Genomic DNA, 288,358 nt, shown 5'->3' on the forward strand with positions numbered 1-288,358 from the left:
TGGAGTGGTCCAATGTGGAGTGGTACAATCCGTTGCTGACTGAAACTGATTGTCTTCAGATTTCATTGAATACATATATTGTGTGCGGCTTCCAGGTGCGGTGGCGTGGCATGATTTGCAGGCTTGGTAACACATGAGGACACCAATGACAAAAATACCTAATACTATTATCACAATAAAAGGAATGGGAAAATCCATCACTGAAGGCGTAAAATCACAAATTCAGAAAGGAAAAGAATTGTCTTTCCTGCCTCAGCACAATTGCAACCAAATGGCCCTGTGTGTTCCTTTGATTATGGTCATTTTGAGGGGAGAATAGGCTTCTCTTATCTCAGGAATCTAGTAGGGCCCAGCTTCCAGGCTGCAGGCCTTCCTTTATTACTAAATTGCCAACACAGGTTGTTCAGATCTTCCTCCACCACGCTTATGTTCTAAAAAAAAAAATAATAATTCTAAGCATAAAAATAATCGACTACTTGTGTTTAGGGATGAGTTGAAGGGTGGGCACTAAAATATGTTGTATAAGAATTCTGGAAAATAAATGGTAAAATTACGATAAATTGTGGAAAAAATTAGAGATGCTCTCACAACCCCAGCAAATGTAGTCACATCCTGTTACTCCAGTATTACTGAGCCATTGAAAAGTGCATGCAGAAACTGACTCAGTTGTGTGTGAGCCCTTAGAAAGGCACTTGAAAAACAAAGGCATGCTGCTGGATAAAATGCTTGAATTAATCAAAGGTATTGTTCTTGCGCCTTCGAGTCATTCGTTTCTACTCATTGTTCAACGCAGGCAGTTGGTAGCCAGCCATCTGCAAAACAGTCTTGGCCCAACCTAAAAAAGGAAAAGTCGAGCCAAGTCACTCAACCGTGTCCTCTCAGTACAGGAACATATGCAACTTCAGACATGTTTCTACCTTGTGGCCCTCATCAAAGAGCTTCAACTGGAGACTTATGTGCACAGTGGGACCTAAGTCTGGGCAAGCCTGCTTACAGCCTCAGTTACAAAAACAAACAAGCATTGAAAATGCAATAGGTCTCACCTTTGATTAAGTTAAAGCCATTTGCTTCGCCAATGGTATTATGTAGCAAAGCAAATGGCTTTAACTTAACGAAAGCGAGACCAATTGCATTCGTAATGCTTTTTTTTTTTTTGCGAGTTGTTCCAACTGTATGCATGGTACCTGCCAAACACAGAGAGTTGGTCGGCTGCCGTCATTCCTTCTCATGAGGACGAAAGTGGCTTGCTTTTGACTACAGAGCACCGACTGGAGTATGGTAGTAAGAAGGGGAACATAATCTGTCAAAATATGTGCTCTGTTGCGAAAGATTTTTACCTCAGAGATGTTTTTTTTTACAAGAATGCCATTACAGTGCAGCGCCAAGCACTGATGGGAGGCACACAGGTACAACCCCAACCACTCATTGTAATAACACACCTTCGTGTTAATTGCAAAGTGATGCAAAGTTTTATATTTAACAGTTTTCCGTCAATGCTTATCTTGGATATTTTGCAATAATGAAACTCCGAGCTTAGCAGTTCCATGGCCAGCATCTGTGTTACTCAAGATAAAACGTATAGAACACAGGTTTTGAAAACAGTTTATCTTTCCATATGTACTCTCGTGAAGAGCTGCAATCTCTCCAACTTTTATCTCTTCAATACAGAACTGATGCTGTAGCCTGATTGTACTAAGCTTCAATGTGCCATTGCATGTAAACGCAGTCATGCACAAAGGTGCGCTGGCTATATTTGTAGTGTGAATGTTTAACCTGCTGTATTGCACTGCAAGCATGGAGAATAAATGAGGGTTTATATCTAGGTAGGGGATAAACCTACAAAGAGAACTTAATTTCCTATCAAGCATCTGCACAGAAAGGAATATCACTGGATTTCCGATCATTCATCATACAGGAAGAGACATAACTGGTTTCCGTGTCCCGCCCACGGCACCCTGCACTCCTCCTCTTTCTCACGAACTACTTAATGGCAGCTGCAAAAAGGATGCTGAAAGGACGCGTGAAGCAGGCACAGCTGCGCCTATTTGCACCTGCACCGTGTCCAGCACCAGGGACCCTGGTTCGTCCCAAGCCCCGCTACTGTGCTGCACTCCTCTGTGCTTTCAGGCCTGACTGCTGCTCACCGCACTGCTGCCACACTGCACCACACAACTTTGAACAATAGTTCACATGTGTCTCTTGCAAGTTCTTATGATCAACCACTCCTAAGCCAACAGCATCCAGCAGCCCACTTACCAATAGCTTTACAGAGTATCAGCGAGAAGCAAGCTACATAAGTTACAAAGCAAAAGACAGTGTTAAACAATAATAAATAAGAGTTAAGAACTTGCGAAATAATCGAGGATGGCAAAAAAGAATGCATGATGAGGCAAAGTAAAGCAGTGGAGAATAAAGAAGCAGAAGCAAAGTGGAAACCAGAACAACCAGAGGATCAAGGGAGGGAAAAAGTTTGAAGAATGGAGAGGAAAGGGTAGGTAAGCAGATAAGGACAGGAGAGCGAGTGGGGGACAAAAACAGAGTTGCCACCAGGGGTATCAGTCGAAATCGAAAAGCGGGAAGTAGGTCGGTGAAAGATAGAGACGGTCAAAAAGTCACGCAGCTCGGGACCGGCGGGGACGGAGGAACGGACGGAGATAGCCAAAATTGGCGGCTCAAGGACAGGATAATTTGGGAAGACTATCCCTAAATGGCGGGGTGCACACGAGTCCAAGACAAGAGGTCAAAGAGGGCCATTTCAGAAAGAAAAAAAACCCTAAAAAACTGAAAGCAAACCAGGAGAGCTACAGTCATGGAGAAGAAGGAGCAAGTGAGTCAGGAGGGGGGACGACAGGCGACACCCGAGGCACAGCCGTGTCATCCGCATGCATAAGTTCTGAGTCATCGGGGTGATGGAGTGAGGCTGAAAACAAATTTTTTTTGTATACCCCTCATGAAATCTCTTTCCCATAACTGTAATATGTGGTTTTGAAATTAACCAACATAGAATAGAAAGCACATACACAAATACACGCGGGATACTAATTTGCTTGTGTTGCGTATCATAATATAGTAATTGAGTGACATCTTTATACTAACAGAATGCAAAAGTCATAATCTGATGAAAACCCGTGCATGTAAGCTTCTTATATGTATTATTGTGGCAGAAATGATGGAGAATGGTAAGAAAACAATGCTTAATTGTTGCTTAAACGCTAGGTAATAATTAACAGGGTTATCTTAGAATGGGGGGAAGTAAACAGAAGGGCTATACTTTGAAATCTAACGTTTAATTGTGTTTGTTTCTATAATAGTTCCCTTTATGGCCCATACGGCCTAATCCAAAATGGAAGGTTTGCGAGACTCCGAAACTGTGGTGATCTGCGCATGCGCGGCTATGCTCGAGAGATGTGCAAGCAGTCTGTGCCTGTACAGCGTGGGTCAAGGTCAGCGTGGCCTGGACTGTAGGGAAGTGCCAAGATTTGAACAACCGTGTTGTGAGCCTGAGAAAATTGCTCCAAGTGATAAGTTAAAGGACACAAGTGAAAAAAAATATAATAATGAACAATCGGAACCTTATTTTGATTATAACGATGACTTGGCGGAATATGGACAATGAAGAGATGAGGTGATACTCATCCACCCCTTAAATGGACCAATGAAATTGAGTGAGGACCCTAATAGTTTCACATTTTAGATAGATAGTCAGGGGAAAAGGGTATAAAAAAGGACGTTTGAAAGTGAAAAAGGAAGAAACTTGCTTTTGATTTTATTTCGCACCTCGACATGCTGTCAGCCTGAACTATTTTTCCATGGTGCAAAGACTTTGAAATTTTCTTGACTTTAACTTTTGAGGGGTGCGGAGTCCCGATGGGAGGTGAACACCAAGAAAGATAGAGAGGTGGGTTTTGGGAACTTTTCTGCGCTAATCCTGATGTCCATTTACTGACAACTTGGTAATATGGTTTTGACTTATTTTCTGAACTATTCCGCTAATAAATGTAAACTGTTTGAATTTTAAACACAATATATCCTGAGCAAATTCAAACAATGGTATTATAAAAATCATCCATCAAAAATAAAACATCATATTCCAAAATAAGTGTCAGTCTTCTTTAATGTTCACAACAGCATCCTTTTGATTTCTAGCCAACACATGTTTCGTCTAATTAGCAGTGTATGCATATAGACTTCATCAGGGCTAGAATGTACAACAAAGACAACCGTTACAGACTGATTTTGTCAATGCAGGACATATTCAAGATAATACAGAAGAAACAAGATTTATCACAACCCAGTGACATCCATACCACAGCAGAGGACAGGAGCACCTAAAGCAGCCAGTGCCTCATGCTTGTACAAGAAGCAAATCCAAGCAGAACAACCAAATGTGAATGAAAAAGTGCTTAAAAGTAAGCAAGAAAGTGACCAAAAAGTATTTGTATATAACAAGTGCAAAGAAAGACCAAATAAAACACCAATAGAACCAAGATCAAAAAGTGAATAAGAAACAGAAACAACTAACACGTGGAAGCATATCCAACCAAACAGAATCCACAAAGGACGTGACTCCTAAGAAGACCCTAAGTCAGAGGTCTTCAAACTTTTGAAGGTTGAGCCCCCCCAGCTGAATTTTTTTAAATGTCGAGCCCCCCCACCACCTGACAGAAATTTCTGGAATCTGGTACACTACATAATCGACCGCCACCCGCATATCCCTGGCCATATCCGGCAAATAATGTTCAAAACAATGAGTGTTTCCTCCTTCTCCATGAATTCCCTCACTACCACTCACCAACAATGCACCTCATCTCTCTATAGCATCTTTCTGGCAAACATATTTTTTTTTATAGTGCTACTCATAGTTTCATCATACTCAGGGGCATATGTACAAGCCCCTATTGACACTACACTGACACTTTTTAAGACGTTGTGGTGGTGATAGGGGCATTGCCGTATTTACATGACAGAGTTAAGCCACTTAACTTGGCTTAACGCTGCCTTGTAAATAAGGCCCTCTTTCATACTAAGCTTAGCATGAAAGGGTGGGCAGTGGGTGTTGCAGTGGGCGTTACCCTGCAACAGACACTGATTTTGATGTTGCGCCCTATTTACAAGGGCAGCGTAAAAGTGAGGCAGCGTTAAAATTATGAACAGGGAAAACCTGATCTTAAGCTGGCGAAACTAGGAGAAATGCATTATTTCTCCTAATTTTTGATTCATCCATGTGTGCTGCACAAGGCAGCACACATGGAAAAAGCAAAATGCCTTGTATTTGTACTCTTTAAAAAAAAATCCATTTTGTGATTTCTGTGTATTAAGCAGCACACATGGAAGTGAGACAAATGTCATTTAAAGATTGTTTATGTACAGGAATGTCCCCCTCCTGAACATAAACAATATTTTCCCTGCACCCAGACACCCTTGCACTATGGCGCAATGGTGTCTGCATTGGCGCTATACTGCTAAGTGTAGCGCCAGCGCAGGGGAAACGCAAGGCTGCACCATATTGTTGTAAATATGGTGCAGCCTTCCATTTCTGAAGTGGCAGAGAGAGGCTTTAACCCATGACTGCTAACGCCTCACTCTGCAACTTCCTTGAACATATGCCCCTCAGTTCTTTGATCTGCATGGTACACCTTCTTTGTAGCAGGCACATTAACCCTCTTTGCTGTGAGGGTGGCAGGAGTGCTCATGTGAGTGCGCAGTGAGGTATGCAACAGTGTGAGAGTAGGGTAAGTGGAGTGACTGCAGGGTGACTGAGGTGACCATATGAATTTGGGTGTGCATGTTAGTGCAGAGTAGGACTAATGAATGTATTGTTAGTGATGGGCTTGTTTAAGTGAGATTGCAGATTGAGCAGTGAGGGGGACAGGTGAGTGAAGTGTCACATGAGTGCAGGGTGTGTAGTGTGCTTGTGTGGCTACAGGTTGAGGTACAGGGAAAACCGCGGAAGTGCATTGTGAGAGCAGAGTGATCACTGAGTGCAGGGTGAATGGTGTCAGTGCATGGGGGTCAATTTGATGGAATTGCGATCAATGTGAGTGCAGGGTGAGCTTGAAAGTGAAGGGCGAGAATGAGGAGCAAGTGGTCTGAATACAGGGTGCATTCCCTGACACTTGCAGTAACTCAGCATGCTATTGACGGCAGCGCAGGGTTTCAGATATGTTAAACTATTGCTATTGCAGTTATGGCATTAACCAGGGATCGAGGGTGGAGGAAATAAATACTGGGCTGATCTTGCAACAAATTTCCAGTTTAATGATTAGGGTTGCCACCTCATTATTTTGATGTCCCAGTTGGTACAAAAATAAGCAGTCACCTAAAGCTCTATTTTCAGCACTTATCTGTGCTACTCTGAACAGCAAATATAAATAGAGAGCACTTTAAATTGTGTTTTAGGACTGCCTGAATGAAATGACTGATAGTAAAAGGGAATAAAGACAGAAAAGTCACATCATAAATGAATACATACTTCTTTATAACCAATATTTAGTGTCAAGAGAAGCAATTTGCAGGCTGTTTGAACACTTGACTGGGATTTGTCTTTTGGCAACTTAAAGCCCTTTTAGCCCTGTGATCATTGTGCTCCTGCCAGCGTAATTTAAAAAGCAACATTGTCGCCTTTCTGGGAAGAGCTGTCCCTCCCTGGACGGGGTTAAATTCCTAGAGCTGAAATGCTTCAGCTGCAGTGGGAGGAAGGAAGCCTTCCCTGCTAAAACTGAAAGCAAGTAACAGACATTCATTTCATCTGCAAGTGTGAGGCAAGGAGTCTCCTCTGCTCTGAAATAGTTGCTTTCAGTTTTAGAAAAGGGGGCTCCTTGCCTCCCACTGCAGCTAAAGCATTTCAGCTGTAGGAATTAACCAGGATAGCCCCCCCCCCACAAACCCAGTGTGTGGCAGCCTGGATGAAACAGCTTCCTGTGCACACAGCCACGAATATTTCACAGGTCTTTAAAATACCTTTTTCTTGTTAATGAGTCTTTAATGGTTTTCACCCCTTCTTCGGGCCCCTGCAGCTCCACTCTGCCGTTTGTTTCTTCAATCAGTAGAGGACAAAGGTGAGATTTACGGAGGAGTGCGCGCCCCCCCTGAGACGGTGGTGTGCCCCTCTGGGGGGGCGCGCCCCACAGATTCAAGAACTCTGCCCTAAGTGAATAGCGATCAATAAGGTAAAAATAAAAGCTCACCAGCACATATATTTACGATGCTGGCGACGCCACTAACTACCAGTTCCAAGTGGCGCGATAAGGAAGCTAAAGGAAAAAGTATTCAAAAAAATATAATTTACAAAGTAAATTCCATCACGACATAATAATGAAGCTGCTAATCCAAAATGCCTAGGTCATTACAATCAGCAAAAAGTTACACAAAGGCTGCAATACTCACTAAAGTTGGAGTTCAAAGTAGATTCCACGAAGAAGTAGCACCTAAAATTTAAAAGTTATTGAAACCCTCGTCAGGGCATATTCCGGTCACGCAACCTAAAACAAGACATCAATATTAGATCCCCAGTTATGAGTTTTATCATTATACCATATTTACATACAACCGAAATCGAAATTAAAAATATTACCACAACCCGATTTAACGTGACAGTCCAGTCAAAGACATGTCATGGTTTAGAAATCACATCAGCCATATTTATATCAAGATCAATCATTTAAACAAGTATATACAAAGGCGATCCAATTTGTTTCGAATTGGTGTCTATAATCGTAATATATAAAGACCATCATTTTAAAAGAAGAACCATACCGCAAAACACATCAGTAAATAAGGAGCGTCTCTAAACTAGAAAGTATTAGAATTAACAGCTTACAACCTACTCATCGAGTAACTTTCGAGTTTAAATGTGGGTGGCAGCACGACTATGGCGTCTTGCACCCGCGCCATCTTTCAGTGTCAATAAATACAAAGTGAGAAACACAAAGGAAGGACCAAGTAATCCTCAATTTTTGACCTTTCCAAAATGGCACCCATAGATTTACATTCGTGTCAATCAATATACGAAACTTTATTCGGCACCAGAACTGAACGCACTGGATATTCAAAACCCATTTATACACATCCAAAATTCAATCCAATACCGTTCATTCTCTCATAACACTAAAATCCAGCATAAAGAGCACGAAATAAGTATAGAGCTCCAATCGTCATACTTAATAATCAAAAATAATAATTCTATAGTACTCAAAAAAATAAATAAAGGCTGAAATAAAGAGAAGGAAAAAAAGTAAAGTGTGAATAGACCCATCATAAAATAAGAAAAGGTTGTTGCAACATAATTCAATACAAATTATTAAACATATAATTCATAACGAAGCAAGATAATCATTTAAAGCTTGAGTGAACAAAACTAATTCCATATACACATGATAATGCGAATAGTACATTAAGTGAGGTGATAGCTAGTTACATATAATTCCTAAATCAGAACAAAAGAAACGACAGCATAGGTAAACAGGAAGCACACATAGTATTATGCAAACACAGTACAGTCTATTACCATGAAGTATTTCATCCTAAAAAGTATTGCAATTCATTATCAAAATTCAAACCCTTTTCAACAGCACGCAAGTTCAAAATCCAGCGAGCCTCTTTCTGTCGGAGTCTAAGCTCTCTATTACCTCCTCTTGTGCCTATCAAGATATTCTCTATACCATGAAATGTAAAGGAGGGGTGAGTACCCTGTGACTTGCATTCAGCAGCATGAGCCGCAATAGGATATCTGATATCACGATTCTTCAGAGCCCTGAAGTGTTCTGATATTCGATCCCTCAGTCTTTTAATAGTACTCCCAATATAAATCAATTGGCATTTACAGATCACAGCATATACTACATACGTAGTATTACAATCAATGTGTATAGTGATGTTAAAATTCTGCGAACCGTTATAACTGAAGCAACATATGCCCTGTACCATCCAACTACACATACTGCAATTTCCACATTTGAATGATCCAATGCTTCTTCTCTGTAGCCAATTGTGGGCCTGCGAATGTTGTCTAGGGTAACTAGGGCTTAAGATGTTCTTGATTGACTTTCCTTTACGATATGTAACAGAAGGATAGCTTGAAATAAATGGACGTAGCCCATGATCTGATGTCAAAAGAAACCAGTATTTTTTTTAAGATCCTATATACTTTAGAGGACAGAGTATTATAGTTCATAATCAGGCGCACAGGGGACATGCTCTTATTCATGTTTTTATTCTTAGACTTCAGAGTTTGTTCTCTAGGGAGCTTAATGATTCTCTGTTTAGCTTGTGCAATTACTTTAGTGTCATATCCACATGACAGAAAACGTTGTTCCATATCGTCATTACACTCCAAAAAGTCTTGTTCCCTGGAGCAATTACGGCGTGCTCTATAGAGTTAAAGAAGAAGACTGACACTTATTTTGAAATATGATGTTTCATTTTTGATGGATGATTTGTATAATACGATTGTTTGAATTTGCCCGGGATATATCGTGTTTATCTTTATGCATTATATGGTGACGGTTAGATAGACGTCATCTTTATCCCTAGTAGCAGCCCTAATAAGTTTCATTAATTACTGTTGACAATTGAGTGCAAGCATATAACCTTCTAGCTACGTTCTTCTGCTTTGCTTGAATTTTAACTTTCTTTCTTCAGGTTAAATAAATGTCTAATGATTATCTAATTAAGGCTACATAAATAAGGTCATACTAGGAGATTAAGTCTCTAAATATAAATTAAATAAATGGAGAATTAAGCTGGTCTTGTTGTCCATTAGTTAGCTTTTACTAGCTGATCCATTGACCAAATGGTGGGGTGTTTTATGTTTCACAAGGATAAAACCATGGTAATATCGATAAACTGCAGATGTATATAGTGTATAAAATTTTAGAATGAAATAAGACACTCCGTTAACATCCAGCATCTCCTCCTCTAGTCTTCACTGAATCTTGGGAGCAAGGTTATTTGTGTGTATGAATGACTCGCAGTGTCATGGGCCCCATCGACAAGTGAAGTGTGATAGCTCCTAGGAAATAAAGTGATAGTTTGGAGGTTTGGTTTTGGAGCAGCGCTGGATCAGGGGCAACAGTGTCCTATCCGTACTCCACGGGTCAAAGGAAGGAATGGGCAGCAGTCCATGGCAGCAGATAAGGGCAGCAGTACAGAGAACAGGAGGCAGCAAAACTGAAACCGGAAGAGGTGTCTCACCGGCATGGACGGAAGAAGACAGGCTGAAAGAGTCAAGCAAAGTGAAGGCACAATTCCTACCTCCACCAAACTCCCAAATCATTCCAGTCGTCTAGCGGGAGGTGAGGCAGGCGTGTGGAAATTGAAGAAATTGATGTACATAAACAGCATTCATTTCCCTTCTTCTCCCACTCCTCTCCCTGTGAGCACCATGAATACCGTAAATTATTGACCGTATCACTCTGCCAGAAGAGCCCGTACCCATATGCATATGTACAGCCATTCTAGGCACCATGGCCTTTTACCCATTGGAATCCCCGGCTTCCCTCCTGCGCGTATCTTAAACCCCCTCTCTCATGCATAGACCATGAAACCCTCTCCCTCTGCGCGACCCTGCTGTGTAAGGCAACCCTTCTGCTAGGCCCGCACAAACCCCCCCCCCCCCTTCCCTCTTGAAGAGGCATCCTTCGCCTTAGCTGACATAGCCCTCCCCAGCTGCACCTGACTGCCCCCGCTCTCTCATGTACGGGTCATAAGATCTCTCTCTCTCTCTGTGACTCTGTCCCTGTGTCCACCCTGGCTCCCCCTCCCTTCTCCTCACATGGGCAAGTCATAAACCTTCTTCTTCTGCAAGACCCTGTCCTTGGGAGCCACGGCCGCGCCTGACCAACACCTCCTTTCCTTCCATGAATGCCCCTCTGTTGACAAGCCTTCCCTCCGCGCTCGATTGTCCACGCGGCATGAATACCACTCCTTTGATGACCCCTTCCCCCGAGTCCGGTTGACCACACATGTCCGAGGCCATCGCCTAAGCCAGGAGATACCGTTTACTGCCCTTATTGTATGAAGGCACTCCTCTTCAAAGGACCCACTATTGATCCTGGCCACCCCACCCCCTGGGCTATGATCAGGCGCACACATCCTAAACTGTTGACGGAACACTCAGCTGCGTGATTGCCCTCCCCTCTTATCAGCAGGTCAAGGGTCCCTATTGTGAACACATGTGGGGTAGGATTGACACGAGGATTATAGGGATGTCTTTTCTTTTGCGTCACACTGTCCTGATTGTACTGTCAAGTGCTTTGTAAGGTATAAAAGAAGGAGTCTCAGCTCACTTGTTAGAGCAACTCCCGAAAGACACAGTGTTTCGTGTCCGAAATGACTGGCTCTCCTCATGAGAAATAAACTCTGTTCTTGATTCCTGCTTCCAGCGCCCGTCTCTTTATTTGGTAATTATTCAGAATGGAAACTAAGAGGCGACTTGCGCCAGCAGCCTGGGCATCGATAGCAGAATGGGCTCATGTTTTACAATTGGCGTCCCAACGCGGGGTCCATCAGTGACATAAGGTTCGGTAAGAGAGATCCAGACGAAGAAGTGAACATCTAAAATGATCGGAGTATACCTGCCTTGAGAGGGCCCTCGCCCGGCTGCCGATCGAAAGAACTTCACCAATTCTGAACGGACCTCTCTCGAGTGACCTATTGTCCTGACTGGAATCCCACAGGAATGCTACATGGAGTAAGAGAACGATCGGGCGCTGGAGGAGGAACACGAAGAACTATCCGTATGGTCCGGTCCGGGTAAGATTAAGTAGGGTGTTTTTTACGCCTGATTGGTAGGGTGGTTCTATCCACCTGATTGATTGATTGATTGTATTGGAATCGGTATTTGTATACTGATATTGTTGGTATTGGTTCATTTAGCTTTGAATGCTACTTGACATATTGGTTCTCTTCTTGAGAACGAGACATTCTCTGTTTGCAAACAGCGGCGAATAGGAACGTCGTCCCTCTTTGCAGATAGAGAAGGGTAGGTAATGCAGACTTTTGTCCCCGTTGTAATCCGTCATGCCTACTTTTCTCCCCACTGATTGTTTGAAATCGATTAATAATCGATTGTTGCTCTTTGAGATCTTCCCTGTCTACAAACTGAGACGAGTAGAAATATTCTGTCTTCCTTTCTGGATAGCGAAGGGCAGGTAATGCAGACGTTTGTCCCCGTTGTAATCCGTCATGCCTGTTTTTCTCCCCACTGATTGGTTGGTTGCCTGGACATTGTTGTTCCAGGAATTGTTTCGTTTGAGGTATTTTCTGCCTACAAACAACGTGGAGTAGAAATATTCTATCTAGTCTTTGCAAGTAGTAAAGGGTAGGTTATGCCCCTTTGTGAATTCGTCAGTCCTACCCACTCCCCACTGATTGGTTATTTGGGGGGTAGCTCGCATGGTCCGCCCAGGAGACTACCCTTATGGAGGACATATGCTCCCCGCTCATGGGCCATTTAGTGGAAGTAGACCATCTGGTCCGTCCAGGAGGCTACCCTAGTAAGTGGAAGTACATCGCTTGGTCTGTCCAGGATGATACCCTAATGAAGGAATATATGTTCCCCTTTTGATCGATAATCTAGTTCCAACCCGGACCATTTATTGGAGGGAACTCGTCTGGTCCGTCCAGAAGTACCCCCTAGTGAAAAGGACACATAAAAATATGAAGTGATCACCGTTCCCTACTAACAGAAAACTTTAGCTCGAAACACGCTAAGGAAAAGAAGGTAAAATAAAAAGAAATCGGGCTAAGTCAGTAACCCCCTGATGAGCTTTTGACTTCACTAAAAATAAGAAACATTAGAAATAGTTCGTAATAAGAAATATAAAATGGCGAAAAATCGACAGCAAGGCAGCCACGAGGTAGTTAGACTCCACTGTCTACTGCTGCTCCAAACATGTCTGCCTCATTGTCCGCCACGCCCAAATAACGGTCACATGAAATAGAAACAATTCAATAGGTACCTACCCCCATTCCGGAAGCTCCCGAAGTGCAACAGGTCCGCGGTTACGCCCATCCGGAGGGCGAGGCCTCGAGGCATGCGGGGCTCGCCTGGCCGCGGTCAGTAGGAGATGCTGTTGGGCAGGCGGCCCAAAGAATGATAAGGACCTCTCCACCTTTCCCTCTTCTGCCGCCCTGCAGGCCACGGGGAGAGAGGGGGCTGTCTTGCCTCGGCCACCGACCACCCCTCTCTCTCACCCGATCCGGCTTTCGTCGAAGGCCGAAGCCAAAGCGAGGATGGCGGCATTTCTTTGTGCTATAATGGCCGCAACTACACCCAACGCCTGACAGTTGCAGGTAGTCCCACCACATGCCAACGCCTGGATAGTTGCAGGTAGTCCCGCCACATGTCAAGGGGGGGATGTCTTGCCTCAGCCACCGACCCCCCCCCCCATCTTCAATGGCTGGCACGGCCAACACCGAAGCGCTGGAGCCGAAGAACGGCGCGGGGTCGCTGGAAGGGGGAGGCGGCGCGAACGAGCCTCCCCCATCTCCCTCCAGGTGGAGGCTTCCAGCGACACCCCAATGCTCTTACTTAAAGAGGGTCAACATCAAAAAGCGGTCTTTTGCCCAGGAAGGGCACACGCCCCATGCCTTCTCTCCTCAACTTTGAAGATTCTATGAGAGCCGGGGGGCACCCCGATCCCTCCGCATGGGCGCCCCCGCCCCCCTCGCTGGGAACCGCGACATCGGTGCACTCCTGCCGGCGCCAGCCTCGGTTTGGAAATGGCTAAAATATAGCCACGGCACAGACTTGTTCAGTTCCGGTGGAACACCAGAGTGACCCGGTAGGAAAATTGTTGCCGCCCTCCCCACTCTTTGACTATTGTTAGACTGTTACCACATTGCACAAAACTTTTTGAACTACCAACGGAAGGTTCTGGTCCAACCATGAGTCATTGGAAACATTCTGACTATGTTGGAACCAGCCTGACCTCGCCCAAAATGGCGCCGATACACGAAACGAAAATTTCGAACTCTCTGTTCACCCGGATTGCTCGAATCTTGATGCTCTGAGATACGTGTGCATTTTTGGAAAATGAAAGTTGATAAGATGGATAGTGATTATGTGCTTAGAGAAGAAAAGCAATACAGATATTGATCATGTGTTTGGACAATGAACTGACTTAGGGTGGGTACTGATTATGATTTGGAAAATGAATTGGTGTAATTTAGGTAATGAATGAGCATTGGATAATGAATTTATGAATTAATCAAAACTGAATTCTTGACATGCATCATGCTTGCTCTGTAGGAAAGCTTAATACGATTTTATTGCACTGCTGCACTTTATGCAATGAACTGCCACCAACTTCGTTCTTCTTATGTACAGTTTTCGACCTGCTCCGTGGCCGGTCCACTGGGTTGTAGGCCTGTATTTATACATCAACACTTTTTATTAAAAGTATTTTGAAAAAGAAAGCATAGTTGTAGCGGTTGCATTAATGAGTTTTGAATGTTTTGCTACTGTGAGCGAAGAATAAGTATGATGAAAGATGAAGGTTAAAAAGGACCAGATATTTAGCAGCTACATTATGTGTCACAGGCAGCCGGAAAAGTGTTTTAGACGCCCTTAAAACGACACCACAGAAATGCCACCTGGCCGCCACCCTTGCGCCCAACAAAAGGGGTTGCGACCAAGTAACTCATGTAGATACGCAGATCGTCAATGGTTATCTATCTGACATTACTGGTCCCTCTGGGCTTAAACGCCGAGATGGTAACGAAATGCAGTACGTGGAGATAGGCCGAGTATGTGGTAGGTAAAAACATTTTCGGACTACTGCATGCTGATGTGCTTTGAATGCTGCCCCCCCCCCCACCCCTTCTTTCTCCTCCCTTCTGCAGGTCACGTCAGAACGTCGGCTGAAGTGTGGGAGAGCGATGGTCGAACCACCGACGAAAAGGGAAGGAGGGAATATGTGCATAGTCCTTATAACAATAAGTTTTTTAAAAGACGTAGACTTAAACCTGACTGTTCCTCCTTAGAACATAGCGACTGGGAGGATGGACTGACATAGAAACTGGACGGGTACTGTATGACGAAAATTGACTAGAAATAACACGTTAGATAATGTAACTAGACATTTGACTAGGTAGGGAAAGGACAAAGAAAAATATGTGGGTAAGGGTTACCACGGCACCACCCGTCTGGGAAGTTAGAAATGTTGCTGATGTTCAAAATGCACTGCCCCCTTTCTCACACTCTTATAGATATAGCCAAGCTGTCCGACTGTTCTCCCGATCAATACTCGCCGTTGCCTCAGCCTGGAGAACTTCCCACCAAAGGAAGGAACTGAAAAATGGTTTAAGATCCAACCATGGGTAAATAGCGCGACCAGGTTAAATTCTGATCGACTAACCGAGGTGTAAGTATTGGCAATTGAGAACGCTCGCAGAGATAACTAGCGAGAAAGAAAAGGAGGGAAGGGTAGAAAGAGCTAAGCACGTAGATAAATAGGATAGTAAAGATACGTAGGATATAATATGGATTTTGTTGGCCACCTGTTGTTTTCTGTTTTGTCGTGAATGTCTTATATATATGTAATACATGTGCTGTCTTCCTTGTACATGTGCTGTCTTCCTTGTCTGAGTTTGTGTGTATGTAATGTACGGATTTATGTCTTCCCTCTGTCTGTATTTGCGTGTTACCTGACCTCTGCTGTTCTGTGTTGTGAGCGCACTAAATGACCTATTTTCGTACACGTCTCTCTCTCTCTCTCTTTCTCTCTCTCTCTCTCTCACCACCCCCTTATCTCTCTCTCTCTCTCTCTACATGTCATACGTGTACCGAATGGCTCGTTTAGATTGCGGACGACTCTCACTCTCTATGAGAGTCTCCCTATTTTCTCTCCCTCTTTGTGGTAAAATTGTGCCCCACCGGCACCAGTCTGATTGGATACTTATTGAACGCAAAGGTGTTCAGCGAAATTGACCGAAACTAAAATGATTGTATCTCGCCATATTACTACCTCTCCTTTCTGCAAAATGAATGAACTTGAATTGGCTGAGAAGGAAAGGACAGGTAAGACGACTAAGGTCCCCCAAATCTGGCCATTTATAGGGGAACTGTATGTCAATGGCACCTTATTTCTGTTCTTCAGAGGCGAACGCCAACGTCTAGATTGACCCCCAAACGCCCAGATTGCCCCACCCCCTTCTTCACCCAAGCGCGAGCGCCCGAAGCATCCCCGCCCCGTTCTGATAGACCCCAGCTGTTGTCCCGGATATAAACATGATGACCATGAGTAACTGTCGTCCCTCGAGAAAACCTTGTTTTACCTGACTCTCGATGATGGCACCCCCGCCCTGTTTGAAAAGGTTAGCCAGCCTTGAAGGAAAATGCTAGAACTGTTAAGGCTAAGGTTAGAAAGACGGGTCTCCCTGGAAGTTCCGAAATGTTGAATTTGATGAAATGAACAGTTGATAAGAGTCTGACTTTTCTCTATATGTGGCATATATAGATATGAATAAACTTGGCATGAACTCAATAAGAATGCCGACATATGCACTGCTTGGTAATAGACCTCTGACTGTGACCGATGAGCGTATCTCCCAAATGCGTAGAATTGAGGGAGGAATTCACATACGTAGATATCTTCTTCTGCCATTTCTCTAAAACCTTGTTTTGTACCTATTCAAAGATTCACGATCACCAGGAGAAGGGTCAGACGTGACGTACAGCCTGGCTGCAGATCTTGAGACACGTGTGACCTCGACCAAAGGTGGAGCTGCAGAGCAACAAGATACGGGACGAGACCGCAATTTCAACGTGGAAAATGAAAAATGACGGGCCGCCTTGAAGCCCTTCGTCTGCTAACCCATGTGTGCCTGGAGTCTCTGTCCCCCTTCTTTGGGCCCGATTGATGGGCCTGCCTGCTTGTTATCCTTTGCTCCCTTGGTCCCTTTTGTGTGTCCCAGGAACTCTGACCCAACTCCGCCCTCCCTCCTATCGACTATTTGAACCACACTCACCCTCTTTTCCACGTGACTTTTTGCCAAAGGGAAGAACTGCATTCAAGTGGGAATAGGGTGTTGCCACGGAAATATAGGTGCCGAGCATAAGGCGCCGCCAAACGGATTGTTTAGGGAACAGGACTGTGGTCTAACAGCAGAGGACTGACCGCACCCTGCAACGCGTAAGGATAGAACCGAGCTGGACCTATAGCTCCACCGCCGGTGCTCAACAGCGCCAACGAAAGTACACGGACTAGAGCCTACCAGTGATGGCTCACTGATAAAAAGACACTGTGACGAATAAATCTTGTGTATTGAACTGAATTCCGCTCTCAACTACTTGGTCAAAAACTGTTCATTGGTCACATTTTTTAAGTCAGAAACATTTATGCTATGTAGTGCGCTTAATTGTTAGGAACTCCACGAAATGCAATTTCCTATGTGCTGCATTCTACCCATCACCTCAACTGTCTATGATTGTACGCCAAATGTTAGTATCAACGAATGCTAATTCTTCAACGATGCCTGTCTATCCGTAACCCCATCAATTGCAAAAATGAACGCTGTAATGTAAAAAGGGGCGACTGTGGAAATTGAAGAAATTGATGTACATAAACAGCATTCATTTCCCTTCTTCTCCCACTCCTCTCCCTGTGAGCACCATGAATACCGTAAATTATTGACCGTATCACTCTGCCAGAAGAGCCCGTACCCATATGCATATGTACAGCCATTGAAGGCACTCCTCTTCAAAGGACCCACTATTGATCCTGGCCACCCCACCCCCTGGGCTATGATCAGGCGCACACATCCTAAACTGTTGACGGAACACTCAGCTGCGTGATTGCCCTCCCCTCTTATCAGCAGGTCAAGGGTCCCTATTGTGAACACATGTGGGGTAGGATTGACACGAGGATTATAGGGATGTCTTTTCTTTTGCGTCACACTGTCCTGATTGTACTGTCAAGTGCTTTGTAAGGTATAAAAGAAGGAGTCTCAGCTCACTTGTTAGAGCAACTCCCGAAAGACACAGTGTTTCATGTCCGAAATGACTGGCTCTCCTCATGAGAAATAAACTCTGTTCTTGATTCCTGCTTCCAGCGCCCGTCTCTTTATTTGGTAATTATTCAGAATGGAAACTAAGAGGCGACTTGCGCCAGCAGCCTGGGCATCGATAGCAGAATGGGCTCATGTTTTACAGGCGGGCCAGAAGTGGTAAAAAGCAGCAGCTGTCGGATCTGGATCTGGATGCGGAGGGGAGTCCAGAGGGGAGAGCCACAGCCCGGCTCCTCTGCAGCTATCCGTGGGAACCAAAGAGGCATCAGTAGCACTGAGACAAGTTCTGCCGAAAGCTGGCCACCAGGCAGTGCAAAGAAAGTGCAAGGAAGGAGGAAGAACAGGCAGCAGAGATGAGTGGGGGAGCTGAGCCCGATGCCCGGCTGGGTAGGTGTCGGCCATGGGGGGAAGCCAGAGCCAGACTCCCCTTTAGCTGAAATGGTTGGCTCCACCGGGCATCGGCCATGCTTGCTCAGACTCCACAGGAGAAACCTCACATGCATTTCTTTCAAGAGTTTTGGGCTTCCCAAGCGGCAGATTGGAGCATCAAAGACCGTAGATTGATCCCGGAGGAAGGTGGAAATCCGGGGATTAAGCCAGAAAGTTGATTCCTGACCGTGAGGAACCGGCCAGAGCTCCTCACCGGTCGGCCATCTTGGGGATCTATCTTGGGGATGCTTGTTTTTTCAACAATGGGAATTACAGAAAATTAAAGAGAAGAAGTTTTTCACTAAAAAGTTGTTCAGAAAAATACAATTTACTCTTCATCACCAAATTTGTTTGTAGAACCCCAAGAGATACAGTGGAGCAGATCTGCCACAAAGTACAATAACACAAGCGTTTACAATGCAATCGGAGCTAATGGTGTTGTAAATGACAATGTCTTTTGTTTATGGAGTGGATGCATGAAGTGTGGAGTTTAATTATATGGATTGGATTGAACTTGCTAGTTGTGGAATTGTGTGGGGTCAAATACTGTGTGTGTGTGTTTGTGTAGTGGAGTTATGTGGATAGTAATTATGTGGCATTAAATTTGCTGGAATTATGTAGAATTGGATTTTGTGTTATGGGGCCCGATTCACAGAATTAACTTAAGACAATATCCTAAACTTACTACTTTTGGTTTTCACAGAATGCACTTACTACTTTTGGTATTCACAGAACGCACTTACTAGTTTTGGTATTCACAGAATGGATTTACGACTACTAACTTTACGTTTGCACTCGGGCTGTAGATTCCGGCCCGGAGGCGGAGATTCCGGCCCGGAGGTGGGACTTCCGGCCCGGAGGTGGGGATTCCGGCCAGAGGCGGAGATTTAGCCATGGCTGAAATCTCCACCTCCGGGCTAGAAGTCCCACCTCCAGGCCGGAATCTCCGCCTCCGGGCCGGAATCTCCGGCCCAAGTGCGGACGTAAAGTTAGTAGTCGGAAATCCATTCTGTGAATACCAAAAGTAGTAAGTGAGTTATGTGAATACCAAAATTAGTAAGTGCATTCTGTGAAAACCAAAAGTAGTAAGTTTTGGATTCTTGTCTTAAGTTGGTTCTGTGAATCGGGCCCATGGAGTGTAAATATGTGTATTGGTATGTTGTCTTGTGGCGTGGTATGTAGTGGAATTTAATTATGTGGTGAGCTGTTGAATTGTGTGACGATGTTGTTGAATTTTGAGGTGTGGAGTGGATGCATTTATTGTGTAAGTGTGTTGATTTGAATTATGTGGTTTGCTGTTGAATTATGTGGTGCAGAATGGAAATGTGTGGAGCTGAATTGTAAGCCGTGGAACTGTGGGGTATTTTGAGTGAAATTATGCTGATGGGAATAATGTGGCATGGTGTGGAGTGTGTTTGTATGAATGGTTGCTTGTGGCATAGTGGTTTTATGTGTGATGTATTTATCTGTTTACCACAGACGTGGTCGCTCCTCCACGCTGCTCCCCGACCTGCCTCACCTCACAGCCTGGTATCGTTGCACTCCTCCGCTGCTCTGATAGATCGCTCTAATTAACTCACATTGTAGGATCGTTTTTAATCAACTCACATTGCAGGATCGTTTTAATGAACTCACATTGCAGGACTACATTGCAGATTTAAACTGCTGCAAATTCACCTTGCATTTCATTGTGTCATCGCTAGACTACCCTGTCTGCTAAAGCATTTTGTGCTGCATTGCTTGTATTTCTTTGCCATATAGCGCTGAACCCCCCCCCCCGCCTGCTAATTAGCTGCTTGAATCATTGTGTCGTCGCTGTGTTGCCTTGACTGCCATTTCATTTCATTTACGTGTCTGGGACATCGTAGCGCTGCGTAACCGGAGCGAGCTGCAAGTTCAATTTCCCTTATCTTTGGTGCTGCGCTGTTTCGAGGCGTGACTGACTAGACTGGGGCCACTACCTTTTTGCATTACATTGGCTGCTTGGTCCGTTTCTCGCTGGCGGCCATTTTGTTGTTATTGTTGTTGTGTCGCCCTGCCCGGGTCCCCACCCCGATCCCGCCTTCCCAGCTGACCCTCCCTCGCCCCTCCCCTTCCACTATCCACATATGACAGATACAAATGCGCGCAGCGTTCACACGCAGCGATCGCGCCCCATGCGCGCCGAAGGTGCGCCAAAGGTAAGCCCGTCTACGCCCGTCCGCGCCTGGACCGCGCCCAGCGCCAGACCCTCTGGCCCCCGCAAACCCCACTCCACCCTCATAACGTATGACGCCGCTACCCTCCTAGCCCTTAACCCCGGCCGCACACCACAATGCTTCAAAGCTGCCCCAGGACGTACCCACGGTCCCTTTGCCTGCCACTCCTGCAAATTTACCAGCATCAAGACCCATACCACACCCACTAACCCCAAACACAGCTCCGACTCCAACCACCTGAAGTGCATCCTGCTGAACACCCGCTCGGTCCACAGACACGCCACCGAACTCTGGGATCTCCTCGACACTACATCACCGGACGTCGCCTTCCTTACTGAAACATGGATGAACGCATCATCAACACCCGACATCGCCATTGCCATCCCGGACGCTTACAAGATCTTTCGAAAAGACCGCACCATCCAAACAGGAGGAGGCATCGCCATCGTCCATAAGAACACCATCAAAATCACGACCAGCTCCGACGATAACCTCACAACCGCTGAACACCTCCATTTCCAGATCCACACCGACCCCAGGACCACTCTCAGAGGCACCCTCATCTACAGGCCTCCAGGAACCCGTAAACAATTCTGCGAAGACATCACTGACTTCATCAGCCCGCATGCCCTCGCCTCCGAGAACTACATCCTACTAGGAGACATCAACTTCCACCTGGAAAAGAAAAATGACAGCAACACCACCACCCTCCTCGTCAACCTGGCCAATCTCGGCCTCAAACAACTTGTTGACACCCCCACCCATGTAGCCGGACATACGCTCGACCCAATCTTCACCTCCAGCAAACACATCTCCTTCGATCGCACCACAGCCCTCCATTGGACGGACCACACTTGTGTTCTCTTCAGCTACAAAACCACCTCAACCCACAACCCCCCACAACCTATTCCCCGAAGAAAATGGAACAAAATCACCACCGACCAACTCCTCACATCGCTCAACCAAAACCCACCCGCCCCTTCATCGGACCCAAACCAAGCTGCCATCAAATTCAAACAATGGATCACTCACAGCGCTGACGAATTAGCGCCCTTGAAAAACCATCAAACCAGACAAGACAGCAAAAAAGCCCCCTGGTTCAACGATGACCTTAAGAAATCCAAGAAGCTATGCCGCACCCTCGAGAAAACATGGAGAAAAAACCCAACCACCGACAACATGACCACCTTCAAGGCAGCCACCCGCAAACACCACCAGCTGATTCGATCCACCAAGAAATCAGCATTCAAGAATCGACTCGACAACAACGCCCACAACAGCAAGGAACTATTCAACATCGTCAAAGAATTCACCAACCCCACCGCAGCCTCAAACGACATCACTCCCTCCCAAGACCTCTGCAATTCGTTATCCTCCTTCTTCTACAACAAAATTGTCGACATACATAACAGCTTCGAAAATGGCTCCAACAAACATTCCTCTCCACCCCGCTCAGAACCTAAACCACCCTCTAACAACCTCAGCGCCTGGAACCCAATCACCACTGAAGATACCATCCGCCTAATGAATTCCATCCACTCTGGCTCGCCAACCGACCCATGTCCCCACCACATCTTCAACAAAGCAGACTCCATCATCGCACCCCATCTTCGTGATGTCATCAACTGCTCCTTCAACTCTGCTACCTTCCCAGAAAGCTGGAAACATGCCGAAGTCAGCGCCCTCCTGAATAAACCCACACCAGACCCCTCTGAACTTAAAAACTACCGCCCCATCTCCCTCCTCCCATTCCCAGCCAAAGTCATCGAGAAAGCAGTCAATAGCCAACTCGCCGCCTTCCTCGAATCCAACAACTCCCTCGATCCTTCACAGTCTGGCTTTCGAGCCAAACACAACACCGAAACCACCCTCATCGCAGCAACAGACGACATCCGAACACTACTGGACAACGGAGAAACAGTGGCCCTCATTCTTCTCGACCTCTCCGCCGCCTTCGACACAGTCTGTCACAGCACCCTCATACAACGCCTCAGCAACATCGGCATTATAGGGAAAGCCTTAGATTAGATCATCTCGTTCCTTGCCGAGAGAACCCAGAGAGTCCGACTTCCCCCATTCAAATCAAAGGCCACCGAAGTCATTTGCGGAGTACCACAAGGATCATCACTCAGTCCCACCCTCTTCAACGTTTACATGAGTCCACTCGCTTCCATCGCGCATCATCACAACCTTAACATCATCTCCTACGCCGACGACACCCAGCTGATCCTTTCCCTCACCAAAGACCCCTACACCGCCAAAACTAACCTTCACGAAGGCATGAAAGAAGTAGCCGTATGGATGAAAAACAGCCGCCTAAAGCTCAACTCCGACAAAGCGGAAGTGCTCATCCTAGGATCATCCCCCTCCACCTGGGACGACTCATGGTGGCCTTCGGATCTGGGTTCTGCGCCCACACCCACAGACCACGCACGTAACCTAGGCTTCATCCTAGATTCCTCCCTCTCGATGACCAGACAAGTCAACGCCGTCTCATCCTCCTGTTTCAACGTACTTCGTATACTCAAAAAAATCTTCCACTGGATCCCCACCGAGACTAGAAAGACCGTCACCCACGCATTGGTTACGAGTCGACTTGACTACGGAAACACCCTCTACGCCGGAATCACAACCAAATTACAGAAAAAGCTCCAACGCATCGGCGAGACTCATTTTGGACATCCCTCGCCAAGATCACATTTCCAGCCACTTGAAAGACCTCCACTGGCTTCCGGTCAACAAGAGAATAACATTCCGTCTCCTCACCCACGCGCACAAGGCCCTCTACGATCTAGGGCCCGAATGCCTCAACACTCGACTATCCTTCTACACTCCCCCCCCGCCAACTTAGATCCTCCAATCAAGGTCTTGCCGCAGTTCCGCGAATCCAAAGATCCACCATGGGAGGCAGATCCTTCTCCTACTTGGGAGCCAAAACCTGGAACTCACTCCCCACTCACCTCCGCCTCACACAGAACCACATCTCCTTCAGAAAAGAACTTAAAACCTGGCTATTCGATAAATAATGAACCCCCTCCCCAAGCGCCTTGAGACCCTCTGGGTGAGTAGTGCGCTATACAAATCCTTGAACTTGAACTTGAATCTGGTATTTAGTAGAGTGTAATTGGGTGGCAATGATTAATGCACACATATGTGCAAGGGCTATATTGAATGTACTTTATTATCCTTTATAAATAACGGCAAAAACAGCTGCAGGAGGAGTGTCAACATTATATGTGTTTGCTGGGCCTGTATTAGCCTTAGTAAGTAGTTGGATGCAAAGTTACCAAACAGAAACCGCCACAAAATTTCTAAAAAATAAATAAACACAGATCCTGGCGATGCTGCCAGAAAGAGTACTTAAATGAAGGGTCTCAGGAGATATTACAATTTAGATGCAGCACTTTAAACCAGCACTTTAAACCATCCCTTGCCCATGACTTGGAAAATAAATAACTTCGTGAACATAATTTAGGTGGCGAATGCAGATTTAATGAATAAAGCTTCAGCAGCATTTCAGATGTTTAAAAATGTAAACTCTTAACATGTTTCTTGAAATAGGATTAGAACCCAGACATACAAAGTGCACAGTAATTTAAATACAAAGTCTTGATCTGCTAGTGTGCTGCGTTTAAGACACTGCCCTGGTGACATTACATGTGAAGTCTAATGGCTCACTGTAGGAGGGTGGAGTAGCAGATGCAGCCATAAATCTCGGAAGGGAGCTCATTTATGGAAAATCGCCACATAGCAAAGCAAAGAGGCCCAGCTCGGCAGGCGCTCATGTGAGAAAATAAAAAACTGTTGTGTGTGAAAAGTGTGGCAGAGCAGAAAGAATACAGATGAGCAGGACAGCATGCCAGGTCCGTCATGTGAGGAAAGTGCACGGAGCAGAGAGGCACACCGGTGGGAGAGCCATAAAAGCACAGATGTGGGGGGAAGAGCCAGGGCCTGACTGGGAACCACAACCGGCCTTGGCAAAGTGCTCGGCGGATTTTCGGCCGATTTTGGTACAGGGCCGATTTTGCAGCTTTGCTACTAAAACGGCCCTGTAACAAAAACGGCCACCAGGGGCCCAAAACTGGCCCCCACCCATACGGCGCACCGGGGGATTGCTCGGTGCCCGCTATGGCCAGTCCGGCCCTGGGAAGAGCAACAGAAGGGAGACCTCTGAAACAGACCTGCCGCAGCGCATTGGGGTTGAATAGGCCTTCCTGCTGTGCTTCCCTTCGGCAAAGGAAAAGGGCAGGAATCTATCAGATAAGGCGCATTCCTGTCCTTTACCCCTGCGCCGACGCACAATGGGCTGCCGAGCGCCAACGCAGGCACCTTCGCACAATGATGCAAGGGTGCCTGCATTGCGGAGATGATTATTTTTGTACAGGAAGGGAAATCTCTCTGTACAGAAATAATTACAAGAGGCTTTTCCTCTTTCTACGTGTGCTGCAGGGAAAAACAAGGAGAAATAAAGATATTTCTCCCCGTTGTGCCTCCCTTACGCCTCCCCAGGCACTGCCTCAGATTTACGATTTCTCGTAAATCTGGGGCAGTGTCAAAAGGCCATGGATGTTGCAGGAAATGCCCCCAGCAACACCCAATGCACACCCCTTTAACGCAGAATACTGGGTTAAAGGGACTGATATTAATCAGGCAGCATTAAGCCAGAAAAAGTGGCTTAGTGCTGCCTAATAAATATCACGCAATTTCTGCGCCCCGGAATGTCACAAAAAGTGACGTTCCGATGGCGCAATGGGCCTCATAAGTGAGGCCCAAAACATGTGCAACAAAAAGCACCCGTAAATGGCACCTGAAAATAAAGTGACCATTGCATTTCAAAATCAGAATGTTTTTATTTATGTATCTGAAAGAACGCACTGCTTTGTTATTTTGCACAAGCACAGTGGCACACAATAATGGGTGCAGATGGCAAATAAAAAGCGTGCTGCGTGGTGAAACTCGTATTCCTCAAACGCTTTTGAGGAATACGAGCCGCTGCAGTGCTCGGGTCAAGGTGCCCTCTGTTAGCCTCAGTCGTGGGCACACACAAGTGCACCATTAAAGACCCCGGCAGTGGGGTAGCAGGGGGGAGCAGTGAGAATCTGGAGCATGCAGCTGAAGTGCTCCCTGGAGTCAAAGTGCAGCAGCAGGAACCTGAAAAGTGTGAGGAAGAGCGGCTACTTGCTCAGGCAAGAGGTTTTCCGTGCAGCTGGGGCCTGGAGCGACGCCTGAGGAGCCAGCCCAAATACTAGGAGATTGAAAAGAAGTGGCACAGCTGGCCGCCCATGCACAGCATTTCTCTCGACTCCACTAGTAACAAGATGAAAACAACTGTTAAACCATGATGGAGTAGCGTTTATTGCAGTTTTATATAGCGCGAACTCCACACAAAGATATTGGCTCACTGTGCATGAGCACCGGTTAAATTACACAAGATAACTCATGTTTTGAGGCACGGGGAGAAGTGATGTGCCCAGAATCACAGGATTTTGAGCACGCCAAGATTCAATCAGGGCTCTCTAATTCCAAATTCTGCAGTTCTGGTTGTAACGCCACAGTCAACCCTGCAGCTGGACAGACATGGAGATTAAGACGCACAGCACCATTAAACGGAGCCTGGCTAGTGGTCGTGCACAACAACTTGTATTTTGCTGCTTCTGTTATTGCATACAGATATATAATACTGATAAAGCAAGTACCATTACACCTACAGCAAGCCAGGGCTTTTGGCTTTGCCAATGGTTGTTGTTTGTGTAAGATAAATCAGCAACAACTACGGCTTCCTTGTATATAACATTGAAAATGCTTCCGTTCTGAAATGATGAGACTGAACAAACTATAACGAGTCTCCTTGAAGTGACCTCAAAAGCAGTGACGAGTGGCACTGCTGCAGAGGTAAGATTTTTTTTTCACCCCAAGCGCAAAAATGGAGCGCCCGATAGAGACCCCATTTGGCAACTGCTTTATAGAACTGCAAGTGCAGAGCACCAGCAGGACCCGGCCCACTAAAAGCCCTGGCTCTCACCTCTAGGAGAATGGAACCCAGCAGGGACCACAGCTCCTGGCACACTCGTGATCACGCAGCACACACAACTCCGGCAGGAACAGCATGCCCTAGCCGTCTGTGCCCCTGCATCTGTGGGGGACTAGGAAAACTAACGGCGACACTGAGTCAGTTTTGGTGCAGGTCAGTTCACACAGAGGCCCAGAGCTCTGCGCACGCAACTACAAGCAAGACTGGAGGCCACGCCCCCTTCCGAGGCCACGCCCCCTCCCACAAACCTTTACTTAAGATGCCGATTGAAGGCGCCAGGTAACTGATTGTTTGTTGTGCTCCTGAGGCGGAAGCCGGGAGCGAGGTTGTGCGCTATCTTTAAACTTTGTGTCACTTTAATAACTTGTAAATTTTAAATACACTTACGCTTTTTGGGGAACCCTGTGGTCCAAAGCAGCCGATCTATTGCTGCAGCGAGACCGCCTCAGAACATTGTTTGGCGCCAGCGCGCTGAAACCGGAGGCCACGCCCCCTTCCAAGGCCACGCCCCCTCCCACAAACCTTTACTTAAGACGCCGATTGAAGGCGCCAGGTAACTGATTGTTTGTTGTGCTCTTGAGGCGGAAGCCGGGAGTGAGGTTGTGCGCTATTTTTAAACTTTGTGTCACTTTAATAACTTGTAAATTTTAAATACACTTACGCTTTTTGGGGAACCCTGTGGTCCAAAGCAGCCGATCTATTGCTGCAGCGAGACCGCCCCAGAACATTGTTTGGCGCCAGCGCGCTGAAACCGGAGGCCACGCCCCCTTCCACCTCACCGGAAGTAGCATAAATCATGTGCATGTTCCGGACGCGCAGCGGACGAGCGCAGCGGGCGCGACGATTGCGCGCCGAAGGCACGCCTAAGGCAAGCCCGTCTGCGCCCATCCGCGCAAGACCGGGCTCAGGGCCAGAATCCATGCCGGACGGGCACACCAATAGGGTGAGTTACTCGCGTCGTGCTTTGCTGAGTCTTAGACCTACAAAAAACACACAATGTAGTTATGTTCACGAATCAGACGGACCTTTCACAAACTGCGTTATCTGCCCCCCGGTCAAATTACAACTGACTCAGGCACCAATCTCACACTCTGGCCTGAAATTAGCAGGACTGAATTGTAGGTCGCTCCCTATGCACGCCCTGCTTATTAACCATCTGCTCGTGGACCATGAGCTAGACATCATGTTTCTTACGGAAACCTGTCTCACAACGCATTCGGACTCGGATGTGGTCTTGGCTCTGGCTCCGGGTTTCCTTATCCAGTCCCAAGTACGCCCCTCTGGTAGAGGGGACGGACTGGCCATTTTGCACAGAGATCACTTCTCATGCAGAATTAGCGATGCTCACATCAAGGACTCAGAGAGTTGCCATTTTACCATCCATCTGGCCCCGACAACCTCTCTGACAGGTCTTCTGGTGTATCGCCCCCCCCGGTCATTTTGGCCCCTTTGCCAGCGCCCTACGAGATTCTATATCAGCACTTGCCCACTCTACACCCAACTTTACTGTGCTAGGGGACCTCAATATCCACTTTGATGATCCCCTAGACACAGGGGCTGCTGATTTGATACTAGACTTGGCTGCTTATGGTCTCCAACTGGCCAATACCGGAGCCACCCATATCAAGGGCCACTTGCTAGACCCAGTTTTTACAAATGTCCGTACCCTTCAGGCTAGACCTTCTTGCCCCCTCCCCTGGACAGACCATTTTTTGGTCCCCCTTTTTTTGCCAGGAGAATTTAGGAAGCCCCCCAAGCCCACCACGTACACCCAGGACAGGGCATGGTCCAGACTCTCAGTCAAGGACTGGGCCAGAGCTCTGGAATCAACGACCCCCGCCCCCTCCGGGGACCCTGTTATAGCTGACAGCAACTTCAGGAAGTGGATTTCCGACTCACTTGACTCTATCATACCTATAAAAACCCGTGAAGACAAGAGCGGAAAGACAGGTTCGGCCCCCTGGTTCAACCTAGAACTCAGAGCCCTCCGCAAGGAATGTAAAAAAGCGGAGCGACTGTGGAGGAAGGATTGGCTCCACTCCAATAAAGACTCATACCGGAGGACTGTGAGAGCATATAAATCTGCTCTGAAAATTTCTAAAGCCTCATACTATGACGATAGGATAAAAAATGCCACTAACTCCGCAAGAGAATCCTATCTCATTGTCAAAGAACTCCTAAAGGTTCCACAACCCCCACCACTGATCAGGGCCCTACCAGACAGGAGTAAAGAATTAGCAAAATACTTCGACTCTAAAATCTCCCACATCTTAGATTCACTTCCACAGCCCAGTCAGCTACCTTGCTGGGACAATATGACGCCCGACACTTGTCCAGAAGGCGCCCCTCGCCCGCAGCTTAATGCCTTTAGGGCGGTTTCATCGGACGAAGTCGAAAAGACTCTGGCCAAGATGAAAAGTGGCTCTCCCCGTGATCCTGCTCCCATGAGGTTTCTGAAAGCAGTCGCTCCTGCGATTGTTCCTCCAGTTCTGGAGTTGATCAATGCCTCACCGTCCCAAGGCACCGTCCCTCCTAGCTGGAAGGGGGCGGTAGTTAAAGCCCTTCTTAAAAAACCCCAATTGGATCCCGCTGATCTGGCCAATTACAGACCGATCTCGCTCCTTCCGGGCATCAGCAAAATTGCCGAAAAACTGGTCAACGCTCAGTTGTCCCAGTTTCTGGAATCCAACAATTTGCTGCGACGATCCCAAACGGGGTTTCGCCCTGGCCAAGGTACGGACACTGCCCTCCTCGCCGTCATCGAGGAGGCAAGGTGCATTTTGGATTCGGGGGGGGTCAGTGGCAGTGATCCTCCTGGACCTGAGTGCAGCCTTTGACACGGTGAACCACCGTGTCCTGCTCCTCCGGCTGGCCAGGGCTGGACTCGGGGGCACAGCGTTGGCCTGGATAGAGTCATTCCTGTCGGGCCGTTCGTTTCAGGTCTGGGATGACAACTCCCGTTCTGACCCTCTTCCTCTGACCAGTGGGGTTCCCCAGGGTTCCTCACTGAGTCCCACCCTTTTTAATGCCTATATGCCCCCCTTGGAGGATGTAGTTGCCCCCTTCGGCATCAAGATTGTGAGTTATGCGGACGACACGCAACTGGTCGTCTCTCTCTCACACCTTGATCAATGCCCAGATAATCTTTTGCACTGCCTCCAGAAAATCCACCTCTGGATGTGCGAATCCTCACTCAAACTCAACGGGTCCAAAACAGAAGTTATGCTGATGGGTAAGAAGTGGTCAGCAATTCCATCATCTGTTTGGCCCGATACCATGGGTGAGGTGCCCGCCCCCAGGAAAGAAATTAAGAGTCTGGGGGTCTGGCTTGAACCGGACTTATCCATGAAAACCCAGGCAACTAAAACAGCTGGTACCTGTTGTGGACTGATGCGGTCAGTCCGCAAAATCCTTCCTCTACTCCCCCCTCTATCCAGGAAACTCCTGGTCCAAGGACTGGTTCTTGTACGACTGGATTACAGCAATGCTGTCTATTTAGGAGCCCCTGAAGCTACTCTGGGCAAGCTACAACAAACCCAAAATGCAGCTGCCCGGATGCTGATGGGTCTTCCCTCCAGATCCTCTGCCAGACCAGCACTTAAGGCGCTCCACTGACTGCCAGTGCGAGAGAGGATCGAGTTTAAGGCAATGTGCATTGCTCACAAGCTCCTCAATGGACAAGGCCCTTCGATCCTAGGAGACATGGTCACCCCGTACAAAGCCTCGAGATCTCTGCGCTCGGACAATGAGCATCTGGCGAATATCCCCAAGTTTAGGAGGGCACGTACCGGAGGTCGACGCTTCTCAGTAAAGGCAGCCACCCGCTGGAACTTGCTTCCCCGCAGCATGCGGTTGGAACCCTGCTACTTGCGCTTTCGCAAGCAGCTCAAAACTCTGCTTTTCCCTAAATAAAAAATAAAAAAAAATTCTCCCTCCCCTCTCAGCTAACTTTCTCAGGTCTCACAGCGCGGGGATGCCTCCGGGTCACCAGGCGCTTTACAAATCCTTAAATAAATAAATAAATAAATAATAAACTTGCCAGGACGGAAGGCAACCCCAGCAGGCCAACCAACAAGATGAAAACAAATGTTAAACCATGATGGAGTAGCGTTTATTGCAGTTTTATTAGTACCTTTATCGTTACGCCGCCACCCTCAGTACCCCGCAGCTTTCATACAATAACTACAGACACAGAGATGTATTGGAAAAATTAGCTGCAGGTTTATTGGTTACACAAATAAATAAGCGGGTTATCTTACAGGGGATCCCTTGCCGCCCTGCAACCCCTAGTTGCCGGGCACCTGAAGTTAGCCAAAGAGTACACCAGCGGCAATAGCCCGGTGTTGTACGCTGGGAGGATCTACTCCTCCCACCGGTAAACCTATCGTCCACCATTATTCACACTCAGTGAGACAAGCGGAGAGCGACTCACACCTTCCCCAGCCGGGCAGAGCGCTATAGGCAAACCCCCGGTTGCTCAGGTTTACAACCGCCCTAAGGACTAACGGGGCGCCGTCGTACTCCAAGTTCCCCAGAAGGACTCCTTGGAGCTTGTATGACTTAGGCACGCGTGTGCTTTGTAAGGGGGGCTTCAGGTCCTGTTCCTGCGCCTTCCTGTTTTCAGGATCGCCCTGTAACTCCTCCTGCAACAAGAGACAAAGGTTAAAAAGCTTCCCCCCCCTTCACCACAGCGACAAAGGTTAACTGCTGCCCCCCCACATCACACCCTTACACTGGGTGAGTGGTAGGGAGGGGAGATTTGTAAGGGGGCAATTAGCAATGCCTAGGATGGGGAGCTACCTCGTGGCCGAGACCTAACTGGCAAGGCCTAATGATCGGGGAGCTACCTTGTGGCCGAGATCCATCTAGTAGGGGAGCAGCAGCAAGAGAGACCTGCGGAGGAGGAGGGGGAGCCCTTTATACCAGCCGCCCCGCCCCCCCCCCCCTGACGGCTCCCCCGCCCGTCCCCAGGGTCCTGGTGCCCCGGCTCCCCACAAAGGTACTAAGGGGGGCTGCCCTCCTACGGGGTCCCTTGCAGGGACCACGGGCGTCCTGCATAGTACCTTTATCGTTATGCCGCCACCCTCAGTACCCATCAGCTTTCATACAATAACTACAGACACAGAGATGTATTGGAAAAATTAGCTGCAGGTTTATTTGTTACACAAATAAATAAGCGGGTTATCTTACAGGCGATCCCTTGCCGCCGCGCAACCCCTAGTTGCTGGGCACCTGAAGTTAGCCAAAGAGTACACCAGCGGCGATTGCCCGGTGTTGTACGCTGGGAGCATCTACTCCTCCCACCGGTGAACCTATCGTCCACCATTATTCACACCCAGTGAGACAAGCGGAGAGCGACTCACACCTTCCCCAGCCGGGTGGAGCGCTATAGGCAAGCCCCCGGTTGCTCAGGTTTACAACCGCCCTAAGGACTAACGGGGCGCTGTCGTACTCCAAGTTCCCCAGAAGGACCCCTTGGAGCTTGTATGACTTAGGCACACGTGTGCTTTGCAAGGGGGGCTTCAGGTCCTGTTCCTGCGCCTTCCTGTTTTCGGGATCGCCCTGTAACTCCTCCACAGCCCTGGGTGTGGCGACGGCTGCACCCAGAGCCCCCACCACTCATAGCTACTTGCATCCAGCTGCCTCTAGCGCCTCTCCTAAGTCTAGTAAAAATATTGCCATGCCCACTGTAGACCAATGAACCCTGTCCGTCTCCCAGCATCCTACAGCCTTCGCATGTAGCATTCCATGCCTTACGAAGCCCAACCCCAGTATCTCCGTAAATTTGCGCATGGCGGCGTTTACTCTTTTGCGGGCTACCTCCAATGCTTCATGGGATCTTGCTCCATGCCATATGGGCCTTGGCGTCATTTCTGACCACCATAGGCCGCACGGCCCCAGTTCGCTGCTTAATGTACCTAGGTCCTCCCTCATAATTTGCAGCAGTCGGCTCTTACCCTCAGCCGCCAGGTCATTCCCCCCCAGTTGAACCACTATGATGTCTGGCCGTGGTCTACCCTCTTTTAAAGTCCTGCGCACTGTCCCTACTAGTTGCGCCCAGTGCATTCCTGGAGATCCGAACCAGGATATGGTGGTGTTGTTGAAACCATGTTTCCAAGTAACAGCCTGCACCCAACGTGCAATTCTTGCAACATAGGAGTGCCCCATCATCCGAACATTCGTTCCTGCGAATAAACACAATATTTGACAATTTTTAGTTTATTCAAGCCATCACACAAATTTACAACTGCCACCTGGCATGGTGGCGTATATTATCATTTACTTCCCCCTGGCCTTACAATATCCCTGAGTTCCTTCTGGTCGAAGGTTGGATCACACTTACTGGCCGTACATAGGCCTTGAAGCAACTGGATTCCCACCGGCCAAACTTTTTTATTGCTTCTGCAGGCAAGCCTGCTTTGAACGCTGCCGTTGCCACCCCAATCCTGAATGAGTGAGAAATGTATTTAGCCCCCCCCTTCGTGTACCCTGCCAAGAACAAGCAGCCCTGCATCACGTGCTCCACCTGGTATTTTGCGACGGGGATCCATCCAGATGTGTGAGCAGTGGACCATCGGTGGGTGGGCGGATGGCCAGGAAAGCGGCCGACAGAGCCACCGGGCAGTATCTGTCGTTCCCCAAGCAGTGCAGTGAGATCCCTTTTCCCCTGCCTGCCTGATCCGTTTTTGAATATTGTAAGAATATCTCTACTGATCCCGCGGTCAAGCGCACGTCCCGCATCTGCAGTGCCCTGGAAGGAAATTCACTCTTGGACTGCACTACAATTTTTCCTATTCTGAATGCCCCAAAAAACGCTAAGCTAAACATGGCGGAAAAGAGTTCCGCTTTATACTCGGGCCGGGTGACAGATGGTAGAGCATCTAGCATTCTTTGTAATGTCTCATAGTCAATGGGGGTACTAGTATCTGTAGACTTAGGCACTACTCTGGCCCAACCTTTGAGTGCCGCCCTGGTTGAGAACAAAGTGGTAGGATCCTCCTGTCCCAGTAACTTGGCATGGTGCCCAATGGCCGACAAGTGCCCCGCCATCCATGAATGACTTTTACCGCCATCTTTAGCCCAGATCAAGAAAGCCTGAACCCTGTCGCCCCTGGTGGATGCTGCTTGCTCCCAGGGGCCCATTATTTCACAAAATTTCTCCACGCAGGACTGGTACCTCCCCCTGGTCCGGGGTGCCAGAGACAGCTCGCCTAGTTCTCTAATGGGCTGCGCCACCGCAGCAGGTACCAGAGCAGAGCCGGGAAAGGGGTCATCTCCTCCCTCGCTCTTGGCTATGCCTCCCAGAAACGCTGCCAATGAAAACGTGAAAGTGCGTCAGCAGCTGTGTTTAGGGCTCCTGGAATATGTCTTGCTCTACACTCTATGTTGTTATATAAGCATACCTTCACTAACTCTCTGAGCAGACATAGTACAAGCGCGCAGCTGGCTGACTGTGTATTAATTGCCTGTACCACCGACAAATTATCCGACCATAAGACCACCCTTTTTGCTGTTAGCATGGCCCGCGATAGATGGAAAGCCACCACAATGGGGAAAAGCTCTAAGACCGTGATGTTGGCAGTTATCCTGTTCTTCCTCCATATGTTAGGCCAGCTCTCTGCACACCACTCTCTGTCCAGGATCGCGTCAAATCCCTCCCTGCCTGATGCATCCGTAAACAGCGCCAGTTCCTGGCTGCTAGTCCAAGGGTCTCTCCAGATTACAGAGCCATTAAACTGTTCTAGAAACTCCCCCCACATCCGCAGGTCGTCTTTCACCCCGTTGCTCAGCCTCACCTTATGATGCCTTCGTTTTATCTTGGCCGCTGTTCTAGCTACCCTGCGCGCAAAAGCCCTGCCCGCAGGGATCACTTTGGTAGCAAAGCTTAGTCTACCATGCAAGCTCTGTAACTCCTCCAATGACACCTTTTCTGTGATGCCAGTTAGCTGATTTTTTCTGCCGGGAGCCTGGCTTCCCCTGACCTGGTGTCGATCTCCACTCCCAGAAAGACGAATACTTGCGCTGGCCCTGCAGTCTTCCCTGGGGCCAGTGGCACTCCTAGATGCGCCGCAACCTTTTAGAACTTGGCTAATGCATTCACGCAGTCTTGCGAGTCTTTACTTCCTACAAACAAGAAATCGTCTAAAGAGTGAGTAACGCCTACCACACCTTCTGTTGATTGCATCACCAACTGCAGGAAGGTGCTGAATGCCTCAAAAAACGCACACGCTATGGAGCACCCCATTGGCATGCAACTGTCATAGTAGTACTCCTGTCCCAACCTGAATCCCAACAAGTGCTGGCTGCTTGGATGCACCGGCAATAGGCGGAAGGCCGATTTTATGTCAGTTTTTGCTAGCCAAGCCCCCTTGCCAGCCCGCCTTACCAGGTCCAGCGCCACATCGAATGAGCAGTATGACACAGAGCAAACCCCTTCCGCCAGGTTACGGTTGACAGACTCGCCCTCAGGGTAGGACAGGTGGTGTATCAGTCTGAATGCGCCATGTTCTTTTTTGGGAACTATGCAAGAGGAGAGACTACAAAGTGTGCGAGGGGGGATGTTGAAAAGGGCCAGATACTCTCCCCAACTCAATCTCCTTGTAAACCTTTGCTCTCACCAGTTCTGGTCTTTCCTTAGTGGATTTCAGGTTGTCTGCATCTCGAGCCTGGGGTCTTCCTACATAAGGTATCACGAACCCTTCAGCGAAGCCCCCTAGGAGCAGCCTCCTGTCAACCGCATTGGGATATTTGTTCAGCAGGGGAATTAGGAGGTCCAGTCTAACTGGTGAGGGCCCTTTCACTGCATCAGCCTGTGTAGTGGGGGGCCTGGGGGTGGGGGGGGCATGGATCAGGTTGTGTGCCGGGCGGAGGGGCGTAGGGGCCCTTGGGCCAGGAGGGGGGGTTTGGAGGAAGGTGGGCCTGGTACACACGTCTGTGCTAGTAGCCCTGTCCAGCGCCCCCCCTCCCTCCGAATTGTGCTCCCTGTTTCTGCCCCTTGTGGTTCCTGCATGTTCCTGCCTGATGTTGTCCTTTGCAATTACTGCATGTATGTGTGAACCGATTCAGAAAAGGGGGTGGTGATGAACAGAGTGTCTGAATTAAGCAGACCACTCTTACCCAGTCCAAAGATCAGGGCTTGATCCATCACCTTTTTTCAGCTCAATGCACCATCCCAGCTCAGAACTTGGCTATATGCAAATTAGTCTGACCCTGGCCCAGTGCATCATGGGAACAGGGCAGACCAAACTACCAAGCCAATTCTTATACTTGGTAGTTTAGTCTGCCCTGTTCCCATGATGCACTGGGCCAGGGACAGACTGATTTGCATATAGCCAGGTTCTGAGCTGGGATGGGGCAGTGAGATAAATAACGGTGATGGATCAAGCCCTGATCTTTGGACTGGGTAAGAGTGGTCTGCTTAATTCAGACACTCTGTTCATCACCACCCCCTTTTCTGAATCGTTTTTGGCCACTATAGGTGTGGCAGGGTATACTCAGACATGAGTCCCTTTCTCACTGCTCTATCAGGATTCAAGCAAGCCGGGCCGAAGACGGCTGAAATGCCAGAAACCGGTCCCCGGTAGCTTGTCTCCTTTCTGGTGAAGAATTGGCTTGGTAGTTTAGTCTGCCCTGTTCCCATGATGCACTGGGCCAGGGACAGACTGATTTGCATATAGCCAGGTTCTGAGCTGGGATGGGGCAGTGAGATAAATAACGGTGATGGATCAAGCCCTGATCTTTGGACTGGGTAAGAGTGGTCTGCTTAATTCAGACACTCTGTTCATCACCACCCCCTTTTCTGAATCGTTTTTGGCCACTATAGGTGTGGCAGGGTATACTCAGACATGAGTCCCTTTCTCACTGCTCTATCAGGATTCAAGCAAGCCGGGCCGAAGACGGCTGAAATGCCAGAAACCGGTCCCCGGTAGCTTGTCTCCTTTCTGGTGAAGAATTGGCTTGGTAGTTTAGTCTGCCCTGTTCCCATGATGCACTGGGCCAGGGACAGACTGATTTGCATATAGCCAGGTTCTGAGCTGGGATGGGGCAGTGAGATAAATAACGGTGATGGATCAAGCCCTGATCTTTGGACTGGGTAAGAGTGGTCTGCTTAATTCAGACACTCTGTTCATCACCACCCCCTTTTCTGAATCGTTTTTGGCCACTATAGGTGTGGCAGGGTATACTCAGACATGAGTCCCTTTCTCACTGCTCTATCAGGATTCAAGCAAGCCGGGCCGAAGACGGCTGAAATGCCAGAAACCGGTCCCCGGTAGCTTGTCTCCTTTCTGGTGAAGAATTGGCTTGGTAGTTTAGTCTGCCCTGTTCCCATGATGCACTGGGCCAGGGACAGACTGATTTGCATATAGCCAGGTTCTGAGCTGGGATGGGGCAGTGAGATAAATAACGGTGATGGATCAAGCCCTGATCTTTGGACTGGGTAAGAGTGGTCTGCTTAATTCAGACACTCTGTTCATCACCACCCCCTTTTCTGAATCGTTTTTGGCCACTATAGGTGTGGCAGGGTATACTCAGACATGAGTCCCTTTCTCACTGCTCTATCAGGATTCAAGCAAGCCGGGCCGAAGACGGCTGAAATGCCAGAAACCGGTCCCCGGTAGCTTGTCTCCTTTCTGGTGAAGAATTGGCTTGGTAGTTTAGTCTGCCCTGTTCCCATGATGCACTGGGCCAGGGACAGACTGATTTGCATATAGCCAGGTTCTGAGCTGGGATGGGGCAGTGAGATAAATAACGGTGATGGATCAAGCCCTGATCTTTGGACTGGGTAAGAGTGGTCTGCTTAATTCAGACACTCTGTTCATCACCACCCCCTTTTCTGAATCGTTTTTGGCCACTATAGGTGTGGCAGGGTATACTCAGACATGAGTCCCTTTCTCACTGCTCTATCAGGATTCAAGCAAGCCGGGCCGAAGACGGCTGAAATGCCAGAAACCGGTCCCCGGTAGCTTGTCTCCTTTCTGGTGAAGAATTGGCTTGGTAGTTTAGTCTGCCCTGTTCCCATGATGCACTGGGCCAGGGACAGACTGATTTGCATATAGCCAGGTTCTGAGCTGGGATGGGGCAGTGAGATAAATAACGGTGATGGATCAAGCCCTGATCTTTGGACTGGGTAAGAGTGGTCTGCTTAATTCAGACACTCTGTTCATCACCACCCCCTTTTCTGAATCGTTTTTGGCCACTATAGGTGTGGCAGGGTATACTCAGACATGAGTCCCTTTCTCACTGCTCTATCAGGATTCAAGCAAGCTGGGCCGAAGACGGCTGAAATGCCAGAAACCGGTCCCCGGTAGCTTGTCTCCTTTCTGGTGAAGAATTGGCTTGGTAGTTTAGTCTGCCCTGTTCCCATGATGCACTGGGCCAGGGACAGACTGATTTGCATATAGCCAGGTTCTGAGCTGGGATGGGGCAGTGAGATAAATAACGGTGATGGATCAAGCCCTGATCTTTGGACTGGGTAAGAGTGGTCTGCTTAATTCAGACACTCTGTTCATCACCACCCCCTTTTCTGAATCGTTTTTGGCCACTATAGGTGTGGCAGGGTATACTCAGACATGAGTCCCTTTCTCACTGCTCTATCAGGATTCAAGCAAGCCGGGCCGAAGACGGCTGAAATGCCAGAAACCGGTCCCCGGTAGCTTGTCTCCTTTCTGGTGAAGAATTGGCTTGGTAGTTTAGTCTGCCCTGTTCCCATGATGCACTGGGCCAGGGACAGACTGATTTGCATATAGCCAGGTTCTGAGCTGGGATGGGGCAGTGAGATAAATAACGGTGATGGATCAAGCCCTGATCTTTGGACTGGGTAAGAGTGGTCTGCTTAATTCAGACACTCTGTTCATCACCACCCCCTTTTCTGAATCGTTTTTGGCCACTATAGGTGTGGCAGGGTATACTCAGACATGAGTCCCTTTCTCACTGCTCTATCAGGATTCAAGCAAGCCGGGCCGAAGACGGCTGAAATGCCAGAAACCGGTCCCCGGTAGCTTGTCTCCTTTCTGGTGAAGAATTGGCTTGGTAGTTTAGTCTGCCCTGTTCCCATGATGCACTGGGCCAGGGACAGACTGATTTGCATATAGCCAGGTTCTGAGCTGGGATGGGGCAGTGAGATAAATAACGGTGATGGATCAAGCCCTGATCTTTGGACTGGGTAAGAGTGGTCTGCTTAATTCAGACACTCTGTTCATCACCACCCCCTTTTCTGAATCGTTTTTGGCCACTATAGGTGTGGCAGGGTATACTCACACATGAGTCCCTTTCTCACTGCTCTATCAGGATTCAAGCAAGCCGGGCCGAAGACGGCTGAAATGCCAGAAACCGGTCCCCGGTAGCTTGTCTCCTTTCTGGTGAAGAATTGGCTTGGTAGTTTAGTCTGCCCTGTTCCCATGATGCACTGGGCCAGGGACAGACTGATTTGCATATAGCCAGGTTCTGAGCTGGGATGGGGCAGTGAGATAAATAACGGTGATGGATCAAGCCCTGATCTTTGGACTGGGTAAGAGTGGTCTGCTTAATTCAGACACTCTGTTCATCACCACCCCCTTTTCTGAATCGTTTTTGGCCACTATAGGTGTGGCAGGGTATACTCAGACATGAGTCCCTTTCTCACTGCTCTATCAGGATTCAAGCAAGCCGGGCCGAAGACGGCTGAAATGCCAGAAACCGGTCCCCGGTAGCTTGTCTCCTTTCTGGTGAAGAATTGGCTTGGTAGTTTAGTCTGCCCTGTTCCCATGATGCACTGGGCCAGGGACAGACTGATTTGCATATAGCCAGGTTCTGAGCTGGGATGGGGCAGTGAGATAAATAACGGTGATGGATCAAGCCCTGATCTTTGGACTGGGTAAGAGTGGTCTGCTTAATTCAGACACTCTGTTCATCACCACCCCCTTTTCTGAATCGTTTTTGGCCACTATAGGTGTGGCAGGGTATACTCAGACATGAGTCCCTTTCTCACTGCTCTATCAGGATTCAAGCAAGCCGGGCCGAAGACGGCTGAAATGCCAGAAACCGGTCCCCGGTAGCTTGTCTCCTTTCTGGTGAAGAATTGGCTTGGTAGTTTAGTCTGCCCTGTTCCCATGATGCACTGGGCCAGGGACAGACTGATTTGCATATAGCCAGGTTCTGAGCTGGGATGGGGCAGTGAGATAAATAACGGTGATGGATCAAGCCCTGATCTTTGGACTGGGTAAGAGTGGTCTGCTTAATTCAGACACTCTGTTCATCACCACCCCCTTTTCTGAATCGTTTTTGGCCACTATAGGTGTGGCAGGGTATACTCAGACATGAGTCCCTTTCTCACTGCTCTATCAGGATTCAAGCAAGCCGGGCCGAAGACGGCTGAAATGCCAGAAACCGGTCCCCGGTAGCTTGTCTCCTTTCTGGTGAAGAATTGGCTTGGTAGTTTAGTCTGCCCTGTTCCCATGATGCACTGGGCCAGGGACAGACTGATTTGCATATAGCCAGGTTCTGAGCTGGGATGGGGCAGTGAGATAAATAACGGTGATGGATCAAGCCCTGATCTTTGGACTGGGTAAGAGTGGTCTGCTTAATTCAGACACTCTGTTCATCACCACCCCCTTTTCGGAATCGTTTTTGGCCACTATAGGTGTGGCAGGGTATACTCAGACATGAGTCCCTTTCTCACTGCTCTATCAGGATTCAAGCAAGCCGGGCCGAAGACGGCTGAAATGCCAGAAACCGGTCCCCGGTAGCTTGTCTCCTTTCTGGTGAAGAATTGGCTTGGTAGTTTAGTCTGCCCTGTTCCCATGATGCACTGGGCCAGGGACAGACTGATTTGCATATAGCCAGGTTCTGAGCTGGGATGGGGCAGTGAGATAAATAACGGTGATGGATCAAGCCCTGATCTTTGGACTGGGTAAGAGTGGTCTGCTTAATTCAGACACTCTGTTCATCACCACCCACTTTTCTGAATCGTTTTTGGCCACTATAGGTGTGGCAGGGTATACTCAGACATGAGTCCCTTTCTCACTGCTCTATCAGGATTCAAGCAAGCCGGGCCGAAGACGGCTGAAATGCCAGAAACCGGTCCCCGGTAGCTTGTCTCCTTTCTGGTGAAGAATTGGCTTGGTAGTTTAGTCTGCCCTGTTCCCATGATGCACTGGGCCAGGGACAGACTGATTTGCATATAGCCAGGTTCTGAGCTGGGATGGGGCAGTGAGATAAATAACGGTGATGGATCAAGCCCTGATCTTTGGACTGGGTAAGAGTGGTCTGCTTAATTCAGACACTCTGTTCATCACCACCCCCTTTTCTGAATCGTTTTTGGCCACTATAGGTGTGGCAGGGTATACTCAGACATGAGTCCCTTTCTCACTGCTCTATCAGGATTCAAGCAAGCCGGGCCGAAGACGGCTGAAATGCCAGAAACCGGTCCCCGGTAGCTTGTCTCCTTTCTGGTGAAGAATTGGCTTGGTAGTTTAGTCTGCCCTGTTCCCATGATGCACTGGGCCAGGGACAGACTGATTTGCATATAGCCAGGTTCTGAGCTGGGATGGGGCAGTGAGATAAATAACGGTGATGGATCAAGCCCTGATCTTTGGTCTGGGTAAGAGTGGTCTGCTTAATTCAGACACTCTGTTCATCACCACCCCCTTTTCTGAATCGTTTTTGGCCACTATAGGTGTGGCAGGGTATACTCAGACATGAGTCCCTTTCTCACTGCTCTATCAGGATTCAAGCAAGCCGGGCCGAAGACGGCTGAAATGCCAGAAACCGGTCCCCGGTAGCTTGTCTCCTTTCTGGTGAAGAATTGGCTTGGTAGTTTAGTCTGCCCTGTTCCCATGATGCACTGGGCCAGGGACAGACTGATTTGCATATAGCCAGGTTCTGAGCTGGGATGGGGCAGTGAGATAAATAACGGTGATGGATCAAGCCCTGATCTTTGGACTGGGTAAGAGTGGTCTGCTTAATTCAGACACTCTGTTCATCACCACCCCCTTTTCTGAATCGTTTTTGGCCACTATAGGTGTGGCAGGGTATACTCAGACATGAGTCCCTTTCTCACTGCTCTATCAGGATTCAAGCAAGCCGGGCCGAAGACGGCTGAAATGCCAGAAACCGGTCCCCGGTAGCTTGTCTCCTTTCTGGTGAAGAATTGGCTTGGTAGTTTAGTCTGCCCTGTTCCCATGATGCACTGGGCCAGGGACAGACTGATTTGCATATAGCCAGGTTCTGAGCTGGGATGGGGCAGTGAGATAAATAACGGTGATGGATCAAGCCCTGATCTTTGGACTGGGTAAGAGTGGTCTGCTTAATTCAGACACTCTGTTCATCACCACCCCCTTTTCTGAATCATTTTTGGCCACTATAGGTGTGGCAGGGTATACTCAGACATGAGTCCCTTTCTCACTGCTCTATCAGGATTCAAGCAAGCCGGGCCGAAGACGGCTGAAATGCCAGAAACCGGTCCCCGGTAGCTTGTGTCCTTTCTGGTGAAGAATTGGCTTGGTAGTTTAGTCTGCCCTGTTCCCATGATGCACTGGGCCAGGGACAGACTGATTTGCATATAGCCAGGTTCTGAGCTGGGATGTGGCAGTGAGATAAATAAAGGTGATGGATCAAGCCCTGATCTTTGCACTGGGTAAGAGTGGTCTGCTTAATTCAGACACTCTGTTCATCACCACCCCCTTTTCTGAATCGTTTTTGGCCACTATAGGTGTGGCAGGGTATACTCAGACATGAGTCCCTTTCTCACTGCTCTATCAGGATTCAAGCAAGCCGGGCCGAAGACGGCTGAAATGCCAGAAACCGGTCCCCGGTAGCTTGTCTCCTTTCTGGTGAAGAATTGGCTTGGTAGTTTAGTCTGCCCTGTTCCCATGATGCACTGGGCCAGGGACAGACTGATTTGCATATAGCCAGGTTCTGAGCTGGGATGGGGCAGTGAGATAAATAATGGTGATGGATCAAGCCCTGATCTTTGGACTGGGTAAGAGTGGTCTGCTTAATTCAGACACTCTGTTCATCACCACCCCCTTTTCTGAATCGTGTATGTGTGAACCTGCAGGTTTTCTCCCAGTGGCACTGCCCATTGTTGAATAACCTGCACGCCCCGGGCTGTGTTCTCCCGCTTCCCCTTCTCTGCCCCCTCCCGCGGCGTCCCCCCCGAAATGGCGGGTTGCTTTGCTCATTATGCTGCTGCTGTTGCGTTTGACTCCGTTCTGCTGCTACTGCCTGCGTGACCTGACCTTTGCCGCTTGTCCCTGTTCCCTGCAGTGCCCTGGACCCCATGTGATCCATCCAAAGTTGCACCTCTTTGTGATCCCAACGCATGCTGGGGCATTTGGACATCTTCTTTCTGAATTCCCTATCATAATTTAGCCAGCCTACGCCCCCCACTTCTTGGCCTCATTATGAATTAGTCTGCCATATTGTACCAGGGCGGGGCCTAAATCTGAGAATTTTTCCATGATTACTGAAGATAGTATTGCGAAAGCCTCTAACCAATTGTCAATCGATTTCTCAGGCCCTGCCTGGAACTTCACCTTTTTCTCATCCTCCTTTAGACCTGCCCTGCGCAGGTCCGTGCCCTGTTGACCCAACATGAGTGGAGAAAAAATGTTGATGAACTCCCTTTTCCAGATCAACTCTTTCGCTGCTAGGGGGACCTACCAAGACAGGGATGAGCGCCCTGATAGCAGGGGGCATCCAACACCACCTCTTTATCTAGTGGCGGCATTGCCGGAGCCACCGGGGGTGACTCCTGGGGAGGATTGTTAATGGTGTCGCAGGTGCTAGCGGGGCGGTCGGAAGGGGGAGCATTGGAGCTGGTGAGGTATGTGTAGGAGTTGGCGCGGGTACCGAAACTGCGGGTACCAGCGGGGCCATCGGGAGAGGGAGCACGGGCCTAGTTATGTCTAATGTGGGCGTTGGCGCTGCTACCCGCACCGCCGGTGCCAGAGGGACCATCGGAAGGTGGGGCACTGGCCCCGGGTTGTTAGGCGCGGGTGGCTTCGTGATTGACCCCCCATTCCCCCAAACCTTAGCCGGGCCCTCACCCCCCCCCTCCCAGAATTGCTACACTCTCCTTGATTTCAGTCATGAAAGTTTGTAATGTGGACATGATCTTACCCAGATCGCTCTTTGTGGCGTATTCGACCGTGGGCTGGGCATTTTTCCGATTGCCCGACAGGCCGGGTGCGTCATGTACCAAGGCGACAGCCGTTTTGGCCTCACCTTTGTTTTTCACGGGTGGTGGAAAGTCCTTGTTTGTGGCAATGCGTATCCCCTTAGATGCCCTGATGTGTCCTAACCCATCCGTATCCTCCTCATCAATCGCTATAATGTCACTGTTAAAACCAGAGTCAGTGGTACCGGCCTTGAGCAGATCTGAGGCCCAAGCCATGCCATTGGCCTTGACGAGCTGGAGAAACGTTGCCACCTGCGCTTCTGCCGACATTCCTACTTCCGATTCCTCCACCTGCGTCATGGAAAATAGTGCTGGTGAACCTTGACCGGACATGCTGACCTGTTCCCTCTCTATCTGATAGATAAACGCAAAATGACCATCCTACTTTGCGCTTTTGTTAATTTCGGGGAGGGCGGGAAGGGTACCCGGAAGCGGGGAGGGGGGAGGGGGGCCCTATCCCCCCCTCTGGGGCCACGCCCCTGCCTAAAGTTAGACTTACTTCTTGCTCCTAAGCGGCGTGTGGATCTGCCCGATATCGTACCCGGCCTTTCGTTCGACGTTACGATCAGAGTTTCGGACCTGGCGTCCAGTCCTCTGTCTCTATCGATAAAAAGCATATATAAACACCCGCTCTTCCCCTGCTCCCGTGGTGCTGAAGTGGGACCGGGGGACCGGACCATGAACACCGGTCCCTCCTGATGCGTAGTCCCTATGACCCACCCCCCTTCGGCCCGACGGAGCATCCATGTAGTTCCTCTATCACACTTACCCCTCTTAACTGTGTGGAGCCCCACCTGCTCCTGTCCTACTGTTGTTACTTGTATTATCCCTGCCTGTAAAAGGAACACTGATTAATACATTTAACCTTGAATCGTTAGTTTGCCAACAATATTAGATGCACAATACTGTTTATTCTGCCTGCTGTGAGGACAGCACGTGACTGTCTCCCCGAGCGACTGGGAGCCTACATACTGCTCTTAAGCCCACTCGGCTATACACCTAAATGCGAAGTGAACCTTGTGCCAACGAGCGCGACCGCCCCTTGACACGGGTATCCCGGCTGCCTTTCTCGCCTTAGGCAATTACTGCAAACCGCCTGCAAAGTTGCCAAGGGGCATTACGATGCCCCGCTACCTGCGTGGGTAGTCCATTAGTTTAATGCGAACGCACTAGTACGAGTAAGTGCTATCGTTGCGTTCTACCTGTGCGACTCGCCACTTTGCTTATGCGTTTGAAGCATACCCCCGCTCCCCGGTGCCCGTGGCTGATATCTAGTCGTAAGGGTGGGTGGGGGGCGGGGTTAGGGAGGTCCGGAGATAGCGGCGGAGCGTTCTGCCTCGCGGCTTCCCTTCACGGATGACCTGCTCGGCCTGATGAGCCATATGCCCGACAAGCCTATGGGGCACCCTCAATTAACCCGAAACCGAATATTACGCCACCCCATCCAGCTGGCGCCTTTGAGGTTCGGCCGAAGGAATGCCCTGCCGCCCATGATGCCTCTGGCCTGAGAGGCCTGGTGGGCCGCCGTCCTAGCGTGTCTGGCGGGTGGAGCCCCCATGGCTCACACCGCCACCAGCCCTGGCCGTGGGAAAGATGTTTTACGAACAGCACGGTAAGCTTGCGCAATGCGATTATGCTTTCATGATAATCGTGCAATCTTGCATCCCACGGGGCAGCAACCCGGGCTCGCTGGCGCTTACCCCTATGATGCCCCTACACCGTTGGCCCCATTGCCGTGCTCCCGCCAGCCCAGGCTTACGTCTAGGGCCGGCCCTTCTCCTACCAATATCTTAGAAATAACTGGTTATAATGGGACCTAACCCACGCCTCAATTGGAGACGGAGCATCCCGGCGCCATGATCGCTCGGCCACATTGCACGAATGTACTGTGCACTCACCTAGTTTGTCGACTGCCCGCACTCACGAGGGGGAGCAGGAGGTGATCGGCATCCGTTTGATGCGTGCCCCGGCGCTCGCCAGATGGCGGACGATCCTCGCGATGTGTTGAAAACACCAGGCGAGCGGTCGGAAGGGGAGATTTGTAAGGGGGCAATTAGCAAGGCCTAGGATGGAGAGCTACCTCGTGGCCGAGACCTAACTGGCAAAGCCTAATGGTCGGGGAGCTACCTCGTGGCCGAGAACCATCTAGGAGGGTGCAGCAGCAAGAGAGACCTGCGGAGGAGGAGGGGGAGCCCTTTATACCTGCTGCCGGGCCCCCCCCCACCCCGGACGGCTCCCCTGCCCATCCCCAGGGTCCTGGTGCCCCGGCTGCCCTCAAAGGTACTAAGGAGGGCTGCCCTCCTACGGGGTCCCTTGCAGGGACAGCGGGCATCCTGCAATAGCGCGAACTCTACACAAAGATATTGGCTCACTGTGCATGAGCTCCGGTTAAATTACACAAGATCACCTTTATGTTTTGAGGCATGGGGATAAGTGATGTGCCCAGAATCACAGGATTTTGAGCACACCGAGATTCAATCATGGTTCTCAAATTCCAAATTCTGCAGTTCTGGTTGTAACGCCACAGTCAACCCTGCAGCTGGACAGACATGGACATTAAGACGCACAGCGCCATTAAATGGAGCCATGCTGGTGGTCGTGTTAGACTGAAGCACCAGGGACAGACCGGCATACCCACCATAGACCTGAAACATTACACATGCTCAAGTACACAAAGACAACAAAAAGAGCGCTTGGAGGGGAGGGGCGGATGTGGCGAACACCTCCGGTGATATAAATTAAACAAGTTTCAGCTCTCACAACGCCCAGTGGGTTGACGGTCATCATGATAAAACATTGTAAATGTACTGCAGGAACGCAGCGGGACGCCGAGCACCGCTTCCATGTCCGTAATACGAAAAACACAGGGAAACACTACTGCTCTACTACCTGTGCGCCATGACACATCCCTCAATAATAATTCCCCGTGATAACTAGTGTCAGTGCTGGTGGTTGTTGGACTGGACCCTCTATTGTATCTGACTCCATCCCGCCTGTCTTCAAGGCTGAGGTGTCACATGAAACCTTAAACTTATGGCTGCATAAAGGGTCGCCCTGAAGTCCTTTAGAACAGAAAGACACATGCCCAGCAGGGGCGGCCTTAGGCATGTGCAAGCTGTGCACCTGCACAGGGCCACCAAACCTCAGGGGCCACCACGCCAATATATATCCTTAATATAATAATCCTCTGAGGATGGATACATATTTGAGGGGCGGCCCCTGGCAGGGATTTGGCGGCCTCCGGCTCTGTTCCACTTCCAAACACCCTGACCCCCCATCTTCCCTGGCCTCCGCGCTCCGCTCTGCCCGGATCCCCTCTTCCGGGGCCCCCTACCTACTCTCCTGCCCAGGGTCACCATGAGCCTAGAGCCGCCCCTGTGCCCAGCAATAAACACACACATGCATACAAAAAAATTCAAACATATTCAAAGTACTTCACAGGTTTTTAAAAGATCGTGTACTTGTAAATGAGGCTTTTGTTGTGTTTTCATCCCTTTTAACAGCCGCTCTGGTTATGGCTGGAAGAATTAGCCCCCCCAAATCTTTTTCAGCCCCCCCGAAATTTGGCTCTAGTTGCCTGCCTGTGGCGCTGTATCACACTCCTTATCGGCACCTTCCGAAGGCATCTCTGTCTGCGAGGAGCCCCCGGCCCTGTTGTTGGTCTGACACAACGGCTTCCGGCTGCATCCGCCATCAGGTGACTCACGCCGTCTGTCCGCATGTCACACCAGAAGCCAGGGCTTCCAAGGGTTTGTGTTTGTCTCTTCCGTGAGACAACTGTGGCTGAACACCCCACCCTGGAGCTCTCGCCCCCCCTCCCTCCCCATCTCCCCATGTTAGGACATGACAGCACACTGTGGTCCAGAAGAGAGGAGGGAAAACAGAGCCAGCTGCACCAGACAAAGAGACCCGAGGCGGCCCCCCCAGCCCCCAGAACCGGGACGTATGCATGTAGAGTAGAAGGGGGTGTCTGGCAGGGCAGCCGCGGGGTGTACAGGATACCAAGAGGGCGTGGGTGGGCCGGGTGGGCCCGATGGACCCGCGGAAACAGGAGAACACTGGCACGGGCGCTGCAGGTTTCTGGTGGGCGCTCCCTGCGTGCCCACTGCTGAGTGCGGCGTGCACCATGCAAGGGCGGGCATGTTAACCATTGCTTCCACACCCCACTCAGCGCAGGTCACTGAAAGCACTAGTGTGGGGCCGGCCGAGCAGGACTTGTGGGCAGTAAAACTGTACCTCACTGCACAGATTTTACTGCTAGCCAACTGTAGTGAAGTAGAATACAGAATTCAGTTGATCCAAGTAATAGATTTATTCCGAATAAAAAGGCACATCAATACAAATCAGCTGTCTCAGAAACTGATCAGTAACTCATACCACGAGTCATATAGAACGTGGAACCAAGCTATTCAAATGGATACAATCATGCTTAACCCCTTGCCTGCGGTCGGAATTCCGCTCCTGTGCAGCACATTCCGATCGCGGGCGTGGTTGTGACGGCTCCCGGCCGTCATCAGCACACGAGCACTGTGTGCCATGACGGACCGGAGCCGTCACCAGCATGCAAGGGGTTAAAGGAAAACTAACAATACATACTAACACAGTAAAGTAACATAGCTTAATAAGGCATATACTACGCTGACCATTCGGCAGCATCGCAAGTGACCTCGATGGGCAGTGTGGGCTCATTTCGGGAGCCCGCTATGGGTCCGAGAGCACCGGATCACACTGAGCCTTTGTAGCTGGGAGCCTGCAGGCTTTGCACGGATGGCTGGATAAGAGATGCTGAACTTAGACCCTTGTTAGCTCACAACAAGTAAACTATGCCTCTCTCGGGTGTCCGTCTCTTCCTCTGGTTGTAGTTGAAGCTTCAAGGTTTTTTTCCCAGGACGCGACCTATGTTTGTTATAGATTACCTGCCTGGTCCCTTGACAGGATGAACATGTGACGGTGCTTAGTGATATCTCGATCGACCAGTGGTCATTTTATGTTTAATCATGTTCGACATACTACAATTTCCATCAAGTGTGTTGTTCGATTGGTCCCCGCATGCGCAGATAGAACTAGGAAGTAGTGTTGTGCTTCCGGGATTCTTTCAGGGATATGACATACGGGTGTTAAAGATTACTGGTCCGGCCCCGTGACGTGATGAGTATATGAGGGTGTAACCCCTCTCACTACCAATCAGTAAGTGTATTTCATATGACCACACCTGCCCGTCTGGTTACCTCCCCTTCGGCTCGGTATCAGCCTGGGGTACCGACGAACAGGTAAGGGCATCAGGGTTTGTTAAGCTTGTTGTCTAGACTTGTGAAGCTAGTTTTCCAGTGCTGGTGGCTTGGTTCATGTGTTCTTTTGGTTCAGTGACTTGCCTGAGCATGGTGTTTGTCGCTTGAATCAATTGTTCTGCACTGTCAACACTAATAATAAGAACTAAGGATAGTCATGAACCATCATATTCGTGATCCTGATAAGAGAAATTCATTTGAGAAACTATCCTTTCCTCTTTTATCTATTCATTTGTGTGGGTCTTGAAGTAAGACCTAGGTCATTGGGGTTATTCAAGCAACAAGGTTTTATATCTGTATGTAAGATGGGAGACGGGCACACAGAGATATTCACTCTTGTGTGATTTTTGTGTTAATCCACAATACAGAGTGGGGCCTCATCCACTGAGCAGTTGCCAGGTGAGGTGAGGAGTACTCCCACATAAAGCTGGGTGAGGACTAACAAATATTTTTAAATAATTGTTATAGTGTACCATTTTACTTTGCCACTAATTGGGCAGTATATTGTCCCCTTTTTGACAGTATTAAAGATGAGACAATGATTGATAGGATTGCTGTGTGTCGTGGATTGATATTAATCACCTTAACATTTACCTTGTAGGAAAGAAATTGCACCTCCTGTGAAGATCAAAAATCAATATTTATCTTCGAATCACAGGCACTGGTAGGGTGTATCGTACCAATTATTCAGTTGTTTATTATTTTTCTTTTGCACAGTTTTTTATAATATTTGCAGTAGCGTAATACCAATCGGTCTTGACGAAAGCCTGGTTAGTGATACCTGTTTGGCTGAAACATGTAGACCTATTTCTCTATTGCTATAGATAGTTATTCTGTCAAATTATCAGCACTTGGTTTTAGTTTTGACACTAAGATAGCGCCTATTAAAGTTATTTGTGTCTTTGTAGTCAATTTTAACTTTTTTGCACATTTCTTTACACCTTTTCTGCACTGCAAATAATCAGTACCACTGATTGAAATATTACTGTGGCTGGATCGATCAATGGTTATTATTTAAGTGCAGCTTTCCCCCTGGATAGGTGTGGGCTGCACCATTTATACAATGTGCAACTATTCCCAGATGACGATGCTCTGCCACTGTGGTGGGCTGATGGGATTTATTTAGACTCAGTGAGTATGTGTTTGCATTGGTCCAGAAGTCACGATTTCCTAGCCTTTCTTCTTTTTCTCTCAACGTCTGTAGACCGGTGGTTCCCTTTTTGTTGTTTCAATGCTTATTTCTTGCCATTAGTTATACTTTTCCACTTTTTTAGACATCCTTGTGTATTTAAACTACATCTACAAGTAACACTAATTCAAAGCCAATAATACATTTTCTTTGCTCCAATAAGAATGATACATTTCTGTGATATACATTAAAACTAAACAAGTGTTTCTCTGCCTGTTCTAAGTATACTACGCCTGAATGCAGGAATGCACTTGATGACTTATATTGAAATTGTACACAATAGTAATGTTTTTATAATTTTCATTTTATAAGAAGCTATATTATTATTTGAGGTGGGTGACTCCCTACCTTAAGGAATAATCACAACCCTTATCAGGGTAACTGTTGGACTTGGCCCTTCTGGCAGGTTCACCCCTAAACTTTTTGCTTTTAATTGAGACTTAGTGTTAGTGATTTTTGGCTTCTGCGCACTTTACCACTGTGTCCCAGTGTAAAGTGCGTGTGTGTAGTGAGGTTGGCCTGCCCTCCCATAGGAATACATGGGGAATGTATGTGTTCATGTTAGTTCCTGATGCGTGAGGTGTGCAGACTCGAGTTTGGTATGTGCGGACTCGTGTGATTAAATGCTGCGCAATGATGTGTGCGGTGTGAATGTGACTAGTGTGGAAGTGCCACTTCTAGAAGTTGGCCTGTCTGAGTAAATTATGTGAATTGGCTGTCTGGTTAGTGATTGGCTGGAGCTGGCTGGTGTGCCAGGCTCCAGGAGTCAGGATGGGTCTGCCCCAGTGGTGAATGGGAGATCTGCATGTTGATGGCCGGGGAGGAGTGCACCTGGGACCTGAATAGGGCTGGGCTTTCCCCACACAATGCTGGTTCCGCCCCCTGTGGTGTGACTGATGTCCCTAGCCTGGCCAGTGAATAGGGAGGGTGGCTGAGCACAACAAAGTGCTCCAAAACTAGTTACATATGGTTTTACCTTCACCCTGCACCTAAGGACAATGGAACCCTGTGTATAAGAAGGGGCAGTGACCCCATATAAAATGTTCTTCTGCCTGATCCTATCTTGGAGAGGGCCTGCTGCTGCTGGGCGCCAGGAGGACCGCCAGTGGGACTGCCTCCCTGCCTGGAGGGCCCTTTGAGCTGGCACCTGGGCCCAGCCTTTGCCCCTCCCACCTCCTGAAGGACTTTTGCTGGACTTTGGGGGACACTAGCGCTGGGGAGCGCCAAATCCTAACTTCCAAGGAGCCCCCCTTTGTCTCCTCCTGGACGGCACGCTACTGCCTAGAGGGATTCCCCGGCATGGGATTCCCCCCCCTCTTCTTCCTTTTAGAGCACAGGAGCCCACCCTGCATCTGCGTCCTGTTGTACCCCTAGCGGGTGCCAACCCAGCCAGGGACGTTATCTTTAGAGGGAGCCTACCCCTCTTGTGCCTGACTTTTAGTTATTATTTAACCATCTGGGAGCCTACCCCAGATTTATTCTGTGAACCGCTTCCCCCCCTCCGGGTCGTCGCAGGGTAGTGACCCTGCCTGTGGGCGGAGCCGCGTGGCAAGGAGGAAGTCGTCGGTGGGGAGAGGGTGGACAGGAGCCTACCCCGCCTCCCGGGACGTCCCGGTGCGAGGGAGAACCCCGTGTGGCGCAGCCTAACTGGTGAGGAGTCTGAGACCCAGGCGAGAGCCTACACCGCGCAGGGCCGAGCCAAACGAGAAACGAGGTAACCGAAGAGTCCAGACGGGAGCCCGCCCCGCACTGGACTGTGCCTGCACGAGGGGCGAAGGGCTGTAGTGATTGGCGGGGCTCCCGTGCAGGGAAGAGAGCCCCGCGCGCATCCCAGAACGCCCGAGCCTCGAGGGCTCCAACGAGAAGTCCCTTGTCCCCAGGGAAGGACGGGCAAAGCGAAAGAGAGAGGACCCCACCGGAGGACCAGGCAAGAGCTGGTGAGTGTGGGGGCAGTTTTCTTTTTGCCTAGAGCGGCCCTGGTTGACAGAGGGTCGCTCCACCAACGGGGGCATCCTGTGATTTCGAGTCCCTCAGGGAGGGACTCCAGCGGCGGGCATTATTGTTTTATTGCCACAAGAGGCTCCTGGGGGCCATCATTTCGCGAGTCCCCCGAGCCGGACTCCCACGAGGAGCACAGTTCTTCAGAGCGCACGAGAGGCTCCAACGAAGGGGGCAGTAGAGTTCTCGAAGCCCACAAGGCTCCCAGGGCATTTGGGTTCTCGAGTCCCCCGAGCGGGACTCCCACAGTAACGGGGGCATTTGTTTCGTGCCTGAGAGAGGCACACTTTCATTCAGAGCCCAGAGGCTCCCACGTTGTTCTGGCCCCATTTATTGTTTCTAAGAGCCCAGAGGAGCTCCCCAGCTGCCCAGCACTTAGTGGGCAGCTGCTACGTTTAGGCTTTGTGCATCTTCTTTGGCTGCCTGGGCAGCCAGCTCTGACATTGTGGACAAAGGGCGTTTGAGCCCCTGAGAGGCCAGTTGGCCTGGGGAACAGTTCTGGTGTTGTGCCCTGGCGTGGGGTACCTGTTGTTGCTTCATGTGATGTTTTGCGCAGATGTGATTTCCTGCCTAATGTGATTGTAATGTCATATACAATGCTTTTATGCCTATACCCCTCCATGTATTTTTATGCCTAGGCAGTTGTTTGCCTTGGTACAGTGATGCTAGTGAGTTTGATTCCCTGCGTGATATTGGCCTAAGGTGTTTATCATTGCTTAGGTGGTACTTACCATTTACCAGTGGTTACTGGTTGTGTGCTACATTTGCTAATTGGTGCTACAGTTATATGTTCTAGGTGTTAAGTGCTAGTTCTACCAAGTGCTTAATCCTGGCAGTGGTCTATGTGGCCCTGTTCCATGTATATAATCCCCTGTAAATTCTGCCCGTGCCTATGGCACATTGTAAAGTGTGTGTTTATTATCTAATGTGTTTGGTATAATACAAAGGCTATTTGTATATATAACCTTGTGTGGAGTTTCTTTTGTAGTGGGCCTTGGGTGTTGCTGCTGGGTGCACGCGCAAACGCCTTATACCTTGCCTCCGAGATAAGCCTGACTGCTCGTGCCAAGCTACCAAGGGGGTGAGCAGGGGTTATCTTGGCGGGTAACTTCCTAGCCCTGACTAGAGTGGTGGTTTCTGCCTGGCTTTGGCGCAAGCCTCAGCCAACCGGAAATCGCCATATCCAACAGTAACCCTTCAAAGTTACTAAATTAACCTGAGCTCAACCTGGTAGTTATGGCACAGAATAAACAAGCTAAATTGAAGGCAATGTGGAAGGTATTTTTTAATTTTTATTCTTTTTATTAGGTTTATGATGCAATATACATTCGCTGCCTTCAACGGCAGTACAAGCATAACGAATGTCAAAATACAACAGGATAATTCTTTATGCAGCATCAGTGATCAGAGTCTGCAATACATACAATGCATAAGCCCTACAATCATAACACAGTGAATGTAATCATACAATTTTTCAAATAGCAACATGGTTAATGTATAAAGTCACTCATCATCATCAGGGGTTGGAAGTGCTAGGAATTGTTTGAGTGGTCCCCAAATATCTTTCGGGCTGGAGGTTACAGGCAGTTCTTCGGCATACATTTCCAAATTTTCTCTGCAATATACCATATCCTTCATCCACCCTTCCATGGTTGGAGCACGTATACTATCCCACGTAAACAGAGTGCGGTGTTTAGCAAGCAGGAGGGCAACACTCACAAACCTGCCCAAAGAGCCTTTCAATTGGGGCACATTGTTTAGGAAACATACAAGTGGTGTCCATGGAATTATAGTGCACGTCATAGTGTGGATATGGTCGCCTCTTCCCAATATTTCAGCACCATTCTACAACGCCAGGCAAGGCGTAGAAAATCAGCATGCAGTTGCCCACATCTTTTGCATTGAGCTGACTCTCTTAGACCTATTTTATGCAACTTGGAGGGGGTATAATATATCTGATGAAGAAATTTAAAATGAATAATGCGTAAATTTCCATTGGGCGTAAGAGGACCCATTAATTGGCATATTTGCTCCCATTCCTCTCCGGTGATCTGGGGGTCTAAAATATCGTTCCACCTCGCGAGGCTTTTATCGGGCCCCCTGATCGTCTCTTCCTGCGCCGCCCTGTACAGTTTAGTGATTACAATTCTTCTTGGTTGGTGTTACTAACAATAATTGTAAAGACAGGAGTGTAGGGGGCTCAACAGGAAAATCTGGGTAATGGTCTTGTATTGCATGCTTAAGGCGATAACAAGAGTATTGAAATAATAACGTGGGGTTTGTATGTATTCGAGATCGCTTTCTGTAAGATACCGCCTTTCCAGATACAGGTCATGCATTTGAGTAATGCCAGCTTCTTTTAATGATTTTAGGGGCCCCACCTCCTGAGTGACAGATAAGGCGGCGTGATGAGCTGGAGGCAGAGCAGGTGCATGCAATGGGAGTTTATGTGCTCGGTTACCAATCGCCTGCCACGCTGCAATGGTCGTGTCTAGTGTGTTGATTTCTGCCTTTGGCGTGTATCTATTCGTATCCGTCAATATGCCTCCAAGCTGGGTAGGGTGGGCATCCCCGTCCTCCACTGCGAAACCAATAATAAGCGTATTGGGCTTGAGCACAGAGATAGTACACGTAAAAGTCCGGCGCAGCAAATCCCCCTTTGTCATAGGAGAGTGTTAGCGTTTGCCAGCTAATTCTAGGTTGCCCAGCACCCCATATTAAGGGTAAGAGTTGGGTTCTCACTGTTTAAAAATTTTTTTGAGTCAGTCTGATCGGTATGTTACAATAAAAGTATAGAAAGCAGGGAAGGATGACCATTTTTATTACAGCAATACGGTCTGCCAAAGACAGCGGTAGATGCAACCATTTATCCACTTGTTGTACTAAGGTGTCATATGCTAGACTATAGTTTTCTCTGACTACAATGTCGGGATCTCAATGCACCCAAACACCGAGATACTTAACTGGGTCTGTTGCCCATAATAAAGGGTATTCCAGATGGGGCTGAGATGTGATTGTTGTTAATGGTATAATGACCGATTTCTCCCAATTTATTGTGAGTCCGGAAAACAGGCCAAATCTGATGTATTCTCAGAGAACAGGGGATAAGTGTTGTTGAGGATCTCTAATAAGGAGGACAATGTCGTCAGCATACATCGATATGTCGACTGGTCTGTGGTTAAAATTGAGTGCAGACGCTCTGTGACACTGACGGATGTTACAAGCAAGTGGTTCAAAGACAAGAGCGAAGAGTAGAGGGGATAACGGACATCCCTGCAGGGTGCGACGTTCTATTTGGAATGGCTCCGAGGTGAGGCTGCCCACGCGTACTCTGGCTGACGTGTCAGTGTATAAAATCTGGATCCATTGTAGCATGACTCTGGGGAACCCTATTCTTCGTAGTATATGAAACATATAGCGCCACTCTATATAATGAAACGCTTTAGCCGCATCAAGTATGATGGCGGCCGCCGGCAAGTCAGGGTTGAGTATGCGGAACATGGAAAAAATGGTGCGCAGATTATGGGAAGTAGATTTTTCCGGCACAAACCCCGATTGGTCAGGGAGCACAAGGAGGGGCATCAAAGGTTGAATCTTTGTAGCTAATATCTTTGCCAATATTTTTGCATCTAGGTTAATCAAAGATATGGGGCGGTAGGACTCACAGGACGTAAGCAGCTTGTCTTTTTGGAGGAGGATGATGCTCATGGCTTGCCTTAATGATGGGGGCAGGGTACTGGAATCATGAGCCTCAGCGTACATTTCTAGTGATGGTTACAATAAAGTCCGCATAGGCTCTATAAAATTCTGCCGTTAGGCCATCCGGCCCTGAGCCCTTGTTGTTGGGAAGGGATAGAATAGCGTCTTTGACATCAGTTTCATCTATGGGCAAGGATAGATATTTCCGGTGTGTGTCTGATAGACACGCACATGCTATGTCCGACAGATAGTCCGCCATGGTGGCCTCATCCACGTGCCCCTGTGTGGTGTACAGTGCCCTATAACAATCTCTAAATTAGTCAACTAGGGCCTGCAGAGTGAAATGTTCTGTCCCATGTTTATCAACAATCTTGTCAATCTGATGATGATTTGAATGAAATTGTAGTTTAGTGGCCAAGTTCCTACCAGGACGACCCATTCTCGGCATATGCCCTAGCCACATGCCGTCTCCCCTTATATCTTGCCTCTGATTCAGCTAACTTGTCATATTCCGCCAGAAGTTCATGTATGTGAGCGAGCCTATTGTTAGACGGTTTTGCCCAGTACTCCTTCTCCAGCTCGCCTAGGTCTTTATCTGTGATTGACAGCTGACCCCTGATGTCCTTCAAAATACCGGACTTGGTACTAATACATACTCCCCTTATTGTCACCTTAAATGCCTCCCATTGGGATGCCTGACTGTCCACCGAGCCTGTGTTTTCATTGAAGTAATAAATTATGGCTTTTCTAATGGCTTCGCTATAGATGGGGTCAAGTAGTGCCTCAAATCGGAAGCACCATGTAAAGGGGCGATGGCAATCGGCAGGGATCCGTAAGTGTAAGTAGACAGGATTATGATCCGACAGAGTGCGCGGCAAATTGCGCATGTGTGTAACCCAAGTGTTCGCGTCTTCGTTTAGTAACCAGTAGTCCAAGCGGGACCAGCTATTATAGGCAGGTGTGATATGTGTGCCTTCCTGAGTGTTAATCTTACGTAATCGCCATACATCAACCAATCCCATTTCTGCCATAGCCTCGCGGACACATTGAGCCACTTTAAGTGTACGAGCACCTGTCGGGTTAGATTTGTCAACTTGCGGGTTGAGATGCGTGTTGAGATCACTTCCCCATATCACAGCTGTCTCTGGCCATGAGCGCAAAACAGCAAGCATTTGTATGAAAGGTTTAGGGTCATCCACCACAGGTCCATACATATTAATAATCGTGAGATTAGTCATACCCAGTTTGCCCTGTACCATGGCCCAGCTGCCTTCTGAATCCGTATGATTGTGTGTGGGCCAGAACAGTATACCCCTCCCTATTAAGATAAGTACACCCCTTGCGTTGGTGGAGTATGAGGATGCGAGATGAAACCCCGCCCATTTATGAGCAATTTTAGTTTCTGTGTGCTTGTTCAGGTGTGACTCTTGCAGCAGGGCAATTTGCACATTGTGTCTATCTAAATAGGCCAGCACCTGCCTTATCTTTTTGGAGGTATTGAGTCTGCAGACATTCCATGTTATGCACCTATAGTCTTCAGCCATTGTCTATTTGAAGAAATCTTAATGTATAGCCAATGCGCAACGGGTGACATTCATTGCGTATCATGTCGAGGGTGTCATTCGTAACTAATACTCTCATCCTGTTGCTTACGACTATGAAAAACAGTACCCAACCCTCTCCCCCCACCCACTTTAGCAACCCATCTTGCCAAAGACAGATCCCACTGTCATACCAAAAAACTAAGAACAGTACAGTAAAAAATTTAGTGAGGGGTACACCCAACAGGGGATGTAGCGGCTTCAACCACTCCCTGATATTATGTTATGTTAAATACATTTGTATCTCGCTCAGCTACTCAGAAGAGTGTCCCAGCGCATGCAGACCTAATGGTGGAAAGCGCCAACGACTAGAACAAGAATGTTTTGAGTTGTTTTTTAAACATCACAAAATCCTGAGTGCTCCGAAGAGCCAAGGGAAGGGAATACCAGGCCACACTAGCTTTCCTGACAAGCGAACAGCCTCCCAGCCTATGGCGCTTAAATCTGGGGGTCTGCATCAGGAGTTGCGAGGAGGATCTCAGCTGTCTAGCCGGGGCATAAAAAGTGAAATGGTCCTGACGATACTTCGGGCCATTACCATACAGGGCCTTGTGTGCAATGGACAGAACTTCGAATTGAATTCGAGCATCCACAGGAAGCCAGTGCAGGGAACGCAAATGCATAAGCACACTGCACCTTTTTGAAAGGCCAAGCAGGAGTCTGGTGGCAGTATTTTGAACAACCTGCAGTTTGGGTAGTAGGTACCCAGGGATTCCCGCATACAATGCATTTGTGTAGTCCAGGCGTAATAAAATTAAAGCCAGTACCACTGTTTCCTTGGCAGGACCTGGGAGAAAGGGAAGACGATTGTATGACTAAACAACTACTGTCTTTACTACGACTTCCTAAACCACGAATGTTTAACAACGATGATTTCTAAACCACTACATTTTAAACCACTACTCCCTAAACCACCAATAATTAATGTCACTTTTTCAATGTATGCCTTTTTTTTCTTCTAAAATATTAGTTACTTCATTTTTTCAAATACGAGCACACTGATCATATTCTTTTTTTAATCGAAAGCTTTTACAATTGTTTAAATCAATGCAACACTGCCATCTCCTGTCATAAACCGGTAATTTTTATGTAAATCATTTTCTTCATAAACCTTTGCCGTTTTTGATACGTAACTTTTACGGTTATAATTCTTACTATAAATATTTTTTTAATTGTATTTGTGGGGGGAGTCCCCCCCACACACCCCCCGTTGTTCAGGTGAGTCGTGGTTCCGACCTTCGTTCTTCAGCCGTTCGTTGTTGAGCAGGATTCGTTATTCGCACCACGTTGTTCAGGTGAGTCGTGGTTGAAATGTCGTGGTTTAGGATGTTTCCCAGGGAAGACATTTTCTCAGGGCTTTCAAAGTGCCAAAGCTTGTTGATTTGTGTCATGAAAATCAGATTTTCAGAGAACCAGATCCCTACGTTTTTAGCGATCTTGTTCTCTGCATTCTGCAAGGGAAAGCCCGGAGGCCACAGCTTAGCTCTGAAGTCAGCCGGGAAAGTTCCATACAAAAGAACCTCCGACTTCCCTTCATTGCATTTCAGCTGGGCTTGGGCCAGCCAATGAAAGACCGAAGCAAGGCTATGTTGTGCCGCCTGGACCGATTCATCATCCCTTCCCCAAGAAAATAACAGCTGGGTATCATCAGCTTAGGCCATCACCTTAACCCCCAATGATTCTGCTAGAAAAAAACAGCGGGCGACATAGATTTTGAATAAAAGGGGACTAAGGGATGAACCCTGCGGGACACCGGTAACCAGCTGCTGAGGCTCAGAGGCACAAGGAGGGAGCCAGACCTGCTGCATGCGGGCTTCCAGGAAGGACCTAATCCAACCCCAGATGGAACCAGCAACGCCAATTTCCGAGAGGCGATTTAAGAGCAGAGCATGCAGCACCGTGTCAAATGCCGCCAAGAGGTCACGCATAACTAATGCAGCCCTCCCGCCGGCATCCAAACACTCTCCAATAGCCTCTGCCACTTCTACCAAAGCAGATTCCGTACTGTAGGCTGCCCGGAAGCCTAATTGAGGCCCAGGTAACATTTTTCCGTTGCACAGAGTATTCTGAGGGGATATATCAGTCAGCTTAAACCCACAGTCCGGGCAGATAAACAACATATTAGAGAATAATGGGCAACAGCGCTGAGTGAGGCATGGAGGAGGTCTATGGCTCAAAAGGAACTCTCTAGACCAGTGGACATCCCTTACGCTGGCTGGTCCCACACAGACAGCATTTCTGGCCCTGGGCGCTGACTTGGCGCAGATGGGCTTGCCTTAGGTGCGCCTTCAGCGCGCCATCGGTGCGCGTCCTATGTGCATCCAAGAAAAGGCCATTAAATGGAGGGCGGCTGGTGTGGCGCACGACGTGCAGCAACTAGAGCGCTACAGTCAGAAAGGCATGAGGGACGACCAATATGGCCACCTCGCAAAGAAAGATAAATCATCAGGAAAGGAGTATAACGCACCCCAGAGCAGTAGCAACCAAACAATCACGATTTCCCAAGTTTGACCACCAAGTTCACAATATTCAAATTAAAACTTTTTGCAAGATCGTACCAATTTTAAAAGATGAGTGGAGCCCCCCTAATTCCCAAAGTAATCAAGATGCCACAAGTTTAAAAAACAATTCAAGCGCTAAACGGGTGCCGCTGAGCCTTTACAAATATGTAACAGGAAGGGGCCACCATTTGAGTGACCACGCTCCCAATTTCTAGCCCACTATACAAAAGGAAAAGCATAAACATAGCGGGCAGTATGACAACTACAGCACTAAGGTCCATGCTGAGATACATGTGAGACATAGAATTTCGCACACCATTGCTCTCGTTGCATCCATATCTATGAGCCAGAAGAGAGTAATCTCCACATGGTGCCAGCTACTACCAATAATCCTGCATAGCCATCCTGAAAAAAACATGTATGGGTAAATGAAGCATGTGTACAGGAGACATTGTGGATAAATGTCAGCAATCCAGTGGTAAATCTAGTTTGTGTATCAAGTAATAGAAAAGTGCTTACATTGATTAGTCACTAGTAATATTTCACCAATTACAACAAAGGGTACACATTGACGGAAGAGGAGTTACAATCAGTCATCAATATCGGAGGTGTGGGTGGGAGACCGTTGTTTACGTCGCAGTGATTTGGCGTGTTCCATGGCCAGCTTTGGATTCACAAATATCTTTGCGTTGCTTTCAGTACCTATACGGAGGCGGGCGGGATATACATGGCATATGGTACCTGTTCTTTCATTAGGAGTTTTTTGACACCCTGGAACTCCTTTTCGTGCGGCCTGAACCGTGGCTGTAAAATGTAGGAGAAAGAAGAGGACATTTCCCTGATAATTGATGGTTCCCTACTGTCGAGTGACACCTAGTATCGTATCCTGGTCTCGAAAGTTCAATAGTCTTGCGATAATGGGCTGAGGGGGCACACCAGGCAGCGGGTGCGTCGACAAGGATCTGTGGGCGCGCTCAATGACGAACATAGTGGAGAGATTCTCGACCTCGCAGATATCACGGATCATAGTTTTGACGTAGTCTTCCATTCATCCTACATTTGTAGACTCTGGTAGGCCCAAAATACGCACATTGTTGCCCCTAGAGCATGCTTCAATGTCCTCGTTCTTAGCTTGTATTACCGCCAGAAATTGCGTGATGTCTGTAGTTTTGGCGGCAATTTGTTGTAGGCCATCCTCGGCGTCAGATATGCGTTGCTCAGCTTCTCCAATCCACACTGCTTGCTTATCTAGCTTTGATGACATGTGGTCCATACGACCATTAAGGGCCTCTATTTTGCTATCAATAGACTGCAGGCTGGCCTGGATGGCGGACAGAGTTATCTCCAAGGCATGGGAGCCTGGGCGGCAAAGTCTAGCTCTGAGTCTGAGGCTGTATTGTGCATGATTTTACCCCCTTTACGCAATTCAAAGGTGAGTCTCGGTTGGTTCCTCTCTGGTTTGCCCATATCGGCGAGGGCTTCTTTTAAAATCAATTGCAAGAGCGAGAGGTTGGAGAGTCGAGAGGTGGTCAAATTTGTGAGGTCCAGCACCTAATTTTCAGTTGATGTGTTGCAATCACACCCTTTTGTACTGCAAGGCATCTGTCACTTATAACGGGCTAAAGGGCATCTCCTGATTGCATAAGAACAGCAAAAGGGGGATATCAGAGCCTGTCCGGTATTCCCCAGTCTATTGGTGGTTTTCCCAACCCACTCCTGTACACGCAAATTACTTCTGATCTCCCCAGTGTTCGCACCTCGTTGGGCTCCGTATTCCACCATATGTTAGTGTCGCGGTCACCTACAGCGCCAGAGCTGGGAAATGGCCGCACGTTACATGAGTTCAGGCAAGGCGCACTCCCAAGTAGCAGTAGGCCGCAAGTGCTCTGCCACCGATATCCTGCACAGTATCCCAACACAGGCCCAAAAGCACCTATCCCGCCGTGGTCAGGTAAGACCAAGCAAGGCGGAGAGCCTGCAAGCCTCAACAGCAAAGGACTACCTGCGTACTTACTCCCGCAGGCCACAGCAGCGTCCTCTCCACTAGCCAACAGCAGCAATTCAATATCTTGCAGGCCCCAGCCACGATCAATGTCCACCTCTCATCCAGGCGCTGTGTCACATCCACAGGGGGAAGGATGCGCGGCAGCTCACAGGGGCCTACCTCTTCCACTAAAGCCAGCCACTTGCGTATCTCTGTCACCCAGCGCCCCCGTGCTTCTAGTATGCACACACTTCCGGGGCTCGTCAACGTTCGCAGCGATAACCAGGGAGCCCCAGTGCCGATGCGATAAACCGCTCACCACGTCCTCTGAGGCGTTCTCAGGTCCATTTTCAGGGCAAACGAGACCGCTGATTTCTGTCTGCAGGATCAGCGCCGAGTCGGGCATCTCCGCGATGAGTGTTCAGCCACCATTAACTCCCAGAGTGAAACGCCCAGCCCTCGTTTCCGGAGCCAGCAGCCTCCTTTTCCACCGCTGTTGATAGCCACTGGTAGCTCGAAGCAGCAGCAATCACATCAGCTCAGCAATCAGTAGCAATGGGCATATTAGGAGCAGAATACCTGAAGGATTATAAAGGCGGACGGCAGAGCAACACTACTGTGTGGCCATCTTGCTGTGCGCCTTGCCACGCCCCCAATGTGGAAGGTATTTATCCAGTACAAAAACAGTAATAAAGTCAAAATGCAAACCAATAAAAATTCGAAACTGAGTTAGAAAAATTGAGGTAAATGACAAATGACAAAAACCCAATAAAGGGAACCGGAGATATGAGTTTATACATTTTTAAATAGAGACAGTGCAAAGGTGCGCTAGGCACCAAAGCTAATCTATGGTCATGGTGGATCAGGACATAGGCAGAACTATAGGCTGACCGCAACAGAGCATAGGTCAACTACTCCACCCAAATTTGTGCCAGTCAAAGAGTTAACCTTCTGACTTATGGTCCCTGATTCAGAGTTTGGCAGAGAGTGTACTCTGACGTAATTGTGATGGAGCACTCGCTCCAACAAAACCCTCAGTTCACCCACTTGATTTACAGGCAAGTAATCCTTCAGTATCTTGACGATGGCCAGACAGAGTATGGGCCATCAGTGTTTTGGTGATTCGGCCACCTGCGATTCGACCACCTGCCCAATTTAGAGTGGGCAGCCAAATGGCCAATGTCCACTGTCTGTCATTGCTGGGTAAATCCTGGCGGTAAGGAACATTGAAAACATTTAAGTGATCCCCCACTATGGAGACTCTGATGGTGAGCAGCTCATTCTTTTTTGATTCTTTGGGAGTTTGTTTTTTTGGGAAAACAAAATCATGTTAAAGTCAGTCGAATGCCTGATGGTACCGTCAAACTTTTAACACATTAACAGGAAACGCTACAAGAGCAGTTTCTGCCAATAATTAGAGATGTTCAGAGGGCCGGCACACATCCCTAAATGTGGAGGATGGGTACTCAGACAAAGGGGCGGAGCAGTTGCTCTGACAATAGTTCAAATCGTGCTCCAAAATGTAAATCAGGCCCGTAGTCTTTTAAGTCTGAATACGCTACAGAAATACAGTCCCTACAGAACCTCAGTGGAAGCACTTAGAAACTCACATTCTGTTAGGCAGAGAACAACCGCAGGGTCTAGTCCAGGCTCAGTTGCCACTGGTCAGCTGAACAGTTGCAGGAAAGGTCTCTTGTAGCTTCTTATTTCCCTCTAGCTTCACAGGAGATCAGATGTATGACCTGTGAAGTCCACTTCTTTGACCTGGGTACACAAGGGAGCAGGTCCCGTCATTCAGGGCTCCTTTCAGGTCAAACACAGTAGGTCTAGACCTCTTCTGATCTTCCACAAGTCCAGAGAGTTTTCTGAAGTGGGTTACTGGCGGTACCACATTTATGCCTAGCTCTAGCCAGTGGGTAGGGGTGACTCCTTGACCCTCTTAAGTAAAAGTTCCCAGTTTCTGACTGTAGGAAGCTGGATTTTTTGCAGCTATCCCCTCACTTTTTGTCCCCATTTGAGCTTCTTGATGCTAGTTTTTCGACTCTGACAGTGCACTGAAGCCTGCTAACCAGCCTCCAGTGCCAGTGTTCTTTCCCCTAAACTGCCATATGTAATTGCCATCCCCAATTGACAGAGAGCTTAACTCCTTTATATGTCTATGGTAAAAGGTATCTGTGGTACACAGAGCATGGGTGGTAAAGGAGTACTGAGGGATTGCAGCACTGGTTGTGCCACCCTGAGTAGGCCAAGTAAACTGATGACAGCAGGTCAGCCATTGCAGACTGTAGGAACTGTGTTCACTGCTCCATTTCGACACAGCAATACTTTTAGTAAATGTCAGTCACTTCCAGAGAAGGTCTCTTGAGCCCATGAGGAAGGTTGCAGCATAGTAAAACTGTAGACATGTAAGTACTAACGTATATGTCTCTCTAGTGACGTTACCACTAAAGTACACTATGAGTGATAGGCGGTCCACAGGATAACATGGGACTTGCACCCAGACATATTCGGGTTGCTAGCTTCCTTATGGTGCTACCTAAATATGTTGAGTTTGGTGTCAAACAACATGCCTTCTCTCCCCGACACAGATCTGGTGCTAAGGAAAGGCAGGCATGCACCCATGTGGCTACCTAGTGGTTGCCCACCTGGTTACCCTAACTGACATGTGCTTTTGATTGGCAGGCCCGGGTTTCCTGCGCTAGTTGCCACCAAGACAGGTTTCTGAACACTCCCAGGAGTCATAGCAAAGGCTCGGACAGGAAGGAGGTCACACCTCCCTCCTCCCAAGTGGGCTAGTGAAGTGACACATCAGAGAGGTGAGCTTCAAAGGCTGACCCGCCTCTGATTTGCATCTGAGCTGTCCACATGAGTAGGACAAAATACCCCTTGTGCCGCGGATATGCTGGCCCCAGGCAACACAGGAAATTAGGTATTTAGAAGGTGTACAACTCCAAGAAGGTGGGTCAAACATCCAGGGTGAGCAGCCTGATCTGTACGTCTAAAGTTAATTTCTGCCATCATGAGTAGGGCAGCAATAGTGACCTCTGGGTAGTAAAGGTGACCTACACCACCAGATGCGGTCACCCCGGAGGCAGATTAGCTTTGAGGGGCTAACTGCCCATTGGCTAGTAGCTCCCACACCCCTAACTCCCATAAATCCAAGATTTAAGGGACCCCCCCTGACACCAGAACCTCAGTTCTAATCGACATACTTCAAAGAAGGATACAAGAAGGCCGCTTTTACTGACAACAAGACTTTGCCCCTGCAACAAAGCAAAATAGGATTACTGGATCTCTGTGGCAACACTGCTTGAAACTGTGTGATTGACTTTCGTCCATGGCCCTACCTCCGCACTCCCTGGCAGAGGGACCTCTGTAGAAGCCAGAAGCAGTCTCAGGCTCCACTGGAAGGAGGGACCAGCCCTCTGCAAACTGCAGGAAAAACTATGTTCTGAATCCTAAGAAGTGATGGCCATCTGATGTATCGCCCACAGTAAAGTCACGCTGTGCATTCTGGGAGTCGTAGTCTGGCTGTCACCGAAGTTTCAAGCTGCTACCCCACTCTCGTTGACCTCCAGCTATCGAAGTTCCTTTTGATTACTTTTACCGCAGCCAAGGCTTGTTGGTCACCAGAACAGCAGCTGATCCCTTAAGTCAACCCTACATCAAGAGAGCACTTCACAACACCTGCGACCGATGTCAGCAACGACCCCGCTCTTGTGTAGGGCATCTCCTTTTTGGCAGCATCGTCCCTATGGTAAAAGCATCTTTGATGCGACTCCTTTAAAGTCCACTGACAGCTCTGAGCTACCTCTGCACCCAGACTCCCTGAGCAAGGTAACATTGAACGGACTGCTAGACCCTGATCCTGGTACCCCAAAGACCTGAACCCAGCGAGGGTGGAAAGTAACTCGACCCGAAGTGACCGGGTGTCACTATCAGATTTCCCATTGACTGCAATGTTAGATGTCTGCAAAGTTCAATGCATTTATTTTCTAATGCTTTGAAAATTCATAACTGTGGTTATATGTATGATAAAAAGTTTGTTTTGATGTCTAAATTCACAGTGAAATAAGTTCTATTATTATAAGTTGGTGTTGGATTTCTATTGAGTCGAGTCAATTACTTATGCACCCTAATGATACTGCAAAATGCTTAAAATATGTTCCTCCAGTAATGCCTCACGTTCTCTTTGCCACGCTACCAGATCTGAGCTAAGGATTATTGCTGTTAAATCCAAGGATCATCCTTAAGGCATTGTGATAATATTGTATGGTAAGGTGACCCCACCGTACATCATAATATTCCACTTTCCTACACTTACTTATGTACTTTTTCGGTTTTTCCTGTGCCCTTTACTGCAAAAATGCCCAAAATGTATTTGGTCAGGATAAATCCAAGACGGCAAAAGCCTTTGGCCACACTATAAATGGACTCTTTAAGGGCTGGAGGTGTGTGGTGTGTACTATGGTAATCCTAGTGTCCTCCCACATATAACACTGAAATTCAGCTTGGAGCAGGCACAGTACCCACAATGAACCCAAAGACAGAAGTCTTCAATGCAGAAATAATTATTCACCTTAAAGCCCCACACACACTCCTTCATAGGTCAACACACAAATACAATAAGAAACATACATTAAGAGAGAATGATAGAATGCACTACTGTAGAAATATAGAAATACAAAAGGTAAAAAAACAAACAACAGATAAGGAAAATAAAATATTAGAACAACAGTATGAACAACCTGTGAAATGCATTAGAACATTTCCTTGAGCTGAGACAGTAACAATATAACCATCAAGGGAAGACACGCAAGTAGTGTGGATGGCCCTTAGTGACAGAAGAGGTGGGGATCAAGTGGTCACAAAATCTTCATATCTTTCCAGGGGTGGGACTTCCTGACACGGCATCCCTCCCTCACCATGGAACTCTCAGCAGACTTGCACCTCTTCATCTCCTCATCATCCAACTAATCCAACCCCAATCCTGCCTTGCCTATAGGTGTCACTGGAACTCTGTCCACATTCCACACTCTGCCATCCAACATAATGCCAGTATGGTCCATCATCTTGGTCACCTGAATACGTGGTAAAAGCTAGATTCCCCCTTGCAGACTAATTCTGACCCTGATTCCTCATACAGTCTTTCTTTTCTTCCTTCTTTCTCATTGCACGTGAAAACTCACGTCCACCACCTTGCCCGACTTACTGATTGACTTTACTACAAACCATCAATTTTATTTTCAGTCTGGAAAAAGGAACTCAAGCTCTTAGTAGGACAAATGGTGACACATCCACGCTAACATGCAGAGTTCTTTTTCAAAGCCAAACAAGTTTCTCAGAGTTTTCTTCAAACTCATCCTAATATTCAGAACTAGATGCAATTGATCTTTGATGACCCTGTTGGCATGCTCCACTAATCCATTGTTTCCGACAGTGGTGGCTTCTGCTTTAGGGCGCTGGGGCTCCACCCCTCCAATATGCACAAAGTTAAAATGTATTGCATTGGTCTTACAATAATGCAAACAGTATGTGGTTGCCTGACCCTCGTTCTGAATATGATTGTGAAGCAAGGCCCTGAAAGGTGGCACACAGTGGATTTACCAAATCGGGAGAGGTACCTTCACAGATCATATGTGGCAACCCGATAGGTACCGAGGAATATGAAAAAGCCCCTGTTTTAAAGGTATGTGAAATATACACGATATACATGTACAATAAGGGAACCAAGGTCAAGATGGATAGGGACCCTTATAATCTTAAGAATATAATCATCAGAGGATTAGTGCAATATGAATGGCAAATCTATAAAATGCAGGGAACTGATAAAGTGTGTTTGCATGAGAACAAAAAATTTGAATAAATGGGTATGACTGATGTTTATGTGTATGAATGAGTGGGTAGGACGAAGTCTCAATGGTTAGAACTAAACAATGAATCAACGTACACTAGCCTATTTTTTGTCAATGTTGTAAATTTGTTTTTTGATTATTATCTATAATTGAATATTGCTTTCTATTTATTCTTTCGATAAATCGATGCATTTGTATGCGAAATGTTAAGTCCTGAAGAAGGTAGGGTGAACCAGTTTTTACCACCAAAACGCAGCGTCGACAATTTAGGATATAATTTGTATTGTTTATGGAATTTGTGTTAGGATAATTGAGGATACAATTTACATTGTTTATGGAATTTGTGTGATTAGAAAACCATTGGTGCACTAAGTAAAAAAATATGATTGAGAAATTCTCATTAGGAACTGGATGTGTTAGGAACAATGTTTTTAATATTTAAAAAAATGTTTTTATTGTAATGAGATTTTATTCAGAATATACTGTATGATATATTGTACTTTGTAAAGACAAAAATCCTTTTGAATAAATAAGACACCTTTACATAATAACAGTGTTAAGTGTTAAAATAAAGGAGCAAGTAGTATCTCAAAGGGTGAATGTTTTTTTCCCTATAGAGAAGAGGGGAGATTAGTATGAATGATCAAGAGTGAATGGTATAAAAGGGATTCCATTTTTGTGCTTATTCATTGGCACACAGTACATGCCAAAATGTATCTTTTCAGAGCCCTTGGGTATAACTGCAGAGGCGCAGCAGCAAGAGAGGTTGGACTGGGCCCAAAGGGATTTTGGTCTCACAATGTGCTGGATATGGAAGCCCTGCATGATGCTGTCACCCCCTCACATCCTTGTTAGATTATAAGCTCCCTTTTGCATCTGTCCATCCTCAATGTTTATTTGAAAACACACTGCCTGCCTAGTGACTTCAAATGACTGTGTGCTTGAGGAGCTGATGTGTGAGGGTGAGTAATAAAGCTATAAGTGGAAAGCTTACCTTTATTTGATGCAGTCAACATTAGTACAATTATCTCCAGATAAATATCGGTCATGTAAATTGGCAGGTAATTATATTCTTATTCCACACTCACAATATGGCCAAGGTTACACTGTACGAATAACTTCTGTATGAGGTAAGGGTTGCACTCTATGAGCCAAGAACTGCACCAAGCTGCTATCACAGACGGGCAACAGTATATTGCATTGATATTTGTAATATGATGCCTACACACTGATCCTGATCTGCATACAACCAATAAAAAGATTTTATATATATATATATATATATATATATATATATATATATACCCCGACCCCGTATATCACTCTTTTGAGGTCAGGGGTTCGTATCCTCTCCAAACAGAGTTGCTCGAGTTATCAGGAATGACAAAATTATTTCAGCAGTGCACTTTATAATTTATAATGTATTATTTAGTAATCACTGAATTTTTATGCTTTACCCGAAGCAGAGGGTTGTGCTGTTGTGGCGACTTCGCGTCATTAATTTTGGTGCAAGTCTTTAAACTCTGAAATCATGCTTAATAATGTTTATAATTGTGCTTTTGAATTGCCGTAATGAGTAATGTATATATTCCAGTCACTTTCAATGTTAGTACAAGCACCAATTTGAAAATTGTTTAAAAGCAAAGTATTTTGTTTATGTTCTTATCACATGACATAGTTTTTTACTTTATTATTCACACTGAGATACACAAAGTTTGCCCGTGATGAAGGAGTAGGCTTACTCCGAAACGCGTAGGACGTTGTATCTGCATTAAACTGCACAATTTACTGAGGCCACGGCTCCTGTGTTGTTCTTTCTGATATCCCTAGAAGGAAGACGCTGGTGGAGTGTGTTGAATATATATATATACATATATATATATATATATATATATATATATATATATATATATATATATATATATATATATATATATATATATATATATATATATATATATATATATATATATAGACCATATATAGTTAGGAATTAGCATTTACAAAACCTTATTTTACTCACAAAAAACCATTGAAATTCGCATATATAGTTGCACTAACTATATATCGCGCACCCGCAATCCACTGCTGATCATGTCACATATTACATCATTCATGACATGGTCAGTGACATCACTGATGACATCACTGATGACATCTCAAATGACATCACTGATGACATCGCTGATGACATCTCAAATGACATCACTGATGACATCACTGATGACATCTCAAATGACATCACTGATGACATCTCATTTGACATTACTGATCACATCACTGATGACATCATTCATGTGATTATACGATGAACCTCTTCAGACTCTAATATAACCTTAGATACACTCTGTGTAAACAGACACTCACAGACTGTCACTCATCCATGGAGTTACTCACACACCTGCTCAGTCATGCAAAGAATCAATCACACCTCCATTTCCTCAACTATACAGTTATACACACCTTACTTATTCAAACATATACTAACACATATTTACTCTCTTATACAATCCCTGATACAAGTTCACAATGATCCATACAGCCACTCACACATTCACTGGCTCTTATGCACAGTTATTTATATATGTCAACTCTCACATGTACTGTGTTTTACATATGTACTTACTTTGACATGTAGCACTGAGATATCCATTCACTCACCAATACACTCATGCACACAGTCAACCGCCCATACAGCTGTTTCCACATGCACTTTTGAACCCATACATCTAGTGAATCAACTGCTCACACATCTATGCACAGAGTCATACACCTCCCAGCCACCCACACACACACTCAGTCTCCCATAGAAATACTTGGGCAACCAATCAATAACCCATATAGTTACTCATATAGCTACTGATCAACACATGCAGCAGTTTACAGAACAACAGACATAATAATGCACAAATTAAGACAGTTTAGTCACTAACCCATGCACTCAGTGAGACACATTTAATCACTCACTCATACAGTCAGTCATGCACCTACTAAATCCTTCATCCAGACACTTATACATCCCCTCATTCTTCAATATGTAAGACATATTTTAACTTTACAGAAACATACAGTCACTGGATGTTGTCATCAGTGATGTCATCAGTGATGTCATTTGAGATGTCATCAGTGATGTCATTTGAGATGTCATCAGTGATGTCATCAGTGATGTCACTGACCATGTCATGAATGATGTAATATGTGACATGATCAGCAGTGGATTGCGAGTGCGCGATATATAGTTAGTGCAACTAACTATATATGCGAATTTCAATGGTTTTGTGTGAGTAAAATAAGGTTTTGTAAATGCTAATTCCTAACTATATATGGTCTATAACCTATGTTTTTTTCAGTGAATTTTCAAGGTTTTGTAAATGCTAATTCCTAACTATATATGGTCTATAACCTATGTTTTTTTCAGTGAATTTCAATGGTTTTTTAATAGCAAATATCAAAAGCTGTAAAATGTATTCTTCTTTTAAAGGAAAAATATATTTTATATGTATTTAATATAATTTTTTATGTATATAAATTTTTTGAGGGAACGAATTTATCAACTATCATGCTGAAGAAGAGTGTGGGGAAAAAAACAAAGAGGAGGACTAAGAGGAAAGAACAATCAGTTCAAGAATACAATTGCTTTAAAGCATGAAGTGCTTTTCCACACATTTACATTTAAATAACCCATATTAGAACATACAAAATATCTACAGAGGAGACGGTGTACATTGAATTTAAGACTCTTCATTGGTACCTACATGTTGGTACTTACATCACCCACACACCACAACAGCTCTATTCAGAGCTACCCTACCTCAAAGCACTCTAAAATATTATTTTACTATTTCCCTTGGTTTTCCCCTTGTTACGCTTTCCGGAACGCTACCCGGTGCGCGGATCGGGCGCTAACCGTGCGAAAATTTGAAAAAAAAGGTGTTTTTTTTTTTTTACATATATGGGCCTCCTCAGCCACCCTCAGAAAACCTAGGGGGTCAGGATATGTCTCCCGTGCCCCCTTATACCCATTCCCAACATTGTTTATCCTCCATCTTGTGACTAAATTCGTCCGAAATACAAGATGGCGGACTCCCGTTACGCTACCGGTGAGCTACCCGGTTCGCGTACCGGGTAGCGCTTCCACCACGAAAAATCGAAAAAAAATGTATTTTATTTTTGTGCCCCGCGGGGCCCTTTAATAGCCCCCACATCAATCCTAGGGGGTCAGGAGGGGTCTACCTTGCCCCCTTTCATTCATTTCCCCCTTTGTTTATTTCCACCTCTTGTCTCTCGATCCTACCTAGAGACAAGATGGCGGCCGCTCCGGACTGTTTAGAATGTTGACAGTCACCGGAGAGCCAATCCGCTTCTCCTCGCGAAGTTCCGTTGCGTGTCGGGTACGCGAACCGGGGCGCTAACCGAGACGCTGTCACAGATATATATATATTTTTGAACGTTAATTTCTCAAAATCCACTGGAGCACATATCTTGAGACCTAGCAAAGGCACATCGGGCAAACAGTCTCTACAATTTTGCCAAGTTTCATAGAAATCCATTCAGCCGTTCGAGCTAAAAGTGAGTCCAACCGCCCTATGGAGAACTCAATGTGAAAAACATGTTTTGGGACCCCCCTTTTTTCTCAGCCCCCGCTTGATGAAACCCCCCCAAACTTTTAGGGCACGCTCAGAAACAAAATGTGCCAATTTCCTGAAAATTTCAGCCAATTCCGTCCATCAATGCCAAAGTTATTCAACATAGAATTTTCAGAAATCCCTATTCAAAAAAATCCTAACTAGACCGTGAACAAGCCGTAACTGGTGAAACGCGTCGGTAGGCAGTTGCCACATTTGCCCAAATAAACATCTTTGAAAGCATCCGGAGGTATCCTGCGTTATTTTCTTGTGGAGAAGGAAATATTTGCTGATTCATATATATATATATATATATATATATATATATATATATATATATATATATATAACATTTCTATGGCAAAATGAAACCCCTCATTTTGTTCCTTTTCAAATTAAATGTATTAAGTGTTACCACTTTATTCCAATCAAGATGACTTCAGGTGTGCCATACTTTTGTCATAAGTAAGACTGTTAGCGTTCTAGTTGTTCTTTAGAACACTCTGGGACATTCTGTCATTGGGCTATAGTTGGGCTACATCTGGCTGATATTTGGGCTACATTTGGGCTCTTTTGTCTCTGGTGGCCATCTTGGGAGACTGCATATCAGAATTTTTAAAATGAAATATAAGAGGATTTGAGAAGTCACTCAAAATGTGCCCTAATTTTTCTTTCTTCAGCACTAATCATAATTTCTATGGCAAAATGAACCCCCTCATTTTGTTCCTTTGCAAATTAAATGTTTTAAGTGTTAACACTTTATTCCAATCAAGATGACTTCAGGTGTGCCATACTTTTGTCATAAGTAAGACTGTTAGCGCTCTAGTTGTTCTTTAGAACACTCTGGAACATTCTGTCACTGGGCTATAGTTGGGCTACATCTGGCTGATATTTGGGCTACATTTGTTTTTTTTTGTCTCTGGTGGCCATCTTTGGGCTACATTGGGCTACATTTGGGCTCTAACATATATATAGCCCAATGTAGCCCAATATATATTTTTCAAAGTTAATTTTCGTAAAAACCACTGGAGCATATATCTTGAGACATAGCAAAGGCACATCGGGCTACCAGTCCCTACAATTTTGCCAAGTTTTGTGGAAATCCATTCAGCCGCTCGAGCTAAAAGTGAGTCCAACCGCCCTATGGAAAACTCAATGTTAAAAACACGTTTTGGGACACCCCTTTTTTCTCGGCCCCCGCTTGACGAAACCCCCCCAAACTATCAGGGGACGCTCAGAAACAAAATGTGCCATTTTCCTGAAAATTTCAGCCAATTCCGTCCATCAACGCCAAAGTTATTCAACATAGAATTTTCAGAAATCCCTATTCAAAAAAATCCTAACTATATATACCTACTGGCGACCGCCAGTAGGTAATATATATATATATATATATATATATATATATATATATATATATATATATATATATATATATATATATATATTACCTACTGGCGGTCGCCAGTAGGTATATATAGTTAGGATTTTTTCTCTATGGGATTTTTGAAAATTCTATGTCTAATAACTTTGGCGTTTGTGGACGGAATTGGCTGAAATTTTCAGGAAAATGGAACATTTTGTTTCTGAGCAGCCCCTGACAATTTGGGGGGGTTTCATCAAGGGGGGGCTGAGAAAAAAGGGGGGTCCCAAAACGCGTTTTTCCCATTCATTTTTCCATAGGGCGGTTGGACTCACTTTTAGCTCGAACGGCTGAATGGATTTGCACGAAACTTGGCAAAATTGTAGGGACTGTTAGCCCGATGTGCCTTTGCTAGGTCTCAATATATGTGCTCCAGTAGTTTTTGAGAAATTAACGTTCAAACCAAGATATATATCTGTAACAGCGCTCTGGGCAGCGATCCGGTCCGCTTACTTTTCGCTTATCGGAACTTTGCGCGCAGAAAGCTGATTGGCTCTCCGGTGTCTGTCAACATTCTAAACAGTCCGGAGCGGCCGCCATCTTGTCTCTCGGTAGGATCGAGAGACAAGAGGAGGAGAAAAACGAAGGGGGAATTTAATGAAAGGGGGCAAGGTATCCCCCTCTTGACCCCCTAGGAATGTTGTTGGGGTTATTAAAGGGTCCCGTGGGGAAAATAAAAAAAAAATGATTTTTCACGGTAGAAGCGCGGCCGCGAACTGGTAGCGAAACGGGAATTCGCCATTTTGTGCTTCGTAAATTAAATTACTAGTTATAAGTGGGTGCGGGAGACGTATCCTAATCCCCTATGTTTCCTGAGGGTGGGTGAGGAGGCTGATATATGTTGATACATCTCTTCCAGCGGCTGTGCGTGAGCTTTTTTTTTTTTTTTGCTGCGTGACAGTCCGGAGCGGCCGCCATCTTGTCTCTCGGTAGGATCGAGAGAGAAGAAAAGGTGAAAAACTAAGGGGGAATTTAATGAAAGGGGGCAAGGTATCCCCCTCTTGACCCCCTAGGAATGTTGTTGGGGTTATTAAAGGGTCCCGTGGGGAAAATAAAAAAAAAATGATTTTTCACGGTAGAAGCGCTTCACGGGCCGCGAACTGGGCCGCAAACTGGTAGCGAAACGGGAATTCGCCATTTTGTGCTTCGTTAATTAAAGTACTAGGTATAAGGGGGTGCGGGAGACATATCCTAATCCCCTATGTTTCCTGAGGGTGGCTGAGGAGGCTGATATATGTTGATATATCTCTTCCAGCGGCTGCGCCATCTTGCCTTTTTTCGAATGCCACAATTTTGTCGTGCACGGCAGCCATTTTAGATGCCAGGCTGGTCCCAGGCTATCACCTACCCCTGCGGATGTAGTTTATGGCCCCAGCTGTAGAGAATTCAGACATGCCAATCCTCCTGATTCAGGCGTGTGAGTACTGATTTCAGTGCTAGTCTCCCGCCTCCCGATTTCTGCAAGCAAAAACCCGGGGGCATATTACGAACAACTAGCGATAATTTTTGTCTATAACTTGTTTAGAGACAAAAATTATCGCCGCACATCGGCGATTTTTATCGCAGATAAACCTTGCTATTATCGCAGAAAAGTCAGCGATATTCATGTATTATCGACCTAATGCTCTTAGCCATGTTATCCACCTCCCATTGGATAACATGGCTAAGAACTGCTCAGGGCAGGTGTTAGATTTTGGAGATATTCGCGCTTAGCGCGAATATCTCCAAAAGTTGGTAATAGAAGGTAGCGATGTTAGGGACTGTTTCCAGTCGCTAACATCTTGGCACGCCACTTTGCATGTCATTAGTGATAAGTATCACTGACATGCAAAGCCGGGCCCAAGATGGTCGCTATCTCCTTTTAGGTGTCACTAACTGGTGTTAGCGACAGCTTGATAATAGGGAAATAATTTTATCTCCGCTTTCATGGTTTTTAAAGCCAAAAAAGCGGAGAAAAACCCCCTTGATAATATGCCCCACGATTCCTTGGGGGTTTCAGCTGACAGGGCTTGGTATTGTGTTACATGGTAATTTTTCCATGAAACGTCAGAGGGTCGATGTAGGGGTTCTAGAAGAGGTGATAAACCATTTAAGCCTCATGAACAAGCGCATGGTCTTTTAAAGATTTGTGAAGTACTCGGGGCGGCGGTGTGTGTGTGCCCTCTTTCAGGAGCGGGCGGGGGGGCACTGCCAGCAACTTGCCAGGTCAGGTAGTGTTCAACACGTGCATCACCCTTTCTCTGCCTGCTATTGCGCTCCATGCTTCGGAAAGGTAAGAAAAAGAACGTGCATTTGAGTTTGAAATGTCCGATCCTGCAGCAGCACACTTCCAAAGCCCACACATGACAATAACCCGATTCAAGGCCCCATTCACCCGTTTTTCAAAAAATAGATAACACTCCAACAAATTAAGGTTATAAAACTTTATTAACTTTTAACGATAATGAACAGAACAAAAACTAAAAACATTTAAACATTTATTAACACAAAAAGCAACAATGGTTAGAAGCTGTCTTTTGTGCGAATAGTCCCAAGGCAGCACAACGTGCAGAGTTCTGGACGGCACCCAGGTGATGTCGCCTGGGTGCCGCACTGGTTTAGGGATCCTACAATGCTGCTCCGAAAATTGGCGTGGGGCGTCCCGGGTGGGGCGGGGGGAGGCCTCGTCAGTAGCGGTCTGTTGTGCGAATAGTCCCAAGGCAGCACAACGTGCAGAGTTCTGGACGGCACCCAGGTGATGTTGCCTGGGTGCCGCACTGGTTTAGGGATCCTACAATGCAGCACAGAAAAACAGCGTGGGGCGTCCCGGGTGGTGCGGGGGGAGGCCTCGTCAGTAGCGGTCTGTGTCCAGTGTCACATGGCTGACACAACATGTACGACAGGCACCCAGGTGATGTCCAGTAAACTGCCGCACTGGTTTTGGTATCCTACAATGCTGCTCCGAAAATTGGCGTGCGGCGGCCCGGGGGGGGGGGGGGGGGGGAGGCGGCGTGAACGGGTCTCCCCAGGTGGCGGCCATCTAGCTGAGTTGCGCTCGCTCTTGCGGCCACAGCGTCTCGCTCACCATGTTGTGGAGTTGCTCCCACTCTTGCAGTGCAGCGATAGGCGGCTGCCACATGGCTGTCAAAATGGCGGACGTCTCTTCGGTTTTTGGCCTGGTCCACTGAAATGGCCCTGGGACACCTTGGAAGTCGGACGCTTGCCTGCTAGGGCTTGGGCTCCATTCTCGAAAAGCGTCCCCTCAGCCGTGAAGATTGTATAAAAGTCTTGGGGGCCCCCGACTCCCGCAGGCTTCCGGTGGGGAGCGGCTGACATGATTGCTCGCGGAATGACCACGACGGAGCCAAGAGATGGTGGTGCTCTCATGCTGACGCCAGCTTCAGTCTGAATGATCCAGAAACAAGGTGGGGCTTTCATCGTTTGGGAAAAAAAAATGTTCTAAACCAATGAAAAGTGTTATTTTTAGGTCATATGACCAAGCCTTCCATCTTTAGGAAACCAAAAGTAAAATGAACCAATGAAAAGTTTTATAAACAAGTCACATGACCTGTTATGCGACATAGGGCTACAAAAAGCGTAGAAAATCCGTTGGCACGTGAGGCGGCGTCAGTAGCGGACCGATGTGCGAATAGGCCGAAGGCAGCACAACGCGCCGAGATCCGGATGGCACCGAGGTGGTGTCCAGCAAATTGCCGCACTGGTGTGGCCATCCTACAATGCTGCGCCGAAAGACGGCGTGTCCAGCTGAATTGCGGTCACTGTTGCGGTACAGTGACTCGAACGCGCCGAGATCCGGATGGCGCCGAGGTGGTGTCCAGCAAATTGCCGTACTGGTGTGGCCATCCTACAATGCTGCGCCGAAAGACGGCGTGTTCAGCTGAGTTCCGGTTACTCTTCCGGCACAGTGACTCGAACGCGCTGAGATCCGGATGGCACCGAGGTGGTGTCCAGCAAGTGGCTGCACTGGTGTGGCCATCCTACAATGCTGCGCCGGAAGTCGGCGTGGGGTGCCCCGTTGGCTTATGAGGTGATGTCAGTAGTGGACTGATGTGTGAATAGGTCGGCACCAGCACAAGGCGCCAAGATCCGAATGGCAAGTCCTGGATGTTGAGTGCCTCAGTTGAGATTTCTGAGCAGTGCTTGTAGAACTGTCTGAAGCTTATTTGCACCTGCTGCAGCTTCACTAGGTCCGGCGGAACTTGTTGCCTTTTCCTTTGTGCTTCTTTTCCTACAATGCGTTTCTTCTGAAGACACGACCAGGTCCCTGAATGTGTGCAGGGGGACGCTATTGAATGAATGAACGCGCCGAGATCTGGATGGCACCGAGGTGGTGTCCAGCAAATTGCCGCACTGGTGTGGCCATCCTACAATGCTGCGCCGAAAGTCGGCGTGGGGTGCCCCGTTGGTTTATGAGGTGATGTCAGTAGCGGACCGATGTGTGAATAGGTCGGAACCAGCACAAGGCGCCCTGCACTGTTGAGCCTTTTTCAATGTCTGTTTTTTGTTCTTTCCCCTCCATCAAAAACAAAACAAAAATACAAGGCGCCAAGATCCGAATGGCAAGTCCTGGATGTTGAGTGCCTCAGTTGAGAGTTCTGAGCAGTGCTTGTAAGACTGTCTGAAGCTTATTTGCACCTGCTGCAGCTTCACTAGGTCCGGCGGAACTTTTTTCCTTTTCCTTTCTGCTTCTTTTCCTACAATGCGTTTCATCTGAAGACACGACCAGGTCCCTGAATGTGTGCAGGGGGACGCTATTGATTGAATGAAAATGGCGGCTTGACACAAAGCTGACTCAAGCGTTACTGTTGGTGCTATACAGACAAAAATTGGTTTTCAGTTTGTACATTCTTCAGGTTTTTTTTTCCATCCAAGTCTGATTGAGAGTTTGTAGAAAAATGGCTTCAGATTTTCCACATACTACTCTTCAACATTCTTCCTAAATGTAACAATGTGAAACTCACTAGGAGAACGGCTGTTTCTGTTTCCTTTCAAAATGCTGCCACCAATATTTTCTGAATGGAAGACACCATCTTGTAACATAAAGGGCCGAAAGGGGTTCTGGTCTGGCCGATGGTTGGTGGAGACATTTTGACTATATCTTGGACCTGCCCGGCCTCGCCCAAAATGGCGCCGGTATAAATGGGACTCGTAACTCTTTGCCCGCAAATGTATATCTAGAAAATGTTATTGTAAGTGGCCCTGTCGTATTTTAATTACAAAATGTACGTCCACCGATTCCGCAACTGTTAGACACCTTTGTTCTTGTCACCTAATGGCCCGCTCGTTACGTTCTTCTACAGTGTAAATGTCTCCTCATCATATACGATTTGAGTTTGCTCCGTGGCCGGCCCACGTGGTTATAGGCCCGTATTTGTATACTGACATTTTCACAATAAAGGTTTTTAAAACAAAACACGGTAGTAGTATTTTCATTTGTAAAGTTTTTACTTTTAGTGACTGTTTTCGAATCAGTAAAAGGCAAGTGAAATAAAGCAGTCCAATTACATGACGGATAAAAGGTATAATATGTAGGAACGCAGTAAAGATAAATGGTCAAGGGCAGTTGTGTTTTTCATGTCTGCAACATAAAGTGATCGATAAGAATCTGATAATCAGGCGTATCGGCGACTAAGACAGCAGGCCGAATCTCTTTTACTCAACGGCTCCGTCATGGAAGGAAGAAACGCCCTTTTTCTCGAAAAAGGAATATATTTTACTTGCAAGACAGTTGTAAATTTTCCGGGAAAGTACATTAGCCTGGAATATTATAACATATGTTTGAAAAAAAAATATTGTTCGAAAATAATAAAAAGCGTAATTTTTAGGTCATATGACCAAGCTTTTCATCATTAAATTAACAAAAGTAAAATGAACCAATGAAAAGTTTTATTAACAAGTCACATGACCTGTTATGCTTACGTTACGCGCTGCGCGCCGCGCCTCGGATCACTTCCGGGTGCGCTAACGCGGCGTGTCATAAAACGCATTACGCGACAACGTAGGTCAAGAATATAGTCTAAATGTCTCCACCAACCAGCGTTCAGAACACAACCCCTTTCAGCAGTCCAAAAAGTTCTGTTAAATGACAACAGAGGGGACAGGCAACAAGAACCATCAGTCAAAGAGGGGAGGGCAAGTTCTTCTCTTCCGGGTCATGTTGGGGCGCTACCGGAACTGATCGAATTGGTAGTCTACAGTGTTTCTGGATGTTTCAGACTAAAGCTGGCGTCAGCATGAGACCACTACCATCTCGTAGCTCCGTCGTGGCCATTCCACGAGCAATCATGGCAGCCGCTCCCCACCAGAAGCCTGCGGGAGTCGGAGGCCCCCAAGACTTTTGTAGAATCTTCACGGCTGAGGGGACGCTTTTCGAGAATGGGACCCAAGCCCTAGCAGACAAGCGTCCGAGTTCCAAGGTGTCCCAGGGCCATTTTAGTGGACCAGGCCCAAAACCGAAGAGCCGGCCGCCATTTTGAGAGTCCTGTGGCAGCCGCCTATCGCTGCACCGCAAGAGCGGGCGCATCTCAACTACATGGTGAGCGAGACGCTGTAGTCGCAAGAGCGGGCGGAAAACAGCTGAATGGCGGAAGAGGCACAGTGTAGCAAAAGCGGGCGGAATGGCAACTAAAACGATAAAGGGGCGCCTCACTACAGCTTGTCTTCAGGTCAAACGGATTGTGGGACAAGGTCCAGAATTGAAGAGTCATCAAAAGGCAAAAAGTACCGCCGGACCCCGGGAGCCGGCCGCCTATGTCGGGGGCGATCTCAGGCTACACCAGTGCTATAAGACTTGGGGAGGGTGTCGGAGCCAAGCGTCTTCTCCGAGTCCATGGCCATCACAGCGCCCCTCAGGGGCCTCCGTCAAGCTGTTTAGGAAGGTAACATATCACATTGTTTTCTAATGCAGTCAGGTCCACAAACGACACTCACTTACTTTGAGAATAGTGAAGCTGCAGTAGGTGGAAATAAGCTTCAGACAGTGTTACAAGCGCTGCTCAGAACTCTTAACTATGGCACCCAACATCTAGAACTTATGCTATTTGAGAATGGTAGTGACATCGAAGCATCTCAGGGACCAAAACCATTAACGTACTTTCACGTATGAAAATCTTACTTGGGGAGGGGGCAGGAGCGAAGCGCCCCCTCCCAGTCAGCGCCACCACACCGTATGTTGAAAATCTGAAGCCATCGTTCTACAAAGTCAACCAAACTTGGATTGAAAAATCTAGAAAAATGTACAAACTGAAAACCAGTTTTGGTCTGCATAGCATCAGTAACAACGCTTGAGTCAGCTTTGTGTCAAGCCGCCATTTTGATTCAACAAAGCACAGGCATTGAAAAAGGCTGAAATTCAGAACTCTAAACTATGGCACCCAACATCCAGGAGCTTGCTATCCGGATCTTGGAGCCTTGTGCTGTTTTCGATCTATTCACACATCGGTCCACTACTGACATCATCTTATAAACCAACGTTATGTAAATAGTTTTTTAATAAAATGTTTTACCCTGTTTCTTTGCTGGTGTGTTGTCTATATTTTTAATATTTGCATAGGGTTTGTCATTATTTTGTGCGGGATGGGTGATGGAGCCGAGCTGTCTTGCAGCCCTCATGGTGTGGAGCTCAGTTCATCTCACTATTTTCGTATTTCTCAAGAAGGGTTGTTCCTAATATTTCTATTTTAGCGAGGTCAAAAAGAGATCCAATTAGTGGCCTACTGATTTTGCTCGATTACTTTTATTTTTTTACACGATTTTTCACTATCTGCAAAGACTAAACAGAGTATTGCGACTTTGTGCTTGTTTGTAAATAGAGAATGATCCAAAGAGAACCAATTCTAAAACAGTAAATGCTTGGACAACAATCAATCAAATGGAGAGACAAGGAGGTACGACGGATTACAACGGGGGTAAAGGCCTGCGTTAACTACCCTTCTGTATCTGCAAAGAGAGAGTACTACTAAGGCAAAAGAGGGGAGGGGGGGGCAGCGTTCAAAGCACATCAGCGTGCATAAATACGAAAATGTTTTTATCTATCACGTACTTGACATTTTAAAGCTTTTCATATTTGCTATTAAAAAACCAATGAAATTCACAGAAAAAACCATAGGTTATAGTGGATATATAGTTAGGAATTTGCATTTACAAAACCTTGAAAATTCAATGAAAAAACCATAGGTTATAGGCCATATATAGTTAGGAATTAGCATTTACAAAACCTTATTTTACTCGCATAAAACCATTGAAATTCCATATATAGTTAGCTAACTATAAGCGCTAACTATATATCGCGCACCCGCAATCCACTGCTGATGATGTCACATATTACATCATTCATGACATGGTCAGTGACATCACTGATGACATCACTGATGACATCTCAAATGACATCACTGATGACAACTCAAATGATATCAATGATGACATCTCAAATGACATCACTGATGACAACTCAAATGACATCACTGATGACATCTCATTTGTCATCACTGATCACATCACTCATGTGATAATACAATGAACCTCTTCAGACTCTAATATAACCTTACATACACTCAGTATAAACAGACACTCACAGACTGTCACTCATCCATGGAGTTACTCACACACCTAGTCAGTCATGCAAAGAATCAATCACACCTCCATTTCCTCAACTATACAGTTATACACATCTTACTTATTCAAACATATAATAACACATATTTACTCTCTTATATAATCCCTGATACAAGCTCACAGTGATCGATACAGCCACTCACACATTCACTGGCTCTTATGTTCAGTTATTTATATATCTCAACTCTCACATGTATTGTGTTTTACATACGTACTTACTTGCACATGTAGCAATGAGAAATCCATTCACTCACCAACACACCCATGCACAGTCAACCGCCCATATAGCTGTTTCCACATGCACTCTTGAACTCATACTCCTAGTGAATCAACTGCTTACACATCTATGCACAGAGTCACGCACCTCCCAGCCACCCACACACACACTCAGCCTCCCATTCAAATATTTGGGCAACCAATCAATAACCCATATGGCCACTCTTATAGCTACTGATCAACACATGCAGCAGCTTACACAACATCAAACATACTGATGCACGAATTAAGACAGTTTAGTCACTAACCCATGTACTCAGTGAGACACATTTAATCACTCACTCATACAGTCAGTCATGCACCTACTAAATTCTTCATCCAGACACTTATACATCCACTCATTCTTCAATATGTGAAACATATTTAAACTTTACAGACACATACAATCACTGGATGTTGTGATCAGTGATGTCATCAGTGATGTCACTGACCATGTCATGAATGATGTAATATGTGACATCATCAGCAGTGGATTGCGGGTGCGCGATATATAGTTAGCGCTTATAGTTAGCTAACTATATATGGAATTTCAATGGTTTTATGCGAGTAAAATAAGGTTTTGTAAATGCTAATTCCTAACTATATATGGCCTATAACCTATGGTTTTTTCATTGAATTTTCAAGGTTTTGTAAATGCAAATTCCTAACTATATATCCACTATAACCTATGGTTTTTTCTGTGAATATATATATATATATATATATTCACAGAAAAAACCATAGGTTATAGTCCATATATAGTTAGGAATTTGCATTTACAAAACCTTGAAAATTCAATGAAAAAACCATTGGTTATAGAACATATATAGTTAGGAATTTGCATTTACAAAACCTTATTTTACTCGCATAAAACCATTGAAATTCCATATATAGTTAGATGCGCTAACTATATATCGCGCACCCGCAATCCACTGCTGATGATGTCACATATTACATCATTCATGACATGGTCAGTGACATCACTGATGACATCACTGATGACATCTCAAATGACATCACTGATGACATCACTGATGACAACACCCAGTGACTGTATGTTTCTGTAAAGTTAAAATATGTCTCACATATTGAAGAATGAGTGGATGTATAAATGTCTGGATGAAGGATTTAGTAGGTGCATGACTGATTGTATGAGGGAGTGATTAAATGTGTCTCACTGAGTGCATGGGTTAGTGATTAAACTGTATTAATTTGTGCATCATTATATCTGTTGTTCTGTAAACTGCTGCATGTGTTGATCAGTAGCTATATGAGTAACTATATGGGTTATTGATTGGTTGCCCGAGTATTTGTATGGGAGACTGAGTATGTGTGTGAGTGGCTGGGAGGTGTGTGACTCTGTGCATAGATGTGTGAACAGCTGATTCACTAGATGTATGGGTTCAAAACTGCATGTGGAAACAACTGTATGGGTGGTTGACTGTGTGCATGAGTGTATTGGTGAGTGAATGGATATCTCAGTGCTACATGTCAAAGTAAGTACATATGTAAAAGACAGTACATGTGAGAGTTGACATATATAAATAACTGTGCATAAGAGCCAGTGAATGTGTGAGTGGCTGTATGGATCATTGTGAACTTGTATCAGGGATTGTATAAGAGAGAAAATATGTGTTAGTATATATTTGAATAAGTAAAGTTTGTATAACTGTATAGTTGAGGAAATGGAGGTGTGATTGATTGTTTGCATGACTGACTAGTTGTGTGAGTAACTCCATGGATGAGTGACAGTCTGTGAGTGTCTGTTTACACTGATTGTATCTAAGGTTATATTAGAGTCTGAAGAGGTTCATTGTATTATCACATGAATGATATCATGAGTGATGTCACCAGTGATGTCATTTGAGATGTCATCAGTGATGTCATCAGTGATGTCATTTGATATGTCATCAGTGATGTCATCAGTGATGTCATTTGAGATGTCATCAGTGATGTCATCAGTGATGTCACTGACCATGTCATGAATGATGTAATATGTGACATCTTCAGCAGTGGATTGCGGGTGCGCAATATATAGTTAGCGCATCTAACTATATATGGAATTTCAATGGTTTTATGCGAGTAAAATAAGGTTTTGTAAATGCAAATTCCTAACTATATATGTTCTATAACCAATGGTTTTTTCATTGAATTTTCAAGGTTTTGTAAATGCAAATTCCTAACTATATATGGACTATAACCTATGGTTTTTTCTGTGAATTTCAATGGTTTTTTAATAGCAAATATCAAAAGCTGTCAAATGTGAAGTACGTGATAGGTAAAAACGTTTTCGTGTTTATGCACGCTGATGTGCTTTGAACGCTGCCCCCCCCCCTCCCTTCTTTTCTCTTAGTAGTACTCTCTCTTTGCAGATAGTGAACGGTAGTTAACGCAGACCTTTACCCCCGTTGTAATCCGTCGTACCTGCTTGTCTCTCCATTTGATTGATTGTTATCCAAGCATTTACTGTTTTAGAATTGGTTCTCTTTGGATCATTCTCTATTTACAAACAAGCACAAAGTCGCAATACTCTGTTTAGTCTTTGCAGATAGTGAAAAATCGTGTAAAAAAATAAAAGTAATCGAGCAAAATCAGTAGACCACTAATTCGATCTCTTTTTGACCTCGGTAAAATACAAACATTAGGAACAACCCTTCATGAGAAATACGAAAATAGTGAGATGAACTGAGCTCCACACCATGAGGGCTGCAAGACAGCTCGACTCCGCCACCCACCCCGCCCAAAATAACGACAAACCCTATGCAAATATTATAAATATAGACAACACACCAGCAAAGAAACAGGGTAAAACATTTTATTAAATAACTATTTACATAACTATTTTATCCTTTTTATTGCCCGATCCGGCTAGCTCAATCGATCGAGCATGAAACTCATGCACTGATAGCAAGCATTGAGAGTTTGTAGAACGATGGCTTCAGATTTTCCACATACGGTGTAGTGGCGCGAACTGGGAGGGGGCGTTTGGATCCTGCCCCTTCCCCAAATAAGATTTTCATACGTGAATGTTCGTTCATGCTTTTTGTCCCTGAGTTGCTTCGATGTCACTGCCTTACAAAAATGGCATAAGTCCTGGATGTTGAGTGCCATACTTCAGAGTTCTAAGCAGCGCTTGTAACACTGTTTAAACCTTATTTGCACCTGCTGCAGCTTCACTATTCAAAGTAAGTGGGGTCCGTTTGTGGACCTGACTGCATTGGAAAACAATGTGATACGGTGCCTCCCTAAACCGCTTGACGGAGGCCCCCGAGGGGCGGTGAGATGGCGCGGACTGAGAGGGGGCGCTTGGCTCCTGCCCCCTCCCCAAGTCGTGTTGCCCTGGTGTGGCCTGAGATCGCCCCCGACATAGGCGGCCGGCTCCCGGGGTCCGGCGGAATTTTTTCCCTTTTGATGACTCTTCCATTCTGGACCTTGTCCCACAATCCGTTTGACCTGAAGACACGCTGTAGTGGGGCGCCCCTTTACCGTTTAAGTTGCCATTCCGCCCGCTTTTGGTACTCTGTGCCTCTTCCGCCATTCAGCTGTTTACCGCCCGCTCTTGCGACTACAGCGTCTCGCTCACCATGTAGTTGAGTTGCTCCCGCTCTTAAAATTTAACCGAACTTTTTGGACTGCTGAAAGCGGTTGTATTCCGACCGCTGGTTGGTGGAGACATTTTGACTATATTCTGGACCTGCGTTCTCGCGTAATGCGTCATATGACGCGCCGCGTTAGCGCACCCGGAAGTGCTCCGGTGCGCAAGGCACAGCTTCCCGGAAACGATCCAGAGCGCGCCGCGCAGCGCGTAACGTAAGCATAACAGGTCATGTGACTTGTTAATAAAACTTTTCATTGGTTCATTTTACTTTTGTTTTCCTAATGATGTAAGACTAGGTCATGTGACCTAAAAATAACACTTTTCATTGGATTAAAACATTTTTTTTCCCAAACGATGAAAGCCCCACCTTGTTTCTGGATGTTTCAGACTGAAGCTGGCGTCACCATGAGAGCACCACCATCTCGTAGCTCCGTCGTGGCCATTCCGCAAGCAATCATGGCAGCCGCTCCCCACCGGAAGCCTGCGGGAGTCGAGGACCCCCAAGACTTTTGTACAATCTTCAAGGCTGAGGGGACGCTTTCGAGAATGGAACCCAAGCCCTGGCAGACAAGCGTCCGAGTTCCAAGGTGTCCCAGGGCCATTTTACTGGACCAGGCCCAAATCCGAAGAGCCGGCCGCCATTTTAAGAGTCCTGTGGCAGCCGCCTATCGCTGCACCGCAAGAGTGGGAGCAACTCAACTACATGGTGAGCGAGACGCTGTAGCCGTAAAAGCGGGCGGTAAACAGCTGAATGGCGGAAAAGCCACAGTGTAGCAAAAGCGGGCGGAATGGCGACTGAAACGATAAAGGGGCGCCCCACTACAGCAGACGAGCCTCCGCCATGTGCTTCAAAACTGCATACGTATCTCGTGATATCAAGGTTGGGCAACCAGTACACAACAAGCAGTTACGAGTCCCATTTACACCGGCGCCATTTTGGGCGCGGCCGGGCAGGTCCAGGATCTAGTCAAACATAACAAATGAGGCTGACGTCTCTGAAGCACTTGATGCACAGCAGGACATAGCAAATAAACATGAAGTCTCTAAAGCTGTTAACTCACTGCAGGACTAAACAAGTGAACCTGAAACCTCTGGAATAATTGACGCTCAGAAGAACAACACACAAAACTCTGTAGTGTCTGAGGAAAGTAAAACAAAAGGGCACTGTAGTTTCAGACACACTTAACACTAATGACTAAACAAAGATATCGTCTGTTTATGAAGCAGTTATGATGTTCACAGAATTGACAAAGAAGTGTGCAGACACCAATGCTATTAAGAAACACAAGGAAATCCCTAACGCATCAGCATTCTCGGAAGAGGTTGACACAGATAACATCTTAAGGAACAAAGAAAGACAAAATAAGGATGAGGAAGTTATCACTTTAGTTTTTTCATCAGCTAGCGACAGCAAGAAACATATTGTAATGGAGATTAGAGAGGCTACGGATGGATAAATAAATTATCAAAAGAAATAGCGACTCCCCCCCTTTAGCAAATTAGCTAAATCTTTGCGTAATTTGGACATTAAAGTTATATTATTGTTGTTGTTGTTGTTATGGTTATAGTTTCCTTTTAAGTATAATTCACCAATAGTTTTGTTTGTAGATGTTTTCCCATTAACAATCCCAGTTCCATCACCCGCCCAGGATATCACCACTGTTCCCTATGTCATAAAACCTTAGGATGTTCAATAACTGAAACAGCTAATATGGGTTTACTTACAGGGGACATCTTTTGTTCTGTTTTGTAAAGTAAAATTATTGTGAACGCAAGTATTATACATAGTAAGTGTTTAATATAGCATTTGTCAGTCATTGGTTAAGCAGCTAGGACCTGTTCACTCTTGACACCCCAGGTGCTGTGTATGTTGCACTATAGTGCTGCATCGGGAATACGGACAACCCTATTGATGTTGATTTTTCATTATTGATTATTGTAAAGAAATGGCGACTCCCCCCTTTAGCAGATTAGCTAAATGTTTGCGTAATTTAGGCATAAAAGTTATATTGTTGTTGTTGTTGTTGTTGTTATCGTTATAGTTCTAGTTAATTTCCATTCAGAGTGTCCTACACAGCACCACTGTAGGTAAACACTACTTTATGTAAAACCTGGGACATAGCACTCATTGAAACTATAGTTGGTCACCATGGGGTTTAAAGAAGGGATGGTTCTTCACCTGGGTGCCTTCCACAACTCAGCACGTTGTGCTGCCCTGGAACTATTCGCACAAAAGACAGCTTCTGACCATTGTTGTTTTTTTTAATCAAAAAATGTTTAAATATATTTACTGTTTTTGTTGCGTTCGTTATATTTAAAAGTTAATAAAGTTTTATAATCCAACTGTCTTGGAGTACTATATTTTTTTAAAAAATCGGGTGAATGGGGCCTTGAATCAGGTTATTGTCATGTGTGGGCTTTGCAAGTGTACTGCTACATTTCAAACTCAAATGCACGTTCTTTTTCTTACCTTTCCGAAGCATGGAGCGCAATAGCAGGCAGAGAAAGGGTGATGCACGTGTTGAACACTGCCTGGCCTGGCAAGTTGCTGGCAGTGCCCCCCCACCCGCTCTTGAAAGAGGGCACACACACACCGCCGCCCCGAGTACTTCACAAATCTTTAAAAGACCATGCACTTGTTCATGAGGCTTAAATGGTTTATCACCCCTTCTAGAACCCCTGAATCGACCCTCTGACGTTTCCTGGAAGAATTAGCACTTAACACAATACCAAACCCTGTCAGCTGAAACCCCCGAGGAATCGTGGGGCATATTATCAAGGGGGTTTATTTCCGCTTTTTTGGCTTTAAAAGCCAAAAAAAGGAGATAAAATTATCTCCCTATTACCAAGCTGTCGCTAACACCAGTTAGTGACAGCTAAAAGGAGAAAGCGACCATCTTGGGCCCCGCTTTGCATGTCAGTGATATTTATCACTAATGACATGCAAAGTGGGCGTGCCAAGATGTTAGCGACTGCAAACAGTCCCTAACCATCGCTATCTCCTATTACCAACTTTTGGAGATATTTGCGCTAAGCGCGAATATCTCCAAAAGCTAACACCTGCCCTGAGCAGTTTTTAGCCATGTTATCCAATGGGAGGTGGATAACATGGCTAAGAGCATTTGCTGGATAATGCATGAATATCGCTGACTTTTCAGCGATATTCATGCATTGCGGCCGTTTTTTATCGCATTTGCGATAAACCTTGCTAATAGCAAGGTTTATCTGCGATAAAATTCGCCGATGTGCGGCGATAATTTTTGTCTCTAAACAAGTTGGAGATAAAAATCCAATAACAATTATCGCTAGTTGTTGGTAATATACCCCCGGGTTTTTCCTTGCAGGAATCGGGAAGCGGAAGACTAGCACTGAAATCAGTAGTCTCACGCCTGAATCGGGAGGATTGGTATGTCTGGATTGTCTACAGCTGGAGCCATAAACTACATCCGCAGGGCTAAGTGATAGCCTGGGTCCGGCCTGGACAATCGGACACAGAGGAAGAGGAGTGTCAGAGGGTGCGGTAGTGAATAGGGTGAAAGGGAGGTGTCGGGTGGGCACAGGGTGTGATTCTCAGGGAACAGCAGCGCAGATGGGGGGAAGTATATGGCCCATGCATGAGAGAGAGAGCGGGGGTGACCAGTGCGTGGAGGAGATGCTTGCGAGGGTAGGGAGCCGTGCTGAGAATCGACGGCGTGCAGAGAGTGGGTCTGGTCAAGGCATCTAAAATGGCTGCCGTGCACGACAAAATTGTGGCATTGGACAAAAAGGCAAGATGGCGCAGACAATGTTTATCAATAAGGATTCATTTATAACAAAATATTTACTCGCAGTGACAAAATGGTGGTCAACACTTCCTGATTTCCATCGAATCGAACGTTAACAGACGTCACGCAGCAAAAAAAAAAAAAAAAAGCTCACGCACAACAGCTGGAAGACATGTATCAACATATTCAGAAAACATAAGGGGTCAGGATACGTCTCCCGCACCCCCTTATACCTAGTAATTTAATTAAAACGAAACACAAAATGGTGAATTCCCGTTTCGCTACCAGTTTGCGGCCCAGTTCACGGCTCGGGAAGCGCTTCTACCGTGAAAAAAATATATTTTTTTATTTTCCCCACGAGACCCTTTAATAACCCCAACATCATTCCTAGGGGGTCAGGAGAGGTATACCTTGCCCCCTTTCATTAAATTCCCCCTTCGTTTTTCACCTCTTCTTCTCTCTCGATCCTACCGAGAGATAAGATGGCGGCCGCTCCGGACTGTTTAGAATGTTGACAGACACCGGAGGGCCAATCAGCTTCGCATCGCAAAGTTCCGATACGCAAAAAGTTCGCTAACCGGATCGCTGCCCGGAGCGCTGTTACAGATATATATCATGATTTAAACGTTAATTTCTCAAAATCCACTGAAGCACATATATTGAGACCTAGCAAAGGCACATCGGGCTAACAGTCCCTACAATTTTGCCAAGTTTCGTGGAAATCCATTCAGCCGTTCGAGCTAAAAGTGAGGCCAACCGCCCTATGGAAATTAACATGGGAAAAACGCGTTTTGGGACCCCCCTTTTTTCTCGGCCCCCCCTTGACAAACCCATCCCAAATTTTCAAGGGCTGCTCAGAAACAAAATGTGCCATTTTCCTGAAAATTTCAGCCGATTCCGCCCACAAACGCCAAAGTTATTAGACATAGAATTTTCAAAAGTTCCATAGAGAATTAATCCTAACTATATATACCTACTGGCGAGACGCCAGTAGGTAATATATATATATATATATATATTCACTGAAAAAACCATAGGTTATAGACCATATATAGTTAGGAATTAGCATTTACAAAACCCTGAAAATTCACTGAAAAAACCATAGGTTATAGACCATATATAGTTAGGAATTCGCATTTACAAAACCTTATTTTACTCACACAAAACCATTGAAATTCCATATATAGTTAGTTGCACTAACTATATATTGCGCACCCGCAATCCACTGCTGATGATGTCACATATTACATCATTCATGACATGGTCAGTGACATCACTGATGACATCACTGATGACATCTCAAATGACATCACTGATGACATCTCAAATGACATCACTGATGACATCACTGATGACATCTCATTTGACATTACTGATCACATCACTGATGATATCATTCATGTGATAATACGATGAACCTCTTCAGACTCTAATATAACCTTATATACAATCAGTGTAAACAGACACTCACAGACTGTCACTCATCCATGGAGTTACTCACACACCTAGTCAGTCATGCAAAGAATCAATCACACCTCCATTTCCTCAACTATACAGTTATACAAACTTTACTTATTCAAACATATACTAACACATATTTACTCTCTTATACAATCCCTGATACAAGTTCACAATGATCCATACAGCCACTCACACATTCACTGGCTCTTATGCACAGTTATTTATATATGTCAACTCTCACATGTACTGTGTTTTACATATGTACTTACTTTGACATGTAGCACTGAGATATCCATTCACTCACCAATACACTCATGCACACAGTCAACCGCCCATACAGCTGTTTCCACATGCACCTTTGAAACCATCCATCTAGTGAATCAACTGCTCACACATCTATGCACAGAGTCATACACCTCCCAGCCACCCACACACACACTCAGTCTCCCATACAAATACTTGGGCAACCAATCAATAACCCATATAGTTACTCATATAGCTACTTATCAACACATGCAACAGTTTACAGAACAACAGACATAATGATGCACAAATTAAGACAGTTTAGTCACTAACCCATGCACTCAGTGAGACACATTTAATCACTCACTCATACAGTCAGTCATGCACCTACTAAATCCTTCATCCAGACACTTATACATCCACTCATTCTTCAATATGTAAGACATATTTTAACTTTACAGAAACATACAGTCACTGGATGTTGTCATCAGTGATGTCATCAGTGATGTCATTTGAGATGTCATCAGTGATGTCATCAGTGATGTCACTGACCATGTCATGAATGATGTAATATGTGACATCATCAGCAGTGGATTGCGGGTGTGCGATATATAGTTAGTGCAACTAACTATATATGGAATTTCAATGGTTTTGTGTGAGTAAAATAAGGTTTTGTAAATGCGAATTCCTAATATATGGTCTATAACCTATGGTTTTTTCAGTGAATTTTCAGGGTTTTGTAAATGCTAATTCCTAACTATATATGGTCTATAACCTATGGTTTTTTCAGTGAATTTTCAAGGTTTTGTAAATGTTAATTCCTAACTATATATGGTCTATAGCCTATGGTTTTTTCTGTGAAAATATATATATACATACATATATAAACATATATCATCTGTATATCTATATAAATACAAACATAAATGCATGCATACATATACTTATATGCATACAGATGCATGTTATTTACATGAAAGTTGAAAAAACACTAATAAAAGCAAAGCTAAAAAGGCTCCTCATTACAAACAGAATGGCTTTAACTTAAACGAGGGCGAGATCTATTGCATTTTCAATGCTTGTTTACTTTGGTTCCATCAAGAAGGCATTCAGATGTGTCACACATTTGCCATAAATTCTGAATGTTAGCACTCTAGTTGCACATTAGATCACTGTAGTAAAGCTACTGCTCACCAGGGACGTCTGCTGCTGGTATTCAAAGTGCATGTTTCAGTCTGCATGTCAGAATTTTTTTAATGAAATAGAAGAGGATTTGAGAAGTCACTCAAAATGATCCCTAATTTTTCTTTCTGAAGCACTAATCATACTTTCTATGGCAAAATTAACCCCCTCATGTTGTTCCTTTTTAAATTGAGTGTTTTCAGACTTACCACTTCATTCCAATCAAGATGGCTTCTGGTGTGCCATACTTTTGTCATAAGTAAGACTGTTAGCGCTCTAGTTGTTCTTTAGAACACTCTGGGACATTCTGTCATTGGGCTATACTTGGGGTACATCTGGGTGATATTTGGGCTACATTTAGGCTCTTTTGTCTCTGGTGGCCATCTTGGGAGACTGTATGTCAGAATTCTTTAATGAAATTGAAGAGGGTTTGAGAAGTCACTCAAAATATGCCCTAATTTTTCTTTCTGCAGCACTAATCATAATTCATATGGCAAAATATACCCCCTCATTTTGTTCCTTTTTAAATTAAATGTTTTAAGAGTTACCACTTTATTCCAATCAAGATGGCTTCAGGTGTGCCATACCTTTGTAATAAGTAGGACTGTTAGCGCTCTAGTTGTTCTTTAGAACACTCTGGGACATTCTGTCATTGGGCTATACTTGGGCTACATCTGGGTGATATTTCGCTACATTTGGGCTCTTTTGTCTCTGGTGGCCATTTTGGGAGACTGCATGTCAGAATTTTTTAATGAAATAGAAGAGGATTTGAAAAGTCACTCAAAATGTGCCCTAATTTTTCTTTCTGCAGCACTAATAATACCTTCTATTGCATAATATACCCCCTCATTTTGTTCCTTTTTAAATTAAATGTTTTAAGAGTTACCACTTTATCCCCATCACGATGGCTCCAGGTGTGCTATACCTTTGTAATAAGTAGGACTGTTAGCGCTCTAGTTGTTCTTTAGAACACTCTGGGACATTCTGTCATTGGGCTATACTTGGGCTACATCTGGGTGATATTTGGGCTACATTTGGGCTCTTTTGTCTCTGGTGGCCATTTTGGGAGACTGCATGTCAGAATGTTTTAATGAAATAGAAAAGGATTTGAGAAGTCACTCAAAATGTGCCCTAATTTTTCATTCTGCAGCACTAATCATACTTTCTATGGCAAAATATACCCCCTCATGCTGTTTCTTTTTAAATTAAATGTTTTAAGAGTTACCACTTTATTCCAATCAAGATGGCTTCAGGTGTGCCATACCTTTGTAATAAGTAGGACTGTTAGCGCTCTAGTTGTTCTTTAGAACACTCTAGGAGGCTGCAGTAGAACACAAAGGAATCAACTGACAGTCTCTGTCCTTGTTGGATGTACATGTTTTACTGAGAATGTCAGACTTCATTTTCACATGACTGAGAAAGATAATGTGAATTTACAGAAAATATGCTTTCAGTTTAGCTTATAGATCCCCTTCCAAACCACTGTGGGAAAATCATGAGATATTAGTTTTCTTTCAAACAATATTCATGATATCACAGCAGAAGGTTTTTTCACATGGTAAAATCACCTTAGAACCCACCACAATTCCTAAAACGAGTATGGTACCATCAACAAATGATTTATAATGTAACTAAAGTCCTAAAACCCTCTATTAACTACAATGCTTTTTAATGAGGTGCTATCATGTATATTGGTCCCAAGATGGCTGCCAACACTTCTTGGATGAAGTGCTGACAGCCAATCAGATCAGATGTGTGGTTAGGCTCCGCCCAGATATATATCTTTTTTTGAACCTAAATTACTCAAAATCCACTGGAGCACATATATTGAGACCTAGCAAAGGTACATCGGGCTAACAGTCCCTACAATTTTGCCAAGTTTCGTGCAAATCCATTCAGCCGTTCGAGCTAAAAGTGAGGCCAACCGCCCTATGGAAATTAACATGGGAAAAACGCGTTTTGGGACCCCCCTTTTTTCTCGGCCCCCCCTTGATGAAACCCCCCCAAATTGTTAGGGGCTGCTCAGAAACAAAATGTTCCATTTTCCTGAAAATTTCAGCCAATTCCGTCCACAAACGCCAAAGTTATTAGACATAGAATTTTCAAAAATCCCATAGAGAAAAAATCCTAACTATATATACCTACTGGCGACCGCCAGTAGGTAATATATATATTACCTACTGGAGGTAATATATATATATATATATATATATATATATATATATATATATATATATATATATATATATAGTTAGGATTTTTTCTCTATGGGATTTTTTTTGTACTTTTGTACTTTTGTAAGTACCGATGCAGAGTCTCATGTTACAGAGGAAGATTCTATTCCCCTCATCCTTGAAATGAACACCATCTCTCCTATAGATGCTTTGCATGTTGTAACGCAAGTTGTTGTTGTATATAGAACCCATGCTATATTCTCTGAGGAAAGCAGAAACAGATTTATTTACATGTTTCCTTGCTTTCTCAATCTGTGGACAATGTTGATTGGACCAATTCCATTTCTGTCTTTGGCATATATTGGAATACACCAAGACAGTTCGAGAAAAAAGTGTCATCAATTGCCGAAAGGTGTCCTTTAGAAGCCTAGATCATTTCCACCACAGTGCACAATTATAAGGTCAGGTTCTGGGAGATGCATAAAAGTTTTCACCAATGGTATCAGTTGGTGACATCTCAATCCTCTCTGGCCAATCCACGTAATGTCCACATTTGGTAAATCAAGGTTGAAAATTCGTCTGTTTGCTGCATATTTTTTACTCCAGTGAATGTAGCTGTGTCCTAAAAGCCAAACCTTCATTTTCAAGGCAGATGCAGTAGTACTCCGATGGGTTCTTGAAGTGGAATGGCAGTTAGAAGCTGAGAGTTAGGATAAAAAAGTGGATGAGGTTTGGTGTACTTGAAAAACTAAAAATGATTGGTTATAATTTGTCGCCCTTGGGGAATTGAACGTGATTGCCGTGGGTTTAATTTTACTGTGTGGTTTATTTGCTTTAAAAAAAAAAAAAAAAAAAAAAAAATCTTAGACCTAAGTCATGTCGTATGTTTACATTCCTACCAGCATGCACCACGATATCTCCATCCGCCGCCGGACCCCCTGGGTTGTCGGCTCTAAGGCTGTGTGTTTAGTATATTCTATACTGCTTGTTTTACCGCTGCGGCCGGCCCTAGGGGTTGTGGGCCCTACATTGTGTATTTCTAAGCATGTACAATAAAGGTCTTCAAAAAAATAAATAAATAAATAAATAAAATAAAAAAATGATTGGTTGATTCTTATAACTCAAGATTGAAGACTAGGTTGCATGTTAATGTTTTTTTAAAACAAAAAATGCTATTGGTTGAGAAAAAAAATGAAATCTAACAAAGCAGTGGATAAGCAAGTGTATTTGGATGGAAATCAGCCTTGTTGGTTTGATTTGGAACATTGAGAGATGAACTTTTGACCTGTGCCTTCAGCCAGGTGCAGAATGAGGTGTTACCATGGTAACAGCCAGAGAAGGCAGAGGGTGAAGGGTGACCTTTATGTGACTTTGAAAATATTGAAAGGGACAACCAACTGAAATGTTAATTTGATTTTTAAATTGTGCGGGAACAAATATGATTGGTTGAACAGACATATATGAGTTTGTATTGAGAGGAAATCTGTGCCATTAATCTTTGGTTGCAGAAGCATTATTGAGAGTTCCTTCAAACGAATATCTGTTTTGTGACTGTCACTGTTCTACATCTTATAAAGCATTGGTAAAGGTGAGTCTCTAATTCTTTTTATTGTGATTCACCGTAATTTATGCTTTTGTCACTATAATTGTTTATTTCCCTCACAGTCTCTGACTGACCTCATTTTTGACTTTGGCACTGTTTTCTATTTTTTCTACTACTCTTCCATTTCGTTTCCTCACTCTTTATATACATTATTTGTTCACAGTTACTAGTTTTAAATTTCTATTAATAAGTTTGATTATGCTCAGTGCTCTTCAGTCATCTTCTTATGTAATCCCTTACTGTTAGTTCTTTTTATTCACTGTCAGTCAGAGGCGGAACTGGAGCGAAATTTCGGGGTGGGCTAACAAAAATTTTTGTTAGGGGGGCGTGAACGTTTAATCAGTAGGCAGAGTGAAGCTGCATGGGCTCTTAGAAGGGGTGAAACAACTGCAAGGCCTAATTAACATTCAAATGGTTCTTTAAAGACATGTGAAACGTTCAGGTGCGGCCCTGTGTGTACCTGGGATCTATCTTATCTTGGGCTGCCACACCCGGCGGGGGGGGGCTGAAGCCCTGTGAATTTAATAGGGGTTGCGCGCCTGCTGTCAGTTCATTTTCCTTATTCTCTTTCTTCAGTTTCTTTCTTTCAACTGTAAATTATAGTTTTGCAACTATTTTTGGTATACTGAATAAATGGTATATAAAATGTGTTTAAAACAGACAGTAATTATTTGAGTGATTTGGAAGCGTTTTTATGTAATCTGTAAAGTTGGTTTAGAGATCGAGAAATGGTATTAGGAGAGACACAGATAGTGCAGGTAGAGAGAGAAATGGTAGATTACATGTGATACCGTTGTCATGTGTCTAAAATTACATAGTGAATTAAGTTTATTTTTAAATGAATGTGGATGAATATTTATGTCAGTTGATGTGTTAAAAAGTCATTTTTTTTAATTAAGTTACTCTTCGTGAAATGTACTGGTACAGAATGTTAGGCAGCATGTGTGTTAGGTCTGTTACTTGCCAAAAAGAGGAAGGGTGTGGTGTTGAAATGAGAAAGGAATGTTTTTTCTTGTAATCTTATATATGGTGTATTTTTTGCTAGTAAAGGTAGTGAGATGGTATGAGTAGAGATACATATAGTGTAGATAGACAGAGACATGGTAGATTGCGTGTAACATCCTGGTCATCTGTGTTAGATGAAACTGTGAGTGAAGTTTGATTTTAAATGAATCTGGGTGAATAGTTTGCTTAGTTGATGTGTTAAAAAAATCAATTGTTGAAGTTATTTAGGCTAGATGGTATGCACTGCTTGAGAATCTTAGGCAAAAATTGCAAAAAACACAGTTGATGGACAGAATGTAGAACAATGTCATACATTCACCCCAGTACAAGGATCTGGGCCTAAATCCATCGTTTTTTTGCACTTCACACCACCCTGGGTTAGACACTGGCTATATGCAAATCAGCTCTGACCCTGTGCCCCATGGGAACAGTCCAGTCCGAACTACCAAGCGATGTCTTTCCCAGACCGGAATCAAGCATCCAAGGACCGGTTTCTGGCTAACAGCCTTCATCAGCCTGGATAGCTTGACTCCAGTGGTGTGAAGAGCCTGGGACTCACGTCTGAGTATACCCAGCACACTCGGGGTGAAAATTGCAAAAAACACAGTTGATGGACAGAATGTAGAACAATGTCATACATTCACCCCAGTACAAGGATCTGGGCCTAAATCCATTGTTTTTTTGCACTCCACACCACCCTGGGTTAGACACTGGCTATATGCAAATCAGCTCTGACCCTGTGCCTCATGGAAACAGTCCAGTCCGAACTACCAAGCCATGTCTTTCCCAGACCGGAATCAAGCATCCAAGGACCGGTTCCTGGCTACCAGCCTTCATCAGCCTGGATAGCTTGACTCCAGTGGTGTGGAGAGCCTGGGACTCACGTCTGAGTATACCCAACACACTCGGGGTAAAAATTGCAAAAAACACAGTTGATGGACAGAATGTAGAACAATGTCATACATTCACCCCAGTACAAGGATCTGGGCCTAAATCCATCGTTTTTTTGCACTCCACACCACCCTGGGTTAGACACTGGCTATATGCAAATCAGCTCTGACCCTGTGCCTCATGGGAACAGTCCAGTCCGAACTACCAAGCCATGTCTTTCCCAGACCGGATTCAAGCATCCAAGGACCGGTTTCTGGCTATCAGCCTTCATCAGCCTGGATAGCTTGACTCCAGTGGTGTGGAGAGCCTGGACTCACGTCTGAGTATACCCAGCACACTCGGGTGAAAATTGCAAAAAACACAGTTGATGGACAGAATGTAGAACAATGTCATACATTCACCCCAGTACAAGGACCTGGGCCTAAATCCATCGTTTTTTTGCACTCCACACCACCCTGGGTTAGACACTGGCTATATGCAAATCAGCTCTGACCCTGTACCTCATTGGAACAGTCCAGTCCGAACTACCAAGCCATGTCTTTCCCAGACCGAAATCAAGCATCCAAGGACCGGTTTCTGGCTATCAGCCTTCATCAGCCTGGATAGCTTGACTCCAGTGGTGTGGAGAGCCTGGGACTCACGTCTGAGTATACCCAGCACACTCGGGGTGAAAATTGCAAAAAACACAGTTGATGGACAGAATGTAGGACAATGTCATACATTCACCCCAGTACAAGGATCTGGGCCTAAATCCATCATTTTTTTGCACTCCACACCACTCTGGGTTAGACACTGGCTATATGCAAATCAGCTCTGACCCTGTGCCTCATGGGAACTGTCCAGTCCGAACTACCAAGCCATGTCTTTCCCAGACCGGAATCAAGCATCCAAGGACCGGTTTCTGGCTATCAGCCTTCATCAGCCTGGATAGCTTGACTCCAGTGGTGTGGAGAGCCAGGGACTCACGTCTGAGTATACCCAGCACACTAGGGGTGAAAATTGCAAAAAACACAGTTGATGGACAGACTGTAGAACAATGTCATACATTCACCCCAGTACAAGGATCTGGGCCTAAATCCATCGTTTTTTGCACTCCACACCACCCTGGGTTAGACACTGGCTATATGCAAATCAGCTCTGACCCTGTGCCTCATGAGAACAGTCCAGTCCGAACTACCAAGCCATGTCTTTCCCAGACCGGAATCAAGCATCCAAGGACCGGTTTCTGGCTATCAGCCTTCATCAGCCTGGATAGCTTGACTCCAGTGGTGTGGAGAGCCTGTGACTCACGTCTGAGTATATCCAGCACACTCTGGGTGAAAATTGCAAAAAACACAGTTGATGGACAGAATGTAGAACAATGTCATATTTTCAACCCAGTACAAGGATCTGGGCTTAAATCCATCATTTTTTTGCACTCCACACCACCCTGGGTTAGACACTGGCTATATGCAAATCAGCTCTGACCCTGTGCCTCATGGGAACAGTCCAGTCCGAACTACCAAGCCATGTCTTTCCCAGACCGGAATCAAGCATCCAAGGACCGGTTTCTGGCTATCAGCCTTCATTCATCCTGGATAGCTTGACTCCAGTGGTGTGGAGAGCCTGGGACTCACGTCTGAGTATGCCCAGCCCACTCGGGGTGAAAATTGCAAAAAACACAGTTGATGGACAGAATGTAGAACAATGTCATACATTCAACCCAGTACAAGGATCTGTGCTTAAATCCATCGTTTTTTTGCACTCCACACCACCCTGGGTTAGACACTGGCTATATGCAAATCAGCTCTGACCCTGTGCCTCATGGGAACAGTCCAGTCCGAACTACCAAGCCATGTCTTTCCCAGACCGGAATCAAGCATCCAAGGACCGGTTTCTGGCTATCAGCCTTCATTCAGCCTGGATAGCTTGACTCCAGTGGTGTGGAGAGCCTGGGACTCACATCTGAGTATGCCCAGCCTACTCGGGGTGAAAATTGCAAAAAACACAGTTGATGGACAGAATGTAGAACAATGTCATACATTCAACCCAGTACAAGGATCTGTGCTTAAATCCATCGTTTTTTTTAACTCCACACCACCCTGGGTTAGACACTGGCTATATGCAAATCAGCTCTGACCCTGTGCCTCATGGGAACAGTCCGGTCCGAACTACCAAGCCATGTCTTTCCCAGACCGGAATCAAGCATCCAAGGACCGGTTTCTGGCTATCAGCCTTCATTCAGCCTGGATAGCTTGACTCCAGTGGTGTGGAGAGCCTGGGACTCACGTCTGAGTATACCCAGCCCACTCGGGGTGAAAACTGTAAAAAACACAGTTGATGGACAGAATGTAGAACAATGTCCTACATTCAATCCAGTACAAGGATCTGGGCTTAAATCCATCGTTTTTTGCACTCCACACCACCCTGGGTTAGACACTGGCTCATAACAACTACTGTATTGAGATATCTTTGAAGGTTTCAGTAGTCGCTGTACAGATACAGCTCGGCAAGCAAGGCTGATATCAGTGTAATAACATATTATTCTCGTATGAATTGAAAACATTTCACTAGGCAGAAAAGTAAAGCAGCAGATGTGTGTCAGGCGCAAAAAAGCAGAAGAAAGGAAAAATGGTGTTTAAACTCATAAAAAACTCATGCTAACTTAACACAGTAATCAGGGCACATTTATCCATATATTACCCTGCCTTGCTCCGAGCACGTATCAAATAAGATAAGGTAAGATAAGCGACTGAATTGTTGAAATCAGAGTTCAATGAAATGTTTAGTTTGAATTCGAGTAGGTGAGGAAAAAAAAGTTTGTCCACATAAAAAAGTAAAATCTCTCCAGTTCGAAATTGTAATGTCGACTGTTAGTAAAACCGATAGGTCTGTTTATATTTAAAAAAAGTCCATAAAAGGTCAGAAAAATAGTGAGAGAAAAAAAAAATTAAGACATCAATGGCTTCCATAAGAGTCAGCATAAAACTGAGTAGGCGAAATAAGCAACAACCGCTTCTAAAAGGAAGTCACTGTTATCATCCGAAAACAACTCAGCCATCCAATTCAATAGAGGAAAAGAACATACATGCTCTTCAATAACCGGAGCCTCTAGTACCATCAGAGGACAACTCGGTGGGTTTTCAATGTAGCTGTGTGCCAAGAAATCTTGCGCCGCTGCGAATATATTCCAACGACCCAGAACTCCATGTATCGCTGCAAAGGCCATAATCCCTCTGTCAGAACAAAGCAGTTCATGATCAATAACGGATTCATGAGACGATTGTAATTTACTTCAGGAGATACCAAGTTGCAGAGACATAAGTCCAGGGCCCACATGAAATCACAGCTCAGGCAATAAAATACAGGCTGCACACGGGTGAAATAGGAAAATCAAAATTATAATCCATATGATGCACTCAAAGTCGCGAGTGGCAGGATCCCATAGTACTCAAGCATCCTGTGGCGAAACAGTCCTAAGTGCTCCGGCTCGTTTGCGAAGACAGGACGGACATCCATTTTGTAATAAACAAAATAGGAACAAAAAACCAGCAGCCAGTGGTAGTAAAACAGGAAGTCCACAAAATAGACCGGAGAATATGGAGTGAAGGGTAGCAGGAATGACTCAAAAATATTTTCGGCAAAGAAGTCAGTAAACCATTGCTCAGTACTTATAAAAAAAATGAGCCAGCCCTGAAGTGGAGGATGCGTTAAAGATTATGGGAGTCACCTCAGCAAATTGTAAAGGAAGGTCACTATTTAATAAGGCATGCACTTCTCTGCGAGTGTTAGCTAAGTGAAGGAGAAATGTTTGCGAGCAGATGTCAGGGTAACTTGTTTTTGTGACAATAAGGTTCTTGTTCATCTCATGTGATTGAACTTTGAATTCAAGGCCGGAATTCGCAGCCAGATGGAAACATCAAGGTTCCCATGCGGGTGTGGATAAAGTACATTCTTACAGGAAAGCATATGCTGAGTGACTATTACAGCGTAAGCTGTGTCGTTTAATAACTCATAGCAATTCTCATTGTTTGAAAATAAATAACCCCTGTTGACCAATAAGGTAAAAGTCGGCAATATAGCAGGCACCGGTGTACCTTTGAAAACACATGCTACATTACAGCGGTTCTGGTTACATAACTCATGCAATTGGAAGTGCCTACACATCAACTAGTGATCCCGTGTTTCTGTACACTCATCTCTATACAGATATAATTCTTTGCCGTCTCTAAGTCATTTATAAGTGAAAGGGAGCGAATTGAGTTCATGCAAGTAGGAGGTACTGAACCGCTCGTATCTACTCATGTGAAAATAATTTATGGAATTTGAAAACTGAAAAAGCGCGAAAGGTAGAGTAATTAATCCGTGGATTAGCCACGTTGCAGCTGTGGCTTCTGATACTAAGGAGGGCAAAGTCTCTAGGCGTTGAATGTGGAACATCGAAAAAGAAGCGTGTCTCATGGAAAGCAAACGTTGTTTCTCAGTCAAATTTAAGGGTGCAAAGAGAGAGGAGACATTAACATAGTTTCAGGGCTTTAAGTTGGCCGGGTCTGTTCGGGTCTGAGCACCGGCAGTTTTTTAAAGGCAGGCTCGAAATGGGTCTCTATCGGGGTCTGTTTTGAGCCCTGGCACAGGCAGACTGTTTTTTTTGCTGGCCTGTAGTGACAACCTGCTGTTGCTGCAGTTCAAGAAAAAGTGCCAGGGCATAAAACAGAGCCCGATACAGACACGTTCAGAAACTGCAGGTAGATTATGTGCGCTGCTGATGCTGCTGACACTGCTTAGTTGTGACTAGTGGAGAAGTGACGGCATGAGGTCATGCTAGGTGAGCGTAGTAAAGGAAGGGAAATCCTTTAAAGAGAGTCATTTTCTGTGTGGATTTCCCTTCTTTTTCTGAAACTCAGGTACAGCAATATTGTTGTGGCGTCACCAGGAGTGTAAGTGGAAGTTTTCTGAAATATATTGACAAGCCAAAATGTCTGTTTATTTAACTTGTGCAGCTATGAATCAGTGTCAAAGGCAATAGTCCTCATTTGCTGTAGGTATGATGTTACTTGTTGTATCATATTTACATGCAATGATATGGGGGCAAAATTTACAGTGTGGTTTGTGGCCGAGGGCTGCACTGGTGGGTGAGGGGTCAGAGAGGAAAGGGGCGGGGCTAAAGGGAAACAAAGAGTTGTGACTATGAGGTTATACAGAAGTCCCTGCAGCAGATGCCTTCATGCACTGAGCTAGTAGACTCAGCATACATACATCTGTGTTCCTCCTTCCCTTTCTCAACATCTCTCTCTTTGTGCTGCTCCCTTTATATATCTCTCTCTCTCCGGCTCGCCCTCTGTATCTCTGTCTATTGTGCAGTTCATCCCCATGTTGCCTACCCTCTGCTTTCTACCCTTCCTCTCCCTCATGCATTTTCTCTCTATCCTGTTCTCGTTCTCGCTCCCTCTTTGTCCTACTCTTTCTGTTTCTCCTGCTCTCCCTCTCCCTGTTGTCCTTTTTTCTACTCTATTTCTCCCTTCTGTCCTTCTTCTCCTTTCTGGCCTGTCTCACCCTCTTGCCCTCCCTTTCCCTGGTCATCTCTCTCTCCTTCCCGCGTTCACTTTGTATCTCTCTCTGCCTACTGCTCTCTGTCTTTCTCCTGTACTGTCTCCATGTTGGTCTATCTCTCTCTCCCTCCTACCCTCCCTCCTTATCTCCATATCTCTCTCCCTTCTGCTCTGCTTCTTCATCTCTAAGTCCTTTCTGCTCTCTCTCTGACTCCTGTCCTGTTTGCCTGCTGCCCTCTCTCTCCCTGTGCCTCCTGCCGTTTGTCTCCCTCCTGCCCTGTCTGTTCCTCCTACTCTGTGACTCCCTTTCCATCTTCATCTTTCTCTTTTTTGTGCCTTCCCTCTCTCTCCTGACCTCTCTCTGCCTCCTGTTCTTTTTCTCCCTCTCCATCTGTGTCTTTCACTGCTGCTCTCTCTCTGCATCTTCCTCTCCCTCCTACCCTCTCTCTCTCTCCTGCGGTCTCTGTCCCCCCTGCCCTGTGTCTCCTTCTTACTCTCCCTCTCTCTCCACCTCTGTCATTAGTTTTGTGCAACTAGTGATTGTCAAAATGTAGTAAAGAAAAGAAATCACTATAATTAGCAGAATCTAAATATAAATCTAGTAAGCAAATTATTCACCCAAAATCATTTAAAAAGAAGCTTAAATCACAGTGTGATCTTGGTGTTCCATGGTGATTTCTTTTGGCAAGTAAGATGGGTAACAGATATGCTACGTAAGATTCTCTAGCAGTACATATCATAAAGATTGCATGTAGCATCCTGGAAATGTGTGGAAGATCACACTGTAAATGAAGCTTGATTTTAAATAAATCTGGGTGAACAATTTGGTTATTTGATGTGTTTAAAAATCATTTCTTGAACTTAGTTAGGCTTTAGGATATCTAATGGTAGAGAATCTTAGGGAATATATCTGTTAGGCTTGTTATTTGCCACAAAGGCTGTATGTTGTGTAATAAATATGTGTGTAATATGGTAATAAAATTTGAGTATTTTTCTTTTTTATAGTGTTTGCTGCTGAAAAGCAAGAATCTGCAGTGTACTCAAAAGAGTTTTCAATGTTCAAAACCATTTATAAAGGTGAGTTGTTATTTTTTAAAGGGAATTTATTTTTGTGCAGATTAAAATAATAAGCAACATTTTTCAGAATGTTTGCACTATTTCTCTTCTGTTGTAGCATTTTATCTTCTATTTGTACCATGTCTGTATCTGCTTGCACTACATATGTATGTTGTCATACTATTTTACTGTCTATTGGCTCTATCTTTTTATGGGCCTGGTCCATGTGTTCTTTTCTTTGCAGTTCTGCTTCATCTATCCTTTGACTGTAACAGTTTACTGTCTGCGTGCATTAATTCTTGTTAAGTCTTCATTATCTCTCTAACTCATGCTGTACCATCTGTGTGCACTCGTTCTTCTGTATTTGCAGAGGCGTATTATGATATGTCTGTTGGTGTGTTGGGCATCTTCTCTGCATGTCTGTGGCTGTACCATCTGTCTGCACCCTTTTATATGCATTTGCAGAGGTCTATTATGATATGGTTGCTCATGGTTAGCAGGAAATTTTGTACATGCTGTGAAATTCAGATGCTGAGTGTGCTGTTGAAAGGCAAAAGCAACTGTCTCTGTGGCAAGTAGTAATCTGTTTAGTGAATTTTTTGATTTGTACATTGTGAGTCCCACCTTCAGACTGTATACAGTTTGAATAGCAGTTTATAGTGGTAAACTCAGAAAATCGATCCCTAGAAATAAATTATAAAGTCTTTCAACAGTTCTACAGTCCAGAAAACATAAAAACAAATTTCACAGTAAGATGTCTTTTCACTGCAGTAATTATTTAAAAAAATTAAAAGGGATAGTGTTAATGTCTAGGATCACAGTGTCAGTCTGTTTTCAAAGAAGAGGAAGGTGCTACGTTAATCTATGTAGTTAATGTGTTTCAAAGTTTGATAATGTATGTACTTAAAAAATTAGTAAAGGTACTTTTTAGTTATCTATTCATGAAAAAGATATAATTTAGTCTTTATATTTTTTTGAAAGGGCCAGCAAGAAAATCTAATTCGTAAAATGGAAAATCATTCAGAGAGCATTGATTTACATTTCGAAATTGCCAATGATTTAATAGATGAATTAATTGATGGAGTTTTTGAAGAGGATATTGACACTGAAAATGAGGATTTTATGGATGACACTTTGGACAGTGCATATTTAGAAATGGTGGAAGAATTGGAAGGGGAAGAAAAGTTTATGGAAGATCAGAATTTTGATTATGAAGGAGAAGTACCTGATGAAATTATGTTAGAAGTATTACTAGAATATGAAGTTTTAAATGAATAAAATTATTTTGTATATAAAAACATTCTGCAAGTCAGTTTTTTTCTACTATTCATCGTTGATCTGCTTTATGAGAATGAGAATACATGTTTTGATGAAGTGTGTTAGAGATTATAGTCAAAAATATGAATTGCACTATGATCACCTACAGCGCCTGAAAATCAGTGTACTGTTCTTAAGCCTGAAAAATTATTATCAGAAAATACATCTATAATGTTGACACAGCTATGGACTGTCATAAAGTTAGAAACAGCATTCACTACATGATTTCCTACTCTGTTCAGAGACTGTTGCGTTGTCTTTATTTTACTTATAAAGTAAACCAGTGGTTATAATTTATATGTTATATGCTAGTAGAGGTCTATAACATTTTTTTACTTTTTTCTTAACAGATTGTCATTTTCATCACAAACATAAATCAATATGCCGACCAGAAATGAAAAAAGAAAGCAGTATAAACGGACATACCATTCGAAGAGAAAAGAATTAGAAGAATTATGTAATCAACAAAGGACGGATAAAAACAAGAGTGCTCCTGGTAAGAGATGCAAGGATTTCATTAAAAAGTTGTCTCAAAGGAAAAAAAATTTGGATAATGTTGAAAAGGAAAAACAGTTGTCAGTATCTACAAGGAGAAATCAGAGAAAAAAAAATGTTTCTCAACTCTGCGGTGAGGAAAATATGTACAGTAAAAGACGTACTAATCAGTTTGCGGAAATCAGGAAGCGCATGTTTTATAATAGAGTAGTTTCGAATTTATTAAAAAATGAAAAACTTTCTAAAAAGAAATCAGCTCTTTATAAGAAAAAAAAATATATTGAGGATGTTGTCGAGAGCGCGTTTGAGACAATTTTTTTAATTTATTTTAGTAATTAATAGCATAAATACACTGAATAAGGCAATCAGAGTTTTAAAAGCTAGGACTAAATGGAAGAGACACATAAATAAAAGTAATTTTTGTAAAGTTTTTTCTGGGAAATGGATGCATACTTCAAGTTCTGAGCCATTTTGTAATGAAGAGATTAACGTTCAAAGTAATGATTTGTTGCATGCAGTTGACACCAGTGGTCGAGCATATGAGGTGAAGGATGGTTCTCCTATTGAAAAAGAGAAAATTGTGCTTAGAAATGCAGAAGAGGTGATAGCTGAAGAAGTTTTAGAGGGACATCCTAACGTTCCTGTTTACAGTTAGAATTGTAGTAGTATTTGCAGTGCACGACAGGATTCAATTGATTTCTTTCGCAATTTCTTACGTAAGTATACTAAGGAAAGTCTAAAAAAAAAGAATTGTAATGTTGCAAGAATTAGACCGTTGCAGAGTGAGAGAAAAAACAGGTCTGCAAGGCCATTCTCTGGCTTGTCTTTCTAAAGAAATATGCCAGAGTGTTTTTCATCACTTCAGGATGTTAGCAGTGCATCATACCAAAATGAGGAAATTAGTGAGAAAGTTGTATTATGCAAAAAGTCCAGCACTTAAACTTAAACAGTTAAATAGTGCTCTTTTGCATGGATGTGAATTAGATGTTAAGAAGATTTGTGCAGAAATTGAGGTTAGTTACTTTGGTCCAGAAGAAGACAATGCAGAAACTGATACAGTTATAGAAGGAAATGTGGTAGAAAATGTCAGAAATTTTAATACTGAAGATTTTGAACAGGAAATAGCAAAGTTTAAGGTCATTGCAGGTGAAAAACTAAATGTTCCTTGTGTGTGTTGTCGATGCACTCATTACAAAAATCAAACTAGGTTAGTTGATTTATATTTAAAAGTGAAGAGGAAAATAATAGTCAGTGGAAAGATTTTGCGACTTATTTGTTGGTAGAAAACTGTTTTGATTTGGGTTTTGATCAACGTATTTGTAAATATTGTTATAATAAATTAAATGAAAATAGAATGCCTGCTAGAGCTGTACATAATAATCTTGAGTTGATAAATATTCCATCTGAACTGAAGGATTTAAATACTTATGAGACTATTCTGATTCAATGTGTACATCCTTTTCAGGCTATTGTTCGTATGGAGCCTAAGACTGGGAAATTAAATCCTTCAGATTTACAAAGAGGATTAAAGGGTAGAGTTGTATATTTGCCACTTGATTTAAAGAAAAATATTGAGACAATTGGTGTTGAAAATGTAGAAGAGGAACCTCTAGGTATTCTAGTTAATGGTGTACCTACAAAGAGTAAGAAAATCTGGCAAGATTTAGTGGATGTTAGAAAAGTCAAAAAGGCAACGTTGTATTTAGTCAAAAACAATAAATACTATAAAAATGTATACGTAGAAGAAGAGGAAGTAAGTGACGAAGAGGATAATGAAGTGTCTATTGGACAAATTGAAAAAGTGGATCTGTCCAGAAGCGAAGAAATTTATGAACATTACAGTGTTCATCCACTGCATTCCAAAGAAGCAATGGGGAATGCTATTGAATTATTTCAGTTGAAAAAAGCAAAAGGAAGTCCTATTAGTGTGTGGGAAGAAAGTTTGGAAGGTCGTTGTTTTCCACAGTTATTTCTAACAGGTCAAGGTGCACGATATGATGACTGACCTATGCAGATTCCTGCATCTGAATACCGGACAACAAGATTATATGCAGAAGATCCGAGATTTCGTCAATGTATTCCATATTTGTTTCATCTTCTGTTTGAGAGTGACTTATCTGGACTTTCTTATGCAGTAAACCATATCTTAAAAAGTGGAGTGCATCTGCAAAATGTTTCAGCAAAGGAATTTATGGATAAAGTGCAACAGAAAGACAGTGTTTTGGATTCTCACCTAATTAATTTAATGGCATGTCAGCGTGGTACTAATGAGTTTTGGCACCGTCGTCATGGAGATTTGAAATGCATGCTAAGAAACTTAGGAGCACCTACATGGTTTTTAACTCTAAGCTGTGCTGAGTATGCTTGGGAAGATTTACTTGAATTTCTTCGGGAGGCGAATGCAAATATAGAAAATATAGACTACAAGACACCTGGAGAACTGTGTTCGTTGGATCCGGTTAATGTTTGCAGATATTTTAATCATAGATTTTTAAGCTATGATGTCTTTTATTACAAACAAGAAAAATCCACCTCTTGGTGAAGTTCTGGATTTCTTTTGGAGAAAAGAGTATCAAGCGAGAGGTGCTCCTCATATTCATATGCTAGTATGGATCAAGGATGCTCCCAAATTTTGAACAGACTCAGATGACACTGTACTGTCTTTCATTGAAGAATATGCAACATGTGAGATACCTAAAAGTACAACTGATAAGGACTTAAGAGGAAAAGTGTTACGATTTCAAAGCCATCGTTGTTGAAAATATTGCCGGCGAAAATTCAAACCAAAGGATAAATTCTATACCAAATGTCGTTTTGGATTTCCATGACCGGTACTTTCAAAAGGAAGAGTCAACAATTTTATGTCATCTTTGCGACATAATATCAGAAGAAGATCACCCAAAAATACCTACAATTTAAGAAGAGGTGAAGAGTCCAAATATATAAATGACTATAACCCAGTCATTTTATCCGTGTGGAATGCTAACATGGATATTTAATATGTTGCAGACAACTCTACTGCTGTGGCTCGATATGTAACGTCTTACATCACGAAATCTGAACAGACGGAACTGAAGGAGATGTGGGAAGACATTTCTCATGAAAAGAGCCTAAGCAAGAAATTGTATACGTACAGTTTGAAGATGTTATCTCATCGAGAAATTGGAGCATATGAATGTTGTGATCGATTATCATAAGCAAGTCTTTATGCGAAATCTAGAACTATCCTGTGGGTGAGTTTAGGTCTTGCAGGAACACGAAACCGTGTTTTGAAACCTGTTCAAGAAATTGAATATTTAGCACAGAAAGAACCAAACAGTACAGACATTCTGAAGACAAATATGTTGGATACATACTATCCAAATAGAAGTACTCTGCTTGAAAACATTTGTCTGTATGAAATACTTCAAAACTACACTTTTAAAAGGAATATTACAGAGAATATTGATGAAGGTGTATACGCTGTAATTGGACATGAAGGATGTCTGGTGAAACAAATTAAAGAACACTTGATTAATCACCGAAAACTGAGTTGCGAAACTCCTGACAAAAGAGAATTTTACTATTTAGCTCTTTTGCAACTCTTTAAACCATGGCGTACAGAAGAGGAACTACTTGGTGAGTTTGATAGTTATGAAGATTCATTCAACACATCTAAAAATAGTATAGAATGTCTTGTTTTTAGTAATTATCTCCAAATGTTGAACGACAAAATAGAGCAAGAAGCAACAATTGCAGCGGAGATTGCTAGAGACAGTTCTCAAGATAGTCAAAGTTCTGCTACGTTGAGTCAAGATCCACTGGGACAACCAATTATCGAAAATGAAGCAGCCAATGCCATGGATGAGGTGGAAAGAGCAATGGAGCAAGCTCAAGAGGATGTAATAAACTTAGAAGAATTGGAGAAGCAACTTAATCTTGAGCAAAAACAGATATATGATGAGGTGACAGAGCAGATTGAGCATGGTTTTCGTCATGAGAAAAAAGAATGCTCATGTATGTCATTTGAACCTGTACGACTATATGTAAGTGGAGAAGCTGGAACTGGTAAAAGTTTTCTAATTAAAGGAATTACCACATATCTACAGCAGAGAACTCAGTCAACACTCTCTTGTGTTGTTACTGCTCCAACTGGATTGGCAGCACATAATATTAAAGGTATTACTTTACATCGTTTATTGATGCTGCCAGTTGAACATGAAAATAAATTACAATATCACAAGCTATCTGGAGAAGCTTGTTGTGAAGTTTCTAGAGTCCTTAAAAAAATGAAACTTCTCATTATTGATGAGGTAAGCATGGTATCAAATTTAATGTTTGCCTTTGTGCATTTAAGAATGCAACAGATTCTTAAAACAGAGTATGATGTGTTATTTGGAGGCAAACATGTCATAGTTTTTGGAGATCTACTGCAGCTAACTCCTGTAAAAGGACAACCTGTATTTGAAACTGTTACACATGAAGACACCAGAAAGTGCCTGGCAGTATTGGAAATGTTAATATATGGTCACATTTCAAATATACTGAACTCATTCAAAATATGCGACAGGCAAAGGATACTAAATATGGAAATATTCTTCAAGATATAAGAATTGGAAAACTAAGTGAAGATGCGAAAGAAACTTTACAAACACGATTACTTTCCAATTTGTTTCCCAATGAAGATAATGTAGCTGAGAAAATATATACTAAAGAGGCAGAAGATAAGTCAGTCATATGCTTGATGCCAACTCTACAAGAATGTTCGGTGTTCAATGAAAAAATGTTGAAGTTAGAAAATCAACAAATTAAGAAACTGGAAGCTAAAGATAGAATAGAGCATGAAGGAAGTACTATTATTTTGTCAGAAAGGTTGAATTTAAAATTGGATTCTCTACAGAAATCTATATCTAAAACTGCTGGGTTAGAAAAGAATCTGTATGTATGTTTAAATTGTCACATTATTTTACGGAGAAATTTACATGTAGAAAGAGGTTTGGTGAATGGAGCAATGGGTAATGTTGTTGGTTTTGTGAATTACCCAAATAGAGATTAGATTGAATTTTTAAGAATCAAATTTGATGGAATTGAGGAAGTTCAACAATTCAGTCGTTGTTCAACTCGTTTTTTTCTTGAGAAAGACTTATATGTCCGTCGGAAGCAATTTCCTATTTGTTTGGCATATGCAGTGACTATTCACAAATCTCAAGGTTTAAGTGTAGATGGTGCTTTGGTAAATTCTGGAAGCACTGTGTTCAAAGAGGGTGTGGCCTATTTTGCTTTCTCTCGAGTTAGAACTTTATCTGGACTTTATCTAATTGATTTTGATGAGAGAAAGATTAGTGCAGATCTAAATTGTGTGAAGGAGTATAATAGGTTAAGAAGAGAATACGCTCCAAGTTTACCTCAATATCCTTTAATTATAAAATGTGTGGTAGGTCAAAAAAGGAGATATGAGGAAAAATGTAGTGAAGTAGTAGAGAAACGAAGAAAAAAAGATGAGCCTGTCATTGGTAGCAAAAAGAAAAAGGTTATTATTGAAGAGATTGTTGGATTTAAATTTGAAAACAGTTCTGGTGTCAACTGCTATGCAAATGTAGTGGTTAATGTTGTTTTTTTCTTAAAACTTTACAGCAACAGATTGTATAAAATCGGGAGCAAACATTTTGTTGTTCATTAAATTCTGTCTTTGAAAAATGTAGCAGTGATAATAGTGAAGTAGCAAGTGTTTCAGAACTACGGAATGTTTTAGACATATGTGCTGGACTAAATCAATTTTCTCAGAATATTCAGCAAGATTGTCAGGAATTTATTATGTATATGCTTACAGTTTTGGAAGATGATGGTGTAGATATTGATAGTCTTTTTGGCCTTTCTTATAAATGGCAACATAATTGCGATAATTGTTCATTTTCAAGTAGACCTGACATACACACAGAAAGATTTATATATTTAACATTACCAGACTGTAAAGCAGTGTCCTTTAACCCCTTCAGCGCGGCGCGAATTTTCGCGCTGTGCTGAAGGTTCTAATGAGCCTATCGGCTCATGACGGAACGGTTCCGTCATGAGCACAGCTCAACCGACGCTCATGATGGAACCGTTCCGTCATGAGCATGGAAGGGGTTAATAAACTAGTTAAAGATGCGCATCAAAACATGGTCTGCTCTCAATGTAACTCAGAAATGTTATCAACATTATTTATCCACAGATATGGACAGTATGTAATTTTAATGTTTCAACGATGCAGAGCTGATGGAAGTAAATTGTCAACTTTAATTAAAAATGTTGTGGCTTCTCAAATATCTATTTCTAGAAGAACATTTGTAACTGTAGCAATCATCTTTCATGAAGGTCCTTCAACATCATCAGGACATTACACAGCTTATTTGAAGTCTCCAACAGGCTGGACACACTGCAATGATAGTCAATTGACTTTTAAGAAACGTTTGCCTTTTGACTTAACAAATTCTTATCTTCTGTTTTTGCAACCCACATTTCAGTAAAATTACTTGGTGTAGGAAGATTAATACTGTAAAGAAAAGAAACTCTGTTGTTTAGAAATATCGTGTGACTGAGGGTGTGCAAATTTAGAAATGAAACTTGTATTTGGCATAGTGATAGTATCAGGTACAGGTTTAATTAATGTTTGATGGTACAGAACACGTTGGAACCTTTCACTCAAAAGGTCGAGAAAAGAATTGATAAGAGTACAATTAAGTAATTTGGGAAAATAAGGAGTTTACTCATGCTATTTGGCCACCCGGAAAAGTATGAGACAACAAAATGAGTACTTGAGATAAATGTTCCTAGGACATACTTGCACAGAAGTTTATTGAGAGGTATTTAAAAGTAAGTGGTATGGTTTAATTAGTTTGTAACTGTTGAAGATGTAGTGTCCTTACTCAAGAAATTGCGAATTAGAGAAAAACATTTAAGACATGTTTTTTTTCAAGTAATTAAATTATGTATACAGATGTTGTACGGGTTTTTTAAACACAATCATTTCGATTGTGTTTTTTTTTGCCCGCTGTCATATGATGAGTACTATGGAAATCACTGCTTATAGTGAAAATCAATATATTCTGAGGACAGCAAAAATAAACCATGGAATATGTTGTCCAAGTCATTTTGTTACATTGGATTTAGAAATATTTATTATAACAGATTTGTTTATTGTCTTGCACAGATATTACATTTATAAGGTAAGTACGACTAATAAGAAAAAAAAAATCATTAGTTTCTTATTTCTATTTCTCCCTATAGTTCCCTCTCTCCCTCTCTCTTATCCTTACTCCTTTCATCCCCTTCCTTTGTCAGTGCCGTTCTCTCATGCTCACTCCCTTTAACTTATCCACATTTTTGGTTGTTTAATTTTCTTTCCTGCTTCTCTCACATCTTTTCTGTCACTATTTCCTTCACTCCGTCTATCTATTCAGTTTGTTACTCCCGTTGTCTCATGGTGACTCACCTTTATCGACCCTCTATCACCTTTGTTTCCTCAATCTTAATTCCTTTCTCTTACCGTACGTTAATATTTGTTCCCTTACTCTGCTTCCATCACTTATGCTCATTTCCCAAACTTACATCTATACTTCAGTTCCCTTACCCTACTTCATTTCTGTTTATCTGTCCCTTACAGTCCTTGTCTGTTTCTACCCCTTTCATCTTCTGTTACTCACCATTTTCACTCTGTTTCTCTTAGTGTTCTTCCTTTATTTTATCTATCTCCTTAACACATTCCGTACCCTTAGTCTGTTTGTTTTAGAGACTGTTTGTTTCGTCTACTATCACTCATCATACTCTCATTTTCTCCCTCACTATACTTTCCTTTACACAGTCATTCCTTCAGTGCCATTATCTCTTTCAATTAATTATCTTAGTCGTTGATTTATATACTACACATTCTGTCTCTGTCTCTCTATCTCCCTCACTCTTCTTTTCTTTCACTTTCTGTTTCATTCACTCCTACTTTGTTTTGTTTTATGAAATGTACATTATAACCCTATTTTTACTTTTCTTCCACAGATACTATGTTTATACTTCTTTTACCTCACTGATTTCGTCAGTCCCTTACTGTATTTTTTCTCATTAATTTCATTTAATTATTTTATTTTATGTTTTTTAAAGAAGTTTACTATTACTTCGTTACTATTTCTTAGGTAAGTATGACAAATAAAAATACTTTTCCATCACTGTCTTACTTCTTTTTCTATCCTGGTCAAACCAGTGTCATGTTTCATGGGATAACTTCCACGCAGGACTGGCTGTTCTGTCACAAGAAGCCCCTTAAAAAGTAATTTTATGAAATCTTCAACATTTTACTGAGTCACCCCACCAACACTGCACTGGTTAGAGGCGGCAGACCCGAGAGCAGAGAACGGCCCGGGACCAGGGTTCGATTCCCGGCGTGGCAGGTTTCTGGACCAGGGTCAGCAGACTCGATAATTCTCTCGCCTCGGTGCCCACTCTGATCAGCGATCACACTCGGCAACTCTGGGCATTAGCTTGCCTCATCTTCACTAACGGCCCCACCAGACCGCCGGGGATGCCTGGTCTCACCCTGGAGATACCCATTAAGGGACCATCTCTCAGGGAAGCCAGGAAGGGTTTCGCAGCGGTCGAAGCGCCTTGGGACCCTCCGGGTAAGTAGTGCGCTATATAAATGCCTATACATACATACATACATGTGTGAAAACATTGGAGCTATTCACGTAACTGTAAAGGTTGATGTACCACGTTATATATCTCTCTTTCTACCTTAGTCTTCTTCCATATGTGCATCCTCAGTCCCCTTTTGTGACTTCTTCACTTTTCCTTTCTTTTCCATACTGCTTTTCTCCTAATTCTTAATTTCCCTTAACCCCTTAAGTGCTGCTGACGGCCAATGGTCGTCAGCAGCGCTACCTCCCCAGTGCTGCGCACGACCATTGGACGTCCATTCAGCACTGGTTCCAATGGACAGCGCAGCACTGGGGAGGGATGTTTACACGCAGCTAAGGTGCTAATTCACTACTCTATCTTTGCACATCTTGGGGCACATTTACAAGTCCTTTATGTCTCTTTTGCGCCGCTATTGCGTCACTTTTGTGATGCAGCAGCGGTGCAAAAGATGCACCATGGTGTGGAATATATACAACTTGATATATCTGTGAGATGTGTCATGTTGTAAAGACCTGTGCCTTAAGGAGGCGTTCTGGTACAGGGGGGGACGTTCCGCGCAGGAATGTCTGCTAAAAGTGGGTGAGTGAAATCTACAAGATTTTACTCAATCACTTTGCCAATGCTATGTGAAAACTCTGCACGTGCTTGAAGCAGGCCTAAGGCTTGAAGCAGCATTAGTTGAATGGGCCCGCTAGGAGCATTGCTGAAGCTACATTGCTCATGCGATGCAACTCCAACAATGCAACACCTTTACGGCACAGATGCGTCACACATATGTTCTGTTTTTCCCCATGGTGTGCCACATTGTAAATGAGATACATCAATGGTGGTGCACGGGTGGCTTTTCTTGTCATAGGTCACTTGGTGCATCCTTGATGATTTGCAGAGATGCGCCATGTAACATACATTAGCCCCCTTGTTTTAGTCACTCTTTTACTTCACTTTCTTCAATCACTACACTTCTTTTACCTCACTCATTTCGTCAGTCCCTTACTGTATTTTTTCTCATTAATTTTATTTACTTATTTAAACACTACACATTCATTGATAAGAAAGATGACACAGGGGTATATTAGCAAGATGTGTGTTAAAGAACGCACATCGCACATTTGACTATCGCCGGCTATCGCCAGATTTGTTCGCGGTGTTAGCGCGTTATTATCAATGCGAACACATAGGCGATAGTAAATCCCGTAACACCCGGCAGTAGTTAACATTACCGCGCGAAAACAAGCGTTGCTTTCACGCGCTAATGTGTGCCTTGTTAATAAGGGGGGGCGGATTCAGTTTTAAGATCCACAACCCCATGTTAACGATGCCGAACGCTCCTTCAGAGCAGGCCTTGGAAGACCTACGATAAACAAGTTTATTGTAGCTCTTTTTCTCTCGCCTGTCTTCGTGATAGGGTGTTTTCACTTCCAACCACATTTTGCATATGGTTGGACGTACGCCCACTTTGCATGTCATTAACGATCTGTGCGGCAGACATGCAAAGTGGTCTTATGGCAGGCGTTGTAATGCCCTTTTTATTAAGGTGCTGTGTGGTATATTACCAAGGATAAGCAATACATTATCGCCGCTTTTATCGGTAGGAAACGGCCGATATAGTGGCAATAATGGCCTTGATAATATGCTCTATGAATTGCAATCGAACCTAATGTTAAATGTAAACACATCTAACATAGTTTTGATTGGAATTCATAGAACATATTATGAAGGCCATTATCGTCGCTTTATCGACAGTGTCCTGCCGATAAAAGCGACAATAACGTATCACATCTCCTTGATAATATGCTCCAAGTATCGCCGATTTCTTGGGTAATTGTGCTGAGAAAGCGGCGATACTTCAGCTTGTTAATAGAGCTCTTTTTGGTAAAATTAGTTAGTTCTGAAAATAATCTTTTGTTGTTTTATTTTTATTTTTTATTTTTTTGACAAGTTTTATATTGTTTTGGATTTTTCCAACAGGCACCGAAATCTTCAACTGCAAAACTGTTCAACAGGAAGAAAATAGATCGAAACTTTGGAAAAATGTATCTTCTGTGGGAGCATTGATGTTCATTAATACTTTTCTCAATCAGAGTGAGGCTCTGCTCTCCGTACACAATAATTTGAGAACAAAAGTTGCATTTCATATGCACTCTTGACAAGAATGGTCTTAAGTCCAACTGTGAAGTGGATGGAGATGCAGGTCGTCTTCCAGATGATGTGCTGGCGACACCTGGTGGTAGTTGTGTTGCCAGAGCTCTTGTAGATGCCTGTGCAAATTGCACAGGGTGCACTTGTCTGACATGCCTCATCATCGTATGTATCGAAAAGGAATACTTTTTTGAAGGGTTTATTCTTGAAAGAAAAGCGTTACATAATGTGCAAGTGACTTTCGGGGCATTCACTTTTTTTTGTTCCTCAGGATAAGTAAAAAATTTCCAGATGAAAGATTTCTTCCTTTTTGTTAGAGGCAGCCGATAATTTTCCTCAGATTCAGAAGATGAATTCTGTGCTGCAGCCATTTCACAAAAGTCTCCGGAAACATGTAAAGGGTTCTTCTCCCGTGAGAGTAAAAAAGATAGTGAGGGAAGTAGGTGGGGTTGTTGAAAATTCCAGAATAGAAACTACTGTGAACCAATAGAAAGTGTTGTTTTCGAGTCACATGACTTGACATGCGCGCCCCAGGACGTCTACGCGGTGAGATTACCCGGTCACGTACGTCGTTTGGAAATGGCGTATCGCTCTAATTAACATAGAAGTTTCAAAACAACGCATGCATTGTAATGGCTATCTACTCCAATGGCTGGCTACTTCGTTGTGAGGAAACAGACTTGCCCCCAGATTCATCAAAGTCATGTTTTGCGAGTCCTTAATAGCGAATTTTAAGGAATCGCTATTAAAGACTCGCAAAACGGGATGCATGTAGAAATCGCAATATTTTTAGTGATTTCTACTACTTCCTTATTTGCGATTCGCTAATTGCTAATCGCAAATAAGGAATGGCTTTCCCATTCATTCCTATGGGCCTTTAGGCCCATAGGAATGAATGGGGAGTAATTCCTTATTTGTGATTAGCAATTAGCGAATCGCAAATAAGGAAGCAATTTCAAGGGTGCCAGGGTGTCCAAAGGACACCCTGTTGCACGCCTGAAATGGCAATGTACACTGGTGTTGCGCACACACATGACCCAAGGACATGTGTGTGTGTAACATACAACTTAGTAAACTGCACTAAAGTGCATTTTTCTTAGTTTTTGCTATTTACCACGTAGTTTGACTTCACGGTAAATAGCGGCCCCAGATTGCGAATACGCAATCTAGGAATGGTTCATGCATTGCATTTAAGGAATCGCAAATTGCGATTCCTTAAATGCAATCGCAATTTGAGAAATCGCAATTATTTGCGATTTCTTAAATTGCGAGTGAATGAACCATTGATGCATCTCAAATGCCATTTTTGCGGCGGCAAACGGCCGATTTTTGCACTCCGCACCGTTTGCGCTCGCAAAAATGCTTAATTATCTATCTGTTGCTTCCGTTTCGTCACAAAGACGTGCACCTCTGACGACACTGGAAGCCTGGGAAGAGAGGAACCACGAGGAGAGAGAGGTAAGAGGGGCTGTGTAGGGTCATGTAGAGGCTGTGTAGGGTCGTGCAGGGGGTAGTCTTTTAGGTTTTAGGGCAGTGTATTAGTGTTTGTGTAGTGTTGAGTAGTGTATATGAGTTTAGGCTAGTGTCAGGGTCGTGAAGGGTTGTATTTGGGAGTAGGGACAGGACTGGGGGTAGGGCAGGGTTGTGTGGGGTTAGTAGTGCGTTGTAGTTGTAAGTGTTGTTTTTTTAGTGCAAAATAAAAGCATTTTTTTTATCTCTAAGCTGTTGCTAAGTAAAAGTATGCACACTAAAAAATTGCATACTAATTGCATTTGCGAAATAAAAACTTTGTACTAAAAGCATACAAAGTATTGCTTTGCGAACTACAACACATATTCGCACTGCCCTTGAAGGCTCTTTACAGAGTGCCCTTGTGGCATGGCTCTTCACTCTCCTCAATGCACCGTCTCTCTGTGCCACTGCTGTTTGTTTTGTCTGCCAGATCAGTTAAGAAGCAGTCTGAAATTGTGTGTTCTCGTCTCTCCTGTCACCCATGGTCCAGGGTCTGGCATCTCTCTGTCTACTGTCACCCTGTCTCAGAGCCCAGTCGTGGCTTCTCTGAACTTTTAGTCTGTGGTCTGGATAGATAAACGATATTTATTTATATATGGTTTTCTCTAGCACTAAGAAGGCCACAAAGGTACCAGAGCGCAGTAGAGGAGAAGCAATTGCAGTGGAAAGAAAATAGGTACTGCTGAAACTCATTAAAGATATACATGTGGTACATTTTGCTGTTGGTGCATCTGTGCTGATAAATGCCAGAACACTCTCTAATCCCACATGGGAGATAGAATGACTTGTGTTGTTTCCTCTTTGAGTGCTATTCATTCTGGATGTTTAGCACCATCACTTAAACATTTCCTCAGCTGATACTGGCGCTGAGATGAAACAGTGATGTCTTCACATGCTTGAAGTCCAAAATGCCTAGGTACCTCCTTCTCCCTTCTGATACCAATTGAGTGCCACTGTCTGTCTCTAGCTCATTGGGATACACTAATCTGCCAAATACATCCTGCAAGAACTCAGTCATGGTGGCAAATACTCCAATTGGTACTTGAATTCTTACAGGCAAAATTGTCCCATGACAAATTCTAGAGTGGATTTCCCCCACCCTAAGTGGCTTATTTACAAGCTCTGTACGCTGCCAGAGCATAACTTTTTTTTATGTTCCGGTGGCACAGAGTGCAGAGCCATATCTACGAGGCCACGAAAAGCCACCCTCACTCTTGTTTCACACAGAGGTGACCCTATAGGCTTAAGAAACTCACTGTCACAAATTATTAATTCTGATAAATGCTCCGCATTTCATATACGTTGTAGTTTAATTTTTTGATATAAAAAGACCTCTCTGTCCTTGAAGCTTTAACACCTCATTAATGGTGGGACGGACAAATCCTCTGCATGGTGTATGGATCGGCACCCCTGCCTCTGCATGTGAACTAGAATCATGCCCTTTTGATTGGCCCAACGACCACGCTAACATAGCATGCACACAGAAGAATATGCCTCAACAGAGTAATGTAAAGTCCACAACCTGTTCTTTGACCTGGAGGGGAACATTAAGTCTGCCCTCATAGTTGACATGAGACTACTGTCCATATAACATAAATATTTTAATGTGCTCTTTTGCCCATAGGCATCTTACAGCTGAATAACAGATGTTTAGTATTACCCAACTAAATGGTACTCATTTAATCAACCTCAGATGGATGAAGGGCTGAGTGGATCCTCTAAGATTCAAACCTGTGACCATGAGGTCAGACAGAGGCCCCTGCAGTGGATGCTACAAGACCACCGCTCATCACTTGCACCAGATGCAGTCGGCCTCCACCAAGGACCGCTGAAGGCTTGCAGGCCTTCTGTTTTGTCTCCAGTGGAAGCTGATAAGACTGAACATACAGTCGCTGAGAGCTTGGGAGAAAATCCGATGTGACTGAAGCTCAGAAGGCGTTGGGCCTTTTAACTTGGAATATCCATTGTGGCACTTATAAGACTTGTATTACCTACTGGATTACCCTCGAACATAGGAATATCGTCACACTTGCCCTCATCAGCAACAGACTAGACTATGGCAAAGCACTCTACGCCAGGATCAACAAGAACCTCACCTGCAAACTCCAGAATGTCCAGAACGCCGCCAACAGATAGTCCTCAACCTACCACGCCACTGCCACATCAGCCAACACCTACAGACACTACACTGACTCCCTGTCAAGAAGAGAATCACCTTCAAGCTTCTCACCCACGCCCACAAAGCCCTCCACAACACGGACTCCCCAACATGAACCACCACTTCTCGTTCCACGCACCCCAAAGATCCCTCCGCTCAGCCCAGCTTTTCCTTGCGACGGTGCCGTGCATCAAGAAGACCAGACCCGGAGGTCGCTTCTTCGCCTTCCTCGCGGCTAAGGCATGGAACACCCTCCCTCTCCACCTGCGGCAGACACCAACACTCCCCAAGTTCTCGAAGGACCTCAAGACCTGGCTCTTCGACGAATCACCGTGACATCCAGGAGCTACAACCCCCCCAAGCGCCTTGAGATTTAGGCGGGTGAGTAGTTGCGCTTAACAAACCCCTGATTGATGCATTGGTCCACTGAGCCACCATACCCAGCATATCTTGGGTTAGTCACATAAAGCAGATTGAGTTTTGTGCATTATTAGTCTGATCCAGACCTTTTTTTGGGTTTCTGAAGAGTGTGGTTTACTGGCCCTACTCGTGTAAATTCCCACTTTAGAGTTAGACCCAGACCTTGCATTGACATTTGGTGTGGAATTCTTAGTGTTTGTTGTGGATGTGTAGAATAGCTGTGGCAGTTAAACTTTATGTGTCAGAAGAGTATCAGTACTGGGATCAGTTGGACTATTTTGGGTGGCCCATGGTTAAGCCTAGCTCATGATTAAGGGTGGATAATACTTCTCCAGACAGGGGAAATGTATTGACTGCCTCTCGGTGAAAGAGACCCAGACACTGCAGTGAAGGAGGATGGTGACAGGACTTAAAAGAAGTCCCTGTTAACAAAGGGCTGCTGATTACGTTTCATGAGCACTGGCATTTGGTAGATGGTTGGGGCGAGGGGGGGGGGGGTCAGCAGTTTCTGTTGTTAAAGTTGAGGAGGTTTTTAGGAGGAGGTTACCAACGTGCCTATCCTTCATTAATGATTCAGAAAGCCAGAAGAAGGGATCTCACACTTCATTGTGCCCATGATTTCGATACTCCTCCCGGGAGTCACATCAGTGTTATCTGCTGTGAGAGCCATTGCCTTGCACAAAGTCTGTGTCTGCAAGACAGCAAGACATTTTGCATTTGAAGGAGAACTACTTGAAACCATTTGCAGAGCTTGGCACGGTTGACCCACATCTCCTGTATTGTAAACGATGAGTATAAAAGTAGGAACCACACCACCCACTTTGTTACAGTTCCAAATTCTTCATGACCAAAAATGTGAGTGCTGAAAGAGCTTTTGTGTAGATGTATGAAAGCCAGTCTCCGAGAGACGAGGGGACATCACCTGAAATCTGCAACTTCCTGGGGAAGCTGTTGGTCTACCTAGAGGCCAGAACTTCTCTGACTGCTCAGAGAGGAAAGGAGTAGAAGCTAAACTTGTTTCTACCATGAGGAACTCCCAGAAGAAGCTGACTACCCTTGGAAGCGAAGCCAGTGTCTTGAGGGTTCGAGTCTCCCTAAGCAGTTCCAGTTGCAAATTGCTCCAAGTATTCAACTGAAAGCAACATCGTATCATCCAGCACTCCTGCTGAATGCCTGAAAGACAGTCCTGCTGGGGCCTGATATCGGTGCTGCCAAGGAAGAGGAGCCATCATTCCGGATGCAAATGCCTTCCCCTCGGCAAGAATATGAGGACTTCCAAAGCTGAGAAGTTGTCTGTATCCAGATGGGAGGCTGACCATGTTGAAGATAACTTCCCATAGTGCATGCCAGTCACACTACTTCCTGTCCATTAATCCATGTCTAGACTGTGACTGCCACTGCAGTCACACCACCTCACCGCATCCCATGGTGTTGGAATGAGTTCGCAAGACACACCCACCAGCGCCCTACAAGCAGCATCTTCACTGATCAGGTAAAGCTGGGATTAGCAGTCAGAACGCTGAAAGACAGAATGCGCCAAAATACACCAGCAATGACGACACCAGACTTGCCCATTTGACTTTTTTTGTGGCAAGAACTGTAAACTGGTCTATGCATCAACCAGTGGAATAATCCAGAGTTTTCTCTTTTTAAACCGGATGTATACCTGTAAGGAGTTTTAATTTTTACAAAAATCGTATCACCTCTCAGAGGATTCTTGGGGCAGAGAGCCTCCAGGTTGCCGGGTTTTTTGATGTTGTTTAGTTTTATACTATGGTTTCTTAGGAAACTCACAGGCAGGTCTGGCATCCTTGTCTGAACTAGGCTTGCCAAGTCGTGGTACAGAAGGTCTGGTCCCCAAACTATCATGTCCTAGAGCTGTGTATACATTAGCAATAATGAATGGCAACTTGCATTCACAGTAACCTACTGTCACTGTGGCAAGCCGCTGGCATATAGGCAAAGATGCTGCTTCACATTTAACATTAGAAAGAATCATTTCAGAGATGACGGGGAAATTTCCTACAGTCTTCATCCCCAAATCAGGGGCAGGACCTGCCTCTATTGCTCATTCTGTATCGGTTTGAGGACTTTCAGTAAAACGGCCATCGAGGGAGTGCCATGATAGAAGGTGTATACTGAGGCAAAAATTGGCCTCAGGAGTTGCAGTCTGCTGGAGAGGGAACCAGGCCATTGGGTATGCACATAGTAAAAATCCTGTACTTGTCTTGTGGCCCATAAGGGGAAACACAGCCTCGACTGGTCTATTTTTGGGTCTATCCAAAAGAGTTCTTCTTCACGATTTGTGAGTCTTTTGCCCATAACTGAATGAACAATTAAGGGACTAATAACATGACCGCAGGCCCCTGTGGTTGTCCTTGCAGGGCAACACTAACTGCACTAGTCAGCAAGGTACTTGCAATAAATTGGGTCAAGCATCGATATAAGAGAACAAGCTCAGTGTATAATGCTCTAGCTTGTCCTAGATTGATATTACCCCAAAGTACCAGCCAGGTGGCCCCTGCAAGGCTTAAGTGGCTCATCTGGACAGTGCTAAGCAAATGGGGAAGGGTGGCATTAAACCAAGCCTGGTGCCCCCATACAGTAAGTGGGATTTCAGTAAGCAGATATGGACAATTTGCATTAGGAACTGCTGGTAGGGTGTATTCATGGTAAGTATTGTTATTGGCATGGACAGCCGGGAAAGTGACCCATGAATAAAAGACTTCAAAGCAGAATGCCGCATCTGCTTCAATTACAAAAATCAAAGTAGCACCAATATTAGGAACTCGGTGTTGCATTAAATGTTGAGTTACTGCCAGATGACAATTAACACCAATAGCTAGGGGTTGATCCATAGCAAACTAAAACCAGGTTCAAAGTGAAGTACATTCAAGGTACGAAAACCTTTTGATATTCAAGCTTGAAAAACCAACAGAACTAGGTACTCCCTATTAACTGTGGAGAAGAAATCACTAGCACCACAGACATCCCTGGGAAAAGGTAGTAGGGTATTGTGGATAAGCACAAGCACTACTCAGAGGACCAGTAAGTAAGTACCAGACCAAGCTTTTGGTGGTGCCATGATGCAGGGATTCTGCTCTTGGAAAATAACTATGCTGGGATCCATAGAACATCAGTATATAGGGGACTGAGTCACCCTACCACCTCAGTATATGTGAGTCTGAGTCTGACTAGCTATAGTGAACCACTTGTCCTCCTAATCTTACCAAAGAAACAAGTGAATTGGCACCCCAGAACACAACACTCCTGACCTTATCAGGGATAGCAGTAACAGGATACACCCTTTCGCTCTCTTACTCGTACTCATTCACAATAAGATAACCAGGGGACACTAAGGAAGGTTAGAATATTTATTTAAACTGTCATGCTCTGAAATGCAGTATAAGTGCCACAATTAGAAAACAAACACATAGTAAAAATACTAAAAGCATGGCTAATGGTCCATAGATCATAAACAGCCCCGTCATTTAATAGGACGGGGGAACCTAAACCCCCCCTCCCTTGCTACTGAAGCTAAATGAATATATAGTGAAGATCTCTGGGTTCACTGGCAAACCCCGTAACTTAGAATGTTCTTGATTTGCTTGCCAGAGCTCATGCCATAACAAACAAGCCTGGCAAAGCCAATAGGTCTGGCGTCGGCCGCCATCCTTTTGGCTTTAGCAATTCCTTTTTTGTTCTTTCATGGTTTTTGTAAAACATTATTGTTGGGGAGAATGCAGATCCTCATGAATAAGAAAGAAGTTGGCTATGGAAAAAATAGTTTTAATCTAAAAAAAACTCACATTACCATAATAATCTCTGGTATTGAAGAATTCGAATTTGTGGGTGAAACAGCAGCAAACTGTAACCCATAGTGAAGTCAACCAATGGCTGAAGTAGGCTGACACACTGCCCCATGATGCATGCTGTAGTGGGTTGAAGAAAAATAGGAATGATACAACAAGGGACTAATAAAAGAAGTCTGTCTGAAAACCCCTAATACTAACTCCTTATACACATAATTCTAGTAAAATCACACGCTCTTATCTGACAACAGAGCTGAAAAAGCCAAATGTCCTAGATTTGGGCTGCCACCCTTTTGTGTTTGTTAATACTTTTTTGTAATCATCTTTATTGCAAATAGAGAGGCTTGAGAAGATACGGAGGATTGTATAGATAGATAGTGTTGCACAGCTAGATAGAAAGATTGCTAGGTAGGTAGGTAAGTGGACGGTTGCATAGACAGCGATGGTTGCATAGATAGATACCTAAACAGAGAAGGTTGCATACATAGAGAAGGCTGCATACGTAGAAAGGATTGCATACACGTAGAGGGTTGCATACACAGAGAGGGATGCATAGCTTGTTAGTGTTGCATATTTAGATAGGAACATAGATGGATAGCTAGATATGTACACAGTTGCATAGATAGAGAAGGTTGCATAGAAAGATACCTAGATAGAAATGGTTTCATAGATAGATATCTAGACAGAGGAGTTGTATACATAGAGAGGGTTACATGCATAGAGCAGGAATAGATAGATAAATTGATAGATAGATAGATAGATAGATAGATAGATAGATAGATAGATAGATAGATAGATAGATAGATAGATAGATAGATAGATAGATAGATAGATGAGGACATTGGAATAAAAGGCTCTGCCTCTATTAGTAGTACACAAGTTAAATGTCTATATAAGTACAGCATTCAGACTAAATTGTCTTACAAGTATAGCTGTAGTCCTCAATTTTAAAGACACACCAGCATGACATTCAGAAGTGTATTCATAAATGCTTTTTCTTGGGTGCATACTAAAAGAAGATAACTTTATAAAGAACAGTTTCAAATGGACACAATCTGTTCTGCTGTGAAATAGCAGTAGTGAGATAAACAAAGGCAGTTCCAAAAGGAATGTACAGCAGCATTAGCAGGAAACAGGTTCTTATAAAGCTGGAATGTGCCGTGTGATTGTTCTGCTAACAAAGCAGGCTCTAAACACAAAGGAAACACCAAGTTAATAATAAAGAAGTAAAAACAAACATGTTGTGTGTGGATGTGCTACTTGTGAAAGAGCAAAACACAGACAACTAAAGTGAAATTGACCAGTCGCTGACTTAGGCTGACCCATGCACCACGTGCTGTAAGTTGTAGTGGGCGGAAGCAAAATATGGATGACACAACAACAGACCAATGGATGAAAATAGCTGGCAGAAAGCCCCTATACATATAGTAGAAGTAAAATGGCTAATGCCAGACTTAAAAACGGCAGAAGGGGGTATTCTGAGAGTGCATTTGAATGCTGATTAGCCTAATTAAGGAGCCTGACAATGTGATTGGACAGTAATTGTATTGATGGAGCAAGGATTTGCACGAGAAGAGACTTGCTCGTACTCATGAACCTCGAATACGTTAATTATGTAACCAACATCTTTGTTTTACTAATATTACATTTTTACATTTACATTTGGGTGTCCGAGTGAAGCTTGCTTATGTGTTTTACTAACCATAATACGCTTGCATCTAATATGGCTGCTGCTATGCAAATGTTTCTGTTGCGCATGCGCCTGTCATACCCACGTGACATGACGTAGTTTTATTCTGGAGGGAATCTATCGCATCTGCGCACTAGTGCTAATATGGCTGCTCTGTGTTCTCACATGCGAGAAGCTTGCACTGCTGCTTTTGCTAAGCTGTTCGTTCTGCCTAATCCTAATGCATAGTTTATTATAAAGTAATGGGTATAGAGTAGAAAGACATGGTATACAGTGTATTAATTTATTCTGTGTTCTAAAACTGTTTCTTTTCCATTTCATGTTACACTTTGAAAACGGGCCTGGCTTGTACTGCTGTACTCCATCTTTGTTGAAACTGAGCCTGCGCGAAATTCTCAAGTCTCGGGAACAGTGACCTTTGGACTATAGCCAAGGAGCTGACTGACTAGAAGATGCTCCCGGGAAAGTACACTTGTGAACTCAGAATTATTACAATGTATTTGTCAATAGAACAACGATTGTTAGGTGAAATGCAGATGTCATGTGAAAGTAAAATTGATGGGCGGGAACAAAAAATTAATATTCAACACTGAAGTAACAGCATTTGGGATGGTGTGAGGACCTGTCCTCCTCCTTTGTTCAATCGAAATTGGGGATCCTTACACTTGTAACATTGGGGGGTGGTACACTGCCCTGAAAAATAGTATAACTAGAGTAGGTTTAGCTAGTTAATTTGTCCAACTTGTCCGAATATCTGACCGGTCACTGACCCAATGCACTCAATAGGTGATTAAGAGCAGAGGGCTGCGGAGCACTCTGTCAGAAGATTTGCTGACCCAATCGGGGTTCTGGGAAGCTAAAGTGCTGGCAAAGCACTTTGTCGGTGAATTTGATAACCCAATCGGGGTTCTGACTGTTAGCTGCAGAAAGGGAGTAGCGCAGGCGTTGCAACTGAACTGCGGGTGCTGGTCTTAACCTTTAATGGTTTGGTCCTGATCCAAATCTGGGTTTTCCTGTCCTGATTCTGATCTGCACCTGCTGGTCTACTGGCACTGTAACCTTTGGGGTTCTTCTTTCATTTCAACTAACCCGTGGCCAGGGTTGGTCTTCACACCATTCTAGGTAAATATAAATCTATGTGTGTAATTGTCAGTATAATTTGCGTCCTTTTCTTTACCCTCCCTAATTTGCCAAAGTTTTAATTGCAAATGTTCCTTTTTCTTACCCTCCCTTGGATAAATGATAAATTTGTGTTTTTCTATTTATAGCGTGTTCCACTTTCTTACCCTCCTTGTAGTTGAATGCTAGAACGCTTTTCATGATTGCATAGATGTTTCCTTTTTCTTCACCCTCCTTTTAAAGCAATCAAACTTGGTTTAATAGTGTGTTCCATATTTACCTTCCCTATAGCTATATGGTCAATTTGGTTTTGTCGTTATATATTATGTTCCCTCTTTTTACCCACCTTTGATAATTGCGTAAAGCTGTGTTATTTAGTATGTTCCTTTTTTTACCTACCCTTAGAAATTGTGTGAAGTCTGTTCAATTAAAGAGCATGTTCCTTGTTCTTACCTTCCCATTATTCTTTTGCTAAATGATTGGCATAATATATATTTTGCATAGTTATACACTATTTCTGATTTTGATTATTGATAGTCTTATTGCTTTAAATCTGTGGATCATGACCTTTGATGAAATTTAGATAAAGAGTTTAAAACTTCCTGAGTCTGTGGTTATTATATGAGTGCAAATGCTATTTGTTTATTGAAACTGTCTTTAAAACTATCTCCCTGACCCAATAGGTTATAGGTACCAGTGACAAGGATTGGTAAGTCAATGGTATAGGACCTAGTAGAATAAAATATCTGGTAGTCAGCGCATAGGTTACCTGACTAGGAAAATGTGTTATTGATTATGCGCCCAGGTGAGTATGGTAAAATTATAGTCGGGTGACCTGCGCGCTCTATCAGTAAGACATGATTCAGTCTTTTTAGGTCTAGTTATAGATAGTCAACTCTCTCCTAGAACTTATACTACGAAAGAAACATGGCAAGGTCATTTATACACTTTGTAATGTTTATCACTATAACATGAAACAGATGGATCTGAAATGTGTGCTATTCATGTAGGAATAGTATTGTTTTCAAGTTTCCCTTTGTATAGGTTGCTAAGATTAAAAGTGTTAAGGATGATTTGAATCATTACTTACAGATAAAAAAAAGACTGCATTTGAGCTGTATGTTTGTAAGGGGTGTTGAGAAGCAATTCTACCTAAAGCTAATATAGGCCTCTCTGTACCCAGTATCTTTATGAAATTCAGGCTTAGTAATATACTGATTAGTGAACATACACGGATTAAAAAGGAGAGGACATATTTTTCGTCCAGATTGTCACAATTGTGGTGGCAAAAAACAGGTTATAGATCATGTTTTATTCTTCCATCCATGTCTTTTACATTTTCAGAGAAAATGTATTCACCCTGTATGGATTTTGTGTTGTTTTAATGCTTATTCGCCTGTTTTATGATTAATGTTCATATTGGACTTGTATCCTGCTTAAGATGTCTCTTTTATGGTCATATTTTTATATGCCGAATAAAGATTATTTTTATTATTCACCCTGGTATTTCCAAATATTTTAAACCAACGCATGAGGAAGCACTTTATGTTCTGTCAAATCTACTTACAGTGAACGTTTGCTGTTGCCTGATGAAATTCTTTGAATCCTTTATTGTATTTCATTGTGTCATTAACATGTATGAGAATTTTTGTTAATATTCAATACTGATGTATTTATATTCCCTTCTATATTTTAAATATTGTATTGTATGCATGCTTTTCATCCATTGCTTGATGTTTTAAGTGTCTTACGTGGAAGCTCTTTTTTTTATTGGAAAATAAAAAATATGAATAACAAATATACAAAGAAGCGCCCTGGGACAGCCCCCACAGTAGCTGCTAGAACAACAGGAACTAAAGTGCCAACAACAAATGTAATGACAGCAAGACCACAGCAATAACCACAGCTGCCTGCATAGCAGGGTTCGCACTCCAGGAGAGGCCACAGTAGCCACAGCAGTGTTGCACTTATGGTGCCCCACTGAGAAGAACCAACAAGCATTGGCAAAGTGAAGAGGTGTGGCTATAATGTGCGAAACGCATGTAAACACAGAGGTTCACAAATCCTCCTGCCTAGCTATTCTGCGAAGCAAGAAATATGTGCACATATTTCGGTAGAGTTTTCTGCAGATTTGGATTTCCTATGAATGCAAGTCGTCATACTTGTTCAAAATATACTATACTAATTACCCAAAAGTTGCCTGCTCAAATATAAAACCTAAAATGCATATTTACTTATTCGGGACCAGAGGAGGAAATGTTTTCATAGTTATTTCAAGAAAAGTGCATACCTCGGTCCATATGACACTTCTATGCAGGAAAGCCACTTTACTTCACAGAGAGAGATACATCTCCTATCATAAATTTACCACAGAACGGCATGTCAAAAACATAAATAGCAGACACAAAATTGGTAAGGCATTCACTTTTGTTTCCTTTGGCATACGTTTGAATGGCAATATGTCTAAATGTATTTAATGAGAACTAGTTCAGTAGAAGTTTTATTCACAGCTATAAGAAGCGTTATCCGTGCATGCACTTGCGTCACAACAGCTTGGCGCGTCATCCGTCTGGGGCGCAGACACTGAGCTACAGGCGTTGTCTGTGTTGTTGGTAAAATCCCGGTGGTGGTCGGTGTGATGAGCAAAATGATGACTATCGACAAATGGATGGTGGTATCCAGGAAATGCCCAATGTGCTGTGTTGCAATCCATTGCTGACTGAAACTGATTGTCTTCAGATTTCATTGAATACAGATATAGTTGTGTGCGGCTTCCAGGTGGGTCGGTGAGGCGTGATTTGCCCGCTTGGAAACACGCGAGGACACCAATGACAAGAATAACTAATACCATTATCACAATAAAATCCATCACTGAAGCCGTAAAAACACAAATGCAGAAAGGAAAAAATGTAGAAGTCTTTCCTGCTCAGCACAATTGCAACCAATGGCCTTGTGTGTTCCTTTGATTGTGGTTATTTTGAAGGGAGAATAGGCCTCTCTTAACTCAGGAATCTGGGCGGGCCCAGCTACCAGTGTTTTATGGCTGTGGACCTACCTTTAAATAATGTTTGACTGGACTAAATCCCCAACAAATGTTGTTCAGATCTTCATCTACCACGCAAATGTCCTAAAAATAAAAAGAACCATTTAATTTAATTTCTAATGTGAAAAAATAATTGACTACTAGTGTTTAGGGGAGGAGTTGAAGGGTGGGCACTATAATAAGTTGCATAAGAATTCTGGAAAGTAAATGGTCAAATTACTATAAATTATGGAAAAAATTAGAAATGCTCTCACAACCCGAGCAAATGTAGTCACCTCCTGTTACTCCAGTATTGATGAGACATTGAAAAGTACAACAAATAAGAGTCAATTTCACTGGTTTCTCATCACACCATGCAGAAACTGACCCAGTTGTGTGTGAGCCCTTAGAAAGGCACTTGAAAAACAAAGGCATGCTGGATTAAATGCTTGAATTAATCTCAGGTATTGGTAATTACTCTGGTCGCCTTTGAGTCATTTGTTTTTTACTTATTGTTCAACGCAACAGTTGGTAGCCAACCATCTGCAAAACAGTCTTGGCCCAACCTAAAAAGGAAAAGTCGAGCCAAGTTCTTCAACCGCGTCTTCTCTGTCCAGGAACATACACAACGTCAGACATGTTTCTACCTTGTGGCCCTCATCAAAGAGCTTCAACTGGAGACTTATGTGAACAGTGGGACCTATGTCTGGGCATGCCTGCTTACAGCCTCAGTTACAAAAACAAAAAAGTGATGGATAGGACGCTTGAACTATTTTCAGCTATTGGTAATAGCTTTGGGCCACGATTCAGTCAATAATTGTTTGGCTTATTGCACCACAAAATAAAGGAATCAAGCATGTGTAAGTAACCTTTGTCCCACTCCTAATGCACCAGTCTTGTCCAACCTGCTAGCACACAGGCTCTCGTTACAGCATATCTATGCACCAATCTTTTCACACTTGCCAAAAGTTATGGTATGGGGTGTGACAGAGGGCCACCTGTGAACTAACGGGCTGGTGATCAGAAAGGGAATGTGCATGGGGGACTGAGTCACAAAGCACGGTAAGGGGGCTTCACATTTAATCTTACTTTAATCACTGTGAACACACAGGTTGTTAGAAAAGGTGTCATTAAATATCTGGACATGTTTCCCATTTTGGGATGGCCCTTTATTTGCTCCTTGTGGGCAATTCATACCTTTTTCACACCTATTATAGGCTAATCTCTGGTTGGGAGGAGCAGGCGAGCCAATGAAATTAGCCTTCTGGAAATCGTTAGACGATCGTAGTTGGCGGGTGGGGGTGTAAAAGGACAGGCGCGTGTTGAGGTATTCGGGTCCTAGGTCGTAGAGGGCTTTGTGTGCGTGGGTGAGGAGACGGAAAGTTATTCTCTTGTTGACGGGGAGCCAGTGGAGGTCTTTCAGGTGACCGGAGATGTGAGCATGGCGGGGGATGTCTAGGATGAGTCTGGCTGAGGCGTTCAGGATGGGTCGGAGTTTTTTCTGTAGTTTGGCTGAGGTTCCGGCGTAAAGGGTGTTTCCGTAGTCCAGTCGGCTTGTGACCAGTGCATGGGTGACCGTCTTTCTTGTTTCGGTGGGGATCCAACAGAAGATTTTTTTTGAGCATACGTAGGATGTTGAAGCATGATGATGAGACGGCGTTGACTTGTCTGGTCATCGAGAGGGAGGAGTCCAGGGTGAAGCCCAGGTTACGTGCGTGGTCCGTTGGTAAGGGTGCGTTTCCCAGGGCCGGTGGCCACCATGAGTCATCCCAGGTGGAGGGGGATGATCCTAAGATGAGGACTTCCGTTTTGTCCGAGTTCAGTTTTAGACGGCTGTTCTTCATCCACTCGGCTACTTCTTTCATCCCTTCGTGTAGGTTGGTTTTGGCGATGTTTGGGTCTTTGGTGAGGGAGAAGATCAGCCGGGTGTCGTCTGCGTAGGAGATGATGTTGAGGTTGTGTTGGCGCGCTATGGATGCGAGGGGACTCATGTATACGTTGAAGAGGGTTGGACTGAGTGATGATCCTTGTGGTACACCGCAGATGACTTCGGTGGCCTCTGATCTAAAAGGGGGAAGGCGGACTCTTTGGGTTCTTCCAGCGAGGAATGAGATGATCCAGTCCAATGCTTTTCCTTGTATTCCGACGTTGCTGAGGCGTTGTATAAGGGTGCTATGACAGACTGTGTCGAAGGCTGCGGAGAGGTCAAGTAGGATGAGGGCAGCTGTTTCTCCGTTGTCCAGTAGAGTTCGAATGTCATCTGTTGCTGCGATGAGGGCGGTCTCGGTGCTGTGTTTGGCTCGGAAGCCGGACTGTGAAGGGTCGAGGGATTTGTTGGATCTGAGGAAGGCGGCAAGCTGACTGTTGACGGCTTTCTCAATGACTTTGGCAGGGAATGGGAGGAGCGAAATGGACTCTGTAAGGACATATTAACATTACATTTCTACATCTCATACTTTCCAATACCATACACTCGACCTCAGCGCTACAAGAGATACAAGACCTACATAGGGGTGACTTATTGATATGTAAAAGGGTTAGACAGGTCACAGTGCATGTTTTGCACTGTTATAGTCAGGCTTTAATGGTAGGGCTAAAGCCATTTTTCTACTGCCATTATAGTGGATGGCACAATATTACAGTAAACTAGTGGCATTTAATTTTCAGGCCTTTGGTACCTTGTGTACCATATACTAGGGACTTACAGGCAATTTGAACATACCAATTAGAAGTATGCAAATTCATTCATGTTTGAAGGGAAAACGCAGGCACTTTTCTACTGGTTAGTACGGGGAGGTGCACAGAATGATAAAACCAACCAAAATATAGGCCCAGGAATAGATGAATAATCTGGGGTGGCCACGCAGAAAAAGGTGGTTTTGCTACACATTTGTATTGCTATCGTGACCACCTTGTTTAGGAAGTGGCATTTTTTTCCTCTTTTTGTTTTTGTGACATATGCTTGCAATACAAAATAACCATTGTGCCAGCTTACAAAGTCATGACCTATTGGCTTTGTAAATGCTTCTTGAGGGGAGATTACAGCACTCATGGATTTAAACATCCACCTTTAATATCCTGGTGGGAGTATAATGCAGACCTTAAACATAATGATATGTAAGTTAAACAATATTCACCCTTTGCGTATTGAAAAATTTTATGATCATCATTTTGCATGTTTATGAATGTATTAATTTCCTTTATTTTTAAACGGATTCTTTCTCCTTTTCTCTTCACCTCATTCCCTGCCCGCATCTTGTCACTGGGGTGATGGTTTCCTTTTTTCAAAAACTGCTGTTCTGGCGTTTATCCCAGAAATACTATTCTGTCTTTAAATTAATTTTTCGTCGCATGTTCCCTTTCCTTCCCTCCTCACCCTCCTTCCTCTCTTTCCTTTTAGATTTTTGAGAGCTAAAAACCTCCATGTCTCTCCTTTGCCAATTTTTACGATGAGTTTAGTTATTCCCTCCCCACTGATCCTTTTTCTCCGCTTTGCTTGTGTGCCCACTTCCATGCTGATGGGAAGAATAAAATGAAGTAGCAGCAGTTGTAGTGATTATCTATCTATTAAAGAAAGTTCATTTAGCAACATTTACAGCACCTCGTCAGATCAGAAACTGCCCGGCATGACCTTTGGAAGTATATAATGCAGAAATGATGAGTCCCCTTAAACCCTCACACATATTTCTTCATAGGTAAACAAACAAATCAATCAGAAACATAAATCAGCAGAGAATGATAGAATGAGCAACTGTAGAAATACAAAAGGTGAAAAAAACAAGCATCATAGAAGGAAGATAAAATATTAGAATAACAGTATGAAGAACCTGTGAAATACATTTTAACATTTCCTTGAGCTGAGACAGTAACCCCATTACCAACAGGATGAATGGAATATTCACAAGCAGTGTGGGTGGCCCTTAGTGACAGAAGAGGTGGGCGTGTTGTGGGGGTCACCTGGCCACAAAATCTTCATATATTTCCGTGGGGGAGACTTCCTGGCAGGATGTCCCTCCTTACCATGGCACTCTCAGCACACCTGTGCATTTTCATCTCATCCAACTAATCCAACACCAATCGTGTCCTGTCCATAGGTATCACTGGAACTCTGTCCACATTCCACACTCTGCCATCCAACATAATGACAGCATAGCCCATCACCTTGGTCACCTGAACACGTAGCAGAAAGCTAGATTCCCTGTTACATCCTGTTGTATTTGCATGCACGTGCTGTGTTTTGTTGTAAATAGGTGAAGATAGATGACAGGATACTTCTAGTTGATTACATGTAGATTTATTGTAGGACACAGCTGAGTACATAAAACCTCGCCAGCTGACCAGACCATCAACTGACACTGGTAGAACACTCTGGAGCAGATTAGAACACTCACAGGTATTCTGGGAAGCTAAGGAGGTATGAACACTAAGGAAGGGCTACAAACTACTGTCAGCCATATTACAAGAATAATCAATATACAACATATCTTCCTTCTTTACAAAAAGAAATAAAACAAACAGAAAATAAAGCTTAAAGTATGGGAGACAGCAACAATAAAATTAAAGACAGAAAGAAGGTCTAAAACGACTAGAACTAATTTTAGTTCATGAAGGCAAAAGAGCATTTTAGGGCAAAGAGTGTAAAAGTGAAGTGTGAGGTGAGACACAACACTTAAAACAACTAACAGGCATCACCACTACCTACTCCCTTTAGACTGACAAAACAGGAAAAATATAGTGCACTCCCTCCAACCAGCCTTTGACCAGCAAAACAGGAAGAGAGAGAGTCCACCCCCTCTAAACTGCTTCCGTCCGTCAACACTTTACGCTCCAAGTTGAAGATAGACAGTTCAACATACGCCTTCGTGCTTTAAAGATACCACATTCATAGATAAGATTACTGAGTGCAGTATAACAAGCGATGTAAAAAGATACATTTTTCTGACCAGGAACCTTTGTCCCCACTGCGGACTTTCTGTCCAGACTCTCACCTGGGACCTTTGTCCCTATTGTGGACATACTGACTAGAGTCTCCCCTGGGACCTTTGTCCCCCTTGTGGACTTACTGTCCAGACTCTAATGTGGACATGCTGTCTAGAGTCTCCTCTGGGACCTTTGTCCCCGTTGTGGACCAGACTCTCACCTGGGACCTTTGTCCCCATTGTGGACATACTGTCTAGAGTCTCCCCTGGGACCTTTGTCCCCGTTGTGGACTTACTGTCCATGCGCTCAATCTTTGTACTGAGAAATTCCGCTCCTTGTTCCGGGACAACCTTGTCTCCTCTTTGACCATTGTCCATATTTTTTTTTTTTTGAGACAACCTTTGCCCAAATCAGTTTCTTTTGCCTCTGTCGCCTTGCTTCTTGAGCTCAGTTATGGACTAATTTAGCACTGCTTGTAGGCTCTCGGAAGGTTCCGTGCACAGTTAGTTATTCTTTAATTATCCTTAAGTTCTCAAAAATCTCTCACGAAACAACAATAAGAAATGATTATTCAGTTCTTAAGTTCTCTGCGCTGATCGTAGTTTTAATAAAACAAGCCAAAGAAAAATACTAAATAAGTCCACAAGATGGCACTGTTGTGAAGGAATTCACCAAAACTGTCTCCAAAAACACGCACGAGTGTTCAGTTCAGCCGAGTTAAAAGCTGTTGAGTGAAAAATTCAACATGCAGATTGAACTAAACCCTATCAATGGATATGGCAACACGAGAAATACCCCCGCAAAGTGTAGAGTTTAATTGCAGCAGTTCAGTACACAAGGTAACATTCCATTGAATAGAATTTGATGAAAAAAAATGCCAAAGTTAGAATGTGTTCGCTTTCCTGTACTTTCGGTAACATTCCAACGAAAACATTAATGGAAAACATCTTCCTCCTTTCAATCACTCAAAATGCTGTCAATGTTCCGTTCAAAATTTGTATAAACGTACCTTGCAAGTCTTTTGATAACCGAAGAATATTTCGCTTGCATTCAACAAATCGAAACTCCGTTATGCCTGAATAACTTGCACCTCAGTATTGCCGGACACTGACTAACCTTTACATGAACTTAAAATGTCTGCCACAGAAGGAAGAACGAGAGTGAGGCTTGAAACGCACGTATTGCGTATGAGTGAGCCGACACTTCCTGTCACTTCCCGATGAATGTTCTCCTGGCCGAGATCGTTCTCCTGACATCACAATGAACGATGGAGAAAAGGTTGCCAGGATACCATGACGCATCACTGGAAGAATGTCAGGCAGCTTTCAACTTTTGCGAGTACTCACGTTTGCAGCTCTTCCACTGAGACCGATGGAGAAGCTAATACGTCATCAGATTGATGTGGGCAATGGAGAAGCACAGATCAACACAGAGGCAGAAAACGGTATACACAAGGTAAACGGCTCACGGTAAATGAACTTGAATTCATTTCTTCATTTGCTTCCTGGGTTCGTGACTCTTATACACTCGTTCTATACACAGTATTGATTTAGCATGTGTCAATTATTTCATCTGATTCACACGTTCTCCTCAGCAGCTGTGACTTGTACTTAAAAAGTACTTACTTCAACACCGTGCTGTAACACATGTCTGACGCTTCATTTGTAGCATTTCTGGAAACAGAGGAGTTATTTCTTAACGGTCACTGCTTACATCTGATAGTTGTGAAGGAGTTTCCCCAACAAAGGCAGTTCTTTTTTTTTCACAGTTGATTGAGGAAAAGTTCAGTTTAACTTCTGCTACCAATTTAGACAGTTTTCTCAATTTACAAGACGCTTTAAATATTTCCAGCCGGTTTCTTCTGTTCTCACTGCGCTTCAAAGATTCATAGTTACTGGACAGCTTATTTTCTCTACCCCTTACTTCTAACAAGTTGGGTGATAATGAGTCTTCGTTTCTTGTTGCGCAGTGCTGCCAGGGAAGAGAAATGGACTCACGGTTCTTTACTTGCTTTAATTTCCTTAGACTGTTCCATCATTCATCCGGTTACAATCTTCTTTTAGATGATGTTACAGGCAGCAGAGAGATGGACTGTTGTGGGTTCTTTTGCAAGGTGTAGCTCAGGCTGTGTCTGATGGTTTCTTCTCAGCAGAAAACGTCGCCAAAATGTTGTAAATAGGTGAAGATAGAAGACAGGATACTTCTAGTTGATTACATGTAGATTTATTGTAGGACACAGCTGAGTACATAATACCTCGCCAGCTGACCAGACCATCAACTGACACTGGTAGAACACTCTGGAGCAGATTAGAACACTCACAGGTATTCTGGGAAGCTAAGGAGGTAAGAACACTAAGGAAGGGCTACAAACTACTGTCAGCCATATTACAAGAAGAATCAATATACAACATGTTTCTTGTGGAATGTGGAGGGCCAGAGTAGTTGGTGCTGCAGCCTCGACTTGCTCAATTGCACTTTGCTGTGGCGCAGAATAAACCTGTGTAACATTCTCTGGTATCTTTCTTCTATCTCTTCTTTCTTCTATTTCTATTCTACTCTTTCTATTCTTCTATTCTAGAACTCTGTGATTCTTCTCTACTCTTCTTCTGAAACGCGCTGCTCTGCTGTGGGTCCGATTACTGAAATACAAAAAAGACTTTAAATAAAGTCTCATTCTTATTGAAGGCATTCTTGTGTCCGTCCTCTCATTCCTCGGTACATATTTTGGTACCAGGAGTGAGGTGAAGCAGATAACTCATTCTGCCAACTCACTTTCTTCCGTCAACCGAGGATTCCTGCCAGCCAACGTCGAAAGCTAGACATTTTAAAGAAAAAAAAAACGTGATCAATTTCACTTTTCTCTTCGCGTTAGTCAGCTTCCCGCTAGCTGCTTGATACTTTGTTTCGGACCCACGGCATTCACAGGGACCAGCTGGCAGTTTGACAACAGAGCAGGTCTGTTACATTATTTATTGTTATTCATGCAGTGCTGATGACTTTAAGGCTTTTGAGATTTTAAGCGCTTACATAAATAACTTTATGCCAGCTTGATTAATGAGGTTTTCTACTGGCACAGAAAGTCCTCCAATGTTTATTTTACTCAGCGCGAGCCTCTTTTGTCTGCAAACATTATTTAAAGGCTTTCATTAACGTTTCTTCAGCTCGTGGAATAGCTTTGTTGACTCTGGGCCAAATTTATGAAGGTACGGATTTGCGATTCTGAAATAGCGATTTTTAAGAAATCGCTATTTCAGAATCGCAAATTGGTATGTATGTACAAATTCGTTTTTTTTGTTGCGAATTCTTAGTATTCCTTAATTGGGATTAGCAAATTGCAAATCGCAATTAAGGAATACTTTCCCATTCATTTCTATGGGCCAGGAGGCCCATAGGAATAAGTGGGAAGATATTCTCAATTTTGCGATTCGCAATTTGAAAATTCGCAAATTGAGAATAATTTCAAGGGTGCAGGGGTGTCCAAAGGACACCCTGTTGCACCCCTGAAATATGCATGGGTGCACATGTGGCACACATACATGCCATAAGGGCATGTATGTGCGTCACATGGCACTTTAAAAAATGCTGAAATGTGCATTTTTAAAGGAAATCGCAACTTACAACCAACTAGAAGTTGGTGGTAATTTGCGATTCCTTAAGGGCATTTTGGAATTTTTTTTAACTTCATACATTGCATTTAAGGAATCGCAAAATTTGTGATTCCTTAAATGCAATTGCAAAATAAGGAATCGCAAATCTTGCGATTCCTCATTTTGCACCAGATTTTACTTCATACATATCATTTTCCTAATTCGCATTCGCAAAGGCTAAAATTCTGCGAATTTTGGGTTTTGCGAATGCGGATTTGCTTCATACATATGGCCCTACGTCACTTAGCAACTGGATATTGCATCATTTCTTCGAGGCAATCAATTTGACCAGCTTCCAGATTTAGAACTGCACAGTATTCCATTGGAACTTCATTACAGCATTCCTGTATAACTCTATTTTGGAATTTATAAAGCAGCAAATTTGGAATCTTCATCTATGACTCTGAAACTTTACTCTGTCATAATTAAAGCAGCAAGTTTCAAGGAAAAGTTGGTGACATGATAATTCTTCATATGCTAAGCATTATTCCTAACTTCTATTTTACTCTCAGCATTCTTTACATTGTTTAACCATTGCATTTCTTTCCAGCTATCTTGCACTTGTATCTTATGACATTATAATATTGCCATTCTAATTCACTCACCATGTCTTCTTCAGAAAGTGCTTTACATCCTCCTCCCTTTCTACAGAAACCAGGCAAACCTGAAATTGTTTGGAAGCAATGGATCAATATTTTTGAGAACTATCTGGTTCCCATCGATGGTGTTGACTTTTCTGCTCAAAGGAAAAATGCTCTACTTTACAATCATTTGGGAGTTGCAGCGCAGAAAATTTTAATTCTAATGTTGAATTAGAGTCTCCTTCGCAATCTGCTATCAACTCAATTTCTTCTTCTGTTCCTGAGTGCGCAACATGTTTTCAAATATGCTGTTAACTATTGATGAACCATCTGATTGTGAAAAACCTGTATGTCAAGCTCTTATCAATCACAAACCCTTACAGGTTTTAGCTGATTCGGGTGCTCCCATTACAGTATTGGCTGACACCACCTTTTTCAGTGTTTGGGGTCACTCTATATCTTTGCAAGCTCCTGATATTTCGCCTAAAGCGTTGGGAGACAAAGATATTGATCTTCTTGGTTTTTTCATTGGTTCGCTTAAAATCCTTGGAAGATCTACTGAAACCAAGATTTACATTGCACTCAAAGGCAGAGATTTGGTTGGTTGGAGAGACTTAGCCAAATTAGAGATTTATTTAAAACCTGGTCACAAGAACCCCATTGTTCTAGGAGATCTCCCTATTTTGTCTATTGATAGTGATCCTTCTCCTATTGATTTATTCAAAAAAGAGTTTTCTTCTGTTTTTAATGACAAAATTGGTACTATAAAAGGTTTTGAACATGTTAATAAGCTAAAACCTAATGCTACACCAGTCACTCATAAAGTCAGACTGATTAGCGTCAGGAATGATTTAAAAAAACAATTGGAGAGACTCACTGTAGATGGAGTCATCACTCCAACTGATTCCTCTCAGTGGGTATCTCCCATTGTTCTTGCTAAAAAAAAATATGGAGATCTTCGTCTTTGTGTGGACCTCAGGTCTCTCAATCGCAATATCGTTGTTGATTGTCACCCTCTCCCGCATATTCAACAAATGCTTGCCAACATTGGTCATGCTAAATATTTTTCTAGTATTGATCTCCGTTCGGCGCTTCAGCTCGTCTTGTACGTATTCTATCCAAGTTGCAGGAATCCTGCCGCTTCTATCTTTGGAACACAGAAAGATCACTGTCCAGGCCCTGATTGGCTCTAGGCTGGACTACTCTAACATCCTTTACCTCGGACTGCCTGATTACCTCCTGTCGCATCTTCAGGTGGTGCAGAACTCGGCAGCCCGCGCCATCTTTGGCCTCCCCAGGAGAGCAAGGGCCAGTGAGCTTCTCAAAACTCTCCACTGGCTTCCCATGAAGAAGCGGACCACCTTTAAGGCCCTGACCATCGCTTTTAAAGCTCTTCATGGCACAGGTGCCTGCTACCTCCAGAAATGGGTCAGCTTCTACTCTCCATCCAGATCCTTGCGCTCTTCAACCCAGGCCAAGGCAGTCACTCCCTTGATCCGTCGTGCTCGCTGTGGTGGGCGCTCTTTTAAACATCTCGCCCCTCGGCTGTGGAATGATCTTCCTCTCTCTCTCAGATCCAGCCCCAATCTTTTGGCTTTCAGGAAAGACTTGAAAACCTTCCTTTTCCTGCAATAACACCGCCTTGCAGAGCTATGCCCCCTTCATTTCATCCATCTTTCTCCACCCTGGACTTGTTTGAGGCTCCGACAGCGCCTGGACACTCCTCGGAGTAGCCGTGCTCTATAGAAGCACCCCCTTTAACATTAACATTAAATATATTCAAGGTGGAAAAAAATTCAGGGCTGATTGCCTCTCTTGGCTTCCTTTACCTACTACAACTGATGATGTCTTAGATGAATTTGATTGTGTAGTAGCTTCCATTGATATATCTTCCTCATCTAATGGTGCCATTTCTGAAACAGATTGGCTTGAAGCTACTTCCACTGATCATGATTTGAATAGAATTTCAAATTTTATTGTTAAAGGTTGGCCTCCCATTCGTAATATTCCAAATAATCTTAAACCATTTGCTCAAGTCTCCTCAGAATTGTCTTTGGAAAATGGCATCTGTACGATTAATGGTTGCATTATTCCTCCTGTTTCTCTTAGGAGTAAACTTATTTCAATTGCTCATATTCAGGACATTTAGGAGTCACTGCTACCTGTAAGAAACTCAGAGAGAATTATTGGTGGCCTTCTTTAAATTCTCAAGTTTCGAGTTTTGTTGATGTGTGTCCTCAATGTGTCGTATCGGACAAACATTAGAGGACAACACAAAACCCATTACGTCCAGTCTCTTTACCCGAAGGTCCATGGGTAAAAGTTGCCCTAGATTTTGCTGGACCTTTTAATTTATTACCCACCTCGTCAAGATTTTTGTTAGTTTTGATTGACTATTTCTCAAAATGGATTTATTTTTCTTTTGTTGAATCAGCCTCGACCAATTTTGTTTTACAATTTCTTCAAAATGTTTTTTCTGCTGAAGGTCCTCCAAGAGAGCTTGTTACGGATAACTGTACTCATTTTGTATCTAATGCAATGCAAGATTACTTAAAGTCTATGGACATTAAACACATTCAGGTTGCTTTATACAGTCCTGCTGCCAATGGACTTGTTGAGAGAGCGAACCGTTTTCTCAAAGAAGGGGTTCAGACTGCTTTATCCTCTGGATTAGATGTACATCTTTTTCTTAAAAATAAGGTGAATGCATATCACAATTCTCTGCATTCCACAACTAATTTCACACCTTTGAGTTGTTAAGAGGTAGAAAATGTCGTACTCTGCTTCTTCCATCTTGGTTGGTGCGACATTCTTCTAACTCTTCCTCAAGTGGTGTAACCAATGAAAACAAGTCTGTTTTACAGCAATATGTTGCTTTAGCACAAAACAAGCAAAAGTATCATTTTGATATTAGCAAACATGCTAAATCAACGGATTTTATTGCTGGCTCGTATGTCCTCATCAAGAAACCTTTTCTTGTCAAGAAGGGAGAATCTTCTTTTTCCCTTTCTTATAAAATTACAAAAATTGGTCTCAGTTCTTGTTTACTTCATGATGGGAGATGGTGGAGCAAGAATAGACTTGTTCCTATTTCTGATGAGCAAGCTGAGATTTATAAAAAAACTGCTATTACTCATAATGTGGATGATTATATTTTGTTTGAAGGTTCTACTTTTTCCTCAAATGTAACATCATCCAATTTTCATAGTAATGTTGTTGCTTCCACATCTTCTACTTCAAGAGGAAATGTGGTCTCTACTCCAACTACTGATAATATTGTTGTTGCTTCTGATATGATTTCTGCTTCAACTTCCTCTTTACCTTCAAAAAGGAATTGTAAATTACCTGTTCGATTTAAAGATTTTGTTTTATCTTAATATTGTATTTCTTTAAATGTTGCATTCTTGTACATTATTTATTTGATGTTTCATGTAATGTATCATTTATTATTTCTCTGAAAAAGGGAAGATGTGTAACAGTCTCTGGTATCTTTCTTCTATCTCTTCTTTCTTCTATTTCTATTCTACTCTTTCTATTCTTCTATTCTAGAACTCTGTGATTCTTTTCTACTCTTCTTCTGAGACGCGCTGCTCTGCTGTGGGTCCGATTACTGAAATACAAAAAAGACTTTAAATAAAGTTTCATTCTTATTGAAGACATTCCTGTGTCCGTCCTCCCATTCCTCGATACAACCTGTTTTACACTTGATGTCTGGAACTAGATCTTTTACCATGGCGACGAGTTGAAAAGGAAACTTCCTGTCATTGTTGCGACACAGGAACAGATTGTTTTCTTTACCCATGATTCACCTTTCTGCAATTTGAGGACTTACTACTCCGTCAGACAGAGAGACAGAGAGATACTCAGAGCAACAACAGGGCTAGTATAGTAAAGTGTTAAGAAATCTTGAGGCCAGTCTCCTTGTGCAAATACCATGAAGAGATTGAATGGGGAGGCTCAACAATTGCCTAAGGGACTGTTATTCCTGCTAATGGAGTACCATTAAAGCATATAACCGCTACACCCTATGTCATCCCCAAATCTCCGGAACCTGTCCCTCTCCCAACACTACCTACCTCTCCAGTGACTTTTTCTAGCTCTTACTGTGACTGAACACCTCTTCATGTTACTGACCCTAATCTCTCAATATAATCAACCTATCTTACACCATTATTCACATCCCCTCTGTCACTGTCCGCTTCTCCTCTTCTGCATCCTTCTCCTCTGAAGGTCACCTTCTCCCAACATTGCCCACCTCTCCTATTACTGCTACGTACTCCCATAACTGTTCATTTTTCATCACTCTGCATTCTCAACCTCCTATCATACTTCACTTGCCATTTCCAATCACTCATCGTATATCATGCCACCTTTCCTGACTCATATTCATCAATGCCAACCACCTGATAACACCGAAAGCCTAGTAATGGAGGGACAGAAGTTAGCAGGATATGTCACTGTGTCACTGACTCTTCCCCTATACAAATTACACAACCGATATCCTACAAGCCAATACAGGCAACCCAATAGAGGGAAAGTCATCCCCAATACCAACAGCCTCTCAGAGAACTAATAAGGAGCAATTTGTCCCCAGGAAACCCCTCATTATCAGTCATGGGATATTTGGAAGTCTGGGTTATGCTTCTTTTCCATGAGCCATGATTCTCATTGACAAGCAATGCCAGTCAGATTATTGCAGTGTACCAAGCCTGCAATAGTGTCCTGCACTTCCAAATAACAAGAATGGTGTTTTCCCTCTACTAATCAGGGTCCTGTGTACTTATGCATCACAACTTTCGCTGTAACATTGGACACAACTGAACACTCAAAGAAAGACTTATTTGTGACTGCATTCTTTGGTGTGTGATGCTCCTGATAAGATTAGACCCTTAAAGGGAATCTACTACTACAGAATTGCTTAATATTCTAAACCCCAAAGCAGATACACATTGCTTAGAGCACCCTGAGAACCTGCAATGTATGTTTGCCCACAATTGTTCCATGCCACAAAATTAGACTCAGTTAAAAATGACATACCCCAGTACCTGACCCTTTTCAATGCATTAGTCATTTTAGCTAATTTATTCTGAAATTGTGCTGTAAATGCGCTTTTGATTTAATCTTTTTCAAAATGTTCACGGGGCAGGGGAACTTCCTATCCAAACCTTACTTGGAGGAAGGCTCCCTTGCTGAAATTCAGATCGGGAATTACATCTAACTTTCAGCAGTGCCAGTTGAGGATGTGGGTGGAGCTAATAGAGTAAGTGGGTGGAGCCAGTGGAGGAAGTAGGTGGAGCTGGTGAAAGTGGCTGTGGTGTCCGACAAACATTTGAGCACCTGTACTTCATATTTTACAAATTAAGCACTGCTCTGTCTATGCTCTTGAGCAGGTCTGGTGTTTTACAGGACTTCTATTCTGGTAGTTTTATGCCAAATGCGAAATCTACACATTTTTTACTTTTGGTGGACTTTGCCATTCATTGGCCAAACCGGTGGTCCATTTCAAAGGATGCTTGTTCTTACCAAGCACTCACCGTCCTTGGGTTTCGTGGCTGCCTTGGTGCCTAGCGATCACCATCATCAGAAGCCTGCTCTGCTGCTCCACTGTGACGCTCAGGACTTCGTTGCTGCATTCCTGCAGTCTTGCGTGACATGAAAGACTACCATCTCTACATTCTGGATATCCTGCCTTCTTGCCATCAGTACGTATCACGCTGTCTCACTCCCATGCTGCGTAAATACGTCATGGTGGCCATTTTGGCTGTATTGTTTGCTGATTGCCCGCATTTCGGAAGTACTTGTGCATTGCCAGTTTATTACACCCGGAAACTAGTATTTTCCACATCTTCACTTCATCTGACTGGTTGTCGAATCATACCTTGTGGCAGTAAGTGAGTTTGGTGGGTGCTATTTAAGTTGAATTTTTTTGCTTATCATTCCTGATGAGATTGACTTGTATCATTTTGGTGGAGCATTGTCAGAAAAACCTTTGAGTTTCACATTAGTGTAACTTTTACAAAAATGTAGTTCTACATTTTTCATTCTGATTTACTCAGAGGATATTCTGAGTGTGACACTTGTATAATGCAATTTGACCCTCCAGCTCAATTTCTTTAGAGTAAAGGGGAACCTTCCATTCTATGGACGAGATGGAAGGAAGAGTTTTCCACATACATGAAAGCTGTAGACGGGAAACGGATGGGAGCAGAGCGAAAAAAAAGCATTTTCTTGCTGTTTTTAGGTTCCGAGGGTCAAGTTGTTTTCAGGACCCTGCCCCAAGCTACTGTACCAAGTGGGCAAGGCAACATGGACGCGTACAAGGAAGCCATGCTAAGGATGGAATTAAGATTCAAGCCTACCTCGAGTGTTGCGCTGAACATATACAAATTCTACACCAGAGCTAAAAAAAAAAAAAGGAGTCGTTAGATTAATTCCTACAGCTTTGAGGGGTTTATCTATGCATAGCAACTTTGGCCCTCTGTCAGACGAGATCATTAGTGATCAAATAATTGTACATGTGAAGAACAAGAAAACTCAAGAACAACTGTAGATCATGGGTGATCGCAAATTGAAGGAAACTGTTTCCATTGCTAAGGCATTGGAAAAATCGGAGAAATGGATGTCTACTGTTAAAAATGTGACTCAGCATATGAGGGAGGAGGAAGATGTGTGTGTGCTATAGCGTGCTGAGGTTGGGTAGCTTGTGGATGAATCCCTCTTTGACAAGTGGAGTACTAATGTAAGTGGTATGCGGGTCAATAGCGGAGGCAATGCCAAGAGGTGGGATAAAACTGATAGATCCAGGGCACATTCATGTTACAGATGAGGGAGTAGTTCCCATTTCGTCTCATATAGTGGTTGTCCTGCAATCAACAAAGAGTATGTGAAGTGTGACCGCATGAGGCATTTCGCTCGGGTGTGTAAAAATGCAAGGAAGGGAACCATTCAAAGTGCTGGGAGAGTTTTGTGCACTGTGGACTCCGCTACGTATAAGTCTGGATGCATGTGCAATAATGAATGTGACACCCACAAAGGTATTGTTGTGTCTGTTCAGCAAGGTGTGGTTGTTGCTAACTCTTTAGAACAGCCCAATAAATCGTCTCCTAAGTGTGTTGTGACCGTAGCTGGCATGGATTTGACCTTAAAGGTAGATTCAGGGTCTCCTTGGACCATTGTTACTCAAGCGTATTTCACAGAGAAGTTCCAGGGTATTTTTAGCTTAGGTCTTTTGGAAATGCCGGATGTGGTGGCTAAGAGTTTTAATGGGTCAGTCATTGATTTGGATGGTGTTCAAAAACAGAAAGGCTCCGATCTAATTGTATGTGGCCATCTAAGGAGTTAATGTTTTAGGCTGGAGAGACCAGTGGAAGTTGGGGATCATTCTTAACCCGCAAGCTGTTGATCCTGTTCAGTTGATGCGAAGGAACTGAGACTTTGCAAGACTGTCTGTGGATGGCAGTGCATGTTGAGAGGAAGTAGTACGCTGTTTTCAGGGGGTGTTTTTAGAAAATTTTGGAAAGTTGCGTGATTGTCCCCATAAAATCAGACTTAGGAACACTGCTGTCCCTGTGAAGCAAAGGTTGCATGGCTTTGCGGGCATTTGTGAATATTATCGCAAATTAATTTTGCCACCAAGATGGAACCCCTAAAGGCGGTGTTGAGACGCAATGTCTAGTTTGACTGGACTGATGTTCAACAACTGGCTTTTGATAACATAAAGTGGGATATTGTGAAGGCTCCTACTCTTAAACCGTTCTGTATGGGTAAATTGTGTGTGATCACTGTCAATGCCAGTTTGTATGGTGTTGGGGCAGTGTTGTCCCAGAAGTGTGGTAAGGAGCAGAATGTTTCCTTTGCTTCCTGCACGTTGAATTAACTGAAACTGTGGCAGTACAGAACTTTAGGAACTATGTGTGGGACTGTAGATTCGTTCTTAGGACTGATCATAAGCCTTTGGTAAACATTTTGGCTCCTGGTGGTGGATGGAATTCCACGGCACGCATAGCCAGGTTGACTTCCAAGTTCCAAGAGTACAATTTTATTGCAGAATTTGTGCCTGGCAAGAAGAACGTGACTGCGGATTGTCGTTCCCGGTTGCCGCGCCATCTTGGTGATACCATTGAAGTGGGTTGATGGCAAGATGTTTTTGATGGCAAGTTTTCTAGTATTTCTGAGGAGTTGTGGGAGCTGTGCGAAGAGTTGCATGAAGTGTGGAAGGATGTGACGAGATTTGTGCTGGATGGCTGGCCCAAGAGAGGTGAAGTAAAGCCAGAATAGGAGGGCTTCCACAAAGTAACTGGGGTGGAAGGTGGATTATTATTTAAAGGGGATAAGTGTGTCCCGCCGAGTGGTGCTTTTGGTATGATTCTCAATTTGGCTCACAAGGAACATCCCTGTATGTAAGCTATGAAGCAGTTAGTGTTTAATTCACTTTTGGTGGTCGGGCATGGACAGGGTGATAGACAGGCTTATGAGGGAATGCAAAGTATGTGCAATAAGTGAGAAGATGCTGAAGGTAAATGTCCCACCTTTGAAGAGTGTGGAGTGGCCTGTTTTGCCATGGCAAAAGTTAGCCTTTGATATATCTGGGCGTTTCAATTTTTTGCCTATGGACCACTGCTTGGTTTTGGTTTTGATGGATTACCATTCCAAATGACCTCTTGTCAGGTTTGTCCCACATCCCACCATCAGTGCTGTGATTGAGTTCCTCAAGGAAGTGTTTGCTAGGGAGGGTTGTCTCTCCACCCTGGTCACTGATAATGGGTGCAGTTAACCTCTAAATACATGGAAGCTTTCCTTAAACACTGCGACATAAAGCATATTACCACGTTGCTGTATGAAGCCCACGAAAATGGTCAAGTGGAGAGGTTTAATCGTGTATTAAAAGGATTTCTTGTGGAAACGCATGCCTCTAGAAGTAATTGGATGAATGTTTAAAGAGAGAAACTGTGGATGTACAGGATTACTCCACACACCAACACCGAAGTCAGTCCTTTCAAACTGTCGAAAGGGAGGAATCCCGCGACTCGGTTGTGTCCTTAGAGGTTCAAGAAGAAATGGTGTTGTCTGGGTGAAAAATGTGATGTGACTGACATAGCTGAAAGTGTCAGGCATCAGCACCACAAGGCAAAGGAATGGCAAGACAAGAATTGTAGAGCCAAAACGCATAGGTTTGTCGTAGGAGATTGGGTGAGAGTGAGCAAACCCGTTCCGGGCAGTGTTCACCAAGATTTTCCTGTGGTGCCTGAATTACCTGGAAACTCGGTTGCTTCCTGCTTTAAAGAATCTTGCAAGAATTGTCCTGCTCCCAAACGCTATGCTGATTTTGTTAAGTAATTTTTTGGTATTCCTGAATATGTTATATTGCTTTTTTTCTTCTGTTCTGTTTATGTTTCTCTTTCTTTTCCTTGTTCCTTTTTTTACCATGTTTTCTTTTTCCTTTGCCTTTTTTTCTTTGTCTTTACCCTTTCTGTTTATCCTTCTTTTGGGTTCTTGTTTAAGGGGGAAGATGTGTTGCATCCTGTTGTATTTACATGCACGTGCTGTGTTTATTTTCATCTGGTCCCAACATTCCATGAGAATGTTTCTTGTGGAGTGTTGAGGGCCAGAGTAGTTAGCACTGCAGCCTCGACCTGCGTGGGTGCACTTTGCTGTGTCGCAGAATGAACCTGTTTTACACTTGCTGGTCTGCAACTGTGGTGCATATTAGCAAGAACCTTGTTAATATTTTCGCTGTTTTAGCGGCAGGAAACTGCCACTAGAATGGCGATAATGGGCTTGCTAATATGTGTTATAAAATTCCAATAGAAGCCCAGGTTAGATGTTCAGGACATCTAACCTGGGTTTCGATTGGAATTCTATAACGCATATTAGCAAGCCTATTATCGCCGTTTAGTGGCAGTTTCCTACCGCTAAAACAGCGATAAATTTAACGAGGTTCTTGCTAATATGCCCCTGGATCTTTTACATTCCCCATTGCGGATTCATTCTGACCATGTACCCTCATTTACTGTCTCTCTTCTCTTCTTTGTTTCTCATTATGCGTGAATAGTCACATCCACCACCTTGCCCGACTTTGAATGATTGGCTTCACTACATCCCATCGATTTCATGTTCAGCCTGGAAGAAGGAGCTCAAGCTCTTAGTAGGACAAATGGTGACACAACAGGGCAGACGTGCGGAGTTGTTTTTCAAGGCCCATAACATGTTTCTCAGAGTCTTCTTTAAACTCATCCTGATAATCAGAACTAGATGCAATTGATCTTTGATGACCCTGGTGGCATGCTCCACTAATCCATTGTTTCTGACAGTGGCGGCATCTGCTTTAGGGCACTGGGGCTCCACCCATCCAATATGCACAAAGTTAAAATGCATTGCGTTGGTCTTACAAGCACTGCAAACAGTTTTCAGCTGTCTGACCCTCATTCTGATAATGATTGTGAAGCAAGACTGTGAAAGGTGGCGCACAGTGCATGCCGGAGCTTATCATTTCAGAGCCCTTAGTTGTCATAGCAGAAGAGCTGCAGCAGAGATAAGACTGGCCAGTAAGGGATTTTGGTCTCACAATGCGCTGGATAAGGAAGCCCTGCATGATGCTTGTTAAAAATCCAATAAACCAAGAAGAAGGTACACGGAAATGTAGAGAAGAGTGACAAGGTTTAATAACACGTCTGCTTGTAATCAAGTCCAGTCGAATAATGCCCAACCTCCCATCCAACAATCCCCAGCAAGATTCCAGATCTTCTCAAAACATAACAATGTTACATGACACGAGCCAGTCATGAGCTGGGACAAAGAATCACGCTTGTGACTGCTTGTGTCAACATATAATGTTCCCAACAATGCTGTCATCCCCACACATCCTTGTTAGATTGTAAGCTCCTTTTTGCATCTGTCCATCCTCAATGTTTATGGGTAGGTAGGGCCAGTTGTACTACATAAGAAAAAAATTACCTAAGCCTCCAGTGACTTCACAACACTTATTCATATGAAGTAAGATGAACGAAAACTAATACGTTTACCTTAGCAGTAATTTCTGCCTTTTATTTCATTATTTTTTAAATTAATATCTTTGATCACAAAAAGAACACATAGTCAACTAAACGAAATACCACATTAGTACTTACACAGTGAAAATGAACAACATGAAAATGTGTTTTGACATACAATTACAAATAAACTCATAATAATCAAATATCAATACAAACGAATGAAATGTCACAAAGAACAATCAATATATACACAATATGAAATACAAAGTTTTCATCCACAATGATAAATTAGACAACTAGCACCCTTCTATTTGGGATAAATCAAATCCTCTGAAATATCAGGGACACAAGGGGGTGTATTTGCAATATTTAACCAAGGAGTTGAGTTCCTTTGTCTGCCGACGCGTTTCAAGTGCCGGTTAAATCAATTGCCGCACTCTCATCAGGGCTGGATTAGTCTTTCTCACGAACAGACTGTTTGTGACAAAAAGGGGGAGAGGGGTTTGAGTTTTTATTAAAAAAGGCGCTTCCCAAAGCCCTAATTCTTTCTCTATCTGCACAAGTTAGTGGTCACATACCGGCATTATGCCGGTTAAATGTGACCATCAGCAATAAGTAAAGAGCAGTGGTTGCCAATCTGCAAAAAAATTACATTATGAATGATTTAGCTCAGCTTTTTTCATTGACGAACTTTATTGAAAGTTGAAATACCCATTCAGGGTTAGTGAGCTGTGACTAGGGGACGTCTCCCATAGGGGACACGCAGATTTGTGGCTGATTTCCATGCACTCTGACTCGGAGAGTGCACCCTAGAGCATGCTGGAACTGAATATTTTATGTGGAACTGTGTATGCTAGTGTGACTACTCATATCTTTGATACTTTCTCCGAATACAACACGCTTAGCACCCGACCTGCTTTTTGAAACATGGAATTTGATACCATTACAAACTTAACAGACCAAAGGGCCGATATCTTTGCTTTTTCAACTGATGAAGCATCGCAAATCTATGCCTTAATACATGAGGACACAACAGAAACTCCCACAATAAAAAATAAGGAACAAAATATACAACAACTCATTTATCTCTCAAAACGTGAGATCAATCAAAGGTTGCACGCAAGCACATTTGTAAAATCCCACAAAGCTTTTCGTATACCCAGGGGCTTGAGGATTGCCCTGAAACCGTCACTTTGTAAGAACTCTCTTAAATTCAAGGAAAAGTGGTTCGCTATCCTGAACAAATGTTCCTTAGATCTCATCCTATTAATAATAGAAGAGCTATCAATGATTTTGAAGAATTACAAAAGGATATTCAAACTGTGACCGAAGAACTTAGTAAAAGTATGGCAACGGAAGATTGGGCAAAAATTTTGGAAGACATTAACACTCAATTGGCAAAACACACACAGGAAATCAATGACCGTAAAATAAGAAAACTACTTAGGGACACTATGGACTATAAACACGGGGAGGTATACACCTGGGCAGAGGTGTATGCCCGCCGCCGACAACTGAGACCGTACACCCAGAGCACAGATACCTCATCCACCGATAGTGATCAACATTCTCACCCGAAAACCACTGGAAAACCAAGATATCAACAGCCTTCGGTCACTGAACAAAGATTGGAGACATCGGAACAACAATCCACAGTGTCAAACCAAAGACAAAACATTGAGCAGCAACAACAACAAAGGAATGGGGAATCTTTTTTAGAGAGAGGCCACTCAGACAGAGAAGAACCGGGAGGAGCAAAGGGAAAAGAAAAGGAAAAGGACGCACCTACAACTCGGAGTGTAACAGACAAGAAGAAGGACAAGACGAAGAAGAACTAACCACTAATAACAAAAACTTGGTGATCAACATTTCTGATGAAATTCTGAATAATACTACTATTGATGCTTTACAAAAAGGATTGTCATTCGTCCCGACGACTGAGGCAGATAAACTTGACATGGAAGTGAGCTTTTATGAGCTAATGAGAAAACTCCGACTAAGACATTTTTTTGATAATGTTATAACAGACGAAAAAGAGGAAAAAGATGATCAACTACTGGGATTATCACCTCAAAGCACATATATTGCTCCATTATCTCACAAAACCGTAGACACTTTTAAAAATATAGTTAAACTAGAAATATCCAAACTTAATTTCAAAAAGGAAACCAGACAACATAATCTGACTAACAAACAAATGGAAGCTTTGAGAAACATTGCTAAGAACCCCAATATAACCTGCCAAAAGGCGGACAAAGGTGGAGCAATTGTGATAATGAATACCTCATATTATGAACAAGAAGTTGAAATACACCTCAATGATCAATCAGTCTATTGGCCATTGGATACAAACCCCACAGAGCAATTCTCTAAACATCTGGAAAATCTCATCAATCAAGCTCATCTGAACGGCATCATAAACAACAGAACTAGAAAGTTTTTGATTACGTGCAACCCCAGGAGTCCTATAATATATATGTTACCTAAAGTTCACATGTCTCACCCTTCCGACCGATTGTTTTTACTGTGGGCAGCATTCACCAACCTATTGGACAATTACTTGACAGATACCTCCAACCCTGTGTGATGAGCATGAGGACTTACGCCAGGGATACGACCCAATTTCTTGAAATTTTGGAGCAGGTAAAACTTTCACCTGAGGAACAAGTTGTGATGTGTAGTATGGATGTTAAATCCTTATACACATCTATACCACACCAGAAAGGCATTGATGCCATAGAACATGCGTTACTTAACACTGAACTAGAAGAGCAATTCAAAGTCTTCCTGATGGAACTTCTATATTTCACCCTCTACCACAGTTATTTTCGCTGGAAGAACCAATACTACCTTCAACAGACCGGGACTGCCATGGGTAATTCGGCAGCCCCAGGGTATGCTAATATTTTCATGGAGAACTTCGAAGAGGAACATATTCTGAACCAAGAACCTTGGAAATCACATACCAGGCTCATATTACGCTACATAGATGATATGTTTATCATCTGGATCGGCTCTGAAGAGTCTCTAATAGAAGCCATAACAACATTGAACACCAAGGATGACCGCATCCAATTTACATCAGAGGTGAACAGAGAGAAAATCACATTTTTGGATGTAGAAATCACTAAAAAAGACACTAGATTTGAGACGGATATCTATAGAAAACCTACAGATCGCACCAATCTCCTACATCACAATAGTTTCCACCAGGATTCCCTGAAAAAACACCTGCCTTACTCCCAAATTATTAGGGTCAAGCGAATTGTATCTTCTGTGGAACAATCTGAACTAAGGATTCAAGAAATGGAAAGAAGATTCAAGGATAGAGGATACCCTCACAGTACTTTGGAAGATGCTCGAGTACGCTGTTCATTAAAAAAGAGGAAGGAACTTTTACAAACGACACGAAAGACTAACGAAACCACCCTGATGGTTATAGTGTCTAAATATACAACTAAGAGCAAGATTTTTAAAAATATCATTAAAAGACATTGGGTATTATTATCACAGGAATCTAAGTTCAATAACATATTAAAGGAGATGCCACTGTTCGCCTACCAACGGGCCCCGAATCTGGGGTGCTTAATAAAAACCAAAGAAACTGCACTTGTTCAAACGTTTCAAGGAACTCTACCTTGCTACAATTGCAGTCATTGCAACTGTGTGATTAAGGGGAACGTAATTACACATCCCAGTAAAGGACACAAAATTAAGTTGAGAGTTACAGCGATGTGCAACAGTTCTAATGTTATTTATCTTCTCAAATGTCCTTGCGGTCAAGGATATGTAGGAAAGACAGAAAGGAAAATGAAGGTGGGTTTGAACAAACATAAGTCTAACATTAGAAATAAATCTTTAAAATCCATTGTGGCTAATCATTTTCAAGAGGCATCACATAACATTAGCTAACTTCGCTTCTTAATTCTGGAAATTGTGCTGAAAAAAGAAGGAGTGGATAAAAATAAACAACTGCTACGGCTTACGGATTTACAGATTGGAAACTCTGAAACCCATAGGAATGAACGACAGGGTTGACATAGTTGTTACTTTTAGGAATATGAACCCTATAAAAAAACTTTATTGACATTGCTTGCACCATTGAATGACCGTTTTTAGTTATAACATGTTTTTTTATTTATAACATGTCTTCTTATAAGTGCAATGCATGCTGTAGCAAATATCCTGCAATATGTTTTATTTTTTCTCACTGTTTACTGCCTTTCTACCTATTTGTTTTTTAATGAGGCTGATGAATGCTAGAATACACCTCTCTAAGATGGCGCCCGTTTAGACCTTTCCCTTAGACCTTGGTCCTTGCTCTATGTGTACACAAATTATATGCTGGGAATCGGTACGCTGGTTTAAACCATTCTGCAGCGTTTACCATGCGGAGGCTTTTAATGGTTTAGCAGCGATATTGTGTCATTGGACGTAAGTTTATTCTCTTGTACTATTCGAGACCGGTGGAGGGACGCTCTTAGTCCTTGCTGAACTAGCTGACTTTTGAGCACATTTGCGATGTCGCTCTTTAGCTTGCAGAGCAGAGTTTCTTTAAATAATTGCTCGGACACGTGTAGTCTGCTTTGCATGCGTAAATATTGCCGCTTCTAGTATTTATAATCTGCGAAAGCATTAACTTCGATGTTTAATGGAAGTGCTGATAGCATTGGAAAATAGCGCGTTTTAGCTATATTCGAGTCTCGCTGATAGAGCATCTGCACTGCATCACGGGTGAACTTGATTATTTAGCCTTTCTGCATGTTTTCATTGGTAGGACCGTCGTTTTTTTCTTGTTGTTATCTACATGGATTCTCCCCTCTTGATCTGGTGGCATTGGTCTATTACACTCTCTTTCTCAACTCCATGCTACAGTGTACTTATTCTCAGTGCTTATGTGACCTCATGTATTATCATATCATTTTGTTTATAGAAATGTATCCCTGATGAAGCCTAATCCATAGGTGAAATGCATTGGATGTGTTGGATTTTTTTGGATCTAAATTTGACCTTTCCATTCGAATGATTAAAATTCTTTGGATAACAAGTCATATCAGAAAAGAAAAATAAAGAAAAAATGGTTGTGAACTGAAACAGCTTTTTTCATTGACGAACTTTTTTGAAAGTTGAAATACTGATTCAGGGTTAGTGAGCTGTGACTAGGGGACGTCTCTCATAGGGGACACGCAGATTTTTGGCTGATTTACAAAAGTAACATACCGTTACATCCTTTAGACCCTTCTGGTTTCAGAGTTATATAGTGTTCATTGGTTATCCAATAGCACGTGATACCCAGAGCCAACAACTGAGATGCAGCATCTAATGATTTTTCTTCGTGTACAGTCCAGAAACCAATTCATATGGTAAAACCTAATGAACGGAGAAAACAGGTATGAAGAAACCTATGTAATTTTTAACTGTGTACACAATACTGAGTTTAAGAATAGTTGGTATTTGTACACTCCTGAATTTGGGATTACTCATACTATCATATGATTAGGAGCCAATTTTAAATAATGTGATTTTTTTTGCAGACTGGCTTATATTTGGAAACCAAAAATGGAGAGAACTCCAATTAGCGTTGCACAGACGCTATTTTTGTGGCTGGGGACAGGAAGCAAAGTAAATTGTTATCTTGTCTTGAATATGTGGTGTTAAAAGTTACTATATTTCTAAGGGAAACCATTATGGTAGTTTTTAATACTTTTTATCTTGCACACTGCACTTTAATCGTTTGGGACACTGGGAGACGCCATTTAGGTTAGGGCTTCAGCGTTTCTGTGTCTCCTCTATTTAATGACACCCGCTGTGAGGCTGCGCAGTTAGCGCCGCACAGAACCTTTTTTTGTGGCTGGGGATGGGAAGCAAAGTAAATTGATATCTTATATTGAAAATGTGATGTTAAAACTTACTGAATTCTAAGGGAAAACATTCTGGTTGTTTTTAACTGGCACACTGCACTTTAATCATGTAGGACAATGGGAGACGCCATTTTGGTTAGCACTCCAGTGTTTCTGGGTCTCCTCTATTTAATGAGACCCGCTGTGCAGGCGTGCTGCATATGCCCCAAAGGCGCACCAAAGGCTAGCCCATCTGTGCCCGTCTGCGTCGGACTGGGGCCAGGAATCCTGGTCCTTTTCAAGTAAGCAAGATTATGTACTCTTCCAATCAACTCTTAGCGCTGCAGAGACTGTGCAATCAACAATGCTTACACTCTATTTGCCTAACGAATGATGATTTTTCCTTCATACACTGCTCCTTCAATCTGCATTCTGCCCAAGGACGAGACCTTAACCTAACACTCCTTGTTCTTATTAAATATTTTTAATAAATTGCAGGTCATTGCCAAAGCACTCCTTCTGAACTTTACATATTTATAGAAGAGGAACAACTTGACGGCTTATTTCTAACAGGGGCATGGCTTCATAAGGAGTCCGGTCCCAACCTCGTACATACCCACCCCCCCCCCCGGCTATTACATTCAGCTGAAAGATTGTGTAATTAAGAAAGGTGGAGGTATTGCTATTATTCTCAAAGATTCCTTCAAATGTTGCATAAAGCCTGATTTAATACCTGATTACGAAAACTGCACCTCCGCCAACTTCTCCCTCCTAGGGGATTTTAATTTACATTTTGACGACTCATCAAGTTCCCAAGCACTTGATTTTACCCAAGATTTATTAGCTATTCAGTTAAAACAAAATGTTAATGGCCCTCCACATGGTAAAGGACACTTATTAGATCCCACCCTTTCTCACGATAATAAGCTACTAGTCGAGGTTCCTATTCCAGTGTTTTGGTCGGATCATTATTTGATCCCAATTATCTGGCATATGGTGACACAACTTTTCTCCCTTAAAACCACCAGTAGTTTGGAACGGGCATGGTCCAAACTACCACTGAAGCAATTAATCCTAGCCCTCAAAGACGCTAATTTCTAGATTGTAACCCTACATCAGCAAATGAAAGATTTAATCACTGAATTGAGTCCTCTTTGGGACAAGTCATTCCTAAGACGTTTGGTCATAAGAGAGCTAAAGAGAAAGCCACACCTTGGTACTTCCCTAACTTCAGGAATACAAACAAAAATGCAAATGATCTGAAAGGAAATGGAGAAAAGATTATGATGAATCAAGTAAACAGGAATATAGGGATACCATAAAACTCTATCAGGCTGAAGTACAAAAAAAGCACATGCACTTTATTACGAAGAAAAAAATTATCTTGCATACAACTCCCTTAGGGAAATTTTCTGTATTGCGAGAAATCTTCTGGAGCCCTCTTTACCAGATACATTATCAGATGCTACCTCAGCTTGCTGTGATGAACTTGCAGGATTTTTTCAATAAAAAATCCAAGATATATATACTACTTTTTCTCATTCCTCTTCTCCTGGCAATCTTCCTATTAAGGATAACTCCCCACCCCATCCTGAGCATTCTATCAGAAATATTTTCCCAAATATAATCAGGATCCCCCTCTGACCCGGCACCTCGTCGCTCCCTACTTAAGGCTGCTGAAGTAGTGCTTTCGGTCATACTTCTCCACCGGCCAAGGTGAAATCGCTATTAAAGAAGCTTAATTTAGATCCTGAGATTCTGGTTAACTGCCGTCCCATCTCCCTCCTCTCCGGGATTAGGTGTGGGCGGAAAATCCGTTTCGCTCGCGGATTTTGCGGATTTTCGGGAAATTCGCAATCCGCGAGATTCGCGAATCTCCCGCAAAATCCGCAAATCCGCGAGCAGCGGATTTTGCTCGCACTGCTCGCACTGTTCGCGTGAGTTCGCGGCTTCCCAGTACAACTTCGCACCCCGCGAATAAGTGCAAAATTGCAGAAATACGATCTAATCAAAACTGAAACTACTTACCAGGTTCAAAAGTTCAGGCTCATCATTAGTAGCCATTTCCTGTAGTGCTTGCTGAGGGGCCCCTCCAGAGTTCAGTTGCCAGTTGCAACTATTATGTGACCCTGCTCTGAACCTCAGAATAGTTACACATATGCCACAAAGGTCCTGAATTACAGCTAAGGGAGACAAGCAGGAGCCAGGCTGGCAGTTCAAATCCATTAATCCGCCCCTAATTCATTATTGTCAGTTGGGGCAGGGCAGGTGTTGTAACTAATTTTGCAACAATGAAAGCACTTAGCAAGTGCAAAAGTTCACTAATCAGGAAGCACTAAGGAAGCAGGTGCCAGCTAAAAAAATATTCTGTGACACATTAATCAGCCCCAAATTAATTCAGGTCACTTGAGGCAGGGAAGGTGTGCTTGCGTTGCCACAATAATGTACACTGACTGGACAACCAGAGGGTGCTGTGATGATACAGAGGGTGGCATGGGTGGGCCAGAGGGTGGCATGAGTAGTCAGAGAGTGGCAGTGGTGACAGAGAGTGGCAGTGATGAAGAAGTGTGTCCCAAACAGGCTGGACACGTAGAAACAACAAGTTCGCGAAACTTGCGACCCGACAGGTAAGTTCGCAATTTGCGACATTGTACAAAACCCTCGCGAACTGGCAGAAACCCGCGCAAACACACAAAAAAAAAAATCCGCAAATTCGCGAGAATTCGCGGATTTTGCGGATTGCGAGTTCGCAAATCCGCAAAATTCGCGAACGCGAGATTCGCAAAATTCGCCCATGCTTATCCGGGATAAGCAAAATCCTAGAAAAATATTTTAATAGGATGCTATCGAACTTCCTAGAATCTCACAATTTACTCCACTCTACTCAAACATAATTTCGACCGCAACATTAGACAGAAACTGCTATTCTCACTGTGGACGAGGAGTCTAAGAAACTCCTCGACCAAGGAGGAACAGTTGCTATTATTCTTCTCGATCTGAGGTCCGCATTCAATACAATAAACTATGACATTCTTATAAGCAGAGTGAGGGCCAGATGTGCGATGTCAATTTGCATGAGCAAATGGATTTGCGACCCGTTTGCGCATTCAATTTTAGTCTGGGCCATATACTTACACTATTTTGCGAGTTGCAAAAATGTGCGAAACGCAAAATAGTGTATTGCAACTGAATATTAGGAAGGAGCGTTCCCTTCCTAAAAGCAACCGCAGAGCCAAGTATGAATGTTTTGCAACCACAATTGCGGTAGCAAAACATTTGCAAATCACCGCCCTCTTTAAGAGGGTGGTAATGAAGTCCCAAATGGGAAGGGGTCCCCAGGGGACCCCTTCCCCTTTGTGACTGGCTCCAAAAATAGTTTTAAGGCCTTAAAAAAATGATACTGAAAGGTTTCATTTTTTTTTTTAAATGCATCCCGTTTTCCTTTAAGGAAAATAGGCTGCATTAAAAAAAAAAGCTGCTTTATTTAAAAGCAATTCCAGACATAGTGGTCTGCTGAGCCCAGCAGGCCACTATCCAAAGCGTCCACACTCTTCCTCAATCCGCCTGTAATACGGCATCAAGGTTAGCAATTTCAATTTACCACCAGCCTCTCGTCGCCCTATATTGTTATACTGCACAAAAGCACGGCACTCGCACAGATCCGCTACCTGCCGCCATGGCAATTCCTTAGGCACAGCGACCGGTTATTTAAATGCACAATTGGTTGCAGCCATTCTCATATATGCCTTCCTAGCGGTGAAATAGGCACGGGCAAGGTGGCTTTAACTTTATACCACAAAACAATAATGGGTCCTGGCTCTCACTCAGCAAGGCTGAGCCAATATAATAAGAGAACAAAGCAGGTGTTCGCATTAAGAACCGGATCACCCTTCTGACACGACGTTCATCAGTGGCCTCGTCAGGAAGCTATCTTACCGGCCGGTCACGGAATCCTTTAGGAGGAGCAAAGAAAACCGGCAATTGGAGCAGTTTAATAACCCGATACCGTGATCACCCGAACATCCAACCCGGGGTAAGTGCTCCACGGTAACAGTACAGGTTAGACCAGCGAACCCACCAGCTGTTGCTAAAAATTCCCCCTATTTAATTACTTCCTAGGGTCTGTATACACGATCGTTTCTCATGGAGTAAACCGTTTGATGGACTACCATCCACACACCGCGCAATATAACTTGGACGAAATATCCACCATCCATAGTAAGTCACCCGCCTGGAGTATCATGCGGAAATCAGTGAAATTTGCCCTCCAGATTTGATGTGAGCACTAAGTACTCTTTGTTCTCCTTCTCTCTTTTTCTTATAGTGTTGTCTTTGTTTGACAATTGGATTTTGTTGCATACACGGACTGTAGTTACAAGCCGAAGAACTGAAGGTAGGATAGCGACTAGGGGGTTGTTTTACAGACCTAAGGCCACAGGTCAGATATCAGTTGAGTTAGTCTAAATGCTCTCATTTTTTTGTTTTTTGTAGATAGTTTTTGGTCCTGAGGAGAACCCAAAAAACCACAGTGGGTCCGGAACGCGTCGACTAACCTGGTCCCTACACATACAAAAGAATATTTTGTGTACTTTGAAAACCTTATCCATAAAAAACTTGAATTAATATAATTTTGTATAGTGACAAGACTTTGACTGTTTAATTACACATGTGGTTGTGTTAAAGGGACCTTGTTCTATTACGTTTTGTGTTCTGGTTGAATGGTTGTATGAATGTGATATGATTGTGGAATTGGCCAAATGTATGGTGTTGTAATTGTTGGAGCGTACCATCACTATTTGTCTTTTCTAAATGTGTGTTTATTTATTTGTACGGAAATGCACAACTAAAAATGCTGTTCTTTGAAAAAAATAATTTAAAAATTAAAAATGTTGACTGAATAATGCACATTGGACTTAATTGCAATTCTTAAAGCATAATTTCATGTTTTCTTTCATGAAATAAACCTGAATAGTTGAATAAGTGAGTCTCAGTATTGGCAATTGTTTTGTTCTCTTTAACTTTATACCAGCACTTCAGTAGATCATTAAGCTAGTGGGCTGCCAGTCCAAGAAGTAATTTATTTACGGTTCTCACGCAGCTTACACCAACACCAGCATACCACTTTTTACATAGTAGCACTCACCACCACTATGTTTCTTTGTTCTAAAATACCCCAGCCCCATTAAACCTTTAAATTCAATTCTTTTGCATTTGTCTGACTAAAGCAATTAAAATTCAGCTTGCACAGTAGTTTTCATCAGGCTGTCACCTTTAGCTCCTTAACTACGGGTACTCTAATATCTTTTCGTTTTCTGCCTTCCTTCCTCATTTTTCCTTTGTTCCACAGGCAGTGTATAAATTCAGGCTTGTATTATACCCGTCTTGATGATGATCCTACTATGTTTTTAAAAAGGATCGAAACGTCGTCAACTTGTTTAAACAGTATGCACATCAATCCAATGTGTTAAAACAAGTGCACTAACTGTTTTTTCTAAAAGCTTGCCCTAGTTATTCCTATTGGCTACAAGCTACTCTTGTCTTGCCTGAAATGTTTTTGTCCAAATTTAATTGTTTTGTGTTTGTGTAGGACGCAGGACTGTGTCCCACTCTATTACTGTGCTCTTATTCGTTTTGCATTCTTTGATTCATTAAATTGTTTATCCTGCTGGACATCTTTAATATAGCACTGACTCTAGTCTATATTTACCGTAATTGTATTGTGTGTTGTTAAGGACCTTTTTTCTGTAAAAAAACATCTCTGGGAGGGCCTGTCATTCCCAATGGGCTCGCAAATTGCGAGAGGCTCATTAATATTCATGAGCCTCGCAAACAGTGTTAAACACACAGTTGTACATGCAAATTAGCACCTTGCAAATTGCGAGTCGCAAAAGACTCGCAATTTGCGAGGCACTATTATGCGCGTCGTACATCTGGCCCTGAGTAATATCAGAACTTCAGAAAGCTCCATCACTTGGCTATAATCCTTCCCAGAAGGCAGAACTTTCTGGGTTTTTAAAGGAGTTAATATCTCCAAAAGCCTTCCTCTTAGATGTGGAGTGCCTCTGGGCTCATCTTTGAGCCCTACATTATTTAATGTGTACATGAGATCTCTTGCAGAGATTGTCTTCCCATACAGGATTAATATCATCACATATGCTGATGACACTCAACTGGCTGTCTCATTGAATCATTGTCAAAATTTCTCATCCCGACCTGAACCATATCTAGGAAAAGTGGCAAAATAGATGGAACACTCCTGTTTTAAGCTTAATTGAGATAAAAACAGAGTTGATGATCTTGGGTAGTAACTCCACCATAGAGCAAGGACTAAGGAGGCCAAACTACCTTGGCTCTGCCCCAGCTCCTAAGCCGAAGATTCAAAGTCTGGGTATGTGGCTTGACAAGTCTTTTAAATTTGACCATCAAGCAGTGAAACTGGCAGCTACTTGCTCTGGCTTGCTTAGAATGCTCCAAAAAATCTACCTCTGCTTTCCATCACGGCGAGGAACGTATGGTTCAGGCTATGAATCATTCCAACCTGGACTACGGAAACTCCCTCTACTTAGGGGCCCCAAAGTCGACTACAAGGAAATACAAGTGATACAGAACTGGGCAGCTCGGATGATGCTTAATATTCCCAGAATTCAATCTGCCAAGCCAGTACTGATTACCTTACACAGGCTGCCGATTACTGAGAGAATAAAGTATTAAACCCTGTGCATAGCTCACAAGATACTTTGGGGTAAAGGTCACCCAATCAGTCATTCTCTTATCTCTTTCTATTGTCCTGGAAAAAGTCTACGATCAGCCAACCTATTCTAAGCTGTAGTTCCCAGAATAAAAAAGCAAAGATATGGAGGTTGCTCCTTTTCATACTATGCCGCTCGGCTATGGTACGCCCTCCCTCTTCCTCTTCACTCTGTTACACAACACCTTCCCTTCTGGAAGCTACTTAAAACCTAGCTGTACAAGAACGTTGCACTTTAGGCCTTTTTTTGTCTGTTTCTATGTGACACTGCTAGTGCTGGGATACCTTTGGGTAGCCATGAACTCTAGAAGTGTTTTGTAATAATATTAATTAGTGCTAATAAGTGTTCTAATGAGAGGCGTGACCAAGATGGTCGCCGAGTATGAGCTCTACTGGGCCATTCTGCCACCAGGCTATGCCAGCTCTCAGTCTTGGCCTCCATACCGTAACTTCCTCCACAGCAATGGGCAGGCCCCACCTACAGAGGAAGGAGGGCCTACAAACGCCTTCCCAAAGCCCTGGGAACAGCATTAGGCACTCTGCTCAGTGGTGCAGCCCACAGTGGCGATTCAAGATGGCACCCGATGTGGAGCCCAAGTGGTAAAATGATCGTCCCAACACTGCCACAAAACAGCCACACAACACCACACTGCCTCTGCCGGGAAATTCCGCCATGTGCCTCATGCCATACCATCGCCTCCAACACCATCCGGCTCAAACTATAGTGGCAAGCCCATGCTGGGACAACCGGTGACTCTTGCTTGCAAAACCTGGGTGAGATTTGTGCTGTGAAGCCACCTGGGACCTAAGCGAGATCGAAGGCCCAAATCCGGAGGCGAGTGGGGGACGCGTCTGACTCTTGTCAGGGTCCCATAGTGGCTGGCCTTGAGTGCTTTGAGGGCACAGATGGAATCTACAGGGCAGCATATGCCATGAAGGGAGGTTAGCGGTGGGCCGAGGAGTCCTTGCCGTGTTGTCCAAAGGGGCGAGTCAATCCACACCCATGCTCAACAGTAGAGAGACGCACTGAGACTGCAAGCCAAACAGAAGCTGTAAGTATTCACTGCGCTATTAGACACTGATGCAGGCCATTACATGCAGAAGTCAGCCTCATCCTCCCCACCTGCCCTCACCTACCAGCTGGCTCAGTGGCCTGAGATCAGGCGGCACTAACTGCCTCAGTAGTAACCGCATATGGACACCAGACATCTACGCAGAGGTCTGTCAACAGCCATGACCACAACCAGTTTGGACACTGTGACGTCCCCACTCAGTGGTCCATAGATCCCCAGCCGAATCTTTATGCAACTATAGACCAGCATAGACTGTGGCTTTGTCCCACGCTCCTGCATACTGAATCAGGTAAAAGGAGTGTAGTCCACACATATCACAGCGACACACAGCTTGAAGAAGGATCCCACACTTAAAGGCATGTTAAGCAAAGACGCTTCTAAAAATTCTGAACCCCCTGAGACACAATCCAGACAGAACAACTGACACAAGATAATCCAGAAATGAACATGGACCAGGAGAGGACAGATGCACCAATACTTCATTAAAACACTGTTCAGCAAACTCAGGGAGGAATAGAACTTCCTCTTAGAGGATGTTGCCACAGATATCAAGGACATCAAAAGGGATGTGGTAGTGATTGGACAATGAGTGGCTGCACTGGAAGACTTCAGTGACACCAAGGAAGAGGAACTCGACAACTATAGACGTGAGCTGCTGGAGCTACAAGAATAAAACACTTAGCTACAAAACCGCTTAGAAAATCTAGAAAACAGATCCCGCCACACAAATATCAGAGTAAAAATGTTCCCTTTAACGCTGAATCAGGCCATTTGGAGGACAGCTTTTCCCATTTCCTCAGACAATGTATTTCCGGATCTAGTGGGCTAAGACATCATACTTGACTGCACGCACAGAGTGGGTCAGCCCTGTAACTCACCAGTAACACTACAAGATATCTTAACTTGTGTACACTTCTTCAGGCTGAAAGAAGACATAATGACGGCAGTGCGGAACCAGGGCCAAAACCTCTTTTCAGGGTTTGAAGGTGTGGTTATGTCAGCATGTGTTTCCTATAATGCTCCAGCTGCGCTGCTCCTCATGGATGGCAACCACCTTCCTGCAAGAGAAAGTTAACGGGGCATCGCTTCCGCTTGATCTTCGTATGGAACAAACAAAAGCACATGATCCACACCATGGAAGAGGCTCAGACATATTGGAACTGGAAGACACATCTGAGGACTGACTCAAATGCTGATGTCCACAAATCTCCAACACAAAAGAAATATGCTCAATGAGCTCAGCACAAAACCAGGACGAATACTCACAAGCCATTGGCTGGCAAAAGCTGCTGAGGAGGTTCAGCACTGCTCCACCAACTTCAAAACCACAACAACACACAGGAACAAGACCTCTGACAGCTTCCCAGCTGCTGGGCTCCGGGACTGCAGCAGGGAGGATCTGCCTCATAACCAATGCCTTTCTACTTCCTTGATGGGGTATTTGTTCCCCACTAAGGGTCGAGGCGGTTGACATAATCCTGATACACCCCTGAGTCGGGATGCACCGGAGAGCCTGCATACCACCTAGTGAACATTCTTCTGCTATGCCCAATGACACAACCCCCTTACACGTGGTATGTATCACTGCCATGGAGGAAGTGGTAGAGTAATTCATTCCCACAAGTTCAGATACTTCTACCCACCCAAGGTTTGGCCCTCTAACATACAGAAAGCCACAGAGATCGAAACTGATATGTGCTCTCCAGGGTCTCCCACTATCGCATCAACTCTACAACACACTCGGTCCTAACCCCATGGCTAAGATACTGAGTCTAAATGTATGAGGTCTAAATGCCCCTATGAAATAGTTAGCAACACTGTGTGTGCTCTGAGACTCGGACTGTGGCATATGCCTCCAGTAGAAGACACGTAGACAATACTTCTCCTCTGGGTCCAGCAAAAAAACACATGTGGCTATCCTTTTGGCCAACAACGAATCTACCTGAACACATTTACTTTCACCCTGGTCACTCATTATGCTTGCAATGACTGCCAAGACTAATTCATCAGTAAACTCCCCAGCCTCGTCATATCCTAAACAGACGCAAACATTGTAATGGTAGAAATTCAACCTTGACCCAAATGCACTCCTTGACAGGTCATCCCAAATAATGTGACAAACCTGAGTGTTCATGGCAGAGGTACTGAGGTGGCTGAGTGACATAGGCCTGTCTGATGCCTGGTGCTCTTGCTATCCTGCCTGCAGGGGCTATAGATTCTTCTTGCCTCACACCAGACATACTCCCGGATCAACAGCTTCCTAACCTTCCTACACATTTTAGCTCCCACCAGCCAGATTGTCCTGATAGTCTCTGAGCTAACAGATAATTCCCCCATTTAATCTCCTTCTGAGTGCCTTGGTTGTACCAGCTCCCAATGAGCTGTGGCGGCTCAATGATAAACTCTTAACACATGGCTCCGCCCTGAAGGAAGTAAGAGAGGTAATCCAATGCTCCCTCCAAACTAATGGCAGCCCTGGCATGTCCACTTCCCTTTTGTGGTAAACACTTAAGGTCGTAGTTAGGGGAGCCATGTGGGCTATCTCTGCATGACTCAACAAGATTAGGATAGACAAACGTTTAAAGCTGGAGGGGCAGGTAAGAGCCTTAGAAGAGGCCCATGAACACCTTGTCACCCACAAGGCCCATGCCGCTTACATCTCCCCAATACTTAGCAAGCACTGGGCAAGACATGAACATACGGACAACATTGGTGACTGCCTCTCCACATCATTTACAGCTTAGCACTGGGCATTTTGCTAATTTATCCTACTTACTCTGAGTTATATAGATTCTGCGAAGGGTAAAAAAAATGTTCTTTTTAAGGTAGCAGGTCTGACGGTGGAGTAAAGAAGGTTTAAAGATACTTGCCATAAGGTTGGTTGCTCAGATGTTGGTAGGTGCTCTACCTAAGATTGCAAAAAGGCTTTCAATTTCTTATTGTTTGCCTTAATTCCCTCCCATTAACATATGGATACCTCCTTCTTTAAGGGAGACGGATCCTATATTTGTTCTTCTAATTCACACTCCTCACCTGCTAACCCTTTTTTTGTAGGCCGCCATGATGTTTACGGAAGAAATTGAATATGGAAATAGACCATTTTATGTCCTCAAATAATGCCTCCCATTACTTTAATTGTGACTACTTTTGCAGTTGACCCCAATATACTAGGCCGGCCTCTCTTAGTGGGAGGCTAGGTCTTTCTGCAAAGAGGTCTGGTGTACCTGAGGAGTTTTAGATAGGTGTGTATGATACATAGTAGTTGATCCCTAAGATTTTCTTCAAATTGTACCAGATATTTAGAGATAATCGCAACACTTTCAAACATACCTTTTTTTTAAAATCTGGGATCATCAAATATATGCAAAAAGTTGTTTGGATTCAAAGTGCTTTTCAGTGAGGAGAGTACCCTTCCTCTGCATGAATCTTTAGGCCTTGATAAAAGTATACTACAATTTTTAAACTGAAGACAGTAGAGCTGCACATCAGAGAGGGTAGGCCAACACAGTCTTCTGTGTTTCTTTAAACTGAGGGCCTCATTTACGATTACCTAGCAGCTTTCTTGTGCCTCCGTTGATTCACTGTTTTGATGCTCCGGTGGCTCAATGTGCCGCAGCATATTTACAAGGCCACACAATTCCACTTGACTTTTCATGGCCTTGTAGATATGTCCCCTTTCATGCAGAACACTGGGTGAAAGGGGCGTTCCAGGGGTGTAGCTATTGGTGTTCCACGCAACACCCATGGAAAAAGTTGTATTTGAATAAAAAGGCTCACCTCTGTCCTTTGAATGAGTGATTAAAAGTTAAGGAATAATTTAAGTCAATAATGTAATCCACAATAGAGCAGAAGGTAACAGTGATGTAATGTGCACTAATTACATTTTGCTGCTCTGATTGTTACCCGAGGCTTTAAACTCTGTTCTGTACAACAAATAACTACAGCAGTCCCTTAAATAAAATTACAAATATAAATAAAAATGCATTTTTATATAAGAGGTTGCCGGTTATTCTTATTGTGAACACATGAAAAATTATGTTTGAATAAAACAAGCTCACCTCTGTCATTTGAATAAGTGATTAAAAACTAAGTCAATAACATAGCCCACCACCAATATATGGTCTACATCAAGTAGCGCAGATGGACAAAACCGCTATTGTTTTTTTAAATCTTCTTTCACAGCATATTGCAGAAGTTTTTCCTGAGATATCTTTCTGAGGTTTCTCTGTCATGGCTCAGAGCTGGAAATCCTTTTGTTTGTTTTTCTGTGATTCGTCAGTTCATATTATCCTTTGGGTATACACCAAGGAAATTGTGTTACAAATAATTTGACTCCTCAGTTTTGTTTTGTGTTTTTTGAGGTACTGTATTCTCCTCTTTCAACAAACACGCAATTTTGTACACAATAGTAAAGAGAAATATGCAATGTTCCTATCATGTCAGCAGACTATTTAAAATGTAGGCGGTATCTAAAATAAACATTTATCTATGTATTAGCAACTTTTGAGTTATTAAATAATTGTGCAGTTAAGAGCATCTTAACTTCAGCACTGTTAATTACAGTGGTACCATCAGGATTAAGATCATGTGACATCACTTAGTGGGAGGATTTGGATTCAAATATCATTTGTCACTTCCTAGGATGTAATTGGGCAATCAGTGGCTATGATACGTCACTTCCTCTACCCCTGCCATATCGGTGAATCAACATCCATGCCTTGAGCATCAAAAGACGTAACACAGCCTGCATCACTAGTTCAGCACGCCACCAGGAGTCATTCCACTGGGAGGTGTTGTTCCCAAAGATTAACACTTCCGTTTTTTCTGTTTTGAGTTTAAGGAAGTTATTTTGCATCCAGTCTGTGATGCTGGTTTTGCACAGATAGAAACTGGCCCTCGAAGTGGATAGGTCTTCAGATAGAAAGAGGATGAGCTGGGTGTTGTCTGCGTAGGATATGATGTTCAGTCCATGGGTTCATGTTGGCCAGGGGGGTAATGTGGACTTTGAACAGAATAGTGCTCAGGGATGAACCTTGAGGGACATCGCAGATTAGGTTTTGGTTCGAAGGGGAAAGCACGTAGGCAGATTCACTAATTTCTTCAGGCGAGGAAGGATGCAATCCATTGAGGGCATTCTCTTGGATTCCAATCTGTTGAAGCCTTGATCAGGGTGTGGTGGGATATGGTGTTGAAGGCTGCTGAGAGGTCAAAGAGGATCAGGGCGGACTTTTCTTCCCAGCCTAGGAGGGTTCTAATATCATCAGTGCTGTGATCAGGGTGATATCGGTGTTCTGGTTCATCAGGGCCTGGAGCCTTATTACCAGCTAGTTTCGTAATGGCACCTGCAACTTCTGCAACAGAGAATGAAGGTTTCTAGTTTCCCACTTATTCCAAAAAGGTCAATTGGGGTACTACTATATATTTCAGAAACAACTGTTGTAACCTTCCCTACAAAAATCTCTTATCTACACAACCCCCATTTTTTACCTGTGTTGCACATTTTTATTGACCTGCATAAAGCTCGTCACGCTTTACATTGAAATAGGTCATCGCTATACTAGCTAGAGCCTTGTATGTTGTGGGCTAGTGCCTTCGTCTTGTGAAGGCGATGGTGCAGCTGGGGTAGAGTGGCCTTACAGATTGGTGGAAGATACCTTTACTAGAGATACCCCTTTGAGGGTTCTTCCAGTCACCTGGATCTCAAGCTCTCTCCTAAATAATCTTGTCAAGCACAGTTGAGCTTCTCCTGCAGGCAGCTAGCTGTTCATTCACTTCCAGGTCAAGAAGAAAAGGGTATCTGCAGGCTTCCCAGGCTTTGATCCTATTTGGAAGGTGAAGGAAAACACACAGATGTTCCTCTCCAGGTCATTATCTTCCTCTTACATTGGTGGTGTAGCTTTCCTTGGTGGCTGGTCACCAGAGCTAAACCAAGTACTGACAGAGAGTGTCTTCCCTAATCATCCTGTGATGGCCAAAGTTTGACTGTCAGAGCCAAACAAAGAGGCTGTAGTTTCTAAAAGTTCTGAAACTCCACCCATCCTGGAAAACCATTAGCAAGCTGTTGCTAGTCAGATTTCTGGATTTCCTACCCTGCTGTGCTACACCGAGACAGGATTGGGCTGGTTCATGTGTTACAAGCACGATTGCCAGTTGTGAGCACTACTGTTAAGGGTGATTTCTAGAACACTGGTAATGTGTGAAGGTTGGGTCTAATTTTAGCAGGAGAATCCAGGACTAAGCCAAAGGGCATGGTCTTACTACCCCCCCCCCCCCAACCAAAAATTGATAAATAGCCTACACAGAAGTGAACCTATAAGTTTAAGAAATTCACTGTCGCCAGTTATTAGTTCTGATAAATGCTCCAAATTTCATATCATTTTTAGTGTTATTTTTGTTATCAAAAAGACCTCTCTGTTCTTGTAGCTTAACAACCACACTAACGTAGCATGTACACAGAGGCATATGCCCCCTCATGATAATGTAAAGTCCATAACCTATTCAGTGACCTAGAGGAGCACATCAAGTCTGCCCTCGTAGTTAACATGAGACTACTGTCCATATCTTGGGCTAGTTACATAAAGTAGATTGAGTTTTGTGCATCATTAGTCTGGCCCAGACCTTTTTTGAGGTGTCAGAAGAGTGTGGATTACTCGCCCTACTCTTGTAAAGTCCTGCTTTAGTGTTAGACCCAGACCCCTACATTGATATTTGGTGTGGAATGCTGACTGTTTGAGGTGGATGTGCAGAATAGGTGTAGTAGTAAGACTCAGTGTATCATAAGAGTATCAATACTGTGATCAGTGGGACTATTTTGGATGGCCCATGGTTAAGCATAGCTCACGATTAAGGGTGGATAATACTTCTCCTGACAGGGGAAATGTTTTGACTGCCTCTCTGTGATAGAGACCCCGACTCTGCAGTGAAGGAGGATGGTGCCAGAGCTTCAAAGATGCCCCTGATAACAATGTGTTGCTGATTAGTTCATCCTGAGCACTGCCATTTGGTAGATGGTTGTGGAGAGGAGTGGATCAGCAGTTTCTGTTGTTAAAGTTGAGAACGTTTCTAGGCAGAGGCTACCATTCTGCCTGTCCTTCATTAATACTTTAGCAAGCCAAATATGAGACATCACACTTCATTGTAGTCATGATTTGGATACTCCTGCATTGAACTCCATCAGTGCTACCAGCTGTGATAACCTTTTCCTTGCACAAAGTCTGTTTCTGCAAAACAAGAAACTGGCATTTGAAGGAGAACTGCTCCAAACATACATCTCCTACAAGGTAAAAATAAGTTTAAAAGTGGGACCCGGGGGTGTGGCCAAGATGGTAGGCGAGTAAGACGTGTGCTGTTCATCTCCTCTGCCTCGCCGTCCTCCGATGCCGTAGACTGTCAAGGCCGAAACGGTGAGCTCTCCGACCAGCCAGAGCCAATTACAGCCTGCTGTTGCCCGCCTATACCACTGACGGGCAGTTGTGGCCCACCGCCCCGAACAGACCGCGAGGGGAGGTCTGGTGCAGTTCGGATGCATTGTTGCTCGTGGAGTCCGCCCCTTGCGGTAAGCCAGTCCCGACTAAGCCCGGAGCACGCTGGAGGGCACCCGGATCCCCAGGGCGATCCTCGATGAGATGCAAGCAGGGGCCTATGGGAAGAGAGCCTGTGGAGGGCTTGGAGCTGCGGCTCTATTGAAGAAGACAAGACACCACGCAGGAACGCCCCTGACATTAATAGCACCGCGGAGGCCAGGACTATCAGCTGGCCCAGTGTACCACAGAGAAGCATCCGCAAGGAAAGTGCGACTGTACACGTGAGCCCCAGGTGCATGTGGGTAACTCAGTAGGCCCAAACACGGAGGCTGCACAACAGGAGCACACAGGCGTGCTTGGGCCGCAGGACAGGCGAATTACATGAGAAGGTACGGTAAGCTGGCACTGCACAGTGGTGACTCTGGACCGCCCCCCTTGCACAGACACAACGGGAGGCAATCGACTGATAAGCTGCACCTGGAGGACTACAAGGCACCTAATAGGGTCCATGGAAAGTGAAGTTGCAGCCCATATGAAGAGTGGGTGTCAGCGGCCTCGCCCCGCATCACAGGTGTTCTGGCTTGGCACTATAAGGGTCTTGTTAGAGGAACGCAGAGGTTTGAAAGAGCCCTCCCCAGCATAGTGCGGCTGGCTCTCTGGTGACCTCACAGGAGCATTATCAACCCTGAGAGCATGACCTCCTCCCCCCACAGAGCAACCAGGCAGCCAAGACTCCAGAAACATCCTTAGAGGGGAGCCACATAGCTGTATGAACTGGATCTAGCACACTAATCCCTCCTCACCCAGATGGCATCTGCCAGAACCAAAAAGGAGCACTCCTTAAAAGAAAGGCCTGCTAGCCCACAAAGCCAGACTGGTGAGTTCCCATTAGCGCAATCCACACAACCCCCACAGGAGGAAGAAAGCTCGGAGGAGCCGGACATGCGATCATTCTTGGAATTCCTCTTCACGACTCTCAGAGACGACCTGCAAGAGGTCATACAAGATCTTTACTCAGAAATCCATTAAATTAGGAGAGATGTGGACTCACTGGGGGACCAGGGTTGCAGCTCTGGAGGACCAAGGCAATGGGCACACAGAAGACGTGGAAGCGCTACAGCAAGAAATACTGCGGCTCTAGGACCAGCAGTTGGGCCTACAGGGGCACACAGAAGACCTGGAGAACAGGTCCCAGTGGAACAACATCTGGATCTCAGGTGCACCACCTAAAACAGAAGGTACCGACCTCAGAGGCTATGTCTCGGAACTCTTTCACTTTGTGCTGGATACTCGTCCGACTCTCGAGATAAATATCGACTGGGTGCATAGAGTGGGCCCCCAGGACACAGGCCCAGGCCTACCAGGGACGCTCTGCCTATCTCTGCCTACCTGCTGGGACCTTGGATTCTGCCTGCTGTTTGAAATGCTGCATCTCGCGGTACCCGCTTTGCGGGTGTCTGCCGCCTCTGGACTGTGGACCTAGGGAAGGTTGGTCCCTTGCTGATTGCTGTGGGGGTGTGGGTTGGTGCAGGGCTGCGATCAGCGGGACCGGGACTACATCTCCCAGAAGTCCTCGCCAGCCCTAACTCGCTTCACCTGGGCCGCTCTCCCTGCTTGCCCCTCCCCACCAAAGTCTTTAAAAACTTTTGTTTCCTGACCGCACTTGGGACGCTCTGCCTATCTCTGCCTACCTGCTGGGACCTTGGATTCTGCCTGCTGTTTAAAACGCTGCATCTCGCGGTACCCGCTTCGTGGGTCCCGCTCCGTGGTGTCTGCCGCCTCTGGACTGTGGACATAGGGAAGGTTGGTCCCTTGCTGATTGCTGTGGGGGTGTGGGTTGGTGCAGGGCTGCGAGCGGCGGGACCGGGACTACATCTCCCAGGAGTCCTCGCCAGCCCTAACTCGCTTCACCTGGGCCGCTCTCCCTGCTTGCCCCACCCCACCAACTTCTTTAAAAACATTTGTTTCCTGACCGCACTTGGGACGCTGTGCCTATCTCTGCCTACCTGCTGGGACCTTGGATTCTGCCTGCTGTTTAAAACGCTGCAACTCGTGGTACCCGCTTCGCGGGTCCCGCTGCCTCTAGACTGTGTACCTAGGGAAGGTTGGTCCCTTGCCGATTGCTGTGGGCGTGTGGGTTGGTGCAGGGCTGCGAGCGGCAGGACCGGGACTACATCTCCCAGGAGTCCTCGCCAGCCCTAACTCGCTTCACCTGGGCCGCTCTCCCTGCTTGCCCCTCCCCACCATCCAAGTTCCCTATATCAATTAACCGGGTTTCCCGCTGCGCGGGAGCGTCCCGGGAGAAGCGCGGGAGCGTCCCGGGAGAAGCCCGGGACAAGGGCAAGGCCGTCTACGGCCGTCAAAGGACGAATAAGGACGGGACGGGCTACCCCCCGAACATCTGTTATCTCATACCTCTTGGTAAGACTGTTGCCCGTCATCACAACGTGCCTTCTACTCACTGTTACATAAAGTCTGTATTGTGCTAAGCCCACTGTGACCGTAATACTTCTCACCCTTTTGCAGTATAATTAACCCTCTAAATTGCTGATTATGGCCACTTCAACGGGGACAAGTAACAACATTACAGTGCAAACCTCTAAAGGGGCTGTTACTGGCACAATTGATCATTTCTCTAAGCGTATCTCTATTGTTCAGGAGAAAGAAATTGCCGACACAGAGAAGCGCCTTACCCTTGATTTACTAACAGGAAAGCGCTCCTCTTTAGGACAAATAGGCCAATCACCTTCCCCGGGTATGGCAAACTTAGAAGGAGGTGGCCCCTCACAGCTGGCCATAAGGGAGGAGGATGACTAACTGATCTGCCTTAGCGGAAACGTTTCCCTTCAAAATTCCTTGGAGGAGACTGACACCACGGGCCTATCAAGCTCCCCAAAATTATCCATTGCCTCCCCCCAACGATAACTCAGAGTGGGGATTCGAGCATTAAAGGAAAGAAAAGGAAAAGAAGGGGTTCTTCTAAAAAAAAAAACGTTGCGGTAAGCGTATAAACAATCCAATCCCTGTTGTCCAAGTACCCTCGCAGCCAATAGAGATTGGTAATTCTGTTTCTCCCACTAACCCCCTAGCGATGCCACGAGGCCCCAATATAGAGGGCAAACTCTTATCTAAACTAGCAATCATGGTTAGGTCTCTTCTACTCCCTTTATTTGAGAGAACGAGGTTGATCAGTGTAAAGCTAGATAAACTAGGTGACCAATTAGAAGGAAATAAAGTGATTCTGGCGGAACTAGTAAAAACACAGGCCACAACGAGTACTGGAGGTCACCCTGTGACTTCTAACCTGATTACAGAACAACCCTCAACTAGTACCCCCAGTGCAAATACTGGGACCATAACGGGGAAAAAAAAAGTGGTGACTAAATCCTCAAAAACTTTGCCCACTAGATCACAATTCACCAAACCACCAAAAGGCCATCCGAAACAAAGGGAGTCCGCAACCGCTGAAGAGAAAAGGGTATCTGAGAACAACACCACATCTAATAAAAATAGACTAGAGAACGAGAATGGGGAACAGCCTACACAGCGATCCTATAGGCACACGCTCAGAAAAGTAGACCTACCACCTGAATCTGCCCCTTTCACTATTATTATGACAGGAGTACCCGAATTAGCAGAAGTGGTGAGGGAAAACCATTACGCCCTAAAAAACAAAACAATCCATTGGCTAGAACAAAATCGACCACTCCCTGCCCACGTGGATGGAGAAATCCTAACCGTGAGGCGAGCAAACTGGGTGGGATCAAGACCAAAGGACAGGAAAGGGGACGTAGTAATTGCAAATTTTAAGGACCACCGAACCGTGAGATGCATTGGAGATTGGTATGAGGCAAGAGGGGGGGACTCCATCTCCACCCACTATGTTAGCTATTTCTACCCAAGAGATCCATCATCCTTTCAAAAAGCTAACCCTGTAAGAAGGAACCCCTTTCAATGGAAAGAAGTGGCCCACCAACCTTTTTTCCAAAAACCTCACAATAACCCAAGCTGGTCATTGTCATATAGGGGGTTCAATAACAACAACTTCCCAGCACAACAGGGATTTAATCTCCCCACCTTCAATCACTTCTCAATGCTTTATGGGTTAGATGAAGTGGACTGACTTATCCCGACCACAAATGGGGGTGAGAGCCCTTTACCAAAATGTATTCCCCCAGAGACTACTAATATAAGAGGTGCTGACATAATGGAGGATGAGACAAATGAGGAAATGATTGCACACGACCACCAGCATGCAGCTCCAAATCTGGCACTCCTGGAACTGGGAGAAACCCTGAATCTAGAGAACACACTAGGCACAATAATAGGCTTCCCAAGGGAGAAGAGGCAACTGATAGTAGATAGTTCTCCCCTAGGGGAGGATCCCCCAAGTGAGGTACCGCATGCACCTAAAGGTGGAACGGTATCACTCTTGTTTTGGAATATAGCAGGACTCCGTGCAAAGATTGAGGATGATAGCGCTCTAAATTTCGTTAAAGAACACACGGTTATCTGCTTACAGGAGACTTTGGCTACCTCGGAACAACATCTGATGGGCTATAAAACGTATTTTTCCCCAGCAATAGCAGCTAGTCATGGAAGGGCAAAGGGTGGTCTGATCACTTTTATAGCAAATACTATATCTGGGCTGAAAGTTACAGTCCTCCAAATAGAACCTAATTATCAACTACTAAGCCTCTCTTTTGGGAAGAAGGAGACTGTTCTCCTGGTAAATTTCTACGATAATTTAATTGGCACTGAGGCGGTAAAAATAATTGGTGAGCTCCGTCACAAACTCGGTAAACTGATAAATCAAATGAAACTCACGGGCATACCGAGTATTATCTGGGGGGGAATTTTAATCAGCACCCTTGTCCCAAAATTAATACCAATATCTGTGGCCTAGCGGAAAATCAAGACGAGCAAGTTGTTCATTTTAACCACTCTTTGGGAGGAGACTATCTAAACGAAACTCTTTCTGAACTAGGCCTAGTGATAATAAATGAGGTAAAAAATTCACAGGGAGGATTGGACCCAACTTATTTAGGGAGAGGATGCGAGTCGACCATAGATTACATCCTAGCCACCGTTACATCGGTGAGCAAAATTAATGAATTTCGAATATTAGTAAACTCCCTAAGTGACCATGCGGCTCTGGTTGTGAATCTATCTCTAGAACAGGGCCAGCTCTCACCCCAGCTCATAATGACTGCTCTTGCCCAGAATAACTTGCATCTTTCCAAAATGAATGGTTATGCTCTGGCCTGGGAAAAGATAGATCCAGCAGAACTAACAGCCAAGGTGGTATGTGCGCTTTACCCGGCTATATTGAAATGCCTAGATACTGACATAGGGGAAACTTCAATTTAATTCTGGAAAATGTGAAAAAAACGTTAACTGTAAATAAGAAAGGGAATAGGGATACAAAAAAAGGATGGTTTAACCATAAATGTACATTGGCCCACAAAAACCTAAAAAGAGCACTTTCTAATAGTCCTAGAAATCAGGAAGAAATAAAAATGCTTAGAAGGTCCTATAGATTAGCCTGTAAGGAAAGAAAATTAGAACTGAAACAAGCCCTGTGGAACCAACTACACGAAAGTTCCCTAAATAAAAAGAGCGAGACATTTGGGAAAGTGATAAGAGCCCCGTTTCTAGTGGACAAAAAAAACCAACCATCAATAGAGGTGGCTATAGATGGATCTGCATGGGTAAATCACTTTTCAAAAATCTTTGGTAAAAACTCAGGATCAGACCTTATAGGGAGGACAAATAGCAATAGTAACACCCAACAGCCAAACTCTCTTCCAATTCCATTAGTATTTACACTAACTGCAGTTATTGACGCAGTAACGGCTAGTAAAAGTAGGAAAGCCCCTGGCCCAGATGGGGTACCAGTGGACTTTTTTAAATACAAATTAGATTTGTGGGCCCCAATCTTAAAAAGGGTATTTGATTCCACTATGAAGTGTGGGTTACCTAAATCCTGGACCCAATCTATTATGGTCCCCTTCTTTAAGAAGGGTGAAAGACAGGACGTCACTTGTTACCGTCCAATCTCACTCCTGGATTCGCTGGGGAAAGTCCTGGGCAGAGTGGTTCTCCAGCGTTTACAGGAGTGGGTTGAGGACAGGGAGATTCTCTCGGACATCCAGTTTGGCTTCCGAGAGGGTTTCGGAACAACGGAGCAAGCCCTAAATCTGTCATTAATGATGGGGAAATATGTCTCAGCTAAGCGGGGCAGGCTATATATGGTCTATGTCGACCTGTCCGCAGAGTTTGACTGCGTCTCCCATTCGAAATTATGGTCTATCCTCACTGAGATGGGGATGGAGCAGGCCCTGGTAACCTTCCTGAGAGAACTTTACTCAAACGCCTCTGCTAGAGTACGTTTCGGAGTAAACGGCGAACTATCTGATTCATTTGAGGTAGAGCGTGGGGTTAGGCAGGGTTGTGTCCTGGCCCCCTTTCTCTTCTCCCTCTACACAAATGGCCTTGAGGTTGAGATGTTGAGGGGGGGTCAGGATCTTCCTCGAGTAAGAAACCGCCTAATTCCCGCTCTATTATATGCGGATGACGCCGTGATTCTCGCAAGAACACCGTGCGAATTACAGAAGGCACTAGACAGGTTTGCAAGGTTTATGGGAAGTTTGGATCTGCGCATAAACATAAAAAAGACCTACGTCATGGTGGCAGGAACTAAGAAAAAAGGGGGGAAAGGTATCTTCCTTGAAAACGAAAGGATTGAAACAACTGCCCAAAATCCATATCTTGGCATTATGATGGACGAAAAGATAAATTGGAAACCAGCCATAGAAGCCCGAAAGCACCAGTTCCTACGAGCAATTGCCGCTCTCAAAAAATTCTCACAAAAATTGGGAAAGAGACCACCAGTAGAACTGCTCCATATTTATAAAGCAAAATGTCAATCTACCGCACTTTATGGGGCAGGACTTTGGGGACATAAAAACACCAACTCCCTACAGGTTGCACAGAATACTTTTCTATGCCTCTCATGTGGAGCTAGGCATTACGCATATAGCGGACCTGGCAAAAATACAACTGCTCTTGCTCTGGCAACGTATCTGGACCACGACGACTAATACCCTATCTAAACAGATAGTAACAGATTGTATGTCACTGGACTACGTGGGAAAAATTGAGTGGCTCATGTACGTAAAGAACTTACTCACAGATCTGGGACTTAGTAAATATTATTCTGCCCCGGAACTAATTGGGGAAATATCCAGAAAAGATTTTAAAAAAAGGGCACTGAGCCACGTGGAAGAGTTACGATTTTGCACTGAGGCAAGAAAATCTTCGGTCCAACACTCCATGGCAGTTATGACCACCCTGGAGATTGAGCCGTACCTGACATATGTTGAGTCACAATTTGAGCGCTTCCTTTTGACAAGGTTTAGAATGAATATCTTTCATAGACTGGTGGCATTTCAGATAAAAAATAGTTGGAAAGAGTGTTTAACAGTGTGCCCATGTGATGACACATCAGAACAATCCATTATGCACACCTTTTTGTTCTGTAAATTTTATTCTGCACACCGTAAACTTTGGATAATCCCACTCTTAAGAAAAATGGGTTTAAGAAGATGTCGCCCTGCCATGTTACGTTTGCAATTTATTGAATCAGAAACAGTCTGTAAATATATAGTGACTTTTTTAAAATGCATTTTTAAACACAGAGTAAATCTTTGATCAAATCATATCGCAAACTGTATGAAAAATGAGATGATTTGGAAAATCGCTTGATAGGTCTAAATTTCTTTTTTAAAACTTTTTATATTAAAATTGAATTTGGGGAAAGCTGATAGTTTTAAGCTCTAAAGACTAATAACGTGTTGACTGTATATGTTATGATATATTTGCTGAAATTCTTTTATGGTGTTTTATGTACTTTGAAAACCGAATAAAGATTTACTTACTTACCAGCATGTATGCATGATTTCCAGCTGAAGGAGGACATCCTACAGAAAGCACAAGAGAAGCAGCCTATCAAATTTCTGCTACCAACCGCTCACCCTCTACCAGGACTTTGTGGCACAGAAGAGACGGGCCTTCAGACCAGCAACCGCTCATCTCCGTAATATGGGGGTTCCCTACACTTGGAGCCACCCCTTCCATCTGATTTTTCAGCTAGAGGAGAGACTCCACCAACTCTGCTCCTTTGAAGAAACATGCAAGACACAAGGCAATGACCTGACACCAGCTGACTCCGGTTCCCAAATTCTCCTATGAGCTTAGACGCCGGACGCCGCACTGGCACACCCAGGGACTGAGGAATCAGATCACATAACCTGATCCAGACAACATCGCAACGGGCTAGCAGGCTGCCATCGACGCCATCCCTGGTGTACTGGTGAGTTCAGAAACAAAGGCTGGTGGCAGGGGCGGACGGAGTAGCCACAACACAACCCCATCCAGGATTTTTGGACTATAGACTGTTGTCTCTTATGGGGATGACACACAGTTAGTGATCACTCTGTCTAATAACCCTGACCTAGATTTTGCTAAATTGAGGGAGGATTTAACAGAGGTCGCAAACTGGAGGACATCAAATTGCCTTCAACTTACTGCCACCAAATCAGAAATCTTGGTGGTGGGTAAAAACATACATTTGTGGAGTGAGCAATGGTGGCCCTCGACTCTTTCTCCTCCACCCTCACCTAAGCAGGCAATAAAAAATGTGGGCGCCTGGTTTGATTCAGGCCCTTTCTTTACAGCCACAAACGAAAACTGTGGCCGAAGTTTGTTTAGGACTCCTCCGAGGTCTTAAACCTCTGTTTGGCTTTTTTTAGCCCAAAATCCGGCAGGTCATTGTCCAGGCTACCATACCGTCTACGCTGGACTATGCCAGTGCTCTATATCTGGGAGTTAATAGAGCAGAGACACAGTGCCTCCAGAGAATACAGATTGCAGCTGCCCAACTGTTGTCTGGGCTTCCCAGGACCTCCCGTATTTCAGAATTCATTACCAGACTCCATTGGCTCCCTGTGGAAAAGCGTGTTCTTTTTAAAAATCTGTGTATCACTCACCGGATTTTCAACTTTCAACCCCCTGAAATTCTGGCAGATCTTCTTACACCGTACACGCCATTCCGTCTCTTGCGCTCCTATAATCAACACCTTGCTGTTATACCGTGGGTCAAGAAAGCCAGAGCCGGAGGACGTTTGTTTAGAGCTTTAGCTCCAAAACTTTGGAACTCCCTCCCGGTGAACATTAGATGCATTTATGATCACATAGCTTTCGGTAAGGCTATAAAAACCTATCTGTTCTCAAATTAATGGATTGGGGTGTTGGATTCACGGGTCTTTCTTTTGCTGTCTGTGATTAGCGCTGGGACGCCCCTTTGCTGGGGCAGCCATGTGCTCTAGAATTGTTATAACATAACATATAACATAAAATAAAATTTTAAAAACTTGATGTTCAGGGTCTTAAATGAATTACTCTTGCCCATTTTCAGGACGGCTTTTAGGTGCTTTCTCAACCTTGGGATCTCTGTAATTGAAATGTCCTGATTCTACTTTCGACCCCAGTGTGAGATGAAATATTAATTACCTCTGTAGATCGATGATGTTGTCTAATATGAGTGCGCCCTTTTCTTGTCTAAGGACAATAGAATATTGTGGACTACTATATTTTATATTAGATTTCCATACCGGTGGTGGGAATGGATCGCAAAAGTCTTGTAAACAAACCAGAAAAACATTTTCTACTTGTAACAGGACTTTGATTCATTGCAAAGAGGTGTTTTGTGGTATAAAACGCTTTGTTTTTATGAACTGCATGGTTTGCGAATATAAACACCTTTGTACATGAGCCTTCCAAATCTAAAATTGGAAACAATGAAAACCAGCGCTGAAAGTCTTCTTCAAAAGCATCTCATACCTTGACCATTTTTTTTTTTAGCATAATCAAGAACAGAGACGATCATGACCTACACTGAAGAGAATGTCAAAATGTTAAAGCAACACAATATCTAAGGATGTGGCTAACTGTAATAGTTTGGCAATAATGTTTTACACAAGTCTATGATGTAAGGAAAAACATTCGTTGGTGATTTTGCAATTTTGCCAGTTTATAGTTACACAAGATATTTATTAAAAATATTAGTATGAATATGAGTGGTTTTAGACTCATCCATGCTACATAAAATAAAAGTGATACACAACTTTTAGCATTTTAGGAAACCCTGAGCCCTCTCACTCAGCATTAAATGGAAATTCCCCCCATGCCTCTCCTATTCTGCTCACACATTGTAAAATGTGTTTAAAGTTGAGAGCGGAAGTGATCCAACACTTTCTACCTGTGCTCTGCGGTAAACATTCCACAGGCGTGGCCTTTTCCTTTCACAGGCTCTTGGGCCTCATCATCAGAGTGTCACTAAGGTCGAGTTATAAGCAGTGGTCGAAGTGTGAGGGATCGGCGTGCCCCTACTTCATTAATTCGAAAGATTCCGTTCCCCTACTTTTTTATTTTGAAAATGCGTTCCAGGACGCAAGAAATCGCCATGGCCTGTAGATAAAGCTGGGCGTTCCTGGCGGATGGGGCGGCAGAGAAGTAAGAGGACTCGGTCTTTTCCTTCTTGCCCAGAGAAGACAAAGACAGTGTCCACTTCTGCTCTGGCGCTTCAGCTGCCCCCCCCCCACACTCTTTCCTTCTTCCCTCTCTTTCTGTCCAGCAGCTCTTCTCTTACTGATAACCATGACTTCTAGAAGGGGTTCTCACTCTCTTTCCTCTCCTTTCTTTTATTTGGTCCCCTGTGAAATGGACCCAAAAAGAAAAAAAAAAAGAAAGACACTGTTGCTGGAAATCTCGTACTTTTCTGACATTTTAATTCCAAAGTGCAGCCTTGGGAATAAAAGGTTAAAAATATGAAAAATAGATAAATAACTAAATAAAGTAAGACAGAGTGGTAGTAAACTGGCCAAACTGATTTTATTCACACCCAAACACATTAGCGCCACTTGTACAGAATTTGCCAGTGAAGCACTATTTTTGGAATTAGTGCACCAATCCTGGAGGTACTGCAATGTGTGGATTGGAAAACAAAATGTGTACTGGGGCTCTGCGTCCAGGGTTGTGGTCTTTTTACCATATTGCTTATGTTTTGTAAGGATATAAGCAATGGCCATTGAAATGGGTCCATTCAGGGCCGCACTCACTGATTTCTGAATAGTGAGTGTAAAAGCATAAAGGTAACCATGTTGTCCCTGCTTACATTTCACATGGTTTGCAAAATTATGCATTCCCTAGAAGTGTTTGCTTTTTCCAGGATGTTGTTACTTTTTTTTTTTTTAGGCTGCATATTGCTCTTGTCTAGTGCGTAATTTAAATTGAGCCTCATCCAGGTGTTTATACCCGGCAACAATTGGGGTGTATTTGAAGGCAGTGTGCGTTTTTCTCAGTGGGGCAGTACGGTGTTCAGTGGGGTAGAGGATGTGGCACTATGGCCAGAGCTGCTGAATTTGGAACTGGGAACCAGGTTCAGCCTTAATAACCAGTCCACCAGACCACTCTCCTGCGAGAGCACAATCCCATGCTAGACCTTAGAAGGCTTCCCAAGACCTTAGAAGCCCTGGTGTCATAGCACAAGCAGGTGGACCCTAGCATGACAAGTGTAGGTTAATCTTCAAGGCTTGTTCGGGGAACATCCATTACGACGTGGTGTTTACACCGCGCTACCATTACAACGCAGGTAGGACAACTCGAGTCGTTACAACGACTTGCGCTGGGTGGCGCTAGAGACTAAGGAATAGTAGATTTACTATTCCAACACCTTCCCTACTGTTGGGTAGGCTGGAGTTGGAATAGTAACTCGTACTATTCCTAAGTCCAGCACCTACAGCGCAAGTCGTTGTAACAACTTGCATTGTCATACCTGCATTGTAATGGTAGCGCGGTGTAAACACCGCGCCGTAATGACATACATCCGGCTTGTTCATCACAATCCATAATGAGTTTCACCTCCAGTCTTGCGGGAAGGCCTATGAAACAGCACACCCTAGAACAACAGTGACTGTCACTGAGGTCACTGGACCCTTGAGAATGTCCACCTCTAGGGTGGTGCAACCAGTGTGACCGCACCGGGTGCTGACTTTAGGTGGAGGCATCATGTTTGCAAGTATATTATGGTTTTAAAAACGCTTGCTGCCTCCTTCCTGGCCTCCAGCAATTTTCGGCAACAACAAAAGTATCATGATGACTCTGGTGATTAATGCTCTTCCTAGAGAGAGATCAGAATTTTGTCTAGTGGAAGTTTTTACTCATGGAAAGGTAGTTAAGAGGGTTAATGTACCTGCTGCAAAGAAAATTTGCCATGCAGATCACAAAGTGCACGTAATGTAAATAGGTCAGTTGGCTACTGCTTTTGTCAGAGAGATCCTTTTGTTACTTGCAGTTTATAAGTTAAAATCATCCTAACATAGAACAATTAGCTATTAACTGTCATTTAAGAGCTGCATACAAACTGCAAGGTATAAATTAGAGCGTCATGTTTTTCCCCAGTCTTTGATTATACTAATGTTCCAAAAAGTGTTCTTTTGGACAGAAATCAATTCTGATTATTAAGGAGAACCCACAACCATGGTATTTGGTTTTAAATTCTGGGTGTTGTGTTTCTCCAGACCAATCACTATAAAACTATACAGCCTACTAGTATGGTTGTCATGTGACTCCTATACCTTGTAGTCCTTAGTCTTATGTAACATTTTCTATACAGTGATTTACACACATATGGATTGTCTCTGTGGAATGTGTGTGATGTAAAGTGCTCTGACACCCTACAATGGTATGAGTGGTCCTTTAAATCAAATTAAATGCATCTGAGAGAGAGTGGTTATGGAGACTTAGAAGGCACAGTTAAAGGGTGGTAGTGAGGGAATCCATGGCAGAGGTGGTATTGGGGGGCATTAACAAACATTAATGCTATGACTGGCCTTGCCCTTTCGGCCAGTCTGCCTCACCCATAGGTACCTCCATTTGCCTTGTTTCAGAAGTAGCAGCTGGAACTCACCAAGGATTGGCAATGCAGGATTTTCACGCACACCAAACAAAGTTTTCAAACTTCACAGTCTCCCTGCTTCATTCACAAGCACTTATAACATGTGCTGCCTGCTGTGGGGCCACAGGATTTAATTATGCAACAAAGGATAACAAAATGGTGCCGTAGTGTTGACTAAATTATGCATTAAAAAAGGGCTGCAGCGTAATGCAGTATATTTTCTGATATTTTATTACTTTGACATGTGAACACATGCTAACAGTCTCGGGAAATAGTTTGCCTTATTAGTACCGGTGTAACATACAAACGCAGCAGTGAGAAAGGTGACAAGTCAACTTTTGCAATAGGCCATCCACTCCGCAGCAATACAAGTCCCATTTTTTATTAATTTTTGATATGTTTAAGCTTTAAACAATTTATTAGTTTAAATGATCAGATCACGCAGCAGGTCTTGCATTAAGAGGCAAATATTGCAGAGCCATAATTATATCGAAAACATTTGCAAACAAGGAAATTTTGCCATTCATGTTTGAACTGCTGTTGTGGAAAAAGGGAGAAGTACTGATGACAGAAACTCCATGGCTCGGAGACAAATGGCTTGTGTTTCCACATTTTATCGTATTTGGGACATTCTGTGATTAGAAGCATATCCCACTTTGTAAATATATTTTGAAGTCAATAACTCATTATAACCTTAAATAATCATGTGTATCCATTGGTTGATTAAATTGGGCAGTGAAATGCCCAACAAATAATAAAAATTGGGATGTCTACACATTCCGGCCACACCTCTGGCTCTGCCCACATATCCAATCCTTGGGTTATTCCCCACCTCTATTGCTCCGCCCACTGTTCCCCTACTTCCCCCCCCCCCCCTATGACCACTGGTTACAAGAGCCCTGTACTCAGGCAAATAAAATTCAGCGATGATAGAATCACAGTGGTGGACTTTCTAAAAACACAGAATGGCCAAAAATGGGATACTGCAACAGGCGGCCTCACTGTTGCTCTTGTCGCCGTGTGACCCTCAGTATATTGCATGGTCGACCCTGCAGCACCTGCTCACCCATTGCTCCAGGGCCTCTGGGTTGTCACCGGAAATAGGCGCCTCTTTTAGAACTGAAGGCTGCCTTCCGCTCTGATGGCGCACTTCACTTGACGCATATCACTGCTTTCTTTTCAGACTGGAAGGAAGGGCGCAGCTACCACTGATGCAGCTGGTGCACACCACTGAAGCCAAGAAGGGAAGGAGGCCCGTTGCAGTTGGGGGTTCTATCTAATGAACTGCAGGATTCTAACTTGAGTCGAGGAGGCTGCCCTGCTGCGTGATACATTTCCTTATAGGATTTTGGAACCCTACTCACCTTCAAGGGTCTGGCAAGCAGGGACATCTTAAGGATTTCGGGGGCCATGGGCCAAAAGTAAATTGGGGGCCCCTGTCCGGAACAGATTTGAATTTATGATGAAGTTTCAACTCTCTTGCCCTCTATGGCCAGGTCACAGCCAGTGCACAGGTACACTGGTACAAATTCTAAATATGTTTGTATCCAATATTTAAGCATAGTGACGTGTGTTTTCAATATTATTATACTGCAGCAGCTCACTAATATTATTACAACTAATCTTTGTGATCCCACCCATTTTTCATTTGTGAGGTCCTGTTTTGATCTAAAAGAATCTTTGTTTCTGGATGTTGGATGGTGTTGAAAAACATAAACGTTTCTCAGCAAAACGTCTCTTATAGATGGGGAACATCCATTACGACGCAACTTTTACCACGCAGTACCTTTACAACGCAGGTTTTTCAACGCAAGTCATTACAACGACTTGCGCTGGGGGGCGCTCTAGGATAGGTAATAGTTTAATTTACTATCCAACACCTTCCCTGCTATCCACTGGGACTGGAGTTGGAATAGTAAATTAAACTATTCACTATCCAGCACCCCCCAACGCAAGTCGTTGTAACGACTTACGTTGAAAAACTTGTGTTGTAAAGGCATGCATAGTAAAAGCATGTGTTAAAAAAACGTACATCCCTTATAGGCTCCCATCCATCACCCACAATAAAAATAAACTAAAGGAAAACAATGTCTAAAATAATCTTTTTAAGAATTATTCGGGGGCATCAGGGCCCGAGACTCTGCAGAACAGAGCTGGCTCTATCAGTGGGCCCCCTGAAAGGCTTTGCCCATTCCTTAAAAAGTCTCTGCTGGAAAGGCAAGGGGAGCACAGATCAAAACAGACATCTGAAAGAAATAGCTCTCTCGAAGCTCTGTAACTATTTTAAAACTAAATCTGATGAGCACCGGTGTGGCCATACATCAGGGGCATCTTCGCAGGAAACATTAAAGTGACTGTGTGTTCACAGTTACGTTTTTGCTACAAATTAGATAGCGGCTATTTATCCGGCTCCTGGGTAAATAGTGATTAGTTTCTGTTATTTGCTCAGCTGCTGGTTAATTAGTAAACATTATTTCCTATTTGTCTGTCGCCTTGAAAATAGCAGAGAAACTTCACTATTGACCTGACCACTGGTTCAATAACAGAGATTCTGCACTGTTTGGCCGATGGCCATGCAAATAGCAGAAAAAATCCACAATTTGCCTAGCAGCTGGCTAAACATGAGAGATTCTATTACAGGACCGGAGGCTTCGGATTATGCTTCTCTTTCTTATATTTGCCACTCACAGCAGCCAATGAAAAACGTTTTGTAAGCAAATAAAACTACATTTCCCATGATGCTTGTACATACATCACATCCTGTATAGCCCCATAAGAGCTGCTGTATCCTGTGTCTCCTCCTCTTTCTTTGCTGCTCATACAGACATTTAAGTGCTCACAACATTGTGCCATGATTCATGTCTTAATTGACTGTTAGATTACCTTTGATGTTATTACTTAATTGACTGTTAGATGTTATTGCCTGTAGGTTTGCGCTCATATCGCGCTAATTTGAATGCTTTGCGCTTATATCGCGCTATTTTGAATGCTTTGCGCTCACATCGCGCTATTTTGAAGGCTTTGCACTTATATCGCTCTATGTAAAATGCTCTGCGCTTTTATCGCGCTGTATTTACTGCTTGTGGCACGAAGGTGTTTTTTGTTACTACACGTGTGTTTTTTGACAAATTAAATCACGCCTTTGGTGTTAGGGTTAGAGCGGAGCAGCTCCCGCTGGGAGCGGCGTACTCCGTGCACGCTTTGGATTATTTGACGGTTCGGCCTCACCGGTCGAGTTTTCCGTCCCCCGATGGCCTGCGGGCATGGCAGTGTTTTATCGCGGGGAGCGGCGTACGGGCTGTGGATTGCTCTGCTGGCCCGTTCGAGCGCGGCTTCAGTCCCTGTTGGCCGCTGAACACCGCGCAGCTTCAGGGCTCTCTTTAATAAGAGGCAGACGCGTGTCGCCGCGTGGGCACAACCTGGGGCTGTGGTTGCGGCGGTGTAGCCGCTACGCGGGTGGCCTTATCAGGCGTTCTGTACTCCCGCTGTTTCTCAAATGCCGCTCTTCCCTGCCGGGGTCTTCAGGCCTCATCAGCTTCGCCATGATTGGTTTACACGTGGCCTAGGGGGAAGGCTGTTGCCTCTCATATCCAGGGTGCAGGGTTCGAGCCCAGGAGCCCCGAGTCATGTTTCTTTCCATTTGTAAAATGATATCAAATGTTAATAATTTCTATTTTCGTACTTTACTACAATTTAGGTTTCATATTCTCCTGGTGCATGTTTTCATTATTTATACTGGAAAGCAGTAGTGTGCTTGGTAGCGTTTTTTCTTTCACACCGATACACTTTCAGATCGCTCCTGCAGGAGTGGTGAGGTCGCTCAGCTCTTGCTGGTGACATTAAACCTCATGGGAGGCCTGGACTTGGCCACAAACTGAATCAATCGCTCCCTCCGGAGCTGAAATGCGGCGCTGGCATGGCGCCATGATGAACAATGGTTGTGTCTAGATTTTTTGCTCCTAGATTAGGTTCCAACGTTGCTGTTTCCACATTGCAATGGATTTTCCTGTCACTTCCATAGGGTTGGTTGAAATATTGCGCGGTCTCGCGCTTTCTCCGACAAAGGCTTTCCCTAGTAGCCGAGTGCGGTTATGGAGTCATAACGCTCCGGTGTGCGTAACCCACTTGGGCACAATTTTGGGCTTAATTTTGGGCACTTTGGCCTACGCACGTCGCATGCGTCCCCTGTTTTGTTTTGTTTCGAGGTCTCAGTGCCTCCTGCTTTACCTGAGCAGATTGCCTGGTAGCCTCCAGGTTTAACAATAGGCTGGCCCTCGGAGTGCGCACACGCTCCTTGTATTTTACAATGACTCCGACGCCCTTTGGGCTGGTATAATGACTACAGCTTTGCTGAGGAGCCGATACATTATTCATTCTCTGTTTTAGTGTGCATAGGGTTGGCTCCCCCTCTACTCCTCCATTGCACTGTGCTTTGCACTACCAGATATATTGAATACCGATATCCCGTGAGGGTGATGATGGGATATATATATATTGGAGGATGACAACTAACTGATAGGAGCGCAAGAGCCTCCTGACCTAATTATGTTGACACCCAGGTTCTTCCCGTTCTTGTGTGGTCAACAGGGCCTCTAGTATGACGTTACCTAACTCTGGGTGACAGGGCTTGGTTGACGCCCATTTTCGTTCTGCTACCACAAATCCTTGAGCATGATTTTGTTTTCTGTGTACTTATTACCTTTATTATTTTTATTTATTATTTTATTTATTATTTTTATTTATTATTTTGATTTCGTATTTCCTTTTCGCCAACACGTAAGGCAGCCGCGCGCGTGTGACGGGATTTAGCCTAAGGCTTTGCGACCCCCTTTTTGGGGTATAGCTGAGGAATTGCCCGACGGCGTCGCCAGGCTTCTTCTTTTCTAGTCGTCTCAGAAAGGGGTTCCCAGATTTGACAGGCTGCAAATCAATGTCGTAGTCAGCGGCGATAGGCGTCGGCATGACGCCATTTGCGCCAGATCGTCCGACAGGCGCAAAGCCTTCATAAGGTTGGACGCCAGATCCAGGTAGGCCTTTTGCGACAGGCCCCTATGGGACAGGTTTATTATCGTTGAGTGTATAAAGGGTAGACGTTTTTGCTTGTGATCACATTCATACTAGTTGGTCGGTTCTTTTTCCATCGTTTTTCTGCAGCTTCTGGTGCTCTCCTCCCCTACAATGGCAGTTGTGGCGGTTCTAATGGTTGATGAGAGGTATAGGTTATCCCTAAGCTCTCAGCTCTCTAGTACCCTCCGAGTACAGAGTTCTTTTACCTTTCAAGTTAATTGGATACATTATGTATGGATAGGTCTATCTTAACAGGCCTTGGCCTCACATTTCCAGACATCGGATTGATGTGCTGGAATGGACCGGTTATAACCTTCATACATTGGTGGCTCTTAGTTTAAGTTTCCAGATTTATCTCAAATCCTACGCGACTCAGTGGTTGTACGACCCAATCTACAATGCGAGGATGACTTTCCGATGGTATCAGTACAAGAGTTTCCCTTCATGGGAGGGCCACGGTAGCGGTGTGTTGGGCACCGTCATTCAAACAGTTTTTACGAGCCTTCGGTCATTCGGGCTCCTTATCGTGCACGCCTCTGGAGGCTTATGGTTCACCATGCGCAATATCTCGACGGCGTGAACGATCAGCGGATATGGGCATATAGGTCATCTTCTTAGTGGACTTGTTCCAGGGCTCAGGCCATTCTGCCGAAACGTTCATATTTAGGTTGTTGCGGTATACCTCCTTAGCCTACTTGGCAGTAAAGGTTTGTTCCATCCGGTCTCCTTGCATTTCTGGCGACTGGGTCGCAACTTTCGTGCAGGGTGGACTCCAATTTTGAAACTCCAATGCCCCTTGGCTCGGTTTCCTGCCTTACCTTACCATTTTCCCTTTTCTCATGCAGTAGAACTCATGTGGTTCAAGGCAGATGCCTTTATGGCTCACCAGGGAGCTACGACCCGCAGATTCTTTGTTGCCGTTTAGTAAGCACGGGTCTGGGTCTGACACATGGCAATGTGGTAAGTACAGTTTTCACTAGGTGTATGTATTCCGACTTTGCTTTATTTACAATCAAGTTCTGGTATTCTACAATACTTCCTGGTTTTCGAACGCGCTGAGGGCGTTCATTTCGTATTCTGGGTCCTTCCATTACCGACATACGTTTCGGAGATAGAGGGTCGCTTTGTTGATATGTACGCCATTGGCGGCTTTGTGAGGACTGATTTCTCTACTTGTGAATTATTTACCAAATAATGTACGGGGTCTTCAGTACCGTTCATCTTATAGCATCCGTTTTGGCCGTTTTTCTGCGGCTCATTCTCGGTTCAGGGCAGGTTGCTGAACTTGCGTCAGGTTTTCTTTCGAATTCCTTTTGGTGGCGTAAATATTCCAAACCGGACTAATTCTCGTGATTTCCTTTTTATTATTAGACATATAATAGTAGGTCGACTGGACATTAAATATTGTCGGGCTGTGTTACGAAGCATTCCACCTTCGGGTGCTCCTATGGCGAGGCAAGTCTGCCTTTTACAGGTACAGTATATACTTTAAGAAGTTGCTCTGTCAGCGAGGTCTGAAATGCATGTGGTCAGGGCCTGGGCACACGAATTCGAGATAATGCACTTTATGGGTTTCTTCACATGCCTCATGGCTTACAACGATGATTCTCGGATTTACTATCTGAGGTTTTCGCATGTATGTTCATATGATTGTTGATGATTAGTGACATTTATGTGTGAGTACAAGGCTATTACAGCCGATGGTTGAGGGCCTTTGGCCGGAATGGATGTTAGAACCAATTGTGAGATGCAGTTTGCTCAAGTACCATACTTATCATTCTTGTTTTGATAATTACCATTGTTGTGAAAGTTTTAATTCTTCTGATGGAGTTTTCTCTGACTCTATTTAAACAGTGTATTATGTATCGGTGGGAGATTTAAGACTGTAGTTGTGTTTAATAAGCGTTGAACTAGCATAATCCGAAGCCTCCGGTCCTGTAATAGAATCAAAATTTAGCTAGCATTCGCGCCAAGAATTTTCAATTCTATTAAGGACACGGAGGCGAGGATTATCCCACCCGGTTTATTACAGTATTGGTAATAATTACCCACCCGCATGTACTTGATATTCTGTATCAGCAGAAGTTACGGGTTTTTCCTCTCATTCCTTTCAGCTTCGAGTAAAGAAGAAGGAACAGGTGTTCTTCTGGCTTAGAAGACGTGATCTTTCCAGTTGACGATGGTTCTCCATGTTGAAGGATGTTTATTGAGACTCATATTCCGTGAGAAGGACTGGATTTATTAATGTTGGTTCTCCATGTTGAAGGATGTTTATTGAGACTCATATTCCGTGAAATGGACTAGATTTATTAATGTGTGGACTGTATATGTTCGAGCAAAGAAAACGGAGGAGACACAGGATACAGCAGCTCTTATGGGGCTATACAGGATGTGATGTATGTACAAGCATCATGGGAAATGTAGTTTTATTTGCATACAAAACGTTTTTCATTGGCTGCTGTGAGTGGCAAATATAAGAAAGAGAAGCATAATCCTCGCCTCCGTGTCCTTAATAGAATTGAAAATTCTTGGCGCGAATGCGAGCTAATTTTTGATTCTGAACTGTTCAGCTGGCGGCCATGCAAATAACAGAAAAACCTTACTATTTACCCTGCCACTGGTTAAATAGCAGAGATTCTGCACTATCCAGCTGGCAGCCGTAAAAATAGGAGCAAAACTTATATATTTACCCAGCTGCTGACTGAATTGTGCAGCTTGTGCGCTGTCCAGCTGGCAGCCATGCAATTGCAAAAAAACAGCACTATTTACCCGACCTTTCGATAAACAGTAGGGATTCTGCACTATGCAGCTTGCAGCCTTGCAATAGCTGAAAGACTTCACTATTTACCTTGCCGTTGGTTAAATAGTAGAGATTCTGCACTGTTCCTCCGGCAGCTGTGTAAATAGCAGGAAAACTTACATATTTACCCTGCTGCTGGCTGAATAGTAGAGATTCCTAGCTGTCAAGCTTCCAGACATGAAAATAGCAGAAAAACATCAATATTTACCCAGGGGCTGGCTAAACAGTAGAGATTCTGCACTGTTTGGCTGTCAGCCAGGCACATTGCAAAAAAAGCTTCTCTATTTAGCTGGTCAGTGTCTAAATAGAGATTCTGCAGCGTTTGGCCGACAATTTTTGGAAACCTTCTCCAGAATAGTGAAAGCTGTTTACGCTTCTAAATCTATATACTCGCCCTTAATCACAAAGCCATGAGAATGTACAAGGGCCAGATATAGAATTACCAAAAAAAACATGTTACGAGAACACCTCTTTTTCTGAAGCCAATCAGTGCATTCTGGAATTATTAATTCTGGTTCAGTTCAATTAAACATATCGGACTAAAAACCTAAAAAATGATTTGTTAAAGCAAACACCAGAACAAGAAATCGTCCATCCCAGTAACATAGAGCCATCTAATATTTAGGGTGACTTTTGTTAAAATAGAAACAAATGCATTGGAGCCCTTTATGAAGGGACTAACACAGTATAATTAAAAGGTTTCATTCCAATTCCATGACAGAAGTAAGAAAAATTATGGCCTGATTTAGAGTTTCAAGGACAGAGTTAACTGCGTCAGGATGGCAGAGGACAATACCTCCAACATCCTGAGGAGCATACGGCCACCAAATGTACAGTTGTTCGCTGGCCCTGTGGACAACTCTCTACATTGACAGGATCTGCTGTCATGGAGGTTCCTGTCTATGCACTAAACATTTGAAGGGCAGTATAGTCAGACATGATGGCTGGTCGGCAAACTTGTCAAGACATTTTTCTTTTTCTCAAAAACAAACTCCCAAAGCAGGATTTTGTTTTTGAAAAACAAAGAAAAGAATGGTACCATACGAAGGGAGCTTTCTCCCAGTGTGATGGGGTTAATTTTTTTTCTGGCACTTACAGACAGATTTCACTCTAAATAGGGTAGCTGGTATAAAGTCCTTCCTCCGACGACCGGTACATTGTCTGGCCTTCAGAGGAAGTATTCTGTTGTGAAGCCATAAGCAAAGGAATTGTACTATAATTAATTAAGCTGAATGTTATTAGAATATGACTTAATTTTCCCATTTAAGTCAGAGAAAGACATAGGAATCAAAGACACAGAAGAAAACGAAACTCAGAGATGTGTATTCATTGACTTTAGTGCTAATATTGTAAGAAATAAGACACTGAATAAAGAGGGACATTTTGTTAGCTCCTTTCTTATGACCTACTGATCGATCTTTTCACATTTCCACCTTAATACTCATTTTCCAGACAGAGGCCGTAAATACACTACTGAGGTTTCAGAACTGATTTGGAAGGGTTTCTCTTTCAAATATTATTTCTGGCTGTCACTCAGCCACAGCCTTTGTGCTGGGCGATGGCTGCCATAGCAATAGCAATAGTGCTGGCTCCAAGCAGAAGTACCCACAACAGGGACACAATGAAGCATGAGATCTCAGCATCTGGCTTTCATTGGCCTTTCTGACCAGACATCAGGTACAGCAGCCTTGTTTGGAAACTTTTGTCATGAGCTCACAAAAGCTCAATACTTTTTACCTTTTTGACACCAAGAAATCTATAAGCTCCTAATTTACGGTTATTATTTGTCTTTTTTATTTTGTAAAACTCTAGGCACAGAATTCATGTTAAAACCAGTTATTTGTAATCAAACCTTGTTGAAATTGGGAATTCAGTTGTATTCACGTTTGCTCTTCTATTGGCATATAGAAATTGGAAAACATGCCATTCCTTGTGTACACAAGCGAATGAAGCTTGTGAGGAATATGATATTAATAAACTGGCTCCCTCCCGAGTAAACTGACAAGGTTTCCACACCCACCACACAAATCTTAACGCATTCAAAAATCCCTATAAATAGAGAGCAAGTGCTAATGTTAATTGCTTGGCCTCATTTCCCTCTGAGACTTACCTGGCTCCAGTGAAGGTGTTCGAGCTTCTGCTCTTCTTCTTCGGCTGCAGCTTGGAAAAGGCTCGGTGACCTCTCCTTAGATTCTGGTTCCTGTTCCAGTTGGTTGTCTGTCTTCCGGCTGGTAGAGTCAGGCTCTCTAATTCCTTGTTGATTCCTGCAGCATAAAAAAACAAAAGAAAGATAAAGAAAGAGATGTAAGTTGCACGAAGAAAACAAGAAAAGCAGTGGGGCATATTACCAACAATAGCGATAATTATCGCTATTGCTTGGTTAGAGACAAAAATTTATCGCCGACCTGCGGCGATTTTTATCGCAGTTAACCTTGGTATTACCAAGGTTTATCACAAATGCGATAAAAATCGGCCGCAATGCATGAATATCGCTGAAAAGTCAGCGATATTCATGCATTACAGAGCTAATGCTCTTAGCCATGTTATCCACCTCCCATTGGATAACATGGCTAAGAACTGCTCAGGGCAGGTGTTAGCTTTTGGAGATATTCGCGCTTAGCACGAATATCTCCAAAAGTTGGTAATATGAGATAGCGATGTTAGCGACTGTTTCCAGTCGCTAACATCTTGGCACGCCCACTTTGCATGTCATTAGTGATAAATTTCTCTGGCATGCAAAGTGGGGCCCAAGATGGTCGCTATCTCCTACTAGCTGTCGCTAACTGGTGTTAGTGACAGCTAGGTAATAGGGAGATAATTTTATCTCCGCTTTCCTGGCTTTTAAAGCCAAAAAAGCAGAGATAAAACCCCTTGATAAGCCTTTTGATTTGAGAGCATTTGACATTGTCATGAACTGTTTAATGCTTTCCTTCTGACCTTGAAGGTTAGCAATTATTGCTCACATTAGGGAAAGCCTTTCTGGCTAACCAAATGACTTTCTCTTTGTAATTATTGAACATTTACTGAATTCCAAGAACAGTTTGAACATTAAGCTCCCAACGACATTAAACCCCCAAGGTTATTTAATACTTTCAGTACTAGGAGTTGGTGGCAGACTTTCTTCTCTGTATTACAAGCTTTATTTTTAAATGGTGATTAGGTATAAACAGCATAAGAGAGCAAGTCTGATGTTGGTAAAGAGGTGCAAACAGGAAAATACTGTTATTTTGTTTTGAAAAAACAGCGCAATAGAGAAAATACGTAAGCCAAAGTCAACTGATAAAAAATCTCCCTAGGAAGAAGTTATTGTTTATAAAGAAGTTTGGGCCATATGTCGCCAAATACCGGTCGGAATGGCCGTTACCGACCGGTATTTGCAGTTTGAGATGTAGGGGTCTTAAAAATTACATATTCGGTAAATTTACCGATTCGGTAATTGCCATTGATTTCTATGGGCATAGGAACCAATGGCAATTACCGAATCGGTAAATAACGATTCAGTAATTACCGAATCCTAACGATTCGGTAATTTCTACTGAATATTTACCTACATAGCATTTACCGATTTGAAAATACCGAATCGGTAAAATTCGGTATTTACAAATAGGTAAATACCATATACCTACATGAGGCCCTTTATGTTTGAGAAAAAACAAGAACTAGGGCAGGTATTTATTTTTGATATTCCTGTCATAATTAGTCTTCATTGAAAGTATGACAAATACAGTGAAGTGTTTGCATACCTTTGTTCTTTTAGAAATCTGATTGGCATTCCCAGTAGTTATCGCAGATTGCAAAAAAGCCACACCGAAAAACCCTATGATTCTGAAGACACGTGCAGTGTATTGTCTTTAATTCTCATCACATTCCCCCGTCCCCTTGACACTCCTTTACAACTCAATCGTTACAAAGAACATTGTAGTTGAAAGGAGTTTCAGGAAGCATTGGGTTCAGTCATCTCTCTAAATGAAGGCCTGGAGTTCAGGTGAGTGGCTCTGACAATTTTGACACCTTTAACAAGAGAAACCTATGACCCATTACTTACTTCTACCATCTACCCTATGTAGTCACTCAGGACAAAATAATCAGCAGCCCTTTGCTGAAAAGGATCTCATAGACTCTGTTTGGGCAGCCTTATTCCATTCTCCCTCTCTTCAGTTCTGGGTCTTTACCCTCTAACCACAGGGATGCAGTCAATACCTACCCACTGTGTAGGGAAGCTGTACCTACTCTCCATCACTTCATGTAAAATGCATCCCACTGGTCCAGATACTTGGGGGTCCATTAGGATGTAGGGTGGATCGCCACCGCCCGCATGGCGGTGGAGATCCACCCTACATTCTTCCGCGCCCGCCACCCATTGACCCCACGCCATACTCGCCATATTAGTATAGCTGGTGTCCCGCGGCGGACGGGAAGACATCTGCCACTTTTCCGCCCAGTCAACAAGTTGATTGGGCTGAAAACGGGTTAATATGGTGGTGGTGTCTGCTAGACACCGGCATCCATATCAGCATGGGGCCAGAAAAATGCCAAAGGAAGGCATGCAGATTATGCACTCAGGGCCCGTTGCGGGCCCCTAAGGTATTGAGGGGATGCGGGGAGCACATGGGGGGTACCTATGGTTCCCCCCTGCATTGTCATGGACATGATGGCAGGCACCTCACCTGTCGCCTTGTGCATGACAATGCACGAAGTGCATTCCCAGCATTCTGGCGGGCGGTGCTGTGAGCTAGGTCTTGAGTATGTCCAAGATACTATGCTGCAACTCTAGCTACCTGGTGTTCAATCTGGACAAATGAGGAAGCTGATTTAAATTGGGCAATCATTAGAGAGTGTTTAAACTGCACTCGTGGCCTTTGCATCCCCTGGCTCCAATACATTAAAGCCTGTTTTATGGAGCTTGGTTATTCCTCTTTGTTTGAGCACCCAGATCTAATTGGTAAAGGGGATCAACGGAGGGTTTTGGTGAGCTTTCGAAAACACAAAGAATTGTCTAGGGAACTGTCTGAAGTAGTCAAACCCACTGTCAGGGATTATTGCCTTATACAAGTACCTCCCTATATTGCCGTGTATCTATTATATGTAAACAATGCGCATGAAAGGAATTTGTTGACTCGAATCAGGCTGGGGTCCTTTCCGTGGTTGATATGCTTTCCCCTGGGTCAGTATTCTTCGGAATCTATTCCTACCTGTCCTTGTGATGAACATTTGAGTCAAACCATTTTACGTTTTGTATTTTTTTGTCAGTTTTATCTTCTATTTACCAGGAAATTTTTAATACCTATTTTGAGCAGACACACATTTTCCAAGTGCAAGACGTCTCTGTACTTTTTGCAGCAACTTAATGACTGTGATGTCTGCTTTGCCGTTGGTAGCTTTTTGAAGTGTATTTTAGCAAAGAGAAGGAGCATGCTGTTTTAATTTCAATGCACTTTACCATTTTTCTGTATGGATTGTATTTGTATTGCTGCTAAAATGACCACCCCTGCTGCTAACTCCTCTATAGGATTGATTTTATTTTTCAAGTATTATTGGATAATATTTGCTGCTACTGATGGCTGTTGTCGTTTTTTTGCACGGATATTGGATAATATACGTTGCTACTTATGAACCCAATCGTTTTGCACTGTCACTTTAGTTCCGAGGAAAATTACTATATTTGCTCGTTGTTGTATTCTTTTAAATTGAAAATGAGTTTGTATATGCTGAGATGTGCTTGATTTTATATGATGTTTTTAATATTGTGTATCTTTTATGAACTGCCTTTGGAAGGACGAATAAAGAAAGAATTGAATTTAGTCAGATTGGTCCAGGATGACAATATTTAATGAGATGAGAAAGTCAGGACTAGCTCGCACCCACCTCATTTCGTCATAGAATAAAAGGTTGCAATTTTAGGTTTCACCTGCACAGCTTTTGCGCTGAGCTTGAAAAGACTTTTGTATTTAAAAACATCTTAAAAGGGGCTTATAGTCCGCCCTTACTTTCCATTTGTTTGTATACTTGTCTTTCTGTTTTCCTTGCTTTCTGTTGGTTGCAGCATGCTATTTGCTGTTGTGTTCATCTTTCTCTTTGTGTGTTTTCCTATCAGTAGAGCTTGGACCAAGTACTCCCTTTGAACTTTTCCTCTGCCTTTTATAGCACTACTTTTTTCTTTATACTCAAGAGTGTTTGGTGGCAGTATGTTATTTGCATAGCTCTGCTTTTTGTGGTTAATATTCGTTCTTTTGAAATACGTTTTAATTTTTTTTAATTTCATCCCTGCACTCCATACAGTGCATGTGTTCTGTCTTTCCACTGCTCATTGTTGGTGCTCCCTATCACCACACCCCTCCCGCCGCTGTTTCCCACATTCCCTTGTTTTTGTTTACCACTCCCTGAACTCCCTTGTGCTTGTTTACCACCCATCTGAGGGCTTTACATCAGCACCAAATTCCATTACAGATGGACACATTCACAGGCACTGACCGATTAAGTGAAAGTGGTCTGCCCACAATCAGAGGATTTTGAGCCTCCTGATGAGACTCAAACCCTATTTCCCAGCTTGAAGGTCATCGGCTCTAGCCCTTACACTAAATTTTCTACTGCATATTAACCCCTTGCATGCTGATGTCGGCCGGAAGCCGTGTTGGCACACAGTGCTCATGTGCTGATGACGGCTCCCGGCCGTCATGACCGCACCCGCGATCGGAATGTGCCGCACAGGCGCAGAATCGCGGCAGCATGCAAGGGGTTAAGATTCAAGAAAAATAGCATATAAGATGGCTGGCATTACTTTGGAATGCACAATTAAAATGTGTTCCCATTTTGAGTTCCAAAGCAGAGCCGACACCTTGTTCTAAGCATGGGCGGAAAATCCGTTTCGCTCGCGGATTTTGCGGATTTTCGGTAAATTCGCAATCCGCGAGATTCGCGAATCTCCCGCAAAATCCGCGAGCAGCGGATTTCATGGCTTGCTCGCACTGTTCGCGTGAGTTCGCGGCTTCCCAGTACAACTTCGCGCCCCGCGAATAAGCGCAAAATTGCAGAAATACGATCTTAGCAAAACTGAAACTACTTACCTGGTTCAAAAGTTCAGGCTCATCATTAGTAGCCATTTCCTGTAGTGCTTCCTGAGGGGCCCCTCCAGAGTTCAGTTGCCAGTTGCAACTATTATGTGACCCTGCTCTGAACCTCAGAATAGTTACACATATGCCACAAAGGTCCTGAATTACAGCTAAGGGAGACAAGCAGGAGCCAGGCTGGAGGTTCAAATCCATTAATCAGCCCCTAATTCATTATTGTCAGTTGGGGCAGGGCAGGTGTTGTAACTAATTTTGCAACAATGAAAGCACTTAGCAAGTGCAAAAGATCACTAATCAGGAAGCACTAAGGAAGCAGGTGCCAGCTAAAAAAATATTCTGTGACACATTAATCAGCCCCAAATTAATTCAGGTCACTTGAGGCAGGGAAGGTGTGCTTGCGTTGCCACAATAATGTACACTGACTGGACAACCAGAGGGTGCTGTGATGAAACAGAGGGTGGCATGGGTGGGCCAGAGGGTGGCATGAGTAGTCAGAGAGTGGCAGTGGTGACAGAGAGTGGCAGTGATGAAGAAGAGTGTCCCAAACAGGCTGGACACGTAGAAACAACAGGTTCGCGAAACTTGCGACCCGACAGGTAAGTTCGCGTTTTGCGAAATTGTACAAAACCCTCGCGAACTGGCAGAAACCCGCGCGAACACAAAAAAAAAAGTTCGCAAATCCGCAAAATTCGCGAACGCGAGATTCGCAAAATTCGCCCATGCTTACCTTGTTCTTATTCATTTCAATTGTATGGAGTGAAGCCAAGCCTTGCTGTACTCTATCCAGGCATCTGTGGGCCGGGCTGCGCTACCTCCGCTCGTTACTGTCTATTACCAGCTGGCTCCTGAGATTCGTCCCAGGCTCAGAGTCTGGGTCCTCAGTGAGCTATTTAACTTTGGACTGTTTTTGACTGCTTTAGAGAAGTTTACCTCTCCAGGGAACTGGGACTACTGTAAGGCTTTCTGTTGGTGGTTGTGCAATGGGAGAGGTGTCCTGGAAGGGGGCGGCTCCTCAATCCTGGGATGTTTTTAGTGCTGATAATCTTGTTGGCGCTGGTGCGAGAGCATTCGAGGCATGCATAGGTGTCGTGCTCACTCCTCAATAGCGCACAGGGGACCCTTCCACCTCCTATGCAACCGCGGGGCGCCTCTTTAATGAAGTGCATGTAGGCAATCTCAGTTTTATTATTCTTTAATAAGGATTTTTGATATGAGAGAGCAGATAAGGATGATGGTGCCAGGGGTTGATAGGGTGCACGACCCGTCACCAAAATTGTCAAATGGTGAACAGGGTTTCATGCATTCCAAAACATTCATTTTTACGTTACTGAAAGCAAAGGGGTACCCTCTATAGTGGGGACCAAATTGTGCACATCCTCTAAGTTGCTGACCAGTGATGTACGCATTTTGTTTTGTTGCTGAATAAACAGTGCAGGCTATTCTGTTTCTAGAATTGCTCATTTTTTAACTTTATATGCCAGGATGAGCCTTTTCATTTGGGAATACAACTGCTTACTGCATCCATTGCTAACTAAAACAATGCTTATGACATTTTCGGTTATCAAATGCATTGCATGTTTAATTACATTAATGAAAAGAATGCATGGTTTCTTTAATAAATGAACATGTCTCTTTCATTAAGTTATTGTATAAAACAACGCAGATTAAATTTTTATTGCTGAATACAAACTGTACAATTGCTGTATTTTTCTGAAGACAGCGCACATTTCTTTTTAAAGGCTGAGAAAGAGTACACTTTACAACCAATATTTTTGAATTTGGGATGCATCAACCTAAATTCAAAATTGCAATGTAGGTAATTGCTCATTTTGTGATTACCTAAATTGCAAACACGTTTAGGGAATCGCAAATTTTGATTCCCTAAATGCAATGTATCATGCACTTCCAAATTGCGTTTTTGCAATTTCGAATCACAAATTACCATCAACTTCAAGTTGAGGGTAATTTGCAGAAACTTTGAAAAATGCAAACAAGTGCATTTTTCAAAGTGCCATGTGGCACATACACATTCCCTTGGGGCACGTGTGTGTGCCACATGTGCTCCCATGCCAACTTCAGGTGTATCAGGGTGGCCTTTTGGCTTCCTTGCACCCTTGAAATTGCATGCGCAATTTGCGAGCACCTATTTGGTACTTGCAAATTACGCATGCAATTCCCATTCATTCCTTAATTGTGAATCACAATTTGCAATTAAGGAATATGTAGGAATGGCAATGTTTTTAATGATTCCTACATGCATAAGGAATTGTGATTCCTAAATTGCAATTTCTTAACAATCGCTATTAAGGAATCGCAATTCCTTATGTTGATGCATGTGCCCCAAAGTGTTTTACCCAGAACCACAAGATGTTGAAACTGCCACCGAGACACAAACCTGGTTCCCCGGCTTCCAAGTCAGCTATCTAGCCATTATGCCACATCCTATGTTGTCTAAATAATACAAGCATTGGCAAAGCCAATAGGTTTCACCTCTGCAAAATCCATTGGTTTTGTCAATGTTTTTTTAAGACATGTTGCACAGTGGCTGTTGTATGTAGTAATCTGAACTCTCACTTTGTGTTTGCCTTGTTTTACCACAAGAGTTCTTATGGAATCTTTGTACTGTATTGAATCGATCTTCATCAGTTACTCTATTTTTCAACATTCTTTGTGGTTCGGTTCTCATCACAACACTGTGCATGTCTTAAAGTTTTTCTTTCAAAAAGAGCTATGACGGGCACAGCCATGACCATGTCATTGTGCTTTTTTATTTAGCTTTAAGACTTGCTGCATAGCAGCTAGCGCTGATGTGTACAATGACTAAAAAGCATTGTCAAACACAATAGATTTCACAGAGGCGAAACCTATTGGCTTTGCCGATGCTTGTTTTATTGGACTCGTGACACCGTTCAAATGCTGCAGTATGAGGAGTGTTTGTGGTCCACGTTTTTCTCGTGGAAGCATGAGGGACCAACAAACTGCTTAGTGATTGGATACTTGCAGTGTCCCTGTGCTACAATCAGCCAATCACAAAACCCCTCACTACGCTTGCAAGGTACACAGCGGCGGCTCCTCCGTTATGGCAGAAGAGCATAGCCTCCCCTGCCAGCAGATGCCAAACTTGAAAAACAAAATGATAAGAAAACAGGTTTAATATTGTTTTATTTTTCTTCACAGGTCTGAGTCTTGGGGGCAGGGTAATTGTAACGACTCGTGGAATAGGAGTGGTGATCACATGCTACATGTGGGTTTGGCGGACGACCAAACTGACATGCGCACTCAGATGTCTCCAACCTGAGTTGCGTTGCTGGGTTGGAAGTTTGCCGATCATCAAAGAAAGAGGCTCAGCAACAGGATATGGTGGCTCTTATAGGGTCATGCAGGATGTAATGTATGACTAAGCATCATGGGAAATGTAGTTTTATATGCATACAAAATAGTTTTCATTGGCTGCTGTGAGTAGCAAATAAAAGAAAGACAAGCATAATCCTCGCCTCCTTGTCCTTAATAGAATTGAAAATTTGTGGTGCGAATGCTAGCTATTTTTTTTATTCCAATTGGATCCCTCTGTGCTCCACAATAGAGTTCCTCACCTGAGCTGCATCCTCTGTTGTGCATTAGTACACTGCCAATTTGTTGGCAGAGCTTTGTGGCCTGATTTAAGGTACAGCCACCCTAATGCATGTGGTTCCTTGCGTGACAGGTACAGGCTTGGCTGAGCGTTGTGAATGATGTCTCGTGAGGTGCACAAGAGAAAGTAGCGCTACACACAGAAATAAAGAATCAGCTTCCTCATATTTGTGCATTCTGATTGGAGAATCGGTTGCCACTTGATACATCACTTGATAGAGTGACGTCATCACATTATGCCTAGTGGCCATCTCGGGTTAGGAATGTTGCCCATTATGCTCTATGGATATTGTTGGTAAAAGCTGAATTTAAACACCTTTTACATTTTTCACAGGAGCAAATACTCAGGAACTTGTCAAGTTGTATTGTATTGTATTTGCATTTATCGCTTACTATCCCTGACGAGGCATCAAAGCACTTTTTCGGTGAGTAGCACTCTACCCTGGAACCAGTAAAGGATCAGTGGTGAATTAGTAAAGTGAAAATATGAAAGTAATTTGAGTGGTGGATAGAGAAGGGAAAAAAGGTTTGCATTTATAAAGCGCTTTTTACCCCTGATGGGGGGGTCGAAGAGTTTTTTTTGGCGAGTAGGATGCTACTCTGGAACCCATACAGTGTTAGTGGTGAATTAGTATAGTGAAATATGAAAGTAATTTGAGTGGTGGATGTGTTAGTTATTTGGATTGAGAAGGATAGAGAAAAGGTAGAAGAGGTAAAAAGGTTTGCATTTATATAGCGCTGGCTACCCCTGATGAGGTGTCGAAGTGCTTTTTCAGGGAGTAGCACGCTACTCCAGAACCCGTAAAGGATTAGTGGTGAATTAGTATAGTGAAATATGAAATCAATTTGAGTGGTGGACATATTAGTCTGTTATTTGGATTGAAAAGGTTAGTGGGGGAATAGAAGGGAAGGAGCCAAGGCATAACCGTGTGACCAAAGCAGTAACTGTGTACTTTTATCTTTAGCATTCAAAACTCCTTCTCTCTGATCCTACACATGTGACACTCTTTCAGGGGCCATGATGCAAATGTTCATATGCATGAGTTTCCCTGCAGACATTTTTTGGAAAGGTCACACATGACTTATGATTGTGGTATACTCCACAGTTAAGCATGAACTAACACTCATGGACGAACAGCTTGACTGGAAGACTTAACCAGAAGAAGAGAATGCCAACAACTTTTGTTATCGACTAAAGAGAAGTAGTGGTTTCATGTGAAAGTTTGTGATATGCGCATTGGAAATTGAATTACATCTCATGATTTTTCTTGCCCAACTGGTAGGCTGGCGAGTGCTTTTAAAGATATTATGGTGTCACAAATGACTTTTACAGAGCTTTCTAAATTGCTGGTAGTCGTTGTAGGATGCTAAGTGAAGTGTTTAGTTCGTTCTGAAAAACATGACCAGCTACCAAGCGTCTACACCCTCATTTGGATGAGGAGAATGTGTTTGGGGCAAGTGTGAGTGGGTTTTCTACAAAACAGATATTATTGTCATGCGTGCATGGTTAATTACAGCTTTAAATTAGCCCCAAACCTAGTTGTGTAGGTATTTATAAACTATACCTAATACTTTAAAGCAAATTTGTAACAACATTAGAAACAAATGGCAAGATCTAAACGTGAGGGGTACACAATGATTGGATGTTCTTGTTGCTCTGATATCTGGGGGTCATATTTTACAACCCCTGTATGTAGGAGAGGGATTGGGGAAGAAGTTAATAATACAATAGATTACATAGTGACCATTCCTTTTAATGTCACTTTAATTGTACTCAGGTACATTATTTAACCCCTTCAGCGCGGCGCAAATTTTCGCGCTGTGCTGAAGGTTCTAATGAGCCTATCGGATCATGACGGAACGGTTCCGTCATGAGCACAGCTCAACCGACGCTCATGACGGAACCGTTCCGTCATGAGCATGGAAGGGGTTAAGAAATTCTCTGACCGAAAAAATTAATTAAATAAAGTATATCAGTTTTATGTAAAACTACATTTGGGTAATAGGAGCGCTTGGCAACCCATGAGTGAGGGTTTTGCAATTATTTTACTAATTGTGCACTATGCACTGACACTTTTTGAAACAAATGACTAATATTGCATTGTGCTTTTATAATCTATGTCAACACCCGTGACCCTTTTAACTATGTTATTAATTTTGTATATATAAAAATTCACTGAAAAGACCATAGGTTTCAGACACGTTATAGTTTGAAATTAGCATTTAAAAACCTTGGAAATTCACTGAAAAAACCATAGGTTTCAGACATGTTATAGTTAGTTGGACATTTCACTCGTACAAAACCATAGAAATTCCCGTTATAGTTAGTTCAGCTAACTATAACTCGCGCACCCGCAATGCACGGCTGATTACATCACTATTACATCATTCATGACATGGTCAGTGACATCACTGATGACATCTCAAATGACATCACTGATGACATCATCCAGTGACTGTGTGTTTCTGTAAAGTTTAAATTTATTTTATATATATGCCAAGCTGTATTGAATAATGAGTGGGTGTATAAGTGTCTGTATAAAGGATTTAGTAGGTACATGACTGACTGTATAAATGAGTGATTACATGTGTCCTACTGAAGGCATGGGTTAGTTACTAAACTGTGTGAATGTCTGTATCAGTCTGTCCGTTGTTTTGTAACCAGCTACCTGGGTTGCTCAGTAGATACATTAGTGTCACTATGGGTTATTGATTGGTTGCCTGAGTATTTGAATGGGAGAGTGAGTCAATGTGTGGGTGGGTGAGAGGTGTCTGAGTGTGTGCATAGATGTGTGAGTGGTTGATTCACTGGGCGTATGGGTTCAAAAGTGCATGTGGAAACAGCTGTATGGGTGGGTGAGTGTGTGTATGAGTCTGTTGGTAACTGAATGGATGTCTCAGTGGTACATAAGCAAGTAACTACATATGTAAAATACAGTGTATGTGAGAGTTGAAGTATGTGAATTAATATACATGAGAGTCAGTGATTGTGAGAGTGGCTGTACGGATGAGTGTGTACTTGTATCAGTGAGTACATAAGAGACTAAGTATGCATTAGTATCTGTATAAATACATAAGGTGGTGTGTGTGTATAACTGTATAGGTGACTAAATGGGAGTGTGATTGATTCTTTGTATGACTGACTAGGTGTGTGAATAACTCCATGAGTGAGTGTCTGTATAGATGTATGAGTGCATATGATAGTGTTGTATTTATGAGTGACTGCATGTATGAGGGACTGTATGGGTGAATGAGTGGATGTGTGTCTAGACCTAGGAATCAGTGAGTGCGTATGTAGTAACTGGTATTGGTGTGTCGATGGTTTTGTAAATGATACTCTATATTTTAGAGTGGATGTATCAAAGGTTATATTAGAGTGTTTAGAGGTGTATGAGATTTTCATGTGGATGATGTCATCAGTGATGCAATTTGAGATGTCATCAGTGATGTCATCAGTGATGGCATTGACCATGTCATGAATGATGTAATTTGTGACGTCATCAGCAGTGCTTTGCGGGTGAGCAAGTTATTGTTAGCTGAACTAACTATAACAGGGGAATTTCTATGGTTTTGTACGAGTGAAATGTCTAACTAACGATAACATGTCTGAAACCTATGGTTTTTTCAGTGAATTTCTAAGGTTTTTTAAATGCTAATTTTTAAATATAACTTTTCTGAAACCTATGGTTTTTTCAATGAATTTCAATTTTTTTAAAATGCCATGACCTGCCACAAATGCAGAGGCACACGGAGGACATGCTGTGGATGGAGGCGTAAAGGATGGCACCCACCGCTGAACATGAAATGTAGATGGGATCTACCATGCCCTTCAGATCCTCATCATGGCATTGCTACCACAAGCTATGGTGCAGATAAATGCTGCTGCCCCCACACCCTTCACATCTCTGCCCCCTGGTGTGTTACTGCCTCACAGTGTGGCAGGCGTATCTACTGCGCCCCCAAAAGTGTCAGTGGCACACAGTGCGGAAGACAGTTCATTACCGTCCACTGATGTGTCAGTGGCACACTCTGCTGAAACAATCCACCTTTGTTCCCACATGTGTCAGTGCACACAGTCCCGCTGCTGGTACAGAAAAACCCACAGGTGGGGCAGAGCAAACATACAAGGACGTGGATGGGTTTGAGATCAGAAGAAGGCACTACCATTCATTTCCTCCACCTGGCCTGTTTATCCTAGGTGCCACACATAGCCCCACGACCTTCCAATGTCCCACGTTAAACTCTAATGCACTCACCTTGGTCTTACATTAAACTGCTGATAATGAGATGCAGAGTAGGCGTTCCTGTGCAAAAACACACAAGGTACACCTTTGCAATTTATTCTAAAAACTAAAATCTTGTTTTGAATTGCACTGTGGTAGTGGGTACATTTACAGTGTACACACAAAATAAATGAAGATATCTCATTGTATTTAAATTGGTTGGGAATAGTGGGTCAGGTGCTCGATCTTGATGGGATACACTGCCCAGTTCGTTTATTTTTCTGTACATGAAAAAAACCACATCACAACTTTCACAACGAAAGGCAAAAACTCTGATGCTAAACAAATTCCGACGATAAGCCGCATTAGAACCAGGGATTTTACACCTGCTTTCTGCTGGTGTTAAGCAGGACTACTAGCTGCAGCATGAAAGGGAAAACAACCAAGAGACACACCAGATCAACCACAGGTGCCATAGAGTCAATAAACCTGATACACAGATACCCATGTGGGCCACAACACTCATTGCAACAGCCCCAGGACCGCCAATACACCCGAACCCGCATCTGAGCAAGTGTGTCCATGTGGTGATTGTGTTAGCATGATGGGCACAGGCCCTACAACATCACAGTGTGCTGTCTTCAGCAGACATTACCATGTCACCTCAGCATTGGCAGTGAGCGTGGACATGTAGCTACGCACTCATCCTCCTGCATGCACAAGCGGCGTGTGCTGGTCTGGCAAGGGGAACAGGGTGTCTCGGACATGTCTGTGTGCAGGAAGTACGGTAAATGTGTCTCTATGTTCTAGTGTGGCCACCACAAGGATTGCAGCAGTCGATGTTGTAAAGTGGCATGCACCAGCTCCAAAGGGCAGTGTCACGGTGTGGTTTGAATGATGCAGGACATGCGCAAATAAACATTACAAGGGTGTGCCGTAGGAGTGCATGGGATACAACAGCGAAGCGTACAAAAGTGTGGGGGCTTATGGGAGGAAGGAGCAGCTGTTTGGCAATGTAACACACAGTGAACCCACTCATGTGCTACGTGCTGGGCATCTCATCCATGATTACCAGGGTCGCAGACATCCCACAACACCCACGACCGGCCTCTGTACACATCCTGAATGAATGCAGTTGGAGAAGTTACTGTATGTATGAAAAGTTCTTTGGTTGAGCTAGCTTGCGCTAGCAAATCTGCTGTTCCGAGAAGGGACTTGCAAGTGGCCAGCCCCCCTGACAGATACGATAATATTTGCATCCGTCTCCCACACTATGCACTGCCCGATTTGAGAACAATGAGTACACATCCCACACTCAAAAGTCCTTCATCATAGTTAGCGTGCGTGAAATGGCCTTCACACGTACTCCCACCACACCCCTGCCCTGTACCCATTGCACACAGACCTGGCTCATTGCACCAAGCTGTGCCATTTCATCCACAAGACAGGCACACGGCAACCCAGCGCAGCTACAAGCAGAGCCCCTGATGCAATGGCAGGGCATCCCGAACATATGGTCGATTCCATTCACGTCCACCTATACCTTGTACATCTGCTGCATGTCCTGGGTGCACTGCCTTTGGCACTGCTGCGGATCACTTACCGGCTGAGCTTCTGCATTGTGGACGTCACCTGCGTTCAACCTGTATCCAAGTAGTGCATGGACGTGAGCCTCTCCAATGTGTGGGTAGCTGACATGGATTACGACGGGTGTGTGCACCCCCTGTTGGCCCACGACCAGGAGTGTCATGGTGATGCCCGTTTATAGACTACATGACTGTTTGGCATTCATGTTGGGAGCTGGGCCTGTGAGAGTGTACGTGTCATAGTATGTAGTGAGCAAATTGACCCACTCCCCGATTCTGCTTTGGTGCACCCTGGGTACAGTGTTTGGAGTCAGCTCATCTGTCTCGGTCTGCTGATGGATTACGTTGATGACATGTCAAATATTTTGATTGAAAAAGCTTTATTCGAGTTGTACACTCATAAAAGCACAGACATACATTTTAAAATTCATACATTTTTAAAATACATTACAATTAAAATTCACATTTCATACACATAAAATAGATATTAAACAGTTGTGCAAGCTTTGACAAGAAAATCTATAAACTGTAAAATTTTAATTCATATTGGGAGGTAGAGCCCTCCGCCTAATGGACTATGCCCACCCCAAGTATTTTGCTGTTCCCAACACAATAGGCATTTCGGTGGAGGTACAAATAATTCTCAACCCCTCCACACCACTGGAAACCCCGAGGTTTCTACAAACTGGAGCTAACCATACTCTCCTCGGGTTTACATAGGCCTCACACAGGAATAAGAAGTGAGCAATGGTTTCGTTGGGGGCACCACATACCGGGCAACACGAAGTATTAGTACTCCTCCACCTACCCGTCAATGACCGCAAGGGGAGAGATCCTGATCTTAGCTGGAAAAATTATTTCCTGTCTATCGGAACAGTTATACTGTCCCAGTACTGTTCTAGTACAGGTCTCATTTTAATTTCCATGAATCTACCCCCCATTGTTTCCGCTTGGGTACCCCTCCAGAGCTTATCTTCTACAAAGTCCCAATATATGGCCTTGATGGTATTTTTGCTTGGGAATACTTCCCCAGACGGGTTTTCCCAAAGGTTAGAGAGACCGAGCTCAGCAAGAACAGCCCTGAGCATCTTCAACCATGATATTTTATGGAATGTGTCTGATTTAACTAGGGCTAAGAACCCATCGGCATAGTGTCGGATCTCTGGGGTCGTCCAAAGCCGTCTCCAATAAAGGATAGGCCTTAATCGGGCACGATCACTAACCGATCTCCTCTCTAGGTCAAGGCCAAGGGGTATTAGTGGCACACTCTGGGGGAGACCGGTGATTCCCCTCAGAAACCTATTCTCTGATATTTGTAAATTAGGGAACCTCTCCAAACCCCATACTTCTGCCCCATACAGGGCTGCCCCTAGAGCTTTAGCATCATAAACCATAAGAACCGGTTTTATGGGCCTAGTTTTTGATTTCAATTGCTCTACCCGGAGCGCCCCTGAAATCTGCTGGTGTCTCAATACCGCCTTTTCTATATGTCGTGACCAACCTGGCTTGCTTGATATCTCTACCCCTAGGTAAGTAAAAACATTTACTACCTCAAGCTCAATGTTATTCAGAGATACCTTTGGTTGGGGTCGGCGCCTTTGAGAAAAAACCATCAGCTTTGTTTTGCTAGCATTGACTTCGAGGCCATGCTCCTTGCAAAACATATCGAATATATTTAGGGCACGCTGGAGTCCAGCTGGGGTTTTGGACACAATTAGAGTGTCGTCAGCGAACATCAGGATCGGAACCCTGATGCCCGCTAGCGAAGGTGCATCCACACTTGCATCCAACATCCTATCCACAATACCATTGATGAACAAGGAGAAGAGCAGGGGTGCCATTGCACATCCCTGCCGTACACCCCGCTCGACAGGAAAATTAATAGTAGATTCCCCGTTCCTCCCCCATTGGACCTTGGCAAAATTACATTCATGGAGACGCATTATTAGAGTTAACAACTCGAGTGGAACCCCTATCATTTTCAGGACTGCCCATAACTTGCTCCTTGGAACCAGGTCGAAGGCAGCCCTTAGGTCTACAAATGCGGCATATAGGCTGCCTTCGCCAAGGAGTACCGTCCCCCACCGCAACATGGTAAATCGAAATATTTGATCCACCGTGCTGGTTGCACGTGGAGTGACCGATCACCTTTCTTATAGATCGGTATAATTATTGCCCCCTTCCATATTTCTGGGACTTTAGCCCCTTTAGCTAGAGCATTTCCCAGCAGGGTCACATACCTAGCCCACCGTACCTTGTCGTTCTTAAATAAATCAGAGGGGATCCCATCCAAGCCCGGTGCCTTTCCTCCTTGTAGGGTTGAAATTACCATTTCAGCTTCTTTGTTTGAAAATAGGTTTCCATTAAAAAATGCCACTGGGATAGGTTCTAAGGCCACAATATCCCTATTCTCTGCATACCGGGGTTTAAAATACTCGACCCATGATGCATCGTTGACATTATATCTGGATTGCTAGGGGTGCCACCTCGGCCCCACTTCACAATTTTCCAGAAAAGTCTGGAGTCCCTTGCCCCAGAAGCTTCCAGCAACTCCTCCCAGTATTCCTCATCCCACTTTTTCTTAGCCTTGTGAATACTAACATTGTAGCATTTCCTGGCTGCACTAATCAAAACCTTATCCCTATTTTTGATTGCCCTGCCCAGCTCCAATCTGGCTAACCTACACTGTTTGTTGAACCACCTAGCCATTTTGAGTGGGGCTTTTCTATTTACCTTACTTAATCTAGTAAAATGTGGTTTTAAAAGGGAAAAGAACGTATCGTGTATGGCTGTTATTGAAGAGGAACCAGGTGTTACAGGGTTTACTATCTCCATGTCGGCAATTGCTTTATCCACCTCCAAGTTTATATAGTCCATGGATGCCACATTTGCCAACACATTTGGCCATTTAAGTCTTCGCATATCGTTGGCCATAACAGGTACAACTTCACTACACGACTCTGGATTATCAGACGTGACCCTCCACCAGAAGTGGGTGACACAAAGGGGATTATGATCACTTTCTAATCTACCCTTAATTTCCATGTCGCCTATCCCACACCATAGGTTAAGGCTACAAATGACATAGTCTATTCTACTTTTACTGTGACCATTGTCAAATGTACAATTGCCTCTCTGGTCGCTCTTTGTCCTTCCATTAAGGGCCCTCAAGCAGTGTTCCAAACATAGCGCATTCAGTAGCAGTATATCTTTTGTCCACCGTTTAACTGGTGCAAGGTTTAAGTTTAGGACGCCCCATTGTACATCTTCCTCCTGCCCTATCGGGTTTTCCGTGTTTTCCAACGGTTCAAAGGTCCTATTGAGGTCTCCCGCCACAACCACTCTATTTCCCAGGGACTGTGTTTCTAAGAAGGTGGATAGAGCCTCTAGGGTGGGGGAGTTTCCAGCATTGGTACCCCTGGCATAGATATTGTAAATGTCTATTATGCCCCCCTTGTCTGATGACATTCTTAACAATTGTATATCCTTGCAACCTAGATCAAGCACTTTTATTTTAACTTGCAAACTTTGCTTGATCCATACTGTTAGACCTCCCATGGGTCTGCCCCTTGGGCCTCTACTTGCTGGAATACAAAAGTTTAGGTATCCTGGGAGGAATATTGGATCGCAAGCCCATGTCTCCTGAAACAAACACATTTCAAACCTGTTGACAAAATCTATCCAATTTTGTGACAGTAATCTGGTACCCAACCCCGCGATATTCCACGAAAAAAACCTCCCCGTGGTATTACCATAACAAATCCCCACATCGATGGTAGGCATAGGCGGAAGGTTAATCAAACTTTCACAATTACCTTCCTCTTCTAAGTCAATGTCCACACAGTTAGCATCGTTTCCCTCAGTAACCCCCACATTTAATGTAGAACTTGGATCGCCCCCCAAAATTTCCCTACACCCTATACTGTCCCCCTCCCAATCTCAATTTCCCCGCTGAGGATCACTCCATTTGGACCTGGTGCTACATCCCTAGTTGTTATCAGGGATTTCTCAGATATGTTCACCCCAACCATGTTGTCCCCAATATCAATGAGGTCAGCCAATTTCCGTCAGCATCCCCACCTTGAATTTCCCATTCCATCATAAGGACTACATGCTTGCTCATAACAATCATTTAGGCGTGGGAAAGGGACGTTAAAGGGGTTGATCTGTACCTGAGGTAAAAAACTGAATCTCCCTTGCTCGTTGTTCCTACCAAGAAGAACGTCCACTGGTCTTGGATAGAAAAAAGTGAGATCCACAATACCAATCCCACCACTGCTGGTACTCCAGCCTGGTCTTGTGATCAATCCTACCACCCTTGGATCTTGGAAGTTAATTATAATGCATTCGCCCCCCAGTTTCTTTTGCGTGCATCCTATCCAATTAACCCTTCTAACCCCGATAATCAAGCCATCTACTTCCCCGGGCAGAGGTCTATTAACCCTTAACCAGTACATAACCTTGTTTTTTAGCATCTGGTATGTTTCACTTTGCCCTTCTAATAAGGGTGGTACATTAGTAAGGATTGCCACATAGGGATAGGAATCAGGGGTGAGTTGTACTGGAGGTATCCTAGTTGGAGGTTTTGTCACACCTAATGTTGGCCGACTTTGTTCTGGAGCAACAGACCCTGGTGGGAGAACGTTCTTTGGTACCATGGAAGCCTGATTTTTCTCAAATATTCTATTGCCATTGCTTACAGGACCAGCCATATTTTGAACTTGTGGAACATGAGATTTACTTGTTCCAACACCTTTTTTACAAGAGTTTCTATCATTGCTTGCCAAGGAACCCTGGCAAGTTAGTGAAGTACTTGGTAGGGATTGAATATTGTTACTAACAGAGATGGCACTCTTTGAGCATACATTACTACTCTTGGCTACAGTGCTATGCGGCTTGGTTTTCCCGCAGTTGCTATTAGTTACAATGGTCGGTGGGTCACTAGTAGTCTTACTACTCTGTCCTTTTCCCCGCTGGTTGGTTACAGTACTCACAGCAGGAAGGTGTGAGTCGACCGACGGGGCACCTACATCTCGCTCAGCTATTTGTTGGTTGTTCCTATTATCACCCGGTTTGAGGCAAGACTTAATTAAAGTTTTTGTAGAGAAAAAATTATCTAGGCTAGCCTGCTCTAGGTGGTCCAATTGATCAGCTAGCTTCTTAAGTCTATCTTCAAAGGGGTTCAAGAGGGACCGTATTAATTTTTCCAACTCCGAGAGGAGTTGTGGCTTAGGTGTTGGTGTCCCAGGGGAGATAATAACAATGGGATCAGGACCCGATGTTAATGGTGTCCTAGGAGATGCCATTATTACGGGATCTAAGCCCGATGGCACAACTTCTCCCTTGTCCACTGGTAGCCCAGTTGGGTTAACCCCAGTAGTATGACAAGGCCGTGTATTTGTCCCTAATTTCCTATATTTTTTTGGTGGTTTTAGGACTTGACATTTCTTTACAATTACACTCCTTTTCCTTTTGGGACAAGGTTTAAGTTTTGTGGGATGTACTGAAACGCTGGGTTGAGATGTGGGATGTTGCCCAGTGGATGAATTAGTAAGAACACTAGGGGCAGTTACAGGCAGCGTAGAGGTTACAATTTCTAGGGGAAAAGTAACCAATGTCTCATTTGTTAAAGGTGAAAATTGTGGAATATCATGTGCAGCAGGCAACGTAATGGACGATAGAGGTGTGACCAATGAGGGAAAGCTTTGGCTTTTACTTCTTTCACCAGGGGTTTTCAAAATCTCAATGGACAGCCTACGCCCCGCGCGTCTTTCTGCCAAGGCGATTTCTCTGTCAATATCCTGGGGCAGCCGTTTGAAATAGGTGTCTAGGGGGCCCATATCAGTAGCTTCCCCCTCACTCAGGGGGGGCAGCAAAGTAGAGGTATTTGTAGAACAAGCCATGTTAAACTCTTTTGCCCCCTCAATATATTAGAACACTACACTACACAAATGTCTATATAGAAATACCAGGTCTGCAAGTGTTAGTGGGACGGCCCAGCCCGGCCTCCTTCGGCCCCTGACGGCCACAGACGGTCCCGCCCTTGTCCCGGGCTTCTCCCGGGCACGCTCCCGCGCGCTCCCGCGCAGCGGGACTCGTCAGTTGTTAATATACTATCTGAGGTGGAAGAGGAGGAGCCTGCAGGGAGAGCGTCCCAGCTGGTAAGGATTGGGAGTTGTGGGCGCTCCTGGGACTTGTAGTCCTGCGCCCACAACACGCTTGCAGCCCTGCAGGTCCCGGCACACAGAGTCAAAGTTTAACTAAGGCACAGTTAGAAGATGGCCTCAGGCGAAGCGGGACCCGCGCAGCGGGTACCGCGAGCAGTTTCCTGGATCCTGGTGAGGCAGAGAAAGCTTCCAAACCACAGCGAGCCCAGCGAGGAAGCAGCAGCAAACAACAAAGGAATCCGCCGGTGCAGGTAAGGAGGCGGCTTATTACCGCTTCGAAGGACCAGGGAGGAGCCTGCAGGGAGAGCGTCCCAGCTGGTAAGGATTGGGAGTTGTGGGCGCTCCTGGGACTTGTAGTCCTGCACCCACAACAGGCTCGCAGCCCTGCAGGTCCCGGCACACAGAGTCAAAGTTTAAATAAGGCACAGTTAGAAGATGGCCTCAGGCGAAGCGGGACCCGTGCAGCGGGTACCGCGAGCAGTTTCCTGGATCCTGGTGAGGCAGAGAAAGCTTCCAAACCACAGTGAGCCCAGCGAGGAAGCAGCAGCAAACAACAAAGGAATCCGCCGGTGCAGGTAAGGAGGCGGCTTATTACCGCTTCGAAGGACCAGGGAGGAGCCTGCAGGGATAGCGTCCCAGCTGGTAAGGAATGGGAGTTGTGGGCGCTCCTGGGACTTGTAGTCCTGTGCCCACAACTCGCTCGCAGCCCTGCAGGTCCCGGCACACAGAGTCAAAGTTTAACTAAGGCACAGTTAGAAGATGGCCTCAGGCGAAGCGGGACCCGCGCAGCGGTTACCGCGAGCAGTTTCCTGGATCCTGGTGAGGCAGAGAAAGCTTCCAAACCACAGCGAGCCCAGCGAGGAAGCAGCAGCAAACAACAAAGGAATCAAATGTGTCAAATATTGTGTCCAACCATCACTTATTAGAGATAGTGGTTTATGCAGCTGCACTTGCGTTCATGGTACTGGTTTATGGTTTAGGGTAGTACAGTGGTGTTTGTGTACTGTAGGGGGTTGTGCTGCGGGTACTGTTTTACGATGTAGAGTAGTATAGTGTGTTTTTGTAGTGTTTGAAGGTTCGTGATGGAAATAGTGTTTTAGGATTTAGGGTAGTACAGTGTTGTTTTGTTAGTGTAGCGGATCGTGCTGACAGACTGACTCACAGAGCTACGAGCCGACGCACTGGCTTGTAAAGGCATAGGCGTGGGTCACTGATGTAGGGAGAGGCAGCGTGAAAAGGATATTTCACACAGACACAGATACCAGTGTTGCCTCGCAGAAATAAAACTACAAACTTGATGGCTTCTACACGGACAGATGCGAGCTGACGGACTAAATCACAAAATGGCTGCCAACACTTCCTAGTTTCAACAGTTCACAGCCAATCAACCGCAAGCTCGTGCTCGTAACACCTCAACTAATCTGATGTCAGAATTCTAAAATGTCAATATCTGTAAAATGTGATATTTCCCAAAAACTACGGAACGGATTTACACCATTTAAACAAAAGTGTGCTTTCTGGACCATCACCTTTCTCCCTGCTAAATTTGGCCTAATTCTGTTCAGCAGTTTCACCTGTAGTCTTCTCTAAATTTTCAAATGGAAATTGCACGAAGAAAACACGTTTTGCAGCACCCTTTTTTATCAACCCTCCTTAGACCAATAACCCCCAAACTTTCAATATAGGAGATGATCAAAAAAGAGAAACATTTTGGATAATTTCATAAACCTTTGTCAAACGACGCCAAAGTTAAAAGCACATTCAAGGGCTCCAAGAGGGGGGGCGTGCAAGACCCCTCCCAACATGACTGAGGCCCTGGAGCTGCGAGGACCACAGCGGACTCCCGCAGCCCCAGCAAGCCGAGCTAATATTTTTTAAGAAATGCCCCCGGAACCTAGCTCACCCTAGGGACCTTATTAAAATATAAAACGCGGAAACCCTTTGACCCCAGCGCAAATTGCGCCGATATCGGTTTTTTCTAAATTCTTTTTTGGCCCTAGGGGTCTTTCTGGGACCCCCTGCACAGGCCTAGGGGGTCAGGGTGTTTCTACACTGTCCCCTTGTCCTGTTTTATATCTTTGTTTCTCTGTTTTCTGGTGACTCGCTTCTACCGAGCCACAAGATGGCTGCCAACACTTCCTGGTTTGGAGTGTTGGCAGCCAATCACAGTGAAGCTTGTGCACTGCACATAGGCTCTGCCCAGATATCAAAACTTTTATTTTTCTAATTTCACAGAAACTACTGAACAGATTTACACCATTTAAAAAAAGGTTGCTTTCTGACCCACGCACTACCTTTGTGCCAAATTTGGGGTAATTCCGTTCAGTAGATTCGGCTGTAGCCTTGCCAAAATGTTTCCTTTGGGAAATTGTTTTTTTTTTTGCCAAATGCGATGCAGTGCGCGCAACAAAATTCTTTTAATTTATTTATATGTTTACTTACCTTTAATCAGCTGTAATTTCACAGTTTACTACCCCCACCCTGCCCCTCCCCCGCCCCACATTAGTGCCCAGCAGCACTCCCACCACGAGCCGCTACTGGCTATTAGGAAGGGACGCCCTTGACACTGCCCCTCCTAATACCGACTCGCAAACCCTATTTTGCGAGCCGATAACAGGTTACTGACTTGCAAAATAGAGTTAGTACGTGTCAATAGGCTATTTAGCGGTCGCTAGACTGCCCGATTTTCTGTTTGCGTCCGCTAAAACCTTTTATACATGTAGCCCCTAGTCTGTAACATCATTTAAAATTTAGAGCTTGTTTGTGACCTCAAGTCATTTACTATCACAATTGTCCTGGTTGCTAATTTCTTTGGAGCAGAGTTTTCAAAAATAAATGTCTAAGTTGACTGTCAGACTCTGCTTATTGTGACTCTGCCTGCACTACACCTCCTTTCTGCTGCCACCCTTTAATCCCCCTTTCAAGGAATCACAGCGTATTTTTTTCGAATCCACGCACTGTATACAGGATATGAACCAGAAGAGCTGTAGGGTTTGTTTGTTTTGTTTTGGAAGGGGTGCCAACTATAGGCATGAAGTATCAGCTTCAGGTGATGGCTGGGAGAAAGTCTACGATAGTCAGTGTGGGGGGAGGGTAGGGTAAAGGAAGTAGATGTTGGTGTATCAAAAAGGAGTCTTGCGAGCAGGGAAAGAGAGTTTTATCTAGTTTCAGGCCCTGAGGTCAAGGCATACAAGGCTCTTATTCTCACACAGAATTTAAGGGAGTGGGCAAGATGTGCATGCCATTAGGAGCATCCTGATCAATTTCATGGGATCACATAGTACATCACGAAGGTTAACAGTGAAAATTTCACTAGGTTATCGTGCTTTGGTGCAAACAAGCAGAACAAGAGCAAGGTCCTCAGAAATTAGTCCTCTCACGGAGTGATGGGTTTTGCAGAAGGGCAGGGAAGCGTCGCCCTTATTCCCACTGCGAGCTACACAAGAAAAAATAAAATGGCAATGAAAAGATTTCAATGGCATTTTATTTTTTACTGATGTTTGCACTGCAGCAGCCAACCAGCCAGTCCTGACGCCAAAGACATGCAGGGCGTGTTCTCTGCCGCCGACTGGTAGCAGAGGACAGGAGCAGTGGCTGGCTGGATGCTCCAAAAAGTGCATGTCACTTTGGCTGGCTGTCTTGCGCCGGCCAAAGTGACATGCATGCACACTTTGAAGCTCTCCACTCAGCTGTCTTAGACAGGGCCTGAAGGAGCATCCAGCCAGCCTGCTCCTACCAATCCTGGCACTGCTCTCATGTTGGTTACCAGCAAGAGAGCAGCACCATGGTTGGTTAGGGCAATTGAGGAGACAGAGCAGAACATGACAGGAGGAGGACGTCGGAGTTGTGCAGCAAGGTAAGTGGTTATTAGGTTGAGTCTGGGCAGTGCATGCGCTGCTCTGCAAGGCATGATGTATTCAGGTATGGACTTGAAACTCCGCCCACTCTCCGTTCATATTTTTCATTGGTTAATAGGCTTAGTAGCCCCTTCTTAATACCACCTTGTCTCATTTTGTAACCTTTCATGAAGGTAACCCCTTTTACTTACTCGGTAGGCTTTATTTACAGAGTCCGAGCACTATTTCGTTTAATGGTTTTCACATGACTGCTGTTACAGGCAGGCCACGCTTTCTTGCAATGCTTTAAATTATTTTATTTTTACATAGAATGGCACGCCACGCTGATAGTAGTGGCTGTGCCTCTGCTTTATTTGCCACGCCAATCGCGGCTGCATGTTTTTATTGTTTACTATTTATTCGATTTTTTTAATTGCCCCATGCCACTCTTAAACTTTAAAGGCGACCGCACCCCTTTCTTTAAACGAGCCGAGTCTAAGGAAAGGGGCGCAGCTGCCATTAAAGCAAAAGCGCCGCTTGGGTGCTTTTCTTTGTAAAAGTGCCCCATACCGCTCTTTCACTTTAATGGCGGCCGCTCCCCTTTCTTTAGAAATGGCTTGTCTAAGTAAAGGAGCGCAGCTGTCCTTAAAGTTAAAGTTACATTTCTGCATGAGCGTTTTTATAAACAAGCATTTGCAATGCAATGCATCTCGCATTTACGAGAGTTTCGTAAATGCGAGACCTATTGCATTGCAAATGCTTATTTTTCTTTTTCTTTACACTCACACTGCTTGCATGCACCCAAAAACCACCAATTTGCCCACCCTTCACTCTGCCTAAATTCCAGTCGCCGCTGCCCCTCAGGTCAACAGCTGCACATAATTCTGAATCAACTGAGTGCAAAGTTCTAATGACAGGGCAAAGAATGCTGCTGCCCGCGTCCCACGCAGGGGGACATCGGCAGGGCAGCCTCCTTAGTGGCCACTAGTCCAGCCCCCTCCCCCTGATGGCCTGGTGCGCTGGGGTGGGAGGGATCCCAGGGAGCCCCACACCCCTTCTGGCCCGCGCATGCATGCTTCCCGGGGGAGGTCTTTCCGGGGTGGGCGTGCTGGGCCAGGTATATAGGGCCTGGCCCGCCTTTGTGTCGTCCTCTGCTTCCTGCCCCGGTCCCGCGCTCGGCCTCCGTTCGCGGGCTGCGCCGTCCGCCCTCTTCCCCCGCTGTGCTGCACCCTCCCTGCCACTCACCCAGCAGCAGATTAGGCGGCGAGAAATTATCAGAACGTTTTAATGTTTTTTCTGTGTTGCAGGCGGAGTTACAGGGCGATCTGGAGGCAGACCGGTACAGTAAGGGTACCTCTGCGGCAGACGGGTACAGTAAGGGTACCTCTGCCCGGCACAGTAAGGGTGCCCGAGCCTAAGACCGTGAGCCGCAGGAGGTTCCGGAAACCACGACGGCGCCCCGTTAGTCCTTCGGGCGGTTGGGGGGCCTGAACCAACCGGGGGTGTGCCATGCCGCTCCGCCCCCAAAGGGGTGGGAGTCCAAGATAAGGATCTACAAGGTGCGGCACTGTCCGGGCGTTGTCCCACTGTGCTGACTGGCTCTACAGGCGGGCGGGGCAGCGAGGGGCTGCTTGCCCTGGATCGCCCGTAAGATGACTCACTAATGTCATACCATGTTTGTATGATAATAAACCTGCAACAGTTCTTTTCCCATAAACAGAGTGTCTGGTGTATCATTTATGGGGGGTGAAATGTTTGAAGTGTTGGGAGGAGCGGGTGACGTTGTGGGCACTATGCTTGCTTACATCCCCTGAATGAGTTTTCAACTGCCCAGTGCTATGGGTAACCTGGGAGGTGACAAAGCTTCTCCGTGCTAGAAAAAATGTTTCCTTCCATTCCTCCAAATCCCCCCAGTCCCTCCCACAGGTCCCACACTGGCACCGGTCCCTGCGTACATTTTCTACCTTCTCAGAACAGGTGGTAAATGTATGTGGAAAAACCCAAAGGAACGGGGACTTCCATGTGTTTTTCAACCGAACAAATCGGTTCTACACAGTAATTCAACATTCCATGGGGATAAACTCATAACTGCACTGTACTGGATTGATTCCGCACAATAATGGTAACTTCACATTGGAATTTATGTGGGAAATCTGCCCCAGTACCGTAGCTCGTAATTGGGGCTACAAGAGGTGGACATTTCTATCACTTCTAAGAGTCACTCTTTAAAGTATTTTAGCGCGGTCTAAATTATTCCCTAATTCATCACTAAAAACAAAGCAAGTCAGGCTAGCTATGCAAAGAAGAACGAGGGAGATTGAAAAAATCTTATCCATATAGCAGGTTGGCTCCCTCGCCTGTATTCTCAACAGTTGAACAATATGCTGATATTTTTCACTTTAGAAGGTGCCCACCCTGCAAGAGATCAGGCGATAAGGAAGTACTTCGCAGCTGCGCACAGTTGTGAACACGTGACCTAGATTGATATAAAATCACGCGAGTCTGTGGATTTTCAGCGCTGCTGTGCGAGGTAAACGCACAACTATGACAACACAAAGCACAAGAAACAAGAAACAAACAACACTTACCCTGCAGGGACGGTGGACCGCGGATGGTGTGCTCTGGTCTGTTTATCTGGCAGATTGTAGCACTCAGAGACGGAAATAAATAGTACTTCCCGTTATTTCCCAGCAGGCTGTCCTTGCCTAACCTTTGTTTTAAATAACAAATCTGAATGGCTTTCCTGCCACCTACTGCTCATATTATTTTTTGAATTCCTGTGTTATTTGTTTGCCGTTTGCAGTTGCACAAACTATGGTTGGATGGTTGCTTGTTGTTTCTCATTGGTTGCCTTCTTGCTTCGTCTAAGCAGAACCATGAAGCTTCCAATGTGACTGTAAAATGACTAACAATATGAATAAAGTATTCACTACTCGAAAGGCTCTATATTTAATAATCTGGGGCATTTTTTTCATTAAATGGCAGCTATTGGACGTGACATCCTTGACATGGTATTCCCATTTGTGACTCCATTCTCAGATTTTTGGCTGAACTAATTTTAATTTGCTAACCAGGGGCAAAGCGCTTGTGTGCTCTACTTTAAACATTGTGAAACTGTCCTACACCCTACTGGCACCATTAATTTACTTGTAAGTCCATAGTATATGGTGCTTGCTTTACCCAGTGCCTGTAACTTAAATGCTAGTGGTGGACTGTAGCACTCATTGTGTCACCCACTACAGTAGCACTGTAAAACAGGTCTCAGGCATGCCACTGAACTGCACTGCACCCTGTAGTGCAGTGAAACCCCCCAAAAGTCGTTTTTCACTGTCATAAGGCCTATCTCTCCCATAGACTAATGGTGGGGTGCCTTTTTACACTTCATAAAAGATAACTACAGTTTGGGATTAAATAGAAGAATGATGTTTCCACTCAAATTAATTAGAATTTAAAATACTCTTTAATGTTAATGTCTGATTTTAAGTAGAGGTGGTTGATAAATTCTGTCAGCAGAGTCCACAGTTTTGTCCACTCTGCATTACGCTTGTAACACAGAGTTCTGGCAAAACTGCACCAACCTCTGCGTGGCAGAGTTTTTGCGTCTCCTAGCACTCCTTGTGAATTTGCATCTTCTAGCGCTTTTGGAATACGGAGTCAGGTAGTTACCATTCATTACTGAGTAATATGGTTGTATTTTTGGTTGCAGTGAGAACTCAGTGAGCATCTGAGTCATTTTGGGTGCTAGAAAGGCACCCGACAACATTATCTCAACGCGGGCAGACACAACCATTTGCATTCAGAAAGCTGCTGCTTGAGAAGAAAATGTTCTAGAGAGGCAGCAAAGAAGCAGTGCCCTTTGGCATGTCCTGTGGTGCCATTCACACTGATATTGAAGTAGAAAACAAACTCCTGACGCTAAAAATCAGTGCAAGCTGGGCAATGTGCCAGTTTCTACCCACTCTTTGAAAGCTGCAGAATCTCACAGAGTTTTTATGTAGGTCCATGGAGTAAAACTCTGCAAGTTCCACCCACTCCGAATTTTAAGTTAATGTTCAGAAAATGCCATATTTTGAAAGTTGGAATTGTTTACCTGTGATACTTGCTTACAAAGATAGAGCTGAAGATCAAGAAGACAAGGGGAGGAACTCGTCAGAACTAGTTATGGGAGTAGGCCAGAGAGTTCCCCTACACAAAAGCTGGCACCAGGTTTAAAAGTGGCTTCTTCAGAACCTCTCATCCGGACACTTCTGGTCCTGTGGAAGAATCAGAAGAAAGACTGCCCTGTAGTCTGAAGAAGGAAGATTGGACCTGATTGCCTTGAACCCAGGTGCTCCAGAAGTGACTACAAGGTTCAGTTGTCTGGACTACTCTGAGCTCCAGCGACACTAGAACTTCCAGAGGGCTCCCTGCAACTGCTCAGCTGACCAGCACCAGCTGAACCTGCCTAAGCCCTGCTGCTGGTTTCTGCTGGAGTCCTGAGTCCCAAGAGGTGCCCCCAGGTCCTGGACCCTTGGCTGGGAACAAAGTGTACTAGTAAAGAAAAGTTGAAGGTACAGATGTGTCGGGCCCCTTATGACTGCAAAGTAACCTCTTTGCGTTAAGAAATGACTGCCTGTAACTACCGCCAACATGAAGCTTTAGCAAGATCTGCTGTTTGCGTCTAGAGCGAAAGCCTGCGCCGACTGTTAAGCTCCTGCCCAGCTCTTAATGAACAAACAACCATCCTCGATGTCTGACTTGCTCCTTGTGTTGACAATGACCTCCTTGCAGTCTCTGTCTACGCGAATGACAGCACCTCATGCGTATTTGAAAAGGTCATCCTTCAGTAAGATAAACGTGATCCCTGTATCAGAACCACGCTCCATCGAGGTCGGTCTGAATTTGTGAGTTTTTCCCAGTCCAGCACCATCAGATAACCGCGAGTGGGGCTTTGTGCTTTTTGGTGCTATTTTCACCTAACACTTCAAAAACCCATTTCTCCAGTTCTACTAATTGGATTTTTGTTGATTTGGTGTAACATTATGTATTAAAATGTCCTCTATTTTTCTAAATTGGTTTGGGATTTTATTGGTGTTGTGTTTTCACTTTATTGAGCGATGCCTAAACACTTTAAACATTGGCTCTAATATAAGCCTGACCGCTTTTGTGCCAAGCTATCAGAGAGTTAAACATAGGTTTATTTAGTGAGGTTTCTGGTTCAACCTGACAAGAATTGTGTTAATAATTTAAGTGGCGCTTCCAACCCTTACAAATAATAACCCAATTTCTCACACAGGTAAACTAGAACAAAGGGTTGATTTCTTGCCCCAATATTGGTAAAGCATTTCTCAGACTGTCACACCATCCTGCACAGCAAAACGGTCCAGAAAGGCAGGGGCTACCCATTGTTATTATGAAAGAGTTCCCAGTAGCCAATCAGAAGCTTCCAACAACAGAGATTTGTATGCATTGGTTGATGTCAGTCAATCTGATGTGCTTAATCAGCAAGGGGTTCATTTGTAATACGTTTCTGATTGAGTTTTAGGAATCTAATCATATTAGCCCTGTCCCTCCCCGCTAATCCTGTCACGGACTGTCCATGACTGGATGGACAAGCAAGCAATCTTGCAGCAGTTCATGAATCACAGCAGGAGCTGTATTTCAAATAGTGTGCACTTTCCATGTTTTAGCCATGGCACACCTTTGACTGGGTTACATGGCACAAACAGGGACAGTGCACCTTATTATGATGAATGTGCTGCCCTGTGGCCACAGTGAATACTCCCTTACTTAATGAAATACAAAGTGGCTGTTTAAAAAATGCTCTGTTTTTCTGTGCAAACTGCAACATACCTGCACTTTGAAGAGGGGAGAGAAATCAGGGAAGGGAATGACTGCACCCGCCTGGAGGGGGATGCTTGGGTGGGGGATCTAGGGGAACCCCTTTCCCCCCTCCAGAGGGCTGCCCTCAAGGGGCGCATTGACAATGTGCCACTTTTTTGGGGCTCACTGTCAGTGTGCCTCCAACAGGTCTGTTTGCCCCTGAGTCAGCATCTGTGATGCAAAAAGATCAATTGATGGACAGAATGTCGAACAATGTCAAACATTCCCCCCAGTATAGAGATCTGGGGCTAAATACATTGTTTTTGTTGCTCCCGATTCCTTTCGAGTTTAAACCCAGCCACATGCAAATCAGACTTGACCCTGCTTCTCATTGGAACCGTCCAGTCCGAACTGCCAGGCCACGTCCTCACTTGACTGGAAACAAGTACCCTGGGGGCAGTGCTCTCCATCCCACTAGAGTCAAGCTAGACTGCCTGATGAGGGGCGAATCCCCAAAACCGGTCCCAGGATGCTTGTTTCGGGTCCAGGGAGGACCTGGCCTGATCATTTCTACCCTCAAGGCCCTGCTATGGCTTTCTCTTGCTCGAAAAATCTCCTTCAAAGTTATCTGCCTTGACCACCACGCAATCCATAGAAAAGGACTAGTATTGCTACATTCTCAACCTAGGCTCTGCGCTCAATAGCGAAAACTTGGATCAAGAATTGCGAACCCACATAGGAGGATGATGCTTCTTCTCTCTACAAGCCAGCAAACTATGGAGTGCACTATCCAATAAAATAATTATCAAACATGAAACTATTAAAAAATATTTAAATTTAAATTTCACAATACAATTGGTGCAACAGTAGGGAAAGTGTTGGATAGCAAAGGGGTTAAAAACAATGATTTCCACTCCAATGAGTGCAAAAGTAGGGTAAGTGTTGGATAGCGGAGGAATTGCATATACTATTCTAACTCCAGTGAGTGCAACAGTAAGGAAAGTGTTGGATAGCGGAGGGGAAAAATTATGATTCCCACTCCAAAGAGTGCAACAGTAGGAAAAGTGTTGGATAGTGTTGGATAGGGGAGGGGTAAAAATTACTATTCCCACTCCAAAGAGTGCAACAGTAGGGAAAGTGTTGGATAGCGGAGAGGTAGAAATTACTATACCCACTCCAGTGAGTGCAACAGTAGGATAAGTGATGGATAGCAGAGGGGTAAAAATTACTATTCCCATTCTAGTGAGTGGAACAGTAGGGAAAGTGCTGGATAGTGGAAGGGTAAAAACAACTATTCCCACTCCAGTGAGTGCAAAGTAGGGAAAGTGTTGGATAGCGGAGGAGTAAAAATTACTATTCCAACTCCAGTGAGTGCAACAATAGGGAAAGTGTTGGATGGCAAAGGGGTAAAATGTACTATTCCCACTCCAGAGAGTGCAACAGTAAAGAAAGTGTTGGTTAGCGAAGGGGTAAAAATTACTATTCCAACTCCATTGAGTGCAACAGTAGGGAAAGTGTTGGACAGTGGAGGGGTAAAAATTACTATCACCACTCCGGTGAGTGCAACATTAGGGAAAGTGTTGAATAGCAGAGCGACAACAAATACTATTCACACTCAAACAGTTAAAACAAAAATAAATAATATAAAAACTGTATAAAAAATCATAAAAATAAAGAATATTTAAAAAATGAAAAATCAAGTATAATATATAAAACGAAAAAATAGTATAATATTAATTACATATAACAAAAACCTACAAATAATATATAAAATAAAATAATAAATACATTTATAAAAAATACTCATTTTAAACTAGAAAATATTTACAAACAAAAAATAATGAATACATAAATGTATTTATTTTATTTCCTACCCTATAACACCACACCAACAACAAAACAATTCAATATTTTAAACTAATTGACTTCCATAAATAACATAATTAATAATCAAATAAAAATATTAATATTAAACAAAACTAATAAACATTAATTGACTACACACACTTTACCACTATAATATCCACAACACACACCAAAATTAAACTATAAAATAATAAAACACAATTACAAATTATTTTTAAATTAAAAACTATTACTATTAACAACTAATAAATACACGTATTTAATGCCCACCCTTCACCACTTTCAAAGTAAAAACACACACAAAATAAACAATTACCCAAAATAAATATCAAATAATTAATATTAATTAACAACTATATATTAATTAATTAAATACAAATGATTTTCCATCCTTTACTCCTTTAAACACCACAACACACACCTAAAATTAATTACACAATTACAATAATTAATTACCAATTAATTATTAAAAATTAATTAACATCCAATTATTAATTCATCAGTTAAAACAATTACTTCCCACCCTTTACACCTATAAACACCACAACACACACCTAAAATTAATTACACAATTGCCATGGGTATTTACCAATTAATTAATTAAAATTAACTAACAGCCAATAATTAATTCATAAATTAAAAATACATTACTTCCCACTCTTCACACTTATAATCACCACAACACACAGCTATAATTACATAATTACCGTAATTAATTCCCAATAAATTAATTAAAATCAATTAACAACCAATTATTAATAAATTACTTTGCACATTTAACATTATAACATCTCAATTAAACAAATATTAATACATAAAAAATAATCAATACATTTAATAGAATTAAAGTACTTCCCACCCTATTCCCCTTTAAGTCCACAACCCGCTACAGGACTAAAAACACAAAATTCAAATAAAAAACATGTAATAACTACTAAAACTGTAACACATTTATTAAAAATACAAACAATCATTATTCAAAAAAACATACTGCACATACATATAAAATATATACTAAAATACATAAAATTAATTAAAAAAAGATATTTTTAACAAGTATGGGTCCTGTTACAATGACGGGCGGACCAACGGAGCACGAGACGACAGCCCAAGATGCGGCGGTCCTGCTAGGCAAATTAGGATGCGCCCAACACACTGGCGGGCGCATCCTTGACTTTAACATTGCGGCGGGCAGTGCTTTAAGCAGCACCCGCCGCAATGTTAAAGCCCATGTTGTGCATTGCCTTGCACAATGTGACAGGCACCTCGCGGTTTTTGCCACATTGTGCATCGCAATGATGGAGGTACAATGGGTACCCCCCAGTGCAGCCACCCACAACCCCCCCCGGGGCCCCCACAGTGAATTGCCGCATGCCTTTCCATGGCGGAGTCTCCGCCATGGAAAGGCATGCATCGTAATATGATGGCGGTGCCTGCAACGCAAGGCCACCATATTGAGTCCCTTTTCCACCCAGCTGGCGATCTGACCGGCGGAAAAGCGGCGGAAAGTCTTTCCGTCCGCCGCCGTCCCCCTCGCCATTTGCGGGCGGATTTCCAACGCCGCACCAGCGGATCGCCAACTCCGCACTGGCCATGTCATTATCATAATAGGCCCCTATATTTTTGGAAACGATTTTAAACACTTCGATATTTTTAAAATCGATATTACTTACCTTAAGTCGATTTCTTGACCACGTTATTCTTGCTGTCGATGTTTCTGAACCACGATATTAATGAATCGATATTTGTTCAATATTTTTTACTCGATATTCTGTCTCTGCACCGAAGTACCTATTGGGTAAGATCAACCTCAAGGGAGCTACAGACATAGTTGACACTGTATGCCCAAAGTAGGGTGAGAAAGTGAAGTTAGGGGCTGCATCCTCCTCTCAAAGGTATGTTGGTTTCATATCTGCAGTATTTGTTAGAGAAGTATTGAGGATGCCTCTCAACTGGGAGGACAACAAACATGAGTTTATTTGTTGCCGTGTCAGTCACCTGGTCAGTGGACATGGATTGGATTGTGAAAGCCCAATGAAAATGTCTGCTCTGACTGTATAAAATGTGTTACATATGCACCTAGATACCATTTGGCACATATTCACAAAAGCTCTGTTTTTGTTAAAATTTTCAGACAATGAATGACCTCAATTTTGCACATTAAGTAAGTGTATTACTTGACTTATGTCCATGTTCCATTAACCGTGAAGGTGTAAATGTAGATCCAGATTTAGCAATGATTTGCACCAGTCAAAAGTCACACAAAGTGATGCAAACCGGCAAAAAGACTTGATATAGCATTTGCTTTCCAGCACTGAAAAGTCAACCTGAAAGTAATACAGACTGTGCTTTGTGCTGCTTTATGTTACTCTGCATCATTAGAGTTTCCCATGGGGGTGCATATACGTTCCCACCTTGCCATCCATGGGTTTGGACTCAATGCTATAGCTATTAAAATTGGTAGTAAGGGCCATGTGTCAACAAATAACACCTCCTTGAGGGTAACAATCCTAACTTCTCACAAATTGCATGTGTACTGAATTCTATATCTCATTTCCAAATGTTTGAAAAGATTTAAAGTTAGTCAGTGCGTAGTAGTTTGAGAATTATCCTTCCTGTACAAAACTTATGCTAGAAATAACACACACATCTTTGCAAATTGCAAAGAGCTGTGGTAGTTGAGTACGGAAAGAAGCTTTGCCCACTCCCCCGCCCTTATTTTTCATTGGCTTGTGTACTTGTCCTTTGTAAATGCTGGCTTCTGATTCATTATGAGGCTTGTTAGTCCCTCCTTAGTACAGCCATCCTCCCATGGCTACTGTCCCCTTTACTTGGTTGTTACACAGGGCATGTACTATTTCCTTTGTGCACACGTAGCTTCACGCAGCTTTGTCCGTGCCCACACCTCTCCTCGTCCACCCCCCACCCCGCCTGCCTTACCGTTGTCCGTGCCTTCAACCCCCACCCCCTCACCCTCCCTCCCTCCCCATGTCCGTGCCTCCCCCGCCCTCCCGTTGTTCGTGATGCCAAGTTGCAAACCATTTGCAATGTAATAGGTCCAGCGTAAATTATGAGACCTATTGCATTGCAAATGCTTGTTTTTTTAGGGATGGGAAATCAACGGCTAACATCTGTTGCAGGGAAGCGTTAGAGAAAATAAACTGCTGTGCAGGTGTTAATGGAACGGTTTGCTGGTTAGCACGATAAATGAATGGGATGCGACATGCCACAGAACTTACCTCACGTTCGGGCCAGTCAAGTCTTTTGGCTTTTAAATTGTGACCGCTGCTTCTACAAGGAAAAAGCCTCACTGTATTATACCCTAATTCAAAATGCGAGACTACCCGACCTGATAGCAGGAAGTGGACCACGGTACACTTGCATTGGTACCCGGAGTTTAGATATTTTAAATAATTTTTTTATTCCTGCGGAATTGAAATCTGTAGCATGATGTGGGCTTGACAAGAAAGAGAGAAGAGCTGCTTATTTTATTATTTCATATGTTTATTTTTTTAGCACCGCCGGCATCTGGAATTTCTTCAACGGTTCCAATTTACTTTGTCCTATAATTATTTGCTTTTAGTTGTTTGATGTTTTGAGTCACTACAGATGTACAGAAACAAAACAGGCTTGCAGTTATGTTTCTTTTTACCTCACCAGTGTAGTTTAAAAAAAATATTAATGATAATCATGTTTTGCCATCTTTCGGACCTGTTTTTGCTCGTATATTCTTGCAACAATCCGGTAACAGTCCCTTTTATATACTTTTCTGCCTGTTTCATAATGATGTTGTATTCATGATCTGACCTACTTGTGTTCAGTTGGTTTCACTAAAACATGTACATTATTTGTCTCTTAATTTGGAGCCAGTAAAGGTAAATTAAACAAGCATTTGCAATGCCATGGGTCTCACCTTTGGAACCTTATATGTATTTAGCTATGCAGTGTTGGGATTTAGAACGGGTTGCGTCCAGTCCTCTCTCTGTGCACATGCTGTCGATCTCACCCCTCCCTCTTGACCCAGGTGATCGTATTTAAGGACACGAAACCGGGCAATCAGTGCTTGGTTTAGTTACCGGTCACGTTGTCTTCTCTGGTGATCGAGCTACGAGGATTAACGGCTGTGTTCGTGTTGGCGTACTGGGAGATACTTTGTGTACTGAGCGAGGCTTCGCTCAGTAAAGGATACCCCCTGTATCTGGATTGGGAGTACGAACTTTGTTGGGTAATCTTACCTGATTTCGGCATTGGAGTTTTGTACGCGGCTGCGTGCGGACATCTTTAAACGCCAGTGCATTTGATACCGGACTTTGGAGCACTCTCGACATCCTTTTGTGTTATTCGGGTTTCTTTTACGAACCAGCTGCTAGTTGGCGGGTTTTCGTTTCCTTTGTTTTTGGTGGCCACTGACTTTTCGGGTTATTGGGAAGCGGGACGTTTTGTTTACAATCACATTAACCAAGACGGAAGGGGTTTTTTATGTCAGAAGACTTTTTCCCCTTCAGTGTAGAAAGAATCCCGGAAGCTATACTAGAGTGGAGTTAACTCTAGACGACTTCGATACTAAAGAAGAGGCGCTACGTCTCCTGTCTGGCGATACTGACACCTTCAGCGGGTAAGAAGAGAGGGGTTGTTCTGGTTTAGCCTCCTTGGATGTGCATTGAGAGAGTGCAAGGGGGTGTGAAGTCTCATGTGTATTCTTTCTGTTTATCTCTCCTCTGCAGGGGGTGTCCCTCTCTGTTCCCCTAGAGAGCTGTATGAACTGGAGACGCACGGGGTCCTCTGAAGTCTTCCACGGGATGGGTTCTTTTCTATCCTGCCTCCTCTCCTGGCGCAAGCTGTCGCATTAAGTGTTACCTTTATTGGGTGTTGCAGTCTGTGTAGGGATAGAGGGTTGGGAATATCGTCGCTTCTGCAGCGTGGTTCCGAGTGGGAGACGATCTGACAAAAAACCAAGCCCACGAATAGTTACGCTGCCCGAGCGAGGATGGATGTAGATAAGGGTGAGGAGAATGGGCAGGAAGAGAGGGTCCCCACTATGCAGGAATTAATGGGTGCCATCACTGCTTTGCAAACACAATTGCAGGATGTAAAACAAGAGAATCAGGGGTTGCGTAGAGAGTTGGATGTGGCTAGGTCCCGGGAACAGGGAAGCTGGGGAGCTAGTAAACCGGTGTTACAACCCGCTACTTTTCAATTTGACCGGGGAGCAAGTAATAGCACTGCTCCTATGACAGTCAATGTTACCACCCCTACTCCTGTCCCTTTAGCGGTCCCTGAACGCTTTACGGGTGACTCGAATAAATTCGCTGTCTTTATGAATCAGTGCCATCTGCACTTCTTGTGTAGGCCCGCAGCTTTCCCTAACGATTCCGCAAAGGTGGCCTTTGTGATCTCCTATTTGGCCGGGACTGCAGCTACTTGGGCTGTGCCGCTAGTGGAGAATGACGATCCCGTATTGAACAATTATGACACATTTAAAGAATTGATGCATGCCCTCTTTGCTAAACATGCGTTTATGCAGGCTAGTGACGCTGAACTATTGAAGTTACGGCAGGGTAAACAAGATCTCCTCACGTATGTTTCCACCTTCAATAGATTGGTGTCTGAAACGCATTGGCCTGTTGATAAACGTACTTCCATTTTCTATCAGGGGTTATGCGAGGAATTAAAGGACGTGGTTTCCCAGGTGGTCAATCCTCCGTCTGATTGTACAGAGTTTATTGATCTGGTGGTGAAGTTGAATCACCGGTTATTGGAAAGAAAGGGAGAAAGAACTAGACACTTTCTATCACGACCCCTGCCTATTTGGAATGACTCACGGGGAACAGGGGGGGAGGTAAAATCGACCCCTGAACCAATGGAAATAGGTGGAGTCAGAGGGCCGTTGTCATCAGTAGAAAAAGAAAGGCGTAGATCCAACAACCTGTGTTTATATTGTGGCCACGAAGGACATTATGCACGGGACTGTCCCGTGAAACCTTCTCAGGAATCCTCGCATAAGGCGGTGGCTTGTGTACATAGGGACGCCATGGTTAAGGACTCTATGGTTCCATGCACCCCTTATCAGATACCCGGCATAGTGAAGAGGATTCCCAGACATTTTACGATCACAGTTTGTTTGGTAATATCAAACAACCATCGGGCTCCTGTGTCGGCTTTGTTAGATTCCGGGGCTACGGGGAACTTTATGGACATCAAGTTGGCCGAGCAAATTGGAGTTCCTTGGGTTTACAAGGAACAACCGGAACCGGTAAGGGCCATTGACGGTACTGAATTGTCATCCGGTACAATCACACGCCAGGCCGAACCTCTCTGTATGGTAGGAGACAATGGCCATTCGGAGGAAATAGGTTTCGATTTGATCGATGCCCCTTCTTTCGGTGTGGTTTTGGGAGTACCGTGGTTGCAGACACATAATCCCAATATAGATTGGATTAGGAGAACAGTGACCCATGATTCCGTTCATTGTTTGCAAAACTGTTACAAAGTCGCAACTGATTGGATAACCCCCTTGACTTGTGCTGCCAGTTCTGGTGGGATGGGTGAAGAGTTGAGAGTCCCTGAATCCTATTCGGCCTTTAGTGATGTGTTTGATAAAGGGAAAGCTAGAGAACTACCCCCGCACCGTTCACTTGATTGCCGGATTGATTTGATGCCAGGGGCTACGCTACCTTGTAGTCGTGTCTATGCTTTGTCAGGCCCTGAGGAACAACATTTGAAGGAGTATATCGAAGAGATGCTGGAGAAAGGGTTCATCCGTCCCTCCTCCTCGCCTGTGTCATCGGCTATCTTCTTTATTCCGAAGAAGGAAGGTGGGCTTCGGGCATGTGTAGACTATAGAGTGCTCAACAAGGGTACGATTAAGAACAAGTACTCTCTTCCCTTGATACCTGTGTTGCTTGATCAACTGAAACATGCGACGGTTTTCACCAAGTTAGATCTCAGGGGTGCTTACCATCTCATCCGCGTCCGTGAAGGCGATGAATGGAAAACTGCCTTCCGGACCAAATTTGGCCTCTATGAGTATTGCGTTATGCCTTTTGGGCTATGTAACGCTCTGGCTGCGTTTCAGTTTTTCATCAACGAGGTATTGAGGGAATATTTGGATTTGAGCGTCATAGTCTACATTGACGATATCCTTGTGTTTTCCACCACAGTTGAGGAACACGAAGTCCATGTGGGGCAGGTTTTGCAGCGTTTGAAAGAACAACAGTTGTACGTCCGACTTGAAAAGTGTAGCTTTCACACCCCTAAGGTGGAGTTCTTGGGATTTGTGATTTCCGAACAGGGGATCATGATGGACCCCAAGAAGACCGAAGCTATAACTTCTTGGCCGTCACCTACTTGCGTGAGAGACATTCAAGTCCTACTTGGGTTCGCCAATTTCTATCGGCGGTTTATCTCACATTTCTCGGAGATCATAGCTCCTATGACAGTGTTGTTACGGAAGGGAGTGCCTTTTGTTTGGTCCGATCATGCTCAATCCTCCCTGGATCTGTTAATCGAAAGGTTCACTACTGCACCCGTTTTGGTTCATCCTGACCCTACATTGCCTTTTTTTGTGGGAGCGGATGCTTCTTTGGGCGCCGTGGGGGGGGTGTTGCCCCAGAGAGACGTGGAGAATGGATACATGCATCCGATTGCCTTTTTTTCTAAGACCTTGCTGCCCGCTGAAAGGAATTACACCGTGGCGGAGCGTGAATTGTTGGCCATCAAATTGTCATTTGAAGAGTGGCGCCATCATTTGTGGGGTGCTCGGCATCCTATAACCATCTTCACTGACCATAAAAACTTGGAGTTCTTCCGGTCAGCCCGCGCCTTAACCCCTCGACAGATGAGGTGGGTCTCATTTTTTAATGAGTACGATTTCATCATTACGTATAGGCCCGCGGTGCAGCAGTTAAAATCGGATGCATTGTCCCGTATCCATGTGAAACACACTAACCTGACAGTTGAGAAAGAGAGGTGTTCCTTCATAGCTCCCGAAAGAATTGTGGGCAGCATTTCCATTGAAGACTTTAACGAATTGGTCCGGGAAGAACTGGCCAAGATCGATATTACACCTTGGTTGTCGCAGCCTTTGATTTCCTTAAAAACTGGGTTGCTGTATCATGAGGACAAACTGTTTATTCCCCCTGATCTTCGAGATATGGTATTGGAATGGTGTCATTCTTCATCTCTTGCCGGGCATCCGATTGCCTTTTTTTCTAAGACCTTGCTGCCCGCTGAAAGGAATTACACCGTGGCGGAGCGTGAATTGTTGGCCATCAAATTGTCATTTGAAGAGTGGCGCCATCATTTGTGGGGTGCTCGGCATCCTATAACCATCTTCACTGACCATAAAAACTTGGAGTTCTTCCGGTCAGCCCGCGCCTTAACCCCTCGACAGATGAGGTGGGTCTCATTTTTTAATGAGTACGATTTCATCATTACGTATAGGCCCGCGGTGCAGCAGTTAAAATCGGATGCATTGTCCCGTATCCATGTGAAACACACTAACCTGACAGTTGAGAAAGAGAGGTGTTCCTTCATAGCTCCCGAAAGAATTGTGGGCAGCATTTCCATTGAAGACTTTAACGAATTGGTCCGGGAAGAACTGGCCAAGATCGATATTACACCTTGGTTGTCGCAGCCTTTGATTTCCTTAAAAACTGGGTTGCTGTATCATGAGGACAAACTGTTTATTCCCCCTGATCTTCGAGATATGGTATTGGAATGGTGTCATTCTTCATCTCTTGCCGGGCATCCTGGTTCTACCAAGACCATGGAGTTTTGTTTGCGGTGGTTCTGGTGGGAGTCAGTGGCTAGAGACGTTCAGTCGTATGTAAAGGCCTGTCCTGTGTGTGCCGTGAATAAACCAACTCACGCTAAGCCCTCAGGATTATTGCATCCTCTCCCTGTTCCCAAGGCTCCCTGGCAAACAATAAGTATGGATTTTGTAACGGACTTACTTCTGGAGTCTGGTTTTACAACCATATTAGTTGTGGTTGATTCTTTCACTAAGATGGCACATTTTATACCCTTGGCTAAGTTGCCTACTGCAGGGGAATTGGCCACGATCTTCTTGTCTTCAGTGGTACGCCTGCATGGATTGCCCCGGGCCATCGTTTCAGATAGGGGGGCTCAATTTGTTTCTCATTTTTGGACTGAATTGTGTGCTGCCTTAAAGATGAATCTATGTCTGTCCTCCGCATATCATCCTCAGTCGGATGGACAGACGGAGCGCACCAATCAGACCATGGAGCAGTATTTGAGGTGTCTGGGAACTTCTTTATCTTGTAATTGGGTTGTGGCTCTCCCACTGGCTGAATTTGCCTATAACAACAGTGTGCATTCAGCCGTGGGAATGACCCCTTTCTTTTGTTCCATGGGGTTTCACCCTCGAGCTATCCCTATTCAACCCTCAGGCCAGGTACCGGCAGTGACAGCTTTAGGTCTCTCTTTGGTTCAGATCTGGAACACGGCTTTGGAACATCTTGAGAAGGCCAAGGTTGACATGAAGAGGCAGGCAGATAAACACAGGGCCCCTGCTCCTTCTTATCGGGTGGGGGATAAGGTGTGGCTTTCCACCAAAAACTTGAGATTAGGGGGTTCACGTAAATTACAGCCTAGGTTTGTGGGTCCCTTTCCTGTTCTCAAGGTAGTTAATCCTGTAGCAATGAAGTTGGGGTTACCTGATGAGTATGGGATCCATCCTGTCTTTCACACCTCCCTCTTGAAACCCTATGTTGTTACCACCCAGGTGTTGCCCCCTCCTCCCCCTGTGTTGATAGGTGAAGAAGAGGAGTTTGAGGTTAGTGCCATCTTGGACTCCAGGAGAAGGAACGGGAAACTCATGTATCTGATAGACTGGAAGGGATATCCCCCGGAGGATCGCACTTGGGAGGCAGCGAGCGGGGTCCTTGCACCTAGATTAGTGAGACTTTTTCATTTGCGCCACCCATCGAAGCCCCGTCCGGTTGGGAGGCCTTTGAGGGGAGGTACTGTTGGGATTTAGAACGGGTTGCGTCCAGTCCTCTCTCTGTGCACATGCCGTCGATCTCACCCCTCCCTCTTGACCCAGGTGATCGTATTTAAGGACACGAAACCGGGCAGTCAGTGCTTGGTTTAGTTACCGGTCACGTTGTCTTCTCTGGTGATCGAGCTATGAGGATTAACGGCTGTGTTCGTGTTGGCGTACTGGGAGATACTTTGTGTACTGAGCGAGGCTTCGCTCAGTAAAGGATACCCCCTGTATCTGGATTGGGAGTACGAACTTTGTTGGGTAATCTTACCTGATTTCGGCATTGGAGTTTGTACGCGGCTGCGTGCGGACATCTTTAAACGCCAGTGCATTTGATACCGGACTTTGGAGCACTCTCGACATCCTTTTGTGTTATTCGGGTTTCTTTTACGAACCAGCTGCTAGTTGGCGGGTTTTCGTTTCCTTTGTTTTTGGTGGCCACTGACTTTTCGGGTTATTGGGAAGCGGGACGTTTTGTTTACAATCACATTAACCAAGACGGAAGGGGTTTTTTATGTCAGAAGACTTTTTCCCCTTCAGTGTAGAAAGAATCCCGGAAGCTATACTAGAGTGGAGTTAACTCTAGACGACTTCGATACTAAAGAAGAGGCGCTACGTCTCCTGTCTGGCGATACTGACACCTTCAGCGGGTAAGAAGAGAGGGGTTGTTCTGGTTTAGCCTCCTTGGATGTGCATTGAGAGAGTGCAAGGGGGTGTGAAGTCTCATGTGTATTCTTTCTGTTTATCTCTCCTCTGCAGGGGGTGTCCCTCTCTGTTCCCCTAGAGAGCTGTATGAACTGGAGACGCACGGGGTCCTCTGAAGTCTTCCACGGGACGGGTTCTTTTCTATCCTGCCTCCTCTCCTGGCGCAGGCTGTCGCATTCAGTGTTACCTTTATTGGGTGTTGCAGTCTGTGTAGGGATAGAGGGTTGGGAATATCGTCGCTTCTGCAGCGTGGTTCCGAGTGGGAGACGATCTGACATGCAGCACATTAGCCTGGGTGCTGAAACATCTACTGTTCTTTAACATGGAAGGAAAGTAAGCACCAAACTAGGGGATTACGCCAGGTATGGGAACACATGAAGAGAAATGTTGCCTATTTTGGGAAATGGTATCATCTCTTGGGTGGTCATATCATTGAAAATACAAGATTTGAAAAAAAAATTATTGTCTATGGGTGCTTGTGGAAGACAAGTTTCTATGAACTGAAATCTAGGGAATGCAAAAGTGATTCTTGTATTTCACTGACTCCTGCTGGTCGTTTTCTATCAAGAAAGATAAATAGAGGCAGTTGCCAGAAAAATAAACAAGCACCAAACTGCGGAACACCCAGGTATGGGAACACATGGAGAGAAATACGGCCTATCAGCAGGAAATTATATTATCCAAAGCTATGGTTTCCATATAAAATAAGCACTGTCAATGGTCATATCACTTAAAATACAAGATTTGAAACAAATAATATTGTCTACGGCTGCTCGCGGAAAACAAGTTTCTATGGCCTGGAATCTACAAGAGCACGTTTCGACCAACCAGTTACACATGAGTATAATGTTGCACTACGTTTCAAAGACTGAGGCCCAGTAATTTCGAATACAGATTCCCCCCCCCCAAAAAACCATATTCCACAACTGAAATATCTTGAATGCTAGCATCAGACTTGCATACGTGCAATGTGAGAACTTACAAAATAAATTACTATGGTGTTTGGTTGCTCCAACGCTTGCTATTGGTTGTGATAAAAAAAGTCTATATCTTTAACCTTCCCTCTATATCTTTCTGTGAAACCACACCCGCCCCCAATGCACGTCCATTGCCCACCAGACCACTCTCAAAGGACCCTCTCGTGCACACCACCACCCTTCTGCCAGAATTACAGACACATTCTCTTCAACACATCTCCTCTGCCCACTTAGGATCGACCATCTTGGTCAACACCACAGCTGCAAAACTCCTCCAACTCATCGTGGGTTTCCCTTCCCTTATGGCCGGTTGTTCGGACCCTTGTGAACCACATCAGGTCACGAAACCCTTCCACCTAGGCCACTCCCCCTAGCGCCATAGAGGTCCCATTCCCTGCATCAGACACCTCATTTCCATATGCCCTACTCTAACCCTCCTTGAGACCCACTACTGTTGGCCCGCCTGTACATCTTATTCACTCTACGCAGGTATATGTTCGTTCCCGTCAGAGATGCCTCTCGCCCTTCCTGCTCCTAAGAAAATGGCAATCAACCAGTCTACGGAATTTTCACTCTGCTGGTCGTACCACGCTCTGGAATGCACAGGATGCTCGATATTGTGAAGCTAAGTGAGCTACAATAGGAAACATGGGTTGCAAAGACCTAACAAGCATTTGCAATGCAATGGGACACGCATTTAGGGGGGCTCAAGAAGGCAAGGAAAGCAGGAGGGGGGCACTGGAAGAAAATAGTGCTCACAAAATAAATAAAACATACTGTGCAACACTCGAAGTAAAGGGGCCAGTAGCCATGGAAGGATACATATGGTGACATGCCCGTCATATGGAGGGACTAACAAGCCTAAAACCAATCGGAAGGCAGCATTTTGGGACTAAGCCAATGAAAAAGATGGGCGGAGAGTGGGCAGAGCTTCCACAGAGCTTCCACTCCATACTGAAAACTGCATGCCTCGCAAAGCGAGCAGCGCATACGCGCTGCCGCTATAGGCTCAATCAAAAAAGGTGCAGGGTTTACCCCTTAGTTCACTTGCTAATTTTATTTCTTTTGTTTTGCTAACTCATCAGGCATCAGACTTTTGGCCTTATGTTTATAGATATTGTTCATTAAGTTTATAAGGACAATCCGCAAGTTTACTTATGTACCTCCTTTTCTTGCTGTCACAATTCAGTTGTACGTGGCCAGAATTAGTAGCTAATTGGTATATAGAGTTATAGGTGGCTAACTATAAATGATGGGTATGGTTCTCACTGTGAAAATCTGAGTGACATTAAATAGCCAAAAAGCATGACTCAGAAAAATATTATGGCTATTGTGGCCAGATATAAAAATAATAAGTACATTTCCTAAAAGGTTGTGTACTGTTTAAGGCTGTATCATACCAGTATTGAGCTTTGGAGCACGATAGAATCATAAAATGTACCCATGCCACCACTGAGAGACAGTAATGGCAGGCCAGTTCCAGAATAGCATTTTTCCAAGCATTGAGCAAACAGATCTCTTGCAGTGATTGATCCTCTACCCACCGAAGGTACGCAGAACAGTAAGTGAGAGAGCCAGCATTTCTTGACTTGCAGTAGTCAATCATGGATATTGCCCTAAGAGGGATTGCACGCTTGCTACAATAGAATTGTGCTCTATATAAAAGTGTAGATTTTTTTTAAATGTGAAGGCCGGGTGGGACAGTGATGAAAGGACATTAAAAAGGCAGGGTCCCTTCTATCCATTTTCTGTTGAATCTAATCATTGTCCTAGGCCCGTTCTGGGTCAACCATGCTATGCTGCCTTTAGCAATAAGTTAACTACGGATTATTTGTAACAGCCCTTTTCCAGTACACTAGCTGCATATCATTTATTTATTTACAGATTTATAGTGCACACAGCTACCTAAAAGGGGTTCCTGGCACAAGGTGACAAGAAGGGGAAGCTAGGTGCATTAGATTGAAATAGCCAGGTCTTCAGACCCTTGTGGAAAGCAATTAGTGACATACAATTTCTAAAAGACTGTGGAAGGGAGTCCCATAGTTTCTGGCCTAAGTAGGCAAAGGAGCGCCCTTTCATATAAGCTAGGCAAAATCTAGGCACAGTAAACAAGGCTTAGTTCAGAGACCTCACAGCTCACGTACGCTGATAGGGCACCGCTAAATCCTCAATGTAGTTTGGTCCTAATCAATTGTTGACTTGGAACATGTAGCATATGGCCATAAATTAATGCAATTATATATAAAAAGCCAAAGCAGCACCGGGAAGGAAATGAGAAGACCGTGGCACATTTTGGAAGCTGTTAACCCTTTAAGTGCTGCGAACGTCCAACGGTCGTCGCGTGCACTACCTCGCTAGTGCTGCGCACGACCTTTGGACGTCCGAATCCCATTAGCGCGATCGAACGTCCGCACTGGGGCGGAATGTTCGACGCGCTAAACGGCTTAAAGAAGCCTAGGGACTGCAGTCTGTACTACCTGCAGCTGATAAATTGCTGTCTCGTCAGTATTCAGGTATAACAAAGTACCGTAATCTAATTTGGATAGCATTAAGGCCTGGATCACAGTCCTTTGGGCTGAAGCCGGATCATCCAGATAATCTTTTTTAGCCACACGAGCATCACCAAACAAGTGGCAGATACCTTGGCCACCAGAGTCTGCATGGATAGCTTTTCATCCAAAAGGAGTCCTACATTTTTCACCTTCAGAAAGGGAGTAGGCAGAGCCCTTGGGGATTTCAGTCAATGTTGTGGGCCCCAAAGAGAGGAGTGTTTGCCCAGAATCATGACCTCTGTTTTGTCGCCATCGAGCTAGAGTGAGTTTTTTTTTATCCATGAGGAGATACGACTCAAGCCCAAGCTGAGATCAGAAAGAGGGCCCATGATTCTGTGAAGATGATAAGGAAAAGATGATCTGCATGTCAGCTGCATAAGGAACAAGCATTTGCAATGCAATAGGTCTCGCGTTTACGCTTGTTTAAGCTATTGCCATTGTAAATAACAAAGCCTTTTATTTATGATTTAAAAACCAAAACATAAATAAAGGCATGATCGCTTTCAATGCCAATAGCTCAAGCGCGCGTACATGCGAGACCTATTGCATTGCAAATGTTTGCTGTCACTGTGCGCATTCGCTAAATTGCCAGCATGGTGGAAATTTACAAAAGCAGATGTTTTCCTCTGACACCGCTATAATACATGGGAGGGATACCTTTTCCTTTCCAACCCTGGGAAGTTGTGTTAATTTTACTTTAAGGACTAACTTTTTTACTTTGTTATATTTGTTTCTTGCAGACTCAGAATAGACCTGCAAAAAGTATTTAGAAAAATGGGAAATTTGGTGTATTCACTGACCTTTCAGTGTCACACTTCTCCTAAAAGTGCCACTTGTGCAGCCCCTGATCCCAGAATTTCCGCAGTAGACAACCCTCCATTCTTGTAAATTTCCTCCATAATTTATTCTGATCTACGGGTGAAAATGCCTGCTGACTCTGATTCTGCAAAGAGACGTTAGCTTTTTTATTGCCTTTTCAAAACAGTATGTGAAAACGAATTGGCATTAAACTAGATAAACAGGGGACAATTAAAGACACTAAACGTTGCAGACGCTATGGTATATACCACCCGAGGGCATGAAGGGGTGTGGTGTTTAATATGTTTATGTAAACTACTCCTTTCTCGGAAGAGTTTCAAAGATGCCTGGCGCATGGCCACAGGATCCATTGTTTTGTAGTAAACTTCCCGGCAGTCCCCAGCGGAAACAACCCACTAAGCCAAACATTCGCTAGCTTCCTGCCTTAACCCCTTTTCTGCCTTATTTTTAATTGCCCTCGTCCCATCGGCAACTCTCCAAAGAGAATGATACGACTAATGTACCCGTCAAGCATTTATTTTTGTTTATATGATTAATTTACCTGTGGTGTTCTCAGGAAATAAACAAACATTAGCAATGCCAGTAGAGCAAATCATTTTGTTGAAAAAAATGGTTGAAAGAAAAAATCTTGTGCATTGTAAATGTTGTTAAAAACATGGCGAACGATAGGAATGTTGCTATATCGCTTTTTTAACAATATGGTTTACTTATAATAGACACGTGCATATGCTGAGAACAATAGAATATACACATACCATGGAATTGCGGACTTTTAATGTGAAATGAAAGCAAGTCAAGTTGGATATATATTCATTTATCTAGTTCAGTATTGCAAATCTTGTAACTGAACAGTAGTATAAAGTTAGTTAAGAAAAAAGAAAGTAGTGGAAGACTGTTAGTAGAAATTGGAAGTTTTTAAAACATAGTTTAGTATTTTTAAATTAAGTTTGAAGTTATAGTGATTGTTGATATTGACAGGGGCACCGTTTTATTTGTTTAGAATTAATATTTTGAGGTACCCTTGTGGTATTTATGAGGAATGCACACATTTGGCCAAACGGGTTTTATTAGGGCCAATTTCCTCTGACCTGTTTGTGGTGCAAATATCTATCTATGGGATCGATCAGGGTTTTCCTAGGGTGCATGTCTGTCTCTATGCTGTGAGACCCCACCTGTGACCTGTTCTCAATAGGAATGGGTTGTGGTTGCAGGACCTGTCTGACCAGGTATCTCTGACGCAGGGTTGATGGGGAGGTCACTTTGGATGAATCCGACAGTAATGATATGAGTTCATTAGAACTTCGGAAAGTAATATGGGAGTCATTGATATCATTTTTACCAACATTCTGAACATTACACATACAGTTATCACAGCGTTCATCAACATTGTCTTTACTGATATTGACATAGTTATGCGTGTCAGGCATTCCTGCATGTAGAGATAGTTCCATTTTGGATCCCCCGTCCATGCCGAATGCAGTCCTCCACAATGGCCATGGCCACAGGTTCGAAGGATCCCTTCTCTGGCCAAGGACGATCATAATGGTGGCCCTTCTTTTCGGTCCAAAAAGTTATGGCTTTAACCCAGGTCTGTGACTAGGGGGTGAATGTTTGATTTGTTCAGCATTCTGTCCATCATCTGTTCTTTTTGCATTTGTCACCCAAAGTGGGAAGGGTAGGCCCAGATATGGACCTGTGCTCACTGCACCAGCAAATTCAAGCTAACCTTGCTAATGAGGGGTGATACCCCGAAACCTGCACCAGGATGCTTGTTTCCGGTCAAGGGAGGTCCCGGCCTGGCAGTTCGAGCTGTAGTGCTCAGAGGGGGAGCAGGGACAAGACTGATTTGCATATGGCTGGGTCTAAACTCGAATGGCGTGGTGTGAAAAAATGTAACCCGGATCTGTGATTGGGGGTGAATGTTTGATTTGTTCAGCATTCTGTCCATTATCAGTTCTTTTTGCATTTGTCACTCTAAGTGGGTATGTTATGCCCAAACACGGGTCCCGTGAGCGCTACGCCACCAGATTCAAGCTAGCTTGGTTGATTAGGGGTGATACCTCAAAACCGGTCCCAGGATGCTTGTTTCTGGTCCAGAGAAGACCTAGCCTGGCCTGGCAGTTTGGGCTTGACTTTTCCAATGGGCAGTAGGGTCGAGACTGATTTCATTATGACTGGGTTTAACTGGAATGGCGTGGCATGCAAAAAAAAGGTGGATTTAACCGAGATCGATGACCTGGGGGTGAATGTTTGATTTGTTCAGCATTCCGTCCGTCATCTGTTCTTTTTGCACTTGTCACCCTAAGTGGGAAGGGTATGCCCTGATCGGGTCATGTGCTCACTACAACATCAGATTCAAGCTAGCCTGGCTAAGGAGGGGTGATAACCCGAAACCAGTCTCTGGATGCTTGTTTCAGGTCCAGGAACGACCTGGCCTGGCAGTTCGGGCTGGACCGTACCCATGGGGAGCCGGGTCAAGACTGATTTGCATGTGGCTGGGCCTAAACTGGAATGGTGTGGCACAGAAAAAAAGGATTGCATTAACCTAGATATATGGCTGGAGTGAATTTTTGATTTCTACAGCATTCCATCCTTCATCTGTTCATTTTGCACCTTTCGGTCCAGCAGACCAGTAGATGACAAAAAGGCTGCATGACGGCCTCACCCTCTTATCTGTCTACTATTTCTCTAGTGGGTGGTCTGTCTGACCAGCGGGTCGGGCGGTGGATGTCCTCGTCATTGCTCTCCTCGTGCACGCATAAAGGTGCCATGCTGCTCCTTCTGTGTTTCAATTGTGTCCCTGTCAGGCTTTCCTGACTACTTATTTCCTGTCCAGCCCCCCACCTATGCAGATGGCCAGATGAAGAGTGTTTCTGTTAGGGGTCCTCATCCTGCCTCATCGATGGGCTTATCTGTATGTGAGGCCCAAGACCTAACTCCCGTTCCTTCCGGGGAGGGGGAGTAGTTTCCTCTCCCTGCTGGGCTTCCCAGGTAAGAGCTCTCTCTTTTTTTCTCTTTATCCTTAACTCATGCCTTTCCTCTAACTCCCACCTCGGTTGCCTCCTTCACTCAGTGCTGTGCGCTGTTCTTTTAAGCAATGTCTTGGCATCAAACTCACTCCATGATGCTTCCTCTATACCATAGGCCTTCCTTGGTGGAGTATAGCTCGCGGCTTTCCCTTCTGAGTTGGATTTTGGAGGACTGGGGTTCCTGTCCTCCCCTCCACTGGTGGAATCCAACATATTTCCCTCTGATATTAGGGTGCCCTGTGGGGTGATCAGGGCATGTTTTCCCTGTTTGGTTCGGACATGACAGGCTGAGACCGCTGAGTGGGGGGGGGGGGGGTCAAACCCCAGAGGGAGCCTGCCACTGGACTGAGCCGGGGCTGACTGTGTCTGTGGCTGGTTGGTCCCTTCTCCCCCAGGTCTGATGGCTTGATGCCCCAGGGGAGGTCCAACAGCCCTCTCGACCGGTGGATTGGTGTACTCCAGCTCAGGGGTGGCTGGGATGGCCGGCATCAGCGACAGCACATCCCTGCTGGTGTATGGTGGGAGAAGTACAGATGCCTTGCTTACACTCTTGGGGATAGTCTTGTAGGACGAAGCCACCATGAAGGTGGCCCATAGTTCTAGTAAGGCCTCTCTCTTAGCCCTTTTCTGTCCAACATATCTGGTCTGCATGTTAGTCTTTGTGTGTTTCATGATGGTGGTATTGAATGTTGCCCCTTCCGGCCAGGGAAATCTGTATGTTTTGATATGCGCCAATGTTTCCCTATTTTCTGGGCCTGTGTGGGGGACCTAGCTTGCACATGGTGGAGTTTCCATGATGGGTTTATGGAACACTTTTAAGGGATTTTTTTTCGAAATATGATTGTCTCTAGATTTTTGAATAGTTACAAATTCCACTGCACTTGTGGGAAAGACTGTGCACACGTAAGATATCAAAAACAATCTACTGGTTATGAGCTCTACAAATCTGATGGTTATTATTTATTAAAGCATAGACTCACTAACGTGACATCACCTTTAAACATGGAGAAATAGTGAAACACATTTTACAGCACCGCAAAATCAAATAAATGCATAAATGGAAAAATCTAAAAGAGAAAATGTTGACAGAAAAAATTATTTAGTCCAAAAACGTACCCCCCCTACTAGTGTCTACAGTCCGAGGAGAGGAGATGCCCCAGTAAAACGCAGCACTAAGTGAGCCTGATAGTCTGCCACTATCGGCTCGATGGACAAAAAGAAAAACAAGCGGAGAAAAAAAGGAATAACCTGACAATTATCAGCTCTCTGTGGCCAGACACCCTAATAACACCCTATATCACAGCCAGGGGTTGTGCGTACTGACTGCCTAACACCCTGGGGTCAAAGCAAATAAAGAAATAACCCACATCTCACTTCTTTCAGGCACTGCCAGTGTTGTGAAATTGACTGTCCCTAAGAAAAACAATTTGACAAAAAAATAAAATCAAGGCGTGAGCACACACTATATGACACCCAAGGCCTATGCATATTTTTGTACCATGCTCAAAGGTCCAGGCGGACCCTAACTGACACCCAGAGACAGAGCATACCACTGTACCATGCTTAAATGTCCAGATAGCCCCTAACTGATACCCAGAGATAGTGTGTACCCTGTACCGTGTCCAAAGGTCCAGATGACCCCTAACTGATACCCAGAAACGTAGCATACCCTGTGTCCCCAGTAGTTGTCCCAAACCTGTGGCTACTTTCGCACTCTCTAGCTTGCTGACAGGGGAAAAGCAAAGATGACCTACTCACGCATCCTAGTTTGCCACATGCCACCTATTGGGACTAAGGATCAGATGTAGCCTCTTACCCTGTGATGGCTGTCTCCGGACGGACCTCCGCCAAGCAGATTCAGCAGAACTTCTAATCAATTATGGCGTCTCCTTGGCGATCTAGTTTGCGCAAATTTGAATCAGTTCAGGCACGGGTCCTTGTCCTTCAGCAGTAGTTGGGCTCCATAAACTAATCTCTCCTGGCTGGCTTGCCAAAATGCTGCTTGGATATGATTTTATCTTAAATACATGAAAAGACAAGAGGCATTTGCAAAAACAGAAACACGTTGGTTTAATAAAACAAAGCAGCTGGAAGAGTCTTAACAGAGTGCGTCTGAAAAAAGACTTATTGTACAGAAGTTTGGGCTGCACATATATACATTTCATAAGGTACAATAATACAATTCTGCATTCTTGAAAAATCATCTCAGTTGTAAATTTAAAAAGTTTGTCCATTGGGTAAGGATTCAGATGGCTCTCGGCCTCCGGGAGAGCTAGTATGTGCCAGCGTGTATGTTTCCTAATGCCAGGTGTGGGGAGCGTGTGATCACTCCGCGTAGTGTGCATGTCGTGTCCTGATTGGCTGAGTGTTCCTATCTACAGGAGGCATCTAGCTTTGTGGTATTTTTGGGGAACACACACCTTTCCTCCGAATCAGTTTTATTGGGGCCAATTTCCTTCGACCTGTTTGTGGTGCAAACATCTATCTGTGGGATAGATCAAGGTTTTCCCTGGATGCACCTTTGTCTCTAGGCTAAGTGAGACCCCACCTGTGACCTGTCACTCAATAGGCGTGGGTTAGGCTCACAGGACCTATCTCACCATGTATCTCTAAGTCGGAGTTGATGGAGAGGTTGCAGTTGTTGGACCTGCACATATCATAGTATTCATTGGCATCGTATTCACCCATTCCAACACTTGGTTTCTCTACATTCCATAGATCTCCTTGACTAGCTAAGTGGCAAGGCAGAAGGGGTGGTGTCTAATGTCTCTGTTTTCTCTCTTATCGAATTGCGTTTTCCCCAATTCTACCACTGGCCTTCGTAACTCTGCATGTTTGGTCACTGGAGTAGGTAGTAAAAGACAGAAAAGAGCATTGCTTCAGTTGAATCCTGCACAAACGTTTAGTGCAAACTGCCAAGTAGGTCTGAAAGGTAGGTATGTTAGATAAATATGGTAGCTAGGTTAGGATACGTATGATTGTTAGGTATCTTTGGAGTGGTAGGTAAGTACGTCAGGTGGGCTAGGTATGGTAGTTTAGTCATGTTAGATTAGCTATGGTTTAAGTGGGGTAGGTTAGGTATGGTTTAAGTATGGCATGAATGTTAGGTATGCTATGCTATATATGGTACATTAGGTTTGGTATGGTACAATAGCTAGCTATTTTGTTATGGTAGGGATGGTAGATTAGGATACTTATGAAGCATATGGTAGGTAGGTAGCAAGTATGCTTGGTATGGTTGATTTGGTATGTCAAGTAGGCATGAATGATAGGTTGGTGTCCTAGGCAAGATATATAGGTATAGTAGATAGGAATGTGGATTAGGTATGATAGAAATGAAATGGTTGGTTAGGTGTGGTAGGTAGGTATGGTAGTTATGTATAGCCAGTAGGTATGACAGGTTGATATGGTAGGTGAGGAATGGTAGATAATATGTATATGTTGTATATTGTATGTGTAATTATTGTTACCTACACAATATAAAAGATATACATGATATGCTATATCATATAATTTTAAGTTATTTATATGTTTAATTTAATTGTGAAATAAAATGTATAGGGTGGGAAGTTAATTGGTAGATATCATGTATATGTTGTATATTGTTTGTGTAATTATTGTTACCCACACAATATAAAATATATACATGATATGCTATATCATATAATTTTAAGTTATTTATATTTTTAATTTAATTGTGAAATAAAATTTATAGGGTGGGAAGTTAATTAAATAATTGGTTATTTATTAATACATTATACATTAATTAATTGTTAATTGTTAATTAATTGTTTAATTATTATAATTTTTAAAGATATAGTTCAGGTGCGGTTGTTGGAATTTGTCTGGGTGGGAAGGTAATTAAATAATTGAATAATTATTAATTATTGATACATTATTACTTAATTGTTACTTAATTATGTAAATTGTGTACTTATTATATTTTTTATTTACATTTTAGGTACAGTTTGTTGGGTTGGTAGGGGTATTGGGTGGGAAGGTAATTATATGATAACTCATTAATACTACATTATTTATTTAGTATTAATGAATTGTTGATTAATTGTGTAAATTGTGTAATTATAATATTTTAAATTAGATATATGTTAAATGTGCATTGCTAGGTATGTGGGACTATAGTGTGGGAATGTAATAAAATAATTAATAAAGGCATTTTTTTCATATATTATTTATTTAAAAATGTGTATTTATTTTAATTGTTTAATTATTATTATTATTTTTTTTTTTTTACAAAAGTTTTTTATTACAAGCCGTAGGTAAAGATAATACATTGGTACATAAATTTCTTCATAATTAGACACATTTAAATCCCAGAGACAACCCTAGACAATAGAATACCACAGTAAAAATAAAACATATTTTAAAATTATCCAATCAGTAGACAATAGACAACTGGTGATAAAGGGGCAACATCACAAATAATATTGCTATTATTATACCGAACAAAGAGTGCAAATTCAAAGAGTAGAACGACCGACGCTTGAAGGTGTTGTTATGTGCAACATGTAGCCTTAATAAAGTGCAGATGCATTAAAGTGCCAATATATAATTATAGAGAATATTTTGTTCATAAAGTGCTAATGCAAAAAAAAAAAAAAAAAAAAAAAAAAAAAATTCTCTTTCCTATTCCTTTCTTCTTCCGCCTGTATAAAGTAACTAGTGCCATAAAGTACTGGTATATAGGAATAAAACTGTTAACATAATAAAGGTACTTAGCAATTAGATATAGCATAGCATACAAATACTTATATTTCCTCTTATATAAATGTAATGCCATCTTTTAATTAGCTAGGATATAACAATCACCTTCCTTTTAATAGTTCAAGCTGGTCAAGATATTTCCAATTCCTTTCGAATCTTGCAGTTGCACCCACTCTACCTGCATAGGCTCTCTCAAAATGATAAGTTCTCTTCATTTTATTAACCCACTTAACATGGCAAGGACACACCGTGGATTTCCAATTTTGCAGAATCAGAGACCTTGCTACTACAGAGGAAATAAAAATAAACACTTCTTCTGCTTCATTGAACTTAGTCCTGTCTTTACTAATGCCAAAAAGGGCAACTTCCGCTTCTGGAGGAAGAGTTTTCCCTATTGCCAAATCCAGATCTATGAAAATCTCTCTCCAGAAGGGTTCTAACTTTGGGCAAGTGAAGAAAATGTGATGCCAGCCACCCTGTCCCCTAGTTTTGCATCTAAAACATTTATTTTCGTATTCGGGGAACATTTTTTGAAGAGCTTCCGGGGTATAATATGCCAGCCAACGACAACAAAATGACATCCTCTTATAATTGGCTGCTCGGAGTGCCCTATTTCCTAAGTAGCTTATTGTCTCCCAGTCTTTGTCCGACACCACACACTGTGTTATGAGACTTATTTTCTCCAGATGGTTGCCTATTATATTGGTTGAACCCGGAAGAGGTAACTTTTTATACCAAAATCCAATACCCTTATGTTTTTCCCCATATAACGCGGTTAACAAAGCATTAGATGTTCTATCAAGATTTCCTATAACTTTTTTTATAAAATAACTCAATTGTAAATATTGAAAAAACATGAGCCGATTCGGATGCCTTCTATCTCTGACCATTTGCCAACTAATTAACGTATTTTGCGTGAGAAGATGCCTTATTTCACAAAAACCGGCCAATTCCCATTCTGACAAATGGTTTGAAGAGATCTTAAGACCCATTTTAGTACATTCCGAAAGTTTCAAATGGATGAATCCATCTGGGCCATGTTTTTCAAATAAAACCCGTAGTCTTGATGAATACCCCACCAGTGTCTTATATCGTGTTCTCTTTGGAAGTTTTGCCGTTTTTAGAAAAATAGAAATTTGAGAACCAGATTCCTCAAGCATTCTATTAAAAAAAAAATTGTCTCTTGTCTGACTAGTCTTTAATAATCCTGCCATTATATCAAAAAAAGCTGCCTCGTAGTATGTATAAAAATGGGGAAGAGCAAGTCCACCTTGGTTAACAGGAAGTTGAATTACCGCAAGTTTGACTCTATTGGCCTTTTTATTCCAAATAAATCTTCTTATCATGGAATCTAGTTCATTAAAAAAGGCCAAATTAACTTTAATTGGGATATTACTAAACAAAAATAAAAGCAGAGGTAGTATGTTCATCTTAATCAATGCCACTCTGCCAATCAATGATAGGGGCAGTATATCCCAATGTTCTAAAAGGCTCTTGATTTTATTCATAGTTCTTGCGTAATTTAATTGAAAAAGTTCTTGATAGTCTCTGGTCACGTAAATCCCTAGATATCTTATTGGGTCCCTTTTTACAGCTTGTAACTGTAAATCTGACGGAAGGAAATCTAAATCGGTATTCAAAATAAGAACCTCAGTTTTCTTTTCATTAATTTTGTAACCCCCTACCTTCTCATATTTCTGTAGCTCTTTCATAAGATGTTCTATATTTTCTTTATCGGGAGCCATATAAAGGATAATATCATCTGCGAATAATTTTAACTTCGACATTCCGGCAATTGGGGCAGATATTGCGTTATTATTTCTTATTTTTATTACCAGGGGTTCAATAAAAAAGGTGAAAAGTAGGGGAGATAAAGGGCAACCTTGCCTTGTGCCTCGTTTTATTCTAATCTTCCCTGCTTGCTTGGCGTTTATTATCACCTGGGCAGATGCCCCCTCATAAATGTTTTGTAGCATATTAATAATAGGGGCGGGGAATCCAAAATAGCCCAAGGAAAAAAATAACGTTGACCAATTAACTAAATCAAATGCTTTTTCTGCATCAATCATCAGAATGCATGCAGAAGTAGAATTAAGATTAAAATAATCTAGTGCCTGCAATAAATATTCTGTATTAGCAGCCATATAGCGTCCTGCTATAAAACCCGTTTGATCTTGATGTATCACCTCCTGGGCGGCCAATACAAATCTTTGAGCCCATATTTTCATAAAGACCTTATAGTCAGAGTTTAAAAGGCTAATAGGTCTATAGGAATTTACGTCCTCCGGATTCTTGCCTTTCTTAACAAAACTAATAATTGTGGACTCTTTAAACTCTGGGGGGACCCTACCACCTTGTTTGATAAAATTAAATAAACGTTTCAAGGGATCCTCCAGTTCCTTCAGAAAAACCTTATAAAATTCAATTGTTTAATTATTATTAATGGTAAATATTTAATTTTAAGTGAATAGTTTTATAATTTTATGAAATTAATACTTGTTTTAAAATAAGGTATCTATTTGAAGTGAAGTGTTTACCCTACTGTTGCATAGACTGGAGTGGGAATAGTACATTTTACCCCTTCAGAGTCCAGCGCTTTCCCTACTGTTGCACAGACTAGACTGGCAATACCCCTACTGAGTCCAATGCTTTCCCGAATGTTGCAGAGACTGGAGTTGTAATGGCAACTTTTACCCCTGCTTGGTCCAATGTTTTCCCTACAGTTGCACAGACTGGAGTGGGAATAGCAGATTTTACCCCTCCTGAGTCCAACGTTTTCCCTACTGTTGCACAGAATGCAGTGGGAATAATAAATGTAAATGTACCTCTTGTGAGTCCAACGCTTTCCCTACCGCTGCACAGACTGGAGTGGGAATATTAAATTTTACCCCTCCTGAGTCCAACGCTTTCCCTACTGTTGCACAGACTGGAGTGGGAATAGAATAAGTATAATTCCTATAATTTTATAGTTTTTTTTATATTGTTTAAAATTAGATTATGATGATTCCGTTTTTTTAATTAGTCATGTTTGTAATGTATAATATATTATAGTAAAACGTATTGTTTTATATATTGCTTACTTTTTTATGTGTAATTTAAATTGCTATGTTTTTTAAATGTTTTCCAGTTAGTTTTTTATGGTTTTGAAAAAAAAAAGAAACACACTCACACATATATATATATATATATATATATATATATATATATATATATATATATATATATATATATATATATATATATATATATATATATATATATATATATATATATATATATATATATTCAATGAAAAAACCATTGGTTTTAGGCCATATATAGTTAGGGATTTGCATTTACAAAACCTTATTTTACTCGCATAAAACCATTGAAATTCCATATATAGTTAGATGCGCTAACTATATATCGCGCACCCGCAATCCACTGCTGATGATGTCACATATTACATCATTCATGACATGGTCAGTTACATCACTGATGACATCACTGATGACAACTCAAATGACATCACTGATGACAACATCCAGTGACTGTATGTTTCTGTAAAGTTAAAATATGTCTTACATATTGAAGAATGAGTGGATGTATAAGTGTCTGGATGAAGGATTTAGTAGGTGCATGACTGATTGTATGAGGGAGTGATTAAATGTGTCTCACTGAGTGCATGGGTTAGTGATTAAACTGTATTAATTTGTGCATCATCATATCTGTTGTTCTGTAAACTGCTGCATGTGTTGATCAGTAGCTATATGAATAACTATATGGGTTATTGATTGGTTGCTCAAGTATTTGTATGGGAGACTGAGTATGTGTGTGGGTGGCTGGGAGGTGTGTGACTCTGTGCATAGATGTGTAAGCAGTTGATTCACTAGGTGTATGAGTTCAAGAGTGCATGTGGAAACAGCTATATGGGCGGTTGACTGTGTGCATGAGTGTATTGGTGAGTGAATGGATATCTCAGTGCTACATGTCAAAGTAAGTACATATGTAAAACACAGTACATGTGAGAGTTAACATATATAAATAACTGTGCATAAGAGCCAGTGAATGTGTGAGTGGCTGTATGGATCATTGTGAACATGTATCAAGGATTGTATAAGAGAGTAAATATGTGTTAGAATATGTTTCAATAAGTAAGGTGTGTATAACTGTATAGTTGAGGAATTGGAGGTGTGTTTGATTCTTTGCATGACTGTCTAGGTGTATGAGTAACTCCATGGATGAGTGACAGTCTGGGAGTGTCTGTTTTCACTGAGTGTATCTAAGGATATATCAGAGTCTGTAGAGGTTCATCGTATTAACACATGAATGATGTCATCTGTGATGTTGTCAGTGATGTCATTTGAGTTGTCATCAGTGATGTCATCAGTGATGTCATTTGAGATGTCATCAGTGATGTCATTTGAGTTGTCATCAGTGATGTCATCAGTGATGTCACTGACCATGTCATGAATGATGTAATATGTGACATCATCAGCAGTGGATTGCGGGTGCGCGATATATAGTTAGCGCATCTAACTATATATGGAATTTCAATGGTTTTATGCGAGTAAAATAAGGTTTTGTAAATGCAAATCCCTAACTATATATGGCCTAAAACCAATGGTTTTTTCATTGAATTTTCAAGGTTTTGTAAATGCACATTCCTAACTATATATCGACTATAACCTATGGTTTTTTCAGTGAATTTCAATGGTTTTTTAACAGCAAATATGAAAAGCTTTAAAATGTCAAGTACGTGATAGATAAAAACATTTTCGTATTTATGCACGCTGATGTGCTTTGAACGCTGCACCCCCCCCTCCCCTCTTTTCTCTTAGTAGTACTCTCTCTTTGCAGATAGTGAACGGTAGTTAACGCAGGCCTTTGCCCCCGTTGTAATCCGTCGTGCCTGCTTGTCTCTCCATTTGATTGATTGTTATCCAAGCATTTACTGTTTTAGAATTGGTTCTCTTTGGATCATTCTCTATTTACAAACAAGCACAAAGTCGCAATACTCTGTTTAGTCTTTGCAGATAGTGAAAAATCGTGTAAAAAAATAAAAGTAATCGAGCAAAATCAGTAGGCCACTAATTGGATCTCTTTTTGACCTCGCTAAAATAGAAATATTAGGAACAACCCTTCATGAGAAATACGAAAATAGTGAGATGAACTGAGCTCCACACCATGAGGGCTGCAAGACAGCTCGACTCCGTCACCCACCCCGCCCAAAATAACGACAAACCCTATGCAAATATTAAAAATATAGACAACACACCAGCAAAGAAACAGGGTAAAACATTTTATTAAATAACTATTTACATAACTATTTTATACTTTTTATTGCCCGATCCGGCTAGCTCAATCGATCGAGCATGAAACTCATGCACTCTGATAGCAAGCGTTGCTACTGATGCTATGCAGACCAAAACTGGTTTTCAGTTTGTACATTTTTCTAGATTTTTCAATCCAAGGTTGGTTGACTTTGTAGAACGATGGCTTCAGATTTTCAACATACGGTGTGGTGGCGCGGACTGGGAGGGGGCGCTTCGCTCCTGCCCCCTCCCCAAGTAAGATTTTCATACGTGAAAGTACGTTAATGGTTTTGGTCCCTGAGTTGCTTCTCAAATGGCATAAGTTCTGGATGTTGGGTGCCATAGTTCAGAGTTCTGAGCAGCGCTTGTAACACTGTCTGAAGCTTATTTCCACCTACTGCAGCTTCACTATTCTCAAAGTAAGTGAGTGTCGTTTGTGGACCTGACTGCATTTGAAAACAATGTGATATGTTACCTTCCTAAACAGCTTGACGGAGGCCCCCGAGGGGCGGTGTGATGGCCATGGACTCGGAGAAGACGCTTGGCTCCGACCCCCTCCCCAAGTCTTATAGCACTGGTGTAGCCTGAGATCGCCCCCGACATAGGCGGCCGGCTCCCGGGGTCCGGCGGAACTTTTTGCCTTTTGATGACTCTTCTATTCTGGACCTTGTCCCACAATCCGTTTGACCTGAAGACACGCTGTAGTGGGGCGCCCCTTTACCGTTTCAGTTGCCATTCCGCCTGCTTTTGCTACACTGTGCCTCTTCCGCCATTCAGCTGTTTACCGCCCGCTCTTGCGACTACAGCGTCTCGCTCACCATGTAGTTGAGTTGCTCCCGCTCTTGCGGTGCAGCGATAGGCGGCTGCCACAGGACTCTCAAAATGGCGGCCGGCTCTTCGGTTTTGGGCCTGGTCCACTAAAATGGCCCTGGGACACCTTTGAACTCGGACGCTTCCCTGATAGGGCTTGGGTCCCATTCTCAAAAGCGTCCCCTCAGCCGTGAAGATTCTACAAAAGTCTTGGGGGCCCCCGACTCCCGCAGGCTTCTGGTGGGGAGCGGCTGCCATGTCTGCTCGTGGAATGGCCACGACGGAGCTACGAGATGGTAGTGCTCTCATGCTGACGCCAGCTTTAGTCTGAAACATCCAGAAACACTGTAAACTACCAATTCGATCAGTTCCGGTAGCGCCCCAACATGACCCGGAAGAGAAGAACTTGCCCTCCCCTCTTTGACTGATGGTTCTTGTTGCCTGTCCCCTCTGTTGTCATTTAACAGAACTTTTTGGACTGCTGAAAGGGGTTGTGTTCCGAACGCTGGTTGGTGGAGACATTTTGACTATATTCTTGACCTACGTTGTCGCGTAATGCGTTATATGACACGCCGCGTTAGCGCACCCGGAAGTGATCCGAGGCGCGGCGCGCAGCGCGTAACGTAAGCATAACAGGTCATGTGACTTGTTAATAAAACTTTTCATTGGTTCATTTTACTTTTGTTATTTTAATGATGTAAAGCTTGGTCATATGACCTAAAAATTACGCTTTTTATTGTTTTCGAACATTATCTTTTTTAAAACATATGTTATAATATTCCAGGCTAATGTACTTTCCCGGAAAATTTACAACTGTCCTGCAAGTAAAATATATTCCTTTTTCGAGAAAAAGGGCGTTTCTTCGTTCCATGACGGAGCCGTTGAGTAAAAGAGACTCGGCCTGCTGTCTTAGTCGCCGATACGCCTGATTATCAGATTCTTATCGATCACTTTATGTTGCAGAAATGAAAAACACAACTGCCCTTGACCATTTATCTTTACTGCGTTCCTACATATTATACCTTTTATCCGTCATGTAATTGGACTACTTTATTTCACTTGCCTTTTACTGATTCGAAAACAGTGACTAAAAGTAAAAACTTTACCAATGTAAATACTACTACCATGTTTTGTTTTAAAAACCTTTATTGTGAAAATGTCAGTATACAAATACGGGCCTATAACCACGTGGGCCGGCCACGGAGCAAACTGGAATCGTATATGATGAGGAGACATTTACATTATGGAGGAACGTAACGAACGAGCCATTAGGTTGCAAGAACTAAGGTGTCTAACAGTTGCGGAATCGGTGGACGTACATTTTGTAATTAAAATACGACAGGGCCACTTACAAAAAAGTTATCTAGATATACATTTGCGTGCAAGTACCATGGGTGACGTTAATTCGAACTTTCAATAGTACAGTAATCAAAAACACATCAGAACTTAATATCAATAGGGATGTCGAAATATTCAATCAATTCTCGTCCCCGCCCGCCATGAGCATCAAAACTGCATTCATATCTCGTGATATCAAGGTTGTTCAACTAGTACACAACAATGAGTTACGAGTCCCATTTATACCGGCGCCATTTTGGGCGAGGCCGGGCAGGTCCAAGATATAGTCAAAATGTCTCCACCAACCATCGGCCAGACCAGAACCCCTTTCGGCCCTTTATGCTACAAGATGGTGTCTTCCATTTAGAAAATATTATTGGCAGCATTTTGAAAGGAAACATAAACAGCCGTTCTCCTAGTGAGTTTCACATTGTTACATTTAGGAAGAATGTTGAAGAGTAGTATGTGGAAAATCTGAAGCCATTTTTCTACAAACTCTCAATCAGCCTTGGATGGAAAAAAAATCCTGAAGAATGTACAAACTGAAAACCAATTTTTGTCTGTATAGCATCAACAGCAACGCTTGAGTCAGCTTTGTGTCAAGCCGCCATTTTCATTCACTCAATAGCGTCCCCCTGCACACATTCAGGGACCTGGTCGTGTTTTCAGATGAAACGGATTGTAGGACAAGAAGCAGAAAAGAAAAGGAAAAAAGTTCCGCCGGACCTCGGGAGCCGGCCGCCTATGTCATGTGCGACCTTTGGCAAAACCAGGGCAATAGTGAAGCTGCAGCAGGTGCAAATAAGCTTCAGACAGTCTTACAAGCACTGCTCAGAACTCTCAACTATGGCACTCAACATCCAGGACTTGCCATTCGGATCTTGGCGCCTTGTGCTGGTTCCGACCTATTCACACATCGGTCCACTACTGACATCACCTCATAAGCCAACGGGACACCCCACGCCGACTTTCGGCGCAGCATTGTAGGATGGCCACACCAGTGCGGCAACTTGCTGGACACCACCTCGGTGCCATCCGGATCTCGGCGCGTTCGAGTCACTGTACCGCAAGAGTGACCGCAACTCAGCTGGACACGCCGTCTTTCGGCGCAGCATTGTAGGATGGCCACACCAGTGCGGCAATTTGCTGGACACCACCTCGGTGCCATCCGGATCTCGGTGCGTTGTGCTGCCTTCGGCCTACTGTAGCCGCAAGTGCGGACGCAACTCAGTTGGACGGCGAGTGAAACGCTAAGGGGCGCCGCACTGCAGCCGAGTAGCCTCCATCTTGGGGGAGACGCACAGCCCCCACTGACTGACGCGACCTCACAGGCCAACGGGGCGCCCCACGCCGACTTTCGGCGCAGCATTGTAGGATGGCCACACCAGTGCGGCAATTTGCTGGACACCACCTCGTTGCCATCCGGATCTCAGCGCGTTGTGCTGCCTTCGGCCTATTCGCACATCGGTCCGCTACTGACGCCGCCTCACGTGCCAACGGATTTTCTACGCTTTTTGTAGCCCTATGCCGCATAACAGGTCATGTGACTTGTTTATAAAACTTTTCATTGGTTCATTTTACTTTTGGTTTCCTAAAGATGGAAGGCTTGGTCATATGACCTAAAAATAACACTTTTCATTGGTTTAGAACATTTTTTTTTCCCAAACGATGAAAGCCCCACCTTGTTTCTGGATGTTTCAGACTAAAGCTGGCGTCAGCATGAGAGCACCACCATCTCGTAGCTCCGTCGTGGTCATTCCGCGAGCAATCATGGCAGCCGCTCCCCACCGGAAGCCTGCGGGAGTCGGGGGCCCCCAAGACTTTTGTAGAATCTTCACGGCTGAGGGGACGCTTTTCGAGAATGGAGCCCAAGCCCTAGCAGGCAAGCGTCCGAGTTCCAAGGTGTCCCAGGGCCATTTCAGTGGACCAGGCCCAAAACCGAAGAGCCGTCCGCCATTTTAAGAGTCATGTGGCAGCCGCCTATCGCTGCACTGCAAGAGTGGGAGCAACTCAACAACATGGTGAGCGAGACGCTGTAGCCGCAAGAGCGGGCGCAACTCAGCTGGATGGCCGCCACCTGGGGAGGCCCGTTCACGCCGCCTCCCCCACGCCCCCCCCCCCCCCCCGGGCCGCCCCACGCCAATTTTCGGAGCAGCATTGTAGGATACCAAAACCAGTGCGGCAGTTTACTGGACATCACCTGGGTGCCATCAACATCTCAGCGCGTTCTGCTGCCTTGGGACTATTCGCACAACAGACCGCTACTGACGAGGCCTCCCCCCGCACCACCCGGGACGCCCCACGCCAATTTTCGGAGCAGCATTGTAGGATACCAAAACCAGTGCGGCACCCAGGCGACATCACCTGGGTGCCGTCCAGAACTCAGCACGTTGTGCTGCCTTGGGACTATTCGCACAAAAGACAGCTTCTGACAATTGTTGCTTTTTTTGGTGAAAAATGTTTAAATGTTTTTACAGTTTTTGTTCCGTTCATTATATTTAAAAGTTAATAAAGTTTTATAATCTTACTTTGTTGGAGTGTTAAATATTTTTTTTAAAACGGGTGAATGGGGCCTTCAATCGGGTTATTGTCATGTGTGGGCTTTGCAAGTGTACTGCTACAGGATCGGACATTTCAAACTCAAATGCACGTTCTTTTTCTTACCTTTCCGAAGCATGGAGCGCAATAGCAGGCAGAGAAAGGGTGATGCAAGTGTTGAACACTGCCTAGCCTGGAAGTTGCTGGCATTCCCCCCCTCCCCCCCCCCGCCCGCTCCTGAAAGAGGACACACACACACCGCCGCCCCGAGTACTTCACAGATCTTTAAAAGACCATGCGCTTGTTTATGAGGCTTAAATGGTTTATCACCCCTTCTAGAACCCCTGCATCGACCCTCTGACGTTTCCTGGAAGAATTACCACGTAACACAATACCAAGCCCTGTCAGCTGAAACCCCCGAGGAATCATGGGGCATATTATCAAGGGGGTTTATCTCCGCTTTTTTGGCTTTAAAAGCCAAGAAAGCGGAGATAAAATTATCTCCCTATTACCAAGCTGTCGCTAACACCAGTTAGTGACAGCTAAAAGGAGATAGCGACCATCGTGGGCCCCGCTTTGCATGTCAGTGATAGTGCCCTGAGCAGTTCTTAGCCATGTTATCCAATGGGAGGTGGATAACATGGCTAAGAGCATTTGCTCGATAATACATGAATATCGCTGACTTTTCTGCGATATTCATGCATTGCGGCCGTTTTTTATCGCATTTGCGATAAACCTTGCTAATAGCAAGGTTTATCTGCGATAAAAATCGCCGATGTGCGGCGATAATTTTTGTCTCTAAACAAGTTAGAGACAAAAATTATCGCTAGTTGTTGGTAATATGCCCCCGGGTTTTTGCTTGCAGAAATCGGGAGGCGGGAGACTAGCACTGAAATCAGTAGTCTCACGCCTGAATCGGGAGGGTTGGCATGTCTGGATTCTCTACAGCTGGGGCCATAAACTACATCCGCAGGGGTAGGTGATAGCCTGGGACCAGCCTGGCATCTAAAATGGCTGCCGTGCACGACAAAATTGTGGCATTGGAAAAAAGGCAAGATGGCGCAGACAATGTTTATCAATAAGGATTCATTTATAACAAAATATTTTATCGCAGTGACAAATTGGCGGTCAACACTTCCTGATTTCCATCGAATCGAACGTTAACAGACGTCACGCAGCAAAAAAAATAAAAAGCTCACGCACAGCCGCTGGAAGAGATGTATCAACATATATGAGCCTCCTCAGCCACCCTCATGAAACATAGGGGATTAGGATACGTCTCCCGCACCCCCTTATACCTAGTAATTTAATTAAAACGAAGCACAAAATGGCGAATTCCCGTTTCGCTACCAGTTTGCGGCCCAGTTCGCGGCCCGTGAAGCGCTTCTACCGTGAAAAATCATTTTTTTTTATTTTCCCCACGGGACCCTTTAATAACCCCAACAACATTCCTAGGGGGTCAAGAGGGGTATACCTTGCCCCCTTTCATTAAATTCCCCCTTCGTTTTTCACCTCTTCTTCTCTCTCGATCCTACCGAGAGATAAGATGGCGGCCGCTCCGGACTGTTTAGAATGTTGACAGACACCAGAGAGCCAATCAGCTTTCTGCGCTCAAAGTTCCGTTTCGCGAAAAGTAAGCGAACCGGAGCGCAGCCTGGAGCGCTGTTACAGATATATATCTTGTATTAAACGTTAATTTCTCAAAAACTACTGGAGCACATATATTGAGACCTAGCAAAGGCACATCGGGCTAACAGTCCCTACAATTTTGCCAAGTTTCGTGCAAATCCATTCAGCCTTTCGAGCTAAAAGTGAGTCCAACCGCCCTATGGAAATTAACATGGGGAAAACGCGTTTTGGGACCCCCCTTTTTTCTCGGCCCCCCCTCGACAAAACCCCCCCAAATTTTCGAGGGCTGCTCAGAAACAAAATGTGCCATTTTCCTGAAAATTTCAGCCGATTCCGTCCACAAACGCCAAAGTTATTAGACATAGAATTTTCAAAAATCCCATAGGGAAAAAATCCTAACTATATATACCTACTGGCTATCGCCAGTAGGTAATATATATATATATATATATATATATATATATATATATATATATATATATATATATATATATATATATATATATATATATATTCACTGAAAAAACCATAGGTTATAGACCATATATAGTTAGGAATTAGCATTTACAAAACCTTGAAAATTCACTGAAAAAACCATAGGTTATAGACCATATATAGTTAGGGATTAGCATTTACTAAACCTTATTTTACTCGTACAAAACCATTGAAATTCGCATATATAGTTAGTTGCACTAACTATATATCGCGCACCCGCAATCCACTGCTGATGATGTCACATATTACATCATTCATGACATGGTCAGTGACATCACTGATGACATCACTGATGACAACATCCAGTGACTGTATGTTTCTGTAAAGTTAAAATATGTCTTACATATTTAAGAATGAGTGGATGTATAAATGTCTGGATGAAGGATTTAGTAGGTGCATGACTGATTGTATGAGAGAGTGATTAAATGTGTCTCACTGAGTGCATGGGTTAGTGATTACACTGTCTTAATTTGTGCATCATTATATCTGTTGTTCTGTAAACTGCTGCATGTGTTGATCAGTAGCTATATGAGTAACTATATGGGTTATTGATTGGTTGCCCAAGTATTTGTATGGGAGAGTGAGTGTGTGTGTGGGGGTGGCTGGGAGGTGTGTGACTCTGTGCATAGATGTGTGAACAGTTGATTCACTAGATGTATAGGTTCAAAACTGCATGTGGAAACAGCTGTACGGGTGGTTGACTGTGTGCATGAGTGTATTGGTGAGTGAATGGATATCTCAATGCTACATGTCAAAGTAGGTACACATGTAAAACACAGTACATGTGAAAGTTGACATATATAAATTACTGTGTTTAAGAGCCAGTGAATGTGTGAGTGGCTGCATGGATCATTGAAAACTTGTATCAGTGATTGTATAACAGAGTAAATATGTGTTAGAATATGTTTCAATAAGTAAGGTGTGTATAACTGTATAGTTGAGGAAATGGAGGTGTGATTGATTCTTTGCATGACTGTCTAGGTGTATGAGTAACTCCATGGATGAGTGACAATCTGTGAGTGTCTGTTTTCACTGAGTGTATCTAAGGTTATATCAGAGTCTGTAGAGATTCATCGTATTAACACATAAATGATGTCATCTGTGATGTTGTCAGTGATGTCATTTGAAATGTCATCAGTGATGTCATCAGTGATGTCACTGACCATGTCATGAATGATGTAATATGTGACATCATCAGCAGTGGATTGCGGGTGCGCGATATATAGTTAGTGCAACTAACTATATATGCGAATTTCAATGGTTTTGTGTGAGTAAAATAAGGTTTAGTAAATGCTAATCCCTAACTATATATGGTCTATAACCTATGGTTTTTTCAGTGAATTTTCAAAGTTTTGTAAATGCTAATTCCTAACTATATATGGTCTATAACCTATGGTTTTTTCAGTGAATTTCAATGGTTTTTTAATAATAAATATCAAAAGCTGTAAAATGTATACTTATTCTAATTCAAAAATATATTTTTTATATGTTTGTATTATATTTTTTTAATTTAAATATTTATTTAATTATTTTTTATTGTTTCGCTGCCGGTCCGCGAACCAGGCAGCTTCCCGTTAGCTTTTATTTGTTCCGAGACCCAGTCCGCCAACCGGTAAACGTTCCGTTAGCGCAAGTACCGTGTTAGAAAGCAACATCGTGACGCGTCGCGTAATCGCAACGTATCGCGTTACTGAGTAATGCGTCTTATGACGCGCCGCGTTAGCGCACCCGGAAGCGCTCCGGAACGCGAACAAAGGCGCGAAACGCAGAGCCCCGGAAACGATCCGAGGCACAGCGCGGAGCGCGTAACGTAAGCATAACAGGTCATGTGACTAGTTTATAAAACTTTTCATTGGTTCATTTTACTTTTAGTTTCCTAATGATGGAAACCTTGGTCATATGACTTAAAATTAACACTTTTCATTGGTTTAGAACATGTTTTTTTTTCCCAAATGATGAAAGTCCCACCTTTTTTCCTCACTCTGACTTTCATTTATATGAGAGAAAGACCTGTTTCTGCTTGTTCAGTCATGGCATCTGTAGTAGCTGCAGCTGGTGGACCCCCAGCACCACCACCACCTCCAAGGAAGAGAGGACCACCTCCTCAGGTCATCCTCCAACAAGAGGAGGAAGAAGAGGAAGAAGAGGAAGAGGAGCAAGGGACAAGGAGGTTTTTAAAAGAACAGCCAAGGAGGTCCCATATAAAAGAAAGTTTTATTTGGCAATTTTTTTCCATTTCCTCCACATCAAAAAAAGGTAAATGCCCGGTACGTTACCTGCCTCATCTGCCACAATGAACTGTCCAGAGGAACCGAAAAAAAATACAGTTATGGTAATTATACCATGCATCGCCATATGGAGAGGTGGCACCCGATAAATTACAGTGCTGCCCAAATACGTGATTTGGTGGATAACCCCCGACCTGCCAGTACATCCACCAATGAAGTGGCAGTGACGGAATCAGAAGCAAGGGAAACGGTCCCAAATCTACAGAAGAACTTTGGCCAAATGAAATTAACATGTTTAACTTGCGGCAAATTGATTTCCTGTGGAGAGAGGAGTGTAACTCTAATCAATAGAGCTTTTGAACATCATCAATGTACAAAACGTCCCAGAAACTAAATTTTCTTTTTTTTTGTTGCTCCTGTTGAGCCCTTTCTAATGAATCATTTTTGTTTCCCCCCCAAAAAAAAAAAAATATATAAAACAACAAAAATAATAAAAAATAGTTCTTTTCAGAACTACCTTCCCTTTATGAAAAATTGCTAGAATGTTTAGCACTTTAGCAACCTCTATTTCTTTTGATTCGCTTCCCGGTTCGCGTGCCGGTACGCGAACCGGAAGCGAACTAAAAAAATTTGTTTTTAAAAAAAAGAAGAGTAAGTAAACAGAGAGTAATGTTAAAAGAAAGGCAAATAGAGGGAGTAACACACAGTTACTGTTGAAAGAGGGACTGAGAAAAGGAGTGGAAAGAGTAGTATAAGTAAGTAATAGAAAAAGAAATGAGGGAAGTAGCAAAGGCAGGAAACTGAAGGTTAAAAAATGAAGCAGTGGAACTAATAAAAGTTAAATTTGATAGAGATGTAACGTAAAGAGTACTAAACACTTACCTTATAATTGTCGTTAATTTAGTCAATTGTAATTTTTATACTTTTAATCTGTGTAAGAAAGAACAAAAAATTTTAAATTAATAGAAGGTAGTAAAAAAAGAGTGAGCATGAGACAAGATGAATACATATTATAAATCACAATTCAAAGTACAAAATCAATTATACATATTTAATGGTTTATTTTTGCTGTTCTCAGAATATATCAAATTTCACTGAAAACAGTGAGTTGAAGGTATTCATCATATAACAGCGGGGAAAAAAAACACAATCAAAATGATTGTGTTTAAAAAACCCTTAAAATATAATCAATCAGAAATAAGAACTCCTCAAAAGTAACTTACTTTCTATGACGTCAAAGGATGTCCTATGAACAGCTTATACTCTGTTGTGCTGTTACTATTTTCTGCCCGCCACTTTCTGAAAGATAAACTCCATTGTTTTAAGAAAAAAGAGACATACAAAGCAATTTAAAACAGCACACTAAATTACAGCAACACCTAGAATCATTATAGTCCAGTTACCAACCCTAAATTCTCACTTCAGAAAACAAGTCAAAAGGAAACATTGCTTCATACTCAATTGGTAATGTTTGCTGAAAGACTAGCCTTTTTTTAATTTCAAATAAGCTGTGTAATATCCTGATGTTGTCAAAGGACCATCTTAATATATAATAGCTGCAGTTGCAAATGTTCTTCCTGAAATCGATGACTGTGTAGCCAAAACATTTTTAATTAGACTTAACAACTTTTTTTCATCCAGTTTATGTAGTTGAAATTGTAAAATGACATTTCACCCATAAGTTTCCATAAATAATATGGACAGCATTGCAGACTTACATTTCCTCTACTCCTTGTTTTGATCTGCTGCTTGAATTAGCTTATAAACACAAACAGTTTTCGCTCTGTACTACACTTATCCACAAGGCCATATAGAGTAGGGGCCATTAGAACCTCTTGAAATTCCTCAGAACAAATCCCAAGATTCCTTTCCTAAAATTTTGGTTGTAAGAACACCAGGTAAGAATTTTGAAGGTGGAAAGGCAATCTTTTTTTGAAAGTTAAAACAGAATCATTGCAGAATGACCAGCCGTTTCCAGATTTTAAATAAGCTGTGTAATGTCCTGAAGTAGTTGAAGGACCGTCATGATATATAATTGCTGTAGTTACAAAAGTCCTTCCTGATATTGACAACTGCGAAGCCACAAAATTATTAATTAAAGTTGTCAATTTAGTTCCATCAGGCCTACATCGTTGGAACATTAAAATGACATACTGGCCATAACTTCGTATAATTAACGTGGACAGCATTGCAGACTTACATTGGCTACACTCCATGTTTTGATCGGCTGCCTTTACTAGCTTATTGAAGGATACTGATTTACTGTCAGGCAAAGTTAAATATATAAATCTTTCTGAGTCTACACTAGTAGTACTTGATAGCCCACAGTTCTCTCAATCATGCTGCCATTGTTAAGAAAGGCCAAACAGATAATCTACATCTACACCTTCATCTTGCAATACATCAAGCATATACATTAAAAACTCCTGACAATCCTGCTGAATATTTTGAGAGAATTGTGTTTGACCTGAACATTCGTCTAACAGATAACGAATTTCAGACACACTTTCTACTCTTGTTCTATCAGCGCTACATTTCTCTAACACAGAATTCAACAAACAGCATAAACTTTGTTCCGAATTGATCACAATCTGTTCTTTTAAAGTCTCTAGTGAAAAGAGAACATTAACCACTACATTAGCATAGCAGTTGACACCAGAACTATTTTCAAATTGAAAACCAACAACATCTTCAACAGAATTCATTTTATTTCTGCTTACAATTTTTGGTTCATCGACTTTTGGTCTTTTTGCTACAACCTCCCTACTATTACTGATATTTCTTCGTTTCCGGCCTACCACACGTTTCTCAAACAAAGGATATTGAGGCAAATGTGGTGCATACTCTCTTCTTAACCTATTGTATTCCTTAACACAATCTAGATCCGCACAAATGTTTGTGACATCACAGTCAATCAAGTACAATCCCGATAAAGTTCTGACTCTTGACAATGCTACATAAGCCATCCCCTCTTTGAACACAGAACTGCCAATATTCACTAAAGCAGTGTCTACACTTAAACCTTGCGATTTATGAATTGTCACCGCATATGCCAAGCAAACAGGAAACTGCTTACGGCGAACATATAAGTCTTTTACAAGCAAAAACCTAGCTGTGCAACGACCAATTAGCTGTACTTCCTCAATGCCATCAAATTTAATTTTTAAAAATTCAATTCCATCTCTACTTCTGTATTTCTCAAAATCAACAACATTACCCATTTATCCATTTACCAGACCTCTTTCAACATGTAAATTTCTTCTCAAAATGATACGAAAATTTAAGCACACATTCAGAGTCTTTTCAAAACCCGCAGTTTTAGATATAGTCTTCTCTAATGAACCCAATTTAGATTTCAAATTCTCAGACAAAACAATTGTTGCACCCATATGCTCTATTCTGTCAATAGCTTCCAGTTTCACAATCTCTTGGTTTTCTAAATTCAACATTTTGTTATTGAAGATGGAACATTCTGCGAGAGTTGGCATCAAACATATTCCAGATTTTTTCTCAGTAATTTTCTGAAAAATATCCTCTGGCAGAACGTCTTCTTCTGGATACAAATTTGACAGTAATCGTGCATGTAAAGCTTCTTTCCCACGCTCAGTCACTTTCCCGATTCTAACATCTTGTAGAATATTCTTGTAATCTTCGTCCTTCGCCTGACGCATATTTTCACGCAGCTCAGCATAATTGAAGTTTAACCATATGTTAACGTTGCCAATGCTCCCTAGGCACTTCCTGGTATCTTCATGCGTAAGCAGTTTAAACACTGGTTGTCCTTTCACTGGTGTCAGCTGCAGAAGATCACCGAAAACAATGATGTGTTTGCCACCGAATAACACATCATACTCTGTTTTAAGAACTTCCTGCATTCTCAAATGCACAAAGGCAAGCATGACATTGGAAACCATGCTTACTTTGTCAATGATAAGAAGTTTCATCTTCTTCAGGACTCTAGATACTTCACAACAAGCATCCCCAGATAACTTGTGGTATTGTAATTTGTTATCATGCTCCACTGGCAGCATCAGTAGCCGATGCAAAGTAATCCCTTTAATGTTATGTGCTGCCAGTCCAGTTGGAGCGGTGACAACACAAGACAGCGATGACTCAGTCCTTTTCTGCAGATAACATGAAATTGCTTTAATGAGGAAACTTTTTCCAGTTCCTGCTTTTCCACTCACGTACAGTCGGACAGGCTTCAACGACGTACATGAGCACTCTTTCTTCTCATGACTTAATCCATGATCAATTTGGTTGGTAACTTCGTCATATATTTTCCTCTGCTCAACGTTGAGTTGTCTTTCCAAATCTTCTAAGTTAACCGCATCCTTCTGAGCATGTGCCATGGCTCTTTCCACTTCAATCATAGCAGTGGCAGCTTCATTTTCGATAACTGGTTCTCCTAGTGGATCCTGACTCAATGAAACAGAACTCTGACTGTCCTGAGAACTGTCTCTAGCAATCTCAGCTGCAATTGTTGCTTCCTGCTCGATTTCTGCATTCAACATTTCTAGATATTTTGGAAAAACAGGACATTCTATGGACTCCTTGGCTGCATTAAAAGAGTCTTCGTAACAGAGGAAATCTCCAAGCAGTTCCTCTTCTGCACGCCAAGGCTTGAAAAGTTGCAAAAGAGCTAAATAGAAAAACTCTTTTCTTTCTGGTGATTCGCAATTCAATTTTCGATGATTTACCAAATGATATTTTCTTTGCTTGACCAGACATCCCTCACTTCCAATTACAGCATACACTCCTTTATCAATATCTTCTTTGATGTTCCTCTTGAAAATGTAATTTTGTAGAACATCATACAGACAAACATTCTCCAGGTGACTGCTTCTATTTGGATAATATGTATCCAACATGTTGGTCTTCAAAATATCTGTACTGCTTGGCTCCTTCTCCGCCAAATACTCAATTTCCCGTAAAGGTTTCAGAACTCGATTACGCGTTGCAGCAAGACCAAGACTCGCCCAAATGATACTCCTAGATTTGGCATAGAGACTTGCTGAAGATATCCGGTCAGAACATTCGTAAGCTCCGATTTCTCGATGCGACAACATCTTCAGACTGAAACTGTACAACTTCTTACTGAGGCTCTTTTCATGGGAAATATCCTCCCACATATCCTTCAGTTCTGTCTTTTCTTTTTTGGTGATGTAAGACGTCACATACCGAGCCACAGCCATACAGTTGTCAGCCACAAACTGTATATCCATGTTAGCATTCCATATGGACAAAATCACTGGGTTGTAGTCGTTAATGTACTTGGACTCTTCGTTTCTTTTCAAATTGTATGTGTTTTTGGGTGATTTCCTCGTCACATTATGTCGCAGCGAAGACATCAAATTATTCACTCTTCCTTTAGATATCACCGACCGTGGAAATGCAAAACGACATTTGGGCGTCGATTCCGATCCGGTAAAATCCCCGTCCGTACGAATCGTATCCGGAGCCATTTCCGTACGACTCGTAAACACACCGTACGACCCGGTGAGTACGATCCGGACCGGGTGATCAGGACGCTATTCGTACGGTCCGCGTCAGGTAAGGGCGATTCGTACGGAAAAGCGCTCCATCACATACACACCGTACGCCGCGTACCCCACATGATCGCCGGGAACCGTAGCGATGTCACGTACAGTGGGTTCCGAGTGAGACTCGTACGGATATTTTAGTCGTACGGAGTCCTGTACGACTCGTACGGTCTTTGGCTCCTGGTACGGATTGTACTTCGTCGTACGTACGGGGACGTTTACGGGTACGATTCGTACGGGGAAAATTGCTCCGTACGACGATTCGGAGCGCATTTTACCGGATCGGAATCGACGCCTTGGTGTAGTACTTGTCCTTGTTTCTGAATTTACGACGACAGTACTTTCCACAACGATGGCTTTGAAACGGTAAAACTTGTTCTCTTAGACTTTTATCTTCGTTTGTCTTTGGAACAGCACATGTAGCATACTGTTCTATGAAAGTCATTCGGATCTGTTCCAAATTTGGGTGCATCTTTGATCCATAGCAGCATATGTATATGAGGAGCACCTCTTGCTTGATACTCCTTTCTCCAGAAAAAATCCAACACCTCTCCAAGAGGTGGATTTTTCTTGTTCGTGATGAAAGACATCATAGCTTCAAATCTATGATTGAAGTATCTGCATACATTCACTCGATCCAAAGAGCACAGTTCTCCGGTGTCTTGAATTCGATATTTTCAATGTTTCCATTTGCCTCTCGTAGAAATTCAAGTAAGTCTTCCCAGCCATACTCAGCACAGCTGAGAGTGAGGAACCATGTGGGAGTTCCTAAGTTCCTCAGCATACATTTTAAGTCACCATGACGGCGGTACCAATACTCATTAGTACCACGCTGACAAGCCATGAGATTAATCAGGTGAGAATCCAAAATACTGTCTTGCACATTGACTTTATCCATAAAGTCCCTTGCCGAGATATTTCGCAGTTGTACACCACTTTTCAAGATGTGGTTCACTGCATAAGACAATCCAGAGAGATCACTTTCAAACAGTAGATGAAATAAATAGGGAATGCATTGACGAAACCTAGGATCTTCTGCATACAATCGTAAAGTCCGGTATTCTGAAGCAGGAATTTGAACAGGTCGCTCATCATATCGTCCTCCTCGACCTGTGGGAAATAACTGTGGGAAACATCGAGCTTCCAAACTTTCCTCCCAAACACTAATGGGACTCCCTTTGGCTTGTTTCATTTGGAACAACTCAATAGCATTCCCCATGACTTCCTTGGAATGCAAAGGATGAACACTATAATGTTCATATATAACTTCATTTTTAGAGGCTTCTACTTTCTCAATTTGTCCAGCACACAAATCGCTGTCCTCTTCTTCACTTACTTCCTCTTCTGCAACACATACATTCTTGTAGTACTCATTGTTTTTTATCAAATACAATGTTGCCTTTTTGACTTTCCTAACATCCACTAAATCTTGCCAGATTTTCTTACTCTTTGTCGGAACCCCATTAACTATGATAACCAGAGGTTCCTCTTCCACTTTCTCTACTCCAATTGTATTAATGTTTTTCTTCAAATCTAAAGGCAAATAAACAGCTCTTCCCTTTAATCCTCTCTGTAAATCTGATGGAGGCAATTTCCTTGTTTTTGGCTCCATTCGTACAATAGCCTGGAAGGGATGGACACTTTGAATCAAAATAGATTCATAAGTATTTAAATCCTTCAATTCAGAAGGAATGTCAACCAATACCAGATTATTATAAACCGCTCTAGCAGGCATCTGGTTTTGGTTTAATTTGTTGTAACAATAAGTACACATACGTTGCTTCGCTCCCAAATCAAAACAATTTTCTACCATCAAGTATGTGGCAAAATCCTTCCATTCACTATTGTTTTCCATATCACTTTTTGCATATAAATCCACTAACTTACTCTGATTCTTATATTAAGTCCGTCGACAACACACACAAGTGAAATTAGGCCTCTCACTTGATTTCACCATAAACGTGGAAATTTCCTTGTGAAACTTATGTGTACTGAAAATCTGTACACTCTCTTCCACATTACCTTCTTCTAGTGGGTCAATTTCAACATTGTTCTCTTTACCAGCAAAGTAACAGAACTCAATTTCTTGACAAATATTCTTCACATCTACTTCAGAACCATGCAAAAGAGCACTGCTTAATTGTTTAAGCATAATTGCTGGACTCTTAGCATAATACAACATTCTAACTAATTTCCTCACTTTATTATGATGCACTGCTAGCATCCTGAAATGAGGAAAAACACTCTGGCATACTCTCCTGGAAAGACAAGCCAGTGAATGACCATGCAAACCTGTCACTTGTCTCACTCTACAAGGATCTAATTCTTGCAACAACTTTATTTTTTGTTTTAAACTTTTCTTATTAAATGTCTGTACAAAATCACAAAGCAAATTGATGGAATCCTGTCGCACACTGCAAATAGAATTACACTTCCAGGTGTACACTGGTCCCTTATGATGTCTCCCTAAAACCTCATGACTTAACACCTCTTCTGCATCTGCAGACACAAGTTTTTCTTTTTCAACCGGACGACCATCTTTTACCTCATATGCTCGACCACTGTTGTCAACTGCATGCACCAAATCATTGTCCTGAAAATAACTCTCCTCATTAAAAAATGCCTCACTATTTGAACTATGCATCCATTCCCCTGAGAAAACTTCACAAAAATTACTTCGATTAGCTACTCTCTTCCATCTACTATTTGATTTGAAAACATAAATTACCTTGTTTAGTTTCCTAATTCTATTAATTACCAAAATAAATAACTTTCGCTTAATATCGAAAGCCTGATCAATAATTTTCTCTACATTTTTCTTTTTCTTATAAAATGCCACTTTCTGTTGGCCTTTCTTAAATTGTTTTAGCAAATTGACAATTACCCTGTTGCGGAACATTCGCCTACGAATGTCCCTGAATGTATTTTCCCTTCTACTGCCATGCACAGAGTTATCTCCTGCTCTAGCAGAAACTTTTTTGATGGGCCTTTCCTTTCCATTTAAATTGGCTCTCTTTTTCTGGACTAAAACTTGTTCTGTAGTTATACTTTTGTTTCTACAAATGTTTCTAAGGAACGATTTCGTTCTCTTACCCGGAGCTTTCTTCGTGCGTTGAAGAGATTTTAATGTAGAGGACTGCTGCAAGCATTTAGTAATCTGCTGTCTTTGACGTTTCGTAGCCTTTCGGATTCTATCCTTAGACGGCATTGTCTAATTTCTAAATAATCTGCAGTTGAATCTGTGGTAAAATATAATAAAAAATGTTATTAACCACTATTACCAAACAGTAAATCAATAACAGTAAGGATTTGATTCAGCAATGCCATAAAGATGATTCAGTGAAATCTTCTTAATTTTACTGTGATAGTTTTACAGGGCTTTCATGCAAATGACTGCCCACCCTACAACAAAAAGCCCACATGAAACTTGACGCACATTAAATTGTGTACTTACCTGCAATAATCCACATGCCAGTGTTTAGGTCCCTCCACCCTGCCCCTCCCCCTCCCCGCCTCCCTGCCCCACCGTAACTCCCTCGACGACCCGCAGCTGCTATCTTGCAACATGGTGCATCTTGAAAATCTCTCCTGCATTATAAAAGTGACGCAACAGCAGCACAAAATAGGCGCACAGCCATCATAAATCTGCCCCTAACACTTTAAATGATTGATTCAGGATGACGATAAGGTGTGGACTATCTAGAAGTTTGTTTGAGGTGAGACCTACTCAGGGTTGCAGATTAAATTTAGGCATGTTGAAGAGTACAGAGGTGATAATACATGTACAGGCCTACCAATGAAGTGAATCATGTCCACTGCACTCTTGAACAAAGGCCAGACCTCCTCTATCTCCCTGAACATGCCTAAACCTCATCTGCACAATGTGATTCGTAATGTTAGGAAACACAAGTCAAATATTTTTGCATATTTAACAATCACATCACCTGTATTTCTTCAGCTTAGTTATCTCATTGTGCAGATGTAGTCTACGTCCTATGTAGAAGCACACCCTATCAATACTTAAATTACCCAAGCACACATGGGAGCGTATTTACAAGGACCTTGCTCCAGGGGAAATGTCTTAAATTAAAATTGGAAAAATTACATCAAAGGGACTCAAAGGCCTTGTAAATATGCCCCAAACAACCTATGAAACACTAGCAGTACATATCAAGAAACCTAATTGATTTCAAAAAACGTTTTCAAACCTTTTATGTAAAACAATTATATACCTACATTCATGGGGAACTGACTTAAAATGCCCTAATACACATGAAAACGTTTTTTAAGGTCCTTGCACCTTTTTTTCCATCACTTTTAACATGGCTATGTAACTCAAACAATCAAAATCAAAATTTGCCAAGCACACATGGGGGCGTATTTACAAGGACCTTGCACCACGGGGAAAGTGACTACAAATGACCAAACACACATGGGGACGTATTTACAAGGCCCTTGAACCAGGGGGAAGTGACTTGAAATGGCTAAGCACACATAGGGGTGTATTTACAAGGCCCTTGCACCACTTATGCATCACTTTTAACATGTACACTGTGGAGCACCATGGGGCAATAACAACACAGATGCATCATGCATCTGTTCCGCAAAAGCGACGCATTGCAGGAGTCACATCGCAAATAAATAAATTCTCATACATTTTAAAAGCATTCCTTTTCCTTAAAAACGATTTTCTGATCATAATTTGAAAACACAGCACAGCTCCTATGTACAACCACACCTTGTCAGTACTAATACTTTACATTATCTGCAATTACAATTGGTAAAAGAATGCAAAATCTTCTTTGAAAACATAATGCAAACACTTGACTCAAAACATCATTTTAAATGCACAGCTGGCTTTCTTATTTTCTCAAAAAAGCATACTAGTCTCTTTCTAAAATAAAGAAACGAAATCTCACCTTAACAAATGCTTTTTGAATTTCAAAACAGTCTCAGAAACACACCAATTTTTCTTTAGCAGAACAAAAGGTATGCACTCCAGAGCCTGGAACCAACAAAGGCACTGAAATGCTGATATTCATCACACATATCTCTCATGTCAGCCAATCAAAACTCTTCCCTCACTTTTTTCAAATCAACACCCTTCCCCCCTCTGTCCTTTCTGCCCTTTTTCCATAGCAACTACCGCCTGCCAGACCTCTCATGTTTACAAGTTCACACAACAATGTTTCAAATGAACTCTGAACTCTCAGTACACCTGCTAATCCACTGCAATCTTTCATAACATCATTTGTTATTAACCATTCAAATTACATCTTTCAAAGAACACATCCATGCACCCTAACTTTCTGTTTTCAGCAATGGAAATCCACCAATCACTGCTAATGAATCATTAGCACTCAAACTCCACAGTTTTTTTTCTTTACAAACTCCACTGTTTCAACTGCCATTTCATTCCCACACTTCATCTGACTGCAGCAGAACCTCCTCTCGCCATGTTTTCTGTCTGGATTCTAGGACATAGCTACATCCACTGAGCTCACAGGTATGCTGATAACAGAAATTTACACAACCTCAATTTACAAAATGTGGAAATCAAATGGATTGGCCAAAGAGGATTGAAATGTCACCAATTGATACCATTGGTGAAAACCTTTTTACATTTGCCAAACCCTGACCTCATAATAGTGCACTGTGGAGGAAATGATTTGGGCACTTTGACTGGGGTAGGTCTGAAAATGCTCTTAAAGGACACCTTTGAGCAATTGATGGCACTTTTTCCTCAAACTGCCTTGGTATATTCCAATATATGCCAAAGACAAAAATGGAGGTGGTCCAATCAATTTTGTCCACAAATTGAGAAATCGAGGAAGCATGTAAATAAGTCTGTTTCAGCTTACATGAGAGACCATGGAATGGGCTGCATCTACAACAATAACTTGCGTTACTACATGCAAGATATCTACAGAGGAGATGGCGTGCACTTCTCAGATGAGGGGAACAGAGTATTCATACAAAATTTAAGACTGTGTATTGGTACCTACTTATAAGTACCTAGAACTTACACAGAACCCAAAAGCTCTTTTCAGAGCTACCTTAACTTTAATTACTCTTTTAAAATTTCGAATGTACCTTTTTTCACTAATTTTCACTTATGTTCGCTCCCGGTTCGCTACCCGGTTCGCGTACCGGCAGCTAACCGCGCGAAAAATTCAAATTTTTTGTCCGACATATATGAGCCTCCTCAGCCACCCTCAGAAAACCTAGGGGGTCAGGATACGTCTACCGTGCCCCCTTCTACCCATTCTGAACATTATTTACCCTCCACTTGTATCTCAATTCTACCGAAACACAAAATGGAGGACTCCCGTAACGCTGCAGGTTCGCGTACCGGGACACGCACTGACAAGCACTCGCTCAAAAAAGGTGGGAAAGTAATTTACAGAAAAACCACTGGAGACACTTTCACCAAATATACATTAGCTCATACTACAGACCAATCCCTACCATTTTCACAAATTTGGTTGGAATTCCATTTAGCCATTTAGCATGTAGACCTCTCTAAATTCCCTGAGATAAATTACTTCACAAAACACATATGAAGTGTTGGAATTGACAACCAATTAAAATGTTACTTTCATTTTTTACTATTATATCATGACATTTGATTGGTTATGTACCTGAATATATATAAAGAAAGAGAGAGAAACACAGCCATTTTGACTACTACTTCCTGAAGTACATTTGAAGACCATTTTCACTGACAAATTAAACTTATTTTTGAAAGGTAAGAAGTTATTTTAAAAATTTGAAATGAGAACTATGTTATGGTAATTTGTGAAAACGTTTTCAGATAGTTATATACTGTCCCTCTGTAAGAGTTAGAGATTGAGATAGGCTTCTCTGTTATAATTATGGATTGAGTTAGGCTTCTATGGTATAATTATGAATTTACTTAGTCTTCATCACAGGCACTTTGTAATAGTTCTACTTCCTGCCTGAATCCATACAGTGCCCAAAGATAACTTCACTGTTAAAAACTCACAAGTACCTGCCTGAACTTTAACCCAACAGTAACCTATCTCTACTGATATATTTATTTTTTATGCAATTTACAGCAAAAAAATGGAAGCACAACAGAAAGAAAATAATATTTCCTTTCAAATAAAGATTGAAAACAATCCAAATGAAGAAAATTATGAAAATGACTTTTTGGATGACACATTAGACGAAGAATTAATTGAATGTGTAGAAGAATATGAATCATGGAATGAAAAGGAGGACATACCTGATGAATTGATGTTACAAATTCTTTTAGATTTTGAAAAATCAGAACAATAAATTTAAATTTTAAAATTAAAAATTGTTTGAGAGATTATTCTTTTTTATATGTAAATTATTAAAAATAGTACTAAAATAGATATAATATAAAGTGAGACTATACTGTACAACTTGTTTGTGTTACATAGTAAGTTTGCTCATAGTTACTTCCTTTCTCCAACTATATTATCTCCAATGTGTACTTAACATCTCTTTATCATCTCCTGCCTCCATATTGTTTCGGCTTTCCTGGCAGACTATGCTATGAATTCCACATACCACAATAACTTCTGAAACAACTTGCAAGATATCTACAAAGGAGACGGCGTTTATTTATTTTTAGACTCTGCATTGGTACCTACATGTTGCTACGTAAATAAAAAAAAACTAAAAAAAAAACAACAAAACGAACAATCAATAAACATACAATATTTAAAAAGTCTATCATTCTTGTTTCCTTATAGTACGCTCCCTGGACCGCTTTCCGGTGCGCGTACCGGGTGCACCCCACGCGGGGCCCTTTTAAAGCCTCCACATCAAACCTAGGGGTCAGGGAGGATCTACTATGCCCCCTTATGGTCATTTGCCCCTTCGTTTTGGCCTCCTCTTGTCTCTCGATCCTACCGAGAGACAAGATGGCGGCCGCTCCGGACTGTTTAAAATGTTGACAGACACCGGAGAGCCAATCAGCTTCGCTTCGCAAAGTTCCGTTACGCGAAAAGTACGCAAACCGGAGCGCTACCCGGGACGCTGTCACAGATATATCTGTTTTTTAAAACGTTAATTTCTCAAAATCCACTGGAGCACATATATTGAGACTCAGCAAAAGCACATCGGGCTAACAGTCCCTACAATTTTGCCAAGTTTCGTGCAAATCCATTCAGCCGTTCGAGCTAAAAGTGAGGCCAAACTCCCTATGGTAAAATGAATGGGAAAAACGCGTTTTGGGACCCCCCTTTTTTCTCGGCCCCCCCTTGACGAAACCCCCCCATATTTTCAGGGGCTGCTCAGAAACAGAATGTGCAATTTTCCTGAAAATTTCAGCCGATTCCGTCCACAAACGCCAAAGTTATTAGACATAGAATTTTCAAAAGTCCCATAGAGAACAAATCCTAACTATATATACCTACTGGCGACCGCCAGTAGGTAATATTCACTGAAAAAACCTCATACAGTCAGTCATGCACCTACTAAATCCTTCATCCAGACACTTATACATCCACTCATTCTTCAATATGTAAGACATATTTTAGCTTTACAGAAACATACAGTCACTGGATGTTGTCATCAGTGATGTCATCAGTGATGTCATTTGAGATGTCATCAGTGATGTCATCAGTGATGTCACTGACCATGTCATGAATGATGTAATATGTGACATCATCAGCAGTGGATTGCGGGTGTGCGATATATAGTTAGTGCAACTAACTATATATGCGAATTTCAATGGTTTTGTGTGAGTAAAATAAGGTTTTGTAAATGCTAATTCCTAACTATATATGGTCCATAACCTATGGTTTTTTCAGTGAATTTTCAAGGTTTTGTAAATGCTAATTCCTAACTATATATGGTCTATAACCTATGTTTTTTTCAGTGAATTTCAATGGTTTTTTAATTGCAAATATCAAAAGCTGTAAAATGTATTCTTCTCTTAAAGGAAAAATATATTGTTTGTGTATTTAATATAATTTTTTATGTATATAATGTTTTTTTTTTTTCGCTACCGGTCCGCGGACCAGGGTAGCTTCCCGTTAGTTCAATTTGGTGCTGCGACCCGATCCGCGCACCGGGAAACGTTCCGTTAGCGCAACTGCCGCATTCGAAAACAACATTGTGACGCGTCGCGTAAGCGCGACGTATCGCGTTGCCGCGTAATGCGTCTTATGACGTGCCGCGTTAGCGCACTCGGAAGTGCTCCGGAGCGCTACCCGAGGCGCGAAGCGCGCACCCCGGAAGCGTTCCCGGAGCGGAGTGGGACGCGTAACGTAAGCGTAACAGGTCATGTGACCTGAAAATAACACTTTTCATTGGTTTAGAACATTTTTTTTTCCCAAATGATGAAAGCCCCCACCTTTTTTCCTCACTCTGACTTTCATCTTTGTGAGAGGAAGACCTGTTTCTGCTTGTTCAGTCATGGCATCTGTAGTAGCTGCAGCTGGTGGACCCCCACCACCACCACAACCACCTAGGAAGGAAGGACCACCTGCACAGTTCCTTCCAAACCCAGAGGAAGAGGAAGAAGAAGAGGAAGAGTAGGTAGAGCCAAGGCAGTTCTTGCGTGAAGAGCCCCGGCAATCCCACCGCTTAGACCATTTTATATGGCAATTTTTTTCTTACCCTCGAGGGCAAAAAAAGGTCAATGCCCGGCTGGTGACATGCCTCATTGCGATGCAGTTCTGTCCCGAGGCACAGACAAAAAGTATAGTTTTGGAAACTATACTATGCACCGCCACATGCAGAGGTGGCATCCAATCAATTATAGCGTTGCTGAGGTGCGTCACCTCCAGGATAACCCACCAATATTATTTTACTGTTTCCCTTGGTTTTCCCCTTGTTACGCTTTCCGGAACGCTACCCGGTGCAAGGACCGGGCGCTAACCGTGCAAAAAAAAAAAAAAAAAAAAGGCTGTTTTTTTTACATATATGGGCCTCCTCAGCCACCCTCAGAAAACCTAGGGGGGTAAGGATATGTCTCCCGTGCCCCCTTATACCCATTCCCAACAATGTTTATCCTCCATCTTGTGACTAAATTCGTCCAAAACACAAGATGGCGGACTCCCGTTACGCTACCGGTGAGCTACCCGGTTTGCGTACCGGGTAGCGCTTCCACCGGGAAAAATCTAAAACATTTTTTTAAAACTTTTTTTACCCCGCGGGGCCCTTTAATAGCCCCCACATCAATCCTAGGGGCTCAGGAGGGGTCTACCTTGCCCCCTTTCATTAATTTCCCCCTTCGTTTATTTCCACCTCTTGTCTCTCGGTCCTACCGAGAGACAAGATGGCGGTCGCTCCGGACTGTTTAGAATGTTGACAGTCACCGGAGAGCCAATCCGCTTCTCCTCGCAAAGTTCCGTTACGCGTCTGGTACGCGAACCGGGGCGCTAACTGGGACGCTGTCACAGATATATATATTTTTTTGAACGTTAATTTCTCAAAATCCACTGGAGCACATATCTTGAGACCTAGCAAAGGCACATCGGGCAAACAGTCTCTACAATTTTGCCAAGTTTCATAGAAATCCATTCAGCCGTTCGAGGTAAAAGTGAGTCCAACCGCCCTATGGAAAACTCAATGTTAAAAACATGTTCTGGGACCCCCCTTTTTTCTCGGCCCCCGCTTGACGAAACCCCCCCAAACTTTCAGGGGACGCTCAGAATCAAAATGTGCCATTTTCCTGACAATTTCAGCCAATTCCGTCCATCAACACCAAAGTTATTCAACATAGAATTTTCAGAAATCCCTATTCAAAAAAATCCTAACTGTATATACCTACTGGCGACCGCCAGTAGGTAATATATATAAATGAAGATATATATATGCACACAAACTTCTCCCAAAGAAAGAAGGCAGAGACCCAGGGGAATCAGATGTAAGCTTTATTGGTGTAGTCTTGGCGAATGCATTTCGGCATCGTGTAGCCTTCTTCAGCGCCCAAAGCATCCAAGAAATGAGAGAACAAGCTGAAAAATAGTCCTGCCTCCTTTTACCATATTGAAACAGGCCCGCTCCTCCCCCTGCTGATTGAATGCACACCTGTGTAGAGTCCCGTGCATGCTGGAAAACTACATGTCCCAGAATCCTCCTTGTTGGATTCTCGACGGTGTTGCAAGGGGGAAAACAACTGAAATGTCACACCCAGTGGAAGTGCGGGGGTGCAGGAATCAGCTTGTGCCCAACAACGAAATGTAGTGTTCTTGCTTTGCAGTCCACAACAACGCGCTTCCTCCAGTCCCCTGTGCCACTTCGGCCCCAAAGTCCAGGAATCAATGCGGCAGGGGCTAAATGTGACGGTGCACACTGCCCAGCGTGAGGTAGCGAACCCCTACAACTGCCAACCTTTCGTCCCGGAATCCGCGGCGGGCGACAGTTCCATGAGGCCTTGAGCATACGCCCACTGGGCCGGGACTTGGGGGTTTAAATACGAACACATGAATGGCAATTGTGACTTTGGAATATGCCAGTGAACAAGGATACGTAGATATCTGAAACGCGTATGGCTATGAAATATTGAATGGAAGGAATGATCTTATGACACTTCCTCCTGCAAATAAATATTGAAGACAAACTCTCCATTGTGGGCGCTTTCATGCGGGGCAACCTGTTTACGTTGGAATATGACTATATATATATATATATATATATTACCTACTGGCGATAGCCAGTAGGTATATATAGTTAGGATTTTTTCTCTATGGGACTTTTGAAAATTCTATGCCTAATAACTTTGGCGTTTGTGGACGGAATTGGCTGAAATTTTCAGGAAAATGGCACATTTTGTTTCTGAGCAGCTCCTGGAAATTTGGGGGGGGTTCGTCAAGGGGGGGCCGAGAAAAAAGGGGGGTCCCAAAACGCGTTTTTCCCATGTTAATTTCCATAGGGCGGTTGGACTCACTTTTAGCCCGAACGGCTGAATGGATTTCCACGAAACTTGGCAAAATTGTAGGGACTGTTAGCCCGATGTGCCTTTGCTAGGTCTCAATATATGTGCTTCAGTGGATTTTGAGAAATTAACGTTTAAATCAAGATATATATCTGTAACAGCGCTCCGGGCAGCGATCCGGTTAGCGAACCTTTCGCGTATCGGAACTTTGCGATGCGAAGCTGATTGGCCCTCCGGTGTCTGTCAACATTCTAAACAGTCCGGAGCGGCCGCCATCTTGTCTCTCGGTAGGATCGAGAGACAAGAGGAGGCCAAAACAAAGGGGGAAATTACCATAAGGGGGCATAGTAGATCCTCGTTGACCCCCTAGGTTTTATGTGGAGGTTTTAAAAGGGCCCAGGAGGGTCAAAAAAAAATTTTTTTTTTTTTTGCGTGGTAAGCGCCAAGTTCGCGAACCGGAAAGCGTTCTGGGCAGCGTACTATAAGGATAAAAGAATGATAGACTTTGCTAGTACTGTATGTTAATTATTTGTTGTTTTTGTTGTTTTTTTTTGTTTTCTTTATTTTAAATTTTTATTTTTTATTTTGATTGTGTGTCATAATTCATTAAACTTTTAACATTCAATAAACATATAAAAATAAATAATGTGTGAAACAATTTTTGAATTAAGAAATTAAAATTTATTTTTCATTTTGTTTTTCAAAATTTAAAAGAAAATCTAAAAAATCGTGATCATTTTTTTCTTCATTTTTTAGTAGAAAATCTACTGCATCTATGCATTGGACAAGTTCATTATTTATTGTGTCGTCGTAGAAATCCATGTCATCTTGTGTCTCAATTTTTTCTTCTGTTTCAGTTTTCATGTTGTTTTGTTGTTCTTCCATTTTCAATTCTGAAAAATGAATTTTTAAAAAATATATCAGTACAGAAAGGGCATTGTTGGGTTTCAGTACAGATTGGCAGTTTGGTTATTTATATAGTGTTTTTTTCACAAAGAAAGGTGTTGCCTGCAATTAAGGTCTATTGCAGGGGGCCCCCTCCTTGGGCCTCCCATGGATGGTGTCAGGAGGTATAGGGGAGGGAGAAGGAGACGCTCCCTCAATTGCAAGGAGACCATTCACAGGCACTGAGGGGGCCCATTGTCCAGCATTTTTGCGCCCCCACAGTTTTAACTTTTAGACCACAATCAATTCTCACACCTATGAAGGTGTGAGATATGTGTGTGGATTTAAAGTTAAAACTGTGGGGGCGTCAAAATGCTGGACAATGGGGCCCCCTCAGTGCTTGTGAATGGTCTCCTTGCAAGATGCCACTTATGTAAATTGGAGGGGGCTTTGCGCACGTTCCTTTTTAGACTATGGTCTTGTAAATTCTTGGAATGGCTCTGCCATAACTAAAACAGAGTAGTCTATTTTTTTCTATAAGTATTACAGAGTGATAGAATATAATTCTCAGAAAATGTTTTTCTAATTAGGTTTCAGTACAGAACATACTTAAGTTTTATAAATAATATCTTACCTTTTAAATATAAGTTGAAGTTATCAGTTGATTTTTTGTTGTGCACTTCACGAAGTAGCAGTCAAAATGGCTGTGTTTCCTTCTCTTCCTTTATATATATTCAGGTATATAACCAATCAAATGTCAGGTAACAAAAGTAGAAAATGAAAGTAACATTTTCATTGGTTGTCAATTCCAACACTTCAGATGTGTTTTGTGAAGTAATTTACCTCACGGTACTTAGAGAGGTCTACAGGCTAAATGGCTAAATGAAATTTCAATCAAATTTGTGAAAATGAAAGGGATTTTTATGTAGTATGAGCTAATCTATATTTGGTGAGAGTGTCTCTAGTCGTTTTTCTGTAAATTACTTTCCCACCTTTTTTTAGGACCGCTTCCCGGAAAGCGGCTCGGTTAGCGAACCTTAAGCGTCACGGGAGTCCACCATTTTGTGTTTCGGTCGCATTAAGATACAAGATGGAGGGCAAATAATGTTTAGAATGGGTAGAAGGGGTCATGGTAGACTTATCTTGACCCCCTAGGTTTTCTGAGCGTGGCTGAGGAGGCTTATATGTGCGGAAAAAAAAACTTTTTTTAAAAAAATTCCGCGAGGTTAGCTTTCGGTTAGCGAACCGGGTAGCGCTCCGGGGAGCGAATTTTGTGGAAAATTAGTGAAAAAAGTTAGAGGAAAATAATAATTGTGAGTGATCAGATGTAGGGTAGCTCTGAGAAGAGCTTTTGGGTTTATGGTACATTTAGGTACTTATAAGTAGGTACCAATGCACAGTCTTAAATTCAGAATGAAAATTCTGTTGCCCTCATCTGAGAAGTGAACTCCATCTCCTCTGTAGATATCTTGCATGTAGTAACGCAAGTTATTGTTGTACAGAGAGCCCATTCCATGGTCTCTCATGTAAGCTGAAACAGATTTGTTTACATGCTTCCTCGCTTTCTCAATTTGTGGACAAAATTGGTTGGACCACCTCCATTTCTGTCTTTGGCATATATTGGAATATACCAAGGCAGTTTGAGGAAAAAGTGCCATTAATTGCTCAAAGGTGTCCTTTAAAAGCATTTCCAGACCTACCCCTGTCAAAGTGCCCAAATCATTACCTCCACAGTGCACTATTAACAGGTCAGGTTTTGGCAAATGCATAAAGGTTTTCACCAATGGTATCAATTGGTGACATTTTAATCCTCTTTGGCCCAACCACTTAATTTCCACATCTTGTAAATTGAGGTTAGGTAAATTTCTGCTCTCAGCATACCTTTGAGCCCAGTGGATGTAACTATGTCCAACAATCCAGACGTTAAACATGGTGGGTGAAGGTTGTTCTGCAGTCAGATGAAGTGTGGTAATGAAAGGGCAGTTGAAACAGTAGGAGTTTCTAAAGAAAAAAAACTGTGGATTTACAATGCTAATGATTCATTAGCAGTGATTGGTGCATTTCCATTTCTGAAAACAGAAAGTTAGGGTGCATGGATGTGTTCTTTGAAAGATGTAATTTGAATGGTCAAGGAAGAAACATTTAATGAAAGATTGCACTGGATACGCAGGTGCACTGAGAGTTCAGAGTTCAATTGAAACATTGTTGTGTGAATTTGCAAACATGAGAGGTTTCCAGGAGGTGGTTGCTATGGAAACAAGGCAGACAGGGCAGAGGGGGGAAGGGTTTTGATTTGAAAAAAGTGAGGGAAGAGGTATGATTGGCTAATATGAGAGATATGTGAAAAGAATATCTGTATTTCTGTGCTTTCAATAGCTGCAGCCTTTGGAGTGCATCCTTTTTCTTCTGCTGAAGACAATTTGGTGTATTTCTCAGACTGTTTTCAAAACTCAAAAAATATTTGCTAAGGTGAGAAAAGATTTATTTAATTTAGATAGAGAATAGTATGATTTAAGGAGAAAATGATGAAGAAAGCTGTGTTTTTAAAATGTGGTTTTGTCTCTAGTGATATACTAATAGAATTAGTTTCATAGAGAAATTGTAATTGCATATTTGGTGTAACATTCTGGCATGCAGTAACACAAGTTATTGTGGTACATGGAGCCCATTTTATGGTCTGTTATGTAAGCTGAAACAGAGATGTTGCTTTTAAAAACGATTTAAGAAATCAATTTCATTTCTGGATATGTACTGCTAGAGCTTCATAGGTTGTTTTGAGCCATATTTATAAGGTATTTGAGTGTCTAAGATGTTTTGTTTTCCTTTTAAAATGTAAAGTGTTCCTCATGGGGCAAGTGTCTTGTAAATACGCTCCCACTTGTGCTTGGCAAATTTAGATTTTGATTATGGGAGTTACCTAGCCATGTTAATAGTGTCCCAAAAATGGTGCTAGTGAATTGCAGAAAACACTTTCATGTGTCTCAAGGACATTTTTAGTCATTTCTTCATGAATGCAGGTATACAATTGATTTATATGCTGTGTTTAAAAACGAATTTTGAAATCAATTACATTTCAGGATATGTTCTGTTAGAGCTTCATAGGTTGTTTGGGGTCATATTTAGAAGGCATTTTAGTGTCTTTGATGTTATTTTTCCCTTTTTAAATGGAAAGCGTTCCTCATGGGGCCCTGAGCAGTTCTTAGCCATGTTATTTAATAGGAAGTGGATAACATGGCTAAGAGCATTTGCTGGAAAGTGCATGAATATTGCTGACTTTTCTGCGATGTTATTTTTCCCTTTTTAAATGGAAAGTGTTCCTCTTGGGGCAAGTGTCTTGTAAATACGCTCCCACTTGCGCTTGGCAAATTTAGATTTTGATTATGGGAGTTACGTAGCCATGTTAATAGTGTCCCAAAAATGGTGCTAGGGCATTCCAGAAAACACTTTCATGTGTCTCAAGGACATTTTTAGTCATTTCTCCATGAATGCAGGTATACAATTGATTTATATGCTGTGTTTAAAAACGAATTTTGAAATCAATTACATTTCAGGATATGTACTGTTAGAGCTTCTTAGGTTGTTTGGGGTCATATTTAGAAGGCATTTTAGTGTCTTTGATGTTATTTTTCCCTTTTTAAATGGAAAGCGTTCCTCATGGGGCCCTGAGCAGTTCTTAGCCATGTTATTTAATAGGAAGTGGATAACATGGCTAAGAGCATGTGCTGGAAATTGCATGAATATCGCTGACTTTTCTGCGATATTCATGCATTGCGGCCGTTTTTTTTCACATTTGCAAGCACTTCTTAGCCATGTATGCAATGGGAGGTGGATAACATGGCTAAGAGCATTTGCTTCAAAGGTTGTTTGGGGTTATACACCATTTTTGGGAAATTAGTAACATGCCTATCTAACTCCCATAATCAAAATCTAAATTTGCCAACCGCAGGTGGGAGCATATTTACAATAAATTTGCACCAGGAAGAACGTAAAATAGCATACTAGATACTCAAATGCCTTATAAATATGACCCAAAACATCTTATGAAGCACTAGTAGTGCATATTTCCAGAAATGTATTGGTTTTCATTTAATGATTTACTTCATTGGTAGGCCTTCACATGTTTTTTTATTTTGATATTTTTCAGTGAAAATCTTATCTGCAACCATGTGTTGGCCTCACCTCAAATAAACAAAACAGGTGATGGACTGAATGTGGATCAATGACACACATTTACCCCAGTCTAAAGATCAGGGCCTAAACAAATCTTTAGATAGGCTACATCTTATCGTCATCCTGAATTAATGATTTAAAATATTAGGGAGTGATTTATGAGTGTTGTATGCCTTTTTTGTACCATTGAGTGTCATTTTTGTGATGCAGTGCTGGTGGAAAACATTTGCTATGTTAAATAATTAGTACGGCATTAAGTTTTAGATGACTGTTATTTATTTACTGTTTGGTAATAGTGGTTAATAACATTTTATATTATATTTTTCCACAGATTCAACTGCAGATTCTTTCATAGTTTGGAAAATGCCTTCCAAAAGTCGAATACGAAAGGCTAGAAAACGTCAAAGACAGCAGGATGATGTTTTATTGCAGCAGTCCTCTTCCCCAAATACTTGTCAAAACACCAAGAAAGGTCCGGGTAAGAGCACGAAATCATTCTTAAGAAATATTTGTAGTAAAAAAAGTTTTGCTCAAAAAAATGTTTCAGTCCACAAAAAGAAAAGCAATTTAAATGGAAAGGAGAGACCCATCACAAATGTTACTGGTAGAGGAAGAGATAACTCTGTGCATGATAGTAGAAGGAAACAACAGTTTAGGGACATTC

The 288,358-nt window shown here is 43.5% G+C and overlaps 1 long non-coding RNA gene across 1 annotated transcript; it reads right to left on the minus strand.

The window, feature by feature from the left end:
* Nucleotides 1-15: 15 nt before the first annotated feature.
* Nucleotides 16-223,060, minus strand: LOC147663729 (uncharacterized). The gene is made up of 4 exons (XR_015305239.1): nucleotides 222,994-223,060; nucleotides 196,007-196,160; nucleotides 7,387-7,481; nucleotides 16-431 (listed from the first exon to the last, which is right to left on the minus strand). It is a non-coding gene; the product is annotated as an uncharacterized LOC147663729 (long non-coding RNA).
* Nucleotides 223,061-288,358: the final 65,298 nt, after the last annotated feature.

This window comes from Lissotriton vulgaris, unplaced genomic scaffold, assembly GCF_964263255.1.
Source record: "Lissotriton vulgaris unplaced genomic scaffold, aLisVul1.2 SCAFFOLD_989, whole genome shotgun sequence".
Taxonomy (NCBI): Eukaryota; Metazoa; Chordata; class Amphibia; order Caudata; family Salamandridae; genus Lissotriton; species Lissotriton vulgaris.